A 233,651-nucleotide genomic window follows, 5' to 3' on the forward strand; every position below is an offset into this window, starting at 1 on the left:
ATTATTGTGGGAATGCTGAATTGCCATATAATAACTCCCACATAATACTTCCCATTTACACCTTTCAAATTGCAACTTGCTTCAAAAATTCACGCCATCTTAGGAATATATCCTCTGATTTCACAGTGCTTACAGTATTCACACAATTTAATGTTAAATATCAACTTTCCCCCATTCATTTTCAATGGGACCGACATTGAACTTTTTCTAAGTCCCACTTTCCACGCCCACTTCCATACGTACAACTGACCATCATTACCAGCACTGTGATACTGCTTATTGGAACACTTGGTAAAATGCATTGTCCAGTAACAAGGAGGAGGTTGCGGGTTTGAATCCCACATTTGACTGTACATTGCAAATGTATCCATGGCAATTATGCTAAGTGATTACATGTATACCAACTAGCTTAGTTCCACTTTTCCATCTAAATTAATGGCAGGTACTGCATGCCTAGGTGGCGCTATTGCGTGAATTTTATTTTATTTTTTTGCATTTTTCCACTGGATATCATTAGTTGAATTCTATCCATCTAAATGAATACTTTCAGATAACACTTGTACATATGAATAGGCCATTATCCATGATTTTCAACAAGCCAAGTTGGCTCACATGTTAAATACTTGCCTGGCGTTACAGAGACATGCAAGTGTGTTGGTTCAAATCTCGCTAGGGACAAATTTTATTAGCATTCAGCTTTGAACTGGGATCTGCTTATTGATTAATATAACATTACCTACATACTACCCCCAGGTTTCTCTGGACCCCCCCCTCCCACCACGCTCTTGCTGCCCAGGTCCACAGATTTTCCTGACAGGCCACATTTCCAACATTGTCCCTTGCATGTCATATCAAAGCCAAGCGGTTTGCGTGGTGTTGTTTTTTTGTGATGTTTGCAGGATCAATGACATGTGACATCATAAACATTACAACTGATATTCTCAAATCTCCTTCCGGCGATATATATATTTTTTTGTAGGACTGAATCCTGTTTTGTTCGATATGTTCAGTGACAGTAACTGTTTTCTCCTTTCGGGAAGCCGGTACAGTAATCTCCCCCACCCCGCGCCGTATTTTGCAATTGCTCTAAAAGGCTTTGAGATCATTCCGATTACCTGCGCGTGTAATTGTTGGTGATTTCAGTGACAGTAACAGCTGTTGATTTCCCTTTAACTTGTGTAATCCATCAGAGACAGCTTGGGCAGAGGGTCCAATTAGGCTGGCGCACGCACTGAGCCAGGTGGAGCTCATACTGGTGCACAGATGACCTATTTCGTGTAAATAATGTTCTTATGAGTTGCTAGAAGGCCAAATAAGCTTTCAACATTTACATATACAAAGTTCTACCCACTGTAGAACCAGTGACGGAAAGTCTGGCACTGCACACTGATAGTTTGCATCTTTTGAGTTATAGTTTAATTCAAGTAGATTAGATCGATCTTAAATCCTGACGGAACTCGCCGTCTGTTTGTTTATGTTCCTCTCAGGGCTTGTCAGTCTTGAGGGGATTAGGAGTCGTGATTTCCATATGTTGAAATGCCACCAGACAGCAGTGACTGAGGGAGAAAGGCTCTTACTCCCGAGGGAGAAAGGCTCTTACTCCTTCTGGCAGCGGGCAGTTGCTCGCAACTCGAACTACAACACTCAGCTGCTGCTGCATGGAAGTCAAAATACAGGTATGTGTACCATAAATGTGATATTTAGCTTCTTGGTTACAATGAAGTGCTTATTTTGAAAGTTGTAGTTCCCAATAGGAGGTTGAATTAGATCAAAACTGAAAGTTACTCCCTGGAAAAGTTGTATTAGCGCCTTGTAATTAGTCCTACATGAATCAACATCGGACCTTAAAGTCTTAAAGTTGCTAATCCATCTCTCTTGATGATTGAAAGGAACCATCAGCCGATATCTGCGACTCTTAAATATCATTATGAAGGGCACCGACGCTTCTTTGCGCCTCTGCTTCCCCATCAATGAGATGAGCGTTGTGAGCCTTGGCAGAGGTCCAGCTTCCCCTTCCAATGAACCTCAAGACCACCATCCTGAACTAAACTGCTTTTACACCGAGGCGGGTCAGGTGGAGACGGACAAATTCCGGTTCGCCGACTGGTCTGAGTTGGTGTGGCTGAAAGAGTGGTTGCAGCTGTGCTCGGACTACCGGACCTTCGTGAACATGGGCAACCGGCAAGGGATGAGGATCGAGACAAAGGTAGATAGTTTAGCAAAATCCAATGGGATCCAGAGATCAAACAGAAGACCAGGTGGGTTTGTTTACAGTGATAGAACTTTGCTTAACCTCAAGGGGACACCCACATCTCTACAACAGACTACAAAGTTTAGAAAGCTATCGACAAGCAGTCCTACAAATGAGGACTCACTTGAAGAAGAGAGGCACTTCACTTGCGCGTCTGCCATTTTGAGGCAAGAACAGGATGAAAAGGATGATGGTCAAATGGACTTGAAGCAGTCATGGAGAGCAAATCTTTCCGCCAAAGAGATTTCCCGTCTCAACAGAAAATATCCTTTCTCAAGCAGAGAGGACGAAATTTTTCCGTCTGTCTCGGAGACAGACCTCTCTGAATATGACGACATCTGCCCCATTTTTGATTGGGAACCAACTGAAGACATGAACAGAAACGCGCTACAATCAAAGGTCAGTTCTCAAAACGAAGACGTTCTTCTGGGACAGTCTTCTTGGGCAACAACTGCAGCACGTGTAACGAGAAAGATTGAGGAGGTGGAAGGTATCATCCGCCGGGTGAGTCTCACCAGTTCCAGTTTGATCAAAAGAAATGGAAACGCAAGAGATGAGTCTCTGCGTCGCCTCCAAATCCAGACCCGAGACAAGGAGTACGAAGGCGACAGCGCTAGGCTGCTCGATGAGCTCCGTTGTTTGTGCGAGGAGCTGAGCGAGAGTCTTCAACGAGCCTTGAGGATGGAGGGAGAAAACAAAGAGTGGTTGTCACTATGCGTCCAAAGAGAACACAAAATAGCATATAAGAACAATCGCTTGGAATCAATGAGTGGTTCTATCATTTCAACAGTGCCCAACAACTCCCTGTCAAGCTGTTTGTCAACAAGTAGCGGAATACCCAACAGGTCCTCAACATCTCCCAGCAACGCCACTGCGCTCACATGGGGACACAATCAGCTTGACGAGGACATCTGCGACCAACACGCGCTGTGGACAAGCTCAGCCAAGGACAGCTGGAGCGAAAAGGAGAGCTTAGATTGGGCCAATCACAGATGGAGAGAGGAGACGCAGACGCACAGATGCCTCAGTGAATCTGGCTTCGGTGAAGATGACCTGCTTTCTTCAGGTAAAGACACCGCTGTAAAAAAAAAAAAAAAAAAAAAAAAAAAAAGAGTAATTTACTTTTAAAAATAAAACTTAGTAAGTTTTTTTCATTCAGAAAAAAAGTAAAAAAAGTAAATATTACAAGAGGAGTTTTGAGGACATTTTACCATCCATCCATCCATCCATCCATCCACTGTGCTGCCCACATTTTACCAGTTTATTAAAAAAAAAAAAAAAAAAAAGCTGCTCAAGGGTTAAGGGACAAACCCACTCTACCACCTGAGCCATCCCATTCCTGCTGTGCCCTGCTGTGTGTTGCTATAATGATGGTGGAAGTCAGAATCCTTGTACCTCCAAGACAAGAAACCATTTTTTGGTCTCATTTTGGAGACACCAGCAATGCAGTATAGTGTCAAACAGCAATCAAACAAAGAGTGGCATGACTCAGGTGGTAGAGTCTCTGTCTCCCAATCTATAGGGCATGAGTTCATTCCTCAACGCTTGGGGATTATTTTTTTTTAAAACTGGCAAAACGTGCTCAAAACTCTCCTTGTAAAATGTACTTAGAATTTCTTGAGCTAAAAAAACTTTACTAGATTTTTCTCAAGTAACTATTACTTTTTTTTTTTTTTTTTTTTTTTTTTTTTTTTTTTTTTACAGTGTTATTACATACTCCTGTTACTCGCAACCCTAATTAGGGCAAGCGCTCTAGAATTTGGATGGCTAATCACTTGCCTCACTCCGGCACAATTTAATTAATCCAATACAAGCAAATCCAATACAAAAGATGTTGGTTGATTGGCTGATGCAGTTCAGTTAGTACTGCAAGTTATAACCCAGTAAGTTTACGTACAAACATCCATGGCCAGGCATGCACTTCCTGTATGCATTAGTATTAGTAGTAGTCCGCCATTTAGTCAAAGAAGCATAAAAAGCCTGCTTCCTCCTGATGCCGAACACATGAAGTTGATCACATTTGAATGGTTTGACCTCCTGCTGTTGCTGCTTCGTTTCGGCCCGTGAAGATACAGTATGTGGTATGACTCGAGTGTGTACGTGCATGTATTCAGTCAGGCATGATGTACTAGGTAGGCACCTGATTTGGAAGGGTGCTGCTTGAAAGAATTTAGTGTGTCTGTGTGTTTGCTCTCACATGATCAGGCATGCTTATGAAAAACATTTTTTTTTAGAGGTTTTAGTGAATTTGAAGTTTTACCGACGTGGCCTCATGGTGGCAATGTGGTGTAACTTATTCAAGCACAAGAGTTTCACTCTTTGACCTAAGCTTACCTTTAAGCCTTCGCTTTGCTTGATGTGGAATCATATTTGTTTAAAAGCAGGTTTCTAGTGTTGTTGTCATTCAAGCGTGTATAATAATTTTGAAGGAAAGGTAACGCCAGTGACAAAATAAGTACTTATACTGTTTAATGCGTTTTGTTTTTGTTTTTTTTAAGTTCCAGTTTCCCTTTATACCAAATAGCGATTCACATCGATACCAAAATACATCAACGTGGCATCTCGCAATGTAGAATTTGTGAGAGACATTACCGGTAGTTACATGAGTCCATAGCCTGCTTTTTTTATTTTTTAAATAAACCAGTTACAGTTTTGAATTTCATTTTGATTTTTTTTGTTTTATTTATTTAGTTTTAATTAGTTGTCAGGATGGTTCTGTCAGTTTTTATTCGTTTAAGCCATTTAATAAATGCTTAGTTTTGGATTAGTTTTAGTTAGTTTCAGTATTAGTTTTAGTTTTACAAAAAATGTGTATTACTTGTGCGCAATATTTAAAAAACATCATGGTAAAAATAAATCTTATTAAAATCACATTTAAAATCATCCCCAAAGGCTCATGCATTAAATTAATTACCAATTACTAAAGACTAAAACGAAGGGCATTTTCAGTTAATTTTGTAAATGTGAAATGTAGTTTTTTTTTTTTTTTTCGTTAACGACAATGTTTTCTACATTTTATTTTTATTTTTTTTTTATTAGTTTTCGTTAACTAAAATAACCTTGCTGACGGCATCCTTGAAAACATAGTATTTCCTAAGATCTGCCATGTTGTCATGACAGTTGATTCATGGGATACCATTGAAAATAGATGCACTACTGCCATCTGCTGGCCATAGTTAGTAGGTGTTGTTTTTGTGTGTGTGTGTGTGTGTGTGTGTGTGTGTGTGTGTGTGTGTGTGTGTGTGTGTGTGTGTGTGTGTGTGTGTGTGTGTGTGTGTGTGTGTGTTTTCTTTTCATTCATGAAACCAGAGCTGCCCAAGATGTTGTGCTGCCCATCGAAAGGGAAAAAAAAAAAAAACTTAGTTGACATCAATTAGCGTTAATGGCGGTACTTGTCGGGATTTACCTTTGAAGTCAATTAACGTTAACAGCAGAAAAAGAGTTAATTATGAACAGGCTAGCGTTAGCATAGATGTTACAATGATTATAAACCTTCAAACAACTGCACATGGTGTAACAACACATCCAAACAGGGCGTGCAACAATCTTCACAGTCATACGTTCGTTTTACGACTATCACTGGAGTTTAGTTGGGGACCTTCTCTGCCTCTTCATCTCTGCTGTTTGATTACACTGCAACTCACAGGTGAGACCCCATATAAAACAATCACTTAAAAATATGCGATTCAGCGTAAACAATGACCCGGGGTGTAGCAGGGCAACGATGTCATTTGTTCTTTCTTGAGTGGTGATTGCGCTTGTCTTCTCCAGACGAAGCTCTGCAGAAACCGGAAGACTTCTGGCAGCAGGAGTTGGAGGAGTCTCTGTCGTTCTGCAGGTGGTTCTCTCATCCCTCCCGACCCAAGCTCGTTGACTTCCTGCGCATCACCGCCCCCGAGGACGATATCAGTCGGACGCCAACTCCCGTGTTCCCAGGGCTTCGGGTGAGAAAACGTCGTTATGAGTTTGATCACCTATCACTGTTGATTACGAAGCATTATTCGGGCAAGTGGGGAACAAAAAGCATTTCAGGAACGTTTCAAGCCGCACTAAAATCCAAGCAAGGTACAACAAACAATGTGGATCGTAACGTTATCTTTTTGTCGGCTTGTATAAATGATACGGCCCTTAACATGCCACACTTTAAAAAATGCCTCCAGATAACGCGTAATAGCTCCGTTCAGGCGAAAGCATTAAGATGAGAGTCGTCGTTAAAAGCGAATCACCATAACGGTGGCCAGCACGTTTCACTTGGAAATGAATGCTGCTCCCTCACAGGCCGCCGCCATCGCCTCAAAGCCGTTTACGTGCAGGAAATGGCCTCCGATGACAACAAAGGAAGTTTGTGTTCTTCGTGGTTACATAACGGGGATATAATGCGGCCGCGTGGACTCAGCATGTTATTGACAATTAGGGAAACGTTTCATTCATTTTTATGTGTACGTGTAAATTAATTATTGTGTTTACGATTGTTTTCTTTACTGAAGTGTAAGTTACACCTTTGGGACAGAATCAATTTTATTACTAGTATGAACATTCAATGGCTTTTTTTTTTCTTTTTTTTTTACACAACTCTTGAGTACCAATACCAATACCAAGCACCAGTACCACTTGTACTTTTTATAAATGAAATGAACAAAGACGCAATAACAGATCATTTTCAAGAAAGACATACGTCACAATACTGTCTAGCATTTTTCCTTCAAATTGCATGAAATTAATGGCCATTTTATTCTGTTTATATTCATATCAAGGTCAAGGTATTGGCTCTTGTGACGACCCTCTTGTAGAAAATGTCCATTAATTTTAATCAACTTTAAAGGGATACTTGACTCATTGCACCATTTTCAGCAGTAGATTGTGGTAATTTCATTATTTTTCATGTACAATTAATACCTTTAAAAAGTTTTTTTTCTACTTGCTGTTGACTGATGATAACCATCACCTGTGCTGAGGAAGTAGATCACGACCAATCATGGCTCAGTTTACTGACCAAACCCAGAAAACAGGTGAGCCATGATTGGCCGTTACTTACTTCCTCAGCACAGGTGATGTCATCATCAGTCGACAGCAAGTGGGAAAAAATACTTTTTAAAGGTATTAATTGTACATGAAAAATAATAAAATTATCAAATTCATTCTGGACAAAATATTAACTTTTCACTGCTGAAAATAGTTCAATGAGTCAAGTATCCCTTTAAGAAAAATGCTACATTGGGGTATATAGGTGGTCTGGCATTGTTTTTTTTTTTTTTGTTTGTTTTGTTTTGTTTTTTCCATCAGTACTATAGGTACTTGGTATCTGTATCGAAGACTACCTAAGAGTTGACTACTCGTACTGGTATCGGTCTGAAAAAAAAGTGGTATTGAACATAATACTCGTCTCTCATTGTTGCTTAATTGTGGGTACAACATAGTCCTGCATGTTTGTCCAACAATAAACAATTCTAATGCTATACCATGGGATTATCTGCATTTATGCCTCTTACATAAACATACCTTATTTAAGACGACGACAATGTCTCCGGCAAAGAGATCCCGAACAGAGATAGCTACACTGTGTTTGCATGCTGTAACAATATTGATCATGGCTTCCATCGCTCACCTGCTGGCTATAACGTCAAGATACGAGCAAACAAGGGTGGGGACCTGAGATGTGACAATAAAGCAAATAGGTTGTGAGGAACACGTTTGATACATTTATACTGGGAAAATGTGTTGGGAAAATTTTTGGGGAAAAAAAATATTATTTTTATTATTTACTGTATTTTCATATATATATATATATATATATATATTATTCTGTGTGAGCATATTAATCTTATAGTGGGAGTGTTACGCTGCTGACAAGTCCTCCAGATTAGCCCGCCCTTGCTGCACGACGCACGCGCAGGAACTCTGAGACCTCCTGGCCATTGTGACTTGGCAAAGCGAACGTTCAAACAAGTGATTCGTGGCAGTCCTGTTTAGCTTCCTACAGCTGTGGGCGTGGCCTGCCTCCATCTGCTCCGTGTGAATCATTCAGGATTCTACGGGATGAGGTTCAACTTGATGGAAGGTTGCAGTCGGTCAGAAGGAGCCGCGAGGAAGAATTTGGTTATGCCATGTGAAGTTTAAGGACAGCGACTGAGTTTCCACATTTGTTTCCACTTTTGATCTATGAAAATGAAAGCTTAGTATCAGGGAAGGTTGAGTGAACATTTCCTCTCAAGAAATGAGAGTGAGAATGTCACGTCTGATTCATTTTTGACTGACTTTTTACTTCCTTCTTGAAATGGATCTCAAGTCACCCATCCTCACATTTTTCCGGGCCATTCCAGAAGAGCACAATGTGGACGTAACGCGGGAGTTTGCTGAACTGAGAGCAAAGCTGAAGAAAAAGGCGGCTACGACTTTTAAAGCAACTCCGCCGAAGGATAGCAATAACTCTTTACCGTATGTTATATATCGTGCTGGGAGAGAAGAAAGGATGACCTACGACCTCGAAGGTGAAGCAGGAAATCACTCAGCAGAGGAGAAAAAAGCTCAATTTAATATAGCAGAGAATGGTGACGATAAACAAGACCCACAACAAATAACTGCTGTAAAAGCTGAAAATATCGCCTCTGTGGTTGGACAGTTTGAAATAAATCAACCAGATAATGTTGACAGTGGCTTGATTGACTTGTCCACCAATTTGATTCATTTTCAAAAGAAGGAATTTGCCTTGAATCGAGTTCCCAAACCCAAACGGGTCTTGATTACAGTGACTCGGACCGAACATGCCGTTGAAGACGAACAGTCGAAATTTGAGGAAAACGAGGAGCAAAGCAATCAATCGCCCTCACCTGGATTTACCTTCTCCCAAGGCTCCTCCACGAAGAACGTGGTGGGACCCGGGCATGGCGCCACGGCTCAAATCCGACCTTCAACCGAAGACGCTAAGACGACGATCCTCCCTGAGAAGCAGGGAGAGACCAAGATCCAGGGAAGCTTCCTGGATCAGATCTCCCTGCTGCTGAACCCCAACAGACGGACTGATGAGATGGACGAGAAGATGGAACTTCTTGCGCAAGAGCAGACAGAATCCAAGGAGAACGAGCTTCAAAGTGGTCGCGAACCGCAGACGGAAGACCTTCAAACCAAGGAGGACACGTCCACAAAAGCGCCTGTATCGGGTGCAGAAGCAGCCTTTCATGCCTTGAAAGCTTTTTTTACACCAAGGCCACTGAAGAAGGAGAAGGTGGACCAAGAGGCAGCCAGAAAAAGGACCTGGACGGAAACGGATGCACTGAAAGGATTTTTTGAAAGAACTTCCAACAAGACCACAGAGAAGAATACTGCAACTACAGTATGAAGAACATTCACCTCAATCCAAATAACTGTTAAGTCACTATGGATCTTGTTTGGATCATTTTTAGAATCAGAATCATCCTTACTGGCCTGATCTTTTTTGGGCAGATGCGGTGCTATTATTATTATTATTATTATTATTATTATTATTATTATTATTATTATTATTATTATTATTAATTTATTTATTTTAATTTTTCTTATTATTATTATTTACTGCATTTTACCATAGTAAACGACGCACAAGTTATGCCCCTTAATCCATTTTGAAATCATATTATTATTTTTATTTTTTTTCAAATTCTAGAATAATCTATTATTGTAGTCTGTATTTTCACACCATAGCAAGCAAACATGGCTGAGAAGTCATTGTTTTGTTTAGGGGTGTCTAATTAATCGCATGACTTCAATAATTAACTAATAATTAATCGCAAATTTTATACCTGTTCTAAATGTACAATAAAATGTCCAAGAAAATATTTTTTTCTAAGTTTCATACTCTTGTTTACATAAAAGTGGAGGGAAAATGTTAAACTAATAGAAATATGGCCATATTTTTTAATCATTGATAAAGTAATTTTATAATATTTCATAAAATTGAGTTAAAATAAAAAACAGATGTACCATACTGTAAAAAAATAAATAAATAAATGACTGTGATATTGATTTGTGTTGAGGTCATATATCTGCCACTAGATGGCATAATTGCATTTGTAAGATGTTGGTGGTAGCTCACGTTTTCTTTTCATATTAAGAGCTATCTAATCTTTCACATGAAGTAACTTGTGAAATTCTGCACATTATTATTAAATGCATTACTGCTAAAATTTGACATGAACGTGTCCTCTGCGTTGCGACTGGAATTTTTTCAATTCCCCCCAACCTGATTGGCTGTTAACATTATTTTGTAAATTTTAACCAATCTTGGTATAAGCTATGTTCTGTACAAATATTCAGGCAAGAAAAACAAAAGTACTAACTAACTGTCATTCGTGGTCCAAATACATACAAACCCACAGTTTTTTTCTTTTCTTTTTTTTTCTTTTTTGTCTTTGTTGATCCATCTAGTCTGAAACAACCAGCCCAATAGAAGAAGAACGAACTCCTGGACGTTTACAAGCTGTCTGGCCTCCACCCAGAGATGAGAAAGTTGGTCTGAAGTATACCGAAGCAGGTACTGACACACTGTTAAATAGTCCCAACAACTTCTCAAGCTAAAAATAGACTAAATGGGGAAAATAGCATGTTTTAACTTTGGCTTTTTTGTGTGGTCACTTGCTCAACTTGTATAATAAATAAATGTCGTCCAACCAAATATTACATCATGGATCTTAATAGATTGTGGTGTAAGGTCAAAATAAAATAAAAACAATTTCCTATACTGAGAACATTCAGGAGATGTGATGCGATTCCAAAGCATATTGACAGTAAGTGGTAGTGTTTGCTGTCATAGACAACATATTGCACTTCCCTCAAGGTCAACACAAATCCGCCCTGCATGATTGAGTCCACAGCTAACAAACCTTGTTGACCTTGAAGTCCGAACATGCTAATTAATGTGTTTCTCAACAATAAACTTCAGCGACACGCCTATATTTGTCATCCAAATCTACAATTTTAGATAACACATCGTCACCATTCTGATGACGTTCTGCTGGTCGACCACATGGGCTCTGCTTCCCCCTAGCGGTCGAAATCTATTAGTACAACTTTGAGATAACCACTGTAAAAATGGCTCCATTGTTGTCTGTTTTTAGAGCACCAGGCAGCTCTCCTGCAGTTGAAACGAGAATGCAAAGAAGAAGTGGAGAAGTTACAGGTGAGTGTGAAAGATAATATTGTTCTGTTTGCAAATGTAAAGTCGGTTTAACCTGCTTGCTAGCCCCCGGAGACAAATTAACTTCCACAACTGGTTTCATTCCCCATCAGTTCAACACACAAAATATCAACAGACTTCAGCTTCATTTCACAAATATTGATGAATAAATTAGTGGTGACGAAATAAGAGTGTGACTGTTTGTTGATAATGTGTTTCAGGAGGACTTCAGCAAGGAACTCTCTCAATTAAGGTTAGAAAACGAGGTGACGGTATCCCGTCTGGAACGCACCCTGGCTGAACTTCAGGCCAAGCTCTCCCTCAGACGCGGCGAGCTCAGAGACGCTGCCGTGTCCACCCAAGAGGACACGTTTCCACGCAAAGCCTTCCGCGCCGTCTGCATCCAAACTGACAGGGAGAACTTCGTCAAGAGTGATGGCGACGCGAAGGGGAGCGAGTGCTCCCAAAATCAGCAGAGGGTGACCCCTAAAACACTCGACTTGGCTTCGATCGGCTCGAGCCTGGCGGGGCGGCGAGAGGGAGGCCCACCGTGTCCGTCTTATGGACATCATGTGCAAACATTGAAATCCCCCCTGCCGCCTCCGCCGCCACCACCGCCTCCTCCGCCGGCTCCGTTTATGTCAGCTGCAGTGCCCCCACCACCTCCACCACCCCCATCCATGATTTCACATGTCACTCCACCAATGCCGCCATCTTTATCTGCGACTCCCAGAAAACCTGTGGTGGAGCCTTCGTGTCCCATGAAGCCTCTGTACTGGACCAGAATTCAGATTGAGGACAACAAGTATGTTGACAGTCGGTTAATCGACAAGTAATCAATTATCAATTTAATCTATTTATTTTAAAACTATTTTAAGAATTGAGTAATTGTTTGGAGCCATTTTTTTTATTAACTCATTCACTGCCATTGACGGAAAAAGACGTCAAATGGTGCATTTTTTTGCTGGTCTGGCAATGAATGTGTTAATAAATAACTTTAAAAAAAAATCAAAGTGGCCCTTGCAGCTTTCTATTTTTCCTGTATGTGGCCCTCAGAGGAAAAAGTTTGGACACCCCTGCTGTACATTATATCAACAATTTATAATTGCTTCATTGATTTTTACCATGTTTAACTCATTCACTGCCATTGACTGAAAAAGACGTCAAATGATGCATTTTTTTTCTGGTCTGGCAATGAATGTGTTAAAAATGGTCCAAATCCTCTGATTTCCACATATCGACAGTAAGTGTTCACTGATTTCATGAAAGAAAACTTCTTTTACAATCTTCTGTGTTTAATCAATTAATCGCAGTTCACTTATTGCTGATTCACTATACCGCAGATTTTTATTTGGATCCATAACTCATATTTTATGGGGGTTTTAACTCAATATTTCGCTGTTTTTTCAGCGATTACCGCCCCTGTTTTCGATAGTGAGTACGCCATAAAAATCTTTATGCTGCTATTATTGTCCTTTTTTTGTGATTTTTTAGTAAATAAAAAAAAGTCTTTCATTCAACACAATCTATTACATATTTAAACAAAATATGGAATATTTGGTCAATTAAGAATTTTTTTTTTATTTTTATTTTTTAAAGGGGATGTCAACCCCCCCCAAACCCCCCCCCCCCCCCCCCCCCCCAAAAAAAATAAACTTGACAATAATTTTTAATATTGTGTTAGTGGGATATGAGTTGAGCAGCAAAATCCAGCCGATTTAATCCATGTCAGGGGGCGGCCATGTTGCCACTTGCTGTCGACTAAAGATAACATCAATGTCGCGCAGGTAACGTGAGCTGCGATTGGCCGTTGCCGGAGCACTGAAGCAACTGTGATGTCATCTTCGGTCAACAGCATGTGGCAAAATGGCCGCCCCCTGGCGTGGATAAAAACAGATGGATTTTGCTTCATAACTCGTATTCCACAAATGTAATATTAATCACAATGTCAGTGAGGTCACATGTAGCATATTATTGTCAAGAAATGTTGAACGTTGACTATAATTCTTCTTAGCAAATCATTCTCCCATCACGATGAGCTATTTTTAGAACAGACCCCAGTTACTGGCCAAAACTGATTTTCCAAATACTGGAGAGAATCTCAAAAGTAATAAATCAATAACCAAAATATTAGGAACAGTCAGTCAGAGACAATATTGTGAATTGTTTTCCATCCGTATTTAAGTTTGTATCCACTTCTGTCAACTTCAATATTTAATGACATTAGAGTGAGCTTAAACGAGAGAACCAAATACATCTTGAAATGGAACTGTGGTTTTGACAAAAATATGTTTTTTGTCTCTTTCTCAGGAACAACACACTATGGAATGTTTTGGAAGAACCGCAGCTCACGAACGCAGTTGAGTTTGAGGATCTGTTTGCCAAAACCACCACACAACTCAAGCGAAAACCACTAGTGGACAATTATGAAAAGAAAACTAAAGCCAGGAAGGTAAAGTTTACGTGTCATGTCGTTATTAAGGCGGCATGCTGGATTATTATTTACCACGACGTTTCGGATTTGACCCCCGAAACTCATCCCTGCATGTGTCCGTGTGTTAGATCATTAAACTGCTGGATGGTAAACGCTCTCAGGCTGTGGGCATCCTCATATCAAGCCTCCACCTCGAGATGAAAGATATCCGACAAGGTCAGTCAGGATGTTTACCATACGTATACTGTATATTCCTTTCAAAATGTGACCTGTGTTTGTTTTATTTCCTGTAGCGGTTCTGACTGTGGATAACTCAGTGGTGGACCTTGAGACTATTGAGGCGCTTTATGAAAATGTGTGTATGACACAGGAGTATTAATGAGCAATTGTGTATTAAAATGGCGTTCAAATGTAAATATCAATATGTCAGAGAGCTCAGCCAGAGGAGCTGGAGAAGATCAAGACGCATTACAACACATCCAAGGAAGAGGAGGTTAAGCACTTGGACAAACCTGAACAGTCAGTATAAGCACAACATAAGTGTGATTGACTGTGTGTGAACAGCTGACTGGTCCGAACTCCAATTTATTAATAACCACGTCCTTCTCCATGTTGGATGTTTTGCGTGATCCAGGTTCCTGTATGAGCTGTCGCAGATTCCGGATTTCGCAGGCCGGGCTCGCTGTATCATTTTCAAGGCAGCCTTTAATGATGGGGTGGCGTCCATTCAGCACAAATTGGACGTTATCGCCTCGGTGTGCGAGGTAGGAAGGAACATGGCGCGGGAAACGCCCATATAAGGGCATCGACTGTATTGTAGTTCCGAAGCAATCCCAATAAAAACGTTTGCCCACAAATAATAATAATAATAATAATAATAATACAATTATTCTTAATAATAATAGTAATAATAACATTATTATTATTATTATTATTATTATTATTATTATTATTATTATTATAATACAATTATTCTTAATAATAACATTATTATTATTATTATTATTATTATTATTATTATTATTATAATTATTATTATTACATTATTCTTAAGAATAATAGTAATAACTTTATTATTATTATTATTAATAATAATATTGTTATTATTAATATTATTATTATTATTATTATTATTATATAAATGTTATATTATTATTATTATTATTGTTAATTATTATTATAATCACATATTACATATCATCACTGCTATGTGAGAAACACTTGTGTCCATTAATTGTCATTTTTTACATGTTTATGTTTTTGGGGCCCTGGATTGTCTGGCAGCCAGTTCAGGGTGTACCCCTCCTACTGCTCGAAGCCAGCTGGGATAGGCTCCAGCACCCCAGCGACCCTTGTGAGGAATAAGCGGTCAAGAAAATGGATGGATGGATGTGTTTGGGATGAAATTGAATGCAGACGTCCCAAAAATGTAAAAATCTAAAAATAATTATTATTATTATAAAATAATAATAATATAATATAAAATAATTATAAAAAGGGGGAGATGGACAGGTGTTTTTTTACATAGAAGCGGAAATATACAATATATTATAATATATTATATTTTATATTACATAAATTTTCCCACCAAAAAAACAATAATCAATAATTTTAAAGAAACACCTACATGTCACGACATTATATTTTTCCTTTTGCATTAACTAGCAATTTTCTATTCTTCTTATTTCTAATTTCAAGCTCGATAGTAAAATGGCTCAAAACCTGGTATTGGTACTCGCTCATCCCTACTTTTGATACATAACCCCCCTCCCATTAATGCATTTTCTCCCTTAAAATTGAATAAAAGTTATGACAATGTTCTATACTTCTAGTTTCCAATTTCTAGTTCCTGATTGTAAAATGGCCACAAGAGGGCGGCCTTGCGAATACTGTTGCCTTAAAATAAGACTGTCTATTGGCTCAATTTTGATGCCTGGTATCAGTATTCGCCCTTCCCTAATTAAAAGTTCAGGATCTGGTACCCATTTATATATAGAGTGATAGTATACATTCCAAGAAAGAAAATTAATTGGTCTGAAGTGCTCACTGAATTGTCGTCACTGAACATGCCTCGCTGAACAGGAAGTTGCTCGCATGTTTTGCTATGAAGGCTCTGCTGGAGAAAAATGGCGTAAAGGAAGTGCTGGGACTGATCTTGGCTTTGGGCAACCACATGAACGGCGGCAACAGGATCCGAGGGCAGGCTGACGGCTTCGGTCTGGAGATCCTTCCAAAACTCAAAGACGTCAAGAGCAAGGTACTCAACCTCCGACTGCCGTGGTCCTGGTTTTTCATTTTCATCGGGTTCTTTGAATAGCAACATCTTCCTCCATTTTTTTTTTCCTTCTAGGATAATCGCATCAGCCTGGTGGACTACTTGGTATCATATTACCTTCACAATGTTGACAAGGTAGCACCACAAAATACAAACACTTGTTTTGTTACAAACTCAAGTCCTAGCGTGATTGTCTGCGCTTAAATGACTCTTTGCCAGAATGCCGGGACAGACAAGAGTACGTTTCCACTTCCTGAATCTCAGGACGTCTTCCTAGCAGCGCAGCTCAATTTTGATGACCTCACTGCAGAGCTAAGAAAGCTTGGGCGAGATCTAGCAGGTACGTCTCCTCCTTTTCTTGGAACTTCTTCAATTAGAAACAGAACGAATAACTCCTACAAGACGTTACTCACATACCAGACCAGAAAAGACTTAGCGGTCATTTTGTTGTGTTTTTTTTTTAAGAAGCTCACTTTTCCAATACACCAAATCTCCGTCTGGGAGCATTTTCCCTCAATCGCCCCTAATCAATGCAGCTGGCCCTCTGTCAATGTTTATACTTTGGACTAAAGGCCTTCAACAGAACCTGAGGTTGTTCAAGACCAAAAGACCGGCTTATCTTGTATTATTTTTCCCGTTCGAGATGGTATACATCTGTTTGCGTCCGCTATGTGTCTGTATCCAGAGACTAGCAGGAGTCTTGGAGCCGATACCGGCCTTGGCGCCTTTTTTTTAGATCCAGCTTCTAATCCTTCGGTCCATCAGATCTCCCGTCCTTTGTGCGCCTGCCTGTCTTGTCGCCAGTGACGGTAGACCGTAGCTTTGCCACTTGGTGTAATCTCCAGACCTCTTTGTATCTGCACCATCTCTGCACGGGCCTCCGCACGGACCCGTAACCAACAGTCCGGGCTCCGGTGTGGCCCCGAGATGTGCGCCCAAGATTGCTTTCTTTAGCTTTCAACACAGCTTTGTAGTATCGGCTCATCAAGCCAAACCGCCGCGCAATCTGGATGGTCCATCGCGGCTTCTCATTGCACTGTCTGTTTGAAGCGCCATCTTTGTTGCTCTTCACTCTTACTAGGTTTGCTTGAGGCTTGCTATAAAAAACTTGTAATCCTTGTTGAGTGTTACAAATCAACACGACACACTTTCACTTGACTTCAAGAGAGTCAAGCACTCAGGATATTAGTTAAATAGTAGAGCTACAAGAATTCCTGCTGTATTTTACATACCCTTAGCGCACCGTATGGGCGCAATATCATTATCAAGATCAAATTTGAAACATTTTCATACATAAAGCGCACCATGTTATAAGGCGTATTATCTTTGTGAAGCATTGTATGTTGAGTAGTTTATTCTAGTTGCACCGTATGTAAATATTTGACTGTAGAACTTACCGTGAATAACTGGCAAACAAAGTTGCCATCTAATTAGTGCAAAATCTGTTAATTACTGTAAAAATCTATTACAGCTAGTGTTGTTCCAATACCGTTTTTTGGCTCCCGATACCGATATCCAGCTTTGCAGTATCGGCCGATACCGATACTTAAGTTATTTTTTTCCTCAACATGAAAAAGCTGTCCTGCCATTGGTTCAGAGCATTCAAGGGCCAATAGGATATCTTAGATCGGCATGCAGTGAACATGTCACATACCAGTGAATGTCGTGCACCAGCAAGGCACAAGATTCTGCATCCAAAATCCTATATTAGCGTTGGAATTAATGGTATCGGCATGTTACTTGTGAGTAGTCACCGATACCGATAGCACTGTTTTAATGCTGTATCGGCACCTCTGCCGATACCGGTATCGGAACAACACTAATTACAGCATATTACTGTATTTTTTTGCACTTTTTTCTCTATATAAATTACAGTACAGTAAATTGTAATTTGTACACAATTAAAAATGTAAAATAAATGACAGTAATTTACTAATTATTGTAAAATATCAGATAATCACTGTAAAAATAAATCTATTACAGCATATTACTGTTAAAAATTATTATTTTTTTTTTTACTGTATACAAATTACAGTACAGTAAATTGTAATTAGTAAGCAAAATAACGTAAAACAAAAAAGCGGTAATATTACTGCAAATTTTTGCTTTTTTTGCTCTATATAAATTACGGTACAATAAACACATTATTTTAAAGTGTAAAAAAGTACAGTAATTTTATGTAATACATTTTAGCAGTAATTAACTGAAAAATTACCATAATTAGCAAAGTGCTATAATTTTTTACTTTTTTACTGTACACACATATATATATATATATATATATATATATGTATATATATATATATATATATATATATATATATATATATATATATATATACAATTAAAAAAAATTTATACACAGTAAACGCAATGCAAAAAAATTACTGTAATATGCTGTAATAGATTTTTATAGTAATTAACTGATAATTTACAATAATTAGTAGGGGTAAGCAGCACGGCGCCCTAGTGGTTACGGCACGTCCGCCTCCCAGTTCTGAGGACTCTGGTTCGAGTCCAGGCTCCGGCCTTCCTGGGTGGAGTTTGCATGTTCTCCCCGTGCCCGCGTGGGTCTTCTCCGGGTACTCCGGTCTCCTCCCACATTCCAAAGAAATGCATGGCAGGTTAATTGGGCGCTCCGAATTGTCCCGAGGTGTGCGTGTGAGTGTGGATGGTTGTTCGTCTCTGTGTGCCCTGCGATTGGTTGGCAACCAGTCCAGGGTGTCCCCCGCCTACTGCCCAGAGCCAGCTGAGATAGGCGCCAGCAGCCCCCGCGACCCTTGTGAGGAATAAGCGGCCAAGAAAATGGATGGATGGATTGTAGGGGTAGGGGTTAAAAAATCAATTCGGCAATATATCGCGATATTACAGCGTGCAATTCTCGAATTGATTCAAATCGACTTTTAAACTTCCATTTTTCATGGAAAAATATTCAACAAAACGTCTTACTTCGGGTTAGGGTTCACACCTTAAGCATGGAAGAATGTTATATTATTGGAACATTATATAACAATATTTTATTTCAATGCTGTTCAAACATGAAGCAGATTAAATACAGTGGCTCACAGTTTCAGATAAATATTACATTTTCATACAAATCTTAGAGTACAAGTTTACTGATTAGTATAAATTTGAGTAAAAATAAATAAATAAATAAATAAAAAATTGCAACAATCGACCTATAAATTTGTATCGGGATTAATCGAATCGAATCGTGACCTATGAATTGTGATACGAATCGAATCGTCAGGTACGAGGCAATTCACACCCCTAATAATTAGCTGGCAAACGTTTTTTTTTTTGCTAGTTATTGATGTCCAGACTCAAATGTTGGTCAGTTATTTGTAGTAACAAGAACTTTGTGTTTATTTGGGAAGTCCTCAAAACAATCTGCTTTGTGACATTAATTTCAAACATTTGTTTGTTCCCATTTTAAGCATTTTGACTGCTTAGTTGATTTAAAATGACTCTGTGAGCTTTTGTAAAATTATTTCTTTCCAAATCTGTTCCTCATGAGGCAACTGCAACCTAATACAGCATCAAACAAAAGTATTTTCACAACTGACAACTTTGTTTACACGCGGGTCTATAACCCTCTTCAGCGGGATATAAGCAAACTTTAAAAACACAAAAGGCAGACAAAAGAAAGCAAGCGTCGCCGCACAAAGGAGACAAAGATACCGACCTCCACAGTTTACACAAATCCCGATTGAAAACAGTATTCTTTTTGTAATCTTATCTGGGTGATGTTGATCAAGCGTCAGGGTGGAGGGGCGCAGCCTCTATTATGACTGGCTCGTGCAGACTGGCTCCTCTGATCCGCTGATTGGATGCAGGGGGAGAAGGAGCAGAGAGTTTTTTGCAGTCGCCATCTCGAATGTGAATCAAAGTGAGATCTAAGGAGGAAGTTTGGCTGATAAGAGCCTCGTGCCCAGGTACATTTAGTTTCCTCTAACGCACCTTTCTGAGGCCATCTCACGAGATCCCATCTCGGTCGTTCCAACTCCAAGAACTGGGGCACGTCTCAATTCTGAATTGTACAATCCTGGGATGAACTTTTTTATAGAAAACCATGATGACGCTTGGGTTTGGTGCTCTCACTAGGTCAATAAACAATGATAACTTGTCATGAGTGTGCTGTCCTGTATATAGACACTCTCTATTTCTAATATGGTTGGTTTTGGTTTGTAAAAGGATGCGAAAAGGATGTGCAGAAGGTCTGCTCGGACTCCCCTGAGGAACATCTGCAGCCGTTTAAAGACCGAATGGAGACGTTTCTTCTTAGTGGTGAGTGGTTTAAGTTTTACAGAACCAAACAACTATGAATCACATGTAGGCAGAGATATTTATTTAGTTTTGTGGCCTGCTTTGTTGGGATTTGACACTTCATAAAAAAAAATAAAATACACGTACGTGAGAGAGTGATACAAAACTTTTTTCAATACTGCTTACCCCCTTTTTTTTTTTTTTTTATTCCCGCAATGCTCCGTCACATCACAAACATGTCCTGAAAATCATCTTGCAAATGTTTCAAGACGTTTTCCAGTCAAAATTCCAAGTGCAATAAACATCTAGAGAATGCTAACAGAAAACTGAACAACCACTAATTGGCATTTGTTTCTTTGCTCACGAGACAAAATGTCACACAAGTCATTAGTTTCATTTTGTGACAAAGCGAGATCATATAAACAGTTTTGTCATTTTTGCCCACCCACACATTTCAAATCAAAGCGTGTTCGCTTCAAGCTATCTATTTGTCACTCACAGTTGACGTTTACTGTGAAACTGAGACATAAAACAAATGATATTCAACATTGTATATTTAAACACCAAATAATTGTGTCAAACAAAAGAATGCTAGCTTAATGCTAACACCATGAACAAACAAGCTAGCAGAAATTAGCATAGATGTTACAGTAATTGTAAACTAGGGTGGCCAACTGTCCCGTATTAACCGGGATGCCTCGTATTTTGGGATAAAGTGTTATGTCCCGTACGGGACCTCACAAGTCCCGTAAAATAATTCTCAATTCTTACATGGAATGCAGCAAATGGCATATTTGCCATTTTTGGACCACGGCTGCTCCCGTAGGTTGACAAGCGACAAGGAAGTTGCTCGTAGCCAATAAAATGAGTCGCTGGGTGTGACGTTATGTGGAGATCTTGCAAGGTAAGAGAGGCAGCTAGAGAGAGAAAGAGGCACTTCCTGGTTTCGTCACAGCTTCATGTCGCCTACACTCTAAATGCCGATCTTAATACGTCGGCTGCGAACGTATCAGCGGGAGCAATACAAGATGTATTCTCGTACTATTTATGAACAAATACTGCGAGAATTTAGCTTGCTGGAAAGTTTCGCAATCAGCGCTTAACACAGCAAACCGCACTCAACAGGTACTAGATCAGCTAAAACGGCAATGTCACAAAGCACGGCGCCTGTCAGCCAATCACAGTCATCAGGCATCGTCACGTGCATTTGTTATAGTGGCTTATACTACGTAAGTGGCTAGAAAATAATAATAATAATAATAATAATAATAATAATGTGTAGTGAAAAGTCTCCATGGAGAAAGTCAATTTGGTGAGTCATGCTCCTCTTTAGCATCTTTTTTTTTTTTTTTTTTGTACCTTTTTTTTTTTTTTTTTTTAGGTAAAGAGGCAAATTGTGGTTTCTTTGAGGTTTTCTATGAGGTTATATAATGATGGCGTGCAGTAAGGATTAAATGAAATGTACAAACTTTGTGCATTTCGAATCTAATGAGAACATACACTGATTTCACACATCATAGTCACACCACCATGGCACCGTGCCATGCACCTGTCCCTTATTTCAGGATGAGAAAGTTGGCAACCCTACGTTTACTGTGAAACTGACACATTAAACAAATGATATTCAACATTGTATATTTAAACACCAAATAATTGTTGAACAAAAGAATGCTAGCTTAATGCTAACGCCATAAACAAGCTAACAGAAGTTAGCATAGATGTTACAGAAATTGTAAACCCACAAAAAACTGCTATGTAACCTCACCATTAGCTCCATTAAACTACTTTTTTGTATGTAGAGAACATATGTGCTAACAAGCTAGCTGCCGTCATGTAAGCTAGCAATTGAACATTCAAATTTCCTTTCAGCACGTAAAGAACAAGTCGGCGCTTCCTATCAGTTGATGACCGCACAAAAAAGGTTAGCGAAAGAACGTCTTAATTTTTTTTTTAAACTGGATAGTTTTAGACACTTTAAATTCCTGTCCGGCTGCCCAGTTTCCAGGACTTGTGTGTGTACTTTGGGCTGAAGCCCAAAACGGGAGAAAAGGAGGTGACGTCCAGTCATTTCTTCATGCTGTGGTTTGAGTTTTGCGCTGACTTCAAGGCCAGGTGGAAGCGGGAGAATCGGAACTTCGCTAAAGAAAGGTATACTACCGCAAGGAGATACATAGAGACATTAAAATGAATTTTAATTCATCTTTATGTTGAACTGCTGCAGGTTAAAAGAGGCCCAGCAGTCAGTCAGGAGGATCACATCAGAGAAGAAAGTGGAGACCCGAAAGATTATCCCAAACAGTCTGGTAAGTGTGGCACTTGACACCCACGTGCTGAATAATATGAATTCAATAAATATCATATGCAAATTAATTAATTTTTATATATCCATTGATAATCATTTTATTCTCTACAGAAAGAACGACTGCGACAGAAAGAAGCTAACATGAACTCAGTTTAAAATTGTTTTATGTACTGTGGCACCTCTAATAATAATAATCATCATCTCCACATAGAAATACTCATTCAAACTCGCATCTTACCTTCAGTTAAGGTAAAATGAGAGTTTTTGGAATGTGGGAGGAAGGCAGGGATGCTGTGCACCGTGTCTCTGCCTTTGAAGCAAGATTCCACATTCAAAAGTTTGTTTGAATGGGAAAAAAATGCACCTCAAAAATGAAGATGAGGCTTAACGCCAATGCTACTTTTTCAATGCTACTTCCACAGAAGGGTGTCATGATGTGATGATGACAAACATGCGTCTCAATTCCTGAAGATAAGAATCAGGGTACTAAACTTTTCTCATTCCTTTTTTTTTTAAATTATTATTATACAAGTTTAATGAATTTTGCTACTAAAAATGTAGAGAAAAATGAACTACTGTGTAGTAGAAGCATTTATTTTCAGTTTTTTTTTTTTTTTTTTTAATGAATCTAATGTGAGTCATATAAATGATCTGTGCACAAATGATAACAATCGTGTGATGGCTGTTTTATTCGCAAGCAAGTATGTCACATAATTAATGTGTACTGTTAAAAATTGAGTAGTATTAAGCAGATTTTCTCAAACCAAACTTTACAGCAGAGCCTTCAGTTGATATTCCACATTGTGGAAACTAGAAAGCTCAAATCTTTCCCTCCTAAATCTTTTCTGTTAGCTGATATGACGCTGTAGTCAACTTTTTGAATTTGGAGTCGACTGAATGAGACTATCTGACTGCAGATAAGATCAATTTAAACGTGTGTTAACTTCAGGGAACTCTATGGACATTTTCAGTCCTAAGAGACGCTATGAACCCTGGGAACTCTTTATTTTACACTTTATTTTGTTGTATTTATTTATTTATTTTGTTTTGTTTGATATTAAAACCAAGATACATGACAATTTTACATTTTAGATCTTTTAAAATTTTGGAAAACTTTTACTAAATTGAAATATTTATATATATTTTTTAAAACATGCTGATGGGAGAAATTTTTGTTAGAACGTGAACATTTTGTAAATCTGAAAGTTGTTCAATAAACACATACTTAAACACATTTCAACAGTAATTGTTAATAGTTGCATGTTTTATTTTCCCTTTCAATGAAAGTAAATATCGGTTCCAGTTATCAGCAATAAATTCATCGACATGTATTTACACTTTGAGTATTCATAAAGTGGATGAATCCCGAATGTGCAGACTATTTCGAGTCCATATTTTGTAATTAAAAATGAAAATGTCATTATTGTAAAAAGTTCCTCCTGTTTCAGTAAATTCCGCTTGTCGGGCTTGCAAATGAGACGCCCAGTTGTTGTTTTTTTTTTTCTCTCTCTCTCCCCCCCCTTTCCCAAAAGACAAACTCCCCACAAGTCTAATCCGTGTTTATAGTCGTGCACCTGCACTGCTTAACCCGCTGGACCCGTTTCTTCCTGGTACTGGGCGTTTGTCCGGGGCAGAAAAGCGTGTACGTGACCGTGCTGAAAGTTTTGGGCACGCACGCCGAGCAGGACTCGAACGCGCTTCCGTCCTGGTAAATGTGCCTCGGGATGTAGAAGGAGTTACACTGGCCGTAGCAGAAGCGGTTGATGATGCTTCGGCTCAGGCAGCCGTCTTCGCGAATCGTCTGCTTGAGCGGCTGGGTCTTGCACCAGTCCAGCCGCAGGTACCGACGCTCCGTTACGTGCAGCGCCTCCTGACTGGACTCCAAAACCTCCTCGGCGACGGCTGCGGCGGCGGCGGAGGCGGGCGCCATCCCGCGGGAGATGAAGCCGCTGATGGGCGGCGGTTGCTGGCAGCGCTCCGCTTCCGGGTTGGATTTGTTTGGGTGCGGGAAGGAGCCTTGAAAGGTGGCCGCGTGCGAGCTCGTCGGCGTGCTGAGCAGCAGGACGAGAACTGTGGGGAAGGTCAGCAAACACCGGCTGGTCATCATGGAAGCTGAAAGGAAACGAGGAGGCATTTACGCACAGGTATTACGCACTATTCAAATTCGGTCATCATTTAAAACTATAATTTTATGTTACATCTTACCTGTTGCCTATTTTTCGACTGAAATGAGTCCAAGCGTGTTTGCTCTGGTGTTGTGTCTTGTTTGTGGCTTTCATGGGTGATGTTTCAACTTTCTGGTTCTGGTTGAAAACACGCCCACAAGCCAAAAAACGTCACGAAAAAAAGGGAAAAATAACCACCACCACCATTGTCTTCACTGCATTTATTATTATTAATTTTACGAGAGAAGAAATTAGACACAAACATGCTACAGAAAAGAAAAAAAAAAAGATTCACTTCCACTAAAAGATTTTGTGATGAGTGTACATAAAACCATCAGGTGTAATCAGTTACTTGTAGATATGACCTAATTCTAATTATTGATAAAGGTCATTTTAAGATACACAAAAAAATGTTACACAAAATTATCTCTGTGGCCACTGTTTAAAAGTAAACTGGATTAAATGACATCTGAATTTTCAATTTGACAACATAATGGGATTCATATTTTTTTCATGTTCAATAGCAAGTTACACAATGTTTTCATTAAAGGAAAGTGACATATTTACCTTAATTGCCATCAAAGTTACTAATGTGTTAAATTCACAAATTCTGATACTCAGGTGGGCTTACAAATAATTTCTTTACAGGGCGAAGACACCCAAAATTTTCTTTACAATATTGTATTCTGATTAATATTGTGTTTGGAATATGAATTTAGCAGCAAAAATCCACCCGTTTTTAATCCTTCTCTGGGCAGCCATTTTGACTAAAAATTACATCATAGTTGCTTTAGGTAACAACCAATCACAGCTCACCTTTTTTTTTCTGAGTTTGGTCATGTGACCAAATCATAGCTGAGCTGTGATTTGTTTGAGCCCTCATTTTCAGTAACAGCAAGTGGCAAAATGGCCGCCCCTTGAGGTGGATCAAAACGGTTGGATTTTGCTTCTTTATTCCTATTCCACAAACGCAATATTAATCAGAGCACCTTGTTTAGACTGTAGTGTGCACAGAACATATTGTGAATATATTTTTGACTTCCATTTTATAAATTTGTCACACCCACCCATCTTAAAACCTCAACAAACAGCAGTTGTGAACCTCAAACGTTTTACCCCCCCCCCCCCCCCACACACACACACACGCACACACACATAATTTTAAAATACAGGATGTCTTTCTTCTTTTGGGACAGTTGCAAAGCTTTAATATGTTGCTTTGGTAGTTTCAGATGTGGTTGACGCCTCGCCATCCTCTTCCTCATAGAAACTGGGAACTGATTTCTTGGCGACAACGTTGTCAAGCCTCTGGCCCATCAGGTATGGGTTGACACTCTGCAGACAAAACATTAGGAATGAATGATCAAAATGAATCATCTAATATTCCAAAGAGTCTGTTTTCTTTTATTTAAATCCTAATCTATCGTAATTTTAAAATGCATACCCTTTTTCTTCTCTTTGGTCCGCCCTTCAGCTTCTGGTACAAACGCTCTTTGTTCTGAAAAGACATTGCGCAAATCGATGACTTCTTCAAATACCCAGACGACAACTAACAGGCGAGCTACCACAAATTACACACAAGTTTGTTTTTGAGCTTTGATTAAATTGCTTCAAGTTTCTAACCACCATCATTCTCAGATGGCAATTAATAAACGGTTGCACATAATTTCCGATCCTTTTAGTGTGCAGTATGAGTTGGTAACTTCAACTGACCCACTTCATCAGAGCCGGGTACTCATTCGCTGTACCATAAAGGTGACGATGTTTCTGAAACTCGCGGCTGAAGTCGGCCGTGTCCGGAGCGTTGTCCAAACACCCGTCTGCTGCTGTGAATGTGAGCATCACAAAGCGCATTTTGGTCTCCCTCAAATGGAAGCGTGTGCAGAGAACGCTCAATCATACCAGTCTTTCCCTGAGGACAAGGATTTGGAGGATCTGGATAGCTGTGATCGTCACTGAAGTCTTTGGGAACGTTGTCACCTGCAAGCTCAGCCACAATGTTGGGAATGTTTCCGTAGGGGCCAAGGTGCTGCAGCCCCTCATGAGCACCACCTAGTGGAGAAAATAATGTGGTGCGGATAGTGGCAAAAAAGAAAAAAATCTAGCACTAGAGCTAAGAAAAGTGTTTACCTACATTTCAGTAACTGAACATATATTATGACAAAAAAAAGTGGATTTATTTATTTTATTTATTTATTTTTTTGCTGGTGTGCCGCCCGTCAGTTTCGTCGAACACGGTTGGGGAGAAACTGATCTAACCTACATTAAAAAATAAATAAATGAAAAATAACTTAAACTGGCTGAGCCCCAAACAAAATTTCAAAATTTAACATTACCCTGGATGCTCTGTGGCCCGACGATATTTGTAGCCTGGTGGGCGGGATACTCCACCCTGGGCCGAGCGATGCCCAGCTGCTCTATGACGCCGTGCAAGAGCCGCTGGATGTCGGCCTCAGACACATGATCCGACCCGGCGACAGTGCGGGCCGGAGCACTGCCCATTTGCAAACACAGCAGGAGCCCGAGCAGCATTGAACGCACCCCCGACCTCATCTCCGCCATCTGCAGGTGTACAAAATAAACACACCGAGGATGCTAAAGGTGGGGACAAAGGAATATTTTTGTTCCAGCAGTCTTTACAGAATTTTAGTAAGCCAAGATTGTATTTAAATGACAAGACATTTTATTCTAAACGCTAAAGAATCAAATTGCGTGGATAAATCTGTCGTGTAAACAAGCCATTAGGCCTGCAAATACATCACTGGGGAATAAGAGAATATAACGTGATTTTATTTACATCCATGTAATATGGTGTTTTAAATTAAATCACTGCAAATTACTCGCTATAATTCGAAGATGAGCAATTTTCTTACCTTGTGTCAATAAGAGACCTGGCGACTGAGCAGATGTCCGTCAAGTTACCACTATAGCGAATCTTTCAACTTCTGGCCTTCAAAGTTAAAGGGAGCAAAATTGATACATTATGAAGAGCTGTTTCCTAAAACTACATTTTAAACATTTCCACGCTTCTATAATTTTTCCTTGATTCGACGCATTTACATAATATATTAGTTTTGCTAGCAACAAGCTATGTCGAGAGATATGTGTAATTTGAAGGAGCTTTGACGTCAGTTCCGGTGGACGTTGGACATTGCGTAACAAATTATCTAGCCTTGGATGCTTACAAGCCAGCAATCCTCTCTTCTGATTGGCTCTGTTAGGCCTACCAATATTTCTCTTTCCATCAAGCAGCGATGGGAACTGGGGGTCGAATCTCAGCCATGACGAACTCAGTGGAGAGTTACGGATTTTGCCTCACAGAGCAACATGAAACGTTTACACAACATACACGTATATTTTTTGTTTTACCCGACAAATGTGCACAATATTAAAAGAAAAGGTTACTCTAAAAATTTATAAAACCTGGGGAGGGGGGAGTTTGAAAAAAAAAATAAATAAATAAAAATCCCAAACTATTTTAACCCAAGTGACTGGTCAAAGTGATGCAGACTGACAGACCCTTGTTTGAGCCATAATGACAACACTGGTTACAAGTTGCATTGTTTTATTTATAGTCATGTGACAGTTGCAAATACTGTACAAGTACCCGTAATTGTATGTATACGGATAAACACTGAAGCAAATCTTTTATTTGGTGTGAACGATTGTTGAGTATAATAGCTAAATCAATAATTTAAGTTAAAAACTGTTAACGTAACAGTAAGTCTTAAAAATGCTACATGAGCAGGTCCGCGTTATAAAGAAATGCGTTTACTCCAAGATGCCAGCTGCAGCTTGCCCACAGTGAACACAGGTAAGGCCACTTCCTGTCCTTGGACCAGCCCAGGGAAGAGGCCAAGACGCATGTCCCTGAAACCAAAGCCCATAAATATATTTTTTCACCTTTTGCAAGTTCAATAACTTATTTTAGTAACGTACCTTTTTATCCTACTAGGTGAAAACTGTTTTCCAGAAAGACTTAAGGCATCCAAGATGGCAGCTTGAGGTGATGAATCTTTGTATAAAAGCAGTTCAAAGTCAAAGTCCATACACACATACAAAAAAACCCAAACCTAACTCTTCCTTTCCTAAATCACCTTCACAAGACACACAGGCCCTAAACAAGGCAATATTTGGCAACGTCTCGTGGCCTGCACTCCTCCTGAGGGTCGGTCTTCTTCCCAGATTGGACTCATGGTTTCGCCGAGGGACTGCCGGCCTGACCTTCGACTTCGCTTGAATCCGGGGTACAGTCTTCACAGACCACAAAACTGCATGAATTTAAAGCAAAACGGAGCAAGTATAACATGCAAGGATTGTTTTGGGGTGTCGTCCATCTTAACATGTCAACCTTTCGAGCTGTGTCTCTTTTCTTTCTCTGACTGTCCATCCTTCAGAAAATGGCTGCTCATCAGGAATTCCATACTATCCATGACAGCTGGTGGAATCACACCTGATGAACATGTATACATTTTTAATTTGGTAAAATGGGAGGAATAGTTGATGGGATTATTACCAAACAATTGTGGCTTTTCGATGAATGTACGCAGGACAACAATACGGAGTTCGAAGCGTCTTTCAGATAGCTCCTCCTTGTTGGGGGGTGGGAGGAGGCAGGGAGCAAAGACTGTAGCCAGGTTGGAGCTGGTCATCAAGTTTTCCTCACATCTGAAAATTTTAAACAAATAACCATACATTTTGGTATCAGAAATGTTGACAATTACATTCTACTGGATCCAACCAAACAGCATTATAATAAAAGTCTTAAAAACAAAGTCAAGTAAATGTTTCCTTAAAATGTTTGATGAGCCCCCTCTAGTTTAAACAGTATTTTAATTAATATTGCATTTGTGAACTGTGAATTAAGCAGCAAAATCCACCCGTTTTTAATCCATCTCAGGGGGTGGCCATTTTGTCTTTTACTGTCACTTGCTGTCCACTAAAAATGACATCACAGCTACTCTGGTAACAACCAATCACAGCTCACTTATTTATAGCTTTGTCACGTGACAGTCAAAAGCTGAGCCGGGATTGGTCATTATCTGACAACCTCAATGTCATTTCAAATCGACAAGTGACAAAATGGCCACCGAGATTGATAGAAATTGATGGATTTTGCTGCTTAATTTATATTCTACAAACAGAATATTAATTAAATGCAGTTTTTAGACTAATGGAGCCACAAATAACAGCAAATAACCTTTTTTTACTTGACTTCTTTAAACTATAATCTTCACCACCTATGAAATGTCTCAAACCTCTGGGTCACTTTAGACAGGAAGTCAAACAGATAGTGCAAACAGGAGGAATTTCTGGCAGGCAATAAGCAGGACAGCAGCTGGAGGGCTGAAGTCCTGTCCTGCACAGAGTCCAACGTCTGGGCCTTTAGCATAGCCACATGGATCTCTGGGGGAATTAGAGGCTCTGGTAGCTCCCTACAGAACTGCTTGATGAGCGTGGCCACGTCGTAGGCGAAGGCTGTGGAAAGACAGCTTTCTCCGCGATTCAGCTTGGTCTGAAACAATGATAAAAAAAAAAACATTTAGGCTCTGCCTAGATCAGTTATTCCCACCGGTTGCGTGGACACCGACTCTGAGGGTCTGAATGCGAGGGAGAGAGCCTGGTTTTCGGAAGAGGCCCACTGTCCCGGCACGCTCCAGAAGAAACGAACAAGTGTCCACCAGAAAGCTGAAACACAAAAGATTCAGACAAACCCAACTTGTGTATTAAATGAACACAATCCAATTTTTTGCACTCACCCAGGAACCAAGCCAAATTCGGGAATAAAAGTTCTCGACAAATTCTGAAGAGGAACACCGAAAACCTTTGCCCCACTGACGAAGATTCTCTCGGTTTTCCTCACAACACTTTTGACATTTATTCCATGAATGACTTGAAGGTGCAAGCGAATGGCATCACTGTCGGTAATGTTCATGTTTAAAATAACTAGGAGAGTATTTTAAAAACAGCAAAGTTCCCCAGCTTTTCCTGAACACACGATGCTCACTTGGTTAAAAACACAAATGAGCCGAGGGGGTGGGCCTTATTAGGATCATTTATATCACCTGTCACACACAGCTGTCAAGGATGTGATGTTGCATTCTGGGCTGCTGGGACATCAGAGCACTTTTTGGATTCTAATTTTTGTCTTGGCAGACACAGCTTTTTGAGTGACATTTTTGGATCGACCGTAAGTTTCATAAACTTTACAGTGAACATAATTTGACCTTATCTTTACTTTTTGCCCACATTGCTCTACTCTAAGGAGCTGAACAGCAATATTCACAACAGGTGTTTGATCCATAAACACTTCCAAGAATGTTCGCTTCTGTGCTTTTTTTTTTGTGTGACTATCAGTCTCTTTGTATCAAGCTGTTGATGACGCTGTGACATGCTAAGCTAAGTGGCTACTTCCTTCTTAGAACATCCTATTTGAAGTGCGATCTGATGATCAATTTGTTAGGTGTCATATGGTCTCACGATGGCAAAATGTAAACTGCACGATAGAGAGGACTGTTTAAATGACAATTCTAATTGAACCAGAAAATGTACTGGTCGATTCATGGACATCACCTGTTGTGGATTTTGCCTTTGTGCTACTGAGTAGCAAGTTGTGTAAAAAGTACTGAAACCTTGTCAAGTCAAGTTTGCCTGTAAAGGTTATAATTCATTTTAGGCTCATACTTAAATTTAATTAACTAAAGCTATATCAATGCCTAACTTTTTGATGAGTTTTGTATCATGCTCTGGAAAGCTTGAAGCTTAAAATAGACTAGTGTATCTTAGCATTAAGAAGAAGAAGCGTTAGCCTATTCTCAATTAATGTATCCTGTACAAATAGCACAGTGCTGTTGAGGTTAGCATTGTTTTGTAGCAGACATGCTAACCTCAACAGCATTGAGCTATTTGTACAGGATACATTAATTGAGAATACAATAAAAACAACAACACACAATTATGCTGGATAGTGACGCATTTATCCTCTGAAAATTAAGCTAGCCTTTCTATTTCTTAATGCTAAGCAAGCCTGTTTTAGGGTTCAACCTTTCAATAGGGGTACTGGTGTGTGCATGGCATTGACATGTTCTGCCAGTGCTAGAATGGGTTTTCTCTCCAGTAGCTATTCCCACTTCCTCCCACATACCTAACCATACATGTTAGCTTAGCGGAAGTCGGAAGACACTAAAATTTTAAAGAGGTGTTAATATGAGTGTGAATGTTTGGTTTGTATGTTCTCTGTAATTGGCTAAACCAGTGTAAACCCCGTTCAAAGTTAGCTACTTTAGCCTCCAGTTCACCCGACCCTAATGAGGACAAAAAAAAAATGTAACGTCTTCATCCTTATGATCACAGTCACTGAGTACTACTACTTTAAAAAAAACAAAAACAAAAAAAAAACACTGCAGATTACTGTTAAAGCAGCTATTTTTATTACAATGGTACATGTATATACAGCATTAGGCACAGTAGAAATACAGACAAGGGGAGGAAAGTTGCAGTTTGGGTTGTTTTGGCGCCGATTGGAGATTTAGAAGCACTTTCTGTGAACGATGGAGGGGCCCGCCTCATCGTACTCCTGCTTGCTGATCCACATTTGCTGGAAGGTGGAGAGAGAGGCCAGGATGGATCCACCGATCCAGACTGAGTATTTCCTCTCAGGGGGCGCAATGATCTAAAGGCGGAGCAGAGTTTGGTGAGATAATCAATAGCCAAGTCATTGTTGTTTTATTTCATGGTAGCTGGTTGTTGTTGCTCACCTTGATCTTCATGGTGCTGGGGGCCAGGGCTGTGATCTCCTTCTGCATACGGTCAGCAATACCAGGGTACATGGTAGTACCACCAGACAGGACATTGTTGGCATACAGATCCTTACGGATGTCAATGTCACACTTCATGATGCTGTTGTAGGCGGTTTCATGGATACCAGCAGACTCCATACCTATGTAGGAGCTTAGTATTACTTTCTGAGAAAACTCACACTTATAAATGCACATGTAATGTTTACATTTCAGTTTTTGAGGCAGTAACTGGCCATGGTGAGTGTTTGTAAGGTCTCACCAATGAAGGAAGGCTGGAAGAGGGTCTCGGGGCAGCGGAAACGCTCGTTGCCGATGGTGATGACCTGACCGTCGGGAAGCTCGTAGCTCTTCTCCAGAGAGGAGGAGGAGGCAGCAGTGGCCATCTCGTTCTCAAAGTCCAGAGCGACGTAGCACAGCTTCTCCTTGATGTCACGCACAATCTCACGCTCAGCTGAGAGAGGAAAGGTTCATCAATTTCATGTCATGGGTTTGGATTACATAACGCCATAGCAGAAAGATATAGTATTCTAAATTTTCTTACCAGTTGTGACAAAGGAGTAGCCACGCTCAGTGAGGATCTTCATCAGGTAGTCAGTCAGGTCACGACCAGCCAGATCCAGACGCATGATGGCGTGGGGAAGAGCGTACCCTTCATAGATGGGCACGTTGTGGGTCACACCATCACCAGAGTCCAGTACAATACCTGTTCGCACAAAGCCGCCTTAATGTCAGACCACATCTCATAACCAAATTGCGGGAAAAAAAAAAAAGTCTTGAAGGGAAACTCACCGGTGGTACGACCGGAGGCGTACAGGGACAGGACAGCCTGGATGGCCACGTACATGGCAGGGACGTTGAAGGTCTCAAACATGATCTGGGTCATCTTCTCCCTGTTGGCCTTGGGGTTGAGGGGGGCCTCAGTCAGCAGGGTGGGGTGCTCCTCTGGGGCCACACGGAGCTCGTTGTAGAAGGTGTGGTGCCAGATCTGATTAATCAAGAGAGAGTTTGTCAGCAATTTGACACGGTGACACTGACGCAGCATATCTACGCGGTCATACCGCAGATTCTCACCTTCTCCATATCGTCCCAGTTGGTGATGATGCCGTGCTCGATGGGGTACTTGAGGGTCAGGATACCCCTCTTGCTCTGGGCCTCGTCTCCCACATAGCTGTCCTTCTGACCCATACCCACCATCACACCCTAAGAAGAGAACACATTTCAGTCTCTCTGGAAAGAAGGAACACATGCACACGGCTTGTCCTCGTTGAGGTTGCTAACCTGGTGACGGGGGCGTCCAACGATGGATGGGAAGACAGCACGGGGGGCATCATCACCGGCAAACCCAGCCTTGACCAGGCCAGAACCGTTGTCGCACACAAGGGCGGTGGTCTCGTCGTCGTCACACATTTTGGTCTGTTCTTGGTTGGCCTTCTGGAATAGAGGAGTGATCTTATTTTTACCATCTTAAGACATCCTTAAGTGTGCTCATATCCTCTCTGTATCTAACCAAAGTGGGAAATGCCTCCAACCCTTGCTCAGGGCTCTATTTTTAGTCTTGGGACCCTTGTCGTCCCCCGCACTCTTCTCTCTGTATCTCATCATTAAACCACAGCCACTTAACTGCTGAGGTGATGCGTTCTTTGACAAGTTGCAGCGAGGATCTGGGTCTTTCCTCAGCTGTTGTCATTCCACTACTTAGAGTGGAATGTCCAAATGTCCACTCCGAGATTTGGCTTTGAGGGTGTTGGAATTAATAATCCTATGTATTTTCTTTCTGCAGTTCTGTCAAATCTCAGTTTGATTTTAGAACTGCACAGCATCCTACTCCTGTATCCTAAAGTTCACTCTGTAGCATCTCCAAAAAACAGTCAAACTGTCTTCTAGTACGTAATCATAAAACTTGTAAAGCATCTCCTGTGAGGTAAACCATCTTTAAAACACATCCATACTGTTGCAGTCCCAAAACACTTCTTAAAAAAGACAAACAAGTCAAGTCACAGCAACAAAACCAGACTCACCGAGAGTTCGATGCAAGACTGGGGTTTCCACTGGGACGAAGGACCAGGGTGCGAGGGGTTCCTTAAATATGCCCCGGCACGCTTGGGCCGGGGTGGGGGGGAAGGTGGGCGGGCTCGGGAGTTCACAGAAGTCCAAATATGTGCTGCTCTGAAAGATGAGGGAGTTAAGTGGATCTTGTGTTGAGGACGCCACCAAAATGGGGAGATGTTGCCTTAGAATGACACGACAGGAATACTATGTGAAGTATTTTTCAAATCACAGATAATGATTTCTGCGGTAGGGTTAGGGTTGGGTTACCCTGGCAATGTCATTAGAGATGCATTATGAAGCCGACAATTTTTTTAATTTATTTTTTTTAAACCATCTAACACTTTCAACAAGGGTTTCCCCAGTTCCGACTGTTAAATATGTGTTAATATGACTAAGCTCTCTCAGAACCCTAGAAGTAGGTGATTGAAGGGTGTGAAGGTAACACGAGCCAAGCAACAGTCAAGGAGTCGTCTTAGGGGGCTCGCCAGTGTCCTGGCATGCGTACGAGTTAAGAGGAGGGTAGAGGCAACCACCACCCAGACAGCTGAGATGCAATATTGCACGAGGACAAGAAAGGGGGGGGCGGGTAGGAAAGCGCGACGGCACAAACCCTCCAGCAGACGACAGATTCCCCGGGATGTCCAGTGTGGCAGGCCTCCCTTCTCCATTCTGATTGGCTCCCGTGTCTCCTTTTAGGGAAATGGAGCGTAACAGGTGCCGGTGACTGCGTGCCCCCCAACGGGCTGCCTGGAGGTCGCCCAGCCCCCCCAGGCTCCATATTTGTCAAGTTCCGTCGCCGTGCCGTGCCGTGGGGGGCTTGTGAGAGGAGTAAGAATGTAAATACCTCCCGCACCATCAACGGTTCCATTTGTAGACGTGCGTAACGTACTTCCAAGAGTGACGCTGCGAACCTAAATGTTTACTTCTATTCTGAGCTTTTATGTGTAGCTTGATAGCTTGATTTGATTTTCGTAACGGTACTTTGTGCTATCAGTCAGGTAGAAAAGTCACAAAAGAAGAGCAAGAATATCTAAAAATCTGCAGTAGCGCTGGTAAACATTGATGAAAATGTGGCAAAATACATCAAATTATTAGTGAAAGTTAGCTGAATAGCTAACGGGATATGACGTTGTACACACTGTTTGTGGGAATTACATCACCGCAAGAGCTGAAGGATCGGCATAATCCAGTGGTATCAAACATAAGGACCGCAGGCCGGATTAGGCCCGCAAAGGGGGTTTAATCCAGCCCGCAAAATGATTTTGTAAAGTAAAACAAAAAAAATTTAAAAAAAATTTAATGTCGGACTAATTAATCAGTCAGCCACAATCAAAATACATAACGTTTGTAACTTCACAAGCAGTCCTCAGATAAGCAGTGCAGGTTGTACGGGCGAATCGTCCTGTATGTCATTATTTTACACACAACTTAAAAGTTACGGTTTGTTTAATTATTATTATTATTATTATTTATTTATTTATTTATTTATTTATTTATTTATTTATTTATTTATTTTATCATAGACCGACAAACGTGTTAAATATGTCACAAATTCAATTACTGGTAACACAAATAGATATGACAAGGATTAGCGTCCTTATGTCATTTACTCATTTGCTCCCAATAACGTATAAATACGTTTTTTTTTGTTTTTTGTTTTGTTTTAAGTGTCCCAAAGACGTATTCATACATTTTTTTTTATGCTAGAACATACAGAAGGCTTTGATGCAGCCTCTCAACTGCAAAGAACGGTTGCAGAAATTGTAGTTATTCCACAAACGGCCAGCAGGTGGCAGCAAAGCAAAGGATATCAACCAGAGCTATGTAGAAAAGAAGCTAAATGACTTACAATTTTGAATAGATTTGTGAAAACTGATGAAAGCTCTCTTCTAATGCTAATTGCTATAAAACGGAAACAGATAGAAACATACTTTTTTTCCTGATGAAAGAAGAGACTTTAATCTTTCTTTTGATAGGTTCCATGTTTTTATAGCAATAACAGAATATTCTGTGGGCCTTGCAAAATCAGTCAAAATCCAGTAAAACAGCCGGGAGCGAACGGGATTGTTTCTGTGAAAATGGCTGGGAGTGAAAGAGTTAACTGCGCCACGCAATGCATTCTGCAAAACAGGTAGAATTAACACATTCAGGACTCAGTGTTGCCGCGTTCCATTTGCATTTGTATTATTTTTTGGAACAATATGATTACAGTTGAGCTCCGTAATTTCGGACTGTCACACAAATAGCAAAAATCTGCGTATAATTGACGGCAATTGTTTTTAAGTTATATACCGTTATTTTACCGATGTAGCCCGTTTGATAATACATTTTCCTCCATGCGGCCCCTGAGCTAACATGAGTTTGACACCCCTGGCTTAATCAAAGCAAGCAAATCTGGATTTGGCTCGCCCGCTCATGGATTATACGTGATCCCGTCTAAACTCGGTGTTGCGGTATTGTCATTCTATATTTACCTTCTTTACAGCAGCAGTCGCCAAAATATTCTCACAGTCAAGACTTGTTATGCCCATTCATGGTTTAACATAGTGGTATCCAAACTATGGCCCGGGGGCCTTTTGCTACCTGACATTTTTCAGCAGCCTGTGAAATGACAAAAAAATAAAAATAACAATGAATAAATAATAAAAATGATCCCTTTACTAAAGTTTGCAGGTTGTAAATGTGCAGTGGTGGATCTAGTCTAGCGGCATACAGGGCCGACGGCCACGCCAAAATCTTGAAAAATCCTCAACTGGTTGCATTATCACCTTTAACAGAAAGTTAATGAAAGTGTTTCATAAAATAAACTTGAAGAATTTCAAAAGTGGCCCTTGACTCCTTCCACTTTTATGTATGCTGCCCTCAAACGGACTCAAGACACTCCGAGCTTAGAGCACTTGATAGTACCATGCAGATCAGTCACTTGGCTCTGTATCACTGTGTCTTTATCTGGATCAAGCAGATGGGTCTGAAAGGGGTTGCGATTTTGAGGCAGGTTTCATCCTTAAAAGGAAACATAGGAAGCAAAGCGTTTGTCTGTCTTGACAGCTGAGCCCCTCCACAAGCCCCCACCTACCCTCCACACACACTTCAACAGCTGTTCGAAACAACTGTTTTATTGTAACCGCCAGGTCTATCCCCTACTTTGACAGCAGTTTACACTCCGGGACTTGCAGACAAGACCGTAATCCAAACAATCCATCATATTTCGGCGCATTAAAATCCCCAATAAAAGAATAATTGGTCCACATTGTTGCAACTTTCAGCTACTCACCAGTAGCTTTGTTTGCATCGTCTCAAATGATGGTGGGGTATGTTTCTAACAAAGCATGATGAATTATACACAAGCATTGTCTTGATGGAGGGGTCTATTTCAGCAGCAGTCGCCGAGAATGAGCGATAGTTTTCGGCATTAGTGTCCTTGGTGTTAACGTCTATCACTGTAATGTGAAGCAGGGTTGCTGTAAACAGCTACTGGGCCCGTACGACAAAATGTTGGATGTAAATAATTATAACAATATATATTTAGAGTCTCACTATACATGGCAAGGGCAAACCAGGCATCCCCTCAGCAGCTTTCCTCACTCAGTATCAGTGCACATTGAGTGTGTGTGAGGGTGTGTTTTACTGAGTGCTGAGGTCTGTCCAGTGCAGACGCCGCCGTGCGGCGTTTGCCAGCAGTTTGTCAGATAATGTCAGCTCTATAAATATATGAGGTGCTTTGGAAGTTTCCATGTCAGCGCTCCATTGTCCTGCGGCGTGAGGACACCCACAGGTGGATGTGTGATTATCACGGCATGGGTGGTGTGAAACGTGGATAAATAAAGCTGTAACAAGAAAGATCAACAATGTAAGCGCATGAGATTATTTTTATGGTGGCATTCATCATCCTCACTCATTGACTTTCCCAAACATAAGGGCTCTAAAATGGATCATTGGTCAGGTGTTATTGTCTTGATATTTAACTCATACATTTTGATACGTTCACGGCTTCTGTGTACTTTACCTTAAGTTTATTAATGGTACGGAATATTTTATCACTACCCATCTTTTTTTTTTCCTTTTTTTTTTTGCTGCATACCTGTTCTTTATTGTTTTCTTTTTCTCCATTAATTTTTTTTTTCTTATCTAGTCTTTTGCAACATATTTTACAGTGTCCTTGAGTACCAAGGCACCTCTAAATATAATGCATTAGTAGTAGCAGTAGTAGTAGTAGTAGTAGTAGTAGTACTATTATTATCCGTAAAGGTGCAGATTTTTAAGGAACTAAACATGAACAAATAGTAGTAGTATTTTTATTGCTATATTGCTGAATATTTAATTTATTGTGGTAGTTCAATTCAAAAGGTAAAACTTAAATATTGAAGAGATTCATTTAGTGACTTGTAATTATTACATCTTAAAAAAAAAACAAAAAAAACGAAGTCAGCTCCTCAGGAAATTAGAAAAGTAACACAAGTATTGTGAACAAAAAATTATAGATAAACTTTCGCTTTGAAAATATTTGTGTTAATAAAGTTTCACTTTTTGAATTGAGCGACTGTCATACATGAACTTTCTACGATATTCTAATTCATTGAAAAGTACTTTTAATGCTTGTGCCAACATTCAACTGAAAAGTGAGACGTTAATTAATTTGATGTAAATTCGGAACTTCTAAAATCAGCGCAAGAACTTAAACCGTCGGTGTTAGATGAAAGTGGGCGGAACTGGTTTCCATGGAAACCCGTGCAGGTCAGTATGTCGTCGCGAAGTTATGACGCCAGACTCACTCAAGCGTGGCCCGGTCACCTTGGTGATCATTTCTCGTCAATACCAAAACAAGTGACCGCTACCGTTGCTCTACTGAGCTATTTTTAGCACAACAAAGCTTAATAAACATTAGCAATCCTATCGCTTATCTAAAATGGGTGACAAAAAACGTCCCCGACGTATTTTTGTGAACGACGTCGACAAATATTCCTCCAAACACATCGCTGAGGTGAAGTAAATACATGAGATGCATTCAGGAGAACTTACCAATGCACCGTTAATTCTTTTTTTTCTTTCTTTCTGACTTTCATGGACAGTATTTATCGAGTTGCGGGGAGAAGGTGGAAGATGACGATGACGGCGAACCACAGTTAAATGAACCTGCATTCCAGGTGGTAGGCACGGTGTCCTCTACATCCAGCAAAGAAAAAGAGAAAGCAAGCGTTTTACATGAGCTGTATACGGTGAGTCCCTCAACCCCATCAATAATAATAATAATAATAATAATAAAGTTGTGATGATGTGACAAACGGGGTATCTAAAATAGAGTATTTGAATACAAGTATTAATAATTTTCAGTTTTTAAATTACAGAATGTTATTTCTAATTCATAAAACAATAAGTGATCAGTTATCTCATAAAATGAATACAAATTGTTTCATGTATATTATGTATATTTTTATATATACTAATATGTTGTATTATTTACATTACATTTATTAACTGTGGAGGCATATTGGGGCAGCACGGTGGGTGACTGGTTAGCACATCCGCCTCCCATTTCTGAGGACTCCGGTACGAGTCCAGGCTCCGGCCTTCCTGGGTGGAGTTTGTATGTTCTCCCCGTGCCTGCGTGGGTCTTCTCCGGGTACTCCGGTCTCCTCCCACATTCCAAAGACATGCATGGCAGGTTAATTGGGCGTTCCGAATTGTCCCTAGGTGTGTTTGTGAGTGTGGATGGTTGTTCGTCTCTGTGTGCTCTGCGATTGGCTGGCAACCAGTCCAGGGTGCCCCCCGCCTACTGCCCAGAGCCAGCTGAGATAGGCGCCAGCACCCCCCGCGACCCTTGTGAGGAATAAGCGGTCGAGAAAATGGATGGATGGGAAAAAAACAGCAAAAAAAACATAAAAAAAAAAAAGCATTCAGAAAAATAGGAATAAAATAATCCAAAAAAAAACAAAATATGATGAAAAACAGATTATATTGAAAAATGGTATAAATTGATAAAACAAAACAAATAATAATAATTATCCATCCATCCATTTTCTTGACCGCTTATTCTTCACAAGGGTCGCGGGGGGTGCTGGCGCCTATCTCAGCTGGCTCTGGGCAGTAGGCGGGGGACACCCTGGACTGGTTGCATAATAATAATTAGATAAATATAAGCTAAAAAACAAACAAATGCCCCCCCCCCCCATCCCGAAAATTACAGAGAAAAAACAGATTTAAATTTTTTTTTCCTCAAGTGAATGCATTATTCACCCCAAATAATGTGATTTTAGTTCCACATTCCGCAGAACAAAACAAAGCAATCCTTTCCGGTTCAAGTCACTGGCAGAGTCCAATGAAAGTATATGTGTCTTCTTTCCAAATTTTGCAAACACTTGGCCTTTTTTGAACAGTATTATAGAAAGGCAGAATAGTTATGTCGCTAATAACTCCACCAGTGACCTGAACCGGAAGTTAAACTTATCATATTGATCAGTTATTATCATATTAAAACGAGAAATTTAACACGTCATAACGTGATTTTTTTTTTTTGTGTGTGTGGCATCAATAGATTTCCTCGCTTATTTGCATTATTTAGTCTCTTAAAATATTTATATACAAGGTATTTATTTCATAGAATGGTATCACAGTACAAAGGAGGCACGGCATTCTATTTTTATGAAGGAGGCTTATTTTGCCCCTGAAACTTGGCCTGTGAGTCGGTTAGCCTTCACAAGTGCATCAACTTCAGGCATTTATGTGGTTGTCAATCCGCCCTCCAGTGGACAAAATGAGCATCAGCAGTTAGTTTTATTGCAGCTGATGGACCTCTCGGTCGATTCTGTCTTATGTAGTTAATTTTGTATTGCATTATTTGTAATTGTGTTTTCCAGTCACTAAGCAGAGAGGACCTCCTCCCACGCTTGCTGGATTGCGACGTGATCGTGTACAACATCTCAGAAAATGCAACACAGAACGACATTGAAGAGGCAACTTGGGCAATCACAGGTCGAGCAACAAGAAAAAAAAACCATTGTAATGGGAATTGTACTTGGAACGTGACTTTTTGGAATTTTCATTGTAGCTCTTCATGGTGAGATGGAGAACTTCCGATCAAAGAAAATGTTCATTTTAGTCTCGACAGTGTTGACATGGGCGATGACAAAGAAACAGGAAACGGTGAGCATGGCGAATGTTCAACAGAGTGCGAGTGATATTACTAATGCGTCTCCCCTGTAGGAGGAAGGAGAAAGATTTATAACGGAGGAGGAGTTCCGCAAAAGGCGGCCGCATTCCAGCTTTAAACACCACAACAATATGGAGAAACAAGTGCTCAAATTGGGAACAGGGGTAAGGGAGGAGGAGAAAAATACGCTACAGTTTGTGAAGTAACACAACATGCAATTGATTCTCTTCTGTTTTTCAGAAAAAAACAAAACTGAAAGGTTATGTTTTGGCTGCGGGGATACAGTATGGAAAGGGAGAAAATCTCTTCCACTACTTTTTCAAGGTCGATTATACCTAATGCACAGTCTGTGTCATTTCCTGCTTGTTTGTCATCATTTTGTATTTGCTTTTAGGTGTCTTGGTTGTCAGAAATTTCAAACGTTCCCATATTTGGAGAGGGAACGAATTACATCCCCACCATCCACGTGCTTGACCTTGCGAAGTAATTTGAAATATATTTGTTTTTAAATTGTTCGAGTTTACTTAACTGCCTGTGATTTCTTTTGCAGAGTGATACAAAGTTTGATTGACGTCAAACCCAAGTCCAAATATATTCTCGCCATTGATGACTCCAAGAACACACTGGGGGGCATCGTAAAGGTAAACAAACGTGCTTTAAACGACTGAAAATATTGTCGTCGAGTGTTCGGCTTTATTTTTATTTTCAATCATTTTCTCATCCTACTTGTGATATTGAGCTCTTCTCTTGATATTTTAGGCTGTCAGTCATGTGCTTGGGACAGGAAGAGTATGTCAAGTGCCAGAGAAGGAAGCCATCACTTTGAAGGCCTATAAGGTATATTACAGACCAATTACAGATTGCAAATCCTAGTCCAGAAAGTAAAAACCCTGCCACAGTTTGGTTTTGGCCCCTCGTGCTAGCTAGCTAGCTAGCTGCCTAGCAGGTAAACAACAAGCACCCGGGGAGTAGCTAGGGAACTAGCTAGCTAGGACGTAGGGCTAAAGCCAAACTGTGGCAGGATTTTTACTTTCTGGACTTGGATTTGCCACCTCTTTCGATTATTTGAGAAGTACAAGTATATTTTTTGTTTGTAAGTTTTTTCCTCCCGTCTTGAGTTCAGCAAGAGGAGCTGGAGTATCTCAGTGTCGACCTCCGCCTGGATGCGTTTGTCGTGAAAGACTCCTTTAACTTCACCTGGTTAGCAGAAGTCGGCATGATTGAGAATATGGAAGCCCTCGTGGAAGAATACAGACACACCAGAAAGCTACTTGTAAGTCCTCCAAAGTGAAATTGCTCTAAAAATGCTGTGTGATTTATGTTTTTTTTTTTTTGTTTGTCTGTATCAATAGCCAATTAGAATCTGCCTCACTGGACCGCCAGCCGTGGGTAAACGCAAACTGGCGGAGAAGCTGTGCGCGCGTTATCGAATACATCACATCAACATCCGAGACGTCATCGACGAAAAGATGGCGCAGCTGGTCAGTGACTGCCCAACGTTTTAGTTTGCCTGCGTAAAAGATTACACGATTCTCATGAGAGGGAACATACAAGTTAATGAAATTCAAAGCAACAATAAGAAGAAATCAAAAGGGAAAAGAAATGAGCTTTTTTTTGTACTCCACAGAAAGATACCATAGCCAGAATTGATGCTGAGGTCAGCGAACAGGAAACAGCACAGGATCAACTGGATACTATAAAAACTAGCATGGAAAATAATGCAGGTGATGATTGTTGTTTGTTAATTAGGGGCCGAGTAATGATATTCAAACTTTGTGTGTTCCGTCTAAAGTTCATGAAAGCTTTTTTTTTATTTGGACGCACACTGTTGCTGTGGCAACGCATGGTTTGCAAAGACAAATGATACTGTTTTTGATTGGACGAAGACTCATGAAAGCGTGTATGAACATCAGGACTGGCAAACACATTCATATTTTAGTGGCTTATTGTGCAGTTTTTTGTTTTTTTTAATGGCTCAGTCGTGCCCCTAGGATTTGGTTTTAGATAACGCACCATTAGTTGAAATTAAGTCACCTAGCGCTATGAAAATTACATGTAACTGCCCAAGATCTACAAAAACGGCTAACAAGAAGAAGAAGTTAGCCATTTTGATGTTACTTTGGAATTTGATGCAATTTATGGCCTTTTGTAGAGGTCCAGTTTTAACAAACTCCTCCTAAATGATTCATCCAATCATCTTCAAACTTTGCATATTTCCATCTGAAGATTTCTAAAATGAAAAGTAATTGAAAGCTTTTCATTTTGTGGCACAATGTTGCCGTGGTAACGCATTGTTTACAAAGAAAAATTATAACTGTTTTTGAAGGTGTAAACCTGGATTCATGAAAATTTGTATACACATAAATCCTGGAGGGCGGCACGGTGGACGAGTGGTTAGCACGTCCGCCTCCCAGCTCTGAGGACTCGGGTTCGAGTCCAGGCACCGGCCTACCTGGGTGGAGTTTGCATGTTCTCCCCATGCCTGCGTGGGTCTTCTCCAGGTACTCCGGTCTCCTCCCACATTCCAAAGACATGCATGGCAGGTGAATTGAATTGTCCCTAGGTGTGCTTGTGCGTGTGGATGGTTGTTCGTCTCCGTGTGCCCTGCGATTGGCTGGCAACCAGTCCAGGGTGTCCCCCGCCTACTGCCCAGAGCCAGCTGAGATAGGCTCCAGCACCCCCCGCAACCCTTGTGAGGAATAAGCGGTCAAGAAAATGGATGATGGATGGATAAAATCTGGAAAATCATTTATATTTTAAAGGGTTATTGTCATATGTGCCATTACCCCAACATGGCCAGGTTTGTGAGGGCCCTTTATGCAGTAGCTGCTCGCAGCTCTAGTTAGGGCCCTAGTAATGGTCGCTGCAAGGTCCCAATTGTTTTGTCGTGACTATTATTTATTTATTTTTTTTTGTTGTTGTTGTTGTTGTTGTTATTGTTATTGTTATCATTATTATTATTATTATTAGTAGCAGTAGTATCTGTAAAGGTGTAGCTTTTTAAGGAACTAAACATGAACAAATACTTATCAAACTGCACACACATCGTACCAGGCGAAAAATTTAGTATTTTAAAGTTGCCATACATGAGTGGGGGAACAAAAAAAAGGTCTGTAGCTCCCCACTCAGAGGTTTAATTATCTTTGGTATGTCAATAACTCACACCATATAAACGCCAACTTTTTGCCTACAATTAGATCGACTTGAGGATGATCTACTTTTAGAAATTTTGACCGAAAAGCTCAATTCCAAGCCTTGTAGAAACCAAGGATATGTTCTCTATGGCTTCCCGAGGACATTTGAGCAAGCAAAGCAGATGTTCAGTGGTAAGTTTAAGTTTCTTCCAGTTAATCCAGATGCTCTTTAGCAAATAACATCCAGTGTCCTGATATGCGTACTTGATCCTCAGCTGAGGATGGAGACAACCAAGACTCGCCAGACGGGACTCCCTCATACAACAACATCACTCCAGGTCGTCCATTTACCGATTCAAGGTCCTTCGTTTACTTTCAAATGATAAAAACATTTTTTTTCTTCTTTCTAGAATATGTCTTTGCCCTGGATGCATCTGATGAGTACCTGACGAAGAAAGTACAAGATCTTCCTGAGAGTGAGGCCCAGAAAAGAGGCTTGACCCAGGATGAGTTCATCCCTCGACTGGCCAGATTCCGACAACTCAGCAGGGCGGCAGAAACCGCCCTCGACTACTTTGATGAGCAGGAAATATACCCGGCATATCTTGGTAACATGACATACCGGCGTATTTTGAACTGTGGTGTGACAAAAGTATTGGACCACCTTACTTTTTTTTTTTATTCCACTTTTCCCTGACAACTTTTTTTTTTTTACAAAATTGCAAGAAGGTCACATTATATTCTTTTCCCCAGAGGTGAAAGACGACGACCCTGAATTCAAACTGATGGTGAGCAACATCATCGAGGTGGTGGGCCCGCCCAAGAACTACGGCCTCAGTACTGAGGAGCAGGAGGAGGAGGAGGACCGGAGGCGAGAAATGGAGAGGAAGCAGAAGGAGGCCAAAGAAGCGGCGGAGAGGAAACGACGGAACGAGGCCTTGCTCGCAGAGATGACAGCGCAGTACGAAGCTTGGGTACGCCAAATTGCACCGTAACCTTTACAGGTGACCATAATTTGATTACTAACTTATTATCTATTTGTTTTATCAGCAATACAATTTGTCCGAGGTGCAGCGGCAAGAGCACGAGCTCCTGGAAGCGAACGCTCTCCCGCTGCGAAACTACTTGATGAAGTTTGTGATGCCTGCACTCACCGAAGCCTTGCAAGAATGCTCCAAGATCAAACCTACCGACCCCATCAGTTTTTTGGTATGACGTCATCCTTTCATTATTAGAAATCCACACTTAATTCTAGACTGTGATTTTTTTTTTATTTTATTTTTTTTTTTTGGCAGGCTGAATATCTTCTTCGTATGGACAAAGATTGACTGAATATCACATTTCAGTGATCACAGTTAAGGTATCATTAAAGGAATCCCAATTGATGCGAAAGGTGAAAATAATATGTAATAAATATTTTTTATTAAATTTTTGTTACTTTATTAAACTGCAGTTATTTAGGGTCCTGGTTGAGCTGTATTCATAGTACAAAGCACAAAATATGTGTGTCAGAAGTCGACTGTTGATGGGTTTTCAATTCAAAGCAGATTTGTCATCCTCACGCCTCTGCATGTTTCATGACTCAGCAGACTTCCTGGAAGGGGCGCACAATTGACGAGAACATCTTGGTGGGCTCAAGCTTCAAACATATTTCATATAAATCAACATACCACATTTTTTAAATTCCTTTGCTGACCGTTAACGCCATCAGGAGATTTTTAGTTGAGTCATGTATACATTTTCATTCTGTTCTATCACCACTAGATGGCGTCGGAGTCATGTTTAAAAATAAATAAATCAATGGCGATTGGCGTCTACACAGTAGAAGTCCTCATTTTAAAACTGAAGTTATTAGTAATTTTGGGGCTATTTGTTTGCCAATAATATTAATTATTGATATCATAAAAAAACAGATATTAATTCTTAAAAATCTGCAAAAAGTTTTAGTTAAAATAAATCAAACGACCATCATCCAATAATGTGTTTCTCTGTTTTTCTCCTTTTTTTTTTGTTAAAAAAAATAATTTGAACCTAGTGACGATATACGGTACACAAAATCAAAATAATAATAATAAAAAATAAAGTACTAGACTGCCGAATCTGTTGACTGTTAATTGCTCCTGGAGCTCCCCCTAGTGGTCACAGAGCCCTTATCGGGTCTACCTTGGTCTGATTCTGCTTAGAATGAACTAATTAGGGCATTACATTGTCAAAAAAAATATTCCTGTTAGCGATGTAGAGCTCAGCGCGAGAATTTTTGGTAAATCACATGATGTCCTTCCAAACGCCCACGCTTCCCAAAACTCATTCACACGCGGAGGACCCTCGCTAATACTTTTCCCGGCCTCTGTGACTTTGAAAACTTTACAGCTTTAAGAACAGGATATTATTCTGCCGTGTTTTTTCTTTGTCATGCACAGAAACGGGTTTGAAAAGTAGATTCAAAGTGACAAATATTTAGTTAGGTGCCTGAAGTCGGACGTCGCCAAAGCCGTGCTGGCCCTCGAGTCTGTTTGGAAAACCTGAGTCATCATCGCAGATGGTTAAAGTGTCCGCAAAGTGTTGAAGAATGTTGGGGGGGGAACACATTGGCTCCATAATGTCGCTCCTACAAGTTTTGGAGCACTTTGTGTTAAATGGGCCCATCAGATGTGCACTCAACAAAATAGACTTGACCCCAAGGGGTTAGAGGTCACATTCACCTCCAAAAGAAGTTGTTTATGCTATTTATTTCTTCATGGTCAAACTTGGGAAGCAAAATAATTGTCAGTGGTGCCAAATGGTCTGCGAACTGTTAGTGGTGGTCTTTACTGTGTTGTTTTATCTTGCTAGACTTCCAGTAGGAATAACCCACGATACATCTTTGCAGTGGTCTGGTCACTCACACGTGGACACATGATAAAAATAACAACCATCATGGTGGTCATCCTAACATCTGCTGGTGGTTGAAAATGCTGAATGAGGACCACACACACCTAGGCACTCCATATAATGGCTGGAGGAGGACTTGGAGCATATGCACACATACACATATCCTAAAAAATGAAAGAAAGAAAGAAAAAAAAACATGTCATTAAAATGAGCCCTGGCCCTTTTCGCAAGAAGTGCCCAAAGTGCCCCTTTGTCCAATTTTATTTATTTATTTATTTATTTATTCATTCATTTATTTTTGTGCATGTGAAATGATTTTTTTCCTTTCAAAAATAAATTCCAATTAAAAAAAAGAAAAAAGAAATGTTACCATTATGCTGCTTGATTGTTTTTTAAACTCACTCACACAAACAAACAACCACACAAACTTACATGGTCTCCCGGGCGGGGAAACGAATCCACCACCAAAGGCAAGTGACGGTTCCACTCCTCAACCCGGAGCCCACTACGCTGCTTGGTTGAGAACTTGCGAGGGTCGCATGATGACGTCATACGGGCCGCTGCCGGCGAGCTGAGTGACTGCTCTTTAAAAGCCTGGCCGCGGTTGCACCTGCTGCTGTCGCTAAGTTGGTCAGTCCGTTTTCGGTTTTATTGTTTAATGCCAAAGGCAATAAGACATACTAGTGTTTAATGCAGAAAACTCACGCAAAACGTGCCTCGTAATTTGAGCGAACTTGTAGGTATTATCTGTAGGTATTATCAGAGTCCGACTGTGCATGGCGTGATAAATTGCTAGCAGCTAACTTAAGTTGAAATGTACTAGCGACATGAGTTGATTGTATGAGATTGAGTGAGATTTACCAGCTTCTAACATTGCCATTTTATTGATATTGTACTGATTGATTTTACCCTCATGTGTTTTTGTGGTACAAATTTGCTAGTTGTAAGCAGTGGTGCGCGCGTGTGTGTTTTATAAATATATACCGTATACATTTATATTACTTGGTTGTGTGCATAGTAAGTAAGAGCAAATTATGAATCTGCCCAATGGGATGAGCTAACTTGTAATTATAGGGTATTTCTAGAAATTGTATTAATGCCACTATGTGTATTCCATGTAGTTTATCAACATCTTCTGTAGATATGCCATGGAAGGAGAGGTAATTGAAAAAAAAAAACAAAGGGAGCAGCTGGATGCTGTGAAAAGTAGTCAATCACTTATCAGTTGGATGAAAAATATCACAAATGATAAGACTAACAAAATACTTTGAACAACATGCACACATTTGTTGTTGTAGTTCTGTTAAATATGTTAGCACAATGTATAACTAGCTTGTTATTGATTAGGTGCAAGAGTTGTAAAATAGATAAATACCAAAGCAAACTGTGCCTTGCTTCCAGATGGAGATCAAGTGGATAATGATAGATCAGTCTCCAAACTGTCAGCAGCAGCAGCAGCAGGTTATTCAGTGAGCCACTTTGAATGCATACTTGTTGCATTGCATAATATACTTGTCTGACCAATTATTCTCCCATTTTCTTTTGTAGCTTCTATACTCTCTAACCAAATCAGTCCAGCTCCCGCAAGATCATCATCAGCAGCAGCAATCTCTCCACAGATCTCAAGAGAAGCCGTTCAGCATACCCCAACAGGTAAACCATAGACTACTTTTACTTTGCACTGCTCCCTTTGAGTACTGTATATAAGGTGTGCAGTTGTGTACTTTTTACAATGACATGGTATGTTGTGGTCCTATGAATAATTGGCTGCTGCAATTCAGACTGCTCAAGATTAAAGAGGGTTGTCATTACAGCCTTACAGAAGTATAGTTGCAATGAGTTATATTGTAAATGATGTTTCTGTAAAGTATTTCGAACTCTTGATCCAAGATGCCAGCTTGAGCTGTGCAATTGTACTTTAGTACAACCTCACTCCTCTGACCTTTCAAAGAAGGTGCATGCCTTTTGCTGACTTTTAGCTCAGCAGTCAGTGTGTTCCGCTTCCAAGCTGACGCCAGGGTGATGCCGCGGTTCGAACCCAGAGTCGGTAAACGGTGCTGGAATTCCACCGGTTATACATTGTACATGTGCCCCTTTTTTGACTTTGAGCACCTGCCCCTACAAAGGTCACTGCACGCCCCTGATCAGAACTGTAAAGCAGACGTGCTAATCAAGTCCATTCAGAATGAGCTTTTTAGACTGTACAAAGCAACCACCAGGGTTAAAAAGAAAGAAAGAAAAAAAAAAAGCAATTATCATCACCATCATTATGCCAAACACGGAATCGGTTTGGTAATGTGCAAAAGGGTTTGCCAAAACAATTTAATCCCCTTGAAGCAAGTTGACGAAAAAGCGTCAGCTGCTGCTTCCAGATGTAAGCACGCACTCTCAAATGGTCACAGATACAAATACCTGAACCCTTTCCAAATGTTCAATGGGAGCCATCTTTTGTTGACTTCAGTGGATTAAGGAGAAAATTCCGGCCAGTCCTTAAAAGGAATGTTTGGCCTATCTGAAAATGAAAACGCAACTATGGACACACACAGCTTTTGTTTTTGCCTAGATCAGAATGAGACTGAATAATAAAGAAATAAAAATAATAGAGATCGACCGATAATCGGTCGGGCCGATAATCGGGGCCGATATTTGACATATTGGTACATATCGGTATCGGTCTGTTTTATTAATCTGACGGCCGATATGAGCGATCCATTTAAAACTCCGTCTTTTCGCTTCGAATGCAGCCCAGAGCGTCTCTGTCTGTTATGGAGTCCAACTCCAGCAACGTAACGCCCATAGCAGCATTTGATTGGTTAGCCGTGCAAGAGCCAGAACCAATCAGTAGTGTATGCCTGTATCACAGTAGCCGGTCACACACGCACCCACGTACACAACGCGACAGACACATGCTTCGAAGGTAAGTTAAAAGAGAAGAGACTCCGCCGATCGTTTCACCATGATAAGCTAAACACATTGAATTATGTTGTGTATTAAATGCACTATATGAATGGAGCTGCATTGCCTTGCATTGAATCCCCGCTAGCTAACAGTGGTGTGTTCAGCTTCGCATGTAGGCTAACACCCAGTAGCTAATTCGCTACTTGAACTACTCGGGGAGGGAATCACACACATTTTCACTTAATTAAGTAAATAATGTTTGTTAGAAAGGTTCCAAATATTAACAGTTGTCATTATTATATTGTCTAGTTCCATGTTAAGAGTAGAGTAACGTCATTATATTTACCTCTCGTGACGCACACATTGCATTCTGGGTCACGTCCACTACTTGTTGCATAGCGGTTATTATGCAGTGAGATGCCACAATGACACTAAATAGCGTTTAGTTACTTTATATTGTGTTTATTTGTCGCACTGGTTTGCCATTGTGTGCCTTAAGCTTCGACGTCGATTTGATTGACAGCTCGTTGTGCACCTCGTTAAAGTCCGCTCCGTAACTAATTAAGTGTCTCAAACACCGTTTAACTACACGAACGTGTCCTCTTCCGTATGTTTGGCATTATAGTAGAGAAGTGCACTAAAGTATAGTGTGCTTATTTGCTCGTTTTGTCTCTTTTTTTTTCACGTCATGTCTGCCGTCATTTGGGACATTATCCTCTCAATGGATGCCACTAATATGTAACATCTACGGCCGTACACGGCTGCAATTAATGTTCAGTGATGTAATTTCGTTACGTGCATCATACTTTGAATAATGAGCTCATGTTTGGTGTGTTGTATAACTTTCTCGTGTGTTAGTAACTATTCATGTGGACAGCTAAGATAGTGCTTGTTAATGTGAATTAGCAATGTTGCAGCCCAGTTATTACTTAGACAAGTACATCTGTGCCATTAAGTGATACAGTACAGTACAGTAGTGAGAGAATAGTGTGCCCATATACACACACGTGTCTATAAGTGTAAAACACATTAAACAGCAGAAACTGGCAGCGGTCCACCGCAACAATGTCTGTTTAACCAAGTTATTCTTACTATTATTAAAACCAAGTTATTTTACTCTACCTTTTTCTGCGTTGATTGGGGCATCCTAAGTGGCAGTAAACTACATGATGAAGTGTCTTTTGACAGTTCTCTTGTAGAGAGGAGTAGCATGATATTGCTGTTCTCGATTTAAGATCCTCAGCTTATCAAAACTGTCTATATGGTAACAATAACAATAATCATAATAAGGTCTACAAGAACTGTATGGTGTTCAGGGATGAATAGTTTTTCTCATGGAATTTTTTTATTTATTTTTGCTGTAGTAATAAGTAATGCCACAGCTGATGCACATTTTGAATGACAGGGTTCCTCCTATTACTTCAAAATATAAAAATATAACATTTATAGAATAAAACTACAAGTATCCCAAATGCTATAAAAGGTAATGTCACATTGGCCCCCACATTTAACTCCCCCCGCCACCAACGTCTTATTGCAGATAGAAGGATGTAAAATGAAAAGTGCAGTGTGAGAATCCATTGTAAAGAACGGTTAGGGTTTGCATTATTCAAATATTTGGTGCCAACATTTTAACTTTTACTGCAAATGAATATCGGCTTCAAATATCGGTTATCTGCCTCCTTGACTACCGATAATCGGAATCGGTATCGGCCCTGAAAAAAGCATATCGGTCGATCTCTAAAAAATAATAACAAGAGCTGCAAGCAGCCCTAGCTATGTTTACTAGCACATTGAGATGTCAATGTCAAAAAGGTTTTGGTCTCATCATCAGCTTAGATGATTCTCTGTGAGCCAGAAAGTGGCCGGTAGAGTACAGTCAGATAAACAAACATGAATCGGACGCTCCGTTAATTTTTCACTTTTTGTTAACATGTGGAGGACTGCGCTCTAGTCGTTTCTTACATGTAATCAAACCTCAAACTAAATAAAGACATTTTTGTTTGGTCAGTGGTTATAGAACGTCAAAGGCACTTTGGACATAAACGATACGTCTGATTGCATAACCGAGATATTTTATTTGGATTTGTAATCGCTAACATCCCGTCTGTGACGGAGCTGCTGCACTTCATCAACAAGCTCCTTCTAACTCTCAAAATTAAACAGGGAGTGAGAGAACAGCGAGTACGAACAGAACATGAGCAAAAAAAGTCCAAAAAGTGGGCTGCAGCTGCGCTCTGTTATTCTAAAACGCACTGAGGGAAATGAAGAACGTTTTTTAAGCTGCAGCTCCTCCCCAGAACGCTAGTTGAGGGTTACGCTGGGGTCTGACGGAGGGCTTGTCAACGCTTCTTTCGGAAATGCCATTGAGTCATCAATGATATGTTTATAGGAGAATTTCTGTGCATTTCAAGTCGTCTGGTATTTTGCTCATCATTGTTGAAACTGTTGATAGAATTTATAACTTAGAGCAGGACAATGTTGAAATTGGCTTTTAGGCTCCTCGCAGCTGCCTGCCATGTGGCTCCTCCATGACTTGTGCATAATTCCAATCTAAATGCCGGCAATACCAAACAAGCACAAATTGCCGGAAGACCGTTTCTGTTCGCAAGACCACCAGCAAATTGTTGCTAAATTGCTATGATGACATAGAAAGCCCGGACGAGAGTTGCAACATTCAGATTTGTTTGTGAAGTTAAAAAAAAACTACAAGAACAGAATAAACCAAAACAAAGACTGGATCATGTAAGTTGTACCACACAAACACAATCTGGATGAGGCCTAATATAATATTTTGTTTAGAATTAAGAAACTCAAAAAATAATGATCCTCACTATCAATTGACATTTTCCCTGTGGAACTGAAAAAAATATTTATACATTTTCATTTTTTCTGGTACTTGCTCAAGAGCACTTTTATGTGACTTTCTTGGCCAGTACCAAAGTGTGTCATCTAAAAAGTGGGTCTGTCATTTACTCAAGTTTCCCTGCCAGTCCAACCACAATTGTGGCACTGTTTCATTGTGTGTGTCAAAATAAACAACCAAAGAAATAAATCTGAAATATAAGAGAGAATTAAGACCACATTGAGAAGAAAAAAAAACATATGACAGTTTTAGGAGAACTAAAATCTGACAATAATTAGATGCGGCCTTATTTTGTTTACGTTATGATGGGAGGAAACACATCCGAATTCCGGCCAATCAAAATGGCTCCCCTCATTCCATTTAAATTCAGCAGAGAAAGGCGTACAGTTAACAAAGCAGTAAAAGGAACTGAAATGCGATCTCCACTTTCGGATTATGTAAAGATGGCCTGCTGAAGATGAGCACTTGGACACTGCCTTCCACCTTTGATGGTCCGCGTCGATCAAATCCACCAAAATTTGGTTACCCAGCCTGCGCCACAAGTTAGACCTGCTTAGCTAGTCTAAAATCTAGTATACTTTTGGTCACCAAATTGCCAGATGCACCGGAAAATATACTGGAACGCCTATCGAGGGGTAGCATGGTCTACCAAATTCACAAACTAGACTTGCCCCGGCACGAAAATGAGATGTGCCCCTTTTTACGTGGAGCGCACGGCTGCCTATCTAAGAAAATAGGTCCTGATGAGTTTCTTCAGAGTCCTGACCTCATCCCCTTAAAGTCTTCCTGGTAAAGTGGAAGTTTTCAAATAGTAGTTGCAAATTGTGGACCAACTCTATATTAGTATTTGCTGTCGGAATATTTCTTTCAGTATTTTTGCCCATGTTTGGCTAAGCCAACACGTCCATTGTTACGTTCTTTTCTCTACGGAAGAACCAAACAGTTTTCAATGTTCAATGTGAAATTCCAAACAACTACCCAATGGTTATATCGTTTTGTTTTTTTTTCTTTAGTGACACTTGGTAGTGCCATGCAAGCTTAGTTAATACAGTAAATCAAACTTTTTAAGGGTTGAAGGCCAACAGGAATAAATGAGTCCGTGGGTGGGACTCTGAGACTGGCTGAGGTAGTCGGAAAGAGTGAAGCGCCCAAACCACCCACTGTTGGTCTTGGTAGATTTACACTAACATAAACTTCCATATAGTGTATAATTGTTGTTGAACCTTGACGGTGTCCATACGCTGCAAACAGTTCTTGGGCTTTGTTCACCTTTGCTGACAGTCAGCGGCATTGCCGCAGCAGGTGTGATTCCTGTCATACCTCACACACAAGCGTAATAATCGCAACCTGGACTGCATGTGTTGTTACAGCTGCCAACGTAACAAGCTCTTTGGGGGCCTGTCAAGTCTGCAGTTAGCTCATGTCTCAGACTGTGGAAATATGTTTGCTCAAACACTCGTGCATGCAAATTTCTATTTACTTCACATAGTTATTGGTGAATGTGTCCCCTTTTCGCCCTTCTGCTGGAGTACAATTCTTTGCAATTTTCCCGCACTGAAATTATATAATTGAGTTCAGGGAAAAGGACAATTGTACTTCAACTTCTTGCAATATGATAATGCTCAAAGGTAGCTGCCAATATGAGAACAGTGGAGTGAAAATGAAAATGAGAACAGTTTCTTGCCAATGTAAACACTCGGGAGGTTTCGCCCTCTAAGTTTCCCATATTTCTTAAGTGAACCTCAATTTGATTGTGGCTGCCTGACAGTCTGAAATATGAACTGTTGAGCATTACTCTAAGTGATGTGAAAGCTTGAAAATCCCTGCAGTGGTTCAAGGCGATTGCGTGAAAATATCAACTATAATGAAAAATAAAGAGAAGAAAATTGCTATGATTTGTAAATGGAGATATCAGCATGACATTAGAGAATAATAAATGTTTGCCATACAGTCCTGCTTTAATGTCTTCATTAAACTGCATTATGTAATATTTACATTTTTGGCAGAGTACATGGCACAGTGCAATTTTTGACGATCTCTTTTAGTCAGTGGCAGAAAACCTAAAAAAAATGTGAGGAGAGGCTCTGACATGTGTTTTGTGTTAATAAAAAGCCGCTCCCTTTCCGTCAGAGGGCAACAATAACAATGTTCGGCAAGTCGGATACAAGCAAGACCGTCACTTGAAAGGCTATTTTTATTGTTCGATGCAAGCCAGTTGCATTTCATGACAACACTCCCTTTTATAAAAAACAGTAGGATTCTCTAATTGTTTTTTATTATTATTCTTTTTTAGATAAAAGATATTTCCACGTGTAACACAAGTGATGATTCCACTATCACAGCATAAGTATAAATTGTAAGACAAAATGCCCTTTTTACTAGTCAGTTGACAAAGATTTCAGACCTTATTTCTATTTGAGGGGAATAAGAACCAATACTATGTATTCTTCTACAGCTCTCATGGTGAGAGGTTAGCTGATGTGATTAGTCCTAGTTACTAAGGCTAAGGCTAATCAGTTGAGTTACTAACTAAGGCTAAGGCTAATCAGCCGATTAGTTATGGCTGATTAGCCTTAGTTGCTAACTAATGCTAAGGCTACACGCTGATTAACCTTAGTTACTAACTAATTCTAAGGCTAATAATGCTGATTAGCTTTAGTTTGTAACTAAAGCTAATAAGGCTAATCAGCGAACCTCTTGCCTTGGCGTTTATGATAATAGCATAAACATCAAAATCAAGAGGATGTTTGTTCACAACAATACTGGATAAAAAATGTGGCAAATAATTGTGGCATTTACCCTACCTTTTAACTAATTTTGTGTTATAAATTTTAAATATTAAACTATGCTCAGAAAATGGCTGAATGTATTTCTACAGATGTTTAAGCAAAAATGACAATGTTACAGGCCAACACTGTAATCTGCTCATGATCACTGGGAGCCTCAAATGAATTGTACAGCTTGATTTTTAAATTTTTCAGTCATCTGTTTAACACAGAAGATGCAAATTTCATTTTCAGAGTACCTGCTCCGAAAAGCCACGACAAATTTGCCAGTTTTATACGATAACTATTAAAGTTCCACCCTTCAAAGAAAGGTGTGTTGGCATATAGATAATAGATGTGAACCAAGACTACTTTGGTAGTAATCCTCCTCCTTCGTGGCATCAACCATCTTCATTCTCACTACATTCAAGTTCAGTTACAGCCATGTTTCACTGTCTTGTGTGCTTTACCCTGGAAACAAACTTCTCAGTTATTATCTGTCTTTGATAGGTGGGTAAAGACAACGTATAGAACACAATAATGCAATGTGCCTGACGATATTGAATCGGTAGGTAGTGCTCTCTACCATTGTTGGGAATAATCATCTTCATCATCTTCAAATGTCCTGTTTTGATCAGGTCTTTTACAGTGACTCTCCTGGGTCCATGTCCAAATCTTTTGGATCCAGCAGCAGGTTGGATTCTCTACTGTGTCCTGGATTGATCATAGGAATGTTGTAGTCCTGGAGGTCCAGGGGTTCCTGGTGGTCCAGGGGGCCCAGTTGGTCCTGGTTTCCCTATGGGCCCTGGTGGTCCAATTATACCCGGTAGTCCTGTTTGGCCCTGGAACCCTGATGGACCTCTTGGTCCTGGGACCCCAGTTTTACCAAGTGGACCCATATCACCCTTTTGGCCCTTTTCACCACGTGGTCCTAGTTGACCAGGGGCCCCCTTGGGTCCTGTGTTACCTATCGGCCCTCTATTTCCACTTGGTCCAGTTTGACCAGATGCACCTTTGGGCCCAGGATAGCCCTTTTCTCCTTGCCATCCACGACTTCCTATTGGGCCTCGATCACCTTTGGACCCAGTCTGTCCTAGAGGTCCTTTTGACCCAGTCTCGCCACGGTTACCTTTAGGGCCAGTCGGTCCTGGAGCACCTGCCGATGGATGGATTCATGAAGGTGAAGCAGAGTTTGCACACAAAACTTATTTTTTTATTGACTCTTACCTCTTAATATTGTGAAATTCTTGATCAGTTGTGTATGGTGAGTGTCCACCAACTTCATCTCCTCCATCACCATGGACAAGTTCCTGACATCCATATCCAAACGGACATTTAACAACATGTTCTCCTGCTTCAGCGTGTCCGCGGAGTTAAGAAGTAACAAGATGCTTCTGTTTAAGTACTGCAAGAGTGGGAGAGAGAAAAGCAAAGAAAACCCATCAGATCGTGTTCTGTCTAAACCATCAGGATCCATTTGGGTGTTTTTATGTAGTCGCAACCTGCATGTCGTCCATTTGTCTGCTTAGGCGGCTCTGGCAGGTGGAGCTCTCAATGTTGATGTACTTGTACATGCTCTGGACATGATTGACGGTGGCATTGATGCTGGATGATATCGTTTCTATCTCCATCTCGATGGAATTCAGACGCCCGTCCAAGGCAGAGAAACGTTCCCCAGTCCGGTTTTCATAGTACCTAACAATAATTAAGTGAGAATTTAACTGCACTCCTGTACAGCAATTTACAGCATAACAATAGTGTTTTTGGACCCAAACGTTTTTATGTTGGTTTGGGATTGCAACAAGACACAAGTTAAAGTAAATCTTACTGCAGAATACGATTTTGGATATGATTCACAATCGGGGAAAATTGACCACCGTGGCTATTAAGGGTGGGGTGATGAATGTCAAGTGTTGTATATTTAGCAAAGTCATTTTGCAGTGTGCTTCTCGCTGCCCCTACGATTGCTAACAACGTAGCAACCAACAGGAAAGCACAAACATTTTTATTATGATCTCTCCCGCAGAGTTTCACTTATTATGGAAGAGTCGATAAATGGTACTTCATTTATGTAGCGCTGTTACACCTTACAAGGCCCTCACAGCGCTTTACAATTGACTATTCATTCACCTACTGATGACGTAGCATCAGGAGCAACTGAGGGTTCAGTATCTTGCACAAGGATACTTCGACGTGGTCACAGTAGCATGGGATCAAACCAACAACCCCTGGTTTGGGAGACACACTCTACCACTGAGCCACATGGCCCATTACCGATCGGGACTGATAAATGGGGGATTAACTGTACTGTAATACCAAACATACTTGGAATGGTAGTGCAGATCATGCATGTTCTCTTCATGTTCATCCATGAAAGATGTGACATTGTCAAGTTGCACCTGCAGGTTCATTACCTGAAAAGGACATAGACATTCTGATTACATTTCCCTAAAAATTACGATGACCTCCAACCCTGATGTTAACCGTTGATCCCCAGGGTTGGGATTCCAGGACCAGAAAGTAAAAACTGCCACAGATTGGCTTTAGCCACAGGTCCAGCTACTCAACTACCAGGTAAACAAGCTCCTCTCCACCTATTTATTAGAAGCAGCTGTGGCTAAAGCCAAACTATTTCGGGGATTTTACTTTGTGGACCTGGATTCTCCAAACCTGTTGATCCCAAAGCAATGTCTGTCAAGAAGATTTCACTCAGAAATGTGTAATCCTAAACACACGTGGCAAGTCCAGGTCCAGAAAGTAAAAACTCTGCCACACTTTGGCTTTTGCTACAAGTGCTTCTACTCAACCGGCAGGTAAACATTCAAGCTCTTGAGTAGACGCACCAGTGGCTAAAGCCAAACTGTGGCAGGGTTTTTAATCTCTGGACCTGGATTAGACACCTCTGATCCTTAAACACAGCTACCCACTTCCATACTTGGTGAACCCCTAATGGTTTTATGTTGTAAGATACAGACTTGTACCAAAAGTGACCACTGACGGTTTGTGGTCACTTACAATTATTTAATTAATAAGCACACACCTGTTGACTGAGATCGTAGTACATCTCAGAGGACATGGAGATTCTCTGGTGGTCTGCGACAATATTGTTTTGCAAGGACCGTAAGACTTGAGTGTTGCTGCTCGCATTGGATTTAATCTTGCCCAGAACTTGACTGTAGTTCTGCCAGTCGCTAGTCAACTTCTGGAGGACCAGAGTCTCCTCATCTGATTTTCTCTGCAGCGCATCAATCCACATAGTACTAGAGAGGATAGATAACATAGACAGATGAGTTCCTGCTATGACAACGGCTAAGATGTAAGCAGGAAACGCATGTTCCCTGTTGATACTGTATGCATTGAAACAATCAAAAGAACATGTGGATGACAAACTCAATCAATCATAGTTTTAGTCTACAATTGGTGCTATTTATTATTGGGGCTTGGCTGCAAACCAAATGATTTCCATATGTGGTCCTTCAAAAGTGAGCCAGTGCTGACTCATACGTCACGATACAGAACAGCAGTAACTGAGGATGCCGTCATGTATTGCATATTCTTACGCGGTATGTCCATCTAGAACCGTGGAATGTAATATGTCAGTACCACCGTAAACCAACTCTAACCCCCTTGTACTTATCATGAAGAGCAATAATTGTGGCCAATGTTTTGTAAGTGTCTCAGCATTTCCCTCACCTAAGTGCCACTGTTGTGTTGATCTGCTGTGCAGTAGCTTTGACATCGTACTGATCCTCTGTCAGAGTTTTCATTCTCTCTTCCGTTTCCTCCAGCACGTCCTTCCAGCCCTCCACCTGGTCTTGGTATCCTACCAGCAACTGGTTGAGAAACTTGATGGACATGACGTGGTTCTGCATGTCTGTGGTAAGCTGTTTGCTGGTCGCTGTTAGCTTGGTCTGGGTCTGAGAGGCTTGGTCTAGAACCTGAGCGGTACAGCAACCATTATTTTGCCAACATGAACATTTTGTGAAGACTTGTTAGATTGGATTTTAATTCCACTGTGATCCAATGTACCTGCTCTTGTCCCAGTAACATTTTCTGTATGTCCTCGAACTCCTGCTTGAGCCGACTTATCTCCTCGCTGTACAGGGTCGCATCCAGACAGCCTGAGCAGTTACTGATTTCTGAAATATCAAGATAAGGACTAGTAAGAGAGTCTGAGAAAAAAAAGTACGGATGATGAACAATGGAGAAGCATTACCGTCTATGACTTTCTGAGCACTGCTGATCTTCTTGTCATAGACCGACTCTTCTTCAGAAAGATAGTCAATCTTCCGAAACACTGGAGAAAGAGTTTTGGAAAAATGTGTCAAGATACTCTGTAGTCATAGACAACCCAAAACCATAACCACTGGATCAAAGGTGGCAAATCCTGATCCAGAAAGTAACAAACCTGCCACAGTTTGGTTTTAGCCACAGGTGTTTCTCTAGCTTCAATGGGGTGCTTCCTGCTGAATTTTAGAGCCGTAACTGTAATTTCACTTTTGACACGAAAATTTGTGTCATAATCCAACCAATGCAACCAAACGACTGATGACAGAAGGCTTATGCAGCTGTTCAATTCCTCAAGCCCCCCATGAATGTCCCCTAAGAGCACTAGAAATGTGTTTGAGTGAATGGTGCGTATTTTCAAACATTTTCTGCATCATAACCGCTGACTCGGGGGAGTAATGCGGCTCTGTGGGCTCGGATAAACGTATCCACATGTGTTGCGCACACCACCTGCTTGCTCTTCAGTTGTATGGCTCCTGTGACGATAAGACTCTCAAGGCTTCTGCAACTGTACATATTTTGGAATGAATCCCTTTTATTAAAATTCTGTCATTCAGTGTTGCCACCATTACTTTGAAGATAATTTAGTTATTTTACTGATTACTTACTTTAAAAAGTTACTTAGTTACTTCACTATTTACTTACTTCAAAAAGTTAGTTATTTTACTGACTACTTTCTTTAAAAAGTAACTTAGTTATAATTTACTGATTACTTGCCTTAAAAAGTAACTTAGTTACTTTACTGATTACTTGCTTTAGCAAGTAAATTAATTGCCGATTACTTGCTTTAAAAAGAAACTGAGCTGCTATGCTGATTATGTGATTTCAAAAGAACTAAGAAATGTTAAAAGTTAGATTACAGGTAACTTTAAAGCAGCTCTATGTAAGATTTAAAATTTCAAATCTCTACTGCCACCTGTGGCCGAAAACAAACTGCACGCTCGTGCACGCTGCGCGCACTCGTACGTGCACGACCTCAATACTGAAGACTGGGCTCTTCATATCCAATGAAACTATGTTTTCAGAGGTAATAAGTTTTATAATGTTATACAAACCTGGCCACTTCACGGAATGAGACTCTCGATCCCCACTAAACAATTGATGTCCACGGGACGTGCAGATCATATTGCTTTAGTCGGTCGAAGTCCAGTCCTGTGCTGTACTTCAAAACGATGTGCAAATTACGTCAATTAATTGGACCTCATTCCGATGTTAATATGCAGTTACATATTGTAGTCACCCCGCTCGACGGACGTCAACCTGATTCTAGTCATTATTAGTGTACGTCGTCCCCAGGCTAACGTCATTGTGCATGAGCCGAAAAGTGGGCTGTCAGTTATGGAAATTGACGATTGTGAAAAACATGTAGACCCATTCACTACTTAGTGTGATACGGCCGTGAATGTTATCGCCATTCAGTAGTACCGTTCACATTCCGTTAGCATAATGTAACTACAATAGGCTGTTTTCACGGAGGAAAATAAGGCAACATTTAGCCTGATTCTTCATAAAGTCATTCTGTTCTATTACATTCAACTTTGCCGCACCTTTCACGCTAAATGTTGCCGTCCACCTCACTTTCACCCCAATATTTACGACCGAGAAGTGATCGATCTTGAGGTTACTGCTATTTGAAAACAACACATTTTCTTCTAAATGTCAAGATACTCGCTTTTTACCGTTTGGAGGAGAAAGAAAGCCAGCTGTGAATCACTTTTCTAATCCAAGTCCGATCTCAACGCTCTCCACCGCTGAAATGTCAAACCAATGTTCACTCTCGTTCTCGGCGCCGGTCACTATCAAGTTTAGATTTTTTTTTTTTTCGTGGCACTTGACATTGTTGATATTTATTGGGGAAATCCTACATAGAGTAGTTTAAAGCTGCTCTCTGTAACAATTTGGCCAAATTTTTCTTTTTTTTTTTTTGCATTAGCCTTTTTATTTGACCATGTAGGTCTGAAACATCTTCTAATTAGTAGATGAAGACCTTAGCTGTTCACAATGGGGACTCCTGCAAGCATTTGGACAATAGTTTTCAGACTGGCTTCGGGTTTGAATTTCCCACTCCCTGTCTGAGAATGTGACGTCATGTTCGCGTTGTGTACGTGAAGAAGGGTGTGTGCAGTTTCATTTTTTAACAGGTGGCAGTAGCTATTCGAATTTGAATTTTCTGTGTTTTAAAGAAAAATGGCTTGGGCCTAATTTCTCACTGTACATGAACCTTGAATCTGTCCTAGTCTTGTGCGAGAGTATGTTTTCAGATTTGATGTCGGCGCCGAGCTTTTCTCTCTCCTCTGAGATCTGAGTGATAATAAATCATTCCGATTTGCTGCTCTCTGACCCAATAAAGTGCAACGCTGATGTGTAAAACATCTGTTGTCCGGCGCAGCTGTCAGGTAAATACATGGCACACATTTGTTTGGTCTGTGAGAGTTCAATCAGCTCTCACAAGACATAAATTGTATTCAGTCTTATTGTGTTGACCATGTCAAGTGGCAGGGTTGACTGGATAATGCATTATTGTGTTTAATGAAACAATCGATTATAACTCACCTAGTGATGCCAGCACTACGACAGTGATGATCAGGAAGGCAACTAGCACATAAAGGACTTTGACAGCCAGTTGGAGGGAATTGCTTTGCTGGCACCTCACACAACCTCCTCTCGTGCGACCTGGGCACGCCATCATGTGGATCAGGTGAGTATTTCATGACTTTGTGTTATGTCAGTGTTGATGAAAGACAGTTGTGAGTACACTTGTGTGCGTGCGGCCTTCACCTCGGAACGGAGGTATATCCTCTTCTTCGCCATTGAGCTCCTCTTCTGCAAAAAAAATAATAATATAAACAAATTATTCATTAGTCTGCTCATTACACAGGTCAACACATATTTTGGTGCCAAGAAAGTTTCAACAGTTTAGGGTATTTAGATGTCACTCAATCTGAAATTGACATTTCTTCTGAATTGGAGCTTTCTTATGAAATATTCCATATTTTAGTGCCAAACGTATGCAAATTTTTACCATGGTAAAACTTTGATGAAGCTCCTTCCACCTTTACAAGCATGTCTATCCAGTATTCTTTTATTTTTGATGAGATATTATGAAAGACGGCAATCATCGCAAATCATGTTTCAATGAAAATCTGAACACTTTTGCAAAGCAAAGAGAACAAAAGTAGCTAAAAGACTGTAACCTGAAATTAATTTAAAAAAAATGTTTAAAATACCTTAATCAAAGGGATTGGGGGGGGGGGGGGGCATAGTTTTTAATCTGGATTTAAATGCATCGGCTGCAATTTATTCCATTATTTGCAGCATAACAACAAAATGCTGCTTCACCATGTTTGCTTTGAAACATTTAGAGGCAATTAAAAAAAAACCCATAGTTTTCAGACTGTGAAATTACCTAGAAACCATTCAAATATCTTTGGCACTCAGAAAAAAAATGTTGCCAGTGTTATCAGAGCTGACTTCATCGTCCAGTTTCATTTGCTGCAAAAAGTGATAGACAAGGGAACCTTAAGAATACCTTTAAAAAGCTGGTTCTCATAACCTCCGTAGCTGTCTGTGAAAGAAAAAAAGACACAAAAATGTATGAGGCCCACAACAATTTTCATTACTACGGCATAATCTTTTTTTTTTTTTTTTTTTTTTCTTTCCCCTTCTTATGGGGTGTCATCTTTCAAAAGCTTACCACTATCAGGCACGTGTACAGAAGGAAGTTCCCTTTGCCTGAGTTACGGTACTCTTTTTTTTTTTTTTTTTTTTTTTTTCTTCTTCATCATCATACTCACTCTGTCACCAATTCCCCTCAAAAGTGTTTCGATATAAGTTTGATATTTATTTGAGTTATTGTGCTCACAAATATAAGTTACACACAGGAACATGTGCACTGTGCACATGATGTCAGGTAATGAAACCACGCAGCAGACCTGCAAGGAAACCTTAAAAACTTTCCAGAGGAGAGGCCAGCAGCTGACGAGAAGCTGCTAAATTATGATTATGCAATGACTAGTATAGTCACGTCACAGGCTAGAAGTCAATATTGGTTCTTTCATCATGGACAATTAATTTATATGACACCAAATGGCATGTGGCACAACAAGAGGACTTTTTTTTTGTGTGTGTGTGTGTGCTAGCTGGTCCATCATCATTACAGAGCACTTAACTAGGTGACGTGATCAATCAAGCTGTCATTTGTAACCTCCCTTCAAATGTACTCAACATTTAGTATGAGAGAATGATGTTACATGTCACATTGCTAAGGAATCAGAAAGGTTGGTGTCATTACAGGCGACATTGACGCCAAGAAATTTTAACCGCGGGTCACCATTTCGATGTTATTCCAATTCAAGAACTAAGGCAAACACTAGTAGTTTGTGTCGCGCAGTGTGTGTAATGGTTACCATTCATATACTTTATATATATTTATTCTTTTTTATGTTTCTTTTTTGTGGTGGACCAGTGTGTTGTATTTTTATTTTCTCTTTTATGACTGATCAAAATGAATTATATTCATTCATTCAGGTGCAGTGATTAGATCTTAAAGATGCATCCAGAATGCGTACTTGAGACTTTTCATTTACCATTCAGGTTTGAACTCCGTCTCCCAACCCAAGCCCTTAACTATTGCGGCTATTTGGACCGTCCCAGCAAATTTCAAGTATCAGCACATTGTTTATAACCTAAATCGGTATCCACCCTCAAATATTTGTCTGCTCTTCGAGCCTTCCCACCCTCCGCCACACCAGCTCTTTCTCCTTCGTTTGTGTTTTCATTTCTCCCTGCGGATGGGGGGGAAGTCCTCCCGTCTGACTCGTTAGTGAGGAAGTGGACAGGTCCAACACACACACAGGAACGCTGACCTGACAGCGGCGCAACATGGCCGTGCAAAGTCACACCTAAACAGCTAAGTCACGGCCAAACCATGTGGAACCATTCAAAATATATTCAGCTCTTTTTCTTTTTTTTTTTTTTGAGTAAATTTGCTATTTGCGTGGAATTGTGTTTGAACTTGTGCAACACATTTTTCTTTAACAAGATAGCGATTGTGGTGTTTCATTTACTTACTGTTAAACGATAGCTTAGCTGTAGCATGTAACATTATATAATAAACGCCCTGTTGTGCAGAGCAGACCAAACCCTGACGTTGTGTCCAGACCAAGGATGGAAAACGGGATGGAGAGCAAAACAAGTGCACAATTTAGCATCAACAGGACTTACAGTATGTGTAAAGACTTTAGCACCAAGGCTGGAAAATGTGCGTTCCTAAATCTAATAAATCGAAACATTTCCTATTTCGACTCAGTCCAGCATAAACCAGATGAACTCGATGAGAGAGACAAACCACATAACAGGACGAGTAGCTCACATCTCAGCTCTGGACAAGAGCACTGAACTGAAAATATGATCATGTCAACCACAAAGAAACAAATTTGCTTACATACTGTAGCATGTTAAATACTTGATGTGCTGAAGATTTTCGTGGTCTTAGTTTGGAATGAAGTTAATATTACTTGTAAAATCAGTTGTTGTACAGCGGGGTAGACCAAGGTTTTTTTCCTTTGAAAAAATACCAGAAAAATCAAAGGGCCAATTTCACATTGACACTAAAACCAATAAGTTAGCCAATTATGGATTATGGTTATTTTAGTGCAGTAAGGCAAACACTGTGATTTTGGGGTGGTCACCTGCCCTATATCACACTAGAGTAGATCCACCCCTACCAGATTTCCAATTCCGAATCAAAGCAAGAGTAATCGACAATAAGATGACATTTGTGAAAAGCATTTTACCTCTGAAACTGAAATAACTTGAGGCATTATAAGGAGAAATGTAAATTTGAAGTCAAATTTTTAGTTGTCATGTGGGGGATGTGGTTGTTGGACCTCCCTTTCCCTTGTGTGTTTTTTTTTTTTTTTTCCAACTCCTGCACCCAATAAGGTTGCAGCAGCAACTTTTCTTTCCTACTTTTTAACTTTTACTAGCTCAGTTGTAAATGAAAGCGGGACTCCAAAGACTCTCCAGGTCCGATTTAGAGGTTTGGACTCACAAACCTCTGTTGATTATTTAGACGCCTTGTGACTGGAATGCACATGTGGTCTCCTAAAAACAACTGTAAATGTTTGGAATTTGTTACTGTGAACTGTGAAACTCGAGTTCTAGTTGATATTTATAGCTATAGTTTTTAATGAATACAAGTGTGAAGGTCTTTTTAATGTGGTTGAGTAGAACCTGTAAACACATCATGTTGTCTGAAACCACTTTAGACAACCATCCTAGGGTACAAAAAACAGGCCAAGTTAGTTTTACAGGACTGTGAGGTCAAAGGTCAAAGATTGACCACTGAAAGAAAGGAAGCAAAACCTTTTAAATTTTAGCATTTGAAACCGACAAAAATACATTTAAAGAAACACCAAACCGTAGCAGAGTCTGTTTTCTTTCTTTGGGTATGTCTTGACTGTGCCATAGTCAGAGGTGGGTAATCCAGGTCCAGAAAGTAAAAGCCCTGCCACAGTTTGGCTTTAGTCACAGGAGGTTCTACTTGACCGATTGGTAAGTAACTTGTTTACCTGCTGGTTGATTAGATGCACCTGTGGCTAAAGCCAAACTGTGGCAGGGTTTTTATTTTCTGGACCTGGATTACCCACCTCTGGCCATTGTAGGACGGAATGCAGCCGACTCCCAGCCAATTGAAGCGGCTCCCCAAATTCTCTCTAAAAAGATTAACTTCCATCCATCAAATCGTTTGTATCCTCAGTTGAACCGATTATGTAAATCTACAGATCCAAATGACATATTCAGCATTTTGTTCCGTTTTTTTGTGACTTAGGGAATTATTTTAAGAAGGTACTTAGACATCAGTTAAGGACTGATGTACAGCACCCAAACTATCCATCATCCAGACCCTCTCCCACTCCGAGCCAAGGAATGTATGAGGCAGCATATTTCGCGCCGTCTGAACTGGGCTGGACTCGCCCCCTCAGAGAGACTCTGAGAAACCACATCAAAATAGCCGCTGTAGTCTTTGGCCGAGGAACACACTGTACACGTTCTTTTGAGTTCATTGGCCGTGCCGCCATGTGGCTCCAGAACACTTCACCACCTCCCACAATGCTCAGGGCCAAGGGAGCAAGATTTGTTCGCAAAATCCAAATCCAAACACAATCTCACTTCATGTGCAACAGGTTGTAATCAGGCTGGGATTAACAGCCGCGCTGGACCACTGAAATAGCAACATAGCAGATTGCAGAATCGGTCAGTTACACTCAGGCATCCAGTTGATATATAATCCTGCCTTGGTGTTTATACTAGTCAAACATCCGGGGAAACAGCCTGGTTGGGTTGCCATGGTTAAAATAATAACAGGAACTAGAAACAAACAGAGGCTCGGGAGTTCAAGGTCAAAGGAAGTTTGGAAAAAGGTGAAGGTTTATTTGACACGACACAAACCATCTGTTTCAATGGAAACACAAATGATATAGTGTTGCTCTATATGAACCCACTAAATGACTTGACTGTGGATAGTAGGAGATCTTTGAAATTTAAGCGCAAAATAAAACACACTCTCGGATTCATTTCTAATTAATTAGCAAAATAATACAGATTAAACTGTTAAATTAAGTGACATCACAATTTATTTTTATATCCTCCTGACTACCAGCAATTCAAATTTGTCCTCTGTAGTGGACCTTTTTAAACCTGAATATCTCCCACCCAGTGCATACGATTGAGTTAACTAAATGGTTTCCCTAAGTGCAAGCACTTTTTAGGGAAGAGGAGAAGTAAGTGTATAACACTTTTTATTGAACAAATTTAGGCTTTAAATGTTGTTAGCAGGTTTTCTGTCAGACTCTTAAGAGCACATTAAAGTATTGTTTGCAGGGCTGGGTATCGATTCAGATTTCCAGAATCGATTCGATTTGATTCATAAGGGCCCGATTCGATTCGACTCACAACGATTTTCGATTCAGTTGAGGAATTCATGCAGCACATATTTTAGACAGTCAAAAGTACCAATGCTGCAAAGAGTAGAAACATTTTGCTCTAATTTAATGCATTAGTAAAAATATGAATATTTACATTAGGCATTGAATCCATTGCAGTTACATTAATGGATTTTATTTACTATGGCCTTATAAAAACAATAAATGATCATTTAAACTGTGTAAATAAAGTGACAAAAGGGGGGGCGGGGGGGGGGGGGGGGTCAATATATCGATACATGGTTTTATGTATCGTTATCTGGACATGAAAAGGCGTAGCGATATGATATCGATATATCGTATTTTAAACCCAGCCCTACTTGTTTGAATTATTTTAACTGTATTTGAGCCTAGCATTTAAGTTTTTAAAAAAAATGTCCTCTCTAGTGGACACATCATAGCTTAAAAATAAACACACATTCCACATTCCAAAGACATGCATGGCAGGTTAATTGGGCGCTCCCGAATTGTCCCTAGGTGTGATTGTGAATGTGGATGGTTGTTCATCTCTGTGTGCCCTGCGATTGGCTGGAAACCAGTCCAGGGTGTCCCCCGCCTACTGCCCAGAGCCAGCTGAGATAGGCTCCAGCACCGCCCGCGACCCTTGTGAGGAATAGGCGGTCAAGAAAATGGATGGATGGATAAAATACAATCATCCATCCAGAGCATGTCATTTAGTTATTAATAGTATTAATAGTGTTATTGTTTTTGTTTTGCATGAGGAATAAAGGCTTTAAAATACAATACAGTCGTCATACTAATGCTGGATTTGTTTTGGTTTTGATGTGTTTAAACGCATAGGCTGACTCCAGAACAGTGGTTGGGACTCTTTAAACCCCCACCCCCCCCCCCCCCCCCCCGATCATTCCACACTTTATACTGCTTTCTTTTCAGATTCCATTTTCCTTCCAACTGTAATCACACAGATAACCAAAATCCTTTGTGGTTTACTATAAAACTTGAAAAAAAAAGTGAACTATCAAGCAGAAAGGGCCTGTAAAATTTCCCTGGTCATGTTGATGTCAGGCAAGTTATTCCTATTAGAGGGGAGTATAGGGTTCATTTTGAACAATTAAATAACAATTGGTTGAGTCATTTAATTAGTTCAAAGCTGTGTTCAGAACATAAATAGTGGCCTATAGTATTGCAATTACTTAGTATTTTATATAAAACTAATTTAGTTGTAGGAAAGAAAGAACAGTGCTAACTGCTGGATCTGCAATGCCCCCAATCTAGCCATGACTTTTTTTTTTTTTTTTTTTTAAACCAGGCTTACATCATTTCAAGCTGTTAGCCCACATGTGGTATTCCCTCCCACTTCCTCATCTCAACAGTATCCTTCAAGTCTCTGCCGGGCTTTCAGTCAAACCTTTGCAGCTCAGCACAAAGCCAATGTGGGAAACGTAACGCTGTTGCCCACCTCTAAGCCCCCTGGCAAACTTAGCTTTCATGCCATGTTGCTTCAAACCGTATGTTCTCTTGCTCCCTTGAAAGAGGAGTCAAGATGTGGGGAAATTTGGCGACGCCATACAACACTTTTGTTGAAGTAATGGAGATGTAATATGCCTATGCACGCAAAGAAGTTTAAAAAAAAAAAAAAGCTGACAGTTTGTAGTTTCCCCACCCAAAAGCAACACAGTTTCTTGGAATTGTCGATGTGAAGCATATGTGCTAGTTTTACAGGTGTAGAAAGTGGAGCAACGTAGCTCGGTGCTACTTGCGCCGCACCAGCTAGTTACAAACCAAAACGCTTTGTATAGCTAAGTTGCGGCAAACCACGTTGTGGAGTCGCTCCTAAGTTAGTAATAAACACTTCCATAGCGGTGATTAAACTACACTTCTGTTCTGACAAGTCTTGCTAATTGCTAAGCTAACAATAACATTAGCGTCATAAGACCGACACGGCTAGCACATTTGATGCCGGAATTAAAATCTACTTGCTAAACACAACCGGAACCGGAGTTTTTTTTTTTTTTTTTTTTTTTTTTTTTTTTTTTTTTTTTTTTTAACATTTATAGAACATAGATGAATAATACAAATAGAGTATCAGTCAATCCAATTGACATGTATCATATAAATGTAAAAAGAGAGGGGGAAAAAAACATAAATATTAACATTCAATCTCTGTGAGGTTTTTTTTGTTTGTTTTTTCTGGATGGATAAATATTAATTGACATTTCTTCTTTGTTATCAATTTAAGAGACTTGAAATAATTGTCAATTTCAATCAAAAATAATTTTAATAAATGTTTTGAGTTTAGAAATCTGAGTATACAAGTATGGATATAAAATATTCCCAACAAAACATACAAATTAACCAAAGTTGAACATTTTTTGTTCTTAGATTCAAAAAGCGTCAGGAACTGGAAGTTAATTAAACTAGCCTGGTAGAGTAATGTTAAAAATATATCAATACAGAACCAAATATTTATAATATATCAGTAATATTATTTGTTTAGTTTCATAATAGAGTCCTGAGTTTTACAGGACAGCAGGTCACTCGTATTTTGTTGTTGTCAATATATCTTTGTTTATACATAAGAAAATACAGTTTGCCCGTGTGAATTTAAGAAATAAAAACTCCGGATTACTGTATATATATATATATATATATATGTGTGTTCACTATTATTTCAAGCCTTATATAGCTTTGCTACCAATGATAATGTAGTTTCAGATTATTTCTACAACTATCCATTTCAACTATGCGCTTGTCCTCACTCATAGCCTATCGCATGTGACTATATGAGCAAGAAGTAGCGGTGTACACCATGGACTGGTTGTCAGCCAATTGCAGAACATATTAGACCGTTTCCCCTCAACCTTTACGGAGCTCAAGCACATATTTTACATGAGACGAATCACAGCGCACTTTACCTTTCATGGTTCCTCACGCGCTGATGCTCAGCTTGACGCTCGATGGCGATGTCGCCGCCACCTCCGCTCGTTTCCACAAAACAAGTGCACAGGTGAAGCCAAAGCATTCAACAGGTTGAGGCATCTACATTCATTTTCCAATTAAAAAAAAAAAAAAGTGAAAGCCCAAAAGCTTACAAAAAGGTGCAAAACAAGTTAATTCAACAAACCATATGTAGTTTAATAATGGTCTGGCTATTAGATGAGTTTGATTAATATTTTAGTTGCTAAAAGTTGCTTGGATTGGAGCTCTGTGTTGTCATCCCTCTCCCATCCACAGCCCGAGGAGACTAAAACCTCTGCAGAATGAATCCATGTGCAACTTTCAGAGGGAGGGAGGAAGCAAGGAGCAAGAAGAAAAACGAGAGAGCGAGAGAGGGAAACAAAGAAACTGGAAACATGAGGGAGGGCTTGGAACTGGGATAAAAAAAAGAAAAGAAGGCAAGGCGAGGGGTTAAAAAAAAAAGAAAAAAGAAAAAAAAAGGAGGGTCCGTGTGTTTTGCGGCTGAGCTAATGACTAACAAATGTTTGGACATGACAGGAATCAGCACCTTGAATACATGAGGCCTTGGAAAGCAACACTCGGAAATATGGTGAAGGGAACACCTGCACATTGCAAAGACATCATTCCAATCTGGCATTATTCTCATTTTGCTGACCTCAGAGTGCAGTTCCAAAAACTGACAGCAGAATGTCAAAACACACAAGTGACTTTGGGGACAAGTTTGAAATTGAACCTGCCAATTTTCTATGCATGTATGAACTGCTGCTTAAATATCCTCCTGACTACCAGCAATTCAAATTTGTCCTCTGTAGTGGACCTTTTTAAACCTGAATATCTCCCAGACTTCCACCCAGTACATACGATTGAATTAACTCCTTTTGTGCTCTATAGAGGACATTCAGAGCTTTCCAATGATACCAAATGTGTAGGGGTGGGGCTTTGCTACCTGTGATTGCATCATAAAAGAAAATGGCTTCCCTCAGTGCAAGCACTTTTTAGTGAAGAGGAAAAACAAGTGTATAACACGTTTTATTGAACAAATTTAGGCTTTAAATGTTGTTAGCATGTTTTCTATAAGACTCTTAAGTATTGTTAGAATTATTTTAACTGTATTTGAGCCTAGCATTTAAGTTTTAAAAAATGTCCTCTGTAGAGGACACATCATAGCTTAAAAATAAAAACTTTTTTTTTCAAAAACTTCTATTGCAGTATTCCAGTTACTTCACAAAGATTGGGGAATATCAAAATAAACATGATTGGACAATATTTTTTTCCTTTTTCCCTCGTACTCAGGAGGATATAGCAGTGCGTCATGCACAGCATGATAGCCAACATTTGCATTCTGACACATTTAACGCAAATGTAGGATATAAGTGAACTACAGGAGTCTAAGGATTGATCCTTGTGGGACCCCACGTCATGGCCATTCGAACTGATTCAAAACTTCCAATAGTCACAAAGTAATTCATCCAAGTACCATTATAAAAACCACAGTTTCCAATGACAATAAGAGGTCTACAATTAAATATTAGTGATATTTTTTTCCAGGGCCAATACAGACTATTTATTAGTTATTTATATTTATATTTTAAGCTAATATTCATTTGCAGTCATAGAAAATATTTGAATCAAAATTTCCATCCATCCATCCATCCATTTTCTTGACCGCTTATTCCTCAAGGGTCGCGGGGGGTGCTGGCGCCTATCTCAGCTGGCTCTGGGCAGTAGGTGGGGGACACCCTGGACTGGTTGCCAGCCAATCGCAGGGTACACAGAGACGAACAACCATCCACACTCACAAGCACATCTAGGGACAATTCGGAGCGCCCAATTAACCTGCCATGCATGTCTTTGGAATGTGGGAGGAGACCGGAGTACCCGGAGAAGACCCACGCGGGCACAGGGAGAACATGCAAACTCCACCCAGGAAGGCTGGAGCCTGGACTCAAACCGGAGTCCTCAGAACTGGGAGGCAGACGTGCTAACCACCAGATCACCGTGCCGCCAATCAAAATTTATTTTTATTTTTTATTTTATTTTGATTATTATTATGAATTCAATCTCTGGTGTAATAACCTTATTTATTGATTGATTGAATTGTTTTTTATTTTATCATCTGCTCTTATTGCTGCTGTAAATGTAAATTTCCCAGAGGGAGCCATCCCAAAGGGATCAATAAAGCCAAGTCTAAGTCTAAGTCTAAAAAAAATTACTTTGTGTAAATGCCATTAAGCATGTTTGTTAAAACAAATTTTTAACATTTTAAATATAAAGAGCTTTGTTTAAAAATGATTAATAAAAAAATACAATAAAATAAATAAATACAAATGTGCAGGGAACTCCCTGGGTCATCACCATGTGTTAAACTGAATTAAAAACTAAGCTAGTAAACAACTTCCTAAAGTTTTCTACTGCAAATAGTTTTACAAAATTTCAACATAATTTCCTAATTTTAACAACATTTTTTATTTAAAAAGAAATGTGTTGGGAATTCCCAGTGCAGCGTCATCTTTTATAAAGTAAAGTGGAAATTTAAATTAATACACAAAAGAAAAGTTCCCTGCATCTCACTGAGCGACAAATGCATGTGAATATAGCGAATTTTAGGTTTTCGTCAGGGTTTGTCAAATGTTTCAAACAATCGTCGCAGACAGCGAAAAATCGTCTGAACATGTTCTAAATTTCTTTGCAGCAAGTCTTTACAACTGTCTGTGAACATCTTACAAATCCCGATGAAAACCCACAAAATTGAATTCGCTAAATTCGCAAACGTTCACTGATCAGTGCCAGATGCCAGCTTTATCGGCCTTCATATTTGTAAAAAGGCCAAAGCCGATAATCCGTCTATCCCTATTACATATTATAAATATTTATAAATATTACAAAAAGGTGTGTTCAACTTGACCACAACGAACTAACTAACTAGCAAATCGTTCACAGAAGCAAAGCATGAATACCCCGGAGGACATTCTTTGCAGTGATTGCAGCCAATTGTTTTTCACAATGACGTCGACATCCGTGCATTGCGCCGAGGCCACATGCTGCATTATGCGAACCAGAAATGGATCCAATGACAAACATCTCTCAGCTGTCCTTTGATCATGAAGAATTATATCCTTTCTAAATCAGGGCACATTCCGACGCGAGCACGCTCACGCATGTCACCCGACGCAAAGCTGCTGCAAAATTGATACCAGAATCATCCAGATGTTTTTTTGTTTTTTTTTAAGTTCATCTGGAGCCAATCAGTGGCGGCGCGGTCAATATGACCCACGGGGCCCATTAAGCCCAGTGATAATTGCACTGTGTGCCAGAGGTGACTCATTAAGATGTTCTCTACGCATTTTTGTTGAAATTCATACCATCAGTTAAGCCAGTCCTCTGCAGACCCTCATCAAAAACCATGGAGACGGTTTCAGCCCGGTGGTACAGTATCGCACAAAATTGAGTACAGTTGAGTAAGGGGGGTTCAGTCATGTTCATCCTCAGTTTCTTTAGAATGTGCTCGGATAGGGTTTTAGAGTCCTGCTTTACATTACTGACCACTGACTTATTGATGACTTGAAGGCATACCTTAACTTTAAAAGCTATGTTAATAGCTTTAACTTTCTGATTGCACAAAACCTATTTGAAACCATCTGGACCCCTTCACACACACAAAGTGGAGGAAAACAACATTTAGCAGAGGGTCACGCAAAAGATTTTCGGTTTAGTCACACTGGCTCCGTGGCTGGTAAGCCGTCGACACCAACAAAACGCAAAGTCCAGATGTTTTTAAGCTTCTATGGCACTTGGAACTCTCGCCATTAAAGGCACACATGTATGTGATTGTGAGACTGCCGGCAGGTATTAAAGTTGCCTTTTGTCTCAGCTCCTAAATGGAAAGCTGACATTCTTTAGAAAACAAGATTGTGGGAACAAGAGAAGACATATTTTGACAGTAAGTTAAAGCTGAAAATGTGAAATTGGGAACATTATTTCGATATTACTAGGTAGTGCATCAAAAATAATATTGAAGATACTGTTTTTAGGTCAATTATTACTTATTCCAAATTAAGAGTCAACAAATTATAACCTGGGCTACATTCAGTCCGCTAGCATTTACATGATGTATTTTATTATTATTATTATTATTATTATTATTATTATTATTTATTCATAATGTAGCTCTTTTCCCACTTAATTTTTAAATGTATTTATTATTCTTATTATTATTATGGTTGATGCTGCAAATTACCAAGAGTTGTGTGAGCTGTGGGTGCCATCTAGTGTCACAAATGCCAATAACGCCCAGTTCCTGCTGGATAAAGTTCAAAAGTGCAAGTTTATGAAAAAATATCCCAACTTTAAAATCTGTTTATGTAAGTGAAAATGTGTGTAGGCGTCTTAGCAATTAAAAATAATAAATAATTAGTAGTTTACCTTATCTAAAAAAGGGAAGAAAAAAAACACCTTATTGTGTAAAGTATGTGTTTTGTGGAAAAACGTCCTCTATAGCTGTTGAAAGGTTGTTTTTTTACGGATGTTTTAAATGTGTTATACACTTGATTTGATTACTATTTATTATCTTTTGTGTGTGTTTCGGTGCATTAACCAGTGCACCACCTGTGCATCTGGAATGTACAAACGTTTTTGTTTTTTGTTTTTTTTGTTTCTTTTTGTTTTTCTTTTCTTCTTCTTCACCCCTCGACGATTTCATCCTTCATCGAGGCTGTTTACATCTACAAACGATTGCGGTTTGTCTGTTTTTCATACAGCACGTTTTAGGAAATGAGCTGGTTGTTACATTATTAAACGTTGAGTCACGGCGTCATCATCATGAATCCAATGTTTGTGCACGGTTCTGTCTTCAGCTGCCAGTAAATTACGACAATTCTGGAAAAGTCCTCAGACGCTTTGTGTGTAAAGTTCACAGGCGAATAATGGGAAATTGCATTCATGATTTTCAAAATAAATTCAGGTCGAGGAAATCAAAACTTTTTTTTTTGTTATGTTTATCGGTGTAATGCCTGTTTTTTTAAATAAAGTGTTTATTTAATTTTATTTATTTTTTATTTGATTTGACATTAAAAAATTATCAAGCTACAAAAAGAGGGCACTAACATGCTTTTTTTTTTTTTTTTTATAAAATGTTGCATATAATTTTTTTTTTCTTAAGTAGCAATTGTACTTCAAAAGTACTTCATTTTATATTCATAGGCCCACTCAGTTAAAGCAATTACATTATAAAGGAGATAGCCTATTTGCTGCATTAATTCAACAGTTTTTTTTCTTTAAAAAAAAAAAAAGACATCAGATGTATGTAGTCATTTTATCTCATAGAATCAGTGTAAATCATAAAATTTAAAACAAATAATTTTACATTATACATAAATGGTTACATGTTAAATGATAGGTGCGCTTGTAATTTAGTTATGTATTTTATTAATTTATTTTTTGTTTTACATATTTATTTATCCTAAAAACAACAATTATGTAGAAAAAATGTGAATGCATTATTTTTATTCGATATTTTACAAATAGTATATGCACATTTAAAAAAAATCAAAAAAGTTTCAATTTCATTAATAATTGCTTAGTGAAATCCAATTAAATTTGTTGGAAATACGATGATAGAATAATACTTATTTTATTATTTTAAAATAAGACGTTATGCACGCACACACACACCCACACCTACAATAACCTAGCACATCTGCCCATTTTTTGGACACGTAACGTGACGACACTTTTATTTTGAAGGTAATCACAGGAAGCGTCTCCCAGCATTGAGTCTAGCGGTGTGATACCGGTCTGCTGAGTCACGTGTCTGCATGTCCCAGTTTTATCTGCTGCTGTATAAATAAGAGCAGCAATGATGCAAAGCAGCTTCAGACGTCCTGGACCCTGAGGACTCGCACGTCGGTGAGTAACAGGTGCTTTTATTTTTGGACGACTACCAACAACGCAAAGTAAACACTTGGTCTATTTGCACATTAAAATGAGCACCGCATCCATATGGTTATTGGGAAAAGCGCACATCTCGATCCAGTGTTTCATACTTGGCTGCATTTTCTTTCTAAAAACGTTATAATAATATTATGATCTGAATGCTTTATATTGGGGTTTAGGTTCATTTTAAATGCTGGTAAATACTGAGTGATATTATGATGCGGAATTCTGGAGCACATGGGTGAACAGATGATGACTTGTTTGTTTTGCTTACTCATGGGCGTGACCTCTGCCATCCATCCATCTCTGGAACAGAACAAGTGGATATAGATAGATAGAATAAAATAAATCCAATATTGGTCATGAGAGTTTTGAGGTCACTTCTGAGGGGCATCCATTGGTTTCTAATTGTGGTATATATGACGTACCAAGTGAGTCCTTTGGGTGCCAAAGAGCCACGGGCGAATGGAAGGAGGACACCAGCATTCCATTATTTGCAAAGTGAATTAAATGAAAAGGGTGGTGGGATTTTTGCTATTTTTGAGAGAGAGAGAGAGAGAGAGAGAGAGAAAATTGTGAATCATCCCCCTTTTCTCTTTGTCAACTCTCTCTGTTTAACTCTCCCACACTTTGGCTGCCTTTGTTGGCATTACTCATCCCACCTACGCCCCTTTCACCCCCACCTCGAGGCTCACCCGCCCTGGATGGTTTTACCTCATTAACAGCCAATTATGAAGCGTTTGGTTTAAAGACTAACCTCATTGTCCAGCTCATGCGCCGCCACAGAGATGGAAATAGTTCCCTTGCTTTATTAAAAATGTTATATAAGTGCTGCATCCGGTGATAGTAGTAAATGTTAGCATGTTTTTATTCCAAAACTGCAGCATTATTTAGAAGAAAGTCTTCATCAAATCAAACACACTAGTTGTCTAATAAATACAGTAACGGACAAGAACTTCAGGCTGTCCCTCTAGTGAAAGGTCACCCGATTGTGTGTTTGAAGAAGGAGAATAAAGGGTCAGCAGAGCAGACCGCTCGGACGTCAGCAGAAATGGGTAAACAGAGAAGGAGCCCGCCGTTCATGTTATGCAACGTCCAGCGGAAAGTCACACTTGGTGAGAGTCGCACTAAAGGCTGACCTAAGGTCGGCGTGTGGACACATGATGTCCGAGTGATATGGTGACATTCATACACGCTTTGTGATTGTGCAAAACATCTCAGTAGGGGTCACCAGCAGTGAAAGACAATAATAACCTTGTAAAGATCATTCTTGGAATATGATAACACCAGGAAAGGAAATGAGTCAACTTCATTTATAGAGCTTTTTTAAAACAACCATCACTGCATACAAAGTGCTGTACATGGAGTAAATATCGGACAGTAACCACTATAAAACACCAAGGCTGGATTAACTTTTTTTTTTTTTTTTTTTGTCAAAGGAGGAATAGTTGGTGTCTCAAGTTAACGAAAGGCTAAAACATTTTTGCTAGCTAGCATCAACAGATCTCTGTTTAATTTTAAAACCGGTTTAACTCATTTTAAACATTTTCACTATTCTCTGATTAGAGCTAATCTTAGAATAAATTTAAACCTTGCTGGTTTAATTGTTGGTGTAACGTTCCGTTACTAAAAAACACGTAACAAAAAAATTACTTTGTTGGGAGGCTGGAACAAATCAAAGTGTTTGCACTTTGCATCATGTAGAGCTACCCAGTGTCTACAGTAGGACATTACAATCTAATCAAATCTGATCTGTTTTCTTGCCGCAGCCATTTCTCATCGTTGTCTGCTGGCTTTTTAAGAGTCAGAGAGGATGTTAATCATGATGATGATGAAAATGAGGAAGGGGTCCAAGTCGCTGGCTGTCCTGGCTCTTTTTCTGGCCTCAGCCAACTGTGTGGTTCCTCCCAGTCCCACCAGTGAAAATCTCAAACGTAAGGTCCTTCGGCCATATGCAAAAACTTGCATACATAAATCAATACTTGAGTGGGTTTTTTTTCCCCTTGTGCAGAGATCTCACTTGAGGGAGAGAAGTACCTGAATGCACAGATTGAGAATGCCATCAGTGGAGTTAAGGAAATGAAGAATATGATGCAGAAATCTTCAGAAGACCACAAAAAGGTTTTGGACGAGCTGGAGAAAACCAAACAGAAGAAAGAGGTGCAAGAATTTTTTATTAATTTATTAATTAATTAATTTATTTATTTATTTATTTTTGAATCCTAAGCATGGGCCAATTTTTAGCTTTGCTATATGGTCATGGTCAATTTGTAGCCTTAAATCATGACATGCACAATTTAAGGCTAAAAATTGGCCATGATAATATAGTAAGGCTAAATAGTGGTGATGATGCGTGGCCATTTTAAAAAACAAACAAAACAAATGCCTTACTAAACATGGTTGTTTAAAAGAAAAAAAACACAACGCCTTACTATACACAGTTAACAAAGAAAAAACTTTGCTTACATGGTTATTAAAAAAAAACAAAAAAAACAAAAACGCCTTACTATGCATGTATGGTCGTTTAGAGAAAAAAACGCCTTAGTATACACGTTTTTGTTTTTGTTTAAATCGCCTTACTATACATAATAATACAAAAAAACAACAACACACACTTACATGGTAGTTAAAAAAAATCAAACATCATACTACACATGGTCTTTTTTTTTTTTTTTTGTTGTTTTTTTGTTTTTGTTTTTTAACGCCTTACTATATACATGGTCGGAAAAAACAAACAAAAAAACGCCTTACTATGTATGCATGGTTGTTTAGAAAAAAATAATTTGCCTTAATATACATGGTTATTTAAAAAAAAACAAAAAAAAAACGCCTTGGTCGTTTGTTGTTGTTGTTTTTTTTTTTTGTTTTTTTTTAAGAACACTTTACTATACATGGTCATTAAAATTTTTTTTTTTTAAAAACACCGAAATATACATGGTCATTTATTTAAAAAAAAAACAAAACAAAAAAAAAAACGCCTTGGTCGTTTGTTGTTGTTTCTTTTTTTTTTTTTTTAAGAACACTTTACTATACATGGTCATTAAAAAAATAAATAAAATAAAATAAAATAAAAAACACCGAAGTATACATGGTCATTTATTAAAAAAAAAAAAAAAAGCCTTAGTATACCTGGTCTTTTTTTTTGTTTGTATGTTTGTTTAAAAAAAAAAAATGCCTAAAGGCTGGTTCACATATAAGGATTTTTCAACTCTTAAAAGATTTTTTATCTTTGTCAGATGCCACACATAAAGATAAAAAAATCGGGCATTGAACAGTTTTGGTCGTATTGTGTGTAAGGTGCGCAGATAATCTCATCACAGCTACCTCACGAACATAAAGATTATCATCTCAACACTGGTCAAGTTTCCAGGCCTCCGTGAAAAACCTCTCACGTGATCTAATCAAAACCGGAAGGGGAAATTATTTATTTATTTATTTATTTATTTATTTTGCCCATCGCTACAGAGATTTATTTTGTACACGCGTACAAACTCGTCACGTGTTTGTCTGTCCATCATTTCCCACGGTTCATGTTCAGCTTGCTTGATTTGCGCCATGTCGAACGGCGTCTCAGAAAAGGATCGCACGGACGGATGTGAAGTCTGATGGCTGTGAAATGCATTCTTTGAAGATTTTTTATTTATTTTTTCTTCGGAGGGGGAAAATAACATGCTTGTTTTTTTGGGGGTTTTTTATACGCGCAATTCCGTCTTTTTCAGTTAGGGCGCCTCTTGATTGGCTACATTCCGTTTGATGTCACAGTTGGTGGCACAGGCGTACCTCGGCGTCCCCGCCGACGTTAAGATTTTTTAAGATATTGAACATGTTCATTATTTAAGGCCCCCGACTGTAGTAAACATGGTTGTTGTTTTGTTTCTTCGTTTCTTTTTTTTTTTTTTTTAAATATAAAATAACTTACTATACATTATCGTTTAAAAAAAAACGTCTTAGTAGACATGCTCGTGTTTTGTTTTTAAAAAAAATATAAATCGCCTCATTGTCGTTTAAAAAAAAAACAAGAAAACGCCTTAGTATACTTGGCTATTTTTTTGTTTTTGTGTTTTTGTTTTGTTTTTTAAACGCTTTACTATACATTGTTGTTTAAAAAACGCCTTAGTATAAATGGTTAAAAAAAAGGCCTTAGTACAGATGGTCGCGTTTTTTTTTTATTTTTATTATTATTATTATTTTTTTAATATAAAATGCCTTACTATACATTGTTGTTAAAATAAAATAAAAACTATACATGGTCATTTATTTTGTGTGTGTTTTTTGAAAAGCCTTACTATACATTATCGTTTAAAAAATACATGGTCGTTTTTTTTGTTTTTTTTTTAATATAAATCGCCTTACTATACATACCTAAACGCCTTAGTATACATGGTAATTTTTTTTGTTTGTGTTGTGTTTTATGTATTTATTTATTTTTTTAAACTCCTTACTATACATTGTTGTTAAAAAAAAACGCCTTAGTATGCATGGTCATTTCTTTTGTTTGTTTTGTGTTTTATTTGTTTATTTATTTTTTTTAAACTCCTTACTATACATTGTTGTTTAAAAAACACCTTAGTATACATGGTTTAAAAAAAAAAAAAAAAAAGGCCTGAGTATACATGGTGGGATTTTTTTTTTTTTTTTTTTTTTTTTTTTTTTTAAATATAAATCGCCTTACTATACATTGTCGTTAAAAAAAAAAGGGCCTTAGTATACATGGTCGTTTTTTGTTTTTGTTTTTGTTTTTTTGTTTTTTAATATAAAACGCCTTAATTTACATTGTCGTTAAAAAAAAAAAAGAAATCGGCTTAGTATACATGGTCGTTTTTTTTTTGTTTTTTTGTTTTTTTTAATATAAAACGCCTTACTATACATTGTCGTTTAAAAAAAACGCCTTAGTATACATGATTTAAAAAAAAAAAGGCCTTAGTATACATGGTTGTTTTTTTTTGGGGTTTTTTTTTGTGTTTTTGTTTTTGTTTTTAAACGCCTTACTATACATTGTTGTTTAAAAAACGCCTTAATATACATGGTTAAATAAAGGCCTTAGTACACATGGTCGCGTTTTTATTTTATTTTATTTTTATTTTTTTTATTATTATTATTTTTAAATATAAAATGCCTTACTATACATTGTCGTAAAAAAAAAAAAAACCTTAGTATACATGGTCATTTATTTTGTGTGTGTTTTTTGAAAAGCCTTACTATGCATTATCGTTTAAAAAATACATGGTCGGGGTTTTTTTTTTTTTTTTTTTTTGAAATATAAATCGCCTTACTATACATTTAAAAAAGAAAAAAAGAAAAAAGACCTTAGTATACATGGTCGGGTTTTTTTGGGGGGGAAATATAAATCACCTTACTATACATACCTAAACGCCTTAGTATACATGGTAATTTTTTTTTGTTTGTTTTGTGTTTTATTTATTTATTTTTTTAAACGCCTTACTATACATTGTTGTTTAAAAAAAAACGCCTTAGTATGCATGGTCATTTCTTTTGTTTGTTTAGTGTTTTATTTGTTTTTTTTTTTTTTTAAACGCCTTACTATACATTGTTGTTTAAAAAACACCTTAGTATACATGGTTTAAAAATAAAAAAAAAATAAAAAATATATATATATATTTTTTTAAATATAAATCGCCTTACTATACATTGTCGTTTAAAAAAAGGCCTTAGTATACATGGTCGTTTTATTTTTGTTTGTTTTTTTGTTTTTTTAAATTATTTATTTATTTATTTTAAATAAATTGTAAAGAAAAAACGCCTTAGTATACATGGTCATTTTTTTTTGTTTGTGTGTGTTTTTTTTTGTTGTTTTTTTTAACGCCTTACTATATATACATTGTTGTTTAAAAAAAAACGCCTTAGCATGGTTAAAAAAAAAAAAGGCCTTAGTATACATGGTCAGGTTTTTTTTTTAATTATTATTTTTTTTATTATAAAACGCTTTACTATACATAGTTGTTTAAAAAAGGCCTTAGTATACAATATACATGGTCGTTTTTTGTTTTGTTTTTTGTTTTTTTAATATAAATCGCGTTAATATACATTGTCGTTTAAAAAAAAAAAAAAACACCTTAGTATACATGATTAAAAAAAAAAAAATGCCTTAGTATACATGGTTGTTTTTTTTTTGTTTTTTGTTTTTTGTGTTTTTGTTTTTGTTTTTAAACGCCTTACTATACATTGTTGTTTAAAAAACGCCTTAGTATACATGGTTAAAAAAAGGCCTTAGTACACATGGTCGCGTTTTTTATTTATTTATTTTTTTATTTTTTATTATTATTATTTTTAAATATAAAATGCCTTACTATACATTGTCGTTAAAAAAAAAAACTTAGTATACATGGTCATTTATTTTGTGTGTGTTTTTTGAAAAGCCTTACTATGCATTATCGTTTAAAAAAATACATGGTCGGGTTTTTTTTTTTTTTTTAAATATAAATCACCTTACTATACATACCTAAACGCCTTAGTATACATGGTAATTTTTTTTTGTTTGTTTTGTGTTTTATTTATTTATTTTTTTAAACGCCTTACTATACATTGTTGTTTAAAAAAAAACGCCTTAGTATACATGGTAATTTTTTTTGTTTGTGTTGTGTTTTATGTATTTATTTATTTTTTTAAACTCCTTACTATACATTGTTGTTAAAAAAAAACGCCTTAGTATGCATGGTCATTTCTTTTGTTTGTTTAGTGTTTTATTTGTTTATTTATTTTTTTTAAACGCCTTACTATACATTGTTGTTTAAAAAACACCTTAGTATACATGGTTTAAAAAGAAAATAAATAAATAATAATAATATATATTTTTTTTAAATATAAATCGCCTTACTATACATTGTCGTTTAAAAAAAGGCCTTAGTATACATGGTCGTTTTATTTTTTATTTTTTTTTATTTTTTTTATTTATTTTTTTTTTTTTTAATAAATTGTAAAGAAAAAACGCCTTAGTATACATGGTCATTTTTTGTTTTTTTGTTTTGTGTGTGTTTTTTTTTTTTTAATGCCTTACTATACATTGTTTAAAAAACGCCTTAGTCATTATACATAGTCGTTTTTTTGTTTTTATTTATTTATTTATTTATTTTTAAATATAAATCGCCTTACTATACATAGTCGTTTAAAAAAAGGTCTTACTAAGACCTTTTTTTTTCTTAAATATAAAACGCCTTACTATACATTGTCGTTTAAAAAACAACAAAAACGCCTTAGTATACATGCTCTTTTTTTCTTTTGTTTTGTTTTTTTTGTTTTGTTTTGTTCTTTTAAACCCCTTACATTGTCGTTTAAAAAAACACCTTAGGTTAAAAAGAAGGCCTTAGTATACGTGGTTGTGTTTATATATATATATATATATATAAATCCTTACTCTCCATTGTCGTTTAAAAACACGCCTGAATATACATGGTTTAAAAAAAAAAAAAAAAAGGCCTTAGTATATCGTTTAAAAAATAAAATAAAAAAAGAAAAAGGATGGGGAGACGAGGCTGGGTAGAGTGGGCAAATGGAAAAGTTTATTACAAAAAAGGTAAAAAATTGACAAACACATGAAAGCTAAGGATAATGTAAACCAATGTGCAAATGAACGACGAAATCTGGAGCCCAGGAGGCAGGCAGCAGCGGCGTCCAGCTGGCAGGTGGTCGTCTCGGGAGCGTATGGAGGAGCGAGACGGAACAGCACCACACGCAGGCTTTTATTTCCTGGCTGCTAGCTGACTGCAAAACAGCTTCACCTGGGTAGAGGAGGACACAGAGGAGCGACCGCCAGAGCCACTGAACCCCACCCCTTAAAGGCCCAGAGCCAATACATGGTTGGTTATCTTTAAAAAAAAAAAAGAAGACAACCAAAAAACACCTTACTATACGTGTAAGGTTTTGTTTTTTTTTCTAATGCATTTTTATATATTTATTTTTTTATTTTTTAAACACCTTACTATATACATGGTCGTTGGGGGGGTGCCTTACTATACAGTCAAAAAAAAAAAAAAACCTTACTATACTTTATTTTATTTTTATTTTTTTAAATGCCGTACTATACATTGTCGTTTAAAATTTTTAAAAAAAGGCCTTCGTATACATGGTCGTTTTTTTATTTTTTTTATTTTAATAAAACGCCTTACTATACATTGTTTAAAAAAAACGCCTTAATATACATGGTTGTTTTTTTTTTGTTTTTTTACGCCTTATTATACATGGTATTTTTTTTTTTTAAATAAAACACCATTGTTGTTAAAAAAAAAAAACGCCTTAGTCTACTTTTTTTTTTAAATAAAATGCCTTAGTATACATTGTCGTTTAAAACAACGCCTTAGTATGCATGATTGTTTTTTGTTTTTATTTAAAAAAAATAAAATAAAATAAAAGCCTTCCATTGTTTAAAAAAACACTATATACATGGTCATTTTTTTTTTTAATAAATAAAAACGCCTTACGTGGTCATTAAAAAAAAAAGCCTTACTATACATTCTTTTATAAAAAAATAAAATAAAAAAAAAAGACCTAACTATACATGGTCGTTGGAAACAAACGAGTTACTTTATGTGGTTATTAAAAACAAAAATGCCATGGTCGTTTTTATATATATATATATATCACCTTACTTTATACATTTAAAAAAAATAAAAAATAAAAAAGCCTTACTATACATGAAAAAAATTCCGGCCAATTTTTAGCCATCATGCTCAATTTTTAGCCTTGCTATACAAGGTCCATTAAGGTTTATTTTGATGCGGGGGCCTTATTAATCGATAACTGTGTCACATGTTGTTGCAGGAGGCCATGTTGGCCGCTCAGGAGATGGAGACCAAGTTGCAGGAGCAGGAAGAGGTTTGCAATGAGACCATGAAGGCCCTGTGGGAGGAATGCAAGCCATGTCTGAAGAGAACCTGCGTGAAGTACTACTCCCGCACATGCAGCAGCGGGTCCGGGATGGTGGGCCGCCAGGTGAGTCGTTACATTTTCATGAAATGAGCCTTGCTTTTATGCGATAATGCATGGGAGGGGTGGTGGGGGGATCCCATTTCGCTGTATGTGTTCTGACATCGTAGCTTGACTTTGGCTTTAGTTAGAGGACCTGCTGAATCGAACGTCTCCCTTCTCCATTTGGATCAACGGGGAGAGGATGGACACGCTGGAGCAGGAAGGACAACGGCAGAGCAAAGAGTTCAGGGAGCTGGAAGACAAATACTCTGAGATGGCAGACGGAGTGGACGGCATCTTTTCCGACAGCATGAAAGTAAGGGAAGGTTTAGTCCTGGGGTATACAGATAAGGTCAAAAAGAAAAAAGTTGCATTCACGTGTCGGTCATGTTTTTCAGGTGGCTGATCACGTGCACTACAACCCTCCAGTATTTGCCCTGCCCAACTTCTTCCCGTCTCGCTGGCGTCGAAGCATCCACTCGCTGTTCCACGAGCCTTTCCCCACTTTCCAGGGTTTGTTCTCCAACATGATGGGCATCGGCAGAAGGAACCCCTTTGGCTCCTTTGGTTCCATGATGGACTTTGACACGGATGCCCCTACCAATGAGGGTAAGCGCTCAAAACATGCACACCGGGGTTCGTTACCAACAGAAGTCTGACAATGATCGGTTCTTGCACGTGCTCGCAGACGGCAGCGTGAACGAGGACGTGGTCATCACCAAACCTTACGGAGACGGCAGCATGACCTGCAGGGAGATTCGCCGCAACTCGGCCGGCTGCCTCAAATTCCGAGACGAGTGCCAGAAGTGCAAAGAGATTGAACATGTTGGTAAGTCGGGTTTACATCGGAAAATGATTTTCACAAAAACAAAACAAAACACAGCCATCAAATGAAAAATACAATTTCATCAAAACGTTACACTTTTGTTAAAAAAAAAAAAAAAAAAAAAAAAAAAAAAAAAAAAAAAAAAAAAACTTACTATATGTTTGGTCGTTTAAAAAAACAAAACAAAAAAAAACACCTTACTATACAATGATGGTTATTTAAAAAAAATAATACATGGTCGTAAAAAAAAAAAAAAAAAATCAATAAATAAACCTTACTATACATGACAGCTTAAAAAAAAAAAAAAAAGCCTAACAGTACATGTTTTGTTTTTTTTAAAAGACCTTACTATACTTAGAGTTGACTTTATTGATCCCTTTGGGATGGCTCCCTCTGGGAAATTTACATTTATTAGTTAAAAAAAAAAAAAAAAAAGAAAAAGAAGAAAAAAAAAAAGCCTCACTATAACATGGTTTACAAAAAACAAAACACACCTAACTATACATATTTTTTTTTTCTTTTTTTTTAAAAGACCTTACTATAGAGGGTCACTTAAAACAAAAACAGCTTACTATACATGAACGTTAAAAAAAAACAATGAAAAAAAAAAAGCCATACATGGTCCTTAATTATTATTTTTTAAATACCTTACTCATGGTCGTTTAAAAAAACAAACAAAAAAAGCAACTTACTATACATTTCTTTTTTTTTAAGACCTTAACATGGCCGTATATAAAAAAAAAAAAATTTAAAACCCAAAACACCTTACTCTACTCGGCGTGAAATCCAGGCTGAACATGAAGCTATTATCCCATTGTATGAATGGCAACAGGTAGATACAATAAGTCATTAGCATAGATAAACACTGATAAATTTGGGTCAATATCTTTTTTTTTTTTTTTTTTGCATTCTTAAAATGGTTATTTATTTATTTTTAAAGAGCTCATATCTTTAAATTGACTCTGGCCCGCCTGTTCCCTTCCCAGATTGTTCTGGCAAGAAACCCCTGGAAGGTCCCCTGAAGGAAGAACTGGAGAGAGCTCTGGCCATCGCCGAGCGCTTCACCCAGCATTACAACGCTCTCCTAAAGCGCTTCGAGGAGCACATGTTCAACACGTCCGCCGTCATGGACTTGTTCAACAGGCAGTTTGGATGGGTGTCGTCTCTGGCAAACGACACGAACCCCAAGGACGACTTCTTCAAAGTAGAGACGGTAAGTTCCACTGTTTCGTTATTTTTCCACTAGCACTCTTGGCTCCCTCATCTCTTATCTCATTTTGAGCAAAATATTTTAACTGCAAGGTCATTCAGTTCTGAACCAGATACATTTTGCAACTCTATGTTCCAATTACAAGTCGAGTGAAATAACACTTTTTTTTTTCTTTTTTTTTTGTTATTGTAGGTAGTCACCAGGGCCCCAGTGGAGAGGCCCGGTGAGGACCCCGAGCAGCCAGACACCAAGGTGTCCGTTAAACTCTTCAAATCGCCACCCATGGACTTGAACGTACCAGGCGACATCCCCTGGAACGACCCCAAGTTCCCTGAGGTGGTGGCCCAGGAGGCGTTGGACCGCTACAAGGATATCACTGTGTGAGTGGCCGGTTTTTGCTGTAAAAACTTCCATGATAGTACCGTTAAGTTTAAAGTAAAAATATACGTACGTAATCCAAATTCAGTTATTGGAAGAGAAAAAAACAAAAAAACACAAAGCCCTGAGCTTATCTAAGGGTTGAAATATGATTAACATTTTCTAAGCAACGTCATTTTGTTTCTTTTTTTCAGCATTGCCAAATAGAGGATCTGTGCACATTCTGCTTGATCCAAAACGCACCTGCAACGACTCACTGATTCTTCTGCGACTCGACTCTAGTCCTGCTTCCGCAAAGCGACAGTTTAACCCTCGTTAAGGTGTATATCGATCTCCTACTAGTCCTGCTGGAAGAGAACATATTTAGTAGATGATAGTCTCTAGAAAGGCCCTTGCTGCACATGCGTTTGAGCTGACAACAACCATAAACCTGCCTAACTTTCAAGAGTTGACCCTACTTGTTTGTTCTCGTAACCTCTCAACACCTGCAGATTAAACTGATCCTATACTGCAACTCTGTACAGCACCAGAAAGATTTGTGTCAAAGGTGTCAAAGCGAATGATATTAGGGTAAAGTTGCTTGTGTCATCTTTAGGTCCGAGTGCTTCTAAGTGAAATCTTAGCAATAATAAAGCAATGCATAGAGAAAATAAAACCTTCTCAAAGCCATTTTGTTTGTTGTCTCTGTTAAGTTCTCTTTGGGTTGTCATTTACTACAGGCCTTTTATAAAATCAGGTGTTTAGTCCTACAGATCTTTAGTCACATTTCCAGATTAGTCGCATTCTATAGATCTTTAGTATGCGACTACAGATCATTAGTCACATCCTACAGATCTGTCGGATGCGACTACAGAGGTCACCTACAGATCTGCCGGATGCGACTACAGAGGTCACATCCTACAGATCTGCAGGATGCGACTACAGAGGTCACATCCTACAGATCTTTGGGATGAGACTACAGATATTTAGTCGTATCCTACAGATCAACTTTGTACAGACCTCTGCCAAGTTTTTCTCCGACGCCCACTTAACATGCTACAAAGTACAATTTCGAAAGGAGCACAACATAAGTTCAAGCAAGCATGAGGCCACACAGTCAAGCCAGCCCAGCATGTTTTAAAATATTGTGCCGTTTTTATTTTTTGTGTAAAAATCACACAGCTGCTAGTCGACTCTGCAGAGATACAGAACATCCATGCAGTTTAAACATCTAGGAACCCACAGCCAAACAGAGAAGGAATTAAATAGAATATTATTTTGCTGTTAGTCAGCAATTAACGCAAATGTACACAAGTCCAAAAAGGGTGTGTCATATACATTATACAACACAGATCTGGGAACAAATTGCATTCAAAAATCCCACCAAAGTTTTGTTTTCAACTGATTGCTTCTGCCTGAATTGCCATGTGGGTCATCGAGTGCTATTCGTCTGGCAAGCGCTAATCCATCCCGTGAAGGTTTTTAAATACAGTTTCAAATGGTATTAGTTCCAGGTGTGGCAACACTAACACACGCGCATACATCCAAACACATAAACCCAGAAGAAAAAACAACACAAAAGAAGGCGAGCCTTGCTGCAACAAGGTGGTCAGTCAGTCACCATGGAAACCTGAACTCCACACAATGAGAGTAAGGCAACAAGAAAACTTAATCAACCAAACGAGAATATTTGGGGATGGCTCAAACCTTACTTTTTCCAGGCAACAACTTGAGTGGTTTGGCTGATGACCTTTTTCTTTTAGACTAGCAGTTGAAAAGAAAGACAAAAGGGAAGCTATGAAAGCCATACAGAGGGTTTTAAGTTCAAAGTGCAGTTGGATCATTCAGGTTGTGGTAACTGGTCTCTAGTCTTGTTAACTTTTTTTTTTTTTTTCTAATAGGGATTTAAGCTGAAAGTGCGAAACACTGATGTGGAATTTCTTCCCTCTTGGAGAGCATATACAGTAGATTGTGTTCTGGAAGATCCGAGATACAAAGACACAGTTGCTACTATTTCTAAGATCTAACAGCTGTGGAGATGTATCCCCCCCCCCCCCGAACTTGCATAGTGCCGACGTCATCCGGCAAATGATTGGAAATGACTCTGGACCTACGCCAAAAAGGGAAATAACGGGAAAACTTCTCATGCCAAGTCCTTCATAAATGCCACGTCCTGTAGCTTGAATTCACTTCAACGCTCCCTTTAAGTAAAAGGAGACTAGAACACGAAGCCGCAATGAAAAGTAGCGTTAAAAAAACAAAAACGGTGATCCCGATATGATGGAAATAAGTATGACGAAACCAAACAGGTGAGACAGCAGTGGTAGTTCAGTCATTTGGCATAAAGCGATACACATTCAAACAAATGCACACAAACGCTCTTTTTCCCAGAGGCCACACCAAACAAGTCACAACATTTTCGATCTTAACTGGCCCTTTCGTGGAAAAAGCAGGGAACCGTTATGAGTTTGAACTGATTGTGATCATAGTTTGAAAGTATTGAACACCGGTTCAATCAGAGTTCAATGTGGAACTCCCTTAAAAGATTTGGCTAAAGAACTCTGAACTGTACAGTAGATTGGTGTGTTGACAACACTTGGTACTTTCGTCCAGACACTTAACAAAAACAGACGTCCCACTCACTCGCCAGCAGTCATCTCTTCAGACAGGGAACTCAGAGCTGCAGCCAAAAAGTCCAACACCTGCTTCCCCCACTAAGCTGTCGGCCGCGGATTCATCTCTGTGGGGAAAAATGGAAAAGTGCCACATTGAATCTTCTCGCACCCACACCACGCTTCCCCGGCTCGCTCCGCTGTCCACCTGATAAGCAAGTATGGGCTTAACTGAGGTGCGGATGGGAGGGAGGGGGGTTTAAGGAAAGGGGTGGGGGTAGGGGTTGGCATCCCACCAAGGACACAGCCTTGCTTTGGACAAACTACAACCACCTCGTTGGTGTTGGCTAAAGATGGGAGAAAGGTCTGAGCTGCTCCAGCTGCACTTCCAAAGATATTCTCTCTTCAAGCAGGTCCTGGGGAAAACAAACAACGGACGTTAATTTGAAAGTGGAAGTCAATCTAAACATTTTATCAACAATATTTTTTTCTATGGCATATTAACATAGCAACAAAAACACCTGTTTTTATCCATCTCGGGGGACGGCCATTTTGCCACTTGACACACTTGCTCAGGGCTCCGGTAACAGCCAATCACCTGTTTTCTGCGTGAGGTCATGTGATGCTCGCAAGCTGAGCCGTGATTGGTCATCACCTGCCCAACTGTGATGTCATTTTCATTCGACAGCAAGTGGCAAAATGGCCGCCAGTTTGGCAGATGAAGTCTGCTTAGCTTTATGCTAAAAAGCAATTCAAAACTCAGAGATGCTAATGAATGGCTATAAGAATGGATATTTGAACACAAGCGATGCAGCAACACGTACACAGAATATAACAAATACCCTGAGGCACATATTCTTTACCATCTGCAAAGAGACTTTTTTTTTGTAGTGTTTTACTCATTCCACTACTGTGTGCTCGTACGGGTGTGATGTACCTTCAACTGTTGTTGCAGTTCACTATTTAGTCTTGCCAGCACCGTGTTTGTTTCCTTGTTTCTTCTGATTGATGCTTGTATCGCCTTTTTGTCCTTACCTACCGACCTGCCAAAATATCATACAAATATTCTGGATCGAACTGGTGATAAAGATGTATTGCAGCACTAATATACTTTAGAGAAACATTCCCAACCTGGGGATTGAGGGCTGAGTAGCCAGGGCAGCAGCTATGATGTTTGGCTTCTGTGGGCCGTGCTGCTCGTCCTCGGGCCGTAACTCATCCTCAGACTTCAACCTGCGACGAATCGGCTTGGGAGGTGGAGCTAAAGGACCGGAGGAACCCTTGGTCTGGAAGGACAACAACAACAACAACAACAAAAAAAAACAAAGAATACGTGAGGTTTGTCTGTAGCTCTAAACAATGACGACAGTTTTGTTATGTGTAATCATTAATGACTGTAAAATGCAGTAAAAATGATGTTGGATGTAGACTATCAAAGGAAACAAGATGGTGGTGACTTACAGAGTTAACAGTGGTGGTCGTTCTTTCATCAGCCTGGCCGTCACTCTTGACTGTTCTCAAGGGCCCGGCTCCTTCTGATGTTTTGTCGCCCTGCAATAAGCCAAATAAGTATCCCTCTGTCAGTAACTCAAAGCCTTTTTACATTGTCCTTATAAAAAAAAAAAAAAAATTAAAAAATGGCACCTGTGGGTACCATTTAGCCCCAAGGACAACATGATTAGCCCATGGGTCTGGTCTAAAAATAGCTCACTAGTGATGGGACATTATGACTTACTAAAAAAAAAAAATTAAATAAATAAATGCTAGCATTATCCTATTTTAAATCAGTGGTGTCCAAACTACGGCCCGGGGGCCATTTGCGGCCCGCCGTCCATTTTTCAGTGGCCCGCGACATATGCTAAAAATCGCATTTGACTCAAATAATTTGACTTCAAATAAAATAAACAAAACAAAAATGTTTGGAGATGGTCACAGAAAGAAGGGAGGGTATTGAAAAACAGGTGCCATTAAAGGTTATTTTAGTAAACTAAAACTAATGAAAAAACAAATTCAAAAAACAATATTGTTACCGAAATAAAATAAAAATGAAAATGCTTTTTTAAAAACGAAAACTAACAAACTACATTTTATGTTTACAAAACTGACTAAAACTAACTATAATTATAGCAAACGCCCTTTGTTTTAGTCTTTGGTCAATAATTTAAAGCATGAGCCTTTGGGGATGATTTTAAATATGATTTTTTTGTAGATTTATTTTGATATAAACCGGAATAATGACGTTTGAAAGTATGTCACACAGAAGTGACATCATCTAGCAGCAGCCAATAGAAAAGCACCTTCGGATGACGTTGCTCCCATGTTTTTTTTTTTAAATACTGCGCACAAGTAATACACATTTAAAAAAAAAAAAAAAACACCCAAAAAAACTAATACTGAAACTAACAAACTAAACTAAAACTAAGCATTTTTTAAAGAATTAAACTAATAAAAACAGAATCACCCTGAAAACTAATAAACACTAACTAAAATGAAAAATTCCCAAACTATAATAACCCTACTGCCATATTACAAATAAATTGGTTTATATACTGTAGCATTTTTCTAAATATGCAAAAGCACAAATAAATTTATTTGTACAATTTTTAGGACTAAACACAATTTCTTTTCATAACATTATGTGGCCCTTGCGCCCTTCTGATTTTCTGTATGTGGCCCTCAAATGAAAATTTTGGACACCCCTGTTTTAAATTTAACATGGCACTTCTGTAATATATATATTAAAAAAAAAAAAAAAAAATCTAAATTTTGTTTAAAAATAAATGTTCAATGGACGAAAAAAATGCTGGTTTTATTTACCTGAATATATAAAATAAAATAAAAAACTGTTTTAAATTGTCACAAAAACGTAGAATACGTCTCCTTCAGCTTATCAGTTAAAGCCAGGTCCGATGACGCACACCCACCTGTCCAGGATCGCTGTGCTTGTCGACTTCCGGCAAGCTCGAAGGTTGCTCAGATGCAGCAAAGGCCTGAAAATGACTGAAGTCCGCAAAATTGGGTTGCTGCGGGATCTGCTGGGGCGACGTGGCGCTGAGCGGCGCCCCCGCTCCCGTCGCACCCTCGGGCTCGGCGCGCTGTCCCGTGTGCGGTACTGATGACTTTGGAGAGAGGACAAGAGAAGGCGGGCTTGTGTTTCAATCTGGGTCAGTAAATGAAGCGCAGATGTTGCTTTCCGCCTCACCTGTGTGGGAAGAGGACGAGGAGGCACTGCTGGTGGGAAAGCTATGGCGGCGGGCTGCGGCTGCCCTGCAGCTGAGGCGGCGGCGAAGTTGCGGTTCATGTCCAACGATGAAGAGCGGGAGTGTGACGCGTGAGGGCGAGGTGGAGGGGGAGGTGGGGCCGCCACTTTCAGAGCTTCTGGAGATGCACCTGACTGTGACCTAAACACAGAAACAGGAGCACTCACAAAACGCAGACGTCAACTCCAAAAATCAATTCACTTGCACTGATTCCCCCCCCCCCCCCCAACCCCCCCCCCCCCCCCCCCCCAACCCCCCCCCCCCCCATTCAAGTACCTTTCAAATAATTACAGTGCGAAGCTAGTGCGTTAGCATATGTTAGTAAAAGAAACTACACATAAAATTACATATAAATTCAGGTTAGAACAATGTCCTAAAAATGGAAGTCTGTAATAAACCAAGGAGCCATAAAAAAATTTTTTTTAAAAATCCCTAATTTTTTCCCCACCAAAAATTTTTTTTACGAAAAAAACAAAAAGCAGACAATGTCTAACATTTTGATTAATTCAATACATCATCAATGTGTGGATAAACCCACGCCATGATGGAGGGGAGTAAATAATTCACCTTTGTCTTGCAACAGGCTCCTGGTCTGAGGTGAAAGAGTCAGAACTGCTGTAACCATCACCTGTATGGGAAAAATATATTTTTAATTCAAGTCATTGTCATTAACTCATTAGCTCGCAAAAATGTATAAATATGTCACATTTTAAATGTTTTAGGTGTCCCAAAGACGTAGTTTTTTAGTTTTTTATTTATTTATTTATTTAATGTCAGAGCATAGAGAAGGCTTTGATGCAGTCTCTCTACTGCAGAGAACGGTTGAAGCAGTGGTAGTAATTACAAAAACGGCCAGCAGGTGGCAGCAGAGCAAAGGAGATCAACCAGGCCATGTTGCAACAAGCTGATTTCCCCACAGTTCTCAGCAGATTTGTGAATAATGATTAAACTTAGCTATGCTCTATTGCTTATTGCTGCACAGCGGAAACAGATAGGAATAATTTTTTTTTCCTGATAAAAGAAGAGACTCTAATCTCTCTTTTGGTAGTTTTATGTTTTTATAGCAATAGAACATAATATTCTGTGGGACTTGCAAAATCAGTCAAAATCCAGGAAAACACTTCATGAAAATGGCTGGGAGTGAATGAGTTCATGCTCTTTTTTTTTTTATTATTATTTTTTTTTTTTTTTATTAGGAAAGACTGAATCCCAATCCTAAAACAAAACATTCAGGGAAAACCTCTCCAATGTGTAGACGACAAGATGTCATCATGCATTCCATACATGAAAGTAACCCGCCAGATATATATACTGACCTGCGGCATTTGCTGGGACAAACTTCATGGTGGCGGGTAGTTTGACTTCTTCAGACGCGTCTGGTGGTTTGGCCAGTAGTGGACTGGTCGGATGGTTGTGATCTAAACATGTCAAAATAAGGAGTGGAGGCAAACATTTAGTTTATAACTTCAAAAAGATATTTTCTGAGGCCATTAGTTGCGACATACTGACTCAACGTGCTGTTAAGACTACACAACAATATTAGCTAAATTGAGACAGACAGCAAATAATCTTGTACGAATGAAAACAAACAGGCACTCTCAAAATCAGCTTATTGAATTAGATATGTATTATGTGGAGGTCATTTAATCATGATGCTCTCACCACTGCCGGTTCTCTTCAACTCCATCTCCTGCATGTGGATCTTACTGGGAGTCATCCGGATGGGAACGGGGTGGACGATGGCTGTATCCTGTCGGGCAGAGAAGAGAGCCAAATTTATGATGGAATTGCTTATTAATTTATCATCATCCCCAAGAAGATTAGGTCTTTGTGTCTATCAGTTTACACTTGTGGGCATTTTATGCAAATGAAGATATTTTTCACGAGATGAGCTGGTCTTTGCTATTTCTTATTAAAAGCACTCATTTAACTCCCATTGCATGCACATATTAACCTGTAGTGGATGTCACAGTAGCAAAAGAAGAGACCCAATAAATAACCTCATGCCCAAACACAGTGAGACGAGAGAAAGATAGAGATCATTTCAGGCTGGGTTAATGTCTGTCCATTAATGGTGAAACCATGCATGCTAGGTGATCGACTTACAGGGTCAGCTGGTGCAATGTTAGAGTCAAATTGGGTCAGAGTTTGTGAGCTGGAGGAGCGCTCGCTAAACGTCTCCCATTGCTGCAAGGAGACAGACGCACAAGTGAGAAGACGGAAAAACAACAAGTCAGCAAGGCAGCCAAGTGCAGTGACACATCACACATTCGGAACATCGGTCGGAGGCGCTGGCGAGTCATCCGGAGTTGAAGTGAGATCATCAGCAAGCATACAGACTAAATCATCGAGTGACACCACCGAGTTGGGGGACGGAATAACTGAGAAATTTTGTGTGTTGTGCGAGTGTGCAGAAACCTCATTGCTCTGGTTCATCTCCGGCCAAGCCTGGTTGAGCGAGGGCATGGAGGGAGACTTGTTGGGCGTCACCTCAGCAGGGGAGGCCGAGAACACGACATCAGCTGTCGGCTCCGGGACTTCTGTGTGTCATGAACATGTACCATCAACATGAAAGACAGGCTTTCTAGGTGGTAACAAAATGAAATGGGGAACTTGTTTTTTTTTGTTTTTTTTTTAATGAGTCCATCAAAATGACATGTTTCTATCACTGGAGTCAAATAATAGAGAATATATTTACATTTACAAGGGGCGCCAAAATTAGTGTGTTCATTTTTTAGTTCATTTTAAGGCAGGGTCTTCCGTTTTCACTCAGGAAAATGCACTATATAAATACAGAATGTATAGCCATGAACTCCTTCTCAATCGACACCTCGAGTAACGCCCGTTTTTTTTTTTTTTTTCACAAGCTTCTTGTGTGAGTGAGTGTGTGGGAAAAAAATCAATAAAAATCCGAGTGTGCTGTCAAGTTGCCGCGGGAGTGACGTCATGCAGCCAACAAATTCGCCCGACCCCGTCTGCAGACAGTGAGTGACACCACCCCCGCCCGCTCTGCGATTGGTTGGAGGGTTAAACAATTGTCTGTCCACAGAAACATCCCGCTGTTGACAAAACAAACACAAAATGGCAAAATACAAGCTTTTAGGAAAAAAATCACCACCACACATTAACAGAAGCCCAGAGGTGTCGATTGAGAAGGAGTTCATTGCTATACATCCTGTATTTATATAGTACATTTTTCTGAGTGAAAACGGAAGACCGTGCCTTTAAAGTTCCTTTCACACCACTAATTTTTTTTTTTTAACACGCAGTCCCCTGATTTGGAAGGCCTGTACTGGGGGAATTCCAGTCGCAACGCAAACAGACACGTCCACGTCAAAATTGTGCAGTAATAAATGTAATAAAAATGCATATTTGTGGAGACTGGGCTCAAGCTGTATTTTACAATTTTAAAAATGTGCAGAATTTCACAAGTTACTTCATATTAAAGATTAGCTAGCTCTTAATATGAAAAAAATATAATGCTTTGTCACCAATGTATTACAAATGCAATTATGCCATTTAGTGGCAACTCAAAACAATAGCACTCGTTTTTACAGTACAGTACAGTACATCTTTATAATCTTAACTCAATTTTATAAATTATGGAATTACTGTATCAATGACCAAAAGATGCAGCCATATTTCTCAGATTAACTTTTTTTCCCCACTTTTATGTTAACAAGAGTATGAAAACTTAGAAAAACATATTACTTGGTACATGTTTTTGTACATTTATGACAGATATAAAATTTGCGATTAATCATGAGTTAACTATTGAAGTCATGCAATTAATTCCGATTTAAAAAAATACCCATAACATTTACAGATGTGCACAAATGTACAATTAATACGCAGCACAAACTAAAGTTGTGAGATTTCGTGTGTTCCAAGGTTAAGAGACAAAATGGGAGAACAAAATGAAATGGGGTGAAGCCGCAAACCTGCTGAGTCATCTAGGTCAATCAGCTTTGGCATTAAGCTCTCGGGCAGCTTCTCGGGGAGGTCGTAGCCATTCTTCCTGGCTACTACCAAGTGAAATGCGGCGCAGAATTCATCCAGGGTTAGTGCGCCATCTTTGTCGAAGTCTGAAAGCTCCCTGAAGAGATACACAATTGCCCGTTGTTCATTCTTGCCTTTGGCAAGAAAAAAAAATAAGACCACGAAGGTTCATGGGGTTGACCACAAATGTTAACAGACTTCTCTTTAGTTGTCCAGAGATACATAATACATTGATGCAAATATGACATCATTTGGTAAAAGGTCAACACTGGCAAAAACAACAATCTGTTCTTTCTGGTTTATTTGTGTGCAGTACAAAAAGAGAAACTTTGTTTGAGAAAACCACGTTATGCATTCTTTCCATTTCATTCCTATTTTGCAGTGTGAAAATTCTGTTAAAGGCTTTTCGCTGACTCACCAAATATGTGACAACTCTAAAATGGGCAATTTGGACTTGGTGAAGAACTCTTTTGCTGCTGAACCTGTGACGCACAGAAAGCGACAGGAAATTACTCAGTAAGCACATTCTTACTAAAAGTGGTGTGTGTTTTCTGTTTTGATACCTGGTATGAAACCAGTAAGGTCGGGCTGAATGGTTTTGAACTGGTTGATATAATACTGTCTCTGTTCGTCCGTGATCTTCCAGGGATCATCGTAGCCACTGGACTGTCGCTGGATCTCATTGCTCATTGCTGTTGCTCCCGAGGCCACCGTTGTTCGTATCGTTGTGCTTTCCTAGGGAAGGCATCATGTGGCAGACAAATTATTTACTCAAATTTATTTATTTATTTTTATTTATTTTTTTAAGTCTTAGGATTGCAATCACACGAGAAATATCACTACATTTTACACCTATGAAAGTGAAGACGAGTCGGACTTTATTATTGGAATAAAGATTTAATTTAATTATGGACACTAAATTGGGAAGGAAGAACATTTCTATGCCTAGTTGATTATAGGAGAAAATGGGCTTTTAACAATGCCAAATTAAATAGCGCAAAATTTTATTAAACTTTGGGCAAAGCTTGTTAAAGACTGAAGGAAGATTAGAGAAGCATACGTCTCATTTTTGACAGAAAAGTACAGACAACAGTTTCAGAACTTAATTTGCTGACATAAAGCATGAAGTTACAGTAGTTGGCAGAAGAATTTAACTGAAAATGTCTAAAAAGTAAAAAAAATTAATAATAATTAGAAAATAAAACACCAGCCTGTGATATACTATCATATGGAATCATCTCAATGCTTACTGTAAAGCCAGAAAACAAATAAGTGGCAAAATGACGGCCATACAGAAAGTACATACTTGCTTTATGCGACAAGACAAGTTATGCTAGTTAATGTTTTCTTACCTGTACAGACGAGGGGTGCGCTCCAGGGACTGTGCTTGCTGGCGGCGTGTCAGCTGTGAAACTAACCCAACTTTCCTGACCTGGAAGAGGGGGTGAGTGTGACGACCACAATCCATCGCCTGCCACAGTAGCTGACGCAAGCAGAAAGCAAACGTCAAAATTGTTCCGTGCAATATTTTCCGAATATTACTATGGACTCCGTTTTTGTTTCGCTTTACGAGTATGTTAAATATTTGAATGAAAAACACTTTTAGTTTTAAATGTGAAACAATACCAGTTTGTTGTTCCCGGAATTGCGTCCACACGGCTCCAGTCGGGGCCACCACCGGTTGTCTGTCTGCGTTTCCGCCACTGTGCTGCCGTTTGTGTTTCCTCCAGGAAGGCGGGGAGGTGGGTGGGGACTGATGAGGGGAGACCACAGGGGACGTTGGTTCTGCCTGCTAAAAGATACAAACCATTTAAAAACATACATGTATACTTATATCCTTTAATTATTTCTTCATTGTCAGCGATACAAGCTTAAGTTGTAATTCAAAGAACAAACAATTTGTCAATAAAGCGGAGGATGACACAAGGCTGCCACACGTACACACCTGTGTTTCTATGCTTGGTGCTGTGGGTTGAACTGCCTCGTGGACAGGATGGGCGCTAGCTGAGGGGGGCACTTTCTTGTTTTGGTGACCCCTGCCTGGTGGTCTTGGTATTAACGCAGCGGCAGAGGCGGGGTACAACCCCTGACTGTCCGGGTCCTGGTAAAGCGCCACATGTCTCGCCTCCGCCTCATTCTTCCCCACCACAAACCTGGGCAGTGGCAGATCCTTGACTGCAAACACAGGAATGAATTTTGAATAACGTCCAACATCCATCACAGCGGAGCATTAAGATCGTTTTGCCACAGGGGAAGTCGCGTCTATGCTTTCCTTATGACATTGTGAAATCATTCCAGGATGTTCATGTTGCAACATTTCCAGCCAAGTGCTTGCTTACTTTTTCCATGCAGCTTTTTACATCAGTCAAATGCATTTAGGGCTAATGACTGCTTCGACTGCCTGTCTAACATAATTCCCTTTTTGGATTGTAATTATGGGTGTCAGGCAACTCCAATTTTTAATTGTAATTAATTACATGACATCAATAGTTAACTCGCGATTAATCACAATCTTTTTTTTAGTTTAAGGTGTAAACATAAAAGAAATTCAACTGCTGCTTCATTGGGAGTTGCTCAGAGATGGTCCCAAATCAAACTTAATTCCAAAAAGGACTCACCTGAGTTGAGGCTTTCCACTCTGAGAGGCAGGCCCGACTGGGCGATGGCAATGAGCTTTAGGGCGATGTAGAACTGGCTCCGTCCAAAGTGACCCAGCCGGGTGGCTCCACACAACTCGGTGATCTGAACACACACAGAAAAGAGGACTCACGTGATGTCTTACATTAGTAATCAGACCCACAGCAAACAATTACAGACAGATCTGCCACTCAGCATAACATTAGGTTCACTGCACAATATTTATGATCCAACAAAAGAGCTGTTACAAAACATACTGTAGAATTTACATTGTGCAAGTGTACAGGTACCTAATAAACTGCCCACTGGGTGCAGATCCACACTAAAAGAATTTGGCCAAGAAATAGAACTTCACAAAGAAGTCTCGTCGAGTGTTCAAACTTCCACAGTTGGCTGATCTCTCTCTCTCTCTCCTTTTTTTTTTTTTTTTTTAATGACAAGAAGAGTTGTTTGTGTGCATGAACAGTACAAGTCATTTTTACACAGTCTGTTCAAACACAACACCTGCTCTGTCTCTCAGAAGGCAAAAAGTGTTCAGTGTACATTTTAAAGAAAGAGTACAATGCAGTTTTATTTTTTTTCCACCACACACATCGCCTCTTTGACCTTGAAAAAGATGCTGAGTCACAAAGTGCAAACACTGCCACCGCTGAGAGCTGAGAAGTCACAAGAATTATCCGCTTTGAGATGCCTGTTGTCATGTGCAATGTGACAACTTCTCTTTGTATCCTTTGAGGGGAAATAAATCATACTAACATTAAATGGCAAAAATATTACTATACAATATGAAATTAGTAACTGATGACATGTCAACTGTTTTTCCCAGCAGGAAATAGTTACTCGTTACTTTATTATTTCTTTCTTTATTATTATTCACAAGATGCAGTTGGGGGGGGGGGGGGGGGGGGTTAGAGGAGAAGTACAAAAAAATGCAGATATCTCCAAACTGATCACTTTACAGAAAAAAACATTCAAGGTTTTGTTAATTAACTTTAATTATATATGGTTAATTATTATCATATTTATTATAATTAACAAATGGCCCTTGCAGTTAAATCCCTGCATGTTTGCAGTCCGGCATTCGCAGATATTTTTTTTGAATTTATCTCTCATTATTCCCTGAAAATCTCATCTATTCGATATTTTTGCGCTCTGGTTAAAATAATAAAAGTAATGCTTTGTTGACAAGTGGTGGAATCATGGTGTTGGTGTATTGTAAAATGTTTATTTTTTACTGCATCATCTTGCTCATTTGTTTTAAATTAATGATATTCTGCAATTTGTCTAATTTTGTATCTTGAAAATTTGTTAAAGTGAATGTTCTTTTTTTTTTTAAATATAGATTTTATTGTTAAATAATACCGTAAACGACAGAATAAAAGTACAGAAAATTGGTACCGTTCAGTACCGACATCAGGTACCGAGAATTGGAACCGAACCGGTTTAAATTTGAAGGTTGCCCATCCCTAGTTTGTGGGTACAGGAAGGGAGCATAAGTTTTAATAAAATTAGAGAAGAAAAGTGAGCAGTGGTTAGGAGTATAATTAATGTATTATACATTTATGCCATTCCATGCCAATCGTATCTAGTGTGCACTATGCCGCATACAGCATGTTTGGAGCTCGACTGAGCTGGGAAGCTAATGTTAGCCAGAAGAAGGTGTGTCTCCACTGCGCAGCGTTGCTAACTGTGAAAGCTAACCTTAGCTGACTGACAGTCGTTCAAGTTTGTCGAACATCCAAAATACCGCTTTGAGGTCAGTTTTACTGGCGGACAAAAAAAAAAGCATAAAAAGTGACGACTTGACAACCGCTAGCTTACCTGTATGACAACTTCGCTCGGTAGCTGGGCCGCCCGGAAAAGGTCAAGAACTCTCCCGTAGGAAGCCACTTTTTTGGTGTTGTCCGTGTCGCAGTAAACGAACAAATCCGAGTAATATTTCTGCTCGACATCACTCAACGTTAGACTTTCCATCGTCTTCCAGATGCCGCCTTAAAAGCAGACGAACGGGCTGTCGATTAGCCCCCGAGCCAGTAGCTGGGGCAGGATCCGAAAATGGGCGATACTTCAGGTTCACAACTTAGCTAGCTTTGGAGCTAGCGTTAAGATTAGCACTAATTATGTACTCAAGTCGCAATGACAAACTGGTACCCTGTGACGCCCCTCTCGCTACTGTCGCCCAAATATAGTTGTTGCTCACGATAGAGGATCGGCAACTAACGATGAACGGCGAGTGCTTAAATAGTTATTCACTTAGTTAACTTGTTGGGCCAGCCAAGCAAGGGAGCAAACAGCTGGCTAGCGGCTACCTTCAATCTAACTTGGCGGCACTAGTAGCGGCGAGCTAAGCATGCGAATCGACGCCCCCCAAAGCATCTCACGTCAAAAGACGCCGTCTTTCGTCCGCTACAAGAAAGGACTTCGTGCGTTTGGTCAGGAGTTCAAATCCTCAAGCGGGCCCGTTCCAAGTAAAGTTTCGGGCTCTTTGGGTTCCTGCCTCGAGTGACCATAGCCGCCATTCCTACTAGCGTTGTCAAGTGCAACCGTTGAATCAGCACTTCCAGGATGTTCCTTCCAAATAAAATGAGCACGATATTCACTTTTCATTTTTGACTTATTTTCTTATTATCACTATTATTTGACAGTTTTGGGGCATACAGACACATTCAAATTCCTTAAATTACATCCAGGATAATGTCAACACAGTACGAAACAGTATGTACATAAAACAAAATGGTTACTCAATTTTGTCAGGGTATGTTCTACGTTCAATTTTCATACTTTTTTTTAACATGCGATATCACGTTTATGGTTTATTTTTCATAATGGTTTGAACTCAATAAAAAAAACACTAGGAGGTGTGGTAAATAATTACTACATTTTGCTTTATGTTTAGACCTAAACCAATTATCGGCACCGATATTTAGCATTTTGACGAATATCATTATCACCCTTTAAAAAAAAAACTATTGACTATAAATCAATTTTAAACAGTGTTTAACTTCAGGGAACTATTCATATAACATTTTCACTTAATTTTATAAGAGAGGCTGATGACCCTGGGAACTTTTTGCACCTTCTGTTTGAAATTAAAACTCAGATATGCGAACATTAACATTTCAGACACATTTTGAATTAATAAATAAATAAATAATAATTTACTGTAGAATACAGAGCTCTTGTAGAAGATTTGATTTAAGAAATGCTAATGACCCTGGGAGTTGATTTTTTTCTAGTTTTTACATTTTTTTACCTGTTTAGTCCTACATATTTGAAAATCCGTATGTGTATGATCCACCTTTTTTTCCCACAAGTCCCACACTCAGCGGTTTATTGAATGTATCACGAGCTGTGACGCTTTAGGTCAGATGAGTTTGAGGACTTTGGGAAATTTGAAAATCTATCATATTAATGGCTGTTTAAAAGGGGGAAAAACACGCACAACTGCTAGTCTTTGAAAAAAATTCAACAATAATATAACATTCAATTTACATAGCGCTTTTTTTGGACACTCAAAGACGCTTTACAAAATAAAGGATGTAAAATGGCACCAAAAACAGAGAAAATAGAACAGAATTAAAGAAAAGCCAGCTTTAACATGAGGGGTTTTGAGGAATTTAAATTTTTGTAGTTGAATATGTTTACTTTTTTTTAATATATATAAACTTCCATTAAATTCTATTTTAGTGTGAGTTTTAAATCAGACCAGGCCACTTGCTCTGTTCAAGGTCATTCAAATTTACGATGACTTCAAACATAGCGTAGCGTAGCAGGCAGCCGGTAGCGCATCTAGGAAGAGGTGACCGTCACATAATTACGGGTAAGAAAATTAAAAGTTATTCTAAAAATATCACATGCATCCACAGTGTATATTATTGGAGTTGTTCAAAAATATTTTTGGCTCGCGCACTTGACATGCGATTTCACACTCAGGACTCCACCCTCCGAGTGTAAGCAGATCACCGGCTCGGTTACTCCTGCCAAGCCTTCCGCCAAAGGTTGCCTGTTTTGAAGTCGTTGTAAACACCGTCTAGATATCAGTCACCAATGTTTACACTGTAATGAGAATGCTTTCACGGTACTGTGTAAATGAAATAAAATTAGCAATCTGTGTTTGGTAATGGCTAGCCGGTAGTGCCGACCACACACTTCCGCATTGACTGCAATCCGCCCTGTTCGTGTTGCAGCTTGTTGGTGTGCAGTCATCGGTGCACTACTTTCTTTCATGATTGCATTTAAATGCATCATATGCAATTTATTATGTGAATTGCCCTCTTGGAGAAAACAAATCCCACTTGCGTTTACAGGTTAAGTTACATAAATGGGGAGAAAAAAAGTTTCAAAATGATTTATCTTGGTCTTATTTTTTATAAATCATGAAAAGCTTTCTATATCCACCCTGTTAAGATTTGTTTCCCAAGAGGCACCACTGCATTAAATAAAGATTGTGAATGAAATCTGTCTTGGGTTTACACTAAAAGTCATCATACCCCTCTTAAGCTGTTCCATCATCATGTTTATACCTCTTGTTTATTCAGTTGTCTTTCCACAGCAAGAATGAATGTCACCCATGAAGTAAACCTACTGGTGGAGGAGATTGAACGACTTGGCAGTAAAAGTGAGTCCGGGCTCTTATTGTGCATTGTAGCACTACGGGATTAATTGTCCTTTGTCTAGCCAGTCCCTTTTGAAGCCAGTTCATTCCACAAGTCCAATTCAACCAGAAATATTGCAGTATGTGGTTTTAAGGTTGACTAGTCATACTGGAAACAAAAGAGCACAATATTATGTTGTTGAACATGACCTTCTGTACAAATACTGTCTGTAAAAAAAATCAATTCTCTAAATTTCTCACAGATGCTGAGGGTCAAACGAGCGTCAAGTTTGGAGTGCTGTTCAACGACGACCGCTGTGCCAACATCTTTGAGGCTTTGGTGGGCACCCTGAGGGCCGCCAAGAGGAAGAAAATTGTCAGCTTCGACGGCGAGCTGCTTCTGCAGGGCGTCCATGATAATGTTGACATCATCCTGCTGTAAAAAATGCTGAGCTTCTGCTATATTTTGTGAGCATTTTTTTTTTTTAAAGTTCTCTTCCAGCATGCACAAAGCTCAATGTTTGAATTCCCATTATGATTCTGAGACCAAACAAGTTAGAATTTACCGCAATCTTTTATGCATTTTTTTTTTTTACTTTAATTTTAATTAGTTTGATTTAAGTTTTTTTTTCCCAAGGGCTATTTGACAGCCATAATTGACTAAAATGTTTCTAATGACAGGTTTAGAAAAGCTAGAACTGCAATAACCGAATGAAAACTTAGTGTTGTTTGCTAAACACATTTGATTAGCTGTCATCAAGACTAACTTTTCTCCCGCTAAAGTTTGCTGTTCGTAGATTTTATTTTATTTTTTTCTTTAAACAAAATGCTCAGGGTGAATTCCATCAATATACAGTAGTGGGAGTGGAAAATAAGTTTATAGAGCTACTGTGACTTTTTGAACATAGGTCACCAAGCCTCTGGTAGGACATTTTCTGCAAAGTTGCAGGCTGTGAGCTAACCCAAAATAGTTTCACTTAACATGCATTTCATTTACAAACATTTAAGCAACTTTTATTGCATGTCATGCAAACTTCGGTAATTACAGTAACAACTAAACATCCAATGAAATATATGGATTAATCACACAAAACATGACTAAAACACTTGTGCCCATTTTTTGTCTTTTTTTTTTTTTAAAGTTTGGTTTACATTTTTGGGATGGAACTGAAAGCAGACAAAAATATAAAAAAATAAAAATAAAAAAAAAGAGACAAAGGTGGATAGCAACGACACTATGCTAATAGGCTAATAATGGTTCCATGTGTTACATGACTCTATTATGCCACCTCAACTTTTGTACGAACACACGCATTAAATTCAAGAGCAGAAATTTCTGGAGTGCATTTCTGCAAGACATTTATACCTTTTTGTGTTCTTTGCCACGTGGATGACATCCCATCTTTTTATACAGAATCTTCCAACGCCAAAAATCTGTCCACGTAATGGACAAAAAGTGTTTACATTAGACGTGTTTGTAGTACAATTTTTTAAAAGCATGTATTTACAACAGGGTGCCAACAAAAACTATCAGTTTGTACTTTTTCTCAGGACTAAATCAACTCAACCAAATATCATTTATGAATGAATGAACTGGTATTTTAATTTTAATTTTTTTGTCGATTCACCATTGTTTTGTACTGTAGGTCCAATGACACTTGCAGATCAGGCACAATCATAAAGATTCAATTTGATATCATTTAGAATCTGAAAAAAACAAAAGCACAGCAATCTTGTTTTGATGCCTGGTCTGCAAGTTCAATGTGTCCCATTCATCTCTACTACTGTTATGTCAACCAGGTGGCTCTATCTTCAGGTTTTTTGTTTTTTTTAACAACATGCCTTGTAATTTTTCAAACAGCATCAGCTGTTGTCATGTCAAATGTATTAAAAAGAACTATAATGGATGGACTGTCTTGTAAAACACATTGGTCTTCACCTTGACGATAGTATTGGGGGGGAAAAGGTCGCTGTGGTAATAAGATTCCATTAAGTTGACACACTGGCCAACTAAAATGTAAAATGTCATGTCTGTGAATTATTACAGAAGTCCAGCATAGCGTGTTCGTATTACTGTCGTTTGTATTGGCAATAAGCCATGCCACATTCCAATAAATAAAATCTTTTCACTGCACAATGCTTTGCAACTCGTGCTGTTTCATGTGAGCGGAAGAGCGAGTAGAGACTCCATAATGCCTCAAATAGAAAAAAAAGACAGAACTTTAAATCTACAGTACTCGGTTTCGAAATTTATTTATATTCACTTTGGTATTATAAGGATATATTGTTTTTTTTTTTATAACAACAAAAGTTAAAATAAAATAAAAACAGCAAATATAAGAAATTCAGCCTTATCACAAGTCAAGCGTTCTAAAAAAAAAAAAAACTATAACATAAAATCAGCGGCCTCCCACATGAATGTAATGCGCATGACCTGCTCTCGCTGACTTCTTCATTTTCTCTCAGGGTTTGCCGAATGCTGCAAGGGAAAAACACTGTTGCGTGCTTGTTTCTAAATTCAGGAAAATAACATCAATTGGATGTTTATGGTATTTATTACAGTTGCAGCTGGAATGCTCATTCACTGGCATTAGCATTGCACACCTGTGCAAGATCCAATGAAAGAGCTGTACTTTACATATTCAAATTATTCGATCGCCAGTATTTACAATTTATTTCCAATGTTATATTAATGTGTTTGGTCTTCTTGCTTAAGTAATCCATGGTCAATGCATTTTTAAAGACGAAAATTTTACTAATAGTATACTAATACTAATAGTAGATATGCAGTTTGGAGAAAGAATGAATGAATGAAAAGTGTCCAGAAAGCAATAAGTATTCAGGATTCCGAGGGTACTTGAATGCGGCAAATGTCGCCGTCGGCCAATGCCGGGGGTCCTGTGACGTCACGGGGTGGAAGAAGACGACAGAGCAGGAATGAAAACAAGAGAGGGGCACGCCTTCTCTCTTAAAGGTTATAGCAGCTTAATAAGTGCTGCTGTCAGAGCTGCACGGAGAGAAAAAAATAAAAAAACAAACAAAACCAACAACTACTACCACTCCGACAACAACACGTCTGTGATTCACTAAACATCGCGAGTACCCCAGCAGAAATGGAGTCCACAGAAATGTCAGACTACGTGAACAGTGAACACTAGCCGTTGATGAAAGCGATCGAACAGAACACTTGACTCACGAATCGCCTGAGGGGCGGAAAAAAATGCCCAACCAGAAGAACAACAAGGGGAAGAAGAGCAAACGCACCAACAGTAGCGGAGATGAACAGGAAAATGGAGCCTGCGCGGCCGCAACAGGAGGCGCAGCCGCGGCCGCGGTTGCTGCCGCTGCAGCCGGGACCGAGCGTTCGAGTGGTAAGAGAGGAAACGAGACACGGACGTACATGGACAAGTTTGGTGATGCTACCTTCCTGCTGCGTGACATAACTTGGGATTGTGTGCCATGCATGCACAGCGACGTGTTTGTGCAAGCGCTTCTCGTTGCACAGAAAGCGAACCGTGCAAAATTACCGTGCTAAAATGATGGCTTTAATTTTCATGGTCTGCACGCAGATCATCTGCAAATGTAGGCTCGGTGGCCTAGTGTGAATCGGGTGGATTTTTATATTGTTCATGCTTATATGAGAAAGAAAGTCTGCTCATAAATTGTTAATGATTTGTTTAGGTTGATTTAATCCACATCTAGCAGATCAGTTGGCCGAAAAACAGATGTTGTCCCTTTAAATGTGTATGTATTACTCATCAAGTACCTGATTCGACTTGTAATGATAAATATATAATATTGTCAAAAGTTGCATGCACATTTGGATGTAATTCCGAACATCCGGGCATTTCTGACGACTAGCATACAAACCAGGCAGTGTGTTATGGTAGTCAAACGACATTTCATATTTTGAAATCAAAATAATCATCAGAAATCAAATTACGATAAGTCCAATGCTTTTCAACTGTCAATTTTATGCAGTCTTAATTGTGGAATTAGGGATGTTAGATACCACTTTTTTTTCAGAATGATACTAGTACGAGTACTCAATGTCACCGAACTCACCAGTATACCAAGCACTCGGGGTGTAACACAAATCTAAAAAAAAAACAAAAAAAAAAAACAAAAAAAAAAACATACAAATGTATAAAATCAAACCAAATCCAATCGTTCTACTTTGAAATTTTATCGAAGTACGTATCAAATCATCTTTTATCTGAGATATATCTTAGAAGGAATTGGTATATTTACAGTACTGACAAATTCATTCAAATGTATGAAAAAAAATGTCAATGTCAAACACTGTGTGTGCTTCCCAACACCCTGATATTTATGTGAATGAGGGGAGCCGCTTCAATTGGCCCCGAGTCGGCTGCATTCCATTCCACAAGGGTGCACTGTAGAGATAAATCGCCCTTTTCTATCCGAGCTGGTCGAGTAAATTACCAAAAGAAAGATTTTTGTACATGACACAGTGATATCGTCTTTACTCATCCAGATGTCCAGTGTGCCACCCCCCTGGGCTGCAGCTTGGGCCGGCCCATCAACCTGGAGAAGGACGACTACCAGAGGATCCAGTGCAACAACGAGCTGTGCCCCTACGGTAACTGGATGCACCTGCAGTGTTTCTACGAGTGGGAGAGCTCTATCCTGGTGCAGTTCAACTGCATCGGCCGGGCGCGCTCGTGGAATGAGAAGCAGTGTCGGCAGAACATGTGGACCAAGAAAGGCTACGACTTGGCGTTCCGGTTCTGCTCCTGCCGCTGCGGCCAGGGCCACCTGAAGAAAGACACCGACTGGTATCAGGTGAAGCGCATGCAGGACGAGCGAAAGAAGAAGCCATCCGAGAGGAGCGGTGGGAGGGCGGGGTCCTGCGGAGGGGCTTCTGGGTCTGGGGACGGTGTGTTTGAGGACCCACGGAAAAGCAAGCCAGCGGGGGGAGCCGGTAAATCGGCGCATAGAGCTTCGAGTCAGGAGCTGCCGCGAAGACAATCAGTGGACCGGCAGAACTCGGTGGAGAGAGGAACAGGAGCAGCGGGAGGTCTCTTTCCGACAGGACCTCCTTTGAAGTCCCCGTGTGACTCCCCGGGACAGTCCCCTCCGTCCGGTTTTTCCTTTTCGCCAACCTCGGTCCTCGGACCCGGTTCGGGTTTCCGGGGTTCCCGTCAATTGGGAGAGTTCCTCAAATCGGCGGTGCACATGGACGCGCAGCGGAAGCACATTTTAGTCGGGGGAGCGCTCAGCCGAGTTCCTCACCTCGACCCTGCCGCCGTTCTACCCGTGCCCGTGGCCTTCACCCTCCCGCTGCATCACCGACTCGTGTCCGGCGGCTTAGGCGACGGCACCCTTCCGCAGCCGGTGCAGTTCCTGAGGAGGCTTGATCTATCCGAGCTGCTCACTCACATCCCTCGCCATAAACTCAACACCTACCACGTTCGAATGGAGGACGACGCCCAGGCGGGACAGGGAGAAGAACTGCGTAGGTAAGAAGACCCTCGAGCATATTTTCCATTTTCATAGCAGACTATGAAAATAGAAAATATGTGCTCGACATGAAAACAGGCGCATTTCAGTGGTCACAAAAAGTAGACTAGATTTTAGATTCGGTAAAACCAGGTCTAACTAGCAGCGCAGGTGGTGCAACTCAATTTTGGTGGATTTGATCGAGGCGCAGGCATACAAATTTGGTGCTTCGCAGACATGTATGGTTGGATTTTGTTTATAAATATGACAACAGCATAGGACAATCTCTCAGAATCATTATAGAAATCAATTCATTGATTGAATTATGGTTATTCTCCTAAATAGATTTTTAACACCACCACCCTCCACAACCACAGGGGCATTTCTAGGGGGTCGGGTCTGTCACACACAGACAGTCGAACATGTCCGTGCTTCCTACATCTTTGTAGAGACCGATTGTGAGCCAGACCCTCTTTCTCAGGTCCATTATCAGGCTACGCAAATGTTCATCTATAGATAATTTGACAAGAATTATTACAAACACACTCCAAAATCTTGCGTAAGAACTTACCAGAGGAGTAGAAGCTATTAAAGGTGGCAAACTCCATATTTTCTTTCATTTTTACTTCCTGATAGTATAAGCGTGCTTTCTCTATTTTTCTTGTCTTGTTTATTCAAATACTTATATTAAAACAGATAATGAATATTTATGAGTGTCACAATCAATTATGAAATTAATCGACAACTATTTTAGTAATCGAGCTATCGTTTTAAAGAATTTTAGATTAAAAAAAATGGCTCCGATCTTCGATTCCAGCATAACAGGAATTGTTCACTTATTTCTGTAATACTTCATGAAAGAAGACTGATTATCCCCTATATTTAATCAAAATAAGACATTTGCAAACGTCCCTATTTACTTTAGAAATAATAATAAATAAAAAAAAACATTAAATCACAATACAAATAAGAAGTACGAATTAACCCCAATCACTGCTTAATAAACTGTAATCAGGGGGAAAAAACTGCTTTTGTAATACACTTTAATGCAAAATTAAAATGAATATAATTCGTCGATTAATCAGTTGCGTAATGGCTACATTAAATTGATTCTAAAAATATTCCACAGTGACAGCACTAATATTATTTTGGAGGATGACCAGCAAAAATGATCTGAAAATATCACAATCCCGTATTGTTCAGCCAAGTGATGAAGAAGTGCTAAGAGTAACCAGAAAACAGGAAGTTCTCTTTCTTTCTGCTAGAAGTCAGCTAACCACAAAAAGGAAATACCATCAAAAGTTAACATTTCTGAACTGTACTCACTATTTGTCTTCTAGGTTCATCCTGTCCACGCTCAGCGCAAGCCAGCGGAACGTGGTCAACTGCGCGCTTTGCCACCGGGTGCTGCCAGTGTTCGAACAGTTTCCGCTGGTGGACGGGACCATGTTCCTTAGCCCGTCACGCCACGATGAGATTGACTACGACGTTCCTTGCCACCTGCAAGGTAAGAACGTATTCTTTGTTCATTTTTAGGATTTTTTTTTTTTGTCTGGACGTTGTCAAACGTGTTTATTTATTTATAATTTACGTTTTCAAAATTCCCTGGATTGGTTGGCAACCAGTTCAGGGTGTACCATGCCAACTGCCCGAAGCCAACTGGGATAGGCTCCAGCGCCCCCCACGACCCTGGTGAGGAAAAGCGGCTAAGAAAATGGATTCCAAATTAGTTTAGTTTCTTTTTGTATTATAAGCTGTCAAAATAAGCACATTCTGTTGTGAGCACTGTCAGTTGTTTGAATGTTGTATATAATTTAATAATTTTGTCACACTTTCTGAAAGTACTGTTCACTCTTTTACTGCCACACGTTATCATTCACGTCATCCTTGAAAACATTCTATTTCATCAGATTTCGTCATGTTTCATTGTAATTTGGGGCAGCCCATTGAAGAGATACAATGCTGCCATCTGGTGGCCATAGTTAGTGTTTTCGATTCTACAACCCATTGACCAGGCAACGCTGCACTTTGGTGTTGCACTGCCAATTGATTTTAAAAAAACGAAACCAAAAAAAGCGTAGTTGACGTCATTTAACGTTTATGGCGTCATACATCGTGATTTTATTAATCGTGATTAAACGTTTTTGGCAGTCAAAGAGTTAATTAGCATGAGATTCTTTGATGTACTGTACTAGTGCACATGCTTTGATATGGATGCCGCCTAATATGAATAATTATTAAAGGATAACTGAATAAAATTTGCATGCTTTTTGTCCCCATTTCTAGACATAAATGTTTTAATTTAGACCTGTTGTTAAAAAGTGGAGATTTATTGAAATTTCATTTGACACCATAGCTGTTATTTACAGGACTGAAGGGCACAGTGTACCTTAGTAACCTTGTTTAATGACACATTTGATAGTACACAAGCTTATAAATCGCTGTCATTGTCATGGTAAACCCAAAATCCTACCCATATTTTGGACGTAAAATAATGTTGATGGACCAGCATAGAAACCCCTCTCTGTTTTAGCATTAGCCTCTGTGCTAACGTTACTATTCAGAGTTAACACCTTAAAATGATCAATGTTTATTTCAAGACTTTGAGTTATGCTATATAAACTATACTTGACTTGTATTTAGCATGTAAATTCTTTAGCTTTTATGTTATGTTGCTTCCTTTTCCTCAGCTGGAAACTAGTTAGATGTTGAATATTCATCAGGCATCTCAAGCCAAGTCAATTATTAATGAATGAAACGCTAATATAATATGCAACTTAAAGGGTTGTATCCTGAGTGGAGCAACAGAAAATGGATATTTTTTTCCCATGAGTTCTACAGAAACTTTCACCACAGCAAATTTGAGCTAGTTTGCTCCACATTTACTGCAGTAGAAGCAAAATTAGTTCTATAGGAACTTTTTTTTTTTTCTTTTTCCCTGATGGTGCCTTTCTTTGGAAACTATTAATCTTTCTTCCTCCCTAACAGGCAGGTTAATGCACCTCTATGCCATATGTGTGGATTGCCTCGAAGGTGTCCACAAGATCGTATGTATCAAGTGCAAATCTCGCTGGGATGGGAGCTGGCACCAATTGGGCACCATGTACACCTACGACATCCTGGCTGCTTCACCTTGTTGTCAGGTACAAACACAGATGCAGCATATGCTCATTAGAAATGGAATATATTAGTGTTAGAATAATGCATGTTTTATTGTTTAAGTTTCAGGTCAAATGGTAGGAAAAAAAACGCCCCCCCCCTTTCAAAACATATGACCAATGTCCATCTGTCTGCCACCAGGCTCGTCTCAACTGTAAACACTGCGGGAAGCCAGTGGTGGACGTTCGTGTCGGTATGCAGTATTTCTCAGAGTATAGCAACGTGCAACAGTGCCCTCACTGCGGCAACCTGGACTATCATTTTGTCAAACCCTTCTCCTCCTACAAAGTACTCGAGGCTTATTGACAAATGTTGTTGATGCATGCTAGGTGGTAATGCTTTTATTTTTTTTTACACTTTAGTAAACGTTTAGATTTTCAAATGTGAGATGGAGCTCAAGGTTAGTTGGATGTCTTCGGTTTCTACGTGTTCAGTTTTTACCTTTTTAAAAATGTACAGACTGTTGTGAAAGTTCCAAGCATGTGTGTCATGCTGAAGGCGTTGTTGGATCAAGTGTGGAACATTTGTTTGTGACAAGTGAATGTATCTGTAAGCCAAATTAGATTTTTATTTTTATCATGAAATGATATAATTCTTGAATAAAGGTGAGAAACATAACTGTGGATGTTATCTCATGTACAGAATTGAAATAAAAACATTCCACTTAACATTTTATTAACCACAGTCACTAACAAGTACAAATATTATGATTAGTAATAAATGAATATTGGGGGACATTTTAATATCACAAAATGTTAACAGAGTGGCTCGACGGTTGACTTTGTGACATTAGTATTCCCCCCCAATCACAGCAAAAAAGAACTGAGTACAGCCACAATACAACATGTTTGGTTTTTCATAAATTTCCACCACGGTGGACTTACCTCTCATCATCCAGAGGTTGAATGTAAACAAGCCCAATTGGAGTATTTTAGTAATAAGTAGAAAGTACAAATATCTGTTTAAAAACAAATGGACTACAAGAAAGGGGGGGGGGGGGGGGCATCAGAAATACACTAAATTTCAAAATTGCAGCATGTAAAAGCATTGTTTGGAAATACAAAATGAGAAACCTAACAATTATTCAGTTCAGAGAGCTTCTGCCTCCATTACAGCTTTTTTGTAGGCAGAAGCTTCCAGGGCGAAGGTCTGTCTCTCTTGCATCATTTTTTCCCGCGCTTCCGTCATGTCTGACATGGTTTTTTGGATTTCCTTAAAAAATAATAATAATAATAATAATAATAAGCATACATAATGATACCATCTATGGTCAAGTATCAAAATTACAAATTCATAATAATAATAATGATGATGATAATATCACCTGCAGTCGAGAACTCTGCTGAGTTGCGATGTCACCAAAATCTTTTAATTCCTTCAGCAGGTCTGTGGAAACACTCTGGAGTAGAGCATAAGAGTTGCACTAATCATCATGTACATAAAGTTACAGTATTCACATGCTACTACGACATTTCATTTTACAGAACATTACATTTAGAACAGCACAGAAACTTCAACACGTGTGCGTACCATGACTTCCTTTCTTTGTTCATCTTTATGGCGTGCAGCTTCTCCAAGTAGTTCTCCTGAAACTAGGCAGCAATTAGAATTTTCATTTCAGTCATGTTATTAAAAAAAAAAAAATCGAAGCAAACTTACTAGGGTCTATTTTCGCAGTCACTAGTGTCATCTGACAGTCCTTGAGGTTTTTCTGTACCTCGAAATTTTCCTTTTCAAGGTCACTGTACTTCTGCTCCAAATTGGAAAGTCTTTGCTGTGTTTTAAAAACAACAATTGGGTATAGCTCACTCCTACAGTAGTAGCACCAAGCATGGTGTTAACCGTTTATCTTTCTATACCTGCGTTTCCGCAAGGTTTTTCTGCAGTTCCACATTGGCTGCCACCAATTGCTGATTTTGCTCCTTCAGTTCTGCCTGCAGTTCGTATCTTGTTGAAACTCTAAAGCAAAACGTTTAATTAATGAAGCAAAATGTTTAATTAATGAAGTTAAATCCAGATGGTCCATGATCATTAAAATTATTTTATGTACTTACCCCTTGTAGGTTTTTGTCACAGCATTTTCTCTGGAGGACAAAAGTAATGTGGGATGATGGATGGAGGGTATAATTTAGCTCGATAAATGCTTATCAATTTGCATTATTGTTTATTACGACTCACCTCGCTGTGTTTTCTTTTTGCTTGAGGACGCCATCTTTTTGGTGAGACTTAGCTGTGTCCTTCATTTCATTTTTATGTGTGGGTTTCTTTAGCTCTGTGTGGAGCTGTCCTAATGGAAAAGAATGACACTTTATGGTCTTTATGATATATGGTATTAATGACAAAAAAATCAAAAGGAAAGAAAGCCACCGAATGTGCAAACCTCTGGGAATTTTTGACATTGTCCTGACTCCTATCCAAGATGCCAGCGACTGCAAAATGATTACAAATAACTGGTTTAGTGAACGGAGGTTATTTCACTAAACATTCAGGCAAAGCATAATGTGGGAATAAAATACACGTACACAATAAAGTAACTAACTAATTAATTCAAATTCAAGTTTGTCCGGGAAATGTGCGTAGCTGGAAGTAAAAGGCTAACTAATAACGTTCCGGTTTTCAACACCAAGTGTCAAATTATGGTATAACACAATATTACGGGTAGAGTATTAACTTTTAAGCACAACTTTGTATTTTCAAACACACAATATAAATATATCTATCCTACCTTACAGACATTTCACATGCAACGCGTCTTCAGTCAACCGCCATAATTTCAAAACGGACAAACCCAACATTGTATTTCCGCTTTTAGTGCGTCACTACCGGTATGCATTTCGCCGATTCTTAAAATTACATTTTTCTGAATATTATATAAAGTCTTATTTTTAGTAACATTATACATTTCTATAAACTCGAAGAATGAAACTAAATTAATAAAGAATTGAAATAATTTTGGGTACAACTAGCGGCATAAATTCACCGCGCATGCGCAATTCAAAACTGTTGGCTTCCAGTTGATGATAGCTCGAGCATAGTCGAACCATTACCTAAACCATGCATTCCAAAATAGTTAATTAGTTTAAATTGAGTCAAAACTCAATTTAAACTAACATGTGTGTATAATACATTTTTCACTTACAATCAAGGATGAATTTTATTTTAGATAAACTGATTTTTTTAAAAGCTTGATATTCATGATGCATTAATGCAGAAAAGTTCCAGTACAATTACCAAATGAGGTAGTTTCTTACCAAGTCCAACTATAACGAGCGGTTCATGATTCAAGTTTTGGCACCACTGTATACCTTTAAAATCAGTTTCCATGACCTTTAGCTGTTTTACATCAGAAATATTTCACAGCACACAACTCAACAATAATGACACAATATGAATGTAGAAATGATATTAATGCAGTTCTGCTTACTTTGTATTAAAACTGGGTCTAATTTAATTCAAAGTTGATATACGGACAGGAAGGCATGAGTTATTGTAGCCAACTGAATAAATGTCAAACAGATTTGTTATACTTAGTTTTTACCACCAAGAAAATATGTATTCTGCCTGTCACTATGTTACTAGCTTAGAAATATCACAGAACCCATGATGGAATCACAGATTTAAACAGACTGTACTAAAAATATATTTTATTTCTCGTTATTCAATATCGAAGAGTCCTCGCTTGTATCCGGAGGTGACATTTGATCTTGGCCAGTCTGCGACAAAGAAGCCCGATCTTTGCCTCCTTTGGACAGTTCCTTAGCTGAAGGTGGCCGAAGTATGCACATGGCCGCTTGACCCTCACGCACGACTTTTGGCTTGGAGACATATACCACCATCACCTCTATTTGTTGCACCATCTGCTCTAGTTTTTGATCCTGTGTGAAAATAAGATTTTCCATGTGGGTTAGTGTGTGATAAATTAAAAACACGTGTTAAATTGGGAGAGGATCTTCCTCACCAGGTCGTTGGTAGTCTCTTTGCGTGGCGAGCGCAGTGTAATCCTAACGTGGTGCTTCTTCTCCAACCAGCTCTCCACTCGCTTCAGTTTGGTGGTCCGGTCGTGAGGAGCAATGCTGGATGAAAAGGTAAGCTCTTTGACCTGCACAGGAGCTGCACAGAATGTATATGTCTAAATTTATCAAGATGTTTTTTTACAATAGTCCCGCAAAATCAAGTAGCCAGATTAGTGTCATTTTACACTAGAGATAGACCGATAATCGGTCGGGCCGATAATCGGGGCCGATATTTGACATATTGGTACATATCGGTATCGGTCTGTTTTATTAATCTGACGGCCGATATGAGCGATCTATTTAAAACTCCGTCTTTTCGCTTTGAATGCAGCCCAGAGCGTCTCTGTCTGTTATGGAGTCCAACTCCAGCAATGTAACGCCCATAGCAGCATTTGATTGGTTAGCCTTGCAAGAGCCAGAACCAATCAGTAGTGTATGCCTGTATCACAGTAGCCGGTCACACACGTACCCACGGACACAACGCGACAGACACATGCTTCGAAGGTAAGTTAAAATAGAAGAGACTCCGCCAATCGTTTCACCATGATAAGCTAAACACATTGAATTATGTTGTGTATTAAATGCACTATATGAATGGAGCTGCATTGCCTTGCATTGAATCCCCGCTAGCTAACAGTGGTGTGTTCAGCTTAGCATGTAGGCTAACACCCAGTAGCTAATTCGCTACTTGAACTACTCGGGGAGGGAATCACACACATTTTCACTTAATTAAGTAAACAATGTTTGTTAGAAAGGTTCCAAATATTAACAGTTGTCATTATTATATTGTCTAGTTCCATGTTAAGAGTAGAGTAATGTCATTATATTTACCTCTCGTGACGCACACATTGCATTCTGGGTCACGTCCACTACTTGTTGCATAGCGGTTATTATGCAGTGAGATGCCACAGTGACACTAAATAGCGTTTAGTTACTTTATATTGTGTTTATTTTTCGCACTGGTTTGCCATTGTGTGCCTTAAGCTTCGACGTCGATTTGATTGACAGCTCGTTGTGCACCTCGTTAAAGTCCGCTCCGTAACTAATTAAGTGTCTCAAACACCGTTTAACTACACGAACGTGTTCTCTTCCGTATGTTAGGCATTAGTAGAGAAGTGCACTAAAGTATAGTGTGCTTATTTGCTCGTTTTGTCTCTCTTTTCACGTCATGTCTGCCGTCAATGGATGCCACTAATATGTAACATCTACGGCCGTAGTCGGCTGCAATTAATGTTCAGTGATGTAATTTCATTACGTGCATCATACTTTGAATAATGAGCTCATGTTTGGTGTGTTGTATAACTTTCTCGTGTGTTAGTAACTATTCATGTGGACAGCTAAGACAGTGCTTGTTAATGTGAATTAGCAATGTTGCAGCCCAGTTATTATTTAGACAAGTACATCTGTGCCATTAAGTGATACAGTACAGTACAGTAGTGAGAGAATAGTGGGCCCATATACACACACGTGTCTATAAGTGTAAAACACATTAAACAGCAGAAAGTGGCAGCGGTCCACCGCAACAATGTCTGTTTAACCAAGTTATTCTTACTATTATTATAACCAAGTTATTTTACTCTACCTTTTTCTGCATTGATTGGGGCATCCTAAGTGGCACTAAACTACATGATGAAGTGTCTTTTGACAGTTCTCTTGTAGAGAGGAGTAGCATGATATTGCTGTTCTCGATTTAAGATCCTCAGCTTATCAAAACTGTCTATATGGTAACAATAACAATAATCATAATAAGGTCTACAAGAACTGTATGGTGTTCAGGGATGAATAGTTTTTCTCATGGAATTTTTTTTATTATTTTTTTTTGCTGTAGTAATAAGTAATGCCACAGCTGATGCACATTTTGAATGACAGGGTTCCTCCTATTACTTCAAAATATAAAAATATAACATTTATAGAATAAAACTACAAGTATCCCAAATGCTATAAAAGGTAATGTCACATTGGCCCCCACATTTAACTCCCCCCGCCACCAACGTCTTATTGCAGATAGAAGGATGTAAAATGAAAAGTGCAGTGTGAGAATCCATTGTAAAGAACGGTTAGGGTTTGCATTATTCAAAAATTTGGTGCCAACATTTTAACTTTTACTGCAAATGAATATCGGTTTCAAATATCGGTTATCTGCCTCCTTGACTACCGATAATCGGAATCGGTATCGGCCCTGAAAAAAGCATATCGGTCTATCTCTATTTTACACTTTATCATCTAATGTAGAGACTTGCGAGTGTCAAAAGAAAATGTAGCTTATTTTGGCTCCACACACCTGCTTTTGTTTTCTGTTTCTCGCACATTTTCATCTGTTCTTCGTGGATTTGTTTGCCACTCATCAGACGATAGACTGGAGGCTCCTGTCGCTCGCTGAGTAGCACCAATTTGAGTCCCTTCTCATCCATGATTCTGAGCGCTGCCGCACGGTGGAGGACACCTAAGTTCTCTCCCGTCTCGCTGATCACTTGGATCTGACGCTCCTGGATTTTTCGACCAACGCTGGTGACGGTGGTACGAGCCCGAGGGTCCCGCTTTTTGGTCTTTTCTGCAGGAGTCGGGTTCAAATCATCCGCCGCTGTGCTGAAGGGAGACCATCTCCAAGGGTTAGCAAAGATGCTGCTTTTCTCGCTCCTTAGGAGACTCTGCAATGCTGGCGTCCAGGAGCCGGGACTGCCCCCATGCACCATTTGGACTGCCTGACAAATTTGCCTTATGCAGCCTGCAGCCATGATCTGAACAAAGAGAGCGCACATGCATGATAAAAAGTTCTCTTAGAAAATGTGAATATGAAATTATTTGAGGTGCTTTTTAAAGCCAAAACACTTCTTGAGGACAAACAACATGCGCTTTACATTCTACACTGGTATATTTAAACAGTAAACATGTATCTCTACTATCAGTACATTACATCATTTTCATAATATCGCTTGCCCACCACTCTCACCACAGTTGGGCACAGCGAGTCGCTAATGGGAAAAAAAATAAAGCACCATTTAACATAATTTTACACGCTTAGGGCTTCGCTGAACAGATAAAAACACTAAATTAATTTGTTTTTGCAGACTTTGAGCAATACCGTTCAATGTCGTTCGTTCATGTTTTCTGAAGCCGAAGGTTGACTGCTGCTGGCTTCTTCCTCAATGCTTTTCTTCTTTGACATATTCCGGGAAAATACATTCAGTAAACGTACTATACCGCCATCTAGTGATCGCAATGAAAGCATTACCATGTAGACTCAAATTGTTTACTGTCAAAACAGGCACATATATGAAACCATTTATGGTTATTATCCAAGTTACAATAATAATTTAATAAGGACAGAGTACAGTCAACAGCACAAAAAAAAGTCACTACTTCTGGTGCTTTTTCATGATATTGAACCGAGCAATTGTGGAAACGTTCACTCCAGGCAAGAAGCTCTTGACAAAGATTGTCAAAAAGATTAATTGTGAGATTTGTACAGTATGCACTTTACAATAAAGAATAAAGTGCCTTTTTAAAAAAAAAAAAAAAAAGTCTGCCATGAGCAGGCTGTAGTTTCCGCAGTTACCTCTAGATGGAGTTCATGTTCTACTTAGTTTTGTATGCCAAATAACTTCAAATGTCGAGGTCAGTCCTTTCATAAGAATGTGTGGAATTCCCTAATTATAGCACTGAATATGTTTTCAATTTTCATCATGTATTTTTTTTAGACCCTTTTGTATGCAATATCCCTGTTCAAATAAATGTCATGAAACTGCTGCTCCATCACAGCTTCCCGACAAAAGTCATGTTGTCAAATATGTGCATTTGTGCTTTGCTCCAAACGGACGGTTTTATGTAGAACCCAAATGTGGTTCTTTGGCTTGTACGATCATAAAAAAAAACAAAAAACAAAAACATTTCTAAAAATAAGAAAGAGTATAATGACCCCCTATAGAAGATAACCAGCACTGCTAACCAGCAGTGGTTTACAATGAGGCTATATGGAAGTGTGCTACATACAATATATATATGCTGTATTTCACTTGTCTTTTTCCAACATTTGGGGGGAAAAAAAATATATTGTACAGTATATAAAATCTGGACCAGACAGGTTGCTAACAACCTTCCACAACAATTTACCCACACAAAAACAACCCTAATATATTTTTTCCCTAGAGACGTCACACAAATATTAATGACACAGTTTTCTTTCCAAGGTAACCATTTTATCCTGATTTAAAGGCATTTAAAAACATCCTACAATGTCAATAGCGGGTGGTAATTCTATGAGTTGCATCGTTTGTCTTCAGGCAACCTGCTTAAATCTTTTTATCGTCACACCTAGAAGCACTATTTCACTGTCGTAACCTCATCAGTGTCCCCAACTGACATCAACAACGGCGTTGAAATTGGTTTTGGAAGATGGAAAGCCATTAGAGGGTTTGATTTGTTGTTGGGAATCTGGCAGCCAGGTGGAGCTTCAACCAAGAACAGACATAAATTGCATTTTGTTTTTGGATGAATGAATATTTTCAATTACCGTTGCTAAATTGGTGAAAGTTGATGTTGCTTACCTTTTCAGCAAACTTATTTCACAGTGAACCCTGACAGTTTTGTTTGGTCCAAAAGCTGATGATAATATCTAAAATTGACAAATGTTTTACCAAGCGTGTCCACCTGAAACTGCCACTAGGTCAGTAAGTACCACAGTGGACCTGTTTACTTCTTGACATCAGCATGTTTTAATGTTTATACAGTACAGTGCTATTCTTCAAAGTCTACTCCAAATATGACTGCTGTGTTCTCGTGTCTTGCAGTCATCGCAATCAGGGATCCCCCACCCCCTCCGCCAATGCCCTCCTGTACGCCTCCCGGACAGCTGAAGTTATCTTGTTATGTGGCATTAGGGGGCCGACTTAATTGGTCCTTGCAGGCAGGTAATTAGTTCTGGTGGCATGTGCTCCCAGAAGGGATATGAATGGAAGGAATACAGCCAGATCACCCCTCACCCCTCTCTTTCCCTCTTACTCAACGCATTCACACGCGCACGGGGAAGTTACCGCATTCTCTGGTCATTCTTCGGAAAAGACAATAGGTCTGCCTTGTTAAAATAGGCTCGTGCTCAGCAGGGGGATCGTGGAAGCCAAAGCAGCTGCCCCATAGCATCAAGAGGTCCCCGAGGCCTCAATGATCATCGCTTAACAGTTTTGGAACTTTAGTTATGACGTACTGTGGACAAGGGGGGAATGTTTGTGCCTTCTCTGTGTTGAACTGAACAAAAACCCTGACCTACATTTGCAATCTAAATTCTAATATATTTCCTACCAATTCTCTTCACTGCACTGCTATCAGGATGTGTATGTGGATTTTGATTTATTTAGTTATTTTTGTCAAATAAGAATTCAGCATCTACACTCTTAAAACTGCCAATTTGGGTCAAAAACTGGAGCAATCTGCTAACTTACGTCAATTTCATCCAACTTTCTTATTCGGGTGTTTTTTTTTTGTATAAATCAAAGGAAATGGTGGGGCGGGGTATCTATCTATCTATCTATCTATCTATCTATCTATCTATCTATCTATCTATCTATCTATCTATCTATCTATCTATCTATCTATCTATCTATCTATCTATCTATCTATCTATCTAATTGACCTAGTTTAGCAGTCCACTTTATAACCCAAATTGGTGTATATGCGCATATCCATCCTTCAGAATTTTAAAAATGCTGAAAATGACATTTGCAGTTGCTCAGAGCCCAGGCAACAACCAATCACAGGTCACCTTTTTTCGGACTTTGGTCATGTGACGTTCACAAGCTCAGCCGTGATTGGCCCTGAGCAACTGTGATGTCATTTTCAGTCGACAGCATGTGACAAAATGGCGGCCCCGTGTAATAGATAAAAACTACTGGATTTTGCTTCCTTAGTTCATTTTCCACATACACAATATTAATCATAACTAGACTAAGTGCAATTTCTGGCGAAATTGCATGGGAATGCTGAAAGCTGAATGCCAATAGCTGAATGCTAATCTAAATGCTTACGAGGTGAATTGAAAGATAAATTATGTGAAAATTACAAAGTTTTAATTAAATTTAAAAGATAAATGAATAAAAAGAACTGAGCAGTATCACAGAGCTGGTAATGATGATCAGTTGTATGTGTGGAAGTGGGCGTGGAAAGTGGGACTTAGAAAAAAAATCAGTGTCAGTCCCATTGAAAATGAATGGGGAAAAATTGATATTTAACGAATCAGATGATATATACCCCGGAATGCGTAAATTTTTGAAGAAAGTTGAAATTTGAATGGTGTAAATCAGAAGTATTATGTGGGAGTTGTTTTTCAGCAAAAATTTGAGAATAAAACTCTGAATAACATATGTGGGATGCTTTCAGAATTCCCACAATAATGTGTTTAGGCTAGTGGGAATAGAACATATTGTAAATCAAATTTTGGGGTTGACTTCCCTTTTAAGTTACTATCAAGAAAATCATGGAAAATGGCTGGATATTAGCACTTGTTTTCGGTGTCATTGTTATATTTGTTGATGACGTCATCATGTTTCCATCCTTCAGTTGGTCAGAGCAAAACTAGTTACAGCCACTCCTATCACTCCTATCATCCATCATGTCATCTTGATCAAGTGCGCTTTCGACATGACTCTCAATTTGGAATCCAATCTTAAGGTTCTGACAAACAAGGCAAAGCTGCAGACTTGTTGTTGTGTGACCCACACCCCGAGCCTGCTAACAAGGGGACAACCACCACCTTGGCTAAGTGCATTCCCCGAGGCTCCAACCCAAATCCCCGCTTGACCCTTACTGATAAACTGTGCTATGGATAGCCCAGTGGAGAGATTTCCTTGAAAATAAGGACCCGTCCAAAGTTTCCACAGTAACAAAAGTCTCTGTTTATGTCTCAAGTTATATATGACAAAGCTTTATTGATTGTCTTTGCATGCACGCGACCTTTCAAGCTGCGTGGAAACGGTTTCCTGGATATGGCATTATTTGTAGTATGAGAATGCTGGTTGTGATATCTTTAGTACGCCAGCATGTAAACAGCTTATTCAGGTGTCGGGTGTTGGTATGATGAGTGGCTGTCGTGCACACATTCAAACGGGGCACATATAGAAATACTGTACAACCCTTCAAAATGTTTCTTGTTTGCTTTATAATTTTAAATTATGGTCACTCACATGGTTTTGTTACATAAGTGAGGTGTGTGGTGTTTTTGACTGGTTAGCATATATGGTTCCTTGCTACTCCCATTTGTTTTTTTTGTTTTTTAAATTTCTTTACAATATATGGTCTGCACCCCCACCAGTCTGACCACAACATTTGGATTAATATACCGTATGTGTAAATGCAATTATGCAGCAAAATCCATGTGTTTTTTTATCCATCTCATGGGGCGTCCATTTTGCCCTTTCTTGTTGACTGAAAATGAAATCACAGTTGCTCAGGGCTTAGGTAACGACCAATCACAGCTCAGCGTGCAAATTTCACAAGACCAACGTCCAAAAAAAAAAAAAAGTGAGCTGTGATTGGTTGTTATCTAAGCCTTGAGCAACTGTGATGTCATTTTTAGTCGACAGCAAGTGGCAAAATGGATTAAAAAATACTGGATTTTGCTGATTAATTCATATTCCATAACTATAATACTAATCAGAATACTATGTTTAATCCAGTGGGGCTGCAAATAATATACTATGAAGAAAAATTTGAGATTAATTACAGACTGAATTAACAAAATAATTGTATAATGTTTCAATCGTAAATATCGTGATCGCACCAAAGCAGAATCATATGTCAAAAGACTTTATAAACAGACATTGCAAGAGGAGACAGAACTGAAGAGGTTGTTTGGTGACTCGACAAGGCTCCAGGTTTTTCATTGTCCTAAGCCCGATGCAGCCTGGCCTGTGTCAGGTGCCTGCAAGCAGTAATTGTTCATGACTTCCAGGGCCTGGCACCCACATGTTCGTGGAAGGATGGGATTAACACATAACGGGCGCCCCGGGAGTAGCTGATAAGATTTTTTGGGAACCTGTCTTTTTGTGGAAGATGTTCCAGTGAGGCCCAGAAGAGCATAGACGCCATGGCAGAAAAGGTCACCTTTTATTAGAAAAGTTCGTCTGCGTTTTGGGATTACATGGGATTGCAATCTGTAAAAGGCACTTCCAAAAGAATATTGACGTGTCTGCTTAATTTTACTTCGGTCAGTTATGTTGAAAATCTAAAAAACAAGCAGCCATGTCTTTTTAATGAAGATAAATACTGCACTTGGGTTCTTTGAATTGTAAAGTTGCATGACCGGACTGTGGAGTGGATTGATGGAGATCAGTATACATTTGGAGTCAAGTCCATTTGTCAAAGTTTTCTTCTTCTGTATTTGTGCTTTCTTTCTACTTTTCCCTTTCTGGCATTCAATCACATCACCACTATATGGTTCATTTACGTCACTTTTTTGAGTGTGCCATTGGCGCGTGACTTTAGCACAATACCTTCACTCAACAGGCCCTCCCTTCTTATCGTGCCCAGCAGCTTGGCCGGATCAGGCAGTATAAATTGGACTTGCCCAGAGGAGAGACGCCGTGTTCCTCTGACGGGTCCACTCATTGTTTCGCCTTGGCCTATATTTATTTTGATGTAAATCAGCTCACAAATGTGTTACGTCCTGCCCTTGTGTGGCGGGAGGCTCATTTCGCGAAGGAAGTTCGTTCAATTGAGATTGGGTGTCTACAGATGGCTTTCCATTATATGGCTTTTATTAATACGAGGGGGTGACATCATCCAAACCCACCCACAGATGCGGGGTCGGGGTCAGAAAAGGGCCTCTTTGTTTCAATAAAATGTTCAGTGACTGATTGATTGATTGATTGATTGATTGATTGATTGATTGATTGATTGATTGATTGATTGATTGATTGATTGATTGATTGATTGATCATACACACATCAGATAGATATACATTATTTTCCAATTTACAGTATGTATTGTGAGTTTGGGGTGTCTACATAGCATAATATCCATCCATCCATTTTCTTGACCGCTTATTCCTCACAAGGGTCGTGGGGGGTGCTGGCGCCTATCTCAGCTGGCTCTGGGCAGTAGGCGGGGGACACCCTGGACTGGTTGCCAGCCAATCGCAGGGCACACAGAGACGAACAACCATCCACACTCACACGCACATCTAGGGACAATTCGGAGCGCCCAATTAACCTGCCATGCATGTCTTTGGAATGTGGGAGGAGACCGGAGTACCCGGAGAAGACCCACGCGGGCACGGGGAGAACATACAAACTCCACCCAGGAAGGCCGGAGCCTGGACTCGAACCGGAGTCCTCAGAAATGGGAGGCGGACGTGCTAACCACTCGACCCATAGCATAATAATAATAATAATAATAATAATAATAATAATAATAATAATAATAATAATAATAATAATAATAATATGAAATTCGATTTTATATTGCTTAGTCACAACATAATTAGAATCAGTAAAATAATAACAATAATAAAAATAAATAAATAATTTAACAGTCTTTTGTAATTTTTTTGTTTTACTTTAGTTGATGAGTTGCATTTTAATTAATATTGCGTTTGTGGAATATGAGCTGAGCCTCTGAGGCGGCCATTTTGTCATGATCTGTCGACTGAAAATAACATCACAGTTGGTCTCAGGTAAAAAAACAATTACGGGTCAGCTTCAGAAAACAGGTGAGCCCTGATTGGTTAACTCATGTTCCACTAAACTAGTGGAGGAACTTCACTTCCTTTTTTTTTTGAATGTTAATAAGGCTCCATGATGTACTTTTAACTAAATTATAGACAAATGATACTTTGTAGAGTTGTGGCAGAAAGTTGGGGAATACATTTTTCCACAAGTGACTGAGAAACCTAAGCATAAAACTAACTTTTAAATCGCTATTTTTAAATCATAACCATATCAGAAATTTTGCATATAATATATTTTTGATACATTTCGAGCTGGATGGACCTCTGTTCTGTTGTCCCTGGATGCCAGTTGTTGTATGGGTGTGTTGCCCTCTGCAGGCTTCCGTAGGATTCCTTCACTGTCGCTGTGTCAGCGGTGACAGACCAGCATCGCCGCGCACCGAACTATGGACGAGATCAACAACATTGAAGTGGTTCCTTGCACAGACTCCGACTACCTGAAGCCGTTCCGGGTGCACTACAACCAGGTAAGCTGTCTGTCCGCGGCTGTCAAGATGCGGCTGGATGCTTGCGGGTTAGCCCAACGCCCCCTCTAGTCACTTTGGGAAGCTAACACACTAGCACAACTACGCTGACCTTAAACGCAATCGCTGACAGAAACTATTAATAATCACGTACTGTGTGCACTAAGACATTCGTCTATTTTGTCCTTTACCTTGCAATGGACTACAGTTCGAGATTGCTTGACTTGTTGTGAAACCTGGCAGCTAATGTACACCTTCATGTTAGCATGCTAACGTTAGCCTGCTACAGATGTTAACATTGCTGGTGGAACATGTGTTTTAAAATGATCGTAAATGGGCGTATTTAACACAGTTTGACATTTTTGATGTCCTTATTCCATGCGTAGCAACCAAGTTGAGACCTGTTGATGTCAAGAGCATCACAGAAAGCTGTTTGATTGGAAAACTACATTACATTTAAGATGAGTAGGGCTGTTAAAAATTCAAATGTTTGGTTTGTCTTTCACACGTCGAGCCATTTACATAGAATAAAGTAATTAATGTTGAATGCTCCCTCAATTTTTTTTTTCTTCCTACACATCAATCTACCCTTTAGCGTACAAAGTAACAATTCATATAAATTGGATGGATTATTTAGAAGTTACCCTACATGTGACACTTCACGACACTATTTAATAAGTTTTGAGTGGTAATCCTATGTAGATCGTAAAGAATGAATGTGTATGCAAATGTTCAATACCACTTTTTACCCGACTGATACCAGTATGTGTGCTCAACTCTTAAGTAGTCACGCATACAACTTGGATAAAATTTCGCCTAAAAAAACAGTGGCACTTCATTTTAAAGAAATACCTTTGTATCCCAATACAGGATTTTCCCTAAAATTGCGTAAATTTAATGACCATTTTCTGTTCTTCTAATTTCTAGTTCCTGATTATAAAGGGCAACAAGAGGGCCGATATATAATCGATATTAGCATGAGTACCAATACCTTAAAATATTTGGGCTGATACTGATACCCAGTATCAGTACTTGCCTATCCCTTTCAGATATATGTATCTGCTATTTGCCGGCATCTGCCATTTCATTTGCCATTCTGTGTTTCATAGTTCTAGTTTATTATTAACAATTTTTTTATTTTGTATCAATATATATTCTATATTGACCAGCATCCAGGAAGCGATTGCTTTGGTTGGACCTTTGAGGTTCCTCGTTTCTTTTACAAGGAAGTCAGTAAAGAGAAAACAGCTAGGGGTGTGAATTGCATAGTACCTGACGATTTGATCCGTATCACGATTCATAGGTCACGATTCGATTCGATACCGATTAATCCCGATATGAATTTACAAGTCGATTGTTGCGATTTTTTTTACCATTCAGTAAACTTGTACATGTACACTGTAAGATTTGTATGACAATTTATTATTTATTGATCTGAAACTGAGCCATTGTATTTAACAAACAGGTTGTAACCTTTTTTCATGTTAGAACAGCATTGAAATAAAAATATTAAGGCTTAATGTTCCTTTAATATAACATTCTTCCATGCTTAAGGCGTGAAAGTTAGGTGTTTTGTTGAATATTTTTCCATCAAAAATGGATGTCAAAAAATCGATTCGGCTTCCTATTGAATCGATTCGAGAATTGCGTGCTGTAGTATCGCGATATATTGCCGAATCGATTTTTTTTAACAGCCCTAGAAAACACTAATCTTATTTTGATTTAAAAAAAAAAAAAAAAAAAAAAAAGACTAAAATGAATCTAAAACTAAATTAGGGAAAATATTGCAAAGTAAAATGCAATACTTTTTTCATGTCACTTTTGTATATTCCCCATCCCCAAGCAACTTATTTTTTTTAAAGTTAATTTCTATAGGTTAAATTTCGCATGTTTTATTTTGTTCTGATTTTTTTTTTAAAATCCTTTTGCAAAATGTTTTTAAAAATAAAATCTCTTGTAGTAGTGGTGTGTTCACTTACCACAACTACTTACTGCATTTTAGCACATTATGTTCTTGACCTGTTGACCTATCACTTGAAACAGCTCTTTTGTAGCTGTGCCCTCAAGCTCAGTTACCATGGTGCTTATGGTGAGGCAAGTTTCTTTTCACCATTTGGGGTTCACACCTGTGACGAGGGGGGGTTAAGCTTATCAAGAGAATGGTGGAACAGCTAATATGGCAGATGGGCAACAAAAGAGATGATGACGGTGACTACCTCTCTGTTCTTACTTCTCTTTTATGGCCAGAACAGGATGGGCTGTTCAGGGTGTCCCCACACAGGCTTTTCAGGCACACGTCTTCCCCGAAAACCTTTCGTGCTGCATAGCACATCTGCAACCTTACAATCATATAAATGCTCACACACAGAAAGGCACTTATAGTCCGAGCTTAATAAGTTATTCTCGCTGTCATTATTGTTTATCAACATTTGGTTTCATACCTACTAAAAAGTAGGTGACTGTCCCTGTTGACTCTGGGAAAGGACACACTCACCATTGTTGCTTCATGTGAGTGTTTGAATCACAAGTTGCTACTTCATGCAAGCTAATTACCTTCATTTATTCATGATAATGATTTGGATTATTCATCTTTGGTAGCTTGCAGCCTGGTCCTTCACTGAATGCACCCATTATGATCGTCAAACTTGAATTGTTATTGATTAGCACAAGTCCTTCTACTGGGGTATCGTTAAATATAATATCATTCGTAACATATTTTTAGAAACAATCCATGGGGCATTCAAGACAAAAATAATAAAAGGCTGGAGTCAAACTTTACTTTAGTTCTACTCCATTTGATGAAGACTTTTTAAATCAAAAAACGATTTTCCTGTTGAAACCCGATTTTGTTACACCCCTACATGTTGTAATGTCAAATGCGACCATTAGGGGCAGTCTGGAGCGCTGCACCTTATAATAACAACATATAAACGTCAACTGAAACGCAACATCTCACGCTTAGATGTGTGACGTAGGAATGGCGTTTTAGGGAAGTGGAGAAGGAATCTTGATAAAGTCTATTAAAAAAAACTTCTGTATAATAAATCTTGACGAGATAAATAAAAGAGAAGGCAAATTGTTTACTCACCCTTTAACTGTGATGGATTGTGACGTTTTGTTCCCCTTGCAGTTCTGTGGCGTTATCACATTTCTTTTACAAGACTTTAGAATAGAGGTCACAAGGGATAGAGTGGCTTATTTAAAAAAATAAAAATAAATCCATGTGTATCATCTTCTGACGGTTCTGTCAATACCCATCACAGGCTGTCTGTCACAACGTGTGGTTCTTTTGTTCCTTTATCGCTGATCATTAGTGGAGCAGCTGTAATGTGTATGAGAGGCTTGCCGTAGAGATCTCAACTGAAGTTAAATCCCGGCAAAAAAAAAACAAAAACGGGAGAGCATATGTTAGGAATCAAAGAGTGCTATTGAACTGGAGGATGAGTTGATGTTTTTTTTTTTTTTTCACTTTCTGCAGCAGCTGCCAGTTTTGTAGTGTTGAGTGGAGTGAGCACAGTAGGTGTACGCGCTGGCTGGTCATTGCACGTTAAGCACCTAAAAGATCAAGACGGTACGCCCTCTCTCTACAATGGCCATTCAAACAGGAGCCTGTCATGTCTGATGGCCAAAGCCAGAGGGACCACATTAATTTCAAGGTCCCGTGAAGCCTCCTCTGGCTTCTCTTATCCCCCCGCATACCCGTTTCTCCCCGCACGCTCTACGTCGGCTAATCACTGTGTCGTAATCCACATCGAACACGATTCTGCAGCTCTCCTGGGCCATTTGCACCTGTCTCCCCCAGCCCTTCCTCTCAGCAAGAGGGCCTCGTAATGAGGCCAAAACCACCATCTGGGAGTGGTGACAGGATCCTAGAAAGAGAATGGCTGCATTTGCGTATCATCCGTTTGGTGTTCCAATTGTGGTCAAATTGATCTTAAGGTATGATTGGGCTAAATTAAACTGGTTGATGGCCTTTCTCCTGAAAGCACTGATAATCTGGTAAATCAACCCTCAATTCAGTACTGTTTTGGTTTTATAGTAAGAAGTTGTATAGATTGATAAAATAAAGTAAAATGGCTCAGCATACTCTTGTCTTGTTAGCATACCAGTAGTGTACGTAAACTATGGCCGTTGACCAAACGGTTTGTTGTTCATTGATCTCAGCATGCAAACTGTTTGGAGTTGGGTTCTATTTCTTTGGTTATTTTTTTTTACTTGAAATAGCTATCGTCATGATCGAGTTGTAATCAGTTCTTCCTGGCTCATACATCAAGCTACGGACCAAATTCCACAGAGATTCTGCCTTGAAAAGTGTCAGTGAAAATATAAACTCTGTTACACCGTTTGGTAAAACTTAAAGCTAGTTTAACCAATGCACAGTTTGACCAGATTTAAAAATAAAAAAAATGCTGGAAATCAAATATATAATACATTCTTACCAGGAACTGTTTACGACAAATTTAATTGCTAGTCATTCCGGTGTTATCGCGTTCGCTAATGTTAGCTTGGTTGACAGTTCAACACTGATAAACAAAACAATGCACTCACGATTATCAATCGTTTTTGCTCCGTCCCGACAGTTTTTGGAAGCTGGCTGTGCCGGTCGCATCGTACGAGTCCCGCATTGTGACACTGGAGATATGCCGCCAGAAAAGATTAGCTTGCCTTGTGTTATCTGGCTATTGACCACAGCATTAACCCAGGAAGTAGTTGTAGTTCTGGTATGATGAAAAGAAGTGATAATCATTAGATGTAGTTAGAGTACTCGTATTTGAATCGCTATTTCAACTGTGTGATTGACATACAGGGCCTAAACAATTGGCTTGCTGACTGGACAAAAAAAACAAAACAGAATGCCAGGACGGGACTTGCATAAAAGTTGGGACAAAACAATGGGGCTGTCGAAATCCGTCGTGACGGGGAACAGGCTCAAAACTCGGGACATTTGGTCACCCTACCCTACGTCCATAATGAAAGAACACATTTCACATTTTCACTTTCTAAAATAAGTTGTCCGTGTGTTTTGAGCCTTACATTTCTGACTGTGGATGACTGAACACAAAGAACGACTTTGTGGCTGGCAGGTGAAGAAATGTAGGTGTTTCTGTGTGGGTGGCAAACGTGCAGGACTCAACAGGCTTCACAAATCTTGGCTTGTTTCGCGAGCAAGTGGGGTGCGGCTAGCTTGGCCTCAACAGGGAATTATAGCATGTAAGACAATTGTTAGTACATTGGTAGATTTTTGACTGATAGTCCTGATTTGCCTTTTGACTCACTTTGTACTCTATGCAGTAAAATCGGATTCAATTTATGGATGCAGTTTTCAAATAAGCCAGATTTGTGTTATGTTCTACACCAATAAATGAGTACTGTAGCTGGTCAATTGATGACTTCTGCAGTTCACACAAACGCAACTAAGCGCCTGTCTTTTTTTTTTTTTTCCTTTCTCGCATTGCGACTACTGCTTAGGCTGCAAAAACTGCCCCCGCCAATCCCTCCCGCTTGTTGGGCTCGGCTGGGTTGCCCTGACCACGGTTATAATCGAATGTGCTAAAATAAGACACCAGTATGCCTCATGTCGGCCTCCTCGCCGTCTGAGAAACGGCCGCGAGCATGCAGACACGGGCAGATCAAAATCTGATGTTTTGATTGCATACTGAAAGTGAAATGAAGTGAATTTGATTTTTTCCCCTTAACCCAGCATACAGCTAATCGCTTTAAAAATGCACTCACTAAATCTGGATGCTAAGCAAATTCCTTTACACTTGTAGGTGATGAGAAACACGTGAGACAACGTTCGACACTTCCCACACACTCAACACTTGATCTCTTTTCTGCCGCTCTTTAATTGCACATCTGATGCTGTGTAATGCTGCACATCCTGTTGATGTGACAACATGACCGCAGGGCACATAAACAGCTATTTCCAACCTCTGCCATCCAAGCTGAGTGACAATGGGACGTGTTTAAACATTTAGTCATCAGGATTCCCTCCCTGAAACTTAATCCAGCTTGTAAACGCCCATCTTTTCTTTATGTAGACAATGCTTTAAAGTCATTGACTTATTTTGCGCGACGTTCCACACAATGCGTCCCCTATCCGTTGATGATGACCTTCTGACATTAGTTATTCGTCAGCACTTCGGACGACTTTGTCCTATGTCTCTTCAAGACCCTTATTAAATTTGAATAATCTCCGACACAAGATGGTCTCGGAAGCTAAGGTCAACATTCAGATCACATTAATTTTAACCAATCAGCTCCAAATGTACGGAGAATGTCTTAACCTTTCACCATCATTATGTGACTGCTGCAGAGCAAAGCAGTAGCGGAGCTACTGCTTGCGAAGCAAAGCAGGCACATATTACTATCCTAGAAAACCGCGTTTATTATTTTTCTTTATTTACACCGGAATTTTTCAGACAAAATGCAGCTCGAAACACTGAACGTACCGGCACAAATGAGGTATCAAAAGCTGTGGCTCGATCTGACTCGGCGGGGAATTTATTTTTATTTTTTTTTTCAGAATTCCGAGTTACCATGGCGACGCAATCAAAACCCAGCCCCCCCCCAAAAAACGCTAAAAAGTCCCATAGGAATGAATGGAGAAGGGGGGAAAAGATCCACAAATCAATCACCTAGGGATTGAGCTGATTTTGACAGGAAGTGACCTAAATTCAACAGGAAGTGACTTGGAACTGACCAGATTTCAACAGGAAGTGACTTGATTTCAACAGGAGGTGACCCAGATGTGACCTGATTTCAACAGGACGTGACCTGTTTCAAAAGGAAGTGACCCGGAACTGACCTGATTTTAACAGGAAGTGCCCTGATTTCAACAGGAAGTAACGTGATTTCAACAGTATTTGGCAAACGCATGCGGCTTTCCACCTTGCAAGAGTCAGCAGTCACATCCAAAATTTCCGTGGAAATTTTTCTAGTTTCACTATCCTCTCGAGTTCCAACTGTTGTTTGTTCCTTTATTGTCCCATATCAAAATGAAAATCTGATTCATTTTCAAGGATATTTGATCCGGGAGGCATGTAGCTGCATTTCAAGATGCATGTCAGACTTTACAATTGAGCATCGGTTTCAAAGAAACTGATTGCTTTAGCAGTATCCTGATTGAATAAATCAAAGTTGATTTGACGTCCTGACTTCAAGGGCTCCTGCATCAAAGGGACCATTATAGCCGCACGTAACCTTCCCTAACCAGAGCGTTTAAACATTTCATGTCTTACTTTTATTGCATTTACTCACGCTTTCTGTTTCCATCTTATTTCTTCACAGAATGGCACAAAAAAGTCCTGGGACTTCATGCGAACACATGACAGGTAAACCACTTTTGACCCCTAAGGTTTAAAACTGAAGGTTTGAGTATGTTTACAAAGGTTTTGATTATGCTTCAATCACTTCCACACTGTTCAACAATGTGATAACAAAAATGAACAAAATATTTAGGTCAAGTTCTTTATTTGATTGAAAAAGAATCTACATGTAGAGGCCGACCATAGAACTAAAATCGAACATAATTTAAAGTAATCATAAGTTATTTCCTCTTTATAGAGTAGAATGGGAAAGGGACAGCAGGGGTGACACTGCCTCACTTGCCTACCCTGACTGCACGTCCCTGCTTCAAAAATGAACGGAATATTGCATTTTTAGAATCTTATTTAATTGTGATTTATTGAGGCCACTGCACCCAGGTAATAGCGGTTTTAAATTTGTAAATAAAATAAAATAAATTCATAAAAAAACAACTGTTTTGTGTACTTTTAATTAAAATAAGGAATATATTTTACAACTTTATGCAGTTAATAGATTATTTTCATCTGTAGACATATGGTAGATAAAATGTTCCTCTTAAAAGCTACCTGTGACTGTAAGGATGATCAAATGATTTGTGTGTGGCATGGGAGTCTTGTCAATGGTTATAAATGTCTAAACTTCGCGGGGTGTCTTGTAAGCGAAATGTCACACTTTTGTGGCAAAACCCTGCTTATTACTCTTTTGTCAGGGGTACACTAATACTGACGGGTACGTCTCAGGTCATTTAAGCCTCCTTTCCTCTACTACTGACCCCAAGCAGAGGTCCATGTGAAAAATAGTCCCACTGAGACAAAGGCAATCTCAAACCTGTATTTACGAGAAGAAACGGCCAACTTGTCTCAAGGTGTAAACGCCGCCAAAATATTGTTTCCCGTTTTGACATGTCATGAATGGGGCAAGATTTGTTTTGCATTTCGGTTTAAGTGGGCTTTACAGTTTCCCCTCAACAGTTATGTCTACGCTCTAGACGTGGAAGAATGGGGAAGACAGTTGTAGGTAGTGTATAATAAAATCTTAATATATCAATTTATATTGTAGGTTTGTGCAATTAATTGAAATTCAATTACAATTTCATTTATTACACTCCACAATTACAAAATAATCATAAACAAAAATAAAAGATTAGTAATACTAATTTTGAGTTGTTTAAATGTATATATTTGCACCTTTTTTATTTTAAAAATAACAAATAAATCTTGTTTGGTCCAAAAAGAACTTCTAGATCTAGAACTAGATCTTAATAATTTTCTTGTTTTGTACCACAAAAACCCCCATAATTGTCCTAATCATGATTTGATTTCAATCATTACCAAATTAATCGTGATTAATATTTTCTTCATAATCGAGCAGCCCTAATTTCTTGTTTGGTTTGTTGCAAGATTGGCACGTTTTTTTGTCATACCTAAAATAATAACCAGAATTGGAGATGCATGTTGATATAAAAATAAATAAATAAATATATATATATATAATTTTTTTTTTTCCTCCCATGTCACTTCTTTAGGGGCTCCGTATTCTGCTACTTGTTTTTTTGTTCAATAAAAAAAATCAATACAACAATAGAATGTGAGAAGAGCGAGGAAGTGAGATGTGATCACAAGTGGTTGCTCAAAGGACGGTGACGTAGAACGAGGTCAAATCAACGACACTAAATTACTTGTCACGAAAAAAAAATGTCATAAAATACAATACAGGAATTGTTGACTGGAGTCAAGCTTGTGCTTGGAGAGCATTTTAGGGAAAATGGGAAAAACACCCACCTTAATTACCATGACTGCAATGACCACAGAATGTTCTGAGGGACGCTATGATAAACATGCACCAGTGCCACAAAAACATGAGCGCACTTGGTGGGTAGACTGCCATTGTGTTGTTATTTTGACACCTTTGTGTTAGCGGTTGGCAAACTGGTGCTTTCCAAGAAAGCAGATGTGAAAACCAAAAAAAAAAAAAATCTGTCATGCGTAACCGCAACTTGTTGAATAACATCGTGCCAGTCATGATATCAACTCTCAATCTTTCTTTTATTTTGCACATAACAGGGGCTGTTTTGGTACTTAACACCATCACCAGTATTCGCCAGTCAGATCCGACTGTCTAGTTTAAAGCCCCCTTGTGAAAGTAGTGCGTTTAACGACGCATGGAGAGTCCCAAGCGTCTTGGTATAACCATTAGAGCATTTTGTCAGTGGAAAGCAGCAGAAGAGTTGTAATGGTGTGGAAGACTTCTAAAAGACCCGGAGCCGTCTCAAGGGACTGCTTTCATGCCTCAGGCCTGCATGCCCCACTTATTTTTATTTTTTATTTTTTTGCCTCAATCTGTTGCTGCATAATTGTACCTGGACCCCAGCTCTGTGAGCGTTTGCGATCGTTTTAATTGCTTGATTGTTTGTGATGCCAGATGTGGTACATGGTGAATCCCATGGATTGTATGTGTATATTGGGGCGGCGTGGCTCAGTGGTATGGTGGTTGTCTCCCAAACCAGAGGTTGTGGGTTCGATTCCAGGCCATTGTGATCACGTCCAAGTATCCTTGAGCAAGATACTGAACCCCCAATTGCTCCTGATGCTGTGTCATCAGTAGGTGAATGGGTAGTCAAAATGTAAAGCGCTTTGAGTGCCTTAAAGGTGGAAAAGCGCTATATAAATGAAGTGCCATTTGCCATTTGTCATCTATTTTCTTGCCTATACACTACTGGTCAAAAGTTTTAGATCACCCATTTTTTTTTCATTTGCTTCTATCTCGTTTTTTTAAATGTATTTAGGTCAGTGTGTCTAAACTACGGCCCGGGGGCCATTTGCGGCCCGCCGTCCATTTTTCAGTGGCCCGCAGCATATGCTAAAAATGGCATTTGACTCAGTTCAAATAAATTAACAAAAACCAAAATGTCTGGTGATGGTCAAAGTAAGAAGGGAGGGTGTCGAAAAACACAGGTGCCATTAAAGGTTGTTTTAGTTCACTAAAACAAATGAAATAACTAAAACTAAAATTCAAAAAACAATTTAGTTCACGAAATAAAAATAAAAATGAATATGCTTTTTAAAAAACGAAAACTAACTGAAACTATGTTTACAAAACGAACTAAAACTAACTATTATAGCAAAAATGTCCGTCGTTTTAGTCTTTGGTAATTAATTTAATGCATGGGCTTTTGGGGATGATTTTAAATGTGATTTCTAGTAGATTTATTTTGATATAAACTGGAATAATGACGTTTGAAAGTATGTCACACAGAAGTGACGTCATCTAGCAGCAGCCAATAGAAAAGCACCTTCAGATAACTGCGCACAAGTAATACACATTACACATAAAAACTAACAGAACCACCCTGAAAACTAAGTAAAATTGACTACATTTAACTCTTTTACTGCCACACTTTAGAAAAAAAACAACCTTTAATATAACAAAGGCTTTGATCATTTACATCATCCTTGAAAACGTTCTTTTTCATCAAATTTCATACACATTGAGATCATTGAAAAGAGATACAATGCTGCCATCTGTTGGCTATAGATAGTGAGGGCTTTTGATTCCACAACTCATTCACCAGGCACTTACACGGTGAACTGCCATTAATTAAAAATAAATAAATAAATAAATAAAAACGGAGTTGACATCATTTAACGTTTATGGCGGCATACATTGCCCTACGATTGGCTGGCAACCAGTCCAGGGTGTCCCCCGCCTACTACTCAGAGCCAGCTGAGATAGGTGCCAGCACCCACCGTGACCCTTGTGGGGAATAAGCGGTCAAGAAAATGGATGGATGGATACATCGTGATTTTACTAATCGTTATTAAATGTTTTTGGCAGTCAAAGAGTTAAAAAACAAAACTCAAAACAAAATAAAAACTAAAATGAAAAATTCCCAAACTATAAATAACCCTACTGCCATATTACAAATAAATTGGTTTATATACTGTAGCATTTTTCTAAATATGCCAAAACACAACAAAATTATTTGTACCATTTTTAGGACTAAACAATTTCTCTTCATAACATGTGGCCCTTGCGTCATTCTGATTTTCTGTATGTGGCCCTCAAATGAAAAAGTTCAGACACCCCTGATTTAGGTTAATGTCTCATTTGTACAGAATGGAAAAAAAAAATCTATCTAATTTAAGACGGAACCCAGGAGCAGCAAATACAGTGAAAGAGAAGAGGCCCCAGAATTGAACCCTGTGGAACACCATATGTTCCAATATATGTACATGTGAATTCATCTTGCACATATTCATCCAACCACCTTCTTTTTTTTTTTTCTTGATGTACTTAGTAATGGATTCAATAATAAAAGTTCCCATAAGCATTTGGCACTTATAGGTTTCCTTGCTTTCACTCTTTTGTCTAGTTCATCCCAAAATACCTCATCTTGCTGTTTTTTCATAAGGTAGTTCGGGCATAGTTTGGGATTATGTTTTGCATCTTTTATTTTACTGTAGAATGAATTAGATAAAAAAAAAAAAAAACTGAAAAATTAGGATGTTGTAAAGCTTTTATCTGGTGGTGAATGTATTCAGAAATGTAAATATCTTGTTTACGTCTGTGTAACAACTCGTCTACTGCATTTATTAGGGATTCAAATGTTTTGGTTAACGATCATAAACGAATAGTAGCATGTTATAGATCATATATTGTGTAGCATGAATTAATGAAGTGATTATCTGCTGACATCAATGCAGCTGTGAAAGGACGAAGACTTCAGGCTTGAATTGCAAGCAATGTTCCTGAATTGATTTTGCAAAAAAGATATTGGAAAAAGCTCACCAAAAGTAGTTGCTTCTGAACAAGTTGCGTAAGGTCCTTTCATCATGGGAAGGGCAGGGAATCATTTCCTCCCGCCTCGGACACATCCGCTTTCCCAACAAAGGCTTGCTGTGGCCGTCTGTCACATCCACTTGCAGCAATGTATTTGCAACACCTGGGGGGATTTTGGGGGGTGTTAAAGGCTTGTCAAACCACACTGATACAGCAAACACAAGATAATGAAATGATTTAGTCTGAACGTTTTTCAAACTCTCCACATGCACCACAGATACTTTCACATCACTTACTTTTGACAATTGAAGTGGGGTGGACAGGAAACATAAATATACGCTTTTATTATTACTATATATTTATTGCTTTTTTGTCTAAAAGCTTTGTATTTCCCCATTTCTCCTCAGTGTGTCCGTGCTGATATTCAACACCACCTCCCACTGTTTTGTTCTCGTCAAGCAGTTCCGTCCAGGTATGTTTTATCTGCCCACCAGCTTTGGAGCACACAACACATTTTGTATTGTACCCTGGGGGGTGTGGCTTTTTTATATTTTCTACCTTTCACCATGTGAGATTCTCGGCCATTCTCCCGTCACGCGTGTGACATTCTCACAACAATTGTGTATTTCTTCTGTTCTTAGGCAATAATTAAAAATGATAGGATATTTATTGTGATGTAAGTTTGCTCTGTTAGCATATATGAGTAGTTTAGCTTTTTCACTTGCCTTCTCGGAGGTAGTGAGGCAAATCGTGATGTCACACGTGTGACACAGCACAATATAAATATATAATTTATAATGTCTCATTTTGTTGTGAGAATGTCACACACGTGACGGGAGAACGGCCCTTTTGATTGTTTATGCGAGAGACTGTTTCACGCTGCACTGGTTTAAATTCAAGGAAGTCCGGGGATTGATATTTTTTTTCTGCTCTTATACCTCAAAGAATAATAATAATAATAATGATAACAATAATACTCATAATAATAACGATAATAATGATAATAATAAAAATAATAATAATAATGTTGATGGTGATAATAAAATAACTAATAATAATAATAATAATAATAATAATAATAATGGCGATGCTGATAATAAAATAACTAATAATAATAATAATAATAATAATAATAATGGTGCCGATGATGATAATAATAATAATAATAATAATAATCTTGACCTGAAGTTTGTTTTCAACCTAGGGCTTCATATGTATAAGCTTTTCAATAAAACTAATTAATAGGGCTAGACGAATGATTATCAATGCTGATATTAGGCATTTTGACGAGTTTCCATTTAACTTTTTAAGACATACTGATAACCTTGGGAGGTCTCTGAACATTTCATTTTTTTTTTAGAACTTTAAAATGAATTATATTTTCGATATTTAACTCATTCACTGCCAGCCATATTCACTGAAGCAACCCCCTTCACTCCTGGCTGTTTTACTGAATCTTGACTGATTTTGAAAGGCCCACAGAATATTGTGTTGTATTGCTATAAAAACATGGAAACTACCAAAGGAACGATTAGTCTCTTCTTTCACCAGGAAACCCCCCCCGATATATCTGTTTCCGTTTTGCAGCAATTAACATTAGAATATAGCAAAATTTTAAAGTTTTAAAACAGCTTTTTTTTTTTGGGCTCTTATACTTTGCTGCCACCTGCTGGCCGTTTTTGTAATAATTACCATTGCTTCAACCATTCTCTGCAGTGGAGAGGCGGCATAAAAGCCTCCTGTATGCTCTCGCATAAAAAAAAAAACAACCAAAAAAAAAAAAAACAACCAAAAAAAAAAAACGTATAACTACGTCTTTGGCACACTGGTAATCTTTAAAACAGAACGTATTTATACGTTTTTGGGAGAAAATATTGTTCAATAAGCATTAATGCTTTAAGACGTTAAGACGTTACAACAATGTCAAGATTGGCATTTGTATTTTTTAAAAATTTGACGCTAGTATTTCCACCCCTTTTTACTAAAAATGACTTCAAATATCAGATATCGGCCTCTTTGTCCACTAATAAACCTGAAAAAATAAAACCTATTGGTTTATTTCTATTAACTCTTTGACCGCCAAAAACGTTTAATGATGTATGCTAAAATCCTAATTCGTGCCTCCATAAACGTTAATTGACGTTTACTAAGTTTTTTTTTTAAATGTTAGCTCTGCCTGGTCAATGGGTTGTGGAATCAAAAACACCCACTAACTATGGCCAGCAGATGGCAGCCTTGTATATCTTTTCAATGGGCTCGAGGTGTATGAAATTACAATGAAATATGACAAATCTGATGAAATAGAATATTTTCAACGATGACCTGAATGATCAAAATCTTTGTCACTTTAAATCGAATTCACGGAGTGTCACTAAACAAAAAATACAGAACTGGTGTCAAAGTCACTGTTGACAAAAAGCTCGTTTTCTCCATTTAGTTTTTCTGTTTTCGCTTATGTTACTCAAATTACCCATTTACAAATGGTGATTACTAAAGAATGGAATAAGGTAGAAACACACTTTTTTATGTTTATTAGGGGTGTTAAAAAAATCGATTCGGCGATATATCGCGATACTACATCGCGCGATTCTCGAATCGATTCAATAATCGGCTGAATCGATTTTTTTATTTTTTTTAATTTTTTTATTTTTTATTTTTTTTATTTTTTTAGGATTCACACCTTGAGCATGGAAGAATGTTATATGAACGGAACATTCAGCCTCAATATTTTATTTCAATGCTGTTCAAACATGAAACAAATTACAACCTCTATAAGACTGAAATTTCAGATAAATAAATAATACATTTTCATATAAATCTTACACTCTACAAGCTTACTGATTAGTATTTTCTAAATTTGAATGAAAAAAAATCGCAACAATCGATATAAATTCGTATCGGGATTAATCGGTATCGAATCGAATCGTGACCTGTGAATCGTGATACGAATCGAATCGTCAGGTACTAGGCAATTCACACCCCTAATGTTTATGTAGTCGTAGTGTACAATATTTTGTTTCCCTTGAAAGATGAATGAAAATGCTCGAAATCAGCTGGGGTTGCTTTTTGGATAACGTTTGGCAGTCAAAGAGTTAATAATGAATTTGAAGATGAAGTAAGAAATAAACCTGCAAATTAATATGACTGCCGATCCTCCAGCTGTATACATGTGTGAATGGGAAAGGACCAAGACGCAGCCATGTCAGGCCACTGACAAAACGGAGGAGGGGGCCGCCGAAGCAGCCGCCTCGGCCTCCGAGAGTCAGGAAGGCCAGGCGGACACGGGGGCAGCCAGCGCATCCGCGTGGCCCCCGGCGGCCACGGGCATCACGTATGAGCTGTGCGCCGGCCTGGTGGACAAACCCAACCTCTCCTTGGAAGAGATCGCCAGACAGGAAGTGCTGGAGGAGTGCGGCTACGACGTGCCGGCTTCCAAACTCAAGCGGATTACTTCTTACAGGTGAGCGGGGACAGTACTGACTAGTTTTTCGTTCACCATTTATGATGGATAAAGGTCATGTGAGCGAGTTGGAAGGAAGCATTCATCAACATTATTCGAAAAGCGGCGGGAAAAGCAAAAACAATCCCACATTAGGCCGCCGCACCTGCGCAGCCGTGACGGACGGCTCCCATAACCGTTCTTTTGATTTGACTGCGGCGCCTCCTCCAGCTTTGTTGGTGTAGTCTGTGGTCGATATTTAATAGATGGGTATCGCCTTCACCCTCTCGGCCCTGATGAGGGTGCTGTCGACGGAAGTGCACCGTGCGGTAAAGCATGAATGCTCGGGTCACAGCCTGCTGTGATGCACTGGGATGATTTAGGGTGCTGGGTAAAATGGGCTTTGTTGGGCTTGATAAAGAGTCACATGACGTATCTCACACTGGGCAGGATGTTATTTGGGGGTAGCAACTGTTACATGGTATCTGATGCATCAGATATTTACATTGATGTCTAGTCTGTACTTTTAACAATACAATTTTAACAATAACAAATTATTATTATTATTTTTTTGCAGGTTGGTACCTGCATTAAGGCCAATTATTTATGTAGATACTATCTTCAAATGAGTGCTGTCACTATCGAATATTTTTAGAATCGATTCATCTATCAATTATTCAATCTATTAATCGACTAATCGGATTCATTTTAATTTTGCATTAAAGTGTATAACAAACAGATTATTTCCCTAATTAGTACATTATTTTGATTTTGATTATTTTGTTTATTAACCAGTGATTGGTGTTTATTTCATACTTCGTATTCATATAGTGATTACAAAAAGGGGGATTGTTGTTGTACTACCGGTTCGGCCATTGTATTACAAAGTAAAAGCAGATGTTTGCAAATATCTTATTTTTATTAAACACAGAAGATAATCCGTCTTCTTTCATGAAGAACTACGCAAATCAGTGAACAATTATTGTTGATATGCAGAAATCCGAGGATGTGGTCAATTCTAAATTAAAATTGGCTCCACGTGATTACTTGATTATCAAAATAGTTGTCAATTAATTTATAATCGATTGCTTGTCGATTAACGGATTAATTTCGACAGCTCTATTTCAATTTAGAAGTTTCACTTTATATTGCACTCTAGAATAAATGCATAAAATAATAATTTAGAGTAGTGCTGTCACTATTGAATATTTTGTATTTAGTATTCAATCTATTAATCGACTAATTTGATGATTCATTTTCATTTGGCATTCAAGTGGATTACAAAAGCATTTCCCCCCAATTAATGTATTAACCAGTGATTGGTGTTTATTTTATTTGATGTATTATATATTTTATATATTTGATATTATTTCATGAAGGACTACAGAAATCAGTGAACAAGTACTGTTGATTTGCTCAAATCAAATATTTGGACAATTTTGAAATTAAAAATGGCCCCAAACGATTACTTGTTTATTAAAATAGTTGTCAATGAATTTGATCAGCAATTATTTGTCGATTAATCGTTTAATTTTGCCAGCTCTAATTTCGACGGTGAGAGTGGGGCGCCATTTTGGTTGCAGCGCACGTTAATCCTGCCCCGTTTTGTCCCCAGGTCCGGCGTGGGAGTGACGGGTTCCAAGCAGACCATGTTTTATGCCGAGGTGTCTGACGACAATTGCGTGAGCGCGGGCGGAGGTGAGCCGCGGGAGGGCGAGCTCATCGAGGTGGTCAAAGTACCGTTGCACGAAGCCATGACCTTTGCCTACAACGAGCGCATTCCCAAAACCATGGGCGTCATATTTAGCTTCATGTGGTTCCATAACAATATGTCGCCTAAGTACAAGATCTCCACCAATGTGTAACCACTTTTATGTCAAACACTGGGCCTGGCACAGCTTCTCACCTCCTCATGCCATCACCTTTTTTTTTTTCTGGCAACGTGTATTATTTTTTTACATTTTGCCCTCTTGAACTTTTATGTGATGTCTTACTTTTCCTCAAAGCAAACTGCCTCTTGGACTAATTATCGACCAGTTTGATTTGTTTTTCAATGTATGGTACCATTGCTCAAACATGGCCGCATATCACTGATTTTATATGCCTGCCCTCGAGAGCCATAATTCGCAGACACCTCATGTATTTGCTGATCTCCTTTTTATGCTGTCAAAAGTTTCTGCTGAGCAGCCTTGTGCACATGGTTGGTTTCAATCTTCATTACAAAGCAAAACGTGTCCCTTGGAACCAATTATTTACTCGAGATGGAGTCAAAACATTCCTTTATCTTGTGATCCAGTAATGCAAAAACGGCTCATCATGGTGATTGTTGCACCACGTTGTTAGCAAAAGCCTCCGATAATTTCCTATTTCCTGTCACGTAACAAAGCATGCCCAACCAAATATTCAACCCATTTGCGGATAAAATGGCTGAAACAAAAAATGTTTTTAACATATTGTTGCCCAGCATGGTTAGTTTATGGATGTATATTATGGAAAAATGACGTGTTTATATACAAGCCATCTGTCAAGTGTGAAATTAAACAACCAAGCAACTAGGCATGGGCTAATATGTTAAACCTAAGCAAAACTCTTACATTTACAATTCTAAAAAGACTTAAAAATATTTGGGTAAATAAAAACAGTGTTTTTTTTTTTTTAATAGTGAACACAAACTATTTGTTTTAAATACAGAGGATGTCACCTGTCAAACTTCAGAAGTAGCAAATCCAGGTCCAGAAAGTAAAAAACACCCTGCCACAGTTTGGCTTTAGCCCCTGATGCTAGCTAGCTCCCTAGCAAAACGAGCACCATGGGAGATAGCTAGCTAGCTAGCACCTGAAAGTAAAAACCCTGCCACAGTTTGGCTTTAGCAACTGATGCTACCTAGTCAGTTAGCTCCATAGCAGGTAAATGTGTACAATGGGAGCTAGCTAGCGAGCTAGCACCTGGGGCTAAAGCCAAACTGTGGCAGGGTTTTTACTTTCTGGACTTGGATTTGCCATCTCTGCAAATGATCAAGTGTAAAAATAATTAAATAGATTTGGCACGTTCAACACACAAACGGTATCATTGTTCAAGAATCAAAGCAGCAGTTTGCTAAAAGCTCAGGTCCAAATATGAAAATGCTTATATTCCTTTTTCAGGGAGAATCTGTGTGATAATGATGACCAGCATTTAACGTCACATTTCGAACGTACTTGCAGCAAAGTTTCAATTTTGTCAATATCTGTGAAAAAGGGCTGCTACCACATTGGGGGGAATTTCTCACTACTGTACTTCATTTTTACAATGAGATCATAAATTGTTGACTGATCTAAGTGACTGTAAGTTGTGAAAACTGTGCTAACATGTTAGAGTTAACTTTGGAAATGCTGTAAGCTATACAGTAGATACCATTTGGGTATAAAAGTGAGAATTATTTTTCGGACATTATGAAAAGAACACAACTGTGACAGATCTCTTTTTACCGCAAAATAACTGATGACAATCAACATTTTAAGCTATGAGGTCATTTGCTGCATTAAAATAATCACAAATTTCCTAGAAGCATAAGCAATAGTGTTGTTTCAGGTGTACTCGTGCAACAAAGTTGGTATACCAATATTTTCGATACTCTCCACCTTGACGCAGGGTTGAACATTCAGATTTAGTTGGGTGACTACTGAGGGACTCAAGCAATCACATTCTTATTGTGCAAAAAAAAAAAAAAATGAATCAACATTTTTCAATACACCGAAGACATGCAACTCTAAATTCAAACTTGCCGGGAAGTTCCATGCATGGTGAGTGCAGCCGTGTCAAATCCCGAAGGGTTATCGCGTCCAATCAGATTGCTCTGATGTCATCGTTATGCTTCTCACAGCCCCTAGGGGGCACATGCACTTGGTATCCGGGTAGCTGTGGTTTGTTTTGATGGATTCTTTAGCATTATAGCGCTCAAATCATGTTTTTCTTTGGCACTAGCTTCGGTCGGTATTACACAGGAATTCGGATTCAGACCCAATTTCTCAAAGAATTGCAAATGGATGATGAACAATTTTAATGAGTTGGAGCGAAGTGATACGCGTCTTGAATTATTATTGTTTTTATTTTATGCCAAACTTCCGTAAGTTTGGATTCCCACAAACTTGTTCTTTTGCAATGTGGTGACCCAATCGTCACTGCTACTAATTAGGCCGATACTAGATTCGGACAATATTTTAGCTGTGAGCAAAAGTATCACGGTTTGAATTACAGCTGTAAAATGATCCTTTTAACTCATTCAAACCCAAAAACGTCTAAATACGATTTTTAATACTTTGTCCTTCCCTACCAAAAACGTATTTATATGTTTGTTTGTTGTTTTGTTTTTTGTTTTTTTAATGCAAGAGCACACAGAAGGCTTTGATGCAGCTTATGACCTGAAGAGGTCGCTTAAAGAAATGGTAGTTATTACAAAAAAAGGCCAGCAGGTGGCAGCAGAGTATAAGCGATCAGCCAGGGCCATGTTGCATCAAGCTGTTTTTGCCAGTGTTTTCAACAGGTTTGTGAATAATGATGAATTATATTCGAATGCTAATTGCTGCAAAACGGAAACAGATACAAATACAGTCAAACCTCGGTTTTCGAACGCTTCTGTTCTCGACCAAATCGGTTTTCGACCAGAAAATTTGAGAATTTTATGTCTCAGAACTCGTCCAAAAAATTGGCTCTCGACCTTTTTTTTTTAGTTTTGCATCGTGTATTAGCCCCTAATCATGGGTTCAAAGAAAGCAAGTGCATTTTGTTTTTGTTTTTTTTCATCATTTTAGATAGGATATCTTCTATTAAAATAAAACAGTGTCTATTTCTACCCTTTTCTATTTTTGGTAAACAGTATACAGTGCAGTTTATGGTTTAAAATAGTAAAAAATAAAACTAAAACTTGGAAAAAGTTTTTTTTAGACTTGGAAGGGATTAAAATTATTTACATGAATTATAATGGGAAAAATTGTTTCGGATTTCGACCACTTCGCTTTTGGAACAGCCTTTTTATTATGTTCGAAAATCGAGGTTTGACTGTATACCTTTTTTTTAACTGATGAAAGAAGAGACCCTAATCTTTCTTTTGGCAGGTTCCTTTTTTATAGTAATAGAACACAATATTCTGTGGGCCTTGCAAAATCACTCAAAATCCAGTTGCTTCAGTGAAAATAAATAAATAAATAATAATAATAAATGTGGGTCAATAAAAACAGGATTTTCTCCCGAGATCGAACACAATTATTTTCTTTTTAAACAAAATGTATGCAATATTTAGTATAGAAGAAACATATACCATGTTAAGTTTTAATAAATAAATAAATGTTCAGACATTGCAGCCGATCACCGATTTTGCATGAAATGCGAAATATCGTCTAATCTCAATGCAGCCGACCGTTTTATAAATAAGTGATAATGTAGTCGTTCACACGCGTACGAACACAGCTGAAAATGTTGACGTTTTCTCTCAAATCTGTGGCTCATTCATTGCATAGCAAGTAACCACGATTACAAAATCTCAATTTTCGAAAACAGCGGTATCGGTTAGTAGCACCGGTGAAGATTGTTGACCACGTTAGTGGTATAGGGTTACTACTTTTAATGAATAAATCAGTAGAATGAGTGGAAAAGTAGGATTGGGTTAACATACTCAGTCAAACTGCTTCTGATTGGCTATCAAATGTGATCTGAAAAATTATATGAAAAATGAATCCGTTTTCGATGTGCCTGTAAGATGTAGTTTTGTTCTGCCTTTGCAAAGACGTTTGTTTTTTCATTTCCCACCCCCCAGGAAGCTGTATGATCCTATGTGTGACCTGAACTTAGAGTTAGTATTCCTCATATTTTTCTTTTCATTGTGAACATTTGCACCATGTAATTTTGACTCCAACAAGCCATTTTTGTGTGACTTTTCCCTCTGAAAGCCATAACGCTCCCTCTCTTAACGCGAAACGATAATTGAGGCAGATGCTTGTGTCATTCGTCGTCGCATATGGTGACTCGCACCTTCTACCTCCGTCACTCGGGCACGCGACACGACTATTTTGTGCCTGTTTGCTGTCTACGAGGCGCTGACATATCCAACTCGGCATCGCGTCAGAAATGTCCAAAACTATCGCATTCGAGAAGAAAACATTTCCGTCTTTTCATGTCCCCCCGTGACTATGCTGTAGTTGCTTCTTTAACTTTGATTTGTTTTGATCTGTGCACATTTTGTGTTTTCAAGTGTTTTTTTTGTTTTTTTTTAAAATAAGGTGCTATGTTTAGTGTTCTTGACATGAGACAGGTGGCGCACTGTTAAATTAAGAGTTGATGCGTGGATGTTGCAGTTCATTTGTTCACTCTGAGCAGCAACTGATAATGAATTGGTCTCACTTTTTCACTAGACAGCACGGTTATATTTATTTATTTATTTATTAGCAGACTCGTAGCTGGATTTAATCCGCTATAAAACTTTTCAGAGTGCAAGCTTATGTTATTACCAGAAATGCAAAATATTTATTTTTAATCACAAAGTCGACATTAGAAAATGTGTTTTTGTGTGTTTTTTTTTTCCTGCTAAAAAAAAAAAGTTTTCTCAAAGACAGGCATACGTACGTGTTTTACACTTTATTAAGAGTGTTTGATCTTTGTGGATGTTGGTTTTCTGTAATGTTCCAAATCTGTTCAATTAATTACGTAAATGTTAATATATTAACTTTTAAACATGATTCTTGGTACCACCAAATTGTGTATATTTCAATATGATTCTTTGCATGTGCACTAACTGTGATGGATTAAACTGCATTAAGTTTCAATAAAATGGGTTGGATGCCCCAAAATAATTTTGTCATTTATTTATTACTTCTGAAGAGGTCACTGAAAGCATTATTCCCTACAAGAGATGCACCAATATTCGGCAAAATACAATTTTTTATTTTTTGTTTTGTTTTGTTTTTTAATCTGATGGCCGATAGGAAATAATTTTATTTTAAAACTGTATTTACATTATGGAATTATTTATTTACATGTGAAGATAACTTTATAATAGGCATATCTTATAAAGTTAACAGTGGGGACTCTGCACTATGGAAGCATGTTACTGCCAATGCGGAGTAAACATTTTTGACTGGCGAGTACGTTCGAACGTATTTAAATATGTATTTAAATACGTTTGAAGGTACTCGCAAATACATTCGAACATACTCGCCAGAATATTCAAATGTACTTGTGCGCTAAATGCCCACATAAAAAAATAGCATATTTTCCCATAATGCCAGGGTTACTACTTGTGCATAAAAAAAAAAATACACCATTACATTTGAAAATTATTTTATTTATTTATTTATTATTTTAATTACTTTTATGTCTTCTGTGTGCAATTTAGGTTTGGTATTTTTTCCCCAAATATGCTATATTTGTAGCATTTAGCCTACAAGTACGTTCGAATGTACTCACGAGTATGTTCAAATGTATTTGCGAGGACAGTAGTTCAAACATGCTCATCAAAAATCATCAAAAATGTTTACTCCACTTTGGCAGTTCCATGCTTCCGTCCTGCACTTTTTGTTTTTGTTTGAAATTAAAGCAAGATAAGTAAAAGGTTTTTCTTTTTCAATTTTGTAACTCTATCTACTGTAGAGCTATGATAATTTTTTTTATTACTTGTTTTAAGTTTTAAGTTCACCCTTTTTAAATTAGAATTTTAAAACAAAAATGTTTATTGGTATAATTATCTTTTGTCTCAGATTTCTTCTTTTTTTAAAATCTTATATATTTAGAAAATCTGAAAAGTTAGTTGCTCAATAAACATACGCCAGTGCTTTTATTGAAAATGAATATTCATATCCACCTCCTTGACTACTAATAATTCATATCCGTACTTAAAAAAATAAAACATATCTATCTCTATTCTCTACTTGTATTAGGATAATAACAATATGCGAAAACATGAATGTGAAAGAAAGATCCACAGCACTTTCCATTCAGCTTGCTGGCCCGTTTACAATATCCTCCATGCGTCAGTGCATGCAGATGCAGCCAAACTAGATGCGGATCACAAAATGACGTGACACATTTCTGTGACGAATCCCTCCGTGCAAACAAGTGAATGTAAATTCTCAAGCCTTAATCTTGACAGGCGTCCTCTTCCAAGAAATGAACGTGTGGTTTCTTTCACATTTACCTCCTACGATGTTATCATTAGCTGCATGAAGATGAAATATGACTTTCTGAGGAGTCAAAGGTGCAAGATTGCCATGTTATATGAACATGTTCTGAGCGTACTGAAGAGCATTCCTTCTTTACAAATGCTACCATAACATGCGTTCTTTGCAATGTTTGTTGCTTGGGAACAAGATGGCAGGTCATGCTTATGCACCCACTCGAGGATCAGAACACATTTTTTACATATAAATCAGGATCATACAAAGAAAAAAAAAATACATAAACTGAATTTTTGCTATAGCTCTTGCGGATCTTGTATTACATGTGTACAAAATGAATTGGCTGGAGTGAATGTGTGTTTTCTTGAACAAGCGAAAGAGAAAGAAGATTGAAAGCTGAAATTCATGTGACAATCATGTGTGCGACTGTTCAGATAACGACATTCCACAGTTAGTCATTGTAGTCGACTCGACAGAGATGCAATTGCTAGTTCCAGTCTTATGTGAAGTTACTTTCTACAACGCTTGATATTTGATATTTGTCCTATTAACAGGCCCTGTCACCTTCAAAGCCAGTGGAATGCTACACATCTTCGGAACTTGGGCTAACCCGGAACACCTTATACAACAAAAAATATTTCTACACAGTGTGCTCATTCATATGTTGGAGTCATCACTAATCACAAGTCAGCCATAGACACAGTTTAATGACTTTAATGAATTAGTATTCAATGATCCCAAATAGTGAGCACTTACTCAAACAGATTGCGCATGCTGTTGGGAAAGGGTGACGAGGTGTTTTTCCTGCAATTGTATACTGTATTACAAAATATTTTTGATAGCTCACAATGTGATATAGTGACATAAACACCACTGCACACTGCAACCTAGTGTTTTACTGTGGTCAAGACCACACCTCAACCAAGACAGAGACAATGTCGAGACTGGAGATTATCGAGACGGACAAGACCAAAACGTTTGGAGGGCGAGACCGAGACAAGACCAAGACTTTTAGAGGTCGAGACCAAGACTAGCCCAATACTTTTGAAAGTCGAGACCGAGACAAGACCAAGACAAAAAAAATTGTAGGTTGAAACCAAGACAAGCCCATTTTGAATGTTGCAATTGAGACAATACCAAGACAAAATTTGGAAGTTGAGACCAAGACAAGACCAAGACACTTGGAGGTCCAGACCGAGACAAGACCAAGACTTTTAGAGATGGAGACCAAGACTTTTGGAGATTGAGGCAGAGACAAGATCAAGACATTTGGAGATTGAGACCATGACTTTTGGAGGATGAGACCAAGACTTTTGGAGACTGAGACCGAGACAAGACCAAGACTTTTGGTGGCAGAGACAAGACAAGGTCAAGACTTTTGGAGATTGAGGCAGAGACGAGATCAAGACTTTTGGCGGTTGAGACCAAGACAAGACCAAGACACTTGAAAGTCCAGACCGAGACAAGACATAGACTTTTAGAGGTTGAGACCAAGACTTTTGGAGATTGAGGCAGAGACAAGATTAAGACATTTGGAGATTGAGACCATGACTTTTGGAGGATGAGACCAAGACAACAAGACCAAGACTTTTGGAGACTGAGACCGAGACAAGATCAAGACTTTTGGAGATCGAGATTAAGACAAGACCAAGACTTTTGGAATATGAGACCAAGAACAGACCAATACTTTTGGAGACTGAGATAAGATCAAGACTTTAGGAGATCGAGATCAAGACAAGACCAAGACTTTTGGAGGATGAGACCAAGACAAGATCAAGACTTTTAGAGATCGAGATCAAGACAAGACCAAGACTTTTGGAGGCGTAAAATGCCTCGAGTGACACTGAGCCCTGAAAAAGTGGTCTTGAGACCAAGACAGATCTTGAGAACGGCAGCACGATTACAACCGCAATAATAAACATATTAAATCAATACCTTGAAAATTTCTTTAGTCAATGATAAATTGGTTGTGTCCAGTGATGAAGTTCGCTTCCACTGCGTACACCAAACCAACAATTCCACAACTTCCTGGATGGCTGGCTGCATACATGAGCACTTCCATTGCGTGCCTGCTGCTTTCATGTTGTAACAGGACACATGGGATGTCTCTGGTCTCCAGAGACCACCTGAATGTGTGCTAGCCCAGCAGATGGATTACCTTGTCAATGTGACCCATTCACAGGCGGGAATTAAGATCTGCCCATTGACAGGAAGAGGAGAGCCACCTCCACAAAGCGAACACAATTCCACCACACTCCCCATCTGTATGCTAATCAGGCCTTGTATGGGGAAAAGGTGTGTTTTTCACTCTTTTGTTGTCCTTTACAAACATATTGTCTCCTATAAAACTTGTCTAGCTGGGTTTATATAGATATTGGCACTACATTATGATGGTGATAACTCGACGTGTCGAAAATCTAATCTGAAATTAGTGACGCTAAACCAGTATCCTTATCTCAACAAAGTATTTCTTATTGTTAGTATGCAAAAACTAAAACCACACTACCGTTGTCATAGTGCAACGTCATGATTGCAGTATTTTAATTTATACGTCCATACCACGTACCCAGTTTGGGACTGCGGAAAGCTGGAGCCCGTCCCAGCCGACTTTGGGTGAAAGTCAGACTACACCCTGGCGTGGGAACTGAACCCACGCTGCCTGAACGGAAGTCAGGAAAATGAATCATTACACTATCAGCGATTTATTTTAACGTATTGTTTTGAAATGACGATATTAACGTGGTAACATGACTTTGAATTTGTTCTTCTCAGGGCACGGCGAGGCTAGTGGTTCGCACGACTCTGCCTCGCTCCATGTTCAAATCTTGGCTCGGGCCTTCCTGTGTGGAGTTTGCATATTCTCCACGTGCTTGCATATTCCGGCTTCCTCGCATTCCAAAAACATGCGTGTTAGGTTAATTATAGACTGTATGGATGGTTGTTTGTTTATATGTGGCCTACGACTACTGGAGACCAGTCCAGGGTGGGCCCCGCCTCCAACCCAAAGTCTGCTATAGGATAGGCTCCAGGGTCGCCCATGACACAAAATGAAGATTTGGTGGGGAATTTGTGTTCCACTGTTTTTCGTGAATTATGTTTTGCAGTTAAAAAACAGAATAATAACTCAAATGTGGCCTTGAGGATAAAGGCTTGCCCACCCGTGAGCTAAAACCCACCCTGCTGAATATCATCTGCAAGAGGTGGTAATTGTGGAGGACGATTCAACCTTTTGACTAGAACTTTATGATCCAACGGAACATCTGTAAATCCCAAGCACAAGGTAACATTTCGGCTTTCACTTTAGCAGCACAAATACGGTATTTTCTCACTAAATTCAATCCATCTACAAACACTGTTCCTCTCTCTTGCAGCGGCGGAGTCATGACCTGATGGATTAGCATCATGCTTTGAGGAAGAGCAGCGGGTGAGGGACTGGCCCAGTCGTAGATAAGAACCGAGGTGAATGCTGACAACCTCTTTCTGCTTTCAAAACTACCAAAGCTGACCTTCCGTTTGAGGTTTTCTTCATTTTCTGCAAGCGAGGGAGTCTGATGTGGCTTATCGGTGTATTTACGAGCGCCCCGAGTTTTACCTGAAGGGGTGCACGGTACGGGCCACAGGGCTGTTGATTTGCGTGCCTCTACATGTGGAAGGAGACGGTCTTATCAGTGATGTTCAGACTGTCAAAGTTTGGCAAAGAGCTACTTTATCCAATGTCACCCATGGTCAAAATGGCCGACATCTGATCTCATTGTTAAGGTTCAAAAATCGGGTCAAGTCAATCAGTCATTTATTGTACATGTGTTCCAAAGAGGCTAAAGGGCTGCCTGCTGTCCTCCATCTCGTGTGAGAAATCCGTTCCGATGCATCATGCGAAATATTTTGAATGGCATTATTGTCATCTACTTGCTGAACTGGCTAACATGTTTGTCTATGGGTAGGGCTGCGACGTTAATAGCATGCAAATATGCATTTCCCGTTTGTTTGGGAAAGTCTTCCTCTTTGAACGGCAACATTTCACACCGGCTGGCTGGCTGGCTGAATGAAACCTGAGCTGTCTGCATGACGGCAAACAAACGCATACAGTACCACCAGCAGAGCAGAACATAAGGGTATGAAAAAGATACCTCCGTGTGTCAATGGTGACTACATGTCTCCTCTTATCTCAGCGGAAGTGCCATTTCCACACACTTGATAGCTCAGTCAAGCATGGGAACCAAAAGAAAAGGGCAGTAAACTCAAGTCATGGACGCGCGGGATTCGTCATTTGCAACAACGTTGGGTTGAATACAGTAGCAACAAAGGCGTTAATTAATGTGGGCAGCTGGTTTAAAAATTGAGGCAGAGGAAATGAAGCCAAAGAAGAAGAAAATCTCTCTTAGCTAGCTCGTAAGGAGGGAATTTCAGTGACAACGTACAACTAGAATCATGAGCAACCAAGGATTAAACTCACTAGTAAAGAGCAAGATAATCACAAGTTTAATTCAATGAAAAGTTTAGGGTACCTGGGCTTGACACTTGAGGGATACCAAAAATAAGTGGAAAAGGTTCAGTCCATTTAGTTGTCATTCTGTACAACAGTAGAGGACCCATGGTTGACACTTGTGGAAATCAGAAAAGAAGGTATCATGTCTTCGTCATTCATTCACGATTATAGCTGGGTATCGATACTAATTTCCTCAATCAATTTGATTGTGATTCACAAGAGTTCAGTTTGATTCATTCTACTTAAATTCAATCCGATGTTAATTATGGAACGTCAATTCTTACATATTGAGGACATGTTAAAAATTGCACAAATTAAATTGCAAATTAAATTTTGCAAAGGCAGTAACTGGTTAAATGATTTAGTTTATTAATGAAATTAGCGAGTTATAATCACTAAGTGTAGCACAAACATTGACATGGATGAAAATTTTTCATAATTCTAATTCATTCATTCTAATTCATCCATCCATTTTCTTGACCGCTTATTCCTCACAAGGGTCGCAGGGGGTGCTGGAGCCTATCTCAGCTGGCTGGGCAGTAAGCGGGGGAGACCCTGGACTGGTTGCCAGCCAATTGCAGGGCACACAGAGACGAACAACCATCCACACTAACAAGCACACCTCGGGACAATTCGGAGCGCCCAATTAACCTGCCATGCATGTCTTTGGAATGTGGGAGGAGACCGGAGTACCCGGAGAAGACCCACGCAGGCACGGGAGAACATGCAAACTCCACCTACGAAAGCCGGAGCCTGGACTCGAACCGGAGTCCTCAGTACTTGGAGGCGGACGTGCTAACCAGTCATCCATGTGCCGCCCTAATTCAATAATTGTAAATACAAATTAAAAAGATTGTGAATTGTCATAAAGTGAAACAAGTCAGGTATTTCATAAATGTATTAAAATACTTTTACATTCATGTGAAAATGAAATGTCAAGAAAACAGTAAGATACTAAAAAAAAAAAGTCCTTTAAAATTCAATTTTCTTGTGAAAAAGATGTTTAAAAAAATCGATTCATGGTTTTATGAATCTATCAGGCTCGAAAAGGAAAATCTATTTGATATACCGATTATTTGATTTTTTTAAAACTCAACCCTATTCACGATACCACTATTCTAAGACATATGTTCTATCAAAGGATGTATACAGTCCACTGTCTAGATGCACTGTAACGTTTTTTTTTTTTAAGTTACTGCAATCTCATACAAAGATCAAAAACAGAAACGCTCAAAAGACCAGATCTGTTTCGTGTGTTATTCTTCTGATTTTCAAACATTTTAAATGCCACCATTGACCTTTTTACACAACATCCAATTTCAACCCCTTCATGAGAGTCCCCTTATTGTAAAGTGCAGAAGAAACAATACAACAATATAGCCAGGCGGAAGGAAAGGAGGGGAAAAAAACATCAAATTACAAAACAAAGCCGCTCTATTATTTCATTCTTTCACACCACAATTTTGCCGTCCACGCTATTGTACTAAAGAGGGGAAGGGTGGTGTTGGCCAGGAAACATATATCAATGATGCTGAAACCTACAACCCCGAGGTCACCACTCAAGGCCATTTATTATTCAAAGTTGAATTCACCCACAGGGAGAATAAACTGCTTTTAGGGTCCAAGAAGTGATGCTGAAATCCATTTTTCCCTCCCGATGACTCCACTAAATGATCATCAACTACATATTCATATGAATTACTACATTTACATTATCAATGATTACATTTACTACAATTACACTGTGGAGACATGAGAACATTTGCATAAACTCGAGCGCTGCTTGTCATCATTATCGCTTGGTTAAAACAAAAAGGAACCATACTGCCACCAAACCACCTCCACCAGACACACGCACAACCAGGCGAGTCCCCAAAAGATAGATAAAAGGGAACGGGGCCGCGTCACTCGTATATGTACACACACTCACACACAGATCTGAAAAGAGGAAAGCCATGAAAAATGGATGAGAGAAGAAATCTACTTCACCTCCCCCTTGGAGACTGGCAAACCCCCCACAGCGCTCCCACTCATCATCCTTTCTCCTACAGCGCACACACACGTACACGGTGTGGAAACAGGAGGAAAAACTAGGTGTTTTAGTTCAGCCCAAATGTGAGGAAGTAGTGTCATAAAGCAGACAGAGTGTGAAAAACGTGAGGGGAAAACCTAATTTTGAGCTAAGAAAGTGATTCTTTTCTGCTCAAATTATTTTTGTGATTACATACAGAGCCTGCTTTGTGGTTGAACTCATTAAGCTATATAGCTATATTTCATTGAGATTGTTTGTGGTAATGTTTAACCGTTAGCTCGTCAAGCTAGTTCATTGCTAATGCATGTGACTCAAATTGTTTTGGTGATTACATAGCCTGCTTTGTAGTTTAACTCATTAAATGTATATTATGTCAATAGTGTATGTTTAACTATATTTCATTGAGATTGTTTGTGTTAATGTTTAACTGTTAGCTAGCCAAGCTAGCTCATTGCTAATGCACTCGGTTCAAATTGTTTTTGTGATTTCATATCCTGATTTGTAGTCAACGTACATTATGTTGATTATGTGTCTGTTTAGCTATATTTTATTGCGATTGTGGTAATGTTTAACTGTTGCTAGCCAAGCTAGCTCATTGCTAATGCACTCAGTTCAAATTATTCTTGTGATTTCATACCCTGATTTGTAGTAAACGTACATAATGTTGATTATGTGTCTGTTTATTGGGATTGTTTGTGGTAATGTTTAGCTGTTAGCTAGCCAAGCTAGCTCATTGCTAATGCACTCGGTTCAAATTATTTTTGTGATTTCATACCCTGATTTGTAGTAAACGTACATAATGTTGATTATGTGTCTGTTTATTGAGATTGTTTGTGGTAATGTCTTAACTGTTGCTAGCCAAGCTAGCTCATTGCTAATGCACTCGGTTCAAATTATTTTTGTGATTTCATACCCTGATTTGTAGTAAACGTACATAATGTTGATTATGTGTCTGTTTATTGAGATTGTTTGTGGTAATGTCTTAACTGTTGCTAGCCAAGCTAGCTCATTGCTAATGCACTCGGTTCAAATTATTTTTGTGATTTCATACCCTGATTTGTAGTAAACGTACATAATGTTGATTATGTGTCTGTTTATTGGGATTGTTTGTGGTAATGTTTAACTGTTAGCTAGCCAAGCTAGCTCATTGCTAATGCACTCGGTTCAAATTATTTTTGTGATTTCATACCCTGATTTGTAGTAAACGTACATAATGTTGATTATGTGTCTGTTTATTGAGATTGTTTGTGGTAATGTCTTAACTGTTGCTAGCCAAGCTAGCTCATTGCTAATGCACTCGGTTCAAATTATTTTTGTGATTTCATACCCTGATTTGTAGTAAACGTACATTATGTTGATGATGTGTCTGTTTAGCTAGATTTCATTGTGATTGTTTGTGGTAATGTCTAACTGTTGCTAGCCAAGCTAGCTCATTACTAATGCACTTGGCTCAAATTATTTTAGTGATTTCATACCCTGATTTGTAGTAGACGTACATAATGTTGATTATGTGTCTGTTTTGCTAGATTTCTTTGCGATTGTTTGTGGTAATGTTTAACTGTTATCTAGCCAAGCTAGCTCATTGCTAATGCACTCGGCTCAAATTATTTTGGTGATTACATATCCTGCTTTGTAGTAAACGTACATTATGTTGATTATGTGTCTGTTTAGCTAGATTTCATTGCGATTGTGTCTTGTAATGTTTAACAGATAGCCAAGCTAGCTCATTGCTACTGGGAGGTTATCAAGGGCAGTTGTTACAAACTTGCCTGTTTATCTCTAAAAATTATACAATTTACCACAAAATAAATTTGACTTCAATTATGTATCAGTACAAAAACCCACACATAAAAATGATTACGGTAAATAGCATTTTTATTTAAATGTTTAAGACAAAAAGATTTGAATATCTTTAGTCATAACCTAACATGGGGTCAATTGGAACATTTATCTCCTTGAGATTACGTCATATGTTTTCTATTTGTGTTGGCCAGGTCAAGCAGCAACATGGATGAATGTGAATCAGGAAGCTTTGGCGACCATGACACAACAGATTCGGAGAGGCAAGGTAGTCCCTATCCATGGATCTATTTCAGTGAATTCTTTGTTGTTGTCAACTCGAAAAATGTCACAATACAATGTTCAAATACAAATATTTGTCCAATCTGAAAAGAGACACAAAGTGTGTTCTTTCAGTTGTAAAAACTGTTAAGCTAAATTTAGCTAGCTAATTTGGTCCTATACAAAGTTAAATGGAAATCACTGTTCATCTTTTGTTTAATGCTGTGAAATATTTCTATCCATATTGCTCTGTTGGAGTTTTGACTGAAAGATATTTCAGGACCTGGCATAGTCCGTTTTGAGGTTACAAACAGTATGCAGTGGCATAAAAACACGTCATCATGTGGCAAAAGAAAGCAGGCTCACTTACCACTGAATTTAGCTTCTTTTTTTTCCCCCCATTGAAATTGTTTTGTGTAAAGCATAGAAGTCTATTTATACAAATATTTACTAATATAATTAGACTTTTGGTTAGTGATCGAATTGGTCATGCTCTGATTTAAGGGTTACTTTGCCAAACTGGGAGCAGTAATGTACCTAAAATATTGAATCCACCTCACAGTACAATGATAGAAACCTTCTCTAGCCCTTGACCTTTCAAAACTAGCTGAATGGCTTAATGAATGAAAACTGATCCATCCATGACATATTTCAGTGTGTGCCACGAAAGGCGCACCCACATTGTTCCTTCAGCACTCAGAGCCAGGTGTGACACAAATGGCACTCAAACGCACTTGTGGCTGTGGTGTGAAACGTTCCAGTCCAAGCGGTTGCAGCAGGTCAGGCTATCGGCTGCTTCTTTTCAGGCCTATCTCACCCAGCCAATGGGGGACTCAGACCTGTTTAAAACCACTTTTAAGGGTGATTATGCGTGGGCGTATTATACACGAGTGCGTGATATTCACCGAATTGCACTTGTTGCATATTCACTTTGTATGTTTTGCTGCTCCGTGTGTGGTAAACTAGATTCGATTACTGTAATATCAATGCTAACTTCCATTAGCCCATCAATGTTGTTTCGCACAATATGTTAGCATTAAGCTATCAGACCTTAATTCGATGAAATGATATTGTTTGGTTGAACGTTTTAGTGTTCATATTTATAGTGTGTAATTGTCTTTTGTTTGATTGTCAGTTTTTCAGTAGACTTCAACTGGGAGTGAAGTCTATTTTAATAAGTTTGAAAACGAAAGTGGTCTACAGTTTGTTTATCTTTTAAAACCGCACACCAAACTACAGTACTTTGGTAGCCCTTACGTTACACACTTTGTAACAGAAAACACTAATATATACATATAAATATGTAGAAATAAATAAATGAATACATATAAATATGTAGAAATAAATAAATGAATACGTATAAATACGTATAAATAAATAAATGAATACGTATAAATCTTTTCAGTAAACTTCAACTGGGAGTGAAGTCTATTTTAATAAGTTTGAAAATGAAAGGGTCTACAGTTCATTATTTTTCTTTTAAAAACCGCACACCAAACGACAGTACTTTGGTAGCCCTTACGTTACACACTTTGTAACAGAAAACACTAATATATATGTATGAGTTTTATAGAAGACTATTTGTGCGCTCAATCCATGCAAAATCCCTTGAGTCCGCTCCCTCTCAAATCACCGTCCGCCATCTGTCAACATTGCTCGGCTCACCTGGCCAAGCTGTCAAGGGAATGCAAATGTTCTTTAAAAAAAAAACAACAAAAAAACTTTTGTCTGTTTGTATTTACAGTATAGATGCAAAGTCATCGTGTGTGGCAATTGTTGATGCACGGATAATCTCATCCACGTGAGAAAGCACATCAACATGTTAACACTAGTAACTTCTGATATGATATTATATATCACTAATATAAAAACAATATGTCCATTTGAATATGTTGCAAATTCCGTCGTGAGAAATCGAAATTTGGCATATCAGGGGTGTGACCTAAATGTTTGTTGCTACTTCAGATCACATTGTGACTTGAGCTTGAATGTGGTTTGCTGCAAACAGTAGAGGGCGCTCTAAACTGATGCAACTTGAGGGGAGGACCTCAGTGAACTGGGGCTGCTTCACTTTTTATACTAAGTCGTCATAATAATAATGATAATAATCATCATCGTCAACCTGCCATTCATAAAAATATTATTAAAATAGGTTGGTTTTTTTTGGTTACCGTTAACATGCCTTGATGCTTTGCACCTGTCAAAAAAATTTTAATAAACATGATTCTTGTGAAATACTTGCAGGGGAGGACTGAAAGATAAATTGATAACAATTGGAAAAACATGATCAAAAAACAATAATCAATAAAATGGAATTTAGCAGCTCTCTCATAGTGGGACGTAATTGCACACGTCAAAAACTGAAAGTCTAAAAATGTAGCCTAAGATAAAATAAAAACTAGAAAACTAAGCTTAAAAATAGATAGCCTGATGGATAATATCTTTTTAAATGAAAATTTTGTGATATCAACATTTTAACTTTTAATGGCTGTGGCGGCAGACCAACAAAAAAAAATGATGAAATAAAAATTCATCCATCTATTTTTTTTATCCTCACTAGGGTGTTTGGGTGCGCTTGAGCAATCGCAGCTGATTACAGACGAGAGGTGGGGTGGAGCCTGGATTGGTTGCCAGCCAATCACAGCATACATAACGATTCACGCTCACGTTTTGCGCCTAAAGACAATTTAGTTTTTTCCTTGAACCTAATTTTTCGAATAAAAATGCTGTATTGAGATATCAGATATGTCTATAAAACTGTGCGTCATCATTGTTTTTTTTGGGGGGGGGGAAATTTGTATGTATCAAACATACTATAGTGGTATCGGTGCCTGGTATCAGTGTCTACTCAAGAATGTGGGGAAAAATTGTTTTGAATATCCCTACTTTATTTCTATAAATCTTTTCCATTGTTTAGATTTTAATATTTCCTAGAAAATCAAAATCACTTATGAGCTATTTCACACAGTATTATAATTATTTTATTTTTTAATGACGTCATTCACTTCTAAAATTTGATCCAACAACATTGACAAGATTTGTTACAGAATTGTCAATTTGTATTCTGTCAATAAAAAAAAATAGAAATAATAAAGTACTTGCTTTTGTGTTTACGAGGTTTACTAAATTAAAAATGCAACTTTTTAGGGGGAGGACGATTAGAAGGAACGGTGGGTGGTTGGTGTGGCGCGTGGGGGTTGTGAGGGGAGGCGGTTATACCCCCGCTAATGCCCGCCCCCCCCCTTTAATCCGATTGGCTGCTAGCCTTACCCCGTGGCCGAGCGCTGAGAGGTTGTCGCAGCTTGTCAATCAAAGGCGACGTCCTCTGGTCGGGCTTGTGGCTGGGAGAGACGTCTCAGTCAGTTCGCTGTGTGGAGACAGCTCGGACGCAGGGGAAGGGAGGAGAAGGAGAGGCGAGGCGAGGAAAAGAGAAGAGAGGAGCCCACTTGTGTTGAATGTTTTGCGTGGACCACCACCACCACGCGCGCCACCGCAACCTGCCCCGTGCGCACGCGTCTTCCGCCCGGCGCGGTGTGACCGACCCACGCCTGTGATTTTTTTTTCTTTTATCATTTTTTTTTTTTGAAGGGGCTTGTTTTTGTTGTTGTTATTGTTGCATGTCAGGAGGCTGCTGTTCGCCGGCTCTGCGGCTGTTTGTCTGCGCTCAGCGAGCCCCCTCCCTCCTCCTATGGGACTCTAATTAATCGGAGGCATGTGGACTCGCACCAGGATTAGACATCCCTGCCTAATAGTGTGCCTGCTGTTGACGTTATGGGCCAAGGTAAGACGCTTGCCTGCTTCGTTTTTCAACAATAAAAACGGGCAGTTTTAGCATCGACGCACGCGACCAAAAAAAACAAACAAAAAAACAAAAACGCTTTTAATTACCCGCGTGCAAAAGTTGGCTGGCGTGGACCTACTTTGCATCACGTTAATCGGTAATTGTATTACGCGGACGTTATTAGAGGAGCATGGGATCACGCCACCTTGATGAGACTCGCGCAAGGATTCGTGTCGGTTCCATTTAACCCCTCCCTGACCTTTTATTGTTGCCAATTAACACGAGGGCTGACTTATGCGTGTATATCTTTCTTAATTGGGCCCACGCGAGTTGTTAAGTTGCAGCAAACTGGCTGCTGCAGAGCACGTTTGACTTTTTTTTTTTTTTTTTTTTTTAATTATTATTTTTTTCACTGCTTCATCATGGAGGATGCACAAGCCAGCAGACGTATAATGACCACTTCCACATAGTAACATGACAGTGATCTGCGGTCGTGATGTTGTGGCTGGTTGCCGTGTAAAAATAAATATTTGTAAAACGGCGGAGGACTCGATTGATCGCGAAGAAAACCCACTCGGTTGCATTTTTTTTTAGGTTAATGTTGACGTATGTCGTTTGTAGCCAATGTAATGATTTATCTGGGTTTTTTGTGCACAATGTTAGTTTCCGTTGCTTTTTTGACATACGTTAAAACATATTTTAAATGAGCTGTATTGGTGCCATATTGGCGTGCTTAACAATGAGGTTCACCTGCATGCAAAGTGCATTGAGATCCAATGCACAGGTTGCATTAAAAAGTTTACTTTAAAAAGAAAATGATGGTCCATTTGAATTGAAACTGGGTTTTGTTAATGTGTACTGGCCATGCTTTTTCACATTTTAACTAAAGTGAAACTTACTAAGGCTGAATTCACAATATGCCTATATATCTTTTTAAGATGATATATCTTATGTTTTATATTGACAAAATACATTACACAAACAGCATACAGATGCCCAAATTACAGTGAAATAACTACAAATAGAACTAATCGAGACAAGTACTGCAGTATAAAAACACAATTTTAAACAAGTCAATTTACTAACGCAAATGAGAGTAAGTTTTTCTCTACAAGCACAAAACAAACTTTTTAGAATTGATTACTTCAGTTATCGATTATTATTAAGAGTTTCAAGATGTGAATTTTTGTGTCAACAAATTTTTAATACAACCAGTCCCCACCATTTACGCGATTATTTTTGTTACTATACAATATTCAGAACATAGTTAATTGACAATTCTTTCGCCATAGTTTCAGTTATTAGCTCGTGTTTTTTGGACCTAACTGATGCCGATAGCAATTTTTGGCAGGGAAAAAAAATCGCCCGATTAATTAAAAAAATAAATAAATAAATAAATACAACGCATATAATACCCCCCCAATGCATCTCAATGGGTGATTCCACAACGCCGAGAACTGTATATGCACCGATCCATTCTGCACATTAATCGTTTTTCTTCGATTCTAACATTTTTAAGGATGGTTCAATTATAGCCCTAGTACATAATAAGTCAAAATAATCTGCAAACATCAGCCATTTGGCCAAGGTTTGAATGTCCATAAGTGACCGATTTAATTGGCCAGCCGATTAATCGGTCAGGCCTTTCGTATATGTCACAGAAATCAAGGAATAATTCCGGGTAGTGTTGAGGGGATGAAATCGGAAGACTTGGACAAAATGAAGCGAAACAATGGCTCATAATGATTCGAAAAGCTGTCGATTTAAATTGATAATTGATTACATGTCAAATAAGCGATTACTTGTGACACCTCTAGGCGAGAATCCGATTTGAAGATGCATGTTTTAGCTTTTTATTTTCCATTTATGGTTCAAAATGGTGTCACAGAATTCACAATACAAGCAGCAGCTTTCAGTTTTATAGCGTGCAGCTCTGCACTACTCCAAACACAAGACACCAATCGGTAAATTGCCATCACCAATGAAAACTGAGCGTTACCACCGACCCGAAAGGCAAGCCGAGCGAGTGTCTGCCGTGGTGTGACCGTGGGCAATTTTGTGCAACGTTGTTTCCAGGCGTCGCAGTCAACAGGCTATTTCGAGCTGCAGCTGATCTCGGTGGAGAATGTGAACGGCGAGCTGGCGAGCGGGGAGTGCTGCGACGGCTCCAGGAGCTCCCAGGACCTGCGCTGCGTGGAGGACCCGTGTGACACATACTTCAAGGTGTGCCTCAAGGAGTACCAGGTGGACATCACCGGGGAGTCGTGCACCTTCGGAGCTGCGTCGACGCAAGTTCTCGGTGGAAATACGTTGACTTTTCAGAACGCCAACAACAAAATCAGCGACGCTGCCAAGATCGTGATCCCCTTCCAGTTTGCATGGCCGGTAAGCGATTTATATTTATTTATTTATTTATTTATTTATTTTTGCTGCAGGTGAACATGTCTACTTCCTGTCTGGAAAGATGATTCACAATACAGAATGTTTCAAGTTCATGTCCTTGAATATGCGCCAGCATTCTTGCGCACCGCTACGGCAGCAATTATGAAGATGAAAGTGAATAGTTGATGTGTCATTGAAGAAAACTGGCTTTGCAATGCCTGAGAGCAAATGAATTGCTTTTTCCCGTCATTGGGATTTAAAATTATTTCGTCAGCGATTATCAGTTTGGTGGTTCATCGGGTTGTTAAAAAAAAAAAAGTCACGGTTTCAATTAATGCTCATGCTGGCTGTCACCAGTCACCACTTTTATTTTTTGAGGGGACTTCTAAGGAGGCAGCAGTATGATTGGCTGCTTCAGAGTTGATTAAATGAGCCACTTAACTTCATTTCCTCCAATTAGATTTTTTTTTTGTTTTGGGAGGAAGCAGGAAGCAAGACAAAATGTTGTGCAAATACAGATTTTATTTTATTTATTTTTATACTCTGATTGATTAATATACATTGTCCTTAAGAAAAAAAAAGTGCCAGAGGACACAAGTTAGCCCCAAGGACAACCTGAGTTCTAATTAATTTGCTCTTAATTTGGAAAGAAAAATGCACTTTTCCTGTCATTAACGTCCAACATGAAACACTAATGCCACCTTGTTGCAGAAAAATTGCCTCAGCACAAATCTGACTGTTTCATCCTCCTTTTAACTCATTCACTGGTAGCCATTTTCACTGAAGCAACCCCTTTCACTCATGGCTTTTTAACTGGATTTTGACTGATTTTGCAAGGCCCACAGAATATTGTGTTCTTTTGCTATCAAAACATGGAACCTACCAAAGGAAATATTAGTCTCTTCTTTCATCAGGAAAAAAAGTATATTTCTATCTTTTTCTGTTTTACAGCAATTAGCATTAGAATGTAGCAAAGTTTCATCATTATTCACAAATCTGCTTGGAATTGTGGGGAAATCAGATTGTTTCAACATGGCCTTGGTTGATCTCATATAGTCTGATGCCACCTGCTGGCCGTTTTTGTAATTACTACCATTGCTTCACCTGTGTTTGCATTTGAGAGGCTGCATCAAATACTCTATGCTTTTATGATCTATCATAATAAAACGTCTAAATACGTCTATGGGACAATTAAAACATTTAAAATAGAACATGTATATATACGTTTTTGGGAGCAAATGAGTTAACTGCCAGGTATATCATGTTAACTTCAAATCTTTTTCAAATGACTATGAAATTAATGTATTAACAAAATAAGACAACCATATTTCTGTAATATTATTCCTCAACAGCATTAAATTTGAAAAAAATGTATTGTACACTTTAGAGCTAGTGGTGTGAATTGCCTAGTACCTGGTGTTTCGATTCGTATCACGATTCATAGGTCACGATTCTATTCGATACCGATTAATCCCGATACAAATTTCTAAGTCGAATCTTGCGATTTTTTTTAATTTATTTATTTATTTATTTTTTTTATTTTTTTCTCAAATTTAGAAAATCAGTAAACTTGTACACTGTAAGATTTGTATGAAAATGTATTATTTATCTGAAATTTCAGCCTTATAACTGTGAGCCACTGTATTTAACATTCATGTTTAAACAGCATTGAAATAAAATATTAAGGCTTAATGTTCCATTAATGTAACAATTTTTCCCATGCTTAAGGTGTGAACTCTAACCATAATTAAGACGTTTTGTTGAATATTTTTCCATCAAAAATGAATGTTTAAAAATCGACCACCTATTGAATCGATTCGAGAATTGCGTGCTGTAATATCGCGATATATTGCCGAATCGATTTTTTTTTTTTTTAAACACCCCTATTTAGAACAGATAAATAAATGTGATTAATTTGCGAGAGTTAGCTATGAATACCATGCAATTATGATTAAAACTTCTAATCAACTGCATAAAAAATATATCAGATTTGAATTTGTTATACTAGATGCAGAAGGACTTTAGGAAGGGAGTAATCGTATTCACTTTAGTCGCAACGATCGATATGATCGTTCTAGTGACCTTCAAACGTGACATCCTAACACGGGCTATTCCGTTTTGAGTATAGCGCGTCTTTCAAAGATCCAGTTACAGCGGCAGTGCTTGGTAACGTCACCTGGGTCGTCTATTCGAGCGTTTGGCTTTGTTCCAAGCGCACTACTAAGCACCTGCCAAAGGCCAGCGCGGGCTAATTGGACAGGCCCACGTGCTTTTAATATGCAGACCCTTGAAGTGGATCCGAAAACCGTCATTGAACACGATTGTTGTTTTATTTTGTCGAACCTACATATTTCACAAACGCCTGTGTCCTACTTTGCGGTTGTCGAGCATCATGCGTTTGTATAGTTGAGCAACTTCCTGCATGGAGTCTGGTGCGGTCTTCTGTCCTCAATGCTCGACTGTGACCCGAGATGATGATGATGATGATAATATATATGTTGTGAGTGGGCCTCGGTTTGGAGTTCCCCCTCGTGCATCCCGCCGCTTCCTCCCCTGCTGTGGGTGCCAGGTGGCCCCTCCAAGGCAATTAAGCTTGTCTCACTGTCCAAGGTTGATAGATGATGATTTTGGGGCTGGCGAATTAGGTGTGCGTGCGTGTCCTGGTTTGACTTGTTTGTAGCTTGAGCGTTCACGGGAATTTCAAAGTATTTTCTGAATTTTCCGAAAATCCGACTAATGGCACTTTAAGGTAATTGGGAATCTTTAAAATGTATGTTTACAATTATTTAAATAAAATAATCATAAAAGTTTCTGGATTAGCTGGCAACCAGTCCAGGGTGTCCCCCGCCTACTGCCCAGAGCCAGCTGAGATAGGCTCCAGCACCCCCGCGACCCTTGTGAGGAATAAGCGGTCGAGAAAATGGATGGATGGATGGATGGATATATATTAGAGATAGATCAATATATTTTTTTCAGGGCCGATGCAGATACCGATTATTAGTAGTCAAGGACCATGATAACCGATATCTGAAGATATATATATATATATATATATATATATATATATATATATATATATATAAATACAAAATTGGGACTGCGTGAAATCATTAACCGAATCGAAAATCAATCAAAGTGAATTGTGAGTCAAATCGAATCCGGACTGTGAATCGTTGTTTTCCAACCTAAGAAGCTCTAGCTAGCTCATGAATTAGCTTAACAAGTATTTTACCTTCCACACTATTTCAAGCACAAGAGAACATCATAAATCTGGTTTTATTGGCAACTACTTTTGGCACATGAGGTTTACTGGCACAATATTGACAAAGTGATTGATTTGATCGCAATTTCTACTCTAAAATTGGCAACAACAAAAAAAAAAAACCTGTTTAAACATATACGTGGACAAAAACTCCAAAGGTTTCTGTTGGCTTCAATCGGAGGGGAAGAGGTTTGTCAAGCGGTCACTATTCCAGTGGCAGATGTCTCAACAAGCCCGTGCGGGGTCGCTTTGCTGCGTGCACGCCGAGGGAACAAAGATGCAGTGTACCGTCGGCTGTGTCATCTGGCTGACGGCCCATTTTTACGCATTTGACACCCGGCGTCTCCTCTCTGACATCACCAGGCCAGAGAAGTATATCAGAACAAGCTAACGTTAGCTCATTGCTAATGTGTGCAGCCTACATTTTCAGTATGTCCCTTCTAACGGGTGTCGAAATAATCAACGTACCTTTCCTAGAACATGTTGCTGACACAAGTCAATAGCATCTCGCGTTTCTGGTAAGAGCGTCTTGTTCGTTTCGGTGTAGTGACCAGCGTGACGCTTTCGCTAATATCTGATTGGACTCGGATTGCATAATTTTTTGGAACACCTCCAGTACTTGTCCAGTTCTTCTTTTTTTTAATTTTTTTTATTTTTTATTTTTTTACTGCCAGTAAAGAGACATGTGATTGAGGACCTCTGAGCTTGTGTTTTGGAATCGATGGGAACGTCTTTTTATATTCAATACAGGGCACTGGTTAATTTGTGAAATTTGTTTACAGTTCTGCCCCCAGGTTGCTCTTCAGTCCTCCGAATGGGTGTGGCTTATACTTAAACTAATTGTTGTTACTAATTGTTCATTGCATGATCGAGCCCTCTGAATTCTGCCTAGCAACAAATGGTCAGGTGTTTGGTTGTTATGCTAGCCTGAACTTTAAATACTTGGTGTTGATATGTTGTTTAAAAAAAAAAAAAAAAAAAAAAAAATGTCGATAGCAAGCAGACAATGTCCGATATGTGAGCTTGTTGATATGATGGAATTAGGGATGTTCGATACCACTTTTTTTCCAGACTGATACCGATACTCAGACCCTCAGTACTCACCGCTACCGATACCAACTGCCGATACCAGTCGTACATTTTGACAAATAAAAAAAGTCACTAAAAGATATTTTTAAACAATAAGTTTAAAAAAAAAAAAACTGCACAGTCACTCTTCAATAGTCTTAACGCTCAAAATAAAACACAAAAATGCTGTTTTAGTTTAAGATTCACAATTTTGAAGTATTTCCAAACCGGTGAAGTTTTGGTGAAAAACTGCTGCAAGCTAGCGCCAGTTACAGGCAAGGAGGACTCACTTAACGTCTTCCCCCTCTGCCATCGGTCGCTTGTACTCGTCTGCGTCACGAGTACTCGAGTACTTGAAAAAAGGCTGGTATCGGACCGATACCTGGTATCGGTACTCGCCCATCCCTAGATAGGATGGATATTTATTTATTTTTGCTAATGTTAGCATTTAATGAGCAACATGGTGGACCTTCACTTGGACTTTATTCAGTTAACAAGCTGTTTGCTAACTTTTAGAATTTCTGAAATGTTTTTATCACAAACGATATTTCACTATGACAGACACATTAAACTTGACAACATCATATAATGTAATTTCGAGAAGTAAGTGTAAATATGTTGTTTTTTTTTTCCCAACTGTCCACCGTTTCAGCTTCCACCGAAGGACGACAAATGCAAAGTAAAACATCAGAATGTTCCTTTAAAAGGGCAGTTACTCTCTAATGACAGGGTGGACAGCAATTTCAGACTGTTCTACATGATTATGAAAGTCAAATATGCATGATCAAAATCTCTTGATCAAATAACTTGCTTTCACACTCTGTAGAACCTTCATGCGAAGCGGTTGCCGGTGAGATACAGTAAGTCTTGATTCACGAACGTGACCGTATCAAAAGAGGAAGCGCCGACTTGTATTGAAACCATGTGCTAATCTGCACAGACCTGTGTGAGAATGTCTTTGACTGGAGAGAGCCCAAACTATTTGAACGGGTTTGGCTCCCTCCTCCAGCCACGTGTCCGTCAACTGCAGGCGGCGTGCACTTTCGAGCAGATGCAGTCAAGTGCAGCCAGCCATGCGTGTGGTTTTTAAAGTGGGATCTGTGGAACACACTAGAGTAAACTTTTGACTACTTGCTGAAATTCGGCTGTCAAAGTTACACTGCTCTTAACTGTTTTGATTCATATGCGCATCAAAGTATCTTCTGTCCATTTAGGTTCACAAATATGCATGCCACTATTTATTTAACTGGTTGGGTGACTTGGTCAAGTTATTGGTTTTAAATAAAAAATAAAATGCTTGACCGAGCCACTAGTAAACATTTCATACTCATAATTTATTATTTTCTATACATAATACATTATTAAACACCAATAAAATTAGCCTATGCTAAACGGTTAGTAATTGCGATTAGCATTACCGCGCTAGCGATTACCACTTCAGGTACCGTATACAAACACTAACTACCATTTAGTTCACACATACATCATTATATCTATTCTACATTACACATATAATATCTTAAAAGTCACTTACAGATGATGCGTCAACAATATCCCATGAGTAAACAAGGGTAGAGTTAGCTGTTAGCTACAGGAGGTTAATAGGTGTGTTTCCATTACTATATTTCAGGTCACGTGACCCCGGACGGTCACGTAATTCGGAAGTCACATGACGAAACATTTGAGATTTTACGAGAATGGTCAGATCTCGTGAGACGGGACGTTACGAGAATTGCGCCCAAAGCGAAAATCACTCTGCAACGGAAACACCGACCATTCGAAATTGTAGAAATATTGCTTTCATTTTGCGAAAACTGTAATGGAAATGCACCTAATAACTTCTGTGCAATGTATATTTTGGTCGCTGAGACTACACAATTTCATCCACATACCTTTTCATCCACATATGCCTTACATATATAATTAGGAATTTGTTTTAAATCTATGCCAGTACCTGTTAAGGTAATGTAGCAGGAAGTCGGCTTAGCATTTCACTTTTGATTTCCATTCAATGAATGGTTGTTTTACAGTTGCTGTTGTTCTTAACGTAATTTTGGGATCTGTTTTAAGACAAAAAGCTTGCGGATATGCTTTGTTGTAACTGTGTGGTATTCCTGGCTTGTACGAGACAAAAAGCTTCCTCTCAAAATTGGGCCAGCATAATACACCACATGGCGCTTAATGTTACAAAGAAGTTGGACGGAAGCCGCAGTTAGTGCTTCATTTGAACACTGAGTCAGGACTTGTACTGTAAGTCACCTCCGCTTTCATCAGCGCTGGCCTGTTAAGTGCAGAGATGAACGCGCTGACTGAGGCCGCGCGGAGGCGGCTGCGGTTCAGCCGCACCTGATACTCCGCTTGTCAAATGCTGTTGCTAGGAGACGGCTACATAGGCCTGTGGTAAACAATTATCTTTGCCCGTGGCGGTGCCTGCCTTCCCCCATCCTCCCCATTTTTTTTTTATTTTTTTTTCCCCCCCTCCAGGTCCGAGGGCTGTTATGTGCAAAGCCACTCACCTGTGGTTTAGCCCACCTTTTGAATTGATCATGTAATTGTATAGTCGTCCAGAATTCCCAAGGCGTTGAGCTTAAAGGAGCGTCTGGTGTTTGTCTTCAAGTCTAGAAATTGTGTTTACCTTTTCATTCAAGTCACAGCCGTGCTAGAGCAACGTTTTGAATATTGCCTAACGCTATATTTAATATTTTTCCAGCTAATACTCATGTTCGTGTGTGGTCCTGGAACAGTTTCCCAACCTTGATTGAGCCAAGGCCTGTGACAAAAAGTCATTTAGTGTAAGAGTGTCTTCTCTCAGTACATATCCTTCACTTATATTTTAATGACCACTCTCTCTCCGTCATCATCACCCTGCTGTCACTATACTCACCGTCTCCCCTCTAGATGTGTCGAGACCATCAAAGTCTGCTCTCAACTTCCTCGCCAAAACATCTAACCTTGGCTGTCGCTCTGATGATCTCATTTCTAATCGTCACCTCCATCTCTGCTGTTGTTTTTTTTCAGTGCCACTGTCTCTAATCTGTACATCATGGCCGCCTTCATCGCGGTCTTATGAACTTTGCCCTCCTTCATAGTAGTAGAGACTCTTGAGTCGCATAACAGACCTGACAGTTGGCTCTACCCATTCTCAACCAGCTTCGATCCGTTTTATTCCTCTCCTTTCCAGCGCATGCCTTTGCCTTTCTGAAAATTCCTTCACCTGCTCCCTGATTTCAATGCCGATCACGTTATCATCTGCGTACATAATGGTCCACGAGGATTCCAAGTCTAACCTCATCTGGCAGCCTATTCATCACTACTACTGCAAAGAGAAAGGGTCTTAAGCCCAATTCACACTGACTGGGGAACGGACGCGGCGTGTTCTCCGTACAGCGGCTGTACGAACGCCCCAAGGATAGAATGCGTTCAAGTCTACGTGTCAATTCGCAACAGCTTTGGTGCGGTACAGAACGACTGCGGCGATGCGGAAGGTTTCCGCAAGCGTTCTATTTCTACCGGACACCGCATGCGGATTTTCATGAAGCTGAAGAAATTACACCAGCCGGACAGGAAAGCGAGCGTCTCGCATTAAGGTAAATCCGGTATATTTCAAAATAAAACAGTTTGCGAACTCGTTTTTTGGGGAGGGAAGCTAGGTAGCTGCATAGCATGACATCAGTCGGACATTTAAGACAAAAAAATGAGCTCAGAATAAATTAAACACGACAAAATGACACTATTTAAACACAAAACGTACTTACCCATGGAGAACAACCATGGTAGAAGTCCCAGAAATAATGTCCAAAAAGCATATCGATGCAGGCAAGCGTGGCTATTGTTTACAAATAGGACTATACGCTGTTGTTGTCGGGTGAACTCAACTCGCCAGCGTGAACCCCACGTGATCTCGTGGTCTGTCGGGCATAGATTTCCGGACACGCAACGCACGCGGTGTGAATTGCAGTCCTTGGGCACCGCATCCGTTCCGCAGTCAGTGTGAATTGGGCTTTGATCCTTGATGCACTCCCACCTCTACCGTCACCTAGAGTACACCTCACCAGTTCTTCTACCCTGAGACATTGCCAGTCCAGACTATCCTGTCATAGGCTTTTTCTAGATAGACAAAGACAATGCAGCTCCTTCAGACCTTTCCTGTTCTTTGCTATCAATACCCACAAGGCAAATAGTGCAGCTGTGGTACTCTTCTTTGGCATAAAACCATACTGTTACTCACAAATATTTCTGTCTCAAACTTCCATTGAATTTGGACTTTGATTTCAAGTACTATTGTGTACCCTGATATCAATTGTAGCTGTTCTATCAATCACCGGCTGAGGCTATTCATTAAATGCCAGCATTCTAATTATACATCAATTCATGGAAGTGCCCACCCTGTGTCTGCCTGCTATCAAGCAGCTATTCAAAAATAAAATGGTTGTTAAATATCCGGTAGTCGTATGGAAATCCAACCTGCCCAGGTCGGTGCCCGAGCGCCACTGAAGTTAGCCTTGTTTTGAATGTGTAAACCACCATTCAAAGTGGTTATGAGCTGTCATGGAAACTTGTACAACAGAAATAAACTTCCTAAGCTGGGTGGGCGGGGCTTACCGGCCAGGGCAAGTCGACAGTATGCTTTCTGCGAGGCGGCCGGCTGCCTTTGTAGAGCTATTAAAGCAGCATTGTGATGACAGCGGGTAAGAGATGCTGCAAGGTTTGTGACGTTCCGCGCATAGCTATGCTAGCTCCAGCTTCTGCTGTTAGCATTGTGAATCAGTTTCATACATTTCCTTATCACCGTGCTTAATTTGTTTAAACATGCTTGTGTGTGTTCCCGTGACCCCTGTGGCCTCCTTCCTTGTGCAGGTGCCATGGGCGTCTTGCGGAGGTGATTAACGCATGTCATTACATGGGCAGTTAACTCGTCACTGTACTGCTGAACTTGTTTGAAATGCTAATTGTTCTGGACTGGAGGTGGTGCTGCATTGCACTCAGGCCTCCTTCTGTTACTTTGGATCGGGAATTAGCCTGTTAATGTTTGTGGCGCGTGCCCATTGCTGTGGCAACACTTTCAATGTCTTCAGGCAAATGAACCACCGTCGGGGAGTAATGGACCAGTAGAGCACACGCGTTGACATACACAAAGCTAATGTGACCATATTTTACTACTACATGTTTTGAACCCTCACTGGGGTTAGCTTAGCGCTAGCTAGCGGCTACATCAGACATGACATAGATTTAAAACTTTAACAAAAAGTGTTGTCCAGTGTTTGGAGAAATATCCTAAAGGTTAAATAAGTTATTTTAAACCAGTGGTGTCCAAACTACGGCCCGGGGGCCATTTGTGGCCCGCCGTCCATTTTTCAGTGGCCCGCGACATATGCTAAAAATGGCGTTTGACTCAGTTGAAATAAAATAAACAAAACAAAAATGTTTGGAGATGGTCAAAGTAAGAAGGGAGGGTATCGAAAATAATGTTACCGAAATAAATTAAAAACGAATATGCTTCTTAATAAACGAAAACTAACTGAAACTACATTTTATGTTTACAAAGCTAACTAAAACTAACTAAAACTAACTATAATTATAGCAAACGTCCTTCGTTTTAGTCTTTGGTAATTAATTTAATGCAGAAGCTGTTGGGGATGATTTTAAATGTGATTTTTAGTATTTATTTTGATGTAAACAGGAATAATGACGTTTGAAAGTATGTCACACAGAAGTGACGTCATCTAGCAGCAGCCAATAGAAAAGCACCTTCAGATGATGTTGCTCCCATGGTGTTTTTTTAAATATTGCGTAATACACAATTAAAAAAAAACCTAATACTGAAACTAACTAAACTAAAACTAAGCATTTTTTTTAACTAAACTAATAAAAACTAACAGAACCACCCTGAAAACTAATAAAAACTAACTAAAATAAAAAAATTCCAAAACGATAATAACCCTACTGCCATATTACAAATTGTTTTAGATACTGTAGCATTTTTCTAAATATACAAAAGTACAAATAAATAATTTGTACAACTTTTAGGACTAAACACAATTTCTCTTCATAACATGATGTGGTCCTTGCATCCTTCTGATTTTCTGTATGTGGCCCTCAAATGAAAAAGTTTGGACACCCCTGTTTTAAACTAAAAATGAAAAATGTTCCTTCAGTTGGTGCGGCTGCGTTAGCGCATTTGGACAACATAAGGTGGAGAGGAAGAGCTTCCATTTACCGTTTTTATATTCTTATTTCTCAAGGTTTAGGATGACAAAAACTCAGTCTGTTTTAAAGTTAGGCTGTCATAATCCAATAAGGACTTGTTCTCCCTGTGCCGTTTCACGGATAGTCCTGGATCCTGCTGGTTAATTGGCACCGGAGTGTGTTGAATTGGAAGTGCATGGCTAATGACCCTGTTGGCATCATAGCAGCCTGCTCAATGGGCCGTGCGTTAGTGCGTGTTTGTGTATGCGCGCACTCACAGCCGGTGTACGCTAGTGAGCCAAATGCCTTTTTGCCTTGACTGTAACCTCTCTTGGCACGCTTGCAAACAACCTGTGACCACAAATACCATTCATTTTCTGCCATTATGTAAAGGAAGGCAATTCTTCAGTGATGCCTCTCCCATTTTCGGTTTTATTTAGTGGATTTTTTTTGTTTTGTTTTTGCTACCTCATTTTCTAATTATATGGTTAGTTCTGCCAGTGCTGAACCATGAGAGTACCTCACATAAGCAATGTTGACATCTGTATTGTCCTCAATGATTGTATTTTACAACATGAGTTGTCCCTAGCAATGAGCTGCTCTTTTGTTGTTGAGTTGAGTAGATGAGCCACCACTTTGAACTTAATTTAAAAAAATTGACGCATAACTGAGGGGGAGGGAAAGGGGGCAAGACGAGATGCTGTAAACACTGGATCGCTTTTTTTTTTTTTTTTCCCCCTCCTCTTGCTGTGATTATTGTAATTTCCGGGCTATAGAGCACACCTGATTATAAGTCACACCCAGTACATTTCTAAAGGAAAAATAATTTTGTACATACATAAGCCGCAGCTGTCTATAAGCAGAATGTGCCCACATTGAAACGAGATATTTACAAAGACGGTACACAGAGTTTTCAAAGGTTTAACTCTTTGACCGCCAAAAACGTTTAATAACGTTGAGTAAAATCACAATGTATGCCGCCATAAACGTTAAATTATGTCATCTACCTTTTTTTTTTTTTTTTTTTTTTTTAAATCAATGGGCAGTGCAACGCTTAAGTGGAGGGAGCGCTGCCTGTTCAATGGGTTGTGGAATCAAAAACAGCCACTAACTATGGCTAGCAGATACTACAAGGAAAATGTCAACAAGGAAACGCGGCATTTTCTCGCTCCTCTGATTAAACAACAACATTAACGGCAAAATAACGCTTGAGGAGGGTTGCCGCCGGTTGCGGCTAAAATAACCACTGCCTAAAAAAATCGTAAAGGGAAAATATATATTTTTTTTTTAACAATACACTTGCCTGCGATGCACAAAGCATGACACCACAAAACAAACTGGTTGCTACCGTATCATTGGCGATCCATTCCCCCCCTAACAACACGAGGCTCAACCACACAGGAGGAAAATAATGGACTTTTTTGACTCATGCAATTTGCCACCGACTTCTGAAGGGATTGAAGGGATGTGCTTTCATTAGATTTGCTAAGTTAATGTCCTTTAAGCAGTTATGTTACAATTTGCAGGTTAAACACTATCTGGCCTGTTTTTATTTCCATTTTATTCCATTACAGTTGGTATATTTGCACTTTGTTTACATCTCAATTCTGAAAAAAAAAAGGTGTCTTAAATTGCAATAAAAGTGCTATTATTCTGAAGTGTCAATCACAAATCTATTTTTCAGCAATTATTACCAATATCGTCACCGCAAATTTCTTTGAAATATTTTGATATAAATTTTAGGCCATATCACCCACGAGTACCTCGAAACATATATTCCACCTGTCTCACTCTTACCTTTTCTGCTCGACCGCCCCTGGCGGCTGTTAGAAAAAAAAAAATCCTAAATTAGCCGCATCATTGTATAAGCCGCAGGGTTGAAAGTGTATGACAGCTTATAGTCCGGAAATTATGGTAATATGCATTGTTGTTTTAAAACAAAAGTGCCAACGAGAACTGAGTTTCTTGAGGCGGGGGGACAAGTCTACCACTTTAAATGGGGCACAGTATGAATCTGGGGGGGGGGAAAAAAAACCCTCAAATCTTATTTTTTTAATTTTTATTTATTTAAACTTAACATAATAGACAAACCTTTTAATGGAAAAATGTTTTTATTTACCCAAATATTAAAAAAATAATAATTTTAGAGTGTTAATTTTAATACCTAAATACAGCAATATTTTTGCTCCCTGTTGTCATACTGTCAGAATCTAATAACTCATTTGCTCCTAATAACGTGTAAATACGTTTTTTAATGCAAGTGTCCCAAAGGCGTATTTATACGTTTTTTTTTATTTTTATTTTTTTTATTTTTATTTTTTTATTTTTTTATTTTATTTTTTTTTTATGCTAGAGCATACAGAAGTCTTTGATGCAGCCTCTCAACTGCAAAGAACGGTTGCAGAAATGGTAGTTATTACACAAACGGCCAGCAGGTGGCAGCAGAGCAAAGGAGATCAACCAGGGCCATTTCGAAAAAAAGCTCAATTACTTACAATTTTAAATAGATTTGTGAAAACTGATGAAACGTACCTCTCTTCTAATGCTAATTGCTGCAAAACGGAAACAGATAGAGACATACTTTTTTTTTTTTTTTTTTCCTAATGAAAAAGAGACTTTAATCTTTCTTCCGATAGGTTCCATGCTTTTATAGCAATTGAACACAATATTCTGTGGGCCTTGCAAAATCTGTCAAAATCCAGTAAAACATCCAGGAGTGAACGGCATTGCTTCTGTGAAAATGGCTGGGAGTGAATGAGTTAATTAAGATTTGCAACATGAGAGCAGAGTTGTAATGCCTGTTCTGTATCGATGTTATCATTAGCAAGAGTCAAAAACAACCAAAATTCCAAATACTAAATAATGTACTGCCACCATGTTCCCATTTGCAAGGATTTAGCCATTGGAGGTCTTTCATCCTCGCCTCTGAACAGATTGAAATACTAGACGAGTCCAGATTCATGATCGGGTACACCCTCCTTGGCACCATGTTGGCTCACTTTCTTCTGCTGCATCCTCATCGTCAACCTCTCCTGACCATTTGCATACCACTACGGGTTTATACTACCAAATAGTTGCCATCGGATCATCTTAATGACTAATTATAAAATATAAATGCACTTCAAGCTATGAACATGACTTCACAAGACCAATCCCCCCCCCCATTTCCAGACAGCAGCGTTTTTCAATTATGCATGAGAACCGCGTTTATTTTTTACCCCCTTTCGGAGTGATCCACTGAGATGTGGTGAAAGGGGTATCGCAAAAAAAAAAAAAAAAAGAAAGAAACCCGAGAGATGGGATGGCACCTTGCCCTCGCTGGGATAGCGTAGACTCAGCCCAAGTAAAACTAAAAGCTGGGATTGACATTACAGATTAATGAAGATTACATGCGGCGATTACTGGCCACGGGATGAATCATGATGACCTCATGTCCCATCACAAGGCAATAAATCAGGAGATGTCAGTGACACTGCATGGACGAGCCGCAACGTTATACGTTCGCGTTTTGACATTTGAATGACTTGATTTCGGTGTTCACTAGGGATGCACGATATCGGTGGCCGATAATTATTGGCAATTATCGACCTATTTGACGTCAAACAGATAAATCAGATCATAAAGAAATTTGCCAAAAGCTATTGGCAGTTATTGACCAATTTGATTCCAGACAGATAAACCAGATAATAGAGCAATCTGCCGCTAATTATCGGCAATTATCAACCAATTTGATTCCATAGAGATTAGCGATGCACGATAATGCTATTTTCAACCAATACAGATAAAACAATCATTTAGAAAGTGCCGATGTCGATAACCGATAAGTAAGCCGATAACTATTTTCACAATTAACTTGAATCAAATTGGTCAATAATTTCCGATAACTTTCGGCAAATTTCTTTATGATTGATAATTGCCGATAATTATCGGCCACCGATATTATCGTGCATCCCTATAGAGATAAACCAGGTAAGAGAAATTTGCTGTTTTGCAATGCAATTATCAACCAATTTAATTCCATAGAGATAAACAAGGTAATATTCAATTGATTTCAATTGTATTCAAGTTAATTGTGCAAATAGTTATCGGCTTACTTCTCGGTTTTCGACATCGGCACTTTCTAAATGATTGATTTATCGGTATCGGTTGAAAATCTCATTATCGTGCATCCCTAGTTTTCACTGAATCTAGAAAACGTAAAATGGTGCGATTCTGAAAGCAAAAATGCGAGATGCGAAATTTCCCCCGTGAGCCACAAACGAGTCAATCATCGCACTGATCCTCATCGCAGACGCTCCCACTGTTGGCCCACTTGGGATTTTGCATGAGATTACGCCCCAGGCCCGGATCTTACATTCTTAAGTATTCTTCGAATGCAAACACGCACATGGCCCCGCATGCGGAGCGCTGACCCCTCTTTAGAAAAAAAGAAGCGTGCAGATCCCCACGCTCGGTGACCCCCCAACCTGCCCCGGCTTCCACTTCCCACCCTCGCTCTTTTGATTCCAAACAGAAAATGCCTGCAGCAGCTACCTACCAATCCATCTCATCTGGTGAGCAAATTTACACCTGTGGCTCTTCTGTCGGCATATATTATATCAAACGCTTCCACGGTGACGGCACCACTTATGATAAGCATCTTTGCAAACGGTTTCATCGATATCAGGACACAGAAACACCTTTTTGTTGTTGTTCAAAATGCCCCCCCGCCCCCTTCTTCACTTGAAAACTAGGATTTCTCCAAGTAAATCCTCTAATCCATTCAGAGTAGGGCAAGGGAGGGTTTTTGGAGATTTGACTGACAGCAGCGTCTTCATTCTCTCAGATTGAAGTATTTCATCATTCCATGCTTGACGATTCAAATAGGGGGAAATGCTCTTGAGAGGTGCATCAATGAATAACATAAAAAGCATTTAAAAAATATTTATTTGCTGTGCTTTTAAATCTTTTTCTCTCTGTACTTTTTAAATATTGTACTTTTTAATTACAGAATATGAAGAATATTGACTTACATGGTGTGTGAAATGCGCTATGAATTGGTGATTCTATTAGGGATGTAACGATACCGGCAATATCGTGATATCACGATATTCAATCTCCCACAATATATCATCGTCGTCATTTCACGATATTAAAAGCAGCACATCTGTTAAAAAAAAAAGTGAGGTTGATTTGCATTTGTGCAGTTCTAGCACCCCCTGGTGGATAGTTTTAGTGCAGTTTAATTTTCACAAGGCATGTTTTGGCCCTTAGGATATTTGAGTTTTCTTAAGCTGTAAGCCATAATCAGCAATATTAAAATAATAAAAGGCTTGCAATATTTCAGTTGACTTGTAATGAATCCAGAATGTATGGCATTTTTGCTTATTTAATTGCATTACAGAAAATAATGGACTTTATCACAACATTCTAGTTTTCCGAGACAGTCCTGTATATATTTATTATTTTTATATATATTCTTAGAATATTTTTTATTTTTTTTTAGCATGTTATTTTTTTTCTTTTACAATATTGTGACTTTTTTTATATCGCCAACCTCCCCACAATATTTTGATAATTATTGTATCGTGGCCATCGTATCGTGATAATATATCATGATATTTGGATATCGTTACATCCCTACATAGAAGGCCAAAACATCCCTAATGAAAATGTAATTTCACTAATAAACTAGCCACTAGAGGGTGCTAGAACTGCACAAATGGAAATCAACCTTTTTTTTAACAGATGTGTTCCTTTTTAAATATTGTGAACATGATAACGACGATATTGTGGCAGTTTTAATATCACGATATTGCCCTTATCGTGACTGTTACTGACAGGATTTTACAGTATACATTATGTGTCTGCACAACAATCGTGTTGTCTTTTTGACTCCATGCAACTAATCTCGCCTAAATCGCCGGCGCAAATGCTGATTGCTAATTGTCCTCAAGCTGACTGCGTCTCACGGCGGACAATGGTTTGGATGCGGACGGGGATGAGTTACGGTGTCGGGACAAGGGTCTTTGTTCAGTTGCGCCTCTCCTCCCCCACTCCCTCCCCTTTATCTGCCCGTCATCTATCTTGCTGCGACCATTTGGGCAGCTGTCACTTAATCCAGCTAATCACAGACTGCGATGGTCTGTGGGAAACCAGACAAGTCCGCGTAGCTTTGCGCGAGCCCAACGCCACACGGACTACGCCGACCGCGTTTACGACACGAGCGAGTCGGGGTTGCGCAGTCGTTGATTCGGAATCGTTTTTTAGGATTTATGGGTTAGTACCTCTTCTATGTGTTGGCACACCCACCCACATGCTCAGACGAGCCCACTCTATTGAGGCGCGGGGGGAGGGGGGAGTAGGTGGAAAGGTCAGAAGCCGAGCTCCATGTCGTGGGATGATCCACGTTGATGTCAAATAATCCATCATTCAAGGCTGCATCTGTTGTGCGTCTGCGCTCGGCCGGGTTGATTCCGGACCTCGGAATGTTGTGGTAAACCGCCGATCCACCTGAAGCTAAAAATCAAGGGGTCTAAAACCGCGCCCCCTTCATCTTCCATCCTCTTCTTTTGCGTTCACTCGTGTCTCCACAATAACACTCCCCTCCCCTTCCTCCCGCCGCCGCCCATCGCCAGACAAGCCAACTTAATCCCGCAGCCCAGCAGCAACTATCCTACCAGCTTGTTGGTACCCCCCCCCCCCCCCCCCCCCACCAACCCCCTCCCCCAGATCAACAACGCACCTCCTCCCCGCAATTTCTCTTTCCCGCTTCGTTTGAGTGACGGCAAGTTCGAATGCCGCTTCTACCCCCAATCGGCCGGCCAAACTCCTGTTGGGTCGAATGTCCCATCGGTGACATTACAGTAGAGGTCACTACTACAACTGTCTCCAACGGTGACGTAACGATTGCTATTTAGGTCAGCCAGTTGCCTAGCAGTGAGCCCTGCAGCACTCCGGATAGATTACTCGAATGGAGTGCGCCAATTGACAGCGGGCAGAATTTCCCTGATTTTGCTCTGTAACTACAAACATTGTTGCCTAGCAACCAACTATTGTCAACTTAGTATTGAAACCCCTCGCGAATTTGCAATTTTTGGGGGGTTAGCTCTCTATTTTTAGGGGAAAAGTAGTCCACTCCACACTAGGGATGCCACAATAAGGGCAATTTTGTGATATCGTGATATTAAGAACTGCCACAATATCATCGTCGCTATGTACACAATATTTAAAAGGAATAGGTTGATTTCCATTTGTGCAGTTCTAGCACCCTCTAGAGGCCAGTTTATTTGTGCAATTTAATTTTCATTTGGGATGTTTTGCCCTTCCATGTTTAAAATCTATGCTAATTGTCAGATGAAGGGGAACCGAATTTGCTTGTGAAGCGATCAATTTGTGCTTGCATTAGCAAGTGTCTCAATATTGTTATTAGAGATTGTAGGTGGTTTATATGCATTGCTGTTATGTACAAAAGCACAATATTGTGCTTTTTTTTCCCAAAATATGAGCTCTCTTTTTTACAATATTGTGATCTTTTTTTAAATATCGCCAACGCCCCCATAATATCGTGATAATTATCGTATCGATTCAGAATCAATTTTCGATTCTGGATTCAAACGATTTTTGATTCAAAATTATTTGATTGACAAATAATTTCTGCTTCAATTTACAGATATGCAAAAAATTGTCATGAAGTACTCCAGTCTGCTTTGCAAGACAAAATGACAAATAGAGACAGTCTTTTTGTTTTTGTTTTTGTTTTTTTTGTTTAAACATTTATTAATTTTGTATTGTAAGTGCCTTTTTCCACAAAAACAGCATGTGGGCTACAACTGCCTTTTCCCCTTCTTCTTCATTTCTAATTAAAATAATAATTAAAATAAAATCGATTTTTGGATATTACCGATTCGATTAATAAATGAGAATCTCAATTCATTTATGAATCTATTTTTTTTTTTTTTTTTTTGGCACACCCCTATTGGATATCATTACATCCCTACTCCACACCAGACCAGACTGAAGTTTACCAGCATATAAGGGTGTGTTCACATTATTTGGTTCTCCTGGTCCAGACCAAAGCAGAAAATGATACATGGGGCGTTTTTTGTTTTTTTTTGCCTCACACACTTGGTCCTGGATCACTTCGGTTCATTCTGGCGTCATGCAAATTGGACCAAAAGTTGACCAGTTAAAAAGTATATGGATCAAGTCGCAAGCCGAGGACTCCAACAACCACGCCAGAAGTTTCTTTGTTGCACACAGATGGAAATATTCTAGCTTTCATGAATGACTAGGGATGTAACGATACTGGCAATATCCTTATATCGTGATCTTAAAACTGCCACAATATCGGCGTCGTCATGTTCACAATTTTTAAAAGGAACACATCTGTCTAAAAAAGTCAGGTTGATTTCCATTTGTGCAGTTCTAGCACCCTCTGGTGGCTAGTTTATTTGTGCAATTTAATTTTCATTAGGGATGTTTTGGCCTTCTATGTTTAAAATCGATGCTAATTGTCAGATGAAGGGGAAAGTAATTTGCTTGTGAAGCGATCAATGTGTGCTTGCTTTCGCAAATAAGTGCCTCAATATTGAGTCTTATTAGAGATTGTTTATATGCATTGCTGTAATTTACAAAAACACAATCTTGTGGGCTTTTTTTTTGTATGAACTATATATCTATACACACACACATATATATATATATATATATATATATATATATATATATATATTAGGGGTGTGAATTGCCTAGTACCTGACGATTCGATTCGTATCACGATTCACAGGTCACGATTCGATTCGATACCGATTAATCCCGATACGAATGGTCACGATTCGATACCGATTAATCCCGATACGAATTTATAAGTCGATTGTTGAGATTTTTTTCCATTCATATTTAGAAAATAAGTAAGCTTGTAGAGTGTAAGATTTATATGAAAATGTATTATTTATTTATCTGAAATAGATATAGATATATAAATATAGAGGTTGTAATCTGTTTCATGTTTGAACAGCATTAAAATAAAAATATTAAGGCTTAATGTGCCGTTTATATAACATTCTTCCATGCTCAATGTGTGAATCCTAAAAAAAAAAAAAAAATCAAAAAAAAAAAAAAATCAAAAAAAAAAAAAATCGATTCTGCCGATTATTGAATCGATTCGAGAATCGCGCGATGTAGTATCGCGATATATCGCCGAATCGATTTTTTTTTAACACCCCTAATATATATATATATATATATATATATATATATATATATATATATATATATATACATATACAATATTGTGACCTTTATAGCAACCTCTTCACAATATTGTGATGATTATCGTATCGTGACCTTTATAGCGTGATATCGTATCCTGATTTTTGGATATCATTACATCCCTATGAATGACTGATACAATTTTACACAAAACGATGACTAAAATAGTTGTCGATTAATGATAATCCATTAGCCGTGAATTTGTTTTCTTTACAGTTCCTTATGATTTTCACGCCCAGCAGTTAGTTTTTAGTGCACCAAATGTTTGAGGTGTGAAAGTAACACTTTCTGATGTGTCGACTTATTGTGTAATGCACTGCAGCAAACCGCCAATTACCGAACAGCCTGGCAACCGAGGGCAGTGGTGCTAACCCCGCCCCCCCCCTCCACCCCCCCACCCCCAGCTGAATCTTTAATTGGACAACTGACACTTGTTTTCCTCTAGACTACACCGGCATGTTGATGATGTTTCTCAACATGAATCGGAGGGCGCAAGTTCATCTAATTTGGTGCAGTTGATTTGTTTATTTGACTTTGTAGAACAGGGGTGGGCAGCTGGTGGTTTGCGGGCCGGATGTGGCCCCTGACCACTCAAGTGGTCCATTGATGAATTTAATTGAATTTAATTCTTGATTAATTAATTAGAAAAAAACAGTTTGTGTCTATATTTTTTTACAAATTCACAAAACTCTTCAAAAATCAGCGATAAACATTCATTGTATGTTTTCCATGAATAATTATGCGAAATTGAGAAAAAAATCTAAAAATAAAAATCTAGAAATAAAACGGTAAAATACACAAAATATAACAATACTGCATAAAAAAAATCCACAAATATGCAAGTATACTGGGGTTGACTGTATTTTTTAGTTGTAACAGTACCATTCACCAGTAGATGGCAGATGTAGCTCAATTGCTCTGAAATAAAATTTCATATTGACATTATACTACAACTTGAGCAGGTTAGGGATACATAATGACTTTTTTTTTCTCTCAATCGATACAAATAACCAAAATTTTCCTCTTCATTGATATTGATAACTTTTTTTTTGGTTTTTTTTGTTTTTGTTTTTGGAGGGGGCGGTGGGGGGGGGGCTACAAATACATTTGTTGTTGCAGCTTAAAAGAAAACATTTCAATCCACCTCCTACTAATGTAGTGGGATCGGAGGATGACATTAAAAAAATTTGTTGCTACTTTCTGAACTCAAAGAAATCATTCTGTGGTTATTAGTTATGTATTTATTTTTTACTTAAAATATGTTGTTGAGTTAGGATAGTGGTTCTTTTCCCTCCCCAACAAAAGGAGAGCATGTATGTTGCACTTAGTCACATATTTTGTCCATATTTAAAATGGCATTTTTGTTAGACATCTGGTTAGGTAGTCTATGGTTCTATTTATTATTTTATTTATATAATATAATGTATATAATATAATGTGAATTTAATATATTTATAATTTTACTTTTTAATTTTAATGTGAAACAAAAAACTTCAATACATTTGTTATCCTCATAAATAGGGATACTTGTCACACAAACTTGTGCAGTAGAAAGAAATAATTTTTTGCACTACAATGACCTCATTGTGCGCTCTTCCTTTCATCTATTTAAGTGCATATGAAATGACATGACAAATATGCAAGGGAGTGTTTATCTGAATCCATTGCATGATGTGTTAGGAGCAAAGCATAACTGAAACAAGATAATCCCATTAGCTGCTTATTTACTGTACCTCAGTGTCTGACAAGCAAGGACAAAGCCAGTATGAATTCAGCTCTCATACTGGAGCTAATATTGGCAAAGTGACCTTCTTGATGGGAGTTAATTTCCTCGTGAAGCACGGATGGTTAAAGGGATACTTTACTTATTTAGCCCATTATAGCAATAAAAAGTTCATATTTTGTCTATAATTAATTTGATCCTTTCATTATATTTCACGTACCTTTTAAAAACAAATGTTTCAACTTGCTGTCGACTGATAATGACATCACAAGGGCTCAGGTAACCAATCACAGCTCACCTGTTTTCTAGGTTTGGTCATGTGACATTCACAAGCTCAGCTGTGATTGGTTACCTGAGCCCTTGTGATGTCATTTTCAGTCGGCAGTAGGGATGTAACGCTATCAAGCATCTCGAGATGATATGAAGGTCACGACACGATGATAATCACGGTATTGTTGGCGATATTTAAAAAAAGATCACAATATTGTAAAAATGAGAGCTCATATTTAAATAAAAATAAAGCACAATATTGTGCTTTTGTACAAAACAGCAATGCATATAAATCACCTACAATCTCTAATAACAATATTGAGGCACTTACTTGCTAATGCAAGCACACATTGATCGCTTCACAAGCAAATTAGATCCCACTTCATCTGACAAATAGCATAATTTTAAACATAGAAGGCCAAAACATCCCTAATGAAAATTAAATTGCACTAATAAACTAGCCAATAGAGGGTGCTAGAACTGCATAAATGGAAATCAACCTGACTTTAACAGATGTGTTCCTTTTAAATATTGTGAACATGACGACGATATTGTGGCAGTTTTAATATCACAATATTGCCCTTATCGTGACATCTCTAGTTGACAACAAGTTGCAACATGTGTTTTTAAAGGTACTAATTGTACATGAAAAATAATGAAAATATCAAATTTATTTTAGGCACAATATTCATGTTTGACTGCCAAAAATGGCTAAATAAGTAAAGTATCCCTTTAAGGTGCTGATATTGAGGCACAATTTGATAGCAGTGTAACAGGCAATGAAAGTCAGAATAAACACAACTCATAAATCGACATATGAAAGCGTTTGACTTGGTGGTAGACTTGTTCTTATGTATTACTGTATAAGACGTGTGAGCTCATAATTGTTCATTGTGTGAAAATGTTGATTACATGCTCCTGAAGTGGGCTTGGGTGGTGTTCTTGGTTTCTACTGAACTTCTCCAGGGGAAAAAAAAAATGCTTCCTCTTTGTACACAATAGAAAACACGGGATATAATGTATTGTATGCCGTCATGAGCGCCATACGTATTGTTGCAAAAAATCTTTTTAAAGACTGTGACAGGATGTGACTGAGTGATTTAACGGCTATTCATGTGTACAATATGTGACTAATATTGGAAAAGTGCTATTTTCACAGCTCCGTGATAAACATGACCCTCCTAACGCTAATGACTTCTTTTGTCTTTTTTTTTTTTTTTTTTCCTTTTCTTTCTTCAGCGGACGTACACCTTAATCGTCGAGGCCCGGGATTGGGACAACACTACTCGGAACAGTAAGTGAACCGACGGCGTATCACAGTGCTAATGCCAAGTGTTGGCAAGATAATGTTATCTGATTGACACATTTTTCGGTAGAAATTGTTGCATTGGCCTCCCAATACAATACAAGCAGCTATGTCGGCGGTCAGCGCTTGACCAGCTGTATCCTGTTTTCATTCGGAAATGTCCGTCGGCCCGACTCCTGTACATCCCCTTTTTCCCGTCCTAGCAGTAGTTCGGTCTGGGAGGAACCATTTGAGGACTATAAATGTTGAAGGCACCCTTGATCCCTTGACATTTTTCACGAGTCTCGCATATCCTTGTGTGTGTGTATGGATGCGGTTCCATACCACGCGGTCATCTTTTGTCCACTTGGCGGCCTGATTTGTAAAAAAAAAAAAAAAAAAAAAAAAAAAAAGCAGTCACATCCTGTTTAGTCCATGACATCAAACGCACTTATGAATGCAGACAATGGAGAAGAAATAGAAATTGACATCATAGCTCCGATTAGCTTGTTTGCCCCGTCGTCTCCGGTTTCTTTGGAGGAGGTCACCAGTGAATGCGTACATCGGCAGTGATTCGGGGGGCCATTTATTTTGGAAAAAAAAAAGTTAAATATGGTCTTATTTTTGGACGTTTATTTGACATGGTTGCGTTTGGCTGGCAACCGGTTCACAGTGTACCCCGCCTACTGCCCGAAGCCAGCTGGGATAGGCTCCAGCACCCCCGCGAGGTGAGGAGCAGGCGGTTAAGAAAATGGATGGATAGTTGACATGGTAAATAGTAATTGGAGCTTGAAAAAGATCTTCGTTGTTTGGCGAAGTAGATTTCCATAGTGTCAACCTATGGAAAGTTTAAAGGGATACTTTACTTATTTAGACATTTTTGGCAGTCAAGCGTTAATATTTTGCCTATAATAAACGTACAATTAGTACATTTAACATCACATTTTGAAACTTGCTGTCGATTGAAAATGACATCACAAGGGCTCTGGTAACCAATCACAGCTCAGCTTGTGAATGTCACATGACCAAACCTAGAAAGCAGGTGAGCTGTGATTGGTTATCTGAGCCCTGGTGATTTTCAGTCGACAGTAAGTTGCAATTATTATTATTAATTATAGACAAAATAACTTTTTATTGCTATAATGGGCTAAATAAGTGAAGTATCCCTTTAATTTAAAATAACTTGTTTTAACTTTCAGGACACCTCGTCGTACACTGGCCCAGAGCAGAACCCAGAGTGATTTAAAACTACCACAAGCAAAAACAAAACAAAAACAAGAAAAAAAAAACAATCTGTGTTGTCCATCCATGTGTATCGTACTAGCTAGTTAGCGCTAAGCTAACCTAGGGAACGTTTGAAGTAACGACACTGCCTAGATGGGCTTCATTGACTGATTGCTTCACAGTTTAATATAATGCTCATTAGCCAGCATAAGTTATGAGAGAGTTATAAGAATGTTTTTTTGATTTATCAAGAGGACAATATACAGTATATAGTCTAACTACTGGCTTTGCAGCAATATTACAGCATTTCTGTCACTTTTGCAGTCATTAAACCTTTCAAATGCACAAATAAAAAATGACTCTGGTTTTACGCAAGCACGTTTATGTACCAACATAGCCTAAAAGATCTACAACAAAAACATTACATTAAGATATTAACACACAATATTCGTTTGTAATCGTCACTGATATAACGTTAGTGTTATGTGCGTCGTGTCACATCATCTGACTTTAATCCTGCTGTCATGGGCTGAAAAAACCAACAACAAATGTCTAGTCCATGTGTATCCTGGAATCATAAACTAAATCACTGTTGCCGTGGCGATGCACTGTTTACAAAGATACATGATATCTCGGGTACAAAAACTACTTTCAGTCCTGGTGAAGAATCCCTTCTTTTTCCCTTGCTTTTGGGTTATAGTGCCACCTGTTGATTTGCAACGTGCTTCCCTTTTTTTTTTTTTTCAAGAAATGTCACAAGTGTCCACATATTTTAGTCGAACTGACTGAAAGTAGTTGTAAGTCATGCATGCATGAGCATATTCTCTATTAATGAGACATGGGAGTAGAATCCTGGCCTGAGTCAGCATCCGCCTCCTGTCTTGTCCTACGTAAGAGCCCGCCAGTATGTCAGTGAGATTCCTCTCTCCCAGCATCACATCCTCCCGCCCGCTTGCCTCTCTCCTCTACGTAACTCCCCCCCCCCCCCCCCCCCTCACACTCCCCACACCTCCTGCGTCCTCAGGAAAGGCCGTTTTCCTTGTGTTTATCGAGCAGGAAGCGGAGCGGACTGGGCGGCCGGGCTCGCTGTTTAGACACCGAGGTAGCCGAGCCCGCTTGGGCCCGGAGCCCATTGTTCTCAATCTGGCAACTGCCGGGGGCTTCTATTTGTTATTGTTGCTTAATTCTGTCTGACATTGTGTCAGACCCCGGCAGAGGAAAATGTATGTGTGTGCGCGCGAGTGCTTGCTCACTTCAAAAGTGACTTAAGTGCAGTGCAAGTCGCAACTATGCAGGAAAGGAAATCGCAGGCCCTCCACTTCCAGAGAGATTGTTGACCAACTGCAATCCCGCTCTGATTAATGACTTTCTTTGTGGCGACTGTGAGTGATTAGGAGATTCGCGGTCAGACAAAATTAAACATTTAATTGGTAGTCGATATTGGATTCTGACAGTATGATAACGTGAGAAAAAAATATTGCTGCATGATTAAATTACAGCTTTAAAACATTTTTTATGTATATTTGGGTATTTTTTTCTCATTAAACCCCATTTTATTAAAAAAAAAAAGCTTTGGTTAACTTTCGATAAATAAATGATAACATTCTCTTTTAAATCTTTATAGTAAGTCAGTGTCCCATCACTGGTGAGCTATTTTTAGAAGAGCTACTCATGTTGCACTTAGGCTAACTAGTACTCGCTGGCTTATAAAATATATATATATATATATATATATATATATATATATATATATATATATATTTATTTTTTTTTCCAAGACAATGCACATTAACGGTGCAAAAGGGCAGAAAATAAGAAAGGAAAAACAATTAATTGGAGGCAATTAGTTTCAGAGGTGGCTATTGACTCAACTGGGGATGAAAAGTACAAAAATAATATAAACGCAAACGAGCAAAGTTTTGAAAAACGTAAAAAGTGATACTTTACTTATTTAGCCATATTTGGCAGTCAAACATTAATATTTTGCGTATAATAAATTTGATATTTCTATTATTTTTCATGTACAATTAGTACCTTTAAAAACACATTTTGCAACTTGCTGTCGACTAAAATGACATCACATGGGCTTAGGTCACCAATCACAGCTCAGCTGTTTTCTATGTTTGGTCATGTGACATTCACAAGCTGAGCTGTGATTGGTTACCTGAGCCCTTGTGATGTCATTTTCAGTAGACCGCAAGTTGCAAAATGTTTTTAAAGGTACTAATTGTATGTGAAAAATAATGAAAGTATCAAATTAATTATAGACAAAATATTAACTTTTTAGTTCTATAATGGGCAAAATAAGTGAAGTATCTCTTTAAAAAAAACTGGTATAACATATACCTGTATACACAAGCAAAACATAAGCTTTACAATTGACTTGAAACTAAACTTGATCAAAACACTTTTCTTATTTTTATGGACTTCATTTCCCAACCAAATTGTATCCAATAACTTAATTATTCGTTTCAGATGACGACGAGCACCTGATCGAGAGCAGCGCTCACACAGGGATGGCGATCCCCGGCGAACCCTGGAAGACCGTCTACTATGATGGGCCTGTGGCTCGCATCATTTACCGCCTCCGGGTGCGCTGTGATGAGAACTACTACAGCAACAAGTGCAATAAATTGTGCGTTCCTCGCGACGACTACTTTGGACACTATCGCTGTGAGCAGTCAGGCGCTCAGGTTTGCCTGGAGGGCTGGATGGGTCCCGACTGTAAGACAGGTGAGCTATCTGTCTTTGTACTTGTGTTTAATAAAAGGTTTTGGGGTTTGGAATGACCAGTCCTGGAACTTTTCTGACACACTTGTATGTTTAGCGACGTTCTGTTAAACTGTTTGAGACAATAACAAAATGTTGACCCAAGCCATATAGTACACACGTTTGTTTTGGGCTGATTCCCAGTTTGACGGTTTACCGTGGTTTTAAAAAGTCAAGACTGTCCGTCACCGGTAATGAGATGGTTTTGTTTTTTGAAGGGGACTTGTTAGGCAGCTGCAACATGTTTGAGACCACTTAACGAGCCGCTTCTTTCAAGTTAATGATTAGAGGCCAGCTGCCTTTTTTTTGGTGAGGGTGGGAAAGGAAGGACGGAGGGAGATAACAGGGTAACTGTTTTTTTTTTAATTTAAATTCAACGCACCAATGATTCTACATTTTGTTGTGTTCAATGGAATTAAGACTGTTACATGCCTTGGAAATTATTTGCAGCACCGCCTTAAAAATTTACAGTGCCCACATAGATGTTATAGATGTTTGTTTTTCAGCCGAGTTATTGTTGTACAGGCCGACTATAAAGTTGTGCCCCCTTTAACCTCTAACTCGGCTCAAGGAAACATTAATCACGATGTCCTGTTGCACTTGTTCCAAACTAACAACCCGCTTACCCTTGTGAATGATTCCCTTGGTGTCTTCTTGCTTTCTGAATGTACATTATTGACAAGCTTTTTCCTCCCTCTCCTAGCAATCTGCAAGCAAGGTTGTAATCTGCTACATGGGGGTTGCTCCGTTCCAGGGGAATGCAGGTAAGATGAGAAGATTCTCTTCAGTGAATGTTGAGTCCAAGTCGGCGCATTTTGTGGTCACCGGAATGTTCGTCTCTCGTAGTGCATCACTGCACAGTATGCGGTATAAAATCAAACTTGTGTTACTCGCGCATGGAATTAGCGTGGCGGTCGGAAGAGCATAGCATTCGTACCTAAGTTGCGTGTCGTCATCATCAAAACCAAAAACAAACACAAAAATGTAAAACAACCGACACTGGCTCAGTCTTGCCTTCCGTTCCTTTTCCTTTTCTTCCTTTCAGGCGTCTCCATCTCAGTTTAGCTCCAGCAATGCCTCGCCTCACGTATTATATTTTTAGGCTGCCCAAATCCCACACAGAATACCAAGCATCTCTTCAGTTTTTTTTTTTTTTTTTTTTAAACCACTCGAGCCCAAGACGGTGGGGGGGTTGTGTGAACGCTTGTAAACGTGCCGGGAATCGCCATATCCCCCTCTTCATCTGCAATGCGCTCCTCCAAATACAAATTGAAATATATACGAGACCAAATGATGATTAAGAGGAGGCTCGACCTGACTGTATACTCGCGCAGCCAGAGAAGCGATGGCGGCATCTTCTTCTCCTGAAATGTCAGGTCCCAGCAGACAGGAAAAGTGATACGAGTTGGAGGAGCAGCAGTAAAGATTCTTCCTGCTCTGGCATGAATTTAATGAAGCCTCGGGTCACAGAAAGCAGGCAATAAAATCCCTTGTGATCCCTCGTTGCCCTTTCATTCTCTTTATTTCATCCATTTTGTGGGCTTCACACAGCCCCGTTTTGCCTGAGGCTTTGACGTCTCAGGATTTTCCAATCGGCACACATTAAGGCTTGTTGTGACATATTTGTCAAAAGGCTCGGCGTGCCCCGAAGATACGGGAAATGGTGAAATGTGGCACTGCCATCATTTTGGAATCAGAGCCACGCCTACTTGCAGATGAGTAACGGTGCTCGCGCAGCCTAGTTTTTATCCATCGAAAGCCTGTTGAGACCTACAACCGTGAGCCAGTTTTATAAAAGCTGGCCTATTTAAGCCTTTTTGTCAGTGCCGCTGTTCTGTACCATCCAGCAACATTATGGACTGCGCCACCTCCGGAGGATGTTTTCAAAGCCATAAACTCCATTAATTTCCCAGATATTATCTTGAAAACAATTGTTGATGTCCAGCCGTGTGCCTTATGTATGTCGGCTTTTCAGTTTGTCGTCTTTCAATTCAAATTCCTTCTTATTACGTTCACATCTAATCACTAGCAGGTGTCTGATTTCATCATACGAGAATTACTTCAGGTCTCTGTGTCAAAGATGGTAAATGTAGATGGAGTTTAGCATTAGCTAAATAACACAACAACCGTTCACCATATTGACTTGTGACGTTCAAACTTTTTTTTTTTTTCTCTATGTCTGAAGAACCCTCGTGTCGGTGAACGGCGAGCAATACCAAGAGAGATATGCAGCGCTACCCGATATTTCGCGTCTGGCCTGAACCTAGCATAATAGCGCTAAATCTAGCTAATAAATATATATGATACAATACACTTAACGTACGTTTCACAAAGGCAATGTGCCTTATAACGCAGTGTGCCTTACATATGAAAATATTTTTTTGTTTTGTTTTGTTTTATTCAGATCGTTCATTTATATTTCGCCAAATAATACGGTGGGCCGTGAAATACGGTAAGTTGTTCCATGATTCAGCGTACTAGTATTTTAAATTCATATTCCCAATTGAAATCAGGCCTTTAATCCCTTGGAGCACTTTTTTTTTTGGTCATGTGTAGGAAAAGAAAAGTGAAGAAAAATAGCACTGTATTGTTTAACTCTTTGACCGCCAAAAACGTTGAATAACGATTAGTATAATCACAATATATGCCGCCATAAACGGTAAATGACGTCAACTACATTTTTTTTTTCTCTTATCAATGGGCAGTGCAACGTCTAAGTGCAGTGCTGCCTGGTCAATGGGTTGTGGAATCAAAAACACTAACTATGGCCAGCAGATGGCAGCATTTTATCTCTTTTCAATGGGCTGCTGGTGTTTGAAATTACAATGCAAAATGATGAAATCTGATGAAATGGAACGTTTTCAAGGATGACGTATTAAAGTTTTTTGTTTTTTTTTTGATAACGTGTGGCAGTAAAAGAGTTAAAGTCCTGTTGGCACAACTTGGCAGGTTATAGACTGGGTGGACATCTTGGCATATGTTTTGGAAGTGCATAATTTGTTGTTGTTTTTTTTTCCCCATTTTACTATAGTGGCATGGCAACATGTCTGAATTTAGCCAACGAATCTACAACTTGTAACTTAAAAGAAACTCTGTTGAGGCACTTGTAAGTCAAGGTACTGCTGCTTTTGATGACTGTTTTTGAAGGAATTTAAAAAAGGTTTTTGAAAGTTGTGACTGCGTCGCCTCATCGAAGTTATTGACACATTGCTGTCAGACCCCATGAAGTTGATCAAATAGAGTGCAGCAAAGCATGTGAGGTATTCTTAGCCCCCCACCCCGCCAAATAAGAGACGTTCAAAGGCCTTGTCTCGCGTATTGGCAGCGGTGCCGTCTGCAGGAGCACGGGCTCAAAATAGGAGCCAATTGACAAGACAGCTGGCTCGACGACACCACGGCCTCGGAATAGCCGGGGTGTTGTCATGAAGCGGCAGGCGCGTGCGCAGCCTCTGTAAACACACGGCCGTCTCCAGACGCTCTCAGAAGCCGCCGCACCGCCGTCGTCATAGACCTTCGAGCCCCCAACGCCACCCCGCTAACCCCCACAGCTCAGTCCAGACGCGAGCCTGCTGGATGTATTCTTAACCTCCGCCCGACCTGGAATGTCACCCACCTCTAAGATTAGTCAGTAGGGATACTTAGGATGGGTTGACCTATGACCTATAGATTAATCGATTCTAAAAATATTAGTGACAGCACCGATATTTTTATCTATCTAATAACGATTGTTGATTATTATTATTATTGATGAACACAACATGGAAATCACATATAGAATATGTCAAATCTAAGTATCACAAACTGTAGCAGTTTTACACAAGGCTAAAGAATCATCGAACAAGAATGCTTTGTTATTGTTATATAATTCGTTGATTGTTCCATACCTGACCTATTGCATTGAAGTATGGGGGTGTGCAGCCAAATCCCACACTGATTCAATCTTTCTTTTACAGAAACGTGCAATTCGTGTTTGCGGCTGTGGATACAGAGACCACACTAATCCATTATTTGTACAACTAAAAACTTTCAAATGTATTGAATTGATGGGGTTTAACCGTCTCAAAATAATGTTTAAAGCCCATCATGAAAGTTTATCAGTTAATATACAAATTAAATTTAAAAAAGAGGAAGTGAGTATAAATTAAAAGGAAAAGTTATTTTCTCCAAAATAAAATATAGAACAAAACAAAAAGAATGATGCTCAAGGCGTCAGTTTATGGAACAATCTGGTTTGTAAAACAAAATCTGTATCTATCTTTAAAAACTTGACGAAAGCTCAATTACTGGAAAAGTACATATAGCACAAGCACATGCTGCTTACGTAATTATTATATAGAATTGTTATATTGAAAACATTTTGACCGCTCGCTGTCATTCACTTTGTGTTGATTATTTTTTTGTTGTTGATTAAGGGCAGATGACATAAATTTTACTTCTTTCATTTCTCTCTTTTTTTTTTTTTTTTTTTTTTTTTTTTAAGGAATCAAATAAACTGAATTGAACATTGTTTGTTGAAAAATACATCAGAAAGGTATATAATCACAATTTGAGAGGGGAAAAAAATCTCAATTTGATTATTTTCCGCAATCGTTCAGTCCTATATTAAAGAGTTTTGGGATCATATTTTCTGTTATATGTGTGGTTTAAACTCTAAATTGAGGAAATGTATAACATTTTAGTGGGCATGCATTATTTGTGGAAATTTAGTTAGGCTCAACTTGGGTTAGCTTAAGAATCTCCCTTCAAGCGCTGACATGCTCGTATTTCCCAACACAACTATCTAAGCGGGGGTTTATTTTGTTCTGGTTGACTTGCACATTTCAACAGGATGTGGGGCGAGCTTTTTCTTTTGTTTAAACAAGGATTTAATAGTTATATGTTAAGGAAGTGTTGTAATATCATTTCTTCTGTAAGCCAAATTTTTTTTTTATCAGGTCCTGGTAAATCTGAAGTATTCATATAATATATTTTTTCTTGGGAGGATTATTATCATTATTTTATGTGTTTGTGTAGGTGTAACTATGGCTGGCAGGGCCAGTTCTGCAACGAATGTGCCGTGTTCCCCGGATGCGTCCACGGCACTTGTGACGTCCCCTGGAAGTGCAACTGCGAGAGGAACTGGGGTGGCCTGTTGTGCGATAAAGGTATGCAAAAGTTTCCGCGTCATCACCTTCCACGCTTACGAAATTGGCACGCGGTCCTCCTGCAGGTACCCTCGAGCTACGTGTTCTTGTGAAGACACAATATATCAACACAGAATATTTGGATGTCTCTTCTACTCTGACATTAGTGTTTAGTTTGCCATCAAGACGTGCAACTTTTCCGGTCCGCACCAAAATTCTTTATAGGGTGGCAGCTATTGAATATTTTGGTAATTGGATGTCCTACTGAAAATGTTCTCAACTATTTGAATGTAGAATGTAAATACAGAAGACAAAAAAAAAAAAAAAGTCATTTCCGCCAAATAACTAAAGATCAACTAGTTTTCATATTTAGATAATCAACATTTTTTTTTTTTTTTTTACTTAAATTTAAACTGCTTTGCGGTGCATTGTTACACATTTTCATCTATTAAACTGCCTTAAAGGAATTTGATGCTTCTCAGCAGCATATATGGGCAGGGCTGGACTGGCCATCTGGCATACAGGGCACATGCCCAGTGGGCCGGCCACTTTTCGGGCCGATGCAGTACTTTTTAATTATTATTTTTCCTACTTTTTACCCCAAGAGGCTGGCCTACAATTCAGATGGACCAATTCGTTCATAAAGTATACAGATAGAAAACTGGAACATCATCAATAAACGTCAGTGGCAGAACTACATGTTAGGCAGGAGTCAGGCTGGTGGGCCTAAGTCAAAATGCTGATTGATGATTTTGTTGTGCCTGTATATTGAGCACTTACTTAGCGGCTAGCTGCTAACACTGGCCGTGCTGCTAAATGCTGGAAACAGGCACCGTATGATACAATGCCAGTGCAATTAGGTTTTATTAGCATCATTAATTAGCGAGTGAATTTGATTTCAGGACGTTGTCGTGTTGTTGACGAGTCGAGCCTGGGGTGACCAGATTTTCAAAATTATAAACCGGGACATTACAATTAGGCTGAAAATCAAACATACAATAAATTATCACCAGGAGCTATTTAGAACAAATGTAATTGCGGGTCTATCTTGTGACCGGTGATTGTTTTATTACTTTAGCTAATGCTAAATGCGATCTTGGTTGACAGTTCAACAGCACCCTTACAAGACAATGCACTCACCGTTATCTAACCTTTTTTGCTCAGCTACTTGAAGCTGGCTGTGTCATTTAAATCGCGGGCTGCCAGTAGGACTACATTTCCAATGATTCTTAGACAAGGAAGCAGATAACGCACACATGAATTTGTAAGTTGAATTTCTTTTTTTAAATTGGTTTATCATATAAATCGCTCTGACGAATGTGTGATTAAAATACACATGGCCCAAACAATTTGCTTGCTGACTGGACTAAAACAAACAAACAATATGAGACGGGACCTACCTACGTAAAGGGACAAAACAATGGGATAGTGATATCTGCCAGGATTTGAGACATAAAACTTGAAACCTGGGACTGTCTTGGTTAAACTTGTGATGTCTGGTCAACCTAGTCAGCTGTTACATCGCGACAACTTCAAAGTCTCTCAACCCTACCAAACACTTTTGGGAACAAGACCAGCAATTGTATGTCCTTTAAGTGGACGACGTCCATTACGTACGTCAAAGCGCCCGTTATCAGCTCACAGACGTCTTTCCCCATTCTGTGGTTGGAAAAAGGCAGCTGTATAGTTTTACTGCTCATGAGATTTGAGCACCAGCGGGGACACTCGATCCCCACACATCCCCTTCGTCACTTGAGTGCACTTTGGGGGATGAGAGTGGGTCCTAAGATCCCCCGGTGGAGACTCATCCCTCTTCATTTATTTAGCAGCCTTTCGTGCGACCTGTCCTTTAGGCTAAGACTGCTTCTCAAGGATCAAATGGGTTTAGTTGAAGGCTTAGAAACAAGCGTAGCTTATTTCACTTAAATAATTGCGATTCCGCGGCCGATGAATAATTAAACGAGATGAATTTCCGCGCACATCCTGTAAACAGCGCAAAGCTCGCTCTCATGACGCCGAGCGGCAGAGTGGTTGAGGAAACACTCAGTGCTTCCCGTCAAGCTCGACAGCTGGTGCTCTATACTGAGCGACGATTCCGACATGCTTCCAGGGAACTCCTGGCACCGAGCGGATGAATGTTGGCAGCCAATTAGCAAAGTTGAGGATGCAGTGGAAACTGATACGGCGCCAAGAGCTTGTCATTTTCACGCAGAAGTCTTTCTCGACTTTGTATCCTCCCGACGCGCTCGTCTCCCTTCATTAAAATAACGGAAATTAGAGTGTTGTTTTGATCGATTCTGGGCTTACGCACGTGTTGGCATGATAACGCGTCTTGAATTTCGTAGCATTAAAATGTAACGTGAGAGGCGCGCTGGCCAGTCCAGTATTATATACGGTATTCTATATTTATCCGCGATTACAAACCACTAAGGTTATCTGGGGTTGCCCTGGCAATGATACTCTACTTATTGAACAAAACTCATTGGTCTTCTTGTATGTTTCTTGGCAGATCTCAATTACTGCGGTCGCCACCAGCCATGTATCAACGGGGGCACATGCATGAACACCGAGCCTGATGAGTACGACTGCGCCTGTCAAGAAGGCTACACGGGCAAGATGTGTCAGATAGGTGAGTTGCAAAGTATATGAAACTTGATTTGAATTTGTAAGAGTTCCACCGTCTCAACCCGTTTCATTTATCGGCTGACTTTTGTCAGCTGAGCACCCATGTGTTTCCAGTCCTTGCGCAAATGGTGGTACATGCCATGAGGGTCCGTCAGGCTTCGCGTGCCAGTGTCCACCAGGCTGGGAAGGTCCGACTTGTGCAAACAGTGAGTTGCTACACACTCTATCACTCTTTCAATTTTTTATTTTTAAATGAACATTATGTTAATTGCTCAATTCATTTAGATGTGCAGTCAGTCCAGAGTCATTTTTGCCTCTTGGAATTCTTTTTAAAGGCAGATTGACAGCTTGGACTAGCCAAATTGTGGCTAGCTGCTAGCCATTAGCTGCTAACGCTGGCAAATGGCAACAGGCGCCATATTATACAAAGTCAGCGTAATTAGCTTTTTAGTAGATTCGATTTCAATTCACAAGAGTTTGGTTCAATTTGATTTTGATTTTTCCCGATTCACTCAACAGTGATGAATTATGGAACATCAATTCTTAAAGATCGAGGGCATATCATTAAAAACTCCACAAACAAATTCCAAATACAATTTTGCGGAGGCAGTTAACTGATTAAATTATTTAGTTTATTAATGAAAGTAACACTTTTTATAATCACTGTTACACAAACATTGACATCTGCAAGGATGAGATGAAAATATTTCCATAATTCTAATACAATAATTGTAAATAAAGATTCGGAATGGTCTTAAGGTGCAATAAGTCAGGGCTTTCATAAATCTAAGAAAATACTTTGAAAATCATGTGAACGATAAATGCTAGTATGGTCGCTGCCCTCCGCCATCTTGAATTACTTTGTAAACAATGCACAGTGTATGTTACTATTGGCTCAACAGCGTAAAGTATCTTAGTCTATGTAGTTCATAATGCTATGCTTGGCTCAAGCAGGTGAAAGATGTGCTTTAAATATCGTAGCATGACGGTGAAGATATTGTGGCAATTTTAATATCGCGATATCACAATATTGCGGTTATTGTTCCATCCCTACTTTTTAGCATTCATATATAGCAGTTGAACATGATTTAAGGATTATGTGTTGATGTTGGAGACAACAGTTTCTGATGGCAATATAAGCTAATACTGGGAACGAGCTCTCCTACTTCCAATCAGGAAGACAAAGAAAGAAAAATGTTTTTAAATTTTTGTAATCGAATCCTGTTTTAAAACAACCCACCATTTCAAACTATAACCACAAAACTTACTACCGCTCTGCTCCTGTCAATCAAAACTGGTTTGCTATATTGTGTGTACTCAGATGTGGACGACTGTGCTTCCAATCCATGTGCCCGCGGAGGAACCTGCATCGACCGGGAAGACGGCTTCGAGTGTGTGTGCCCGCCTGAGTGGGAAGGAAAGACCTGCCAGATTGGTGAGTGTCACCATCGTATGTTTCTGAGCCAATAAATATTACATGTACTATTGTCATTATTCTGGTAAGATGGCGGCTGTCGTTTTTTTTTTCCTGGCATTTTATATGAATGGCCAGTGGGACTTTTTCTGTATGGCTCCTGTCAAAAGCGGACTTGACAGGCTTGAGGCCAGGAAATTTACAACTGGTAAATAAAGTCGGGTGCGTATGCGTGTTAGAAGTGGGGGGGGGGTGAAGGCCGGAAAAACGATCCCCAGAGTCCCTCTCATTTTACCAGCTTAGATCTCAGTTTACAAGCAGCAATCGGCTTCCAGTCTTACCTGCCGTTGAGTGTGCGTTAAGTGTAGGGTTTCAGAGAGAAGACAGGTGTTTGTTTGTGTGCATGAGTACAGAAGGGACCCCCTGCGGACTGCCCACCCCCTCTTCACCATGCCTTTAGTTATTTGAGCATCAGTGCTTTGTTGTAACACTTTAGATGTCTGTGGAGGTGGTGGGCATTCGTTATTTGCATCTCATTTCATTTTTTCCCCCCTAAACGTCTGCCTGTTATGTTGTTTAGTTTGTTTTGATAAGCATTTTGACTGGATTTAACACTCATCAGTGTCACAATTTATTTATTCTACTGTCAAACTGTCCCAATCATAAAATGACAATATTAGAGTCATGGTTGTGATTTAGAGATGTGTACTTTCTGTGGAAATTAATTGCCTCCAAATTGACTTCCCCACGCCCTTTTCCTCTCAGAAAGGGGGAGGGAGTGATGAGTTACGCACGGGGAGGGGGGAGGGAGCAAATCGAAAGAGACGCTGCAAACATGGATACCCTTTTGCTCTGTTAATGTTGCCCTAAAAAAATAAATGGAAAAAACTAAAAACTAAAAAATGGCTGCAGGTACTAGTTAGCCCCAAGGACAACATGAATAGCCCACATGCCTGTTCTAAAAATAGCTCACCACTGATATGGGACACCCAAGAACATGTTAATATAACTTTTCCTTGTACTTTCCTTGCTTTGTCGCAATTTACGGACGCGGTGTCCTTTTACTTCCTGCTTTCACAGATGCTAATGAGTGTGCAAGAAAGCCGTGTGTGAACGCTAATTCTTGCAAAAATTTGATTGGCGGATATCTCTGCAACTGTTTTCGGGGATGGTCCGGACAAAACTGTGACATCAGTCAGTATTTTCTTACATCTAAGTCACTTCTTTGAAATGTTTGTCCCTCCAGTCTCTCAACCGGCAGTTTCTTCTTTGAGCTACTGCTCCAAAAAAAAGAAAAAGAAAAAATGTTTACATTTTTAAGCGCCTTCACTCACCTTCTGGACTCACAACATAGGTATAGTTTAGGCTTACTCATTCAGTCACATGCGGTAACTTGTTCCTTTCTTGTCTTGGCAATCAAGCGCTCATGTTTGCCCTCACGAAACCAGTTGCATGCCCACTGTGGATTCAGTGCATGAACAGATCCTCTGCTTGGCTCGTATCTCTACCTTTTCGCAACTTTGGGCTTGCCTGTAGAAATACTACATGTGACTATAATAATGTGTATGCTAATATCTGGTATTTGATTTCTTACAAGCCATGAAAAGCTGCCACGGTCAGTGCCAGAATGGAGCAACGTGCAAGGTATGTGGCTTCCCATTCAAAACATCCCCATGTGACTTAAGTCTGTCTCAGTCGGATGACACAATCATTTTTTGGTCTTCTTCCTTTTGTCTTCATCAGAACGGCCCACGCGGTTATCACTGCCAGTGCCCGCCAGGCTTTGTGGGCTCTCACTGTGAAATCCAAAGGAATAAGTGTGACAGCAGACCGTGTCAGAACGGAGGCCAATGCCACGCTGTGTTAGGTGGCTTTGTGTGCCAGTGCCCACTGGAGTTTGCAGGACAACTGTGCGAGGTAGGCGTCGCATTGGAGAGGCGTGAAAATCCAATCATCTTTTGTCAACATTTGCCATTTTAAAACCAAAGTAGGTGACCTACTGTATGTGAATCGTGGAGACAGCTCGTATAGCCCATCGAAGAGATACCGCAACTATGTCAAAATGCCTCCGGTGGGAAATCAATGCTAGCAACTTTGTATAGCTAGTAGGGATGTAACGATATCCAAACATCACGATACGATATTATCACGATATGAAGGTCACAATACGATAATTAGCACGATATTGTGGAGGTGTTGGCGATATTTAAAAAAGATCACAATATTGTAGAAAAAAAGAGCTCATACTAAAAAAAGTACAATATTGTGCTTTTGTACATAACAGCAATGCATATAAACCACCTACAATCTCTCATAACAGTGAGGTTCTTACTTGCTAATGAAAGCACTCATTGATCGCTTCACAAGCAAATTAGGTTCCCCTTCATCTGACAATTAGCATAGATTTTAAACCTAGAAGGCCAAAACATCCGTAATGAAAATTAAATTTCAGTAATAAAATAGTCACTAAAGGGTGCTAGAACTGCACAAATGGAAATCAACCTGACTTTTTTTTAACAGAGGTGTCCCTTTTAAATATTGTGAACATGACGACGACGATATTGTGGCAGTTTTAATATCACGATATTGCCCTTATTGTGACATCCCTAATAGCTAGCGGTAAATCACAAAACATAAATACTGATTAGCACTAGGGCTTCTTTCTAAAATGTTTACAAATTATTTGCAGGACGTTGGCGCACGCTAACAATGTTAACTTTTCAACACGGATTAGCTAGCCAACAATTGTACATTTTAGAAACCCAAGTCAACAAATTAACGCAGATTTTCGCCATTTCCCTGTCATGGGAGATTGATGTTGAGTAGCTAATGTTAATGGGAATCAAGTGCGGAATGTTCACATCAGAGCAAAGTGTGAACAACCTCTGTTTTAACAATTAGCTCATTTCAACATTAGCATCGCTTTCCAGAATGAGTTTAGAAGGGGAGAAAGATGTTATTGTTGGCAACCAACTGGATGCAATGATCAAGTGCAGCTGGAACTAATCTTGGCAGTCATTACTATCTTCTTGTGGACTATTTTGAATACTATTGAGTCCTGTTTATTTACTCGACTATGGTAGCTCATCAGTTGATTTTACTGTAGATTTTAATTAGAGGTTTTATCTTGAACTTTTATCTTTGTCCAAATTCAATAGGAAACTGTAAAAGATATGCTATGGGATTTGGGTCACCCTCCAACTACTCTTCCCATAGGAAATAATAGACATGAATTCATTTGTCTCGAGGTTGTACTGCCATCACCATTCCAATTTCTAACAAGCATTCCAAGTGTTAAATATTTTGACAAAACAGTTCTGTTCTGTCTGTTCTTATAAGCAACGATATGCAAGATTAGTTCTGAAAATGATTGCACGTAGACGGAGACCAAAACAAGAGTCATCTACAGTAAGCCACCTGTCCTGGTTGTACTGGCTATCACATGATGTCTCTGTCTCCTCGCTGTAATCGGTTATATTTAGTGTGCGTTTGAAGCCAATGTAGGTTAGCTGTGAGGAAACCGATTCTGTTCTGCTTCTCTTGGGGTTTGAATGGAGGACATTGCTGGTCAGGAGCCAATCCCGATTTAGCTTCTCCACTATATACACCAGCCTCGCTGAATGAGGTGACGCTGGGTTGCTGCCCGCTTACTACTAAACACGCAAGTCTGCCATGGTGCCGTCTGCATGTCTGACTTTATAAGCACATATTTACTTTCTTATTTATATGATGGTGGTATTAAAACATTATATAAGATTCTTCCTGGGGTGACCAGATGTCACGGTTTAAATGGGACGGTCCCGTTTTGAGCCTTGTGTCTCGAGTTGTTAAATTGATAAATGCCTTACTATTCATATATAAGTTCCTTTCTAGGGTGACGATGTTGCGGTTTAAACGGGACAGTCCCATCTTGAGGCTACTGAAAAGTTGTTAGCTAGTGGTACTAATTAGAAAACATTATTGTGCAAAGATGCATAAACATGTTTGCATGGCTGTCATAATTATGTTACAACACCAATCCCGGATCCGATTCAAAAGGGGGGGGAAAAAGGAAATGGAGAATTCTGTAATGCCCTCCAAAATGATGTCCCCAATGTAAGTCAATGCTCCGAAAGCCACTCAAATGTAATGATTTAGTGTTCCTGTCTTTGACCACACACATCCAAATAGTAAAGAAAATTGGTACGTGCGCATGACACTTGGGTTAAAATAAACTACGTGTGACCACAGACTTCACCCACTCTGCTTGACCCGCTCAAAGTCTCCCGCTTAGCACCTTAAATGGCAACGGGTGCAGCCCAGCGTTTACGCACAGTAGTGATGTTTACAAAAACCTGCAGATTTTCCCTCCAACCTCTGTATTGAAGTGTGTAAAAAGATGGGTGGGAGGCCAGCCAAACATGCTGCCGTGGGCACGAGCAGGGTGGCTCCTTTGGTCGTTCATCTTGACTTTGTTCACCGGTCCTGTCAATATGTCACCAAATGTTTGCTCTTCATCTTTTCCTGGTCAAGATTTTGCCGTACGCTAATTTGGCATGTCAGCCATATAAACGTTTTATCTTCATAAGCTAAGCAGCTCACTGCCCAAACGATCAGTTTAAGCGCATGTCAAAATGATTGACTTCATGACTCTACGTCTCCCGCCTTTTTTTATCCAAACGATCCAGATCTCGTCCCCGTCGGACGCCTGCGATCCTAACCCATGTGAGAACCAGGCCAAGTGCCACAGTATGGTTCAGGATTTCTACTGCGCATGTCCTGAGGGCTTTGAGGGAAAAACCTGCGAGCAACCCAAGGTGGACTGCAAAACCAGCCCTTGTCAAGGTGACCATAATCTTACCAAGAAACCAAACGCCGTGTGACAAAATCCCCTTTTACGACCTACGATAGTATCAACCGTGCTACACAAAATGGCCAAATAGGGGAAGTATAGTAACTGTACCGTTTTTTTGTTTTTGTTTTTTTTTGCTTTATTTGCTTGCAGTTATCGACAGCTGCACTGTTGCCATAGCGACCAACGACTCCGCAGAAGTGCGGCGCATCTCCTCCAACGTCTGCGGAACTCGAGGTCGATGTGTGAGCGGGCTGACTGGCAACTTCACCTGCGTCTGTGATCAAGGCTTCAGTGGCCTCTACTGTCATGAGAGTACGTACGGGGGGAATTGAATATCTCTTTCGCAGGATTGTCAAAAGTGGGGAATCTGTATCGTGATGCCAATTGGCACAAAGATTCAAATGTTATTCCGCCATAAATTGAATTAGAATCAGCTTTTTTTGGACTTTTCCATAGTTTGGCTAATACTACAACTTTAAAGTTAGAACTCGGACTGGCACTCCAAAATCTCCGTTCCCCTAAAATGTGACATAGTCCGGGACTTTTAAAAAATACGGTAGCTAAGTAGAGAGCAGCAGTAAAATATACGATGGACACTGGTCTCTTGCATATGTAACTGAATTTGGTCGAATCTAATTATTGATCACTTAGAAATTAATTCATTCTCTGCCATTGACGGCTATACACGTCAAAAGTCCATTTTAACTGGACAAGTCAGTCAATGAGTTAAAGAGAATGTTGAAAAAGCTTTGCAATGTTACTAAATGTTTCAACCAAATCCTGGATCAACACCAATATGAACGGTTCTTACTTGGCCCGTAGCCTAACCTTAGTGGGTTTGTAGTTTTTTTTGTTTTGTTTTTTCAAACAAACAGCAGCTATGAAAAGCTAACCTCCAACTCTTCTTCATGTTTCAGACATAAACGACTGCCTCAACAGCCCGTGTAGAAACGGGGGAACCTGCATTGATGGCGTCAATTCGTTTCAGTGCTTGTGTCCTGACGGCTGGGAGGGACGACTCTGCGACCTCAGTAAGTCATCAATGTTTTTTTCTACTTAAAAAAACAAAAAACAAAAAAAACACCACCACGCCAACACTTGTTCACTTACTCACCGAGTTTGGTCAAATGCGATATGGCATGACACCTTCTTGTGATTGGTTCCAAGTCAGCCTTTAGATCATTCAGAAACTCCTAAATCAGATCGCTCAATAGATGATATGCTGTGATTGTTTTTTTTTTTTTTTCTGGCATTTCAAAAGTTCTTTTCCACCGCATTTCTCAGATGTCAACGAGTGCAGACACAACCCGTGTAAGAATGGCGGCCGCTGCGTCGACCTTGTGAACGACTTCTACTGTGAGTGCGCCGACAACTGGAAGGGCAAGACCTGCCATTCGCGTGAGTAATTCCGCTTTCACACGTTAGTGGCCTCAAGTTCTACCATATTGTTCAACTTCGCATTTTATATCCATTGTGTGATATAAGCGTGTTATTTGTGATCTGGGACAGGCGAGAGACAATGTGACGCGACCACATGCAGCAACGGAGGCACATGCTATGACCACGGGAGCACCTTCCGCTGTGCCTGCCCACCTGGCTGGGGAGGAAACACATGCAACACAGGTGAGGCTTTTCAGAATATTTTGGTTTCCCTTGAAGTGCTTGAATTTTCAGATTATGTTGTGGGTGGCTTGGACTTAACAAATGTCCTACCAGTCCCAAAATTGAAAACACTGTGTAGCGCTATTAACTGGTTTTGTATGTTGTTGCTAAAGGCCACCACTGTTTATTATTTGCTAATTAACCCTACCTAATAAAGAGAGTGAGCTTCTGTTTAATTTAGGTTGTGCACACATTGCCTGTTGGTGCAAGGCTTTTAGCAGTCAACACTGAAGAGTCTTTGTCAACATGGGTCTACAATTTTTTCAATTAATGGTTGCTTAAACAGATTTGGTTCATGTTCTACCATTTAGAAACAGGATATGTGGTCTGTTGAGACAAAAATAAGCTGTACCGATAATGACGCTCCTTGGTAGCAAATACGCTTTAACGATTCTGGAGCCAGCACGACAACGTTCGTTTTTCAACATCTTTTGGTCTGATTCTGATTTGACAGCCAAGAATAGCACATGTGCCTCCAGTCCTTGCTTGAATGCGGGCACCTGCGTGGGAGGAGTAGACACCTTTACATGCATCTGCAAAGAAGGCTGGGAAGGACCCACCTGCAGCCAAAGTAATTTTTTTTGCATTTTGCGATGTGTGAAGTCTGACTGTCTTTGCCACTGACTAGTACGTTTACATGCAGTCAGTAACCCTTTTTAAAATTCAAATATTGCCTTGGAAACACGCCAAGAGCCCTGCGTTACCTCATTTCTAACGTGAATATTTGGTCATATAATCGTTCGCATTATCTCATTTGAATGGAGCTTTGGTTTGTGTTTTGCAAACGCTCTATTTGCAAGAAATCTTGGTGTTTGAGTACAGGAACTGTTTGTGTACGTGGCGGCCATCTTGGGTTGCCGTTCACTAAAAGAGCCTAACATGAATACATTGCTTTCTCCGTAGTGTTTTCATAGTATTTTCTGTCTCAATGGTAAATATGTCACTGTGTGTATTTATACGCACATATACACGTATACGTGTATACAAGTCTGTGTTTCTGGCGTGCAACCCACCGGAAATACTCAGGCAGTGGTAAACAAACATGACGAGGCAGCAAAGAAACACACTTTCGAACTGTGGCAAGTGACATAAATATAATGTTACAAATGGAAATGTTATGCATAATGACGTCTATGTGTCACGGTTTATATCGGCATTTATATATGGGTGTAACTCTGTCCACTCCCACATGTAAAATGGGTATCCCGTATGTGTCAGAAACTGAAATTTGACCTTAACCCGAATAATGTAGTGTGGTGAATGACATGAATATAATGTCTTTCATTGACCGCAGAAAGTTATAAGCGGAAATGACATCCGTGCGTTGCTGTTTATATACGGGATTTATATACGAGAAGTAACTGTCCGCTCCCACATGTAATTTGACATTTCTCCCACATGTAACATTTTGACCTTAACACGAATATTGACTGCATATAAACATCGTCAAAAATATAATAAAACCAAATTTGCTGCCATATATGTCAGACAGTCCCACTAAATCGTCTTTTGTGCTCCTTCAACAGATATAAACGACTGCAACCCTCATCCATGGTATGTATCGTTTCCTGCCTCACACACTCCCGCGGTGTCATCCAATAGCTACCCCACCCATCCTCCCCTCCATTTATCCCGCGCCCTCCCCTCCTCTCTACACTTCACACAGGCTTCGCAAGGGCTCTAAGGGGGTGCAGGGACTCCCTAAAAGGAGTGGAAGGTGTCCTCAAATCAAGCCTCAAAGGGCCATCTCAGCAAGCAGAGAGCTTATGGGAATTGAATAGGACAGGGAGAGGTGGAGTAACACCAACTATATCCCGTGGTGAACGCAGGTGGGGGGTGGAAAGGCAGAGGAGGAGGTGCTGCACATGTCCCTTTTCTTTCTGTGGGACCTGGAGGGGGTTGGGGGGGGGGGGGGGGGGGGGGATGCTGGGCTGGGGCTGTGCTGTGAGGAGGAGTGGAAGAGTGGCATGATGAGAGGAGAGGAGGGGAGGGACTGGACACGCCTATTAGCATCTGAAAGGTGGAAGCTTGTATTGATGAGTTGAATTGAGCTTTGTAAACCCCCACCGCCACCAAAACACCACACAGACACAAATGACGTGCTTTGTTGCAAGTGGAAAGGATGTGGGTCTTGTACACCCTCATCTAATCGTCATTTACGTCTGCCCTCTATCAGTTACAACGGCGGCATCTGTGTGGACGGAGTCAACTGGTTCCGATGCGAGTGCGCCCCCGGGTTCGCCGGGCCCGACTGCAGAATCAGTAAGTACCAACGCCGGGTTTATCGAAACCTAAAGCAGACATCAGCGAAGATCGAACAAAAATCCGTGGACTGTTGTGGCTCACGTCAACACCAAAATCCAAGCCCCGGATGGCGCCCTCGTGGCTTTTTCTTTGTCCTGACATGCCTCCAGGGGTCAGAGGTCACCCCTTCTCTATACTCGGGCAGTCACACAAATGCCCGCATAAGACAAATTAACCAGTGACCCAGAAATTCTTCTGCTTTTGTCCTTTGTTAGTGCCCGAAAGTGTCCGTCCACCTTTTCTGTCCAGCTTGAATTTGAGATTTTTCATTCCGACTTTTTGTGTGTCTCAAATGACAAAGGCCGACGTTCTGAGAGATCATCGGAGACCCCGCGGGAAAATGTGTTATTTCACAGACTTTTAATTTTTTTTTTTAATTACATTTTTTTGACTTTATTCTACAATTGCCACCATCCACGTCATCTTTAAAAACAAAATGCTCCTGACTCACATTTCTGTCCAATCTTGTCTCGTTTGCAGTGTCAAATCTTTTTTTTTCTTCTGGATTGGACCCAGATTGCGCATTTGACAGCAGGGAATTTAACTGGCAAATCATATTTAATATGTTCAGACACTTTTATCACTCTGTCATAGCTCATCAAATTATGTTGTAATTTGTTGTGCCTCCGGTGGATATAAAAAGTCTACACACCCCGATTACAGTGGTACCCTCTACTTACGAAAGTCCATTCATATGAAATTTTCATGTTACGAAACGCCTCAACAGGAAAATATTGCCTCTTGTTACGAAAGAAGTTCAGGATACGCAGCTCCCAGAGTTTCCTGAACGCAAGCTGCTCTGCCATTGGCTATTACCTTAGCATACCGCATGTATCTGTGTGTAAAATAGATAGATTATAGATGTATCTATGTCGCGTACTCGTCATTCGCCCCTCGGGCATTAAGATGTTCAGATAGTTTTACGTAAATGTATTCACTTAACGGCCGAAGAATTTGTGCAAAAATTCATACAATAGGTGATTGATAAAGGCTACGTTGCACAGTAAGTTTTTAATTGCGACGAGACGGGCCTTTTTTGGAAAAAGATGCCTCGCCGTACCTGAAGTTTCGGAATTTGTTGAAAAGAATCACCCAAGAATCACCAGTCAGGCGATCGCTCACTATGATGATGTTTGCCTTGGACATTTTCGAAGGATTGTTTTTTGTTTTTGTTTTTTGTTTTTTTAAAAGTAAATATCCTTGGATCCGTTCTTTACAAACACCAGGCAAAAAAACACAGAGAACATGAACAAAAAAAAAAAAAAAAGGGGCAAAAAACGATGAGGACAGCAGTTAAAAAGGTCATCATTTTTATTCTATACTCTATTCTTTAGTTTTTATATTATGCACAACTCATTTATTGTGCAATAATCTAATTGTAACACGTATTTGTTACATGTTTTGATGCATTTTTATGATTTATAAAACATTTATGTCTGAATTTTGGGAGGGTCGGAACGGATTAGGGCATTTACATAGAAAATGCGTCTCTACTTACAAAATTTTCAACTTAAGAACTTTCTTCCAGAACCAATTCATTTTGTAAGTAGAAGTACCACTGTACATGGTTTTTGTGGAAAATCATTTGTAAACTTTTTCCACCATCAGTGTAACCATACAATTCAAATGAAGAAAGGAAAAAAAAATTCAGGCGGTACAAAAAACTCATTGAGATAATGTGGTTGCACAATTGTATGTGGAGTATAAATGTCGAGAGGTCAGTTTGTTTTGTGTCATGTGAAAAACGAATCCAGTGGTCGGATCGTTTATCTAATCGATGCCATTCTTTGTCAATCAGATATCAATGAGTGCCAGTCTTCGCCGTGTGCCTACGGCGCAACTTGCGTGGACGAGATAAACGGTTTTCGCTGCATTTGTCCACTCGGTCGAACGGGAGTTCGGTGTCAAGAATGTAAGTACTTTTTTACCAGACATATTTGCATCTATATTCCCCATTCACGCATACGGGAGATGCTGAGCGTGTCTATTTCCTGTATGTGTTTGTAAAGTCATAGGTTTTGGGAAGTCATGTCACTACGCTGGGCTTCAGTTTCCTCATGGCAGCCGATGGGAGGAGGAGTGCAACAGCTGCTACTGTGGCAACGGAAAAGTGGACTGCACAAAGGTAGCATTCAGTTGGATGTCATTGTTTTCAGAATGTTTGACATCTGTCAGTCCATGAGTCCAAATGATGAAATGAAATATAATTATGTAGTAGGAGGTAGAGTACACTAGTATGTGTAGTAGGTGCTCGTTACTTAGTTACTTTTGATTTTAAAAGGTTATTTAGTTACTCTACTGATTGCTTGATTTTAAAAGTAATTAAAGTAAGAAAAAAAAAATTTTACTTTAAGAGTTACATGTAACAGATACCGACAACCTTGTATAGCACAAAAATGGCACCCGGTTTTGTCACTTCTTTGGAATGGCACTTTTAACAGTAACATTTCAGAATAGTGTTTTTTTTTTTGTTATGAAGTTTTGTTTTGTTTTTTAGTTATTGACAGTTTGACTGAAAATAATTTCATTTAAAAGTTTAAAAAATGCTAAGTCTTTTCTGGATTTCATTTAACGTTAACAGGCTTCTTGATTTAAATAAATAAAATCTAAAATGAAGTCAGTCATTTTTACTTTACATTTTAATGTTGTAAAGACAAAATAAAATTTTCCTGCAGTTTCAGTTCCTGTCATTTTAATTAATGACCAGGTGTTATTCATGAAATGGAGCTCCAGTACCTGCCTCCCCTTTTTTTTCCTTTTTTTTTTTTTTTTTTTTTTAAATATACGTACGTGCACATTTGTGTGTGTGTGTGTGTGTTCGTGCGCGCAAGTGTGAATTTTTGTAAATTTGTACTCATTAGTTCACCTAAAACCTAATATAAATCCCATTATCCTTCACCTTAACCCGATACTTCAGTCTCGCCAGAGTCGTGAAGTTCAGAAGGTCAGGAGACCAGAGGAAAGGTCAAAGGAAAGAAAGACAAATCAAAGTGAAATCCATCACCAATTAAACACCACCTGCCACCCACATGGGTACAACACCAGAATCTTACGCCAACCCCAGAAACCTCTAAATTCCAACAGAATAGGGAGATCTCAAAAGACCAGAGGAAAAACTAAAGAGAGGAAGGAGGGAAGGATAGATGAAACAGAGTGGAGATCCACCATTGCATCCATTGATTCAGCGAGCAGTGGGAGGGAGAAGCGTACCCGCCTCCCTAGCATCTTCCTTTCTTATCTAAGATCTCAAGGCGTTAAAAAGCGAGTACCGAACAAAGCTTTCCATCCTGTCTCCCTCTGTTGGTCATTGTTTTTCTGTAATTGTGCATGTGCAATGACAATAAAAATCCATTCATACAAGATGTCGGATATTTGACTTCAAATGTTCTTGCGACCTCAGGTTCAATGTGGTCGACGGCCCTGCCGCCTCCAGGCCTCAGACCAGGACCCGACCTTTCCGCCCTGCCCCGCCGGACGTGAATGTGAGCCGCACAGATACCTGACGTGTTTTTCAGCCCCTTGTCACGAGTGGGGCGTTTGCTCCCAAGCGCTCACGCAAACGAGCACCAAGTGTCAGCCCAACAGCGGGCACCTGGACAACAACTGCGGCCGCCTCACGCTGGTTTTCAACAAAGACAAAGTCCCACTGGTGAGTCCTGTTCAAACTCACGACGAGCCTTTCATATTATCGCCAATCACCGCCATTGAATGTTTGCGCTCAGGGAACTACAGTGGAGAACATCTGCTTTGAGCTGAGGTATCTTCCTGACACCCGAACTTTGGCAAAAGACCACAGTCTCATCCTGCTGTGTGACCTGTCGCATTCCAGTCCGGATGCCGTCGAAGTGGCTATAGTAAGTCGATGAATTGTAATCATTGCTAAACATCAAAAGTGTTTTTTTGTTTTCTTTATCTCACTAAGCTGAAATAAAGTGACCACGGTGACATGACGTGCTACTAGTGCAGCTTTTGGGACTCACAAGTCTTTGTGGCGTCTCTTACTTGGTTGCCAGTCTTTCCAGCCCGAGGATTTGGCAGACAACAGCCTGATACAGGAGACGGCCAACACAATCGTCAGCACGTTGTCCAAGAGGAACAGCAGTAGCATCATGTTGGCCGTCACCGACGTCAAAGTGGAAACGCAGGTCACGCCACGATCCATGGGTAAGTCGTGGCAGGAATAGAATAGTTTGGGAATTTTACATTTAGTTAGTTTTACTTAGTTTTTTAGTTATTAGTTTGTTTGGGGTTTTTTAATGCTCGTTTTTGTTTAGCATTAGCATTATTTATTTATTTTTTAATTATTTTCCTTTTTTTTGGGGGGGGGGGGGGTGATTTCTTGTGTGCAAAAAATAACACATCACATTTGGGCTGAGTTAAATGACTGTTACAGCTCGGATAGATCTCCTGTGTCTAACAAGTTTCGACGTCATCTGATTAGGGATGTAACAATATCCAAGCGTCACGATACGATATGAAGGTCACGATACGATAATTATCACGATATTGTGGCACTTACTTGTTAATGCAAGCACACATTGATCGCTTCACAAGCAAATTAGGTTCCCCTTCATCTGACAATTAGCATAATTTTAAACATAGAAGGCCAAAACATGAAAATTAAAATGCACTAATAAACTAGCCACTAGAGGGTACTAGAACTGCACAAATGGAAATCAACATGACTTTTTTTTTTAACAGATTTGTTCCTTTTAAATATTGTGAACATGACGACGACAATATCGTGGCAGTTTTGATATTACGATATCACGATATTGCCCTTATCGTGACATCCCTACATCTGATGGTGCTGTTTTTACTGGCTGCCGCTAGATGACATCACTTCTAGGTGACACACAGTTAAAGGACTACAACTGAGATGACTGTTCAACCTTCCTTCTTCAGGCTAATACCAAAATAAGTCAAATCAACCCCATTTTTTGTTTTTTGTTTTTGGAATTTTATATTTTATATTACCTACTAACTGCATGGCTGATTAAATTGACCGATTATGGCCCTTCAAACATGGGCAAAATGGCGGACGTTTGCAGATTGTTTTTACCTTACATTGTATTCTTACAATTTACAGCAATTGTGAACAAGTAACGCTGGTCTCATTAGTTAGTAGGGATGTCACAATAAGCGCGATATTGTGATATTAAAACTGCCACAATGTCGTCGTCGTCATGTTTACAATATTTAAAAGGAACACATTTGTTAAAGTCAGGTTGATTTCCATTTGTGCAGTTCTAGCACGCTCGAGTGGCTAGTTTATTAGTGCAATTTAATTTTCATTAGGGATGTTTTGGCCTTCTATGTTTAGAATTCATGTTAATTGTCAGATGAAAGGGAACCTAATTTGGTTGTGAAGTGATCAATGTGTGCTTGCATTAGCAAGTAAGTGTCTCAATATTGTTATTAAAGATTGTAGGTGGTTTATATGCATTGCTGTTATGTACAAAAGCACAATATTGTGCTTTTTTTTTTTTTTTTTTTTGGTATGAGCTGGGTAATTTTTTTTGTTTATATCGGCCAGGCCCTTGAATGGCTTTAGCACCACATTTATGGTATTTATCAAACTGTCACAGTGACTCTTTTATAACGTAACCGACCCGTCCGCCATATGTCCGTGTCAACAGACTACCTGCTGCCTCTGCTGTGTGCCATCTTCGGTTTGGTCTGCCTCTTCTGTATCATCGTTTGCGTTTGGTGGACTCGCAAACGGAGAAAAGAGCGCGAAAGGAACGTGCGCTTCCCGGCCGACGACAGCGTCAATAACCACTGGGAGCCGCTCGGCCTCGTGGCGGGACGTCAGCAGCAGCAGCAGCAGCAGCAGCTGCTGAAAGAGAGCAACAGGGAAGCCGAGCAGGAGCGCAAAAAGCTGATGGGGCCCTCGTATCGGACGTGTGACGAAGAGGAAGAGGAGGAGGAGGAGGAGGAGACGGAAGGCGAGCCGGAGCTGGAGGAAGAGCTGTGCGGGGCGGAGGCGGCAAAGCAGCCGGTTTATAAATACTCAAAGACTGCAGTGCAGTTGAGTGGGAGCGGGGGGCTGATCTGCACCACGCACACGTCAAGTTCGCCCCTCAAAGCGCCCCACCGGACCCCAGGCTACAGCCCCAAAGACAACCGCTGGAAAAACGTCAGCGCCGTTATGACCGGCCAGAAAGACGTCAGAGACCATTGTGTATAAGACATTTCAACGACGGACTCGTTAAAGAGGAAGTGAGAAGCTGCAAGGCAGCTTTTTTTTGTTTTGTTTAGTTTTTTTTTTTTTTTTTTTTTTTTTTTGGACTGACTACCTGTGGGAAGAAAACGGCTTTGTGTTTCAATAAGCCATTATTTGCTTTGTGATCATATTTGTCACTGTCACCGGACATTTTGTTTGGTTCAAGGCAGCACAGTGGACATATTTTATTTTAGTATTTTTTGCTTCTATTTGTTTTTTTGTTTTTTGTTTTTTTTTCATTATCTGCCGAACTCTAATGTAACAGTTTTCAGGAGGTAAAAGAAGCCTGCTGCAATTTTTGTTGATTAAAAATACTCATTTGGAAGTAAAAAAAAATAAAATAATCTGTATAATTTGTTTATTTTACAGACTGTTACGGCTTTGAATAGTCAGGAGGGCGGATACAAATTCAAAGGACCCGCGAGGGTTTCATTGGGTTGTCGCTCTCTGGGTTTTACCCTCAAATCCGCCACACGCCAGCCTTACCAAAATACTCGGCTTGGGGTGGGAAGATATAAGGGAGGACGAAACCCCAGTGCCTACTATGTGGCCTTCACTGATTTTTCTCCTGTTTCAAATTGTCTTGGCTGAAAGCTCCGTTTGAAGATTTCTTTTGCAGTATTTGAGTTGGTAGCAAGTGCCTTTCTCCGTCGCGCTGCCCAGTTTGACCTCCTTGTTTCCAAATCTCAAATGTCTCCGCGTGCATTTAAAGACTTCCATTTCACAGCAATGCCATTCAAGGTATTTGACCCAAACACAAATGATTACTCTGTACATATGTGTAAATACAAAACAAAAACAAAAAAACAAAAAAATGGAGTCGCTGTGTATATTTGAAATAAGTAACTTAAGAAGACAAGTCACACATTTTTTTATTATTATTGTTATTATGATTAATATTATTTTTATTTTTATTTTACAACGCCATTCCTTTTATTTATGCCAGTCAAAATAGGCAGGTTTTATATTGTCATATCCAGAGTCACACAGTAAACAACCTTTACAATTGAGGTACTGCTGATGAAGGACTTTTTGAAGGGTTTAAAAATGGTTTGTTGCAGGGAACTTTTATTTTTGATTAATTTTTTTCCTGCTTTATAGTATGCTAACTTAAATCATTGTCAACTCGGAATGTCCAAATCTGTGCTGTATTTTGCGTTCTCAAAGTACTGTTAATTTATTCCTGATCATGATTAAAGATTGAAGTCAACCCAAAGATTTTTTTTTAAACAATAATATGTTGTATCTGCCCTCAGTAATCTTAACACAGCGTTCTATTTAATATTGCGTTTGTAAAAATCCACCCGTTTTATCTATCTCAGGGGGCGGGCATTTTGTCACAGTCAACCGAAGATGACATCACATTTGCTCAAGGCTCAGGTAACGACCAATCGTGGCTCAGCTTGCAAAGGTCACATGACCAAACTCAGGTGCGCTATGATTGGTCATTGCCTGAACCCTGAATAACTGATGTCATTTTCAATCGACCGCAAGTAGCAAAATGGCCGCCCCCTGAGATGGATGTTTAGACAAGTGAGGGCGCATCCAACATATTGTAAAGAAAATTTTCAGGTTGTCTTCCCTTTACAAGTGGATTTTTTTATTTTATTTTTTTTGGCCCCATATAAGAGCCTTAAAGCGGTTTACCAGTGCAAACGCGAACCATTTCTAAGCCCGTCATAAACCCTTTTTGTTTCAGGTTGCCTTAAATGTATAAGTGATGCATAATTTGTGTAATCAGTTGTCGTCATTTTATGTTTTTGTTTTGTTTTCACGAGTTGTTTAACTTTTTGAAACATTGTGTGTTGTATTGTGGCGTGTTTTATTCGCCTTTGTAAAGTGCTTTCCTTGTCTCACTTTGCTTTCATGGAGATTTCTGGCTAACGTGACAGAATTGAAAAGGAAGAAGGCGAAACAAAGGGAAATCGAGACTATCCACGACGGCTCTTTGAAGGTGTCGTGAACGTGGATGGCAGTAGGTCAAATGTGGACAAAAACGCATTATCGTCATGTTTGGTTTCAAGGCTTTAATGAAGGGAACAATGTTTGCAGATGTTACCTTGCAAGTGTGTTTGTTTCGGTTACCAACTCAGTCCAAAAAATGGCTCATATCAAAGTTTAACCCGTTTTTCATGTCATGCTTTTCTGTTAATGGGACACAGCAAAAATAAAGAATTAAAAAGCGGCATCACTGCTGGTGTAAAAAACTGAATATGCATATTTTCATGTATCTTTTTGCCCCCCGTATCATTTTGTACAAAGAAAAGTGACTGTTTCATGGGCAGTTATTAAAGCTGTTTGGACACGTTTTGATCTCGCTTGTAATATTTGTTTTCTACACAGACTAAACAAAATTAAGATACCAACTCAACAAAGCACTTAAGCAGGGGGAAAGTAGTCTTAGACTGGCCGAGTCAATCACCAGACCTTAAGCAAATAGAGCATGCATTTTAACTCATGAGAAGACTGAAGGGATCAACTCTGACTGCCAAAAACGTTTAATAACGATGACTAAGATCACAATGTATGCCGCCATAAACGTTAAATGACGTCAACTGTTTTTTTGTTTTTTGTTTTGTTTTTTAAATTCAATTTGAAGTGCTAAGTGCAGTGCTGCCTGGTCAATGGGTTGTGGAATCAAAAACGCCCACTAACTATGTTCAGCAGATGGCAGCATTGTATCTCTTTTCAATGGTCTTAAGAGATATAAAATTACAATGAAACATGACGAAATCTGATGAAATAGAACGTTTTCAAGGATGACATGAATGATCAAAGCCTTTGTTATATTTAATCTAATTCACAGAGCATCACCAAACAAAAAAAATATTACTGTCAAAAGTCTGTTGTGGAGAAAATGTATCTTTTCACAAAAAGCTTGTTTTCTCAAATTACACATTTTCAAATGGTGATTACTAAACAACAGAATAAGTTAGAAACATACATTTTTCTTTTCTAATGAACAGAAGGCAATTTTTCATGTGGTACCCACCAGGATTATGTCGTAAAAGTATACAATATTAGTTAAAATGCTCGAAATCGGCTGGCACTGGTTGTTTTTTGGATAACGTGGCAGTAAAAGAGTTAAAGGCCTGGAAAAGCTTTCCAGATAAAGATTGCAACAGTGGTGAAGTCAATGTTTCACAGGCTTGGTGCAGTTTTTGTATGGAAGGGTTATGCCGCCAAATGTTTAAAAATGCCTGTTCCAATACTTTTGCTCACTTGAGAAACTTACATCTGTCCAATACATTTGCCCTGGTTGGCCTACCCTTGATGAGAGCAGGTGAGCCACAGTTGCCATGGCAATCCCTGAGTCACTATTACTGAAGTCAATGTACCATCCACATGATTTTGCAGCTCTTCAAAGCAATCACTGCCTGTTTCTGCTTCGAAAAGGCCACCGAGTGCAAATGGAGATAATACGCTTGTAAGCGTTCTCTCAGTTCTCTCAATTTCACTTTTGCCCTGATCAGCAGAATTTGATCCACTTTGTACGCGTGTTCGTTCACATCATCCACCGGTAATTACGCATACATGAAAAGTTGAACTGCCTATCGCCGTATTCGTCCTCGCCCACGCCTGCGTGGGCTGGTTCAAATCGATCCCAAGTCGCTCAGCAGCCTCTCTCGCGGTTTTACTACACCAATAGAACCTCGTCTGCTGTTCTGGGCCCATCCGGGATGCGCCAATGGGGAGCCTGGCCTGACGTTTCTGGTCACATGAAGATGTGAATGTTTCATGAGTAATATTATGATGCTGAGCAGGGGCGGGCTGGGACACTGCCTCCCGATCCCCATGGGTGCCCACGCTAATGGGACCTTCCTATGGACGCTAAGATCAGATCGACTTACACAGAGGAGGATAATGTTTATGGAGATGTCGTGTACATGTAGATGTAGATGTCAAAAAATATATATATTGTAATGTCCATTGGATATTAAGCAGTATTTTTTTATTTTATTTTAGATGAAGCTTACCCACGCTCATAACTCAGCTACACGACGTCAGCACAAAAACCATCACATCATGTTTATTTACTGTCATTTCCTGGCACAAAGTAGTCTAACTCCTGTACATCCTGTGAGCATCAATACACCGCACTGACCCCAGACTGCATCAGTAAACTGACACCAGACTGGAGAGCTAGCCAAGGACGCTGTACGCTAGCTGTAGTACTACACTGAGCTTGCACATGGAGAGCTACAACAACAAAACATTTGGTTTTTCAAAGCAAAGAAAAACTTTTTTTTTCAAGTTCTTAAAATTATTTTTATTTCAGTTACTGTATGCTAACGCTTAAAGTAGCATTCACTAATAATGCAGCTTACTCACACTTATCAAGAAGTGTAGCCACCGGCGGCCATTTTACATTGCCCCACGCTAAGTGCGCCTAACTTGAATGATTTCTCTGTGGCGTTTTCACATTATTTTCTGCCCCTATGAAGAAAATGCCACAGTGTCAATTATGAAAGTGTACCTAATAAAGTGTACATTTAATAGTTGTCTTGTTGCTGTGCTGCTAATTTGTTGTGACATGGCTGCATTACAGTGCGTTAGCCGTGGGGTGGTCATTTCATACTCAGATGTCAGATTTTGCTACACTGACAGCAAAAAGGGCAAAGGGCAAAAGAGGGTAAACAAACTGTGAATTTAGAACACTCATGTGCACACGGTGCCTTGTGTTGGTCAGAACAATAAATAGGGAGATATTAGACTGTAAAAAAAATATAGCAGGAGCTCGTATATCTTAGTTATAGACAAATAAATACACAGCAATTCACCCTGCAATGTTTGTTGCTACGTACTCTGTGCATGTCTGTTTGTGCTTCATGCTCAAATGTCAGTGTGCAGTGCAACCCAATCCCCTGTACAGTGACATGTGCAAGGTCAATTTGCGCCTTCTGAGCTTGACTGACATTACAGAGTGTAAGATACTGTCAGGAGTTTAAACGAGACAAGTAGTCTCCAAGACATACTGTAATAACTTAAGACGACTCAATGTATCCAAGATATTCTCAGCCTATTCATGACCCAACACTTAAGGGCACTGTCTTCTGCATTGCTACTACCCCTAGCAAAAATTATGGAATCGCAAGTCTTGGACGAGCACTCACTCAGACGTTCTATTCTGTAGATCAAACTCAGATAAAAAGCATGAAACAGTTGTAAGGTCACTCCAAAGTGCAACATCTTGGCTTTCAGAAACACTAAAAGAAATAAAGAAAAACATTGTGCTGGTCAGTAAATGTTACTTTTATAGAGCAAGTGCAGGAAAAAGAAATATGGAATCACTCCATTTTGAACAGAAAATAAGGACACACCGAGTCAATTTACTTTCCTTAATTGGGCACCTGCCTCAAATTACATCTGCTCGTTAGTCATCAGTTAAAGGGATCGTTCGGCTTTTTTAACATGAATTTCAATTTCATCCTCACCTCCCGTGTGTGCGATCAGCACTGACTTACCCCTGACAGCGTTCAGTGACACCAGTTCTGGTTCGGCGTTGGACGAGAGGAAAATAGTCCAGCAAGCTGGCTGGGGTCTCGGAAATAAAGACTTTTTCTTCTAAAAACTATTTGTTTTCAAAAGCGTGATACATTTCCATCACAATACTCTTTCCTGAATAAAGTCAGACGCCATTACCGCCAGCCACTACTTTTCTGTTCGCTGCTGATACTTCCGCCTGAAGTTGTTTGCCTTTCCGGCGGAAGTATCAGCTAGCTGGCTGCAGTGTGTCGGTTAGCGCTCTACAGGGCGCCGCGCAGTGATACGAACGAACAGAAAAGTAGTGGCTGGCGGTAATGGCGTCTGACTTTATTCAGGAAAGAGTATTGTGATGGAAATGTATCACGCTTTTGAAAACAAATAGTTTTTAGAAGAAAAACGCGTTATTTCCGACACCCCAGCCAGCTTGCTGGACTATTTTCCTCTCGTCTAACACCGGACCAGAACTGGTGTCACAGTACGCTGTCAGGGGTAAGTCAGTGCTGATCGCACACACTGGAGGTGAGGATCAAATTGAGATTCATGTTAAAAAAGCCGAACGATCCCTTTAAGAACAGTGCAGTTATCACACCTTGGAGGGTTGATGGACCAAGTGGATTGGCAAGAATCATGGCTCCAACAAGGGAGATGTCTCCTGAGACCAAAGACAGGATTATCAAACTTCTTGAAGAAGGTAACTCTACACGTATGGTTGCCAAAGATGTGGACTGTTCACAGTCAGCTGTATCGAAGATCTGGACCAAGTACAAACTGCATGGGAAGGTTGTTAAAGTCAAGCGAACTGGTAGACCAAGGAAGACATCTAAGCGTCAAGACAAACAACTAAAGGCCATATGAACATTTACTGACCAGCACAGTGTTTTTTTCTTCAATTCTTTTAGTGTTTCTGAAATCCAAGATGTTGCACTTTTGAATTACCTTACGACTGTTTCATGCTTTTTATCTGAGTTTGATCTACAGAATAAATCGTTTGAGTGAGTGATCGTCCAAGTATAGTGATTCCATACTTTTGGTAAGGGTTGTAGCTAGCTAGCTAGCACGGGGTATGCAAAATACATATCTTAAAAGGCTGCAAATGCATTTTTCAACGAGAAAAGGGTCAATTTATTGACGTCTGTCAGGTCACATGATGATGCGATAATACTGTAATATTCAAAACAAAATGTTATTTTCTTTCAAAATAGTGCCAAAAATACAAGCTAATGTAATTTCCAGAATTTGTAAGAGCAAAAGAGTAACCAAACATCGGAAATAATAATGACCACAAGATGATTTGATTTGACATGACATCAAATAAGAATACTGTTAAGGTAGAAACATTTACATAGTTAATTTGGCACTTCCTGTATTAGGCTCTTATTCTGAAAGACAAGTCACATCACTTCTTGTAGCGAAGAACTTAGTAGCTCTGTCTACTAGCTAGCTAGTTTACTAGTCTATTAGCTCTACGAGCTAGTACTAGCTAGCTAAATAGCTAGTACCAGCTAGTAGACAGAGATTGATATGTGGTAATTTTCACTAATTATGAAAAATATACATGTGTTAACATGAATGTGCATTCAAAAAACTTTTATGTGTCTGTCTTTTGTTTGTTTTCTACAAGGTTTTGTCATGACATCAACAGTTTTAGTATGGAAATACTGTATACTATTTTGATAACGGTAAGCAAAATTGTTGTGAAATTGAAAACTTACTGGAGGTTGACATTGTTATCCTCCTAAGTGTTATCATAAGAGTTTAATCTAATTTCTAATGAATTCATGTTAATTTAATCTCAGCAGCAGTCTTTTCCTAATCTGTATCTTTATTTCTGCTAGTAAATAAATGCCTTTACATAAACATCTGTCATGAAAACACCCACCCACGCTCACCTCAGCCCTGCATTTGTCGTGAATTGGAATGATTTTGCAACATCACACATTCCTGTGTTGGTTGGGACATGTCACAGAAATATGTTGTGCTATGTGAGCAATTACAATATGTTTGACTCACAATTGGCAAATAAGCCACACTAATGCTTAACGCCGCTTTACTGACTGACGGAGACTGTATTGCACAAAAGGGTGGGGATGAAAAGTGATATCCTCAGGCAGCGCTTTTACCCTCAATTTAAGATTAATGTTGTCATAAGAGCGTAAGAATTAGGGATTGCCCAGGTTGATATTTTAATTACAGCACGGATTTGTATTTAACAGCGTAGCGGTGTGCCACACAATACAAAAAGCCATCTTGGCTTATTAATTTCAAGCATTCCAGATATAATATCCGGCCACATATTTCAAGGCAGAATACTTAAAGTGTGATTAGCGACGTAAAATTCAACTTAAAGTAAATTTTACAATTGCAGTCCAAAACATGTACAGTATTGGTACTGGATTTGAAACAAGATGCTGAGACAATGTGTGGAAGGAAAGTTTTCACCAATAAATCAGAATCCCATTCGATCCTTTAATCAATTGGCCCAATTTGACACTTGACAGGATTGACCTTCTGAAAGTGATTGGGGGTCAATTCCATCTGTGCCCTCTCAATTCAAATTACAACAAATGAAGGGGGAAGATCATGGAAAAACACCAAGGTAGAACACCATTAAAGTGATCAATAGCATTCGTTGGCCATTTTTGGGTCAAAATGTATAACATTGAACTAAGAAAATAAGCACTAAGACCTACCAAATTTTGTCTCTATCAGTTGACTTTGACACAGTAGTGGATCTAGAAATATAATGTGTAACTAATGCCAATATGAGCTTTTTCAGTTCCTCACTTTATTGGTGTAATAAAAGCTGTGGATGTCCTCAGCTGGATCCATATACTGTTAATTTATGACTTGTGATCTTTGCTTAATATTTTTATAGGGAATTTCAAATTCACTTCACATGGTTAATAGCAGTATAAGGGCAGTAACGTCAACTGTAACCAATCTTTCTACCTTGTTTCATCAACACTATACTCCATTTCCAAGCGATATCTATCTATGGGGCTCCACAAGGCGCCATTCTAGAGCTTTGGCCATTCAATCTATAATAGCTTCCACTAAGAGAGGACAACCCCCCATTTTTACATTACACCTTGCCAAACCGTTTTCCATAAAAATCACAAAATAAACAAAGGTTGATAAGATTACCCTATGTCCACCAACTGTCCGACTAAGTTCCTGTTCCCATCCGTGCAAAAAAGTACAGCGGCTGAAGATTCCGAGAGTAGAAAACACTTTCGTTTTACGACATCAAGGCAGGCGGCTTCGTCACAGAGCGGCCTCGTCTGACGGGGAAATTGGATCTGGACTTAAGAGGGGGAATGTAATGCGGTTAAAGGCATCATGATAAAGGCAGCTGTAACAGCATTTTGTCCCTCCATGGAGCTCAGACTGACTTCTGCCGTGAGGCCAGTCATTACGGGGAAAATGCATGTGGGTCTCATGTCGGTCGACGTTTGCATGTCTCATTGATGATAACGCAGTTATCGGTATTCAGGGGTCAGTAACCTTTACTGTCAAAAGAGCCATTTTCGGCCAAATCAATAAGCAAAAATGTGTGTGAAGCCACAAAACATTTGAACTTTGTGATAAAGGAAACTGTGTTAGTGTTCGTCTCATGTACTGAGGCCCCAAGAGCTAATTAGAGCTGCACCATAACACAAATATATGCAGCATCCAATACTTTGACATTCATTTTTTTTTCTATCTTACGTCTTTGAATTTTTTTAATTTTTTTTATTTCTTTTTTAATTTTTCATACTGCCTTTTTATCAAATTTCTGACACTGATATTTTTGCCAATTTTATGGACACATTATGGTCATTTACTGCCTCTCTTCTTCCTTTTTTGGACCCTTTATGGCTTTTTTTTTTTTTTTAATGTTTTGTCTGCCTTTTTTGGTAGCAATTTTCTGACATTTTTGGCAATTTTTGTGAACATTTTATGGTAATTATTGGGATTTCTTCTTTTGTTTTTGGACACGCTATACTTACTGTTTTCTACTTTTTAAAAAATACATACTGGTACCTTTTTGGGGCAATAGTGTGTACATTTTATTTAAATTTTTCGGATTTCTTCTTTTGTTTTTCGACATCTTTTTTTTTTTGTGTGCCTTTTTTTAAATACAGACTTTTAAATAAAAAGCAATTCTACAACTATTTTAGGGTAATTTTCTTTTGTTTTTAGACTTTTTTGGTTATTTTTTGAACATTTTCTTTTCTGCCTTTTTTATTCAATTCTCTGACATTTTTGGCAATTTCATCCATCTTTCCATCCATTATCTTGACCGCTTATTCCTCACAAGGGTTGCGGGGGGTGCTGGAGCCTATCTCAGCTGGCTCTGGGCAGTAGGCGGGGGACACCCTGGACTGGTTGCCAGCCAGTTGTAGGCAATTTCATGGATATTTTATGGTAAATTTATGTTTTTCCTCTTCCTTTTTGGACATTTTATGATCACCTTTTGGACTTTTTTGGGTAATTTTTACAAACTATTTCATCTTTTTGTGACAACTTAAAAATTTGGACTGACATTTTTTGAGGAATATTTAATTATTCAATTTTTATCTAAATTAATTTTTTTTTGAAGAATATATTATATAAGAAAATACATGTGTAAAGAAAAACTTCTACAATTTTTTTTTAGAGCTCTACAGGGAGTCACAGGAGGGGGACTAAAGAGCCGCAGGTTAAAGACTCTTTAACATGTTAAATGATGGGTTGTTGTTTTCCGTCACCATACATTTTTCTCTCCCGATCATTCTGATAAGAGCTTAGCATGGCTTCATCACTCGAAACAATCACTTTCCAGACTTTTTTTTTTTTTTTTAGCGTTGCTATACAGATGTTGTGGACCAAGTTGACTGTATGTGTTTGTGTTCCACAGAAAACAATCTTAATAGCTTCTCGCCAAGGTCAGCGCCTTGACTGTGCTATGTGTGGAATGAGCAAAGGCTTGTGGTGCTCTGCCTTCAGACGACTCCAGAGAGTCGCGCTCATTGTGTGGCAGTCGAAGGGGAACAAAGACATTTCCACTGGAGGAACTTTAGGTTCCTGTTGATAAGAGGGCCGCATTCTGAGCGCGACTGTGTTTACATGCGACTTGTACAGTGAGGGCCTACGGAGCAACGCAGGCTCGCACTTTCCAGACAACAAGTGGTGACTGGACTGTATAAATAGTTACCCTTGGAGAACCATCAAAGGGAGGGAGAAAATTCCAGCCCAAGATTCTCAGTTTGAATTAAGCTGATGTACATGTGCACTGTTCAACACATTTGTCACCTACAAAATGTAAGATGCGCAATATTGTGAAGATAATAGCGTTGCTGTTGAATTATAAATAGGGTGAGCAGATTTTCAAAATTATAAAACAGGTCACTACAATTTTGCTGAAAATCAAATACATAATAAATTCTTACCAGGGACAAAATATAACAAATTTAATCGGTAGTCAACCTGTTGGCTGCTGGTTGTGTTATTACTTTTGCCAATGCTATTTTCGGGATTGGCAAGTCAGACTTCAGAAGAGACCTTCGTAAAACAGAGAACAATGTGGCTGGTGAAACTCGAGGCTAAAAAACGGGACTGTCCCAGGTAATCACCCAACTTTTACAGTTAATAATTGATTTAGAACTCATGTGGCCTTAAAAGAACATCTTCAAAATAATTTCCATGGAACGTTAACTTGTTATACAAAGACAATCATCAGGCATTAACTCATTTGATCCCAAAACCGTATAAATACGTTCTATTTTAATTGTATTAAGTGTTCCAAAGACGTATTTATACGTTTTTAATGTGTGTGTTTTTTTTTTGTTTTTTTTTAATGCTAGGGCATACATAAGGCTTTGATGCAGCCTCTCAACTGTAGTGAATTGGTGAAAAAAATAAATTGTAGTAGTTAGAAAAACGACCAGCAGGTGGCAGCAGAGTATAAGAGATCATCCAGGGTCATGTTGAAAACAATTCTAAACAGTTGTAAATAATTATGAAACTTAGCTATATTCTAATGCTAATTGCTGCACAACAGAAACAGATAGAAACATGCTTTTTTTTCCTCGATGAAAGAAGAGTCGCTAATCTTTCTTTTGGTAGGTTCCATGTTTTTATAGCAAAAGAACACAATATTCTGTGGGCCTTGCAAAATCAGTCAAAATCCTGTAAAACATCTGGGAGCGAAAGAGTTTGCTTCAGTGAAAATGACTGGCTGGGAATGAGTTAATGGTGGCCCCAAATTATTTACATTAGCTTTAGCATCATGTTACTAGCCAAAATTAAAACTTGTTGAACGCAGTGCATTTTTTTTGAATGGCTTGATTATCTGTACAACAGTATTTAGATTAATCATAGTCACCTTTTCAAAAGATGCAAGCTTACTGACTGACTTATATTTAATGTGTGGCTTAAAATTAAATTCTGCTTCAGAACTGTAGCTTCCTTTGTAGTGTAATCAGGCCAACATGCCTCTTTTGCCAATTGACTGGTTTGGGATGACTTTACCTATTCTCTCGTGTCATATTAAGAAGCTGTGGTGTCTGAACTCCGTTGCGACATTCCCACACTGTCTGCCCTGCCGCTAAATGCAATAATGTAGCCGAGACAACATTGCATTTCAACCGTCTGTTCGCTTATCCTTTTATGTTCCTTTATTCCCACGGCCGGCTGTGGGACTTTCCTAACTGCGTCGACGCTAGCATTTAGCATTGGAATGAGAATTTGAACTGTGGACGAATGATCAAAACATTGTGAAGGTAGTATATTTTTAAGGAAGTGAATCTGTTTTTATACCTACTCCACCTTATCTTTTTTTTAACTTACTCAATAGTGTAGTGGACGCTTCCTTTTGCCTCCCGCCACTTTAAAAAAAAGCAAGGTGTGAACGGAAACAAACACAACTTGGGTGACACCGAAACCGCAGCTGACACCTGATAAAGGGCTTGAGCGCAGCATGGACACCGGCAGGCGCGGAGCCAAAGATAAATCCACGGCGGCACACTCGCAAGCGAGGGCTGATGGTGCTGAGAGTGTGGAAGGTATGCGTGGAAAGGAGACAGACTCGCGTTTTGATGTTGCCGGTTCCATTGTGACTGAAAAAAATAGATTCAGTAATTCCTCTTCAAAATCATACAAGATGTTAATGTTGATGGTTTGGCATTCTGCAAAGTGGGGAATATAGTTCCAGTGGGACTCAAAAAAAGAGAATAGAAATTCCTTGAACAAAAGAGAAGCCGTTGTGGCTTCTTTGGCTATTTTGTGGTTAATGGAGATAAACCTAAGATGTTAGAAAGACACGACTCAACCATTTATATTCTTGGTTCCACTGTGACTCAAACTGACTATGGCACTAGCAAGCTAGCTAGCTAGCTTCCTGTTTCATGTAGGTTGACAAAAGATGACCGGACTGTAAGATTTTTGATTATGGGGCAGTTGAGTGTCTGTATAAAAGGTGTCTAACATTAGCTTTCGACTTACTTCCTATTTCCTGAAGAATAATGACAAAAAGAAGAGAAGAGAGAAAGAAAACAATAATTTGACATCTATCAATAGATGCACCTGGATTTTGAGTTTTGTGAAAATGTTTTGCGTGATCCTACTGCCAAACAAACAGCAACATCCTTGACTGAGATAATAAATCTTCTTTACAGGTTTTATGGCGTTACCTATACGCCTAAACTCAGTGTCTATTTTATCCCTTGCCTATTGATTTTTGTTTCCTCCACAGAATGAGTCAATACAACAATGTGCTTGACTGCTGCAGCAAATGAGGCCAGTATAGCCAGATGAGGCTTGGGTTTTCTACTACACAAGAAAATGCAGAAGACATTTTTTAACATATTTTCATATTAATGCGTTTTGGGTTATGCTGTTGCGATCATATGGATTTCACATGTGAGAGGCATCTTTGTGAAATGACATTTGTAACCTTGCAGTGATGTAAACACAACAAAATGCCATATATTTTCCCATCTGCAAATATTGGCCAATTTGTGGATCTAGGGTTTGTTTTATACATTTTGATTTTGGAATTTTAAAACGAACCTCATGGCAAAAATCACAAATCTGTTGTAGTACCAAGACTGACCTGTGAGAGGCAGCGTAGTACCAAAGCGCATCCATTCTGTTGGGAACTATAAACAAGAAGGCATGAGATTGGTGCAAGGAAAACTGTGAACAGCAAATAATGTTGGAAAATCAGAAATTGCAAGGCCATACTCTTGTCACCCAGATCTTTGGATGTCCTGTGGCGCCATCAACTGGAACTGATTGGCCTCGATGCAAGTGGACTGTAACGTGAAAAGTGAAAACAAATGATAACATGTGTTCACGTTTTATAGAAATTACTACAATTACTTAAAAAAAACTTTTACAACTAAAATGCAAACAACATTCCTGTAGCAGTTTTTCAAAGTATAGACATATAAACAATACATGAATTCTTGATATTGTTTTAGTCAAGGATGCTGCAAAATAGACATTTAATATGTACTTAACATCAGATGCATGAGAAAATGTAAAATAGCTGTCTGCCATTGTATTTGTGCAATTACTGTACAGTATAAAATATTCAGCAGCTGATTTAGTTCTCATGCATCACAGTGCCCTGTGCTACGCTTGATAAGGCTGCCCTCTACTGTTGGAATATTGCACTGATATGTTTACAAGTGGGGTCAGAGGTCAAAACATTGGGGGATAAAGGGAAAATGAAAAAAAAAAAGTGCTCTGCTGTTTAATCTACCTGAATCTTTGCTAATGGGAATTGCAGGATGGCTTATTGATTAGCATGTGCCCACGTTAAAGCGCAACACGCTACCCGATCAGTGTAGTGTGCAACATTCCAGACTTTTATTCCTGGCACACAAAGGGAACCTTTTTTAGCCGCTCGGCTATAAATCAGAAGCCGTCGATGGCGGAACACAACGTAAGTGACGTTCGTGTCACGCTGGTGCATCACACATACTTGTGACCTCCCGAGTGCACAACCTTTTAGGGTAGCCTAAAACATGACCCGGAGGTTAACCGTTAACTAGCACTCCTGTGGGCTTGTTTGGAGTCGTCATCCATATCAATCAAGACAAAAGTGTGAGATCATAATGATTTATACTCCAAGAACATTTGTCCGTTAATTAAAAAAAAAGAAAAGAAAAAAGTAAGGATTCAATTCATTTGCGCGCCTGCAGTTAAGACTCGGACGCGCTCACACAGCAGGCCGGTCTTGAGGCCAAATGTGTCATCCCGCTGAGAGCAAGTTGTAATCGCAACAGGCAGGTGGTAAAAGCTGCAAGTCGCACACATCACACAGGAGGATTTATGGCCCAGCTGGTGTCAGGCTCACACTGAGAAGCAACACACAACTCACTCAAACTCCATCAAGGGAAATAATAATAATAATAAGGAGCAAACATCAGATTGCAAGAGCCAACCCACTGACCACTTCCATGATCTAATACATGTTGTTCCAATTTAGCTATTTATTCCCTTACAATATGTTGCTTAACATTTATTTATTTATTTGTTTATTTTCGTGTGTCTCAAGAACTTTTATCTCATTAAATAACAGCTTTCATTCTAAATCCCCAGTGTCAAACTCGAGGTGCGGGGGCCAGATCCGGTCCGCCACAACATTTCATGTGGCCCGCGAAAGCAAATCGGGTGTGCCAACTTCTGGACCAAAATTTAAAACGGTCACCTTTTAATAAAGAATAACATTGAAATTTTGCATTATTATTTTTTTTGTTACCCTTGTTACAGTGATTTAAACAATAGTTGAACAAACTATTATCCTTGACTTCTGTTTTCAAAATTAAATGA

General features: G+C 39.2%; 15 protein-coding genes across 29 annotated transcripts; 7 read left to right on the forward strand and 8 right to left on the reverse strand.

The window, feature by feature from the left end:
• Nucleotides 1-961: 961 nt before the first annotated feature.
• On the forward strand, nucleotides 962-24,153 carry fmn1 (formin 1). Its single transcript, XM_077510122.1, has 19 exons — nucleotides 962-1,676; nucleotides 1,890-3,317; nucleotides 6,023-6,195; nucleotides 10,652-10,757; nucleotides 11,341-11,402; nucleotides 11,621-12,204; nucleotides 13,710-13,851; nucleotides 13,962-14,049; nucleotides 14,127-14,188; nucleotides 14,264-14,352; nucleotides 14,468-14,597; nucleotides 15,944-16,090; nucleotides 16,184-16,243; nucleotides 16,328-16,448; nucleotides 20,303-20,395; nucleotides 22,244-22,295; nucleotides 22,373-22,522; nucleotides 22,596-22,677; nucleotides 22,788-24,153. The coding sequence occupies exons 1-19, from the start codon at nucleotides 1,475-1,477 to the stop codon at nucleotides 22,830-22,832; spliced, it is 3,816 nt and encodes a 1,271-aa protein (XP_077366248.1). The 5' UTR covers nucleotides 962-1,474; the 3' UTR covers nucleotides 22,833-24,153.
• grem1a (gremlin 1a, DAN family BMP antagonist) lies at nucleotides 23,923-24,989 on the reverse strand. Of its 2 annotated transcripts, XM_077510127.1 has the most exons (2): nucleotides 24,882-24,989; nucleotides 23,923-24,788 (listed from the first exon to the last, which is right to left on the reverse strand). In XM_077510127.1, the coding sequence occupies exon 2, from the start codon at nucleotides 24,781-24,783 to the stop codon at nucleotides 24,226-24,228; it is 558 nt and encodes a 185-aa protein (XP_077366253.1). In that variant the 5' UTR covers nucleotides 24,784-24,788; nucleotides 24,882-24,989; the 3' UTR covers nucleotides 23,923-24,225. The 2 variants fall into 2 exon arrangements, with proteins under 2 accessions (XP_077366253.1, XP_077366252.1); XM_077510126.1 differs by lacking the exon at nucleotides 24,882-24,989 and having other exon boundaries at nucleotides 23,923-24,837.
• A 58-nt stretch (nucleotides 24,990-25,047) lies between these two features.
• Nucleotides 25,048-27,943, reverse strand: scg5 (secretogranin V). The gene is made up of 6 exons (XM_077511344.1): nucleotides 27,715-27,943; nucleotides 27,178-27,403; nucleotides 26,744-26,893; nucleotides 26,555-26,667; nucleotides 26,286-26,339; nucleotides 25,048-26,176 (listed from the first exon to the last, which is right to left on the reverse strand). The coding sequence occupies exons 2-6, from the start codon at nucleotides 27,401-27,403 to the stop codon at nucleotides 26,048-26,050; spliced, it is 672 nt and encodes a 223-aa protein (XP_077367470.1). The 5' UTR covers nucleotides 27,715-27,943; the 3' UTR covers nucleotides 25,048-26,047.
• A 446-nt stretch (nucleotides 27,944-28,389) lies between these two features.
• LOC144010837 (rho GTPase-activating protein 11A-like) lies at nucleotides 28,390-30,883 on the reverse strand. Of its 2 annotated transcripts, XM_077511343.1 has the most exons (8): nucleotides 30,601-30,883; nucleotides 30,433-30,529; nucleotides 30,100-30,356; nucleotides 29,358-29,509; nucleotides 29,193-29,294; nucleotides 28,939-29,112; nucleotides 28,781-28,856; nucleotides 28,390-28,711 (listed from the first exon to the last, which is right to left on the reverse strand). In XM_077511343.1, the coding sequence occupies exons 1-8, from the start codon at nucleotides 30,774-30,776 to the stop codon at nucleotides 28,597-28,599; spliced, it is 1,149 nt and encodes a 382-aa protein (XP_077367469.1). In that variant the 5' UTR covers nucleotides 30,777-30,883; the 3' UTR covers nucleotides 28,390-28,596. The 2 variants fall into 2 exon arrangements, 1 of the variants encoding a protein (XP_077367469.1); XR_013281363.1 differs by lacking the exon at nucleotides 28,390-28,711 and having other exon boundaries at nucleotides 28,939-29,095; nucleotides 30,601-30,882.
• A 1,365-nt stretch (nucleotides 30,884-32,248) lies between these two features.
• On the reverse strand, nucleotides 32,249-39,886 carry actc1a (actin alpha cardiac muscle 1a). 3 transcript variants are annotated; one of them, XM_077511348.1, is made up of 9 exons: nucleotides 39,709-39,886; nucleotides 34,659-34,870; nucleotides 33,919-34,071; nucleotides 33,712-33,840; nucleotides 33,430-33,625; nucleotides 33,182-33,343; nucleotides 32,900-33,091; nucleotides 32,599-32,780; nucleotides 32,249-32,513 (listed from the first exon to the last, which is right to left on the reverse strand). In XM_077511348.1, the coding sequence occupies exons 3-9, from the start codon at nucleotides 34,045-34,047 to the stop codon at nucleotides 32,370-32,372; spliced, it is 1,134 nt and encodes a 377-aa protein (XP_077367474.1). In that variant the 5' UTR covers nucleotides 34,048-34,071; nucleotides 34,659-34,870; nucleotides 39,709-39,886; the 3' UTR covers nucleotides 32,249-32,369. The 3 variants fall into 3 exon arrangements, with proteins under 3 accessions (XP_077367474.1, XP_077367473.1, XP_077367475.1); XM_077511347.1 differs by lacking the exon at nucleotides 39,709-39,886 and having other exon boundaries at nucleotides 34,659-34,884; XM_077511349.1 differs by lacking the exon at nucleotides 39,709-39,886 and having other exon boundaries at nucleotides 33,919-34,068; nucleotides 34,659-34,681.
• Nucleotides 39,457-46,362, forward strand: LOC144010839 (adenylate kinase 7-like). Of its 2 annotated transcripts, XM_077511346.1 has the most exons (18): nucleotides 39,457-39,670; nucleotides 39,759-39,905; nucleotides 41,544-41,658; nucleotides 41,735-41,829; nucleotides 41,890-42,000; nucleotides 42,077-42,160; nucleotides 42,231-42,319; nucleotides 42,387-42,477; nucleotides 42,596-42,673; nucleotides 42,960-43,109; nucleotides 43,189-43,317; nucleotides 43,464-43,560; nucleotides 45,034-45,162; nucleotides 45,246-45,308; nucleotides 45,381-45,578; nucleotides 45,724-45,944; nucleotides 46,021-46,179; nucleotides 46,266-46,362. In XM_077511346.1, exons 1-18 carry the CDS (start codon nucleotides 39,596-39,598, stop codon nucleotides 46,296-46,298), a joined length of 2,064 nt encoding a protein of 687 aa, XP_077367472.1. In that variant the 5' UTR covers nucleotides 39,457-39,595; the 3' UTR covers nucleotides 46,299-46,362. The 2 variants fall into 2 exon arrangements, with proteins under 2 accessions (XP_077367472.1, XP_077367471.1); XM_077511345.1 differs by having other exon boundaries at nucleotides 45,246-45,578.
• A 9,419-nt stretch (nucleotides 46,363-55,781) lies between these two features.
• On the reverse strand, nucleotides 55,782-71,829 carry scara3 (scavenger receptor class A, member 3). Its single transcript, XM_077510002.1, has 12 exons — nucleotides 71,519-71,829; nucleotides 64,187-64,222; nucleotides 63,436-63,480; nucleotides 63,211-63,330; nucleotides 60,587-60,667; nucleotides 60,400-60,509; nucleotides 60,064-60,308; nucleotides 59,411-59,630; nucleotides 58,696-58,784; nucleotides 57,873-58,065; nucleotides 57,598-57,775; nucleotides 55,782-57,526 (listed from the first exon to the last, which is right to left on the reverse strand). Exons 1-12 carry the CDS (start codon nucleotides 71,523-71,525, stop codon nucleotides 57,075-57,077), a joined length of 1,776 nt encoding a protein of 591 aa, XP_077366128.1. The 5' UTR covers nucleotides 71,526-71,829; the 3' UTR covers nucleotides 55,782-57,074.
• A 5,491-nt stretch (nucleotides 71,830-77,320) lies between these two features.
• On the forward strand, nucleotides 77,321-89,497 carry clu (clusterin). Of its 2 annotated transcripts, none has more exons than XM_077510003.1 (10): nucleotides 77,321-77,465; nucleotides 79,262-79,426; nucleotides 79,504-79,652; nucleotides 86,268-86,438; nucleotides 86,560-86,730; nucleotides 86,813-87,023; nucleotides 87,103-87,243; nucleotides 88,227-88,453; nucleotides 88,643-88,830; nucleotides 89,023-89,497. In XM_077510003.1, the coding sequence occupies exons 2-10, from the start codon at nucleotides 79,306-79,308 to the stop codon at nucleotides 89,033-89,035; spliced, it is 1,392 nt and encodes a 463-aa protein (XP_077366129.1). In that variant the 5' UTR covers nucleotides 77,321-77,465; nucleotides 79,262-79,305; the 3' UTR covers nucleotides 89,036-89,497. The 2 variants fall into 2 exon arrangements, with proteins under 2 accessions (XP_077366129.1, XP_077366130.1); XM_077510004.1 differs by having other exon boundaries at nucleotides 77,357-77,476.
• Nucleotides 89,498-89,940: 443 nt separating this feature from the next.
• reps1 (RALBP1 associated Eps domain containing 1) lies at nucleotides 89,941-103,888 on the reverse strand. Of its 3 annotated transcripts, none has more exons than XM_077510000.1 (19): nucleotides 103,137-103,888; nucleotides 101,297-101,420; nucleotides 100,624-100,853; nucleotides 100,305-100,467; nucleotides 100,031-100,161; nucleotides 99,242-99,413; nucleotides 99,097-99,160; nucleotides 98,621-98,775; nucleotides 97,098-97,219; nucleotides 96,786-96,866; nucleotides 96,342-96,429; nucleotides 95,996-96,097; nucleotides 95,247-95,307; nucleotides 94,622-94,820; nucleotides 94,344-94,538; nucleotides 92,881-92,970; nucleotides 92,551-92,705; nucleotides 92,357-92,462; nucleotides 89,941-91,835 (listed from the first exon to the last, which is right to left on the reverse strand). In XM_077510000.1, exons 1-19 carry the CDS (start codon nucleotides 103,287-103,289, stop codon nucleotides 91,767-91,769), a joined length of 2,460 nt encoding a protein of 819 aa, XP_077366126.1. In that variant the 5' UTR covers nucleotides 103,290-103,888; the 3' UTR covers nucleotides 89,941-91,766. The 3 variants fall into 3 exon arrangements, with proteins under 3 accessions (XP_077366126.1, XP_077366125.1, XP_077366127.1); XM_077509999.1 differs by having other exon boundaries at nucleotides 100,305-100,470; XM_077510001.1 differs by lacking the exon at nucleotides 96,786-96,866 and having other exon boundaries at nucleotides 100,305-100,470.
• Nucleotides 103,889-105,015: 1,127 nt separating this feature from the next.
• Nucleotides 105,016-108,046, forward strand: abracl (ABRA C-terminal like). Of its 3 annotated transcripts, XM_077511364.1 has the most exons (4): nucleotides 105,058-105,135; nucleotides 105,249-105,313; nucleotides 105,868-105,933; nucleotides 106,173-108,046. In XM_077511364.1, exons 3-4 carry the CDS (start codon nucleotides 105,873-105,875, stop codon nucleotides 106,349-106,351), a joined length of 240 nt encoding a protein of 79 aa, XP_077367490.1. In that variant the 5' UTR covers nucleotides 105,058-105,135; nucleotides 105,249-105,313; nucleotides 105,868-105,872; the 3' UTR covers nucleotides 106,352-108,046. The 3 variants fall into 3 exon arrangements, with proteins under 3 accessions (XP_077367489.1, XP_077367490.1, XP_077367491.1); XM_077511363.1 differs by lacking the exon at nucleotides 105,249-105,313 and having other exon boundaries at nucleotides 105,016-105,135; XM_077511365.1 differs by lacking the exon at nucleotides 105,249-105,313 and having other exon boundaries at nucleotides 105,854-105,933.
• Nucleotides 108,047-108,807: 761 nt separating this feature from the next.
• On the forward strand, nucleotides 108,808-115,394 carry heca (hdc homolog, cell cycle regulator). Of its 2 annotated transcripts, XM_077511356.1 has the most exons (5): nucleotides 108,808-109,280; nucleotides 110,408-111,392; nucleotides 112,713-112,879; nucleotides 114,361-114,515; nucleotides 114,673-115,394. In XM_077511356.1, the coding sequence occupies exons 1-5, from the start codon at nucleotides 109,130-109,132 to the stop codon at nucleotides 114,835-114,837; spliced, it is 1,623 nt and encodes a 540-aa protein (XP_077367482.1). In that variant the 5' UTR covers nucleotides 108,808-109,129; the 3' UTR covers nucleotides 114,838-115,394. The 2 variants fall into 2 exon arrangements, with proteins under 2 accessions (XP_077367482.1, XP_077367483.1); XM_077511357.1 differs by lacking the exons at nucleotides 114,361-114,515; nucleotides 114,673-115,394 and adding an exon at nucleotides 112,998-114,315.
• LOC144010851 (uncharacterized) lies at nucleotides 115,190-117,568 on the reverse strand. 3 transcript variants are annotated; one of them, XM_077511362.1, is made up of 9 exons: nucleotides 117,257-117,568; nucleotides 116,912-116,960; nucleotides 116,710-116,813; nucleotides 116,586-116,615; nucleotides 116,391-116,490; nucleotides 116,191-116,305; nucleotides 116,062-116,123; nucleotides 115,856-115,930; nucleotides 115,190-115,743 (listed from the first exon to the last, which is right to left on the reverse strand). In XM_077511362.1, the coding sequence occupies exons 3-9, from the start codon at nucleotides 116,772-116,774 to the stop codon at nucleotides 115,621-115,623; spliced, it is 570 nt and encodes a 189-aa protein (XP_077367488.1). In that variant the 5' UTR covers nucleotides 116,775-116,813; nucleotides 116,912-116,960; nucleotides 117,257-117,568; the 3' UTR covers nucleotides 115,190-115,620. The 3 variants fall into 3 exon arrangements, with proteins under 3 accessions (XP_077367488.1, XP_077367487.1, XP_077367486.1); XM_077511361.1 differs by having other exon boundaries at nucleotides 116,062-116,117; nucleotides 116,710-116,818; nucleotides 117,257-117,558; XM_077511360.1 differs by having other exon boundaries at nucleotides 116,710-116,818; nucleotides 117,257-117,526.
• A 590-nt stretch (nucleotides 117,569-118,158) lies between these two features.
• On the reverse strand, nucleotides 118,159-121,793 carry mtif3 (mitochondrial translational initiation factor 3). Its single transcript, XM_077511358.1, has 4 exons — nucleotides 121,627-121,793; nucleotides 120,826-121,282; nucleotides 118,490-118,641; nucleotides 118,159-118,406 (listed from the first exon to the last, which is right to left on the reverse strand). Exons 2-4 carry the CDS (start codon nucleotides 121,277-121,279, stop codon nucleotides 118,176-118,178), a joined length of 837 nt encoding a protein of 278 aa, XP_077367484.1. The 5' UTR covers nucleotides 121,280-121,282; nucleotides 121,627-121,793; the 3' UTR covers nucleotides 118,159-118,175.
• Nucleotides 121,794-128,529: 6,736 nt separating this feature from the next.
• Nucleotides 128,530-146,901, forward strand: nudt14 (nudix (nucleoside diphosphate linked moiety X)-type motif 14). The gene is made up of 5 exons (XM_077511359.1): nucleotides 128,530-128,727; nucleotides 136,015-136,058; nucleotides 141,219-141,283; nucleotides 143,971-144,271; nucleotides 145,866-146,901. The coding sequence occupies exons 1-5, from the start codon at nucleotides 128,647-128,649 to the stop codon at nucleotides 146,113-146,115; spliced, it is 741 nt and encodes a 246-aa protein (XP_077367485.1). The 5' UTR covers nucleotides 128,530-128,646; the 3' UTR covers nucleotides 146,116-146,901.
• Nucleotides 146,902-164,284: 17,383 nt separating this feature from the next.
• jag2b (jagged canonical Notch ligand 2b) lies at nucleotides 164,285-220,671 on the forward strand. Of its 2 annotated transcripts, XM_077511354.1 has the most exons (26): nucleotides 164,285-164,754; nucleotides 166,831-167,139; nucleotides 190,137-190,191; nucleotides 193,882-194,139; nucleotides 194,879-194,939; nucleotides 199,189-199,319; nucleotides 201,808-201,927; nucleotides 202,016-202,129; nucleotides 203,245-203,358; nucleotides 204,418-204,531; nucleotides 204,935-204,981; nucleotides 205,081-205,254; nucleotides 208,005-208,161; nucleotides 208,322-208,483; nucleotides 209,089-209,202; nucleotides 209,456-209,569; nucleotides 209,681-209,794; nucleotides 210,288-210,404; nucleotides 211,360-211,387; nucleotides 212,010-212,095; nucleotides 213,936-214,049; nucleotides 214,147-214,262; nucleotides 215,538-215,786; nucleotides 215,860-215,991; nucleotides 216,151-216,301; nucleotides 217,777-220,671. In XM_077511354.1, exons 1-26 carry the CDS (start codon nucleotides 164,686-164,688, stop codon nucleotides 218,325-218,327), a joined length of 3,771 nt encoding a protein of 1,256 aa, XP_077367480.1. In that variant the 5' UTR covers nucleotides 164,285-164,685; the 3' UTR covers nucleotides 218,328-220,671. The 2 variants fall into 2 exon arrangements, with proteins under 2 accessions (XP_077367480.1, XP_077367481.1); XM_077511355.1 differs by lacking the exon at nucleotides 204,418-204,531 and having other exon boundaries at nucleotides 164,286-164,754.
• The last annotated feature ends 12,980 nt before the right edge of the window (nucleotides 220,672-233,651 follow it).

This window comes from Festucalex cinctus, chromosome 21, assembly GCF_051991245.1.
Source record: "Festucalex cinctus isolate MCC-2025b chromosome 21, RoL_Fcin_1.0, whole genome shotgun sequence".
In the NCBI taxonomy this organism is placed as follows: Eukaryota; Metazoa; Chordata; class Actinopteri; order Syngnathiformes; family Syngnathidae; genus Festucalex; species Festucalex cinctus.

Excerpts from the sequence above, each read along its gene's own strand:
- fmn1 (XM_077510122.1), top strand. The coding sequence starts at position 1,475 with ATGTTCCTCTCAGGGCTTGTCAGTCTTGAGGGGATTAGGAGTCGTGAT. Across the intron at positions 11,403-11,620 it reads AAGAAGTGGAGAAGTTACAG|GAGGACTTCAGCAAGGAACT; the intron begins GTGAGTGTGAAA and ends AATGTGTTTCAG. Across the intron at positions 22,296-22,372 it reads TTGATGACCGCACAAAAAAG|TTTCCAGGACTTGTGTGTGT; the intron begins GTTAGCGAAAGA and ends CCGGCTGCCCAG.
- grem1a (XM_077510126.1), bottom strand. The coding sequence starts at position 24,810 with ATGCCTCCTCGTTTCCTTTCAGCTTCCATGATGACCAGCCGGTGTTTG.
- scg5 (XM_077511344.1), bottom strand. The coding sequence starts at position 27,403 with ATGGCGGAGATGAGGTCGGGGGTGCGTTCAATGCTGCTCGGGCTCCTG. Across the intron at positions 26,894-27,177 it reads CGGGCCACAGAGCATCCAGG|GTGGTGCTCATGAGGGGCTG; the intron begins GTAATGTTAAAT and ends TTTCTCCACTAG. Across the intron at positions 26,340-26,554 it reads ACCCGGCTCTGATGAAGTGG|AACAAAGAGCGTTTGTACCA; the intron begins GTCAGTTGAAGT and ends ATGTCTTTTCAG.
- LOC144010837 (XM_077511343.1), bottom strand. The coding sequence starts at position 30,776 with ATGAACATTACCGACAGTGATGCCATTCGCTTGCACCTTCAAGTCATT. Across the intron at positions 30,357-30,432 it reads CTCGCATTCAGACCCTCAGA|ACCAAGCTGAATCGCGGAGA; the intron begins GTCGGTGTCCAC and ends TCATTGTTTCAG. Across the intron at positions 28,857-28,938 it reads GGCCTGTGTGTCTTGTGAAG|ATTCATCACCTCAAGCTGCC; the intron begins GTGATTTAGGAA and ends TTTTATACAAAG.
- actc1a (XM_077511348.1), bottom strand. The coding sequence starts at position 34,047 with ATGTGTGACGACGACGAGACCACCGCCCTTGTGTGCGACAACGGTTCT. Across the intron at positions 33,626-33,711 it reads ACTGGGACGATATGGAGAAG|ATCTGGCACCACACCTTCTA; the intron begins GTGAGAATCTGC and ends TTGATTAATCAG. Across the intron at positions 32,514-32,598 it reads CCAGCACCATGAAGATCAAG|ATCATTGCGCCCCCTGAGAG; the intron begins GTGAGCAACAAC and ends CTCCGCCTTTAG.
- LOC144010839 (XM_077511345.1), top strand. The coding sequence starts at position 39,596 with ATGGGTGACAAAAAACGTCCCCGACGTATTTTTGTGAACGACGTCGAC. Across the intron at positions 39,671-39,758 it reads CCTCCAAACACATCGCTGAG|TATTTATCGAGTTGCGGGGA; the intron begins GTGAAGTAAATA and ends TTTCATGGACAG. Across the intron at positions 39,906-41,543 it reads TTTTACATGAGCTGTATACG|TCACTAAGCAGAGAGGACCT; the intron begins GTGAGTCCCTCA and ends TGTGTTTTCCAG.
- scara3 (XM_077510002.1), bottom strand. Across the intron at positions 60,510-60,586 it reads TGCTCAGAAAGTCATAGACG|AAATCAGTAACTGCTCAGGC; the intron begins GTAATGCTTCTC and ends TTGATATTTCAG. Across the intron at positions 58,785-59,410 it reads ACTACGATCTCAGTCAACAG|GTAATGAACCTGCAGGTGCA; the intron begins GTGTGTGCTTAT and ends TGTCCTTTTCAG.
- clu (XM_077510003.1), top strand. The coding sequence starts at position 79,306 with ATGTTAATCATGATGATGATGAAAATGAGGAAGGGGTCCAAGTCGCTG. Across the intron at positions 86,731-86,812 it reads TCTTTTCCGACAGCATGAAA|GTGGCTGATCACGTGCACTA; the intron begins GTAAGGGAAGGT and ends CATGTTTTTCAG. Across the intron at positions 87,244-88,226 it reads CAAAGAGATTGAACATGTTG|ATTGTTCTGGCAAGAAACCC; the intron begins GTAAGTCGGGTT and ends TTCCCTTCCCAG.
- reps1 (XM_077509999.1), bottom strand. The coding sequence starts at position 103,289 with ATGGAAAGTCTAACGTTGAGTGATGTCGAGCAGAAATATTACTCGGAT. Across the intron at positions 94,821-95,246 it reads GAGCCTGTTGCAAGACAAAG|GTCACAGTCAGGTGCATCTC; the intron begins GTGAATTATTTA and ends TTCTGTGTTTAG. Across the intron at positions 92,971-94,343 it reads AGCACAGCGATCCTGGACAG|GGCGACAAAACATCAGAAGG; the intron begins GTGGGTGTGCGT and ends GGCTTATTGCAG.
- abracl (XM_077511363.1), top strand. The coding sequence starts at position 105,873 with ATGAATGTCACCCATGAAGTAAACCTACTGGTGGAGGAGATTGAACGA. Across the intron at positions 105,934-106,172 it reads TGAACGACTTGGCAGTAAAA|ATGCTGAGGGTCAAACGAGC; the intron begins GTGAGTCCGGGC and ends AATTTCTCACAG.
- heca (XM_077511356.1), top strand. The coding sequence starts at position 109,130 with ATGCCCAACCAGAAGAACAACAAGGGGAAGAAGAGCAAACGCACCAAC. Across the intron at positions 112,880-114,360 it reads CGTTCCTTGCCACCTGCAAG|GCAGGTTAATGCACCTCTAT; the intron begins GTAAGAACGTAT and ends CCTCCCTAACAG. Across the intron at positions 114,516-114,672 it reads CTGCTTCACCTTGTTGTCAG|GCTCGTCTCAACTGTAAACA; the intron begins GTACAAACACAG and ends GTCTGCCACCAG.
- LOC144010851 (XM_077511360.1), bottom strand. Across the intron at positions 116,306-116,390 it reads AAAACCTTGCGGAAACGCAG|CAAAGACTTTCCAATTTGGA; the intron begins GTATAGAAAGAT and ends TTTAAAACACAG. Across the intron at positions 115,744-115,855 it reads AGCAGAGTTCTCGACTGCAG|GAAATCCAAAAAACCATGTC; the intron begins GTGATATTATCA and ends TTATTTTTTAAG.
- mtif3 (XM_077511358.1), bottom strand. The coding sequence starts at position 121,279 with ATGGCTGCAGGCTGCATAAGGCAAATTTGTCAGGCAGTCCAAATGGTG. Across the intron at positions 118,642-120,825 it reads GAAACAGAAAACAAAAGCAG|CTCCTGTGCAGGTCAAAGAG; the intron begins GTGTGTGGAGCC and ends CATTCTGTGCAG. Across the intron at positions 118,407-118,489 it reads AAGAGACTACCAACGACCTG|GATCAAAAACTAGAGCAGAT; the intron begins GTGAGGAAGATC and ends ATTTTCACACAG.
- nudt14 (XM_077511359.1), top strand. The coding sequence starts at position 128,647 with ATGGACGAGATCAACAACATTGAAGTGGTTCCTTGCACAGACTCCGAC. Across the intron at positions 136,059-141,218 it reads TTCATGCGAACACATGACAG|TGTGTCCGTGCTGATATTCA; the intron begins GTAAACCACTTT and ends ATTTCTCCTCAG. Across the intron at positions 144,272-145,865 it reads AAGCGGATTACTTCTTACAG|GTCCGGCGTGGGAGTGACGG; the intron begins GTGAGCGGGGAC and ends TTTTGTCCCCAG.
- jag2b (XM_077511354.1), top strand. The coding sequence starts at position 164,686 with ATGTGGACTCGCACCAGGATTAGACATCCCTGCCTAATAGTGTGCCTG. Across the intron at positions 204,982-205,080 it reads AGAATGGAGCAACGTGCAAG|AACGGCCCACGCGGTTATCA; the intron begins GTATGTGGCTTC and ends TGTCTTCATCAG. Across the intron at positions 212,096-213,935 it reads CGGGCCCGACTGCAGAATCA|ATATCAATGAGTGCCAGTCT; the intron begins GTAAGTACCAAC and ends TTTGTCAATCAG.